The sequence below is a fragment of the Clarias gariepinus genome, chromosome 27 (genome assembly GCF_024256425.1).
Source record: "Clarias gariepinus isolate MV-2021 ecotype Netherlands chromosome 27, CGAR_prim_01v2, whole genome shotgun sequence".
NCBI classification, from domain to species: Eukaryota; Metazoa; Chordata; class Actinopteri; order Siluriformes; family Clariidae; genus Clarias; species Clarias gariepinus.
This window is the reverse complement of record NC_071126.1, coordinates 3,214,794-3,503,151: the sequence shown is the minus strand read 5'-3', so window position 1 is coordinate 3,503,151 and position 288,358 is coordinate 3,214,794. Positions and strand designations below refer to the sequence as shown.

Here is a 288,358-nt window from a genome sequence, read left to right as displayed (position 1 = left end):
TTCTTTTATACAATTTTCAGGTATAGCAACTGTTCTGTACTTGACATTCAAATACTAAGTTTGTAGCGATGCTATTGCTATTGGAGTGTATGAGGGAAATGCAGGCTGTGAATGTTGGTCTTTAAAAGTAATAGCAAGCTTAAACAACTAGAAGCAGGCGGTCAAGCTGTCAGTGAATGACATCTCTCAGTCTCATAGCTGTTTGTTTTTACTTCAGCAAGACAGTGACTACACACACACACACACACACTCATTTCTGAGCTACTCAGCTCGGCTGCCTCTTCTGCCAAAAAAGTAAAAAAAAAAAAAAAGACTTGATAACGAGCCACGGGTGCCCCATATCCCCATCAGGCCAGACAGAGATCCAGGGCTGGAGCAGACTACCCCCTGGTGAGAAAGGAAATCTGCCACAGGCGTCTGTGCACCCAGTCTGTACAAACTGAACTTAAATGGATGAAGTGATTTGCTGTAAAAAATTTTATGTTTCCTTATAAAACTATGGCAGGTAGTTCCAACACTCACTCTCTCTGTTTGTTGAGTTCACTTTGATACCCTGGACAGTATCATGTTTTCATCAGCACAGTCAACACAGGATCATGTTAGTAGTGTAAAATTTTCCATTTATGTAAATTCTCTGTGGCTTTCTATGTTAAGTAGCTACTAAGTGTTTGGCTCAAAACTTATATTATATAAATACTTTATCATGCTGTTCAGACAACATCTGTGTGGCTGTGTGTGTTTGTCTCTTTTCTCGCGGTCAACAAGCGCATTAGAGCCAGCCAGTACGTGAATCGAGGCCTGTGGACACGTCAAGCAAACCTTCCCCAAAATTTAGAAATGGTTTGAGGAACATGGCAAAGAGTTCAAGTAGTTGACTCGGCCAAAGTTCCAAATTCCCCCGATTTCAATCTGACTGAGCCGCTGTGGAAACTCTGTAGTCTACTTTAGTCAACTAGGGACCGTGGAGGCAAATGGTGATTACCATCGTATTTATTTCTTTTTAACAACTGTGATGTTGACGACTGGCTCATCCTGATCGGTCTGAGCTTCTTGACAGTGGTGATAACCAAAAAACCCTAAAGACCAAAACTCTGCTTAGAAAAATATACTTGGTTAAGTGAAAAATGGGCTGATGTACTTTTGCTCAATATATAGTAAGCCTGATTATTTCTCCAAGCTCCGTACCTAGTTCCAAGCTTAAAGCACAAATGCTTTGCTCCCAGGCAACACTGAAGGCATTTCGCTCTTGGTTTTGTTGTAGCTTGGAAACTGACCTAGAGCGGGTTTGATAAACATAGAAATAAAAGAAATAAAGAGCTAACCCAAAACCTGTACACACGGCTCACTACACAAAAGCTTGTGCTGTTCGGTGTCTTAGGCTGAACCCACAAACAGGCCATGATACTATGACAGAAAAGTTACTGCTTCGAAAAGGTGTGTAATCAAACACACCTCAAACACCTGCACTGTGTTTAATCATTTAATTATTTATTTATTTATTTATTCATTCATCTTCTATACTGCATATCCTATACATGATCGCATGGAGCCTATCCCAGGATAATTTATTATTATTAAATCAATCAATTTAATATTATTAGCAATATTAATTTCTAGTGAAGCCATTATACTTCTCTAAAGATAAAAAACGTGGAGCATGCTGTAAACTCACAGATTGAGCACCAGGTCACAGTCACAGGACGTGATGTCCCAGGGAGTGTGCACAGTGATGTGGCCGTAAGCACATAATAAAATGTACTGTATGATCAGATTAAGTGCTTTTGTACTGCAATTTAGCGACAGTGCATTATACCATTAATACACTGTTATCCTTTTCCACCACTAAATATCTAGTCATCAATCAGCAGGTCTGCGGGTGGATTATCCATTTTCTTCCTGTGCTTGTGGGTTTTCCCCCCCAGTTCTCCGGTTTCCTCCCACAGTCCAAATGGTGTTTCAAAGAGTGAGTGAAAGAGTGAGTAAATGTGTATGACATGGGTATACCCCACCTACTGCCTCGAGTCTCCTGAGGTGGGGCGAATCTGGACTGCAAACTCCACACACACAGACCTGAGGCAGAAATCGAACCCTCGACCCTGGAGGCAAGAGGCCACAGTGCTAATCGCTAAACCACTGTTTAATGTAGTTAGTATTAATAATTTGCTGGTTAAATAATAATTTTTTTTTTTTTTTTAAAGTTTAAGGGGGCATATCTTTAGCCACAACTTTAAGTGCTTACAACCAACACCTGTCTTTTTGAAGATGATTTATTTTTCTTTACTTCCTTGAATGCAAAGCTAGAATAGAAAGAAACGAGAACTAATTTGGTTTCTTGCAGGTCTCGAATTTTTATCATTTATATTATTGTTATTGTTGTTATTATTATTATTCAAGAAGCCATAGGCACATTTGCACCTGAGGTACTTGTATTATTATTCTTTTTTTTTCCCTTTGATACTCAGCGGGCGGTGAGTCACTGACACACAGGGGGCGCTAATGCAACCATCCGCATGCGAGGAAGAACAAGAAGAAGAAAAGAAAGCGGAAGAAGAATGATAAAGAAAAATATTAGCAAAAAAAAAAAAAAAGAAATCCTGATACCGTTAAAGAGCTCACGGTTTCTTCAGGATGATGAGGTCACACTGTCTCCAGCTTTGCAGCGCCTGACGTCACGATCGGGGGCGTGTGTCACGTGATTTCCTGTTTTGTTTTGTTTAGTTTTTTCAGCCTGGGATGGCTAGAAATGAAGAAAAACAATTTGGAAAACTAAATCGATTATGGCTTCAAAAAGAAAGAAAGGGTAAAAACCTGCCTTAATTTTAACAGTCGGAAGAGTTCAATTGTTTCTCTTTGCTTCTGCTCATACGAGGAGCACGTGATCTAGGTTTGTTTTAACATGCATCTATTATTTTTATTTATATATCTAGAAGGTCGGATTAAAGATGTGCACGAGTCGAGACCAAAGCTTGTGAGTTATTTCTCCTATAATTCCGCCTGTGATTAGTTATATTCCATCTTGCACATTAACCTCACTGCTGCTGTTGTTCTAGGCGACATTAAATTCTGTTGCAGCCGTGAAGAAATGGATACCAAGCATCAAGAAGGAAATTGAATATTACCTGCAGGTACACACAACATTATCATCATCATCATCATATGAACAGCTGTTTGTAGTGTAGGAGGTGCACACAAATCTGTCTGTTTGTAGGAGTACACACCACTGCCTGCATGCAAATCACTTCGCCAACCCGAGGACATTCATTCCGACTGCACTTTCAGAATGATGTTTTTATTTTAATTTTGTTTCCTAAACTGGAAGGCAGGTTTGCTTTACATGCGCGTTACGTCTAAGTTAATCGGAAGCTATGCGCATGCGCGGAGGAAGGTTTACCTTCGACGTTACCCTGAGTCGAGTCAGGGAATTCAGTGTTCTCCCACACTCTTTTTTTGCTTTGATATGGACGCACTTGTTTTTTTTTTCCCCGAAAAAGTTGTGAAGAAGTAGAGTTAAAGAGAAAAACACACCCTGAAATTAGTGAAACAACAAGATATTTGTGACTTACGTAGACATCCAGGTATTTGGAAAACCCAGGTTCGATTCCCACCCAATGCCCAAACCTCAGGCACTGCAGTGCCGGTCCCGAGCCTGGATAAAACAGGAGGGTTGTGTCAGGAAGGGACATTTAAAAAGTGCATCCCCGCTGCTTCTGTCAAGGGGTTGTGACAGCCGACCATGCGATCCACTTTTAAAATGTAATAAACCATAGGCATTATTTATAAATCATAAAAAAATATAAATATTTGCATCATTGGTCATTTTTATTGCCTTTAACACACCTTGAAACCTGCCATTTCTGAGAATCATCCATCCATCCAGTGGTCAAAACTAGGGGCTGTGGATGCCAATGTGATTCCCATCGTATTTCTTTCCATTGTACGACCTTAATAGGTCCTTTGGTCAAAATTCACCTGCCCATTCACACAGTATGGACAATTTGGGAACACCAGTTAGCCTAATCTGCTTGTCTTTGGACTATGGGAGGAAACTGGAGTGTACCCCATTAAGCATGGGGCAAACATGCAAACTCTACACAGACCATGAAGCATGAATCGAACCCCTACCCTGGAGGTGCGAAGCCACAGTGCTAACCACTAAGCCCCCGTGCCGCTATTTCAGAGATACATATGATTAACCACTTCTTCATGTTATTAAAAAATCAAATAGAAACCAAATAAATGCATTTATAGGTTTGCTCTAACTCTCACTCTAACTGTAGAACCGTTACAGTGGTAGCGGTTGCTAGTGCTAGCTCCTCATAACTGAAAGGTGTACTAAAGACATGAATTATAACAAATTCAACAGAAATAATATTTCCTGTGATACACCCAAGGGTTGCAATACAAAGTTTGGAAACCAATGAGTTAGATCAATAACACAATAACACACCATCCATCCCCACATCCAGCCACTGGACACAGTTCATTTTTAGTGCAAATCCCACACACATCAACTGACCACAAGGCATTTTTAGTGCAGATCCCACACACATCAACTGGATGCAGGGCATCCTTAGTGCCAATCCCAAGCCAGGGATAGTTTAGGGAACAGCATCCAGTATAAAACCTTTGCTAAGTTAAACTAGGATACACCCGGCAACCCCTTCACAGAAGCATTCGAAAAAACTACTAATACTAAGGATCACCACCAGGAATGCTATTCAGAGCCAAGTTGTGTCAGGGGCACAGGGATGACTTAAACATCCACTTGCATCCAGTAAATACAGAAAAAGTCAAACAGCAGAGAATGATTCAATTCAACTCAATTTTATTTGTATAGCGCTTTTAACAATTGCCATTGTCCCAAAGCAGCTTTATCTAATTAAAAGAATTATTTAAGTTTGTATGGAATTTGAATGTGTATGAATCAAAATGGTCAGATAGTCCCTGGTGAGCAAGCCGAGGGCGACAGTGGCAAGGAAAAACTCCCTGAGATGGTACTAGGAAGAAACCTTGAGAGGAACCAGACTCAACAGGGAACCCATCCTCATTTGGGTAAAACAGAGAGCAGGAATTGATCTGCATTCATACAGTGTGTTAGTTGGCAGGCAGTTCAGCATAACAGTTTATGTTAATTGATGTTAATATGAAGTCCAGTTAGTTATTGAAAACTCAGGTAGACTTGTATAAATGTCTAGTCCTGAACTAGCGAACGGTCAAGTCCTCAGAGAAACAGCTGCCAACACCAGTCGATTATGATGATCTAGACTTAAGAATTTATATTTCCTTTATTTTGTAAAAGGGTTTGTTTTATTTGTGCCTAATTACAGACATTTTTGTAATATATAGCTTTTCCCTGGACCAGGACTTACATATTCATCTAACATGTTTCACTCGAGTGGAAATTCAGCCCGTAATTTAAATATGTTAACATATGAATCATATTTTCTCAGTGTGTGGTTTGTGTGTTATTAACTTCTGGAGAAAAACATGATTTTGATGTCATAATAGCTGCTATAATGTATGCAATAACAGAAACCAACTTGTTGTGCTGATGTTCCACCGCATTATAATGTAACTATAAACAGTTCAAAATTGGTTCAATATTTAAGACATGCTGTGACACTGTAAGACATAATGTTATTGGAAATGTTGGTGAAGCCATGCTAAATAACCCATCATGTATTATACTTAATGTAGTAATACTTTTCCATGTAAAAGTAGTCATACTGCACTATGGAACAGTGTTATATTAGCTAAGCCTAAAGAGCAAGTACCTAAGAATCCACCAGAGTGATTGTTCACATTGAGTAATACAATATTACAGTGAAACGGAAAAGATGCTAATGTTAAAAATGTAAAATTATTATTATTATTATTTTTTTAATATTATGAAATGTTTTTTTTTTTTGTCCTTGTACCTATAGCAGTCCCAATTGTCCCACTATCCAGAGAGGAAGATAGCAGAGTTCCAGCAGCGAATTGATCAACTGGAAAAAGAGTATAAAGCTTATCTTAACAAACTGCACCTTTTAGACCCCAGCTGTAAACACCAGCCTTGGTCACCTAGAGCGTACACCAAGAGGAGACCAGACTCTAAAGGCGATCATAGCATTGGTTAGTCAATATGATCTGTTTATCCTGATGCATATTTTATGTACAACGTGCGTTCAGGTCAAACCGGGACTTTTGATTGCACAGAATACAGTTATAAGAATAAAACTCTTTATTTCTCTATATAATCCCAAATCCCGGTGTCAAATTGTGCGGCCTATTCGGGAATGGGGTGCTATGACTTTTCTAATGGGTGGGCCCCAAAAAGTCCCATTGACTTAACATTGAGACCAACTTTGACGGCAATAGAGGTGCCCAAATTTGCCCCATTGACTTATAATGGGGATTTTGGTAAATAACTAGTCTCGCACTGTTCATCGTAGACCCATGAGTGAGGTGTCAAATCATGCAGAATATTCGGGAATAGTTTTGGTAGGGATTCGTTGCACGGTTTTCCCAGAATTCCCAAAAAACGATCCCATTTTCCCCTATTCATTTCAATGGGAAATGGCCCGAAAATGGGTCACAACCCAGGCCACTTTGAAGGCCTACCGCTCGGCCAGAGTTTGTCGTACTGTAAAACATCATTCATACTTTAAATGGGTCACACAACTTTTTATGGGTTAGGTCCATGTCTTGTTATCATTTACTGTTGTTTCACAAGAGCAGTTTAAGTTTTATGAAAAATTTGATTTTTCATGAAATGTTCGTGCCACTGTCAACTGCCATAAAAAACAGAGTGTGGAGAATAATTTGAAAAAAAGGTGTTTCTCCTTCTTTGCTGCCCAAACCTTTTGCCCTACATGTATAATTTAGCTACGTTTTGAATTTTACATCAAAACGTAGCTATCATTGTCTTCTTTAATCCAGTGTCTTCCTCATTGAAATTAGATTCACGGTTTTCTTACAAATGCCATCGGAGCGCGGCCTCATCCCTCTCGTTCCCCCATAGACGCCCATTCTAAAACTGCTCTAAATTTCCGGCTCAAATTTAAAATCGGAGGGTGTCTTTACACTGTCACTACGTCAGTATAATACACTCTACAGACATGAGAATTCAATATGTCGTAGTCTGGAAGTTCCTGCCACTCACGGTGAAAGGATTTTTCCGATCGAACCAATGGTATTCCGTCGGGAAGCATTTGTTTGAAAGCTTAATTCCTGTTTGCCGTTCTCTGTGTCTGTCCCAGAGGAGTATGCGTGCCCCTCCCCCACGCCCATCCCCCACTGACAGGAGTTTGCCTCGGCGAGCACCACTCACATTTTCTTCAGGAAATGTACATCTCTAGTTTCTCTATATAATCCCCTGCTACACCAATGCACTTATCCCAGCATTCCACTAGTGCTTGGATACCATAAAGGTAAAAATCTAGTTTTCTCAGTACTCCAGAGCCATGATCCGACATCTGAAACGCTGGCCTCCCAGGAACTCCTCTAATGCCCCAAATAAGTGGAAATGGCTTGGAGCAAGGACAGGACTGTACATGGGGATGTCACATCCCCATGCAACATTGCCACATACCCATGTCGCAGTAACTGGGCTTATGGTAACATGGGTATGGCACAATAATTTCCAGCTCAGTTCCTGTAATGTGAAGTGGTTTGGTGGGCAGTATGAAGTTGCATTGTAAAAAAAAACGCAAAAAACGACGTACGGCCTTCTTTAAAAACATTTGCACCGTTCAAATCTAATATTGTGTCCAAGAGTCTTCATTTATGAGAAATTTCACCACGAATCCCAGTTTGACTTGAACAGCCCTTATATTTGCACTACAGTGTTCTAAAAATGCTACTGTACATTTACAATCAGCTTGTACAACTTAAGCGACTTAGAATTTTTTAACATAACATAATGTTCTCTTATATTGTTACAGCCAAGAGACTCCACGCTCCTGATTCTGGTGCTCAACCCAGTTTTGAAGAAAGTGCTGCAACAATAAATAAGCAGGATATATGTAACTCATCACAAGCAGGTCCCACACACCCTTCTGATCTTCCAGACCAGGATCTTCCACTCTCTTTTGACCACTCCAGGTTGGCAATAGCATTAGCTGCATCTCGTGGGGCTTCCTCAGGGCAGCAGAATGAAACGCACGTCCTGGCACACGTCCTGCGTAACAGCCTGCCCAACCTGCACAGCTCAGCTGTGGCACAAGTCCTAGAGCCACCGGAGGAAAAGGGGACTTTGCCCTGTGCTGAAAAAAATGAGGGTACTTTAAAGGATGTTTTGGGACTGGACTGCTACTCATCTTCCTCAGATGAAGAAACTTAAAGTTGTAAGCATTTCTGTGACCTGACTGGGTTGTTCATATGGACTTTTGTAAAAAAAAAATATTTGTTTGCTTTTTACTTTTTGTGTTTTCCAAAGATGATATTCTTTGTATCAGTTATAGATAGATTTCTAATAAATCACTTTTCTCGTGTTATCTCTATAAAAGTATTTAAGCATTTGAGCGCAATTTGTCTTTTCATTTTAAAATTTCAGACTGGGAATCAACTGTATGACACTTCAGTCATAGTAACTGGCATAACGGCTCTCCTGGAACATATCATTAACATGACTCTTCCTAAGTGGGTGTTTTTAACTTCATTTCAGCAGTTTCACACTGAGAAACTTAAGCTTAATATATGGAGAGATTACATAATGACCCCACCACAAAAACTGTTTTAACCACATTTGCATCTTACTGAATTATCAGTAAGCAGAGATATGCTGACTCAGAGGGAGAGAGACGAGTGATGCTTTTTGTAAGGCACACATTTGCTTCACTAGTCTGTTCACTTGTAAGGCGTCCCACGCCGACCCCAAAACCATTCTTCTTTTTTTTTTCTATAGCAGTGGGAACCGCTTAGTGTGCAAAACTTCGGGGAAATGAAGTCTTTGTCAGTAGCGGTGCATTAATAGGACATGCAGCTGTAGTGACGCACACACTCAGGGACAAGGTTTCCCATACCTGTAAGGGCAGAAATGAAACTATGCATGGTCTACCTGCATTAATCATCTTGCCAGGGACGTTTCCTTCATAATAAACCATGTGTTTACTCATCTGCTCTATACTGCTTACGTATTATAATGGGATCCTGACATTTGATCCTTATTTATGTATCAATTCAAGAGAAGTATGTGCTCAAAAAACACCATTTATAGCAATTATAATTGCAAATTCTTCATTTGACATATGTGGATTTGACATCAAATGACGCAGTTCTATATGCACATGAGTCATTATGGGTCGTTGATGTGACATGACCTTTTTTAGCTTAGAATAGTGTAAATTAAACATTTCTATTGGTAATAAAATCCAATAAAAATGATAAGTCTAAATAATAATTAAATTATCATTCTGCCTGTAGAAATTCTTTTTAATATAGGTCTGACAAATCATATGGGGTGACAAATGAATCATATGGAGAGACGGGCACACAAAATGTGTCATAACCATATGAGGTTTCAAGCACTTAGCACAAAATTAGGTCTTGTGTTCTAACATGTAGCCCTTAAAACTCAGAGCATTTCAGCCATTATTTGCTTTGCAGTTTTTTTTTTTATTAAACATATATAGGGCTCAGGGTAGAGCAGTATAGAGTGTCCAAAGACATATCCTTTTTTAAACATAAAATAGTCAACAGTCAATGATGAACTGAATTTTATTTCATTTTAACCAACTAAACAAAAGCAATTTTTTTTTTAAATGGGGCAAAAAGTAGCATACTGTACTGTAGATACATAAAAACATGTGTTCAGATACTGAACACATGTTTTTATGGTTGTTCTTGTTTCCATTACCAAAAAAAAAAAAAGGTTTTACAAATTTGCAATGTTATCAAACTATGATAGTGGTAAAATGTACCCTTTGCAAAAGTAATGATAACTTTTGTTTTACCTGACATATCTGAAAACCCAAATGCAGTTTAATGTCTGAAGCCTTTTAGTTAAAAAACACCGGAAAGGCTTCCATATAAGCACTTTTTTTTTTTTTTAAATCATTATTGACATATCCTGTGTTGCAGGCATGTATTTGTGCCACTTCGGGTTTAAGGGTAAAGTAATTATTTGAAAAAATGCATATCTTTTCTTTTTTTGTTGTTGTTGTAAAAATGGTCACACCAAAAGACACTTGAAAATGGTACTTAAGTGAAAGTGTCGAAATGATTTGATTTACTGGAAAACGACAATAGATCTCTGATTGCTCTGATATGTTTTCTATACTTCCTGACAAAGAAAAAAAAACCTAGTGGTGTTTTTTATATCTAAGATACCATATGATATACATTTCTGAGATAAAACATTTTTTAATAAAAACTCACTCTACAGTTTGTTTAATAAGGTGAACTTGAAGTACATAACTATTTCAGTATGTTCATATAATACAGCATTTTTCCCCCAACAAAATAAAAAAGTTTACTGACAATTTTTTTTTTATGTTTCGCGCTCTAGACAAAAATAAATAAATAAATGCTATGTCACATCAACATTTACATTCAGAAATTTGACACTCTTAGCTCTTATCCAGAGTGACTTACATTAGTGCTTTTTAATTTTCCATCATCAAATATATCTTCACACTGCTACACTGGTTCACCAAGTTACTAACCGGAATTAGCATCAGTCAAACACTTTTGGGAATTTTTTTTTTTTTTTCGGCAGGGTGGCAGGTGCTTGATTTAACCCACCCACGTAATGTATGTGCAAATCTTGAACAGTCCTGCTACAGCCTTTACTTTCAATCTTTGTGAAAATGTGTTAATAGAAATGCTTTCTTTCTGAAACAGAGAAAAGCCTCAAGTGTGTACACTCACTCTCATTTACATCATCATTACCGCTTTATCCTGTATTCAGGGTCGCGGGGGTACTGAAGCCTATCCCAGGAGGCTTAGGGCACGAGGCAGGATACACCCTGGACAGGGTGCCAATCCATCACAGGGCAAACAGACATACAAACACTCACACACTCATTCACACACTACAGGCAATTTGGGAATGCAATTAACCTAACCTACATGTCTTTGGAATTTGGGAGGAAACCCACCGAGCACGGGGAGAACATGCAAACTCCATGCACACAGAGACGGTAATCGAGCCTGGCCGGGAATCGAACCTGGCTCCTGGTTTATATATATATATATAAATTATGATACGTAACAGTAACAGGGTTCCCAACATTGTTTGGCATGGAAAGATTTAATTTGATGCGATTTCCAATCTTGACGACATGACGAGTGATATCATCACCTATGACCCTTTAGGTGTCTGGTTCTGTGTAGCTCGATGAATTACCTTTTTGTTTGTGCTGATTAATACGATGGCATCAATTCATAGCATTTTAAAAATGATCATTAATTCCTTCTTAGCCATCAGTTAATATTGTGTTTTAGCAGGTTTATTAATTTAATTTTGAGAGTGACATAAAAGACTTGTCATTGCACTGCTGGAAAGTGGTCTTAAGTTTCGGTTTCTAACCGATCGCGTGCTGACACAAGGTGAACAGTTGCTTATAGGAAACAATTTCTTAGAATACGGGTTTGATGTGGCTAAACAAGGCGGGATAAAAAAAGTTTGTTAGAATAATTGATTTATTTAGAATGGGAAGTTGCCGTGAAGGAGGAAATTATAAAACTCTTTTGCGTTTAACTCATTGTGGAACTTTGCAAAGACACATGAGGAACCATCAACCACCAGAAAAACCTCATCTGCTTTTACGGAATCAGTGTGTGTTCCAGTAAACTGTGTATGTATCTTTGTGTGAGTGCGCGCATGTGTGTGTCTAGAGGATATGCAAGATAAAGGGCACAGGTTGAAGTGATGCTTTCTTGTCTGGTTTAAACCACACCACCAGTCTCCACCCCAACACCCACTCTGTTCTCATGCAGACCCCTGAGAATGCACAGTGCAAGACTGCAAACTCATCTGCACACACACACATACACACGGTGCGTGTTTCATGTGGAAGCTTCTGTTCCTTCGTGGTTTTGTATGGTTTCTGAAACTATCTTTATCCTGCTACATCACTGTTTACATAAACAATGATCCGGCATTTCGTTTGGATGAGAACACAGGGTGTTCCCTTAAGTTTGTTAAAATGTGTATTCGCTTTAGATTAACTCCTCACCGTGTGCTCACTGAGACTTCAAGGGTGTGAAAGTGTCACCCTTCTATGACAGCATATACTGATGTACAGGATGCTAGTGGTCTTTGCTGTGCACACGTGCACACACAATGTGGATTTACTGAAAAATGCTTTCTGGGTCATTCGAAAATTCTGTGGCATTTGAGTGACCAATGAGCCATTTTCAGTTCTTTTGAAACAGCTCAAAAAGTACTGCGCTCAGGCATTTTTTACCAAAATGGATTCATAAAAAATTATGGAGAACTGGAGAAAATACTTACATTTTTATGCTGGGGAAAAAAAAGTGGGGTATACTCCATAATGTTAACATAGATGCATTAAGCATGTAAAGTACATTTTAAAAAAATATATTTTATTATTTGTTTAGTGAAATATCCAGAAACCAATCATTACATTATAGCCAACTCATACTTTTAAAGATGCTTGACCTAAAAATTTTTTTTTGTTTTTATTTTATTTTTTGCTGAACATTTAAAAAAGACATACTCTATTAATATACTGGAAATGAAAACATACTGTATTTGCCCGTTCCTGTTTAAGTGTTGTCTCACTTAAATGATAGATAGATCATTCAAAAATTACATAATGATATTGTAAAATATACAAAATGTAGGGTTTCAATTATGAGTTTATTTATAAAGGAAAAAAAAGCTGTCCAATCCTGCCTGTCCCAATATAAGAAAGTAATTTCTCCCGATCCTCTGAGTGGCACATTGGTAAAGTGCTCATTCGGAGATCGCGAGTTCGATTCCCGGGTGATGCTGTAACCCCTCGCAGCCGAAGGCCTAGAGAGAGCTGATTGGCCGAGCTCTCTCAGACGGGAAGGATGAGAGGTACTTAGTGCTCCCATATTAATTACGGCTCTACAGCCAATCAGGGGCGTCTGTGAGTTCACGTGAGCAGATAACGGATAGCGCGTGCGAGCAGTTCGAAAGGATGGCGTCACGTAATGGTCTATTGTCCGACTGAGTGGTAGTAGTGACAGGGAGGAATTGGACATGACTAAATTAGGGAGAAAATCTGGGAAAATCCCCCCCCAAAAAGGAATTGCTCCATAAGACTTTAATTGGTTGATGGTTCAACTGCAATCAAGCACATTTGTGATAATTATCAATGAGTCTTTCGTATTGCTGTGGAGACATTTTGGCCCTCTCTTCTTTTCAGAATTGTTTTAATTCATCCACATGGTATGGTTTAAGGTCATGTTTAATCTGTTTAAGGCCATGCCACAGCATCTCAATTGGATTTTTATTATTGTATTATTCATTATTTGTCTCATTTATTAACCTTAAATTAGTTTTGAGCCATTTAGACGTAGACTTGCTGGTGTGATTTAAATCATTGTCCTGCTGCATGGATCTCCGTCCTGTCCGCCAGTCCTGGGAAGATTACCACTGTTGCAGGGTGGGGGTCCAAAGATTAGATTTGGCTGTATAACCCTTTTCAGACTGATAAATGTCAATTACTTTGTTTCTCTTCTGTTCTTGAATTTTTTTAGATTGTGCTGCTTTTTTATCTTTTAGCAGGCAATTACTTTTTTACTTAGGGCCAGGTAGGTTTGGACAGGTTTTCCCTTGCTAAATTAAATAGTCATTTAAAAACAGCTTTTTGTATTTACTGAAACCCCTTTACTTGGGTTTGGCGGTTGGCTTTGTGATTTACAAAAATCCCTTAACACAGGTTGTCTTTGTGCGTAATAATATTTGTTCGATGATCTGAATCATTTATATGTGACAAATATGCAAAAAAAATAATCAGGAAGCAACAAATCCTTTTTAATGCCACTATAGCATGTGGTTAATATGTCACTGCAAGAATGAAGCATTAATGAAACATCTATATTGATGAAGAATGGATATTGATGCAATAATTTTGTCAAGAACATATGAACTATTTTGCCAAGCAACTGACAGCACAATTTTAAATGTGCTGAAACTTACATTTAGGTCACTAGAACATACAGTAACATGTCATACTTGTTTTAGCGTATTATGTATATACTGCCAAAATGACAGGTCTTCTGTGTGAACTGGTGACAGAGTTATGGGCATCCAAGGCACATTAATCTGCATGGGAAGCAAAGGCTAGTCTTTTTGGGCCAATCCCAATACCACGATTTGTTGCAACCAGTTATTACTAGATATGATGGAAACATAACAATGTAAGAAGGTGGCCTGGTTCGATGGATTATGTTTTATTTACATAATGTACATGTAACTCATTTAACTGGGCGGTAAATATCCAGGATTTTTGGAGATAGTGGTAGAGGTTAGTATGATGCACTGGGCAATACTCTGCTGAAATACCTGGCTCCTGGTATTGATGTGGATGCTACCTTGACACATAACAACTAAGTATTCAAGAGCAAGTATTACCTAAAATTCCTCTTTTAGCAGGATGATGCTTTCTGACGCACTGCAAAATCGTTAAGGAATGGTTTGAGGAACATGAGAAAGAGTTCACGGTTTTGACTTTGATTTTCCCCAAATGTCAATCTGATTGAGCAGCTGTGGTATGTGCTGAACCTTAAATGTCCAATCCACGAAGGCCACATTTTGCACCTTATTGGTCTTAAAAGAGGGGGCGCGGTGGTGTAGTGTTAGGTGGTTAGCAGGTCCTGCTCCTCCAGGGTCCGGGTTCAATTCCCGTCCAGGGTCGATTCCCGTCTCTGTGTGCATGGAGTTTTCATGTCCTCCTTGTGCTTGGTGGGTTTCTTCCGGGTACTCCGGTTTCCTCCCACAGTTCAAAGACCTTAGGCTAATTGGCATTCCCAAATTGCCTGTAGTGTGTGAGTGTATGTGTGCGTGCCCTGCAATGGATTGGCATGTAAAAGATCTGCTGCTAACACATTGGTGTCAGATACCACAGCACACCAGCGGACTAGTGGAGTCCATGCCTTGATGGTTCAGAGTTGTTTTGGGATACAAGAGGGACCTACACAATATAAAAAAGGTGATTTTATTAGTATTTATCTTGATCACCAGCTATACACCAGTGAACTAGTGATCATGGGCTCCTAAGGCTCACCCATGCCCGTGAGGACCAAAGACCGTTTCCACAGTAAAGTCAATGCAGCATGATCCCCTGAAAAAAGTCAATGCTGAAAAAAAATGGCCTTGATTATTCTGAGGTTCAAGCTCATACCTTAAGGCCACTAACTAATATTCCAAAGCCCACATATCAAGAACCTCATAACCACATTAAAAAAAAGGGTTGTGGTGGTGTTTTTTTTTTTTAGGAGAGGGGGAGTCATGTTAACAGAAATAAGAAAAAAAAATCTTTTTGAGAATTTGCTTAATGTTTAAGTTCTAAGTGACAATGCCAGTAACTCCAGGTTGTCTTTATGCATTAAGATTGACGTAAAGTATAATATTTGAAACTACCATGTTGAAGTTTCTGTTGTTACAAAGATCTAAGTTTATTTCCTGCTCATCTCACTTCTTTACAGTATTATTGGCACAAGATAAGGATTTTGTGGGCAACTATTGGAAGGCCAGGATGTGTTTTGGCCTGAGGATATTAAATAATCATAATAATGTCATGTGGCTGGCTTTTTATATAATAGTTCCTTTTAATATTTTATACCTATTAAAGACTAACTGAACTACTAACTATAACTAGACTAGCTTTTAATGTTCCTGTGTGTTTGCAGTATGTATGAGTTGGGCTGATTTTCAAAAGGGTTTTCTCATCATCATAGACTCCAGAGTTTTCATTGATTAAAAAAAGAGAATCAAATGTGTGATTGCTAATTAAAGAACATGTCAATGAAATGTTTAGCTATTGATGTGAGTAGTTTGAGAGAGATGACTGGTTTGACAAACTGCTGATTGAGAGAATTTCCTTCCCATGATGTCACCAGCATCAGCATGCAAAGTCTTAAGGGCGGACCAAGGGGGTGTGTGTCAAACACTCTAAGAAGAAGAAGAAGAAGAAGAAGAAGGCAGAAAAGTGTTGAAAGTGTCTACCACACAGTTTTTTTTTAAGGAGGTGCTATATTGTGTCAGACGAATGCTCACTCATTAACCATTCAGACACACACAGAGAAGCAAGCATGCACAGTAACCATAGGCCCCCATACCCTCCAGTGTTCACAGTTGATGCTGCAGGAGGCTTTTCTCATCAGCATCGGGCAGCAAGAGACGAACCTCCCCTGGTTCCCTGCTGGACATTACCTCCTGCCCAGTTTCGGCCGAAGAAAAGGAGCTGTGGAGGAGTAAGCTCGGCAGCATGCCTTCTGATTATGGTCCTTCTGACAGTGTTTGCTGCACTGGGACTTGGAGCCTATCAGATACTTCAGCTGCAGACAGAACTGCTACATCTGAAAAAGGTGAGACCTATCTGTGTGTCTGTTTCTCTTCCTGCCTGTTAGTTATTTTAGTCTGTCTATAAATAGAAATAACAACATATATTTAACAGATACGTATTTTTTCAAGAAAATTTACACCATATTCATGGTTTGAAAAATCAAACCATCTGTTACTTTACCACTAACCACTTGTTAAAATACCAAATAGATGAGTTTTCATGAAACAGCAGAAAAAAAAAGCAAGAAAATAATATTCACCTGTAGTGAATTTTAAACATTGGACATATCTCAATAAGAGCGGATCGGAAATCTATTAAACCTTTGATTTAATTAAAACTTTTTTTTTTTTTTTATCTCCAATGCATTTTGACATTTACTGAGGCATTTAGACTTTACTCACTTGTGGTCACCCGTCCAGCAGTACAGGATATCCTTTACTCAAACCAGACAGCACACAGCCTTGCTTTCTTAGGAACTCAAACTGAGTGAGCATCATGCACAAAGACAGCATCTAATTTCGCTATGTTTATGCATTAAAATTATATGCAAGTGTGTGTTTGTTCATGCATAAATAATAAATTATATAATTCATAAATATCATACAAAATATCATAGGGATGCATGATGTGACCCTGTGGTTTAACATATATATTATTTATTTTTATGACAGGAAGTACACCCACAAACTGAAAGCAGCTCACCACAAAGGCTAGTCGGTAAGTTACAATCTTTTTTATCTCCCACCTTGACACACATGCTATATTAGATAATAACATCACTGTGTTTACAAAAACAAATATTAAGCAAGGAAATTTCATGATTTTTTAGGAGACCGTCAAGTCGAAGATATTCAGAAGCACAAGCATGTACCAGCTGCACATCTGATGGGTAAGAAAAAATCCTAATGTATTCAGTAGATCCTGATATACAGTATGATCACACTTTATCCACAACTTATACTTTAAACACCAAGGCAAATACTATGGAATCAAGACAAAAAGCTATGAAAGAAACCAAGCAAACACCATCTGCACTGTTGATAGATATGAATTACAAAGAGGTTTTTAGCAGATTTACACAGGCTTTTAGTAGATCTAGTTAAATTATTGTGCACCATATCAAATATAAAGACTAAATATGAAATGGTGTATCCCACTGTCATGCACATGTGCTAATTCAATTTATTATGACCTTTACTGAAACTTTGTAGGCTAGTAAATATCTGACATGTCACCAATCAATCACCTGAAACCGATGTCTAACAGGCAAAATATCATCTTTACTTCTTATCCATTCAGGACAAAGCCAAGACCATAAATCCAAGACCCTCAGGTGGGAGTCAAGTCGTGGCCGTGCTTTCACAGATGGCGTCCTGTACCGTGACGGTGGTTTACAAGTGAATGAGACCGGCCTCTACTTTGTCTACTCACGTGTGGAGTTTCTATCAAAAGAATGCAAACCAAGGGAATCCCTGATCCACACAGTGTACGTAAAGAGAGCCGAACGGATGCAAATACTCATGACCGATCATCGAGAAGGCTTCTGTCAGGTTAACAGCAAGGAGTTCTGGATGGCCGGAAGTAACCTTGGTTCCATGCATCAGCTCAGGCAGTATGACTGGGTGTATGTCAATGTATCACAGCCATCCAGGCTCAGTTATGACCACCAGAGTAATTATTTTGGCCTTTTTAAACTCCCATAAACACCCTCTGTGACCCTCAAATGTTTGTCGAGCCAATGGTCAGCGGTAACAGGAAAAGTACATTTGAAAGGCAAAAATTGGCCTTTGTGTAAGAAGAAGTGTAGGCAATCATCCACGGATGACGCTATATGTAAGATTATATAGCAATTGATATTGTTTCCTGAACACTACTATGCTTCTGTAAGGAATGAAGTTGCAGTGATGTTATTTATTTACAGAAAGATTTATTATGTATGTCTGGGCATGGTCTGAATTACATATCAATATACATTATGGGTCACATTGACTATAAGTCTAATATACAATTTACAGTTTATTAAATTATTGTTGATGATGTTCAGAAAGCCTTTGTTTAATGAATAAATGATTATATATTGAAAAAGAAATTAAGAAATGACTATTTGTCCACTCGAAATATAGCACATGTTGTTACTATAGTAAAACAGATTTGTTGATGATGGCAAGGGAAAGAGTGGGCTGACACTGGGAGAGATGAAGGAAAATATGCTAAGCATTACAATTAACATAGTTTCCAGGTCTGTTTCTATACTGACCATATAATTAACATGTTGTTAAATGAGTCATAACATGTTTCATTTTACAATTTTAAAAGGGATTCAACTTTTAGTAAAGACGCATAGTCAGTCTAGCAGACTGAGGTCTCTAATACCCTCTTTTGGGCAACCAGACAGCTCTGCAATGTTGCAGTTTCATTCCTCATCATTTCTGCAAAGACCCTCATGCTGGCTTGATCACAAAGCCACAGATACAAATGTAGTCTTGCTTTCTGTAACATACACTCACAGATTTTTGCTGCTGACGCAGAAGACGGTGTCTTTTTTCAGTTTCCTTCCTGTGTTATAATTCTGGTACAGAGGCTAGGGGGTAAATCATCAGTCTGTTCAATTTCTGCAGTAAAGTGTAAAATGCATTTTTCTCCCTTTCGTTTTTCCAATAAGAAAACAGATTTTGTGTGACAAATTTTATGTGCTCCCAAATTGGAAGCAAGTGCAAGTAAAGCACGTAAATATTTGTCATGCCATAAAAAATGATTTTAGGTTTTGGTGCAAGACATCTGATTAAAAAACATTTAGTGCTTCAGGATTTCTTAGTATTAAGCCCCTTTCACACAGCCATTTTGGTGCGAGAATATTGCACCGTTGCTGCGCCTCTGCGTTCTATATAAAAGAAACAGATGCAGAATCGAGGGTCGTTAATTACACAGTTAATCTAGGAGCGGAGGTAGTGATGGGTGAAACGAGATCTGTGTCAAAGGGAGAGCCCCCCATCGCAAAACAGAGGGTGGCATTTTGAAATGTGTGATGTGTGTAACACGCTGTCGAGAGGTTTACAATAGTAAACAGTTAATAAAAAACAAATAGAGAATGAGAGTTGCCAGTCTTCCTAGGAGTCCACGTCCAAGGACATTCACCTTAAGGTCAAACTGTACAAAATACAAAAACACACACTCACAAGATCTTAGGTTTAGTTTTGGTTTGGCTTTAATGCCAGGAACATGTTTGGCAAAAGACCTCGCACCCACTGTTAAAGCGTGGAAGTGGAAAGGTGATGATTTTGTCGTGTTTTGCAGCCAAAGGACCTGGGCACCTTAGACTCATTTAACCATGAACTTCTCTGCATACCAGAGTATTCTAAAGGCACATGTGTGGCCACCTGTCTGGCTAAAGCTTGGTCAAAATTTGATCATGCATCAGGTTATCCAAAGCACACCAGTAGATCCACATTACAATTGCTGAAAAATAAAAATCCAAGGTTCTGGAATGGTCTAGTCTAGTCAATGTCCAACCCTGAACCCATTTAAAATCCTGTGGTGTGACCTTAAGAGAGCTGTGCATAAGAGAATGATGAAAAACTTCAACAAACTGAAGCAATGTCTCAAGCAAGAAGAATGGACCAAAATTCTTCCACAATGATGTGAGAGACTGAAAAAGTCATACAGGAAATGATTACTTTACGTTATTGCTGTTAACGGTGGATCTACAAGCTATTGTATCATGGGGTACTTAGTATTGTCCACATATCACCAATGTGCTCTTCTCGCCAGCTTACTCTTCTTGGGAGGTAGACTGAAGCGCAGGGATGCCACATGCTTGGACGAGGTGGTCAGCTGGTTGGTTTGGAGCGGGCCTCTTTTAAGAGAGTGGTGAAGGACATTAAACAAAATGCTGTCCAGCTTCTCCAACCCCGATCATTCAGTGTACATATTTTTCAGTTAACAAAAGAATGTGTTCAGTGGAACAGCTCTCTACAGGGAGAATGCATGTGAATGTGGACTGGGAGATCTAGGCATAAGGCAATTCTGCTATATACGTCACAGTTCTACCCGAGTAGCTCTCTCCTCTGTTAGCTTCAGGGTTTTACTCTCACTATTACATATTTTGCCATTACACACAGTCTCAGTTTCACTGTCACATTCATGCTGTTTTTTGCACAACTACTACGTTCTTTGCACAATGAATACTGGTTGCACTGTATGAGTATTATGTGTATTAGTAACCTTTTTAAAACTTGTGATTTAGTGAGATTTATTTAATTGCTTCTTAGATATCTGTCTCTATTGCTGCTGTTTACCTGGAATTTACTTTTGGGATCAATATAGTATCTATCTATCTATCTATCTATCTATCTATCTATCTATCTATCTGTCTGTCTGTCTGTCTGTCTATTTATTTTTACACTTTGACCTAATTTTTGTTGAATAAATAACAGTATGGTAAAAAAAAAAAAGTATTTTGTTATATTTTTGTTTGATGCTGTACAGTACAGTGTCTAATACTACAGTACATACAATCAGATGATTTTTTTTGTTTTTCATGTTTTACCACATGGAATTAAAAGAGGGGATGTTAACTTTTGCATGACTGTTTACACACCACGTTAAAAACAATGTATCAGCTGACATTGAGGTCAGCAGTTTTAGTCGATTATTTTTGCATGTATTATAATATTTTAGTGCAAATGACAGGACTGGGTGCATTGCGGAGTGAATTGCCTCCATATTGTTTTATTTACACTTAAGGCCAGCTACAAAGATAACTAGCTTTCAATACAAGGCTGGATCCCAAATCTTTCTCCAAGCCTTAATCAAGGGCCCTACTTCATAGGTTACAGGACTGTCCACCACCTCCATGGTTTATCCAAAGCCACCGCTCATGGATTCCAAAATACCCAGATCCCAAACTGATTTAACACCCCTGAGGTACACCAAACAAGCAAGTCTGATCCACCCACCCCCACCCCCCCCCTCATCCTACAACTCACTGCACCCAAAGAACCTACCACCTGGTGTGAGACACCACAGCACACCACCAAAGGTCTCATGGTGTCATGCCGAGTTGCCCAAGTGGCACAAAGGGAACCTACACTATATTGGATTTAATGTTTTGCATTGTGACTGATGGGTTATTGCTGCATAGATAGCTCAAAATACAAATCTACTAAATGCTTGCCCTATCATCCGTAAATCACTGGTTCGATTCCCAGGTGATGCTGTAACCTCTCGAAGGAGGGATGAGAGTTACTTTGCGCTCTCACGTTAATCACGGCTCTACAGCCAGTCATGGGCGTCTGTGAGCTCACTTAATCGGAAGAAGCAAATAGCGCCGTCCTCTGAGTGTGTTACGCCGCCCCTAACGATGTATGAGCGAGCAGTTCGAAAGAATGGTGTCCCGTGATAGTCTTTGGTCCAACTGAGTGGTAGTAGTCTACTATCACGTGATGCCATCCTTTTGAACTTTTCGGTCACGCATCGTTGGGGGCGGTGACACGGGGGGCTGCCCCTAATTGTGCATGAGCGAGCAGTTCGAAAAGATGCAGCTGGCTGGCATCACATGGTTCGGAGAAAACACCTGAGGGTCTTTGGCACTCCCTGACTTATAATAGTAGCCTTGATGGGTAAATGCAGCAATGACAATTGCAGGATTTGGATATGGCTAAATTAGGGGGAGAAAAAATGGGGTTGGAGGGGCTCCTGTGTTACACAGCTGAAGGCTGGAAAAAAAATCTTCTAGCACATAAAACCAAGTCAACAAGAAATTTAACATTTAGGAAATGGTCCAGTAAAGCTTAGTACTAAATCTTATTAAAAAACTGCACAGCAGAGAAACTTGTAATTTTTTAGATCTGGAGCCACTGGGCTCTGTCGTTAGACTCTAGGTCAAAAAGAGTAAAAGACTCAGAACAAGTAAAGGGGTGGGAACACTTGTTATGTGAAGTTTATTTATCTATTTTTGGTAAAAATGTTTTCATTTATTTTATATGATTTAACAGATGTGTCAATATTTCAGTCTATCTATATTGCCTGGCTAATGATATCACCAAAAGTTTCTTTTTCCAATAGGTGGGACTAAAGATACTGCTTATGTTCCACTGGTGGAATCCAGCCCACCCACACAACACACACACACACACACACACACACACATGGGTGCAAACACCCACAGAGGAAATGACCATTATGGGCCAACTTGTGAGCTTAAATGTCAATGTGTGATAGAGGTTAAAAATGTCAGAAGCATCTCTGAAGTGATTATAAGATTCTCATGAATATATCATCAATATTTTATTAAACACTGCCTACAAACATTAATATGCTGTAAATTTCTTTAAAAATTAAATGAAGCACTACAGTACATGACTCTCAGTTTAACAAAGAGGTGTTTATAGATCACGCTTATTAACTGGTTTTAACTAGTTTTAAGATAACTGTGGGGACAAAACGACCACATTTTGGAAAACAGAAAAAGTTTCATAATTGCTTTTCGAATCAGATTTTTATCTTGACTGATGGCGCCTTTCTTTGCCATTTCTGCAACTGCCTGGATCAACGTGACTATTTTTATCAGGTGTACTTTGAGGGTTTGCAGTAAATGTCTGTTATAATAATATCATAAATATAAATATGAATATGCGGTATGTTTTTATGCTGTAATACAAAATTGTTGGAAAAATTGTGTTTCCCTAATTCTTAATTTTTTTATGTGTTGCAGACCTTATGCAGTTTAACACACTTTTGATAGCAGCAGTGATTATAAAAATAATTAGAATAAAAATAATATTAACACAAGTCATCATTTACCATAACATGAAAATTAATATGGAATATGAGTAGTTTTCTTTAGACATGTTTTTTCCTTTTTTTCAAACACAAAATATTTTAAATAGAACATTATTTCCCCTGCAAATAACTAATTTCAAAATGATCTGCACATTTACAATTGATATTTTTTAATCAAATTAAATCTGGAGGTCTAGACTGATATTTCAAAACAGATTTTGTATTCATTTAACTATTTTATGATGTGAGAATTACTGAACCACTTTTTTCTTTTTTTTTTTTTGTTCTAATAAAACAGTATCAGGTTCTTTTCCTTCAATACAGATAAACTATCTTTCCAAGCATTTTAATAATGTGCATGTTCAAACATTTTGATGTTAGTCTCCTTTGATCACAAAGCATGATTCCAGTACTTGTTCTTATGATGTTTGGTATAGTTTAGGAGCTGTAGTTTTTGAGATGGTCTCAGGAAATTATCCAGTCTTGCAATGCGTCAGAGCAGATTGACAGTTTGACAGGTGCAGTGGTTGATTTTGAAACTTGACACCCACAAGAATCAACCAAAACTGTGAAATTTTAAGAACCGATCTTTGTGCTTTTTTGTTCCCCCGTGCATTATTATCTGAAAAGGGTGTTCTTCTTGTTATGACCATAATTGCCATTACCCAAACCTAACCCTAACCCTACATGGGGCATCCAACATTGACTCTTTATGCAGAATAACAGAACAGTTAGGAGAGTAAAAACTCCCTTTATTACTTTATAATTTCCCCTGCTACACTAATGCACTTATCCCAGCATTAGACTAGTGCTCAGTACACCAGAGCCATTATCAGACCGCCTGCTTTACGTCTGAAATGCTGGCCACCCATGTAGAACATGTACAATATGTAGCAATAACTTCCAGCTGAGTATGTAGTGCAAGTGGTGTTGGTGAATGATTGCGTGTACAATTCCTACAGACAGATGCATCTCTTCTGCAAGTTCAAGACAAGTTATCGTCGATTTCAGGATCAGGCATTCCCTTCTCTGAATATTCTTAAGAATGATTGCAGTGGGCTCCAAGCCACCTCGTTCGGGTTCATCATTTACAGACATGGCGTCCTTTACAACATTTTCATAATTCAAATGTTTCATAGAGTCTCATCACTGTACTGTAGTCTTCTGTGAAATCTTCTGTAAATATTATTCAGTTTTAATACAAATTACATAACAAGTCTCAGTTTGATTTGAACACTCCATGTATGTCTTTATGAACACCATTTTTACATAAATTATTCTAAACAAGGTATATGCAATTAAAAGCATGATAATGGGACAAATTAATGGAAAGTATATATATATATATATATATATATATATATATATATATATGTTTTATTTTGTGTATGTATGAATGTATGTATGTACATATGTACACGTTAATTTTTTTCTAAACTTTTCATAATAATTTCTTTAAATGATTGTTAATAGATATATTTTATTCAGACAAATCGACACATTCATTAAATACAGCCTCAATATAATTTATCTCCAGTGGGATTATCAACTTGCTATTCCAATGGGAAATTAAAGCTTTTAACAAAAAAAAAAAAAAAATACAAAGTCATCGAAAATCTGTCGGTGGCCTTGGAGGGTTTTGCTTTAGTTGCAGAGTGGATGCATCACTTTGTTACTTCAAAGACCGAAGTGGTTTAGAGTTTCATAGCAAGGAAGGAAATATAAGCAAGAATCTCGAGATCTTCATACTCCCCCCATAATGCGTGTTCTGTTAAGACCACCAAAAACTTTTTCCATGTCAACCCATAAATGTGACTCATCACCATTAACTGGTAAATTACCGCGCAGAGCAGGTTGGAAATAATGGATGGACCATCCTTTCTTTTAATTCTGTTAAATTTTTTGCTAGTTTTGCAAAAGCTCTGATTTTAGTTTTCCATCTATAATTGTAGAAAAGCTTACCTGTTTCAATAAATATAGTATATTATTTAATAATTGTAATAATTGTAATATAACATAACAATAATAAAACATGATATTAATAAAACGTAATAATTGTGTGCAACAACATTTTTAAGTTGCAGATCTGGTGAATAGAGAAAAAGTCTTTGATTTAAACATAACCTCCACCAAAAAAAGGTTACTGTTACTGTTAATAAAAGTATTCAGAGAGTAACACTACAAAGTCTTTGTAACTAGTATCTATGAGTAAAATTTGTGCATGCTTGGTTTCCTGAATAAGTGCAGGTCTGGCCTGCAAAACAGAATTTGCTGCCAATCAGATAATGCAAAAAATAAACTCTGTGTGGGAAGATTTCACAGTATGTGTGCCATGATCAGATGCCATAGAAGCATATAGATATTTACTACATCCAAAATGCACAACACATTCAGGTCACACATTCAAAAGGACAGTTTTTTCTTCTTTATGGTCTATATTGCCATGGTGGTTCGTGCTCAATCCCTGGATGACTACAAATTAAAAAAAAAAATATATATATATATATATATATATATATATATATATATATATATATTCTTGTTAACCACATTGACCAACTACAAAATACCCCTAGTACATCATCTATAAGTACAGGAAAAGATATTATAAATATATTGCCCCAGTGTATTATTTATTATTATCAAATCTGCATTATCAAACAGGTATGCAGTAATTAACACTTTAGAATATAGTAATTCTGCCATTTGACCTGTTTACTATTTTCACCACATTTTCACCAGACATGACTCTCAACTGCAGCATAATGCTGAAAGCGATGCATGAAGCACCCCACCCAGGATATGGGATAACTGCTGACTATTTATTACCTTCCTCTATGACCAGGTTTATACTTACTGTTAAATACATAAACAAAAATTGCTACTGTAAGATTCTGTATTCATTTGGCATGTTTGCATTGACATGGGCATTGTAGTTAACAATTATTGTTAGCATCTGAAATTTATTTTAATAAATTTTTTAAAAAGACAAAAAACATAATTTTTAGACATAATCTCTTTGCTTTTTAATACACTTTGTCAATTTGTCAAGAAGTTTCGCATTCGCTCATTAAAAAAGAGGCCGAATGCACCACTGCCTTTACTTCATCAGAAGTGAATCTTTGTCCGTGTAGGGCTACTTTTAGTAAACAGCTGAAAGTCCGATGGAGCAAGATTACAGTAGGACTATAGGGAGGATGCTATTAACACCTCTAAAGGAAGTTTTTGCAGAGTGTTGACAGTGTGGGTAGAAGTGTGCAGACGTGCATCGTCATGCAAGATCACTCATATAGTGTGTAAGTATCTGTGCAATGACGGAAACTTTAAAGCACTTTTTGTAAGTGGCTCTGGATAAGAGCGTCTGCCACGTGCCTAAAAGTAAATGTAAGAATTAATTTTCCTGCTGGTTGACTTTTGAACTCTTTCTTGGTCACAGATTGAAGATGTTTCCTTTCCATACTCTGCTCATAGTGAATGTTTCATCACCAGTATTAATTCCCTTTAAGAAACTTTCACCTTTCAGACTTCATGACTGTGATTATATTCTGCTTCTGGGACATAGCCCACACAGGTCTTTCTAAATCAGATCCAATCAATTGAAATCATCCTAGACCCCAGTCAATCACAAGGCACCATACACACATTTACATCTTGGGGCTATAATAGTCAATCGACTTACCTGCAGGTTTTGGACAGTAGAAGAGTCCATAGAACCCAGAGGAAACTCATGTGAACACTCAAAAGAGAAACATAGAATAGTTATCCAAGACCAGGATCAAACTAGTTACGCTCAAGATGTGAGGGAAAGATCTCCAGGACCACATTTAAATATTCATTTTAAAAATGTGTTAAATATTCATTTGGAAATAACCAATTATGTCCTGCTCTTTATAGTAGTAGACACAATACGAAAAGTAGAGGATGTTTATTAAGGTGGTACATGCATGCAAGATATCTATCTTGCAGAGCAAAACTAGACAAAACACATTTAGCACTTTTCTTTGGTCAAGATGTAAATCCCATGTGGCACAGTATGCAGTATGTGTGTGAATAATGACCAAACCTTGGCCTATATATGAAAAAAAAATATTATATTGGCATATCTGTAAAACCAGAAGCACAAAACACATAATTCTTGCAGGGAAAAAAAAACTATTAGGTCATATGCAGACTGCTTATAGGGCACATTCATCCTCACGTCGCCTACATATGGTTGACACACAAAATGTGAATGGAACCCTAGGAAAAACAAAATTACTCCTACTCTCTTCCATAAATTAACTTACCCCTACCCACAGTAAGAATAAAAATAGAATTAAATGAGTGCCCTATTAATTGGAGTATTTTTACTTGCATTTAACAAAAACTTTTCAGTTTTAAACTTATTACACAATTAATCAAAAATGTGTTTGCTTAGTAGTTTTGAACTTATGATTTTTATGTTGTATAGGTTAAAGGTTTAACTGTACTATTATGAATAGGTAGAGTTGAAGCCAGACGTTAACATACACCTTAGCCCAGTGTATTTCACAATATGTCCTGGCATTTAATTTCAAGAATGTAAAATGTCAGAATAATAGTAGAGAGAAAGATTTATTTCAGCTTTAATTTTTCAGGGATCACATCCTCAGCTGGTCAGAAGTGTATATTTATGCAAAGTAAGTATTTGGTAGCACTGCCTTTAAATTGTATAACTTTGGTCAAATATTTTTGGTAGCCTTCCACAAGTTTCTTACAAACTTACTAAAATTGTATTCTATTCATCTTGACATAACTTGTGTAACTGAGTTTGTAGGCCTCATTGCTTGCACATGTTTTTTTTAATACTGCCTACACATTTTCTATTGGACTGAGACCAGGGTTGCTCCAATACTTTCACTTTACTGTCCTTAAACTATTTTGCTACAGATTTTAAACTATGCTTGGGGTCATTGTCCACTTGGAAGTCCTTTTTGTGCTCAATCTTTGTCTTCCTGGCTGATGTCTTGAGATGTTGTTATAAATATGTAAATATATATATTTTTTGTTTAATATGTTCATCGCTAAGAGTCAGAACTTGTCTCCTTCCTGAGGTCTGTGATAGCTGCATGGTCCCATGGTGCTTATACTTACATACAGTAGCAGTGTTGGTACAGATGAACATGGTACTTTCGGGCATTTTGGAAATTGTTCACAAGGGTTAATTAGAAATGTGGAGGTCATTTTTTTCCTGGTTATCTTGACTGATTTCTTTCTTCTCATGATGTCAAACAAAGAGGCATTGAGTTTGAAAGTGGGCCTTAAAATACATCCACAGGTACAAATGATGTGAATTAGCCAATCAGAAACTTCTAATGCCATGACATCATTTTCAAGCTGTTTAAGGGCACAGTCACCTAAGCGTATATAAACATTTGACTCACTGGAATTGTGGTGTAGTGATTTATAAATTAAACAATATCTTTAAGCAACTGTTAGAAACAATTTCAATGTCATGCATTAAGTAGATGCAAAAAATTTAGTTTGTTAGCATGAAATCTATGGAGTGGATAAATAGCAGTTCCAAAGACCTCTGTAGGTTTATGTAACCTCCCGACTTTACAGCCTGCCCTTATGTAGCCGGTCCTGAAAATTATTAATAATGGAAAGTACAAATTTAAAAACAGGCATAGAAATCGGAAACAAATACTGTATTTACTGTATGGTGTTTTAGGTTATAGCTCTGTGTCCCACCTCTGTGGTGGTACTCTGTACAGTACCACCACTGTCACCTCGGTTGTGTTATACCAGAGTCTAAAACCACCAAATTTGCAGACTACAACTTGTATGATCCTCAACAACTCACACCTCCAGTCATGCACCTGTCCTGCTCATAGATCTAATTACTTCTACTCTTCTTTGTCATTCGACTGTTACCTTTCAGGGGTCGCCACAGCGAATCATCTCCCTCCATCTAAACCTCTCATCTGCATCCTCTTCTCTCACACCAACTAACTTCATGTCCTCTCTCACTCTAACCATAAATCCCCTCTTTGGTCTTCCGTTAGACCTCCTGCCTGGCAGTTCAAACCTCAGCATCCTTCTACCGATATATTCACCATCTCTTCTCTGAATATGTCCAAACCACCTCAATCTGGCCTCTCTGACTTTATCCCCAAAACATCTAACATGGGTTGTCCCTCTGATGAACTTATCCTTAATCCTATCCATCCATGTCACTTCCAAGGAGAACCTCAACATCTTCAGCTCTGCTACCTCCAACTCTGCCTCCTGTCTTTTCTTCAGTGCCACTGACTCATAGATCTGATTACTTATTCATCTTAATAATTGTAACTTACCTTTAAATGGACTGTGCTAAGGCCTATGGTTAGGCTTGACATTTATTAAATTAGCTTTGCCAAGCTTGTGCCTGTATAGTGATTGGTTGAATGTTTGTCTGTTTCAAGATTTTATGTCCCATGCAGTTTTGCAGTTAAGAATCCACAGACCAGTCAGAGTCTCCATGCGGACCCCTGTCTACTGCAGAAGCTTCATACAATGGGCATGTGAATGAGGAGCAATAAAAGAAGGTGGCCTGGTCTGAAGAGTCACATTTTCGCATGGCTAAGACACTAAGACACTAAGACAAGAATGCAAGAATGCAAGCTGGCAGAAGCAGTGGGATGCTCAGTGGAATGCTAAATACTGTTGCAGACCAAGCACACTTATTCATTGCAAAGGTACTCCCTAATGGTAGTGGCCTTTTTTAGCAGGATAATGCAGCCTGCCTTCCACCATATAAAAAAAAAAGTTTAGGAATGCATTGAAGAACCTGAACATTCAAATTCTGAGATCTTAATCCAATCAAGCGTCTGTGGGATGTGAAAGGAATCCACCAAGCATAGGAAAAATAGACAAAACACCATATAAACAGCAGCTGAGACAGGTGTCATGATGAGTGCCCGCAATCATGTGAAAAGCACTTATTATGTTATTATGTTATTAAATATCTAATTTCATAAATAATATTTAGATCCTAAATATAAAAAAAAATAATTTACAGTTGTACTGATATGAAGTACATCAAAAAGTGTCTAAAAGTGTAAGCTGTTGGTCCACCATGTGTTACTAGAAGACCTTCAACACACCTTGCAGATTCGACACATCTTTGGAACTATACTGGTGTCTAAATGCGAAAGATTTTGGTCTTTTGATGATAGTGGTTAAGAGTGCCGTCTATCATGTGGCTTTTGATCTGGCAACTATGAGCACTATACCACATGATACATTTTCCACTCATCAACAGTGAGTACTCATGGCATGAGGAATGTGCATTGTTCTTGAGGAGACATTTCAAAAGGAAATCGCATAAAGGTAATCCATCAGAATAGCCATACACAGATTTGACTTGACCCCTTCCCAAAAAAGGACTAAGAGAGCCAAACCATGCCGTTTAAATGCCCACATAGCATGGCACGTATCAGTTGTTCCTGGTATTGGACTGTAGATCTCGAGGACAATGGTTTTTATAGAGTGTAGGTTGCCCTCTTATGGATATTTTCATATTGTACACTATAAAAAAGTGGCAACTTTTTCTTCAAATTTTATTTGTCACATACAGTCATACATAGTACGATATGCAGTGAAATGCTTATACGACTGCCAGTGACCTTAAAAAATAATAAAAGCTTATACATAAGAAATAAATATGAGTAAAAGAAATATGTTAAAAATAAAATTAACTAGTAAAATATGCTGTACAAAGTAAAATATACTGTAATAAAAGAAATACATAGAAAATAAGATTAACTAGTGAAATGTACTGTACAAAGTAAAATATACTTCACAAATAAGAACAAAATATCAATATAAGAACAAAATATCAATATAACAAATATAGAAATATAGAAAAGAAAATAGAAATAGAAATTTGTCAAATTTTACAATTTTTGAAATTGCTGGGGTGTGCAAATATGCATAAAAAGTGACTTTGTTAAGTGTCTTATTTAAAGTGATTTGTGGAGTGGTCCATAGATGAAAATATAAATATGTAGTGCAAGTGTGCATGAATGTGTCCAAAGTGGCCATGAATGCCCAGTTAGTGTTGGATGTTACAAAAAGATGTTATTAGTCCTGTGTGGTGGTGTGGTTAAGAGACCTTATCGCCTGCGGAAAGAAGCTCCTCCTCAGTCTCTCTGTGTTGGCCTTCAGGGAGCGGAATTGCTTCCCAGACCGCAACAGAGAGAACAGTCCATTGTTGGGATGGCTGAGGTCCTTCACTAGCTTCCTGGCCTTGGTCCAGCACCGCTTGCTGTAGATCGTGTGCAGATCGGGGAGCTCGGTGCGGATGATGCGCTCCGCTGATCGCACCACCCTCTGTAAAGCTTGTCTGTCTGCATGTTTCCCGTCAGGATGCTCTCTATGGTGCAGGAGCAGAAATTCCTGAGCACCTTGGAGGGCAGTCTGAAGTCTCTCAAGCGTCTTAGGTGGTAGAGACGCTGCCGGGCCTTTTTCACCATAGTGTTCATGTGACAGGACCATGATAGGTCCTGCGTGATGTGAACACCGAGGTATTGAAAGCTGTATACTCTCTCCAATGGGATCCTGTGGATGACGGGGGTCTGGTAGTTCCTCTCCTGCTTTGTACAAAAGTCCACTATCAGCTCCTTTGTCTTGCTGACGTTCAGGAGGAGGTTGTTCCTCTGGCACCATTTCTCCAGATTTCCAATCTCCTCTAGGTAGGCCGACTCATCGTTGTTCGTGATCAGGCCCACCACGACAGTGTTGTCAGCAAACTTGATGACGGCGGTGGAGTTGGTAGTGGCCACGCAGTCATAGGTGTACAAAGAGTACAGCAGTGGGCTCAGAACACAACCCTGGAGGGCTCCAGTGCTGAGAGTGATGGAGGCTGAGACATGTCCGCCCATACTTACTGCCTGTGGTCTGCCAGATCCACTGACACATAGATGAGCTAAGTCCCAGGTGCTCCAGCTTGGTGGTGAGTGTGGAGGGAATTATGGTATTAAATGCAGAGCTGTAGTCGATGAAGAGCATTTTCACATAATTTCCCCTCCGAGTGTCCAGGTAAATGAGTGATGTGTGGAGGAGATGAGAGATGGCATCGTCTGTGGAACAGTTTGGACGGTAAGCGAACTGTAGTAATAATAATAATAATAATACATTTTATTTGTAACGCAATTTCATTCATTAAATCTCAAAGTGCTAACATCAGAAAAAAAAGGATAAAACAATTAAAATAAAACCACATCAACAATTGTAAGCTTTCTTGAATAAAAAAGTCTTTAAGTTAGCTTTAAATGAGTCAAGGCTCTGTGTGGCTCTCAGATGGACAGGAAGGCGATTCCAGAGCTGTGGTGCAACTGAGCAGAAGGCTCGGTCCCCCATGGTACGGAGTCTGGTAAAAGAGACTTTGAGGAGCACACTTCCAGATGACCTAAGGATGCGGTTATAACACTGTACAGAGATCAGCTCTTGCAGATAAGATGGTGCCTGACCAGTGAGACATTAATGCGTTAACATCAAGATTTTACATTCAACGCGGGATGAGACAGGAAGCCAGTGCAGTGATTGGAGAATGGGAGTGACGTGCTCAAATTTCCTGGTTTTCGTTAGGATTCTAGAGGCACTATTTTGGATGTATTGTAATTTTTGAATGTCCTTGATAGGGATCCCAACAAAGAGTCCATTACAGTAATCCAGTCTTGATGATATGAAGGCATGAACAAGTTTCTCTGCATCTGGGAGTGTTAAAAGGGGGCAGAGTTTGGAGATATGTCGTAGATGGTAAACTGATGTTTTACATAGGTGTTTTATATGTTCACATATGTTCATGTCTTCTCTAGAAACACATCAGGATCTAGTGAAGGCTTCTTCAAAGTCGGACGGATGACAGCGGCTTTCAAAGAAGGTGGAACGTAGCCAGTTTGTAGTGAAAGATTAGCAAACTGTGTTATTAATGGACAGATACTGGGAATGAATGACTTGAGCAGTACTGTTGGGATGGGGTCGAATGTACAAGAAGTCTCATTCCTCGCAAAATTTCTTCAATGTGACTGTTTGAAACCTCAGTGAAGTATGGGATAGATGGCAAACTCCCAAATGAGGAGTCAGAGACCAAAGGAGACTGAGGGAGAGGCCCAATAATTGAAGAGCAAATACTGTGAGTCTAAAAAATTCAATAAAGCTGTTGCATCGCTCTTCTGTGGCTTCAAAAAAAAGTAAACTGCTGTGGCTCCAGAAGATGGTTTACGGGGGCAAAAAGCTGCTTAGAGTTACCGTGATTTTTATTAATTTGATTAGAGTAAACCTGACGCTGCATATCCTTCAAGGCCTTGAAATTTGCTCTTTGATGGTCACGGAAAGCAAGCTTATAAACAATAAGTCTAGGCTTTCTAAACTGGAGCTCTTATTCTTATTGAACAGAAAATTTGGCTTAGTTTAAAAAAATTAGGACATTTGAGAAGTATTTGTATAAGTCAAGTTTTGTAAGATTGTCAAGATTTTGCAAGCCATTGTTATATGTGAGCTTCAACTTTGTGGAAGATATTTGGTCAGAAAAAAATCATTAATGGAGAACACTTGCATAAAATTACATCGTAAAAAACTGACACTAGACATCAGAGCTATGTTTAATAGAGAAAGTAAGAGCAATTTTATATGCAGACAAGGTGACCAGAACTCATAGGATTAGGGCTGAACATTTGTGTGGGCGTAAGACAAGCACTGAAAATTACTTAATAATCAGAATAAATTAATAATCAGAATAAATTTTTAAGTTTGCAAAAGGAGTATAAATACTGGACTTTAAAGCAATTTACAAAGTTTATATGATCTGATGAGTCCAGATTGACCCTATTCCGAACTGATGGGCGCTTCAGGATAATAAGGAAAGCACATGAAGTGATGCCCATCATGCATAGTGCCCACCGTACAATCATCTGAAGGCATTGTTCTGAGGTTGCTTCAATTGGCCAGGTCTAAGCTCAGCAATATTATTTGACAATAAAATAAAGCCAGCTAATGACCTGAATATAAACTTTTTCTTATTTGATGACACAAGCATATTCCATTGTTAAAATTGGGAAAGTGTGGTTCTGCGGGCCTGAGAAATCATTTTCACATATGAATTCTCCACCATACTGTGGACCATAATAAAAGGCAGTCAATGAAATCTTGAAGTGTTAGACTTTTTTGATTGCTTTCAGTAAGGTAAAAACTGCTGAACGTTGTTTTTCATTTTCCATCGTAGTTAATGTATGTGCACAAACCTTTCCTTTACAAAGTGGATTATTAAACACACACACACACACACACACACACACACACAATGCATGCAAAATTACTTGCAGCTTCATGTTCATATTAATTGTGCTGTAAGCGAGGTTAGGTTCTGTTTAATATACACAATTTATATACTAGATGAGCTTTTAAATGAAGCTTTATTAAATTACAGGGAGGCCTCAACACCTGAATGAGACTTCATGTCACCATCACTACCGAAACGCAGGCTTAGTGCTTGGATGTACTTGTGGGAACCGAGGTATTGAGAGAGGTGTGTTTTTGTGAACTGTGAGAAAGATTCTTTCTCTTCCAGAAATATTGCTTCTCACTCATCATCTGTATCGCTTTATCGTGTTTTATTTTGTTTATGTTTAATAGTGCACATAAAAACATTTCCACATGTGCAGTGTGATAAGAACCAACAGGGTTGGGACTAAACAGCAAGGCCATCGGTAGAAAAAAAAAATTTTATGCAGCATAATTTTTGATTTTGGAGCAATAGACCATTATGTGGCAATAAAATGAAGTCAGCTGACAACCTGAATGTACTGAATGACAAGTTTATTACATCTATGGAGTTTTTCTTCCCTGTTTGTCACAGAGATATTCTTGGATTCAAAAGGGGGCAAGTGCGGTTCTAGGAGCATGAGAAATCATTTTCACACATGAACTGGACACCACATTGCGTGCTGTATTTAAGGCAAGGTTAATAAAATATATATTTTTTAAATAATCTGTGTGATCAAAAAGGCTCTACATCTTTTGGAACCAATTAGGATGTCAATGAAAAGGTTTAAGGGAACAGTGGCCAAAAAACTGTGTGAGCGAAAGAAGGTATGCAGGTGATACAACACTGCCACCTGATGGTCGGTTCATCAGGCTGATGAAAAAAATCCTTTTTATAATAAGTTCTAAAAATATTGTCATTTTGAGCATTAGCTCTGAAACCCATGGTCTTCGAACATCTTTATTATCATAGATCCAATATTTTGCTAAGCAAACAAAAAATGTGCAAGGCCATACAATCCCAGTTTTGCCATAACAATTATGTTCATGATGATTGTATGTAAAGCTCTGACTGCAACTGAACATTTGGAACCAGAATCAATACCATGGCAAGTTGTAGAAAAAGGAATCTGAATCATGTGGCAACATCAGTTAGAACAAATACTGCAGGGTGATTCCATCTCAAATCAACCAGTGGGTTCCACCACATGATCACAGATTTTGCTGATTTTTTCACCAATTGTTGATCTTGCCATGAAAATAAAAACCCCCAATTTTTTGGTCCCAACTCCCACTCGTTAAAAAATGGCAGCCATCTCAATTTTTGGCCTCAAAGTGCTTTTAGACGTGCCACGCCCCTTTTTAAAATCCTCTTTTTCTTGATAACTCGCTTGCTTTATGTCATATGGAGATGAAACTGGGTATATTTATGTAAGTTTTTATGTAGATTCAGATTCTGCAATCGGAATTTGGCTATCTGCTGTGGTTATGGAGATATTTCTGAAAAAACGTTTTTTGGGGGTACCCCTTTTCGACCCCCCAGAACCCAAAGTCTGTATGTATATATGTTACTCAAAAAAATAGGGGTTACTTCACATTACCTTATCTTGAAAATAAATAAAAACCAGGGGTGTGTTATGCCCTGTTTTATAGAAATCATCAAAAATTAATTGTCCAGGTTTTGCAACATTAAATGATTTGACACACAGAAATGTACTGCAATATCTGTAGAATACTTAATGCATACTCATAAAATCTGCTCCTTTCAAAGTAAAAGTTACCTCAAATTTTTCTGTAATGCATGTCTAGTCAAAGACTGATAATAACGTTATTCATCTCTCTACACTAAAAGGACTAATCACAGTTTTTTTCATCACCCTGGGTATCTGATTCTGAAAGAACAAAGCCCACAAAAAAGAGTTCATGGAATAAGACAAAAAGGTACATGTACATGTACGAGACCTGTCAAGTTGCAGTGACACAAATAATATCAACTAGGAAAGGCATGCACTTTGTAGCTACCAAAGTCATTTTGATAGGAAATGCCTCACAAATTTGTAAAAAAAAAATTATAATTCTTGTACTGGCTGGCTGCACCATCTGAGAAGTAATGCACATGATTTAAATTTGGTAGAAGAACTTTCAGTGGATTCATGAGAACCTTAATAAACTTGTGAACAACAATAGCATTGTGTTCCCTTTCATTACTGACGACACAAAAACTTTTGCAACTTAGTGAACCATTGTTTTCACTACCACCCCTATAGTAAACCACGAAAGGATGCAGAATCACCTGGGATGTATCCCAATGAAAACCTTGAACAGCATCCTGATAAATAAAAAATTTACATTCGGCAAAATCCATGAGGATAACAGCCTCCTTTCCAATGAGAAGTTTCTTTTTCAGTTCTTTCAAATAAGCAGCTTGGGCCTTGGCTGTATAGTGATGAGCTGTGCAGGGGTCACATTTTTCACAAAGCCTCATAATGAAATCCACTGCTTGAACTGAACAGTGTCATCTGGGTCCAAATCAGCATTTTCAAATATACCATCAAGATTAGGGCTGGGCCATATCATACCTTCCACGGTAATACCGATACAATGTTAGGCAATGATAAGAAAATTAAATATCGCGATAGAATATGGGTAAAACACGCATGTGCAGTGCCTTTGTTTCCAAACGCTTATGGCGGAAAAAGCATGGCGGCGGCGGAGAATAAGAAAGGCGAAAGCGGATCGTTAAATGAAACAGATGAACCAGAATTGGTTTGTAAAAATGGTGCAACTTCAGTGGTGTGGAATTTGCATTTGCACTGTTAAAATTTTATATAGCTTTAATGCACATACAAACAGCTGCTTTGTCTCGTGTCAATCATATCGTCAGTTATATCATTATCGCAAATATTTAAATATATATCGTGATAAATATTTTTGCCCATATTGCCCTGCCCTAATCAAGATAATCAGATAGTTTTGATTTAGAGGGGGCACTGCTCACACCTGTGCAACATATAGTCACGAGAATCCAAAGAACAGACAAGCTTTGCCATCAGGTCTTTGTAATCAGATTGTGATTAAGATAACAAACTACATTGGAAAGCTTCAGTTAATAAATTAACATAAATAAAACACACTCACCTGCTTTTGTTTTTCTGCACTTAATTAGCACCAAGAAAAAGATGATGCAATCACCAAGTTCCTTAAGTGCGAGGTCACTCATGGAGTTGGTAGGAGATAATTCAACTTTCTGATCAGTATGAACCTGAATGGTTCAGTTACAGGATACTGTTTGACAGTGATACATGTATCTTACATGTACCCCCATAAAATGACACATTTACTGGTAGATAAAGCCTATTGTGTACATCCATGTACATTCTCTGTATATAAAATGTGTATCAAATCGTAAAACATTTGCAAAACCTGGACAATTAATTTTTGATGATTTCTATAAAACAGGGCATAACACACCCCTGGTTTTTATTTATTTTCAAGATAAGGTGATGTGAAGTAACCCCTATTTTTTTGAGTAACATATATACATACAGACCTTGGGTTCTGGGGGGTCGAAAAGGGGTACCCCCAAAAAACGGTTTTTCAGAAATATCTCCATAACCACAGCAGATAGCCAAATTCCGATTGCAGAATCTGAATCTACATAAAAACTTACATAAATATACCCAGTTTCATCTCCATATGACATAAAGCAAGCGAGTTATCAAGGAAAAGAGGATTTCAAAAAGGGGCGTGGCATGTCTAAAAGCACTTTGAGGCCAAAAATTGAGATGGCTGCCATTTTTTAACGAGTGGGAGTTGGGACAAAAAAATTGGGGGTTTTTATTTTCATGGCAAGATCAACAATTGGTGAAAAAATCAGCAAAATCTGAAAGGTGATGGTGGAAAATTTCTCTTTCATTGGTTGATTTGAGATGAAATTACTCTGCATTAAATTATCTTGGAAGATATTCTTGTGACTCTCATTGCCCTTGACAGTATTCATAGAATGTACATAGAACCACAGTTATATACTGTATATAACCAGCTCCATCATGTTTCTAACATTTAAAAAAAATCAAACCAAGATAAATGAAAACAACTTTTTAACTACTTAAAAGTCAGAATAATCTAATATTAAATCACGCAGCAACGATTTATCGTAAGAAAATGCATGGTTGCATACTGTACTGTATGTGAACTTTTGTCTGGTAAAGTACAGTATGCACCCCAGAAGGTTTTTTTAAGTTAAGTTTTCAAAAGTTCTTTGGCAGTCGTTAAAGGGATCATCCAGAAACATTTTTCATTAAATGTTAATATGATCTTTAGGGTCCTAATGAAAAGTTTGTAATATATTTAATTAAAAATTCTCAATGGTTGTGTAAAAAAAACACTACTTTTAACTGGTAAAAACTAGCTCTGTTCTCAGCAACCTATTTCAGTGCATGTTCCCTTAAATGCTTATGATCTCTGCTGAGCCTGCCCCCCCAGTTCTGTGAGGCGTGTCTTCACAACACACATGGGGTATAGCCACGGGAGTGTAGTCCAGTGCGGGCAATGCTTTGGACTGCATTACCCACAAAGCACTGCCCACAACACAGTGCTTCGTGGGTAATGCAGTCCAAACTGGAAAACGCTGGAATATAGAGCCTGAGCCTGTTTCCTTAAGTCGTTTTTGGTTTGATTTAAGTCGGAATCTACGCAGAAGTTTGTAATATCGCCTGACAACGCAGAAATTAAAAGAATGGACATGCATCGACTCGATTTGTCTTTCTCATCACTGCACGGGCATGAATTAACGGGCTGTTACGCTGCCGCGAGCAACAACTACAAAAGCGGAGAAGCTTACTGAGAGAGATCCGGACGCAATGTGTTTACTGATGTGTTTACATGACTTCTTAATCTTCTACAGACATCGTTATAAACCATCTAACGTTACAAAGGTAAGCATAATATAGTTTTCCGACTACGTACACAGTTTACAACTAGACAATCACCTTAATGCATTGTTAATTATAAACGGGCGATTAGGGATTATATAGAGACGGATGTACATAGAGAAGAAGCCATAACCATGTTCTATGAGAGTGTGTAAGTTAACTTACACTCCGCATTCATCGTGATTATTAGAAAAGGCGATCTGCAAAGAGTCATAGAAAAAGAAATTACTCACTGAGCCTGGTGAAGATGAAGCAGGAACACGAAGCGTTAGTACAGATCCATTTTTTAGGAGCTGCTTCCTAGTAAAATCTGCTTTATATTGACCCGCGTTTATAAAGCAGTCTGGTGAAAAATGATTAGTGCAAACATGAACGCATTTAGGTAAATCGGCGGGGACGTTAGCTTTAAAAACTAATTCAGCCACTGCGTCCTCAGTGGCTCAGATGTCGGTAATGAATGACGACTGCTGTGTTCGCTATTACACCCAACAACTGTACAACCCACTCGATTAGGCGACATTTCGCTCCAGCGGCGAAAAACAATGGCCGACAGCTTCTTCTCACTCGGGGCGGGTCTTTGCTAAAACACCAGTGTCAATCAACTAGTGTAGGAGCGGCCTCTTGTGGTGTGGCGTCACAGTGACAGGCATTTGCGATTGGCCTGACTTCAGAAGGGGCATGTTATTGTAATAAATTAAGAGAAAACCACTGGGCGGCTCTTTATCAACGTAGAGTGGATATGTACGCACTCTCCTAACACAGTTCAGTCCAAACAGCTTAAAAAAGTGCATGTAGGCCTGTATGACCCATTTAAGTACATTTTTAATCAAGGCAGGTGTTGTGTTGAAGTTGGTTTCCCCATCAGGATACGTTTATTTAGCCCCACCCCCGTGAAAACAGCACAGCGAACGCGCATTTACTGTAGGAGAAGGCTTGCACACGGAGGGTTATGCGCGAACCAGTCAAGTTCTACGGAGCGTGAATAAAGGCCAAAAAGACATTGTTAGCGCTTTTTAATCCCTGACACTGAAAAGATAGATATATATATATATATATATATATATTTTTTTTTTTTTTACATTTAATAAATAAAATAAATAGACCACTACCAGTGCTGATTTCTTTAATATACAGTTTGGGTTTATTCAGATCGACGTGACCTAGTGGATTGACATCACGCGGATAAAATGCTGATTATCTCGCACTATTATTATTATTATTATTATAATTATTCTTAATGTCTTGAGACTGTATCTGACGGGTCTCTATTCTGGCATTATGGTTTTGCTGAAAAGAAGTTTGAGAAGAAATATCAGACAAAATATCACCAGTGTTACTGCTGACTTGTTTCCCGACCACAGGGAAAGTCTGTACATTGTGCTTTGTCACTGTCAGATACTGTTTCCTTTATATTTTCAAGTTCTCATACATAACAGACTGTTGCTACTGATTTGTTCCCACACCACAGGTGAATTAGCAGAGTTTTATCCTTTTAAATGTGTTCATTGTCAATGTCAGATACTGATTCAACACTGTTTTCTATATAAATAACTTCCCTTATGTATCAGACCGTTACTGCAGTTCTCAGTTTCATCGTTCTAAAACTAAGTGCAGTATGTTTAAATGTCCATGTTCTAAGTAAATAAGTTAAGTTACTGCTCAACTGTTTACACAGCAAAAGTAAATCTGAAGTGAAGTTTGAGCATTCTAAATATGTCCTTTATAGCAGTAGAAACACATTCTGATGGCTAGAGCTCGTGCTATCAGATAAGGTTCCCCCTCTACTTTTCACATACAGATGTGTCCACAGCTGTCAAAATGGTACTACTGACATGTTTACAGCCTACAAGAGTCTTAGCTGAGGTTCAGCATTCCAAATATGTCCATGATAGCATGGGAAACACATCCTGATTTCACAACCACATTTCGTTTTTAAGGCGCGTGAAATTCGCCGTCTTTTCGGTTTCAGGGATTAAAAAGCGCTAACAATGTCTTTTTGGCCTTTATCGCGCTCCGTAGAACTTTACTGGTTCGCGCATAACCCTCCGCGGACGAGCCTTCTCCTAAATGCGCGTTCCCTGTGCCGTTTTCACGGGGGTGGGGCTAAAAAAAAACGTATCCTGATAGGAGACCAACTTCGACACAGCACCAGCTCTAATTAAAGTTTTAAAACGTTGAGAAAGCACATGTTAATATACTCATAATGAATGAATATATTAGCGGAAAAATACGGTATTAGCCTTCATTCACAGGCTGCAGCGCGCGCACACACAAACACACTCTTCCCCTGAGCCCTCGGTAAACATCTAATCACCGTCGGTATGCAAATGAGTCAAGACGTAGCCGAACGTAGTGTCGTGTCGGAGTTCAGCGGTCACGGAGTGGAAAGACTGAAGAAGAAGCTGCAGCGTTTTTCAGTTACGACAAGCACAGCGATGAGTCCACGTGCGCTGAATTCGACAGACTGAAGACAAATGACCGTTGTCTGACAGACCCCTAGGTGAAGCCCCGCCCACACTGTAGTTCATGGATAAAATAGGAGACTGTTGTTTTAGAGTGGATTGGAGAGAAGAGAGCTGTTCATTTACTATTAAAAAATAACAAAAAAATAATATATATAAAAAAACATAATATGATATGTTCTATAGCTCATGTGTTTTAACTTAGTTTTTTTATTATTCATAAAACAACCTTTCGGTTTTGTAAATATTCTAGTCATAGTGTTAAGTCTTTGTTAAACGTTTTTGAGAATTAGACCATCCAGCTAAAATAAAATCTGGATTACGGATATTTTATTTTATTTTGTTTTTATTTATTTTATTTTTAAAATTCAATTCAATTCAATTTTTTTTGTATAGCGCTTTTAGCAATTGTCATTGCCGCAAAACAGCTTTACACAATCAAAAGAATTATTTAAGTTTGTATGAAATGTGAATGTGTATGAATCAGAATAGTCAGTTTGTCCCTGGTGAGCAAGCCGAGGGCGACAGCTGGATTACCACCTTATTGTGGTCAGGGGGGTTGCGTGCCTCATTGACACTAAGAGCTATACCAGCAGGAGATTAGTCTTCAAGTGGGACATCCAAGTTTAGGAGTGGGCAATTATTTTTCCACAGGGGCCAAATGAGAAGCAGAAAATAATGTAGAGGGCCGGGCCAAAAGTTTGAAATCTACTCTGGTTATTAATTTTATTTCTACGTTGAAATAAAGAAATTGCATTGTTTACAGAAGCTGGTAGGAGTATGTGTTATGGTTAGATAATGAGAGAGTGAGCTTGTTTTACAAAAAACTGAATTTATTCAGTGAAATTATGCAAAACAATGGTAATTGTAACTCTTTTTCAGTCACATAAACACCAGAATGCTTTCTGTTTTTAACTTTCTTAACTTTCTATTAAGATACCACAATATCTTTGTATGCCAATAATAATGTAACATAACTCACAACATTTTTGTCCAACTGCCAAACAGTGCAGAAAAAATCAAAGTTAACATGTTTCAGTGTTTTTTTCTTGTTCAGTGAGAGAAATCTAGCCTCTGTAGAGCTTTAACAAGTGCATCAAAGTCAGGTTGAATGTTTTAGGTGGAGATGTGAAGGACATCTGACATTTATGCAAAATTTTGAAAGTAGGTTTTATTTTCTTTATTCCAAGCAACTTTTCGCGGGCCAGTCAGAATCGGGCCGCGGGCCTTAAAATGCCCGGGTCTGCCTAAGTTGGACAGGTCTGAAGGTAGAGGCCTGACAAAGTGCAAGCCACTTCTCCAGGGTTTGGACGCAGCTAACAACACAATTCAGCAAGGACAATACTGTTACTATAAGCACAGGGGAAAAAACAGTGCTCGAATTTATTTATTTATGTTTTTGAGTATAATATTTATATATATATATATATATATATATATATATATATATACTCAGCAAAAAAAGAAACATTTTTAGAACTGTGACCTTAAATGCCTACTTTCTGTAAGCTGTCAAGGTCTTAACGACCATTCCACAGGTGCATGTTAATTAATTGATTATGGTTAATTGAACATGCATGAAAAAACATTGTTTAAACCCTTTACAATAAAGATCTGTAAAGTTATTTGGATTTTTACAACAAGTTTCTTTTTTTTGCTGAGTAAATATATATATATATATATATATATATATATATATCAAAAAAATTAAGGAAACACTAAGTCCCAGTTTGACTTGTACGCCTCTCATACAGTATGTGTATGCATGATTCAAGTGTTCCCTTTATAAATTTTTTTAGCAGTATAATATTTTTTACATTTAAATAGTATTTTCTACTGCTAACTTTGCCAAAACTTCTACTCTCTTTAGTAAAGTCATTAAATAATTAAATATACTACATTATATTTTGCTGAGCTGTGGCAAGCAACGCTGTACTTGTTTGCTGCTATCCACAATCCACATGGTGGCAGTCATGCCAATGAAATCCTCTGGACCGGCAAACCGAAGACATGAGCATACATAAGATTTTTTTGATTCTCTATTGCTAATGTCAAAGACATCTTGAAGAGAGGAGAACAGTGAGAAAAAAATATCAGTTGGCATTTCACAAGCTCAAATGACAGAAAGACCATACTGAAACCCTCTGAACTTTCTCATTTATCCTCAGTAAGCTCTTTATATCGGTTAGGGTCACAGTGGATATGAAGTCTAACATGGAAAGAAATGAAGGTCGCAACCTACATAAATGACTATGTCACTCTGTGTGCTTAGTTTTATCCAAATGGATGCAAAATTAATGTCAATACATTTTTCCAGCTCAAATCCTAATTAAATTGTATACATTTAGTGCTGGAATTTGCAAAAATGTGGTGTACTGGAGGTATCCTGTCAAACATTACTATTTGGAGTAAACAGATTTATACCTTAAAATTTTTAGTCAAGAAGAAATATCTTGAATATGTGTAACTATAACTAATATTTAATTTTCTTAACTTTTTAAAACAAATAATTCAATTTATATTCCAATTTCTAGAGTTTTTTGTTTTACTTATTTTAAGCTTGAAATAATAAAATGATAGAAGAAATATCTGGAAAATGGCTTGATGGTCTTATACAGTATTTGTTTTAAAATATAGTCACCATAAAAAAATATTAGATAACCTTTACCTTATTCAAGAATTCCTTGTCGGTATTTTTATTGTATTATCATGTTGGTGTTGGTGTTGTTGTTGTTGTTGCCCAAGGTGATCCCCACGTCCAGACAGCAATATCCAGAGGGAGTTGAGTGAGATGTTATAAATGTGTAAGAGTGGAAAAAAAGAAGAGCATTGAGAAAATATACGTTTAACAGATTTGGAGGGATGGTTGCATCAGCAACACTATGCAGGAGTAGATGGGTTTTGTGATGGAGATAGGACTGGAGAAGTGCGGTATAGGCTGAACAGAGCTATAAGAGAATGACCTGTTGTTTGGCAGAGGTTGTTTTTATTAGGGTTTATTTCAGGTGCATGGGCATTAAGGAGTTTGTTAGGTTGGAAGGTGATGGCTGTAGAGGTATAGAGTTTGTGGATAAAGAAATAGGTGTTGTAAGAAAAGTGTAAATTGCTGAAGTGTATGTCATTTTAGCTCAAGTGTGGGTTTCTGCGATGTGAATGAGTGGCAGGAGTGATTGAGGTCGTTGAGACAAGAGAAAAACTGGGTGCCAAGCATACTTATGTGGGTGAACGGGGAACTGTTTAGTTTCATTGTGGAGGTGGAGTATTGGGGTCATTTTAGTGGTGGCAGTGCAGACGACTGTTGGTAAATAGTGGTGACGTCTTTATGAGACTGTGCTGAGGATGAGCCAGACGATAAGCGTAGGGTGGTGAGGTGGCAGGTGGGTTTATTGAGAATGTGGAGTATGTGCTTGTTTTTATGTTTGTTAGTTTGTTTTTGTTTGTTTGTTTTTTGAGGAATGACCAGTTTTATTTTTGTAATGATATACAGTAGTTCTGTAGGTTAGTGGTTATGTTTAAGTGGGATGGGTAAGAGGAGAGAAGCGTAATATCATCAGCATACAGTAGGTATGTTTTATTGGGTCGGGAGAGCTGGAGAAGTCTGAGATTGAATAGGGTGTAGAGGACAACACCCTGTGGAACTCCATTTCTGATGTTTCTTTGGAAGCTGAGTGTGGACACTTAGGGCTGGGAAATTAACATTTAACACAACTGAAATAAATAGAGATTGTTTAACACATATAAAAAACATTAGTATTATTAATGAAGTTGTAACCATGGAACATGTTCTTCTGAGGGGTAGTACCACTGACCACTAGGGGCGCTCTCAGTACTGATTACCATTCGGCATCTTGACTTCAGTTCATTAACCATTTTTATGGCATTGAAATTCAGTTTGGAATTGCTTAAGTGGTATTCTTATAGATATCACAAGTTATAGTTAAGTTTTAAAAAAAAAAGTATTGCAGTAAATAAAATGATTATAAGAGATGCATTTTACGGAATTCTATTATATTTTGTTTATGTCCATTTTAAACAATCGGATCATGTGAGTGCCATGTTTGGAGTCATATAAAGTCACATGACCTGAGTGCTGAGAAATCATTTTATTACAGAACAACACGATTCAAAAATGGTGCTTTCTTCTATGTACGTCACTGGTTAGTTAATATATATATATATACACACACTGTATTATACAAGCCAGCCTACAGTGAAAACATGTGAGGCAGTTGCTGACTATTTTTAATCGTGTTTGAAATAAGTTATTATGCATACTATACAGTTTTCCGTTTAACACAAAAATAACTGATATTTCACTTTTAATATACTTTATAACCGCCAGTTGTGTGCTCTCATGCGGAAGACTAATACCCTGCAACAGCACAAAGTGATTAGAAACTTCTTTGCTTCACTGGATGCAGTGGCTACCAATAATCAAGTGGATGATTGACCAATGTTTTTAGAGGAAGTCATTTGACAGTAAGCTGATTCAGCTGTCGTTTTTGTGGGCGGTTAGTTTTAAATGATTCTCCTTGTTTAGAGATTCGGCTGTAGGAGTGAGGGGTTGATAGGAAGAGTGAGTCCTGAGTATCTTAAGTAGTTTCTGTATTTCTGGGGTTAAGTTTGATTTGGGATTTTATAGATGAGAGCAGGCAGAAAAAATAAATTGCCAAAGTACAGTAATTTTTTACTCTATCGATTTCACTTTTCACTTGATTGTTTTGAATGACCATACATTTTATGTGGCGGGTGAGTTTTCTATTTCTTGCGTGTATGTGGCCAGTTAGCTTTCTTGAAATTAGTTTGTGTGTGTGAAAAAGTGTTAGATAGCTTGTGAGTGAGTGGTAGCAGTGTATAAGGATAGGTAGGTGGTCGGAACTTAAGGCAGTTGGTGTTTTCCAGTTGAAACATACGGGGAAGTTAGTTGAAGCTATTAAGAGAATGGGTGATAAGAGTCGTTGATGAGGGGGGTGAAATGTGTTTCGTAGAGTATTTCTTTTCTTATCATGGTTGCTGGACCACTACCTTTGCTTGATCTCTTGTGATTTACAGTATGATGTGTGACAACTCTTTAAGAACCTTTTAGTGTCCGGTTGAATTCATGCAGTTTCATAAGGAAATTACCTACTATGTTTTACTGAGCCCCCTCCAAAACCACTCATACATCTTCTAATGACTTTAACTGTTGCATCTTTTTTTGCATGCAAAACCTAGCAGCTTCCTTTTTTGGGGGGTTGGGGGGGGGGGGAGGGGGGAAGTGGCCACTTATATAATGTGCCACTTTCTTTTCTGGCATACAGATCTTCATCTATTAATTTTGTGGTGCAATAATCAATACTGATTTTTGAAACTCATAAAACAATAATGAAGTCAATTTTAAAACAAAAAAGTCAGTTAGTGTTTTGAAATGTGTGGGGAGGTTTGTTGAAGTTATTCAGAGATTGGGTGCTGTGGGTTCCTAAAGGGGGTAAGGTGTGTTTTGTAGGGGATTTATTTTCTTAACAGGGTTTCTAGACCTTTTTTTTATTTGTTACGACATAGGATAGAGTAGCCAGAGAAATTTAGAATAGCGGAAGTGGGAAATTTGGGAAATAACAGAAGTGGAGAGTTTGGTTTCTTGTATTTAAGAAATATGAATGTTGTGGCAGGAGGGGAGGTGAGCGAGAGCAGTTCAGTGGATTTAGAAAGGAGGCCAATTTTTTATCTGTAGGAAGTTTAGGTTGTGTCCCGGGGGGTTTGTGGTAAGTGCTTGTGCAGTTTTCAGGTAGTTTTGAGCAGTTTTTTTGATAGATTAGTGGGAGTTGGGGCTGGCGTTTAGTTTGCTGTAATCTGAGAGGATAAGGTGGTAGCAGTTTTGGTGGTAGTAGGTAGTAGGAATATTTTAAAAGGCATAGTGGTAGAGAAAACGGGTAGAAATGGACATCCCTTTTGGTCCGGATTTTTGCCACTACAGGAAATTTTCGCCCTATTTCGCTGGATTTCGGTGAACACCACAACTCAGACAAAGGCATGTTGGTGTCCCTTATTATTATTATTATTATTGTATAAAAAAGGCTGTATTTAGGTACTGTATTTTGTTGGGTCTTAGATGATCAAAACCAGCTAAACAACAGTCATATAAAAACACTCTGTAGCTTATGTATGTATGATCAGCTTGGATCGATCTCTTTTGTAATTTTTGTACGAATCCATACAAATATGAATAAAATATTTTGCACAGTGTACAAAGGCAGCAATGATTGTGTGGATGCTGTTGTGTGTACTGTATGACCTGCCAAAAAATGTACAATACTTTAAAATACTTAAATAAATAAAAAGAAAAATATATAAGTTTAAATTATGCACCTTGAATTATAAATTAAATCTTCAGGTATAAATTTCCCCTGTACCCTTAACACGAGTTCTTTAAACAAGAAAGCCCAGCAGAGTCTTATCTTCCTGAGAAGGCTGAGGAAGTGCCAGCTTCCACCACCAACTCTCTCACACTCAGTCTTTACACTCCTGGCATCTGGAGAGAGGTACTGAAGCATTTGGGACCTCTCATCCAGACTGTGTAGCAGCTTCTTACCACAAAGCCATTCGTCTCCTCAATAAAAAAGGGACTGGACTGTTAAACAAACAGACACACACACTTACTCACTCAGGTAAACACAATAACCTCACACCGGCAGCACACTGATGTACAACTATCTACAGTAGGAATTTCACACACCAACCTCCAATAAACATCTTAAGGACAATCTATTTGCACTACCTCAACACAGTAACACAACATATTGGATTGTCATGTTGTTATTCTTGTTGGTACATATGCAGGTACACTTTGTGTTGTGTTTTTTTTTCATAATTTAGATAATTTTGCTTAATGTTAATACCTTAATCACCACCTTAGTCCTGAGGAACGTTGTTTACTGTGTACTCAAATGTATATGGTTTAAATGACAATGAAAGCCTACTTGACTTTTTAGAAAAGGTGATATGACTGTACATTATAATTTGATATTACCTGGGTGATAGCTCTTGCCTCAAAGCTCATGGTTTTGCTTGGGCTATATGGAGTTTTGCAGTTTGTATTTAAAACACAGGGTAGAAAATAAACAGTACTAGGTGTGTATGTGTGTATGGGCATGTTTCACCTGGAAATTTCAACCAATATGTATCCGCTAATTGAGGCTTAATGGATGTGTGTTTGGAAAGATCAGGTACACAGCCATCTTATTAAGCCTTTCTTAAAGGAACCTAAAAAGAACCACAAACATGGCAGGTATAGTTCTTCGGCACTACCAGTTAGGTGCAGTGGTGGCTCAAATGGTTAAGGCTGTGGGTTGCGGTTACTGATTCAGGGTTCAAGCCCCAGCAGCACCAAATTGAGCCCTTGAGTAAAGCCCTTAACCTATCTGCTCCAGGGGCGCCTACCCCAGCTTCCTAATTGAGATATGTAAATATATATATTATTATTTTACTCTGCTGTAAGGTACTTGTGACAAATAATTAAATAGTACTAATATATTATATTTAGTAGAAGAGCATATTACCAAAGGGTGTATGTTGAGTGACCAAGACCACTGGATACTTTTAATACCATTAATAGTAGCCTTGTATCTTGCAAAAGATATACAAATCCTACTACAATTTTAAAGAACACATACTGAAGGTTTGTTCCAGATCAAAACCAAAAATTTATTGTGATTTAATCTTATTTCCTAAGCTTTTTTTTGTTGTCCAGCCCATTTTCAAAATTCTGATCCAGTCCGATATCTGATCCGAAATCAGATTACTTTAAAACAACTTGGAATAGCCTGTACTCTAATAGTCTACAAAAAAAGGCTTTTGATGTGAGACATCAAGGCAAAAGGTTTTGTATGTCAGAATTAATCTGCAATATATTTATAAATGGAAACCAACATAACCGTTAATTTTTTTTTGTTTGTTTTAGCAGTCGTTGAGGGGATTTAGATCCATATCTGCTATACTGTAAATGCACCTTACAAACCAGCAAATCTCCAGCATTTATAATATATACTATTACAGTTAACCATATAAAACAGTACTAAAGACATACCAGTATATATGTTCCTGTGTGTGTGTCACAGAAAACATTTGAGACATGATCATGCTTTAGTTACAGGCACAAACAAGTACAGGCCTGAAGTGAGTCAGATTGGGGGAGTCCCAAACGAGAGAGAGAGAGAGAGTGGTCCCTGCATGGTAAAGCGATAGCGATAGTATAACCGCCCCCTCTAGCATCAAGTCAACAGCATCAACCAGGTTACTGAGCTGATGACACCCACTTGTTTTTGGAAAAACTGTACGGTTCCCAACACTTCTAGCCCCTACACACAGAGGGGCTTCCTTTCCATGAAACTACTTGTTTACCTAGCTGTTAGTTTCATTGCACTCCTATCGTACGATAACCATTGCAGGACTATAATGAGTAAGCAACCTACAAAAATGCCCCAGATTAAGACCAGCAGAAAAAAGATCAGCTAGATTTAAGCACATTTTTTAGTTCTGAATCATACTTCAACATATTTCACCTTTCATCATTTGCCTACATTACATATGCTTTATAAATATACCTGCTATCTGATCTGGACTAAACTGTCTTTTGTCCAGATAAATACCTGGTACAAAAAAATCTGTGTAGTTTTTTCATGCTGACCTGAAATAAGCCAATATTAATGTAATAAATACACTTAAAATTTGATTAGAATAGTTGAAACTTGCCTAGAATCCAATTACATAACCACAAATTAAAGTTTTAAGAATCTTTTCTATGATTATCTTGACTACATCTTTTTTCTTTATTTAGTCATATATTTGTTCCACGAAATTAAAAGATAGGTACATAGCCTATAGCACAGTTTAGAACTGAATCAGTGCTGGATTACTGGATACTCTTTGTCTTTTAAGACACCATTGCCCTGAAAGTCTCACATTTTTCTGTAAGTGTATGATACAGTAAATAGATCTTATTCATTCTGAATCACTAAAATATGGCATTATCGTGTGTTTGCTTTATCTTCTACTGAGTAGGAGGATGGGTTTTCATCTTTTTGTTATTGTTCTGCACACATACTTAAAGAGTGTTTAGACCACTAATTGGTTTACTTTGCCCTTGTTCAAAAACCCACATAACAAACCCCTTTGATCATATAAATCAGAGGTCATCATCATTTTGGATTAAAGCTAGTGAGATACAAAACCTTCTTATGGTAGGACAATGCTATGTGTTACAAGTTCAAAAGGTCGGATTATGAAACTCTATTCAAAATATCAAAAGTAGGCTCTTATGAAATCTAAAACTTGAAAAAAAAAAGCAAATGGCTTTTTTAGAGCTATATGACTAGTGAGTATATGAGGGAAGAACATATATATATATATATATACATATATATAATAATAATAATAATAATAACACATATGGAATTAGGTAATTACGTAACAACAACAAAAACAACAGTTAGTTAGTATTTTAAGACACAGAGGTCAGCCTCTCTGTAATAGTTCTTGCAAGAGCAGTATCGTCAAGTGCAGTTGCAAAATCCGTCGAGCACCATAATGTAACTGGTTCTCATGAAGACCATCCCAGGAGGGCGAGACCAAAACCTACCTCTGCCCCAGACGAGAAGTTCATTTAGAGTTATCAGCCTGAAAAATGACCAATTAACAGCACCTCAGATTAGAGGCGTTATGAAGTCTTTACAGAGCAGAAGTAGCAGAAACATCTCACCATTAACTGTTCAAAGGAGATTAATGCATTTTTTGGACGCCTTCAGCATTCCTTTACAATTTGGAAAGAAATAAAAATCAGAAACGATCATGGAGTTACAGTAGAAAGTGACCGCAAACTTTTGAACGGTAGTGTATATCAAGCAAATAACCAAAGCTATCACTTGATTGCATTCTGTTTGCATTCTTTAACACTTACACACCACAATAAGCCATGTGAGGCAGTTTCTCTAAATACAGTATTTTTTTTTTTCTTTTGAGAAATTTAAATTTTTGTTCAGGTCAAGTGTGTAAAAATTCAGTTACAATTATAGAGGATTATTATTATTGTGACAGCTAAACTTTGTAGGCACCATTGTGACAAAAAAAAATTTGTGTGTGAACTTCAGCTGCAAGTATAGTAATATACAATACGACTACGCATTATAATTACCTGAATCCAAGGTATATACAGGAAGCAAATGGTTGGGGGTTGGGGGTTGGGGGTAGTGGTGTCACAGGAAATCAGCTGATTTCCCTTGCGGCAGCAAATGTTTCAGACATGGCAAGTTCTTTCTCAGTTTGGGCTGAATCATTTGAAAAGAAAGAAGCTTTTGCAATCTTACTGTTAAAGCCAACCTGTTACAAAGTCACCAAAATGGTAACACCTGAAGCTCCTGAAAAGGAAAAGCAGGGACTTAAAGAAGATCAAGTCAAACTAATTGAATCTATCATCTCACAAGAATGGAAAAATTGACATCCTGTGACGCACAGCCCACCAGTAAATTTCTCAAATACCTCAGAATGGAAAATTAAATGTCACAATCCTTTCATCATATCTTTGATATCTTTAGTTCACAAGATCATGTTTAGATTGTAATTTGTGTTTGTGAATGCTTTCCTTTTATTCTTACCTACCTATGAATGCGAGGACAAAGTGGTACAGCACATGCAGAATGAATGTGTTTTCTAAAATGATAAGAATGAGCAATTCTAGCTTTCAAAACACAGGAACTAAAAAGAATAGACAGAGAACAATAAACTTCAGTGCAAAAAGTAGTACCCGGACAATTAACATTTAAAAGCTTTTGAAATAACTAACAGACAGTATAAGTAAATTAGTCTAATACCCATTGTTTATTTCAATTGGGTAAAAGTTAACAAATGTTAACAAAGCACACAGTGGTGTTTACAATAATTAATTGTTTATACTGTACAGCAAAAAGACTTATCGTTTTTAAAAATTATTCATCCATTGCAGAATTCTGTATGATGAAATAATTTCAAGGTTTATTTTCTTTTTTATTGCTTAATGGTTACTGTGAGTCATTTATAGTGCAATGAGACTTACAGCTGATTGCACAATTCATTTAAAAATAGACAATGACAAAGTAATCCTATCCTATTCTAATTAACCTAACCCTAACCCTAATCCTACTTAAGTGGTGCCTGACCTGTTTCATCATAACAATGACATCGTTTACTAAGGTTACTATCATGGACTCCAGTGTTCTGAACAGGGCCTTGATCCCAAACCCACTGAACACCTTTGCTATGAACTGAAACTGGACACCAGAACATCTCACCCAACACCAACAGTGCTGTATGCACACACATCCCCTCAGCCATTCTCTAAGATTTGGCGGAATGCCTTCTTTTACAGGAATAAACCGTCGTTTTAGCAGCAAAGGGTAAACCAGGTCCATGTTTATGCCCATAGTTTTGGATGTTCAAGGACAGACTAGAATGTGTAGGGTAGGCGAACACACAGATTTGCAAAGGTATATGGATCATAAATAAATTAAAGATTCCTTATGCATAAAACAATCTATAGTGTCTCCTGCTATTACTTCTAACTATTTCCCCAAACTTTATTCAAGTTCTTTTGCATTTGTGCCCCAACATCAAATTATGTTTTCCTGAATCAACAGTAACCGAACTTGACTTTAGATGCTGCAATCTCTTGATGTATGGCTGCATGTCAAGATTATGGTTATCCTGGGAACAACTTCTTCCATCTCCCATCTCATCTGTAAATCTCTCCATCTCCTAACTAGTTTATCTTTGATCTTAATCATGCTCTTTGTTTAAGTGAGCAATCTCAACATTTTGTTTTAAAGTGTGAATATTTTTCCCACACAACATTGACTCAGCCACTCCTAGATTTTCAGACTACTTCCAGTAAATTTATTTTAAGTTCTAGCTTTTAACATTTACCAAATGTGAAAAAGATGGAATGCACGATAGATGTGTTAATTCCAAAAATAACAAAGATTTGAGTAATTGTCACTTTTGCTCTTCTCCTAGACATTCCTAGACAACAGCTAAAGTTATTACAGCTTTTTTTTCATGGCAAAAGTACAAAACATAATGGGATGCACATGTGAGATGTACAAACATCTGTTTATGATGCTGAGCATGCAAGGTTATATTATACAGCTGGTGTAATCAAAGGATTAAAACTATTAAATCTCTTTCCCTCTCTCTCTTTCTCTCTTTAAATGTGAACAGGAAACAGATTCTTTTGCATATGAGTTTACTGTAAGTACTTCAAAGATATTCGAAGAATCCATACTGGCTGTGGTGCTTGTTTAAGTTCTGATGTGGGAGTGGGAGTGGAAGAAGTAAGCAATGTGCTAATGTTAATGCAAGATTAGCCAGGACTGAACTTTTGCCCATCCTCTTATGAATACTGTCACTACTGCAGTTTTCATGTTGTTTAGAGCATTTCCAACCTTTTTTTTACACCAAAGACCAGTTTTATGTGTGACAATTTTCCATGGACCAGCCATTGTGCTCACATAAAGCATGAAAAATACAACCTACCATAATGCAGGAACAGTGTGAATCTTGAGCCTGTTTCCCTGGGACAAGGCGGTCCCATCTAGGAGTCCCTGGAAACAATGATACCCTGTTTTACAAAGATGTGGTCATGTGAAATGGAAACAAGATTATCAGTGCTTTTGTGGGAATCTCATAATAATCCCCCTTGATCTTTATCAACATTAGAAGAGTTGAACAGTAAACATACTTTTTATTCTTTCTTTGCTTTTTTTTTTTTTTTAAAAAAAAGGTTACCAGATACATTTGTTTGACATTTGTTTTTTTACTCAATTTAACTAGTTAGCTTGTAATGTCAGCTTAATTTTATCAGTCATCAAAACCCGATACAGAAAAAAGTGAGAATGGGAGCAAATGAGAGATGATCTGGTTAAATTAACAGTTAAATAGTTAAATTAAATAAAAATCAAATCAAATTATATTATATTACATTTATAATTCTTTCTGTGTGGCCCGATACCTAATCATCCATGGCCCAAAAGCAGTCTGTAGCCCAGCGTTTGGGTTTCACTGGTTTTGAGGAACTGCCACCATCAATCATGATGTAAAGGTAAATGACATAATATGTGATAATGGAATTAATGGAAAAGGAAAAAAGCAATAAAATAGCTTTATACTTAACACATGGCAAATATAAGTTAATATTTTATTCACAGCATAATTTGAAAAGGATGGTCAAATGTACAGAACACTGAACTGTACTTAATGTACCATAACATGATAATAAATTTATTAAAAAAAAAAAAAACATTGCTAAGAACAGCAGAATAAGATGCAATGTAGCTGTAGTCTTATCTACATCATAGAATTGTTATAACATTCAGGCTTTGTGCACATTTGCAACTGTCCACAGGCTTTAAGTGACTTAACCTGTTTGAATTGCTCAAAAGAATAGGTATTCACGCTCCACAGTGTATATATATATATATATAGACACCAGCTAGTAGTCACCAGTAGTAACCCCCAGATCATTACTCTACTCTATGCTTACATTCATGTCAGCTGACCTCTTGAGCCTAGCTAAAGAGTTATTCCAAATTTGAACTTGATTTCAGGTGTAGAATGAAATTTCATTATTCTTATTAAATTACAATCTACTGTGTACAAATGTTGTTACTGAACGGAATCACAATTTTTTCATTCAAAATTCTTATCCATATACAGAATCATAGAGCATGTGATTATAACTGGAGCTTTATATTATTACAGTCCCGTCACTATTATTACTGTCTAACAGTAATTAGATCATTTTTATTTTGTACAAATGATGGTTCTATGTTGGTACTGTAAATTATTTAGTTTTACACATTTTCATCATAGAGTACAATCTTCTTTAAATAAAGTATTAATATTATAATTATATTATATATTTTATTATAATTATAAATATATTTAATTATATAAAATCATCTATTTTTTCTATGTAAAAATCTCCATTGATCTTTGCACCGCAATTGATTTTCAAGTCTATGTTGCTTTTTTCATGTAGCTGGGCAACAAAGGGCAATATTTTTGCCATACAACTTCCAGAATTGCATTCAAACTTGGCTTCCTGCTTTGGTTTAGGTTCATCTGACATCCAGTCCAACTGCACTTCGTCTTTACAGACGCTATTGCTTGATTTGTTCTTCTGCACTTTGACATAGATAACATAGGTCCCAGTTTTTTGAACTTCAAAGATTTTCTTTTTGTCCTCTTTGTCTGTGAATGAAGCAAAAAATAAGTTAAATGCCCTTTATCAGATATAACCAGCCAGCCTAAGCCAAGACTAAAACTTGTATGTATTATTTGATGAAATGCTACAATTTCCCCAGAGATTTTGCCTATTCTGCAATAAAAATGTCTTTTTGTGCATAGAGCAATTTATAGTGTTAAATATCATTGTGTGACAATTACCTGTAGTGTTAAAATGCACGATGAGTCTAGCTGTGACATTTGACTGGTTTGTTATCTCTGGACAAGTGGATCTTGAATTGGAGACATTCTTGTAGACAAATCAAAGACATCAGTATTAGTGCATCAGGTTAGTTTTTTTTTTTTATCAGATTTAACACTCACAACATACATTTATTATTACCATCATCATTATCAGCAGCATCATCTTCATCATATTTATAATAAAATATGTTGGAAACCGAACACTGTTCAAAGCCTACGATGTACACACATGCATGTAAAAGCAAACCAGATATAAAAAAAAAAATCTCAAATCCCTACCTGTGCAAATCCAACTGTAAAAAAACCAAACATTCCTCCAACCAGGAGCACTAGCAGAGTAACAAGTATCAATAGGAGACACCTCAAACTGCACGTGAACTGTCTGGATTCCTGTATGTCTTCAGAAGCCTTAGTGTGGTTCTGGCACTCGTGGATGAATACACTCGTGTCCATGTTGCTGGAATGAATGAGCATCTCCCATTCTGGTAGACAGCATCTTATATGAGATGATGCTGCCCACTCATTCACACGTCGCTCTTTCAGAAAAGCTGCTTTACAGTTGATGAAACTTGCCACTACATTCAGAGACTGCTATTGACACGCCTCTTATGCTGTCACAGTGCCAAGATTGCCACACTCCATTGAACATACCAATTCCCACACACATTCAGAAGTGTGCTATTCAGGCATTCTAAAGTATATGAACAGTCATTTAGTGGGAAGGATTTCTCCGGAGTAATTGTTTGCAATACTGTAGACTTAGTTTACAGCAATGATTTAGTCTGCCTAGTTATGACTTACTACATAATGCAGAATTGCAGCTTAAAGCAAAGTTATGAAATCAAACAAACTTATGCCAAGTCATGCAGAAAAGGTGTTTTATTATTGTGTAACGTGTTGCAGTATGGCAATAATGTTACTGCATATACTGTACATCAGTGTATTGAACAGGGGAATACAGCAAATGCATAAGCAAAAAAGGCTTATGTAAGGCTTTATTAAAATAAAAACATAATGTTCAACAGGATATAATGCCCCCCAGATGTTGGGCGATGTTGAATCATTTCGATTTACCTATAAGCAAAATGAACTTGCAGTAGAAACTGTAACAGAAACTGTCAGGTTCTTTTATGGTTTGTTGATACATTGTCAATGTTTTCATGCATCTGTGTGTCATTTACCATCATGCAGTAGGAAGTGCTCTATGACTTTAATGCATCATCAATTCCACGCATCATAAAAACCACTCTATTTATTACTGTCAAACTCTCCATATTGCACTAATTAGTGAAATTGTTGAAACAATGAATTACATTTGACATTTGACTTTGTCTGTTATATTATTGTATATATCTTCTGCAGCCCCTGTATAGACATGGGTGTGGAAACTCAGGGTTGGAAAAACATTCAGTTAAAGTAAAAAAAAAAAAAAAACTCCCGTGAGGAAAAAAAAAAATCATTGGTGGGAAAAAAAATCCGTTGAAGGGGAAAAAATCTGATGAAGAAAAAAATGATGGGTGGAAAAAAAATTAATTAAATGAAAAAATTCTGTTGAAAAAAAATTCATTAGGATATGGGATGCATAATAGTAAAAATACATATATAATAATTAATTAATTAATTAATTAATTAATTAATTAACTAATTAATTAATAATTCAGTGCAAGTCAGTGCATTTTGAAGATCTGGGTGGCCTGTCTTATAGACTAACATTTTTCCATCGAAGCCAGTGGACAGAAGGTGTGCTGTGTTATCTGGACCTAGACGTTGGCAGCAGAACCTGCTGATACCTGCAAGTATTGTAAGTTGCAAAATGAGGCCTAAACAATGCTTTAAGTGTGTCATGGTGCATTATTCTACTGATCCATTCCCATAAAGGGGTGCATTTGGTCTGTAGTAATGTTGAGGTAGGTGGTACGTTGCAAAGTAGCATTTAAATGAAGCTCAACACCCAAGGTTTTTCATTTAAACATTGCAAAGAGCATCACACAGTATTTACTTCTCATAGTGCACCTTATGATGTACTGTGCCTTCTAATAGCATTTTATTATTTGTTTTTGTTTTTTATCATAGCCAGCATTAAACTTTTCAGCAACTTTCTCCATGTGCATCTGTAATGTTTTGACAGCCCATGAGTTGGGTCTCTACTTCACTGGTTATCCTTTCTTGGCCTTTTTTTTATGTTATGGCTAATTGCTGTATATTATCAGTTATGTATGCAGTCTAATGTTGTGCATTACTATGTTGTGCATTCGTATTCTCCATTTCGCAAAGCTAACCTGTTTTTAATTGCTCCATAATTACCAATAAAATAAACACTTTTGTGAATAGGTCTAATTTGCCACCCTTGAACAAGGAAAGTATATGTCACATTTAGTTTTGTAATCACAGTTAGGTTATAATGCTGAGAGGTGAGGAGGAGGAGGGAGGGAGGGAGAGTGAGAGTTTTTGTAGTTATTGCAGACGGGCGGAGCTTGCAGGGGAATTCCGAGATTCTTTTGCCTTGCATCACGCCAAGGCGAAACCCTTCTTAAAATAAGTTGAGTTACATCACTGCTCCTTTGGTATTCCAGCTTTACTCATTGGACAAAATCCAAACCAGCTGTATTCCCTAAACTCACAAGTACCAGACAAACACCCACTCAAGCATGTACAAACAATTCACAGGTAAACTAACAAACCTGTCTGTTACTCTCACCCTGGTAAAAACCCAATCCAATCCAATTGAAACAAAATGGTTTCTGCAGTGCGACATATTGTCCATTACTACAGTGTAGACATTGCCGTTCCACTTTATTTACGGTACAAGCATTTTTGATGTGTGTTAATGTGTATGACAGATAAAAGAGATATGGGTAAATAATTTTGGACTTTGTCCTACAGTGTATAGTTAAATTAGGGCTTGGTGTGTGTGTCTGTGTGGGAGAGAGTGAGAGATAAAGGGAGAGAGAGCGAGGTTAATTATTCATATGTAAACTGTAAATTGTGTGTAAGGTGTGTGTGATGCAATCGAGGAAAAAAGAATCGAGGATTTTTTGTGAACGCTAGGGAAAGGACTCTTACAGGCTCTGTCACTTATAACGTTTACACGGCCTACCTCGGATTGCATCTTGGCCTCGGGCACTCTAACTGTAATTTCTATTTGCATCACATCAAACCATGAAGTCTACACAAAAATAAGAATCTATGTGTGTATCTGTCTGTTTTCTTGTTAAACACTCCAAAACTCCAGACACGCCTTTGTTCCACAGGTCAGGAGGAAAGCCTTTTAAATAATACTCAACCCTTTCTGCAGAACCTGAGACTCAACTGGAATGTTTATTAAAAAAAAAAGGCGTCGAAGAACAAATGTACCTGAACTTTTTCCTCATGAAACTGAATTGGCATACCTAAGATCTTTTGAAGAATCCAGAATGACAACAACGCTGCCAAGCAGGTTTAAAAACAGTGTGGGTTTTAGTGTATTATATCTGATCTAGCTAAGTGCGATAAATATTATTATTATTATTATTACTATTATTATTATAAACCAACAACATGAAAACATGAACAAATAAATAAAATAAATGTGCCAAGCGTAAATAGAACATGTGTGAGACAGAGTGAATTCCAGTATAAATTCCATGGTCCAAATTTTGTGGACACCCGACCGTCACATCCATATGGCAACATTTCCACAAAGTTAGAAGCGTACACCTGTATCGGATGAATGCTGTACTGCAACCTCAAGGCTCAAAGCTTTTACAGCATGACAGTGCCACTGTGCACAGTGACATCCATGAGAAAAAAAATCAAAGGTTGTAGAAGGAGAAGTTTAGTTGCCTGACAAAAATCCTCAGGATTGACCCGGAACACTGACACATTCTAAAACCAGTGTCGATAAATGATCACAAACATCCACCCCATGCTTCTAGTGGAAATCCTTCCTAAAAGAGTGGAGGTTATTGTAATTGCAAAGGGAGACTGAATGTGAAATAGGGGGTTCCCACTTTCTGTTGAAGTCACTTGCGTGGGCGGGTTGCCAGCTCACTGCCTGATTGTTTTGGCTTTAAACAGCATTCAATCTTTACACTGGCACACTTGTACAAAGTCAGAGATTTGATCTTTATTGTGATATTGAATACACTCATTAACGAAAACAGAAACAGCTGTGCAAGAGACCTACAACCAGGTGAGGAACTGCCAAACTCTGCTACTAAGGTGAGGTTGGGGAAGACAGGTCACACACCATGTCACAGGTCACACACCATGTCACTGGTCACACACCATGGCAAGACTGAGCACAGCAACAAGATGCATGGTAATTATACTGCATCAGTAAGATCTGTGGTTTCAGTTTGTGCTGTTCAAGCTATTTTGAAGAAGCAAAAAGAAACTTGCAATGTTGAGAACCGTAGACAAATTGGTCGGCCAAGGAAACTTAATACAGCAGATGAAAGTCACACCACACTCAATTTCCTTTGACATCGATAGAAATATCCTTCAACGTAAGCAGCAAAAAAAAAAAAAATGGCAGAAATGAGGTGGACCCAGGTACACCCACCTCCTTTTCAAAGAAGTCTTGCCAGATGTGGTCAAAAATTCTTTCTTGGAAAAATTCATCCTACATCCATTGAAGATCTGGGTTTAGTTCTTAAAGATGTTTGGAGGAACCCAGCTGCCTTCAAAAAGTGTGTGCAAGTGTACCTTAGGGACTTGAGGACCATTCTGGTTTAGCAGGCAAATACTGTGGTGGGTTCTAACACGAGGCGTACTGTACACAAGGCTTCTAACACAGGGCGTACTGTACTGTGGTTTCTTCTAAGACAAGGCGTCTGAATCCCAAATCCCTCTCTAACCCCTGATGAAGGGCACTACTTGGTGTAGGAAACTAGGAATTATACACCCTGCAGAGAGGATCACCTTTCCATTTCACACTATTTAGGATTTGGGAAAATAACATAGTCATAGTCTAATGCAAATTAACAGTACTTCCACTGTCAACTGTTGTGAGTGTTTTGTAGTCATGTGCCTGTAATTAAAATCTCAAATGATTTACATATTAGTGAGCACTTGTGCATTATGCGATTATGAATTACTTCTAACATCTGAAGTGTTGTGCTTGTTAAAGTCTGAGACTCATTACTGAAACATGAAGTAGGTAAAAGGGGGTTTCTTTGAAATCTAAGCCATCTAAGAAAAACAATTTTAGCATCAAATGTTGTTAAGCAACAGTAATAACAGCCAACTGAGAGACAGAACATGTACAGTACGTATGTGCGTGTGAAAAACACACTTGCCTTGCCACCTCTGTGTTATTATTCTCTGGAGATTACAGAGCTCAATGGAAATTATTTCAGGCTAATACTTATTCATGACTTTTACATGCCTGAATGAATTTATTTTTTAACAGAACAAAACCTTTTCAGTTATTCACCCTTTCTTTTTTTTATTTTTTTATTATAAGACTCGTTATGTAACTAGGGTATCTGTATCAGCCTTCTATTTGATGTACAGTAAATCTGAACAAAACATGACTTGTTTTCACTTCAGGCCTTTAAGTTGTTGAACAAAAATGATATAATATGAACCAGGGTGTATGAAGGTGTAGAGATGTATAGTTGATCATGTTGTGACTTGCTGAAGCAATGAACTATGTATTTATACAGTACAAAAAAAAAGGGCCTTAAAACAGCCCATGTGATACATGATACATGAAAAAATAGTTTGGATGTGTCAAATAATTTATTGGAACTTTTTTACGCCTGGAAACAAGTAAATGAAGAGTCAAGAGTATAAAAAATTAGAAGTTGAAGGAGAGAAAGAGGAACCTTTTCTGTTCCTAATATAGGATATGAAACTCAAAACACTAACACAAGACTTAATGCAAATGCAAAGACCCTGACACAGACAAACGACTATAACTGTTCTGTACGAACTGAATAATTAATTCTTTCATTCCTTCATTGACTTATTAGTTCATTCATCTTTAGTAGATACTCATTCTGGTCAGGAATACACATTCACACTTTCACGTGCGACAAGCCAAGTGAAACTGCAAACGGGACTACGTACTGTATGACTTTCTTTCAACAATGGCCTTCGTCTTTGCCACACTTCCATAAAGGCCAGATTTGTGGAGTGCACACTTAATAGTTGTCCTGTGGACTGATTCTCCTGTAACGATGTGGGTCTCACAAGGGGCAGAACTACGTAAAAATACTCTGCACACTCAAAAAAATGAACATGGCTACCTGTTACATGCACTAAAATGTAATATGTGTTTTGTACATAATAATTTCATGTTTCCAAGATGAACATGAATAAATTATGTTGTATTTACATAAAATTCAACAACTTAACATGTATTAGATTTAATCATGTTGAGATAAACCAAAGAGATCTTGTCACTATGAAAACCGGAAATATCAGATCAAACTTCGCGAGAAGATATCGCGAGAAGAGAACACAGCGTGTTGAGAAGACAAACGTTTGGCGGGCGTGTGGAAAAGGTAAGCAGGAATTAATTCCCATCTTTCTAAATAGAAACAAAATACTGAACATAAATGACACCTGCTGTTTAGCGATGTTTCGTCACGTTATTTTGGTTTAAGCTATTTCTTGTATTTTTAATCACACTTAAAATACCGACGCTTATATGCGCGTGCTTAATCTGCGGTTCGGTTCTGGTTTCGGTCTGTTCTCATGAGTTGTGAAGCGAGAGGGACAAAGTATAAATATTGTTCATTTGATAAATTAAGTATCATGAATTTTAATTGAATCTATCTCTGTATTTTTCCACAGGAGTTTGTGAGTGAAAGTGTCCTGTCTGCATCTGACTTCAGGAGTTTCCTGACCAACCGTCTCTAACGGTCATATTTAAAAGTCATAACGAACAGTTATAAAGTACAAAACGGTTCTGTTGGTGTTTAATTGTTTTTTCTATGATTAATACGTCTTTGTGGTGTTTTATGTTTTGTACATCTTTTTAAATTGAGACCTCATTTGTAAGTTGCTGCTGGTGTAAAATAAAAATCTCCGTTTTATCCCGTTTGTCTTATGCTTCCTTCCTTCACAGAATTCTGTTGACCAGGGCTTGAAATTTAAATTTACTTGAGTTGGATCAACTTAATTTACAACTGAAAAATGTGTTGTACCAACGCTATTCATTTATGTTAAAAGTATTAATTTATGTTGGACGCAGCTGTAGTAAATAAGTTAAATGAACCTAATAAAATTAATTTGACTGTACCTACTGTAAGAACATTAAGTTGGGCCAACAAAATTGCTTAATGCTGAAAGAAAGCCATTAAATCAGGTGGAAATTCTTTCTATAATTTAATTATGTTATTTTTTTTGAGCGCATCAGACGTATGGTTGCCAGGCGACAGCGCCGTTAGCACAAAAATTTTAGCATGACCTGGCAGTGTGTCTATTTAAGGGCCCTGATATCAAGGCCAAAGTCAAAGACGGGCAAAGAGCCAGCCCACATCTTCACATTAAGCCGGCGTGATAAAGAAGGAGGGAGCGACACACATCATTTGAGTGCTCTCAGTCGAAGTTAAAAGCAAAGCACGAAAATCACTCATCCTTTGTAAGGGCGAACGCCTCGAGAAGATCTGAAAGTTTATTTTCACTTTCCAGAGCCTACTGTAGTTCAGTCTCGATAAGAGTTTAGGTAGACTGCCATGTCTTGGTAGATTTGCAGTTGTCCCGTACGCTTTCCATTTTCAGATGATTGGTTGAGCAGTGCTCCGTGAGATGTTCCAAACTTGATATATTTGTATAACCTAACTCTTTTAAACTTCTCCGTAACTTTATTCCTGACCTGTGTGGTGTGTTCCTTGAGCTTTGGGGGCTTCTCAAAATAGCGTGATTTATACTGAGATTAAATTACACACAGGTAGACTCTATTTACCAATTAGGTGACTTCTTAAGACAACTGCTTCCACTAGATTTTCGATAGGGGTATCAGTGTAAAGGGGACTAAATACAAAAAATGCATGCCACACTTTTTAGATATTTATTTGTTAAAAATGTAGAAAACAATCTATAATTTTATTTCCACTACCCAATTATATGGCACTTTCTATTGGTCTATCACGTAAAATTCTAATAATTTATTATAATTATTTATCTTTGTGGTTGTAACATGAAGAAATGTAAAAAATGTTCAAGGGGTATGAATATTTTTGAAATGCACTTTAATTGCCCTTAAATTGTGTAAGACTGTATAAATGGGAAGCCACCAGAAAACAAAACACAACTTAAAGTGTTAAAGTTTAAACACTGTCACTGTTGGTTGTTTCACACCATTAAAGTGATATTTATCTCATTACACCCGAATTTTGCAGTTTTACAGAGTTTAGAGTTACACAATACATTATATATCGTCAACACTACCTGGATGTTAAATGTCATCATTACCACAAAGGTGACTCACACACGGTGTTGTGCAGGTTCACACCTCACAAGAACTACCTCAAAGTTTAGTTCACAATAAAAGGGAAAGGTAAAGAAGTAATTCACATTTTTGTTGTTGTTGTTTTTTTCAAGCAATCTGAGCAAAAAAGTTTTTTGAACAAATTTATCCCCAGCCCATCTGTTTTTGTGGCATTGTGTAACATGCACAACATGCAGCACATTTTTTGACTGTTTTGACAAAAAAAAAAATTGGCAACTTTTTTCTTTAGCTCACAGAATAGCAGATATTTTCAGATATCCCATCTTGCAAAATCTCATCAGTACTAGTCCAAGCCCAGACCCCACCTACCACCAACACCATACTCAGGGGAAATGAGGAAACATACTGATTTTTCCTGACATACTGTATATTAGTTGCCTGAGTTTGATAGTGGAAAAAGTAAAGTACCTTTGCTCTTGTGAAATTCTCTGCGAAACAGTTTTCTGCTGAAATTGGGGTAAAATGCATTTTGTATCTTTGTTTATTTATTTATTTATTTATTTTTAAGAAACTGCATGAGGCTCAGCTGGACTAACGGAGAGGGACAAAGAGATTAAATGTAAAGCCCCTTTCATTAAGAAGAGCTGTAGGTTTATTTAGGGCAAGACAAATCATTATGTGCATGCTCCCGTTCTCTCAATCTCAAAACACAGATTTTTAGTATATTGTATACTGTATATTTTTTTTGGTGTCAAACAGCTGCTATGAATGAGCGTCATGTCTGTATTAGCGATATTTGAAAATGAATAAATAAAGTCTTTGCCACTCACATTCATTACCTTACATGTTAACAATGCTCACTTTTTTGTTGCCAAATAACCCATTTAGTTTATCATTCACCAAAAAATGAGTAGTGTGTTCATAGACAACACTTACCACAAAAATAGTTTGAGCACTATGCAAAGTTTTTAAAATGGTGAAAGTTTGAACACTTCTGGTACACTTTTGGTTACCAAATAGCAGATAAAGTGGGAGCTTACTAAAATTAATAGTTTTTATTAATTAATAATTAATAATTCATAGTAAATGCAAAAGTAATGAATAAATTAATTATTTATTTTTCAAAAAAAAAATATTTTAAATATGACAAAATATAACTAAAATTTCCCGCAACCCTGAACACAGGATAAAGCGGTATAGAAGATGAGTGAGATTAACTAAAATTTATTATTATGAGATTATTATACATTTATACGAGAATTCTTGGGCTTGTACACGAATTACAGAACTCATGCTTGATTTTATTTCTAGTAGCAAGTATATTTCTTTTGTTTAAATGGTTAACATGAAAAACATTCTTTTTAGAAAAAAGGTTTAATAATCATGTATTTGGTATTTATTATCAGGAAATAGACTCTTTTTTACTGTTTTCAAAATAATTTCATTGGCGTATTTTTTTTTACCTTTTTTTTTTTTGCAGTGCACGACCACTGAGATAAACTGTATATACTCATTAAATAAAGCAAAAGCTTTTAGTGTATCTTTTTGCTTAAACTATATGTTACTTTTGACAAGGCCAAAATAACTTTGACCTTATGCAACAAATCGGTTATTTCATTTTTTTCAACCTGTTGTCCCATTTAATCCACATTTTTACTCTTTTGCAGCTCTAAACACACCTTAACAAGTTTCAAGTTTGCCAGGCTTTAAAGAGAAACCTTGATCTAAAGGCACCTTTTCTAGTACATTAGAAGCTGTAGCAAGAAGCATTATCAAATGAATTGAAAAAAAAGTAAACAAAAATGTTTGAAACATTAAAAAATAACCTGAACATTTCTAAATAAATGCCCTAAATAGTTAACATTGTGCACATTGAAAACATGCAAGCCTTGAACAATTCATGTGATGCCTGCCGGGAAAGGTTTTTTTTTCCCCCCATAACAATGTCAAAGGTTTGAACACCTACCTTAATGGGTTCGCAAGGCGATGAGAGAGGATCCTGCTTCGTCCGTCATTTCACTGAGATGCTCATTTATGTCTTAGCAGAACTACAATATATACAGTAAGAGAGAGAGAGTGGGTAAAGGAGATGAAGAGAGGCAGTGGGCGTGTTAGGGGTCTTTGTCTCACAGTCCTTAAAGGAATAGTAACAAGTGCTGTCTGACTGTAAATGTTAAACATTGCAGAATATATTATTAAAGATGATTTAGATTAAATAATCTAAAAACTTATTCTTTCATAGATACAGAGTTAGTAAACCCTGTCAGTACTCTCTGCTGGCAAGTAGAAAGTGAAGTTTAAAACAACTGGTGTTGTTACATTCATTATATTATCACATTTCACATTATTTCTTTTATTAAATATTTCCTTAAAAATTACTTTTTGTAAAAATTACTTTTTTGACTCATGGCTGTATTAGATCAAAAGGGTGCTTCTACTAAATACTGAGCAAAAGGTCTGAATACTTAGGCCCATGTGATATTTCAGTTTTTCTTTTTTTAGTAAATCTGCAAAAATGTCAACAATTCAGTGTTTTTCTGACAATATGGGGTGCTGTGTGTACATTAATGAGGAAAAAAATGAACTTTTAGCAAATGGCTGCAATATAACAAAGTGAAAAATTTAAAGGGGTCTGAATACTTACATTACCCACCCACTGTATACACTACCGCTCAAAAGTTTGGAATCACTTTCTAACTCCATAATCGTTCCTGATTTTTATTTCTTTCTACGTTGTAAAGGAATGCTGAAGGCGTCCAAAAAATGCATTGATCTCCTTTGAACAGTTAACGGTGAGATGTTTCTACTACTTCTGCTCTGTAAAGACTTCATAACGCCTCTAATCTGAGGTGCTGTTAATTAGTTATTTTTCAGGCTGATAACTCTAAATGAACTTCTCGTCTGCGGCAGAGGTAGGTTTTGGTCTCGCCCTCCTGGGATGGCCTCTCCTGGATGGGAGAGGCAGTTTCATTAAGGTTGCTCGACGGATTTTGCAAATGCACTTGACAATACTGTTCTTGCAAGAACTATTACAGAAAGGCTGACCCCTGTGTCTTAAAATACCAACTAACTGTTGTTTTTGTTGTTGTTACGCTATGTTATTTTATAGTTTTGAAATCCCCAGTATTGTTGTAGATTGTAGAAAATAAATCACTAAACAAAAACAAAGAAATTTGCAACTTTTGAGCGGTAGTATATATATATATATATATATATATATATATATATATATATATATATATATATACAGTATATATATATATATATATATATATATATATATATATACAGTGGTGTGAAAAACTATTTGCCTGTTGCATGTTTGTCACACAAAATGTTTCTTATCATCAAACACATGTAACTATTAGTCAAAGATAACACAAGTAAACACAAAATGCAGTTTTTAAATGATGGTTTTTATTATTTAGGGAGAAAAAAAATCCAAACCTACATGGCCCTGTGTGAAAAAGTAATTGCCCCTGAACCTAATAACTGGTTGGGCCACCCTTAGCAGCAATAACTGCAATCAAGCGTTTGCGATAACTTGCAACGAGTCTTTTACAGCGCTCTGGGGGAATTTTGGCCCACTCATATTTGCAGAATTGTTGTAATTCAGCTTTATTTGAGGGTTTTCTAGCATGAACCGCCTTTTTAAGGTCATGCCACAACATCTCAATAGGATTCAGGTCCGGACTTTGACTAGGCCACTCCAAAGTCTTCATTTTGTTTTTCTTCAGCCATTCAGAGGTGGATTTGCTGGTGTGTTTTGGGTCATTGTCCTGCTGCAGCACCCAAGATCGCTTCAGCTTGAGTTGACGAACAGATGGCCGGACATTCTCCCTCAGGATTTTTTGGTAGACAGTAGAATTCATGGTTCCATCTATCACAGCAAGCCTTCCAGGTCCTGAAGCAGCAAAACAACCCCAGACCATCACACTACCACCACCATATTTTACTGTTGGTATGATGTTCTTTTTCTGAAATGCTGTGTTACTTTTACAGATGTAACGGGACACACACCTTCCACAAAGTTCAACTTTTGTCTCATCGGTCCACAAGGTATTTTCCCAAAAGTCTTGGCAATGATTGAGATGTTTTTAAGCAAAAAGACGAGCCTTAATGTTCTTTTTGCTTAAAAGTGGTTTGCGCCTTGGAAATCTGCCATGCAGGCCGTTTTTGCCCAGTCTCTTTCTTATGGTGGAGTCGTGAACACTGACCTTAATTGAGGCAAGTGAGGCCTGCAGTTCTTTAGATGTTGTCCTGGGGTCTTTTGTGGCCTCTCGGATGAGTTGTCTCTGCGCTCTTGGGGTAATTTTGGTCAGCCGGCCACTCCTGGGAAGGTTCACCACTGTTCCATGTTTTTGCCATTTGTGGATAATGGCTCTTATTGTGGTTCGCTGGAGTCCCAAAGCTTTAGAAATGGCTTTATAACCTTTACCAGACTGATAGATCTCAATTACTTTTGTTCTCATTTGTTCCTGAATTTCTTTGGATCTTGGCATGATGTTTAGCTTTTGAGGTGCTTTTGGTCTACTTCTCTGTGTCAGGTAGCTCCTATTTAAGTGATTTTTTGATTGAAACAGGTGTGGCAGTAATCAGGCCTGGGGGTGACTACAGAAATTGAACTCAGGTGTGATAAACCACAGTTAAGTTATTTTTTAACAAGGGGGGCAATCACTTTTTCACACAGGGCCATGTAGATTTGGATTTTTTTTTTCTCCCTTAATAACGTAAACTTTCATTTAAAAACTGCATTTTGTGTTCAATTATGTTATCTTTGACTAATAGTTAACGGTTTCTGATGAGCAGAAACATTTAAGTGTGACAAACATGCAAAAGAATAAGAAATCAGGAAGGGGGCAAATAGTTTTTCACACCACTGTATATATATATATATATATATATATATATATATATATATATATATATATATAAAACTTCTTTCTTCAGCTCACAGAATATTAGCAGATATCAAATCTTGCACAACTCATCAGTACCATTTTTTTCTTTTTTACTGTTTTTCTTTTGGTCACTTAATATACTGGTGCATGGTGGCTTAGAGTTTAGCACTGTCGCCTTGCTTCTCCATGGTCTAGGGTTTAATTCCTGTGTGTATGGAGTTTGCATGTTCTCCCCATGTTTGGTGGGTTTCCTTCCGTCACCTCCCATAGTCCAAAGACATGCATATTAGTCTAATTGGCGTTTCCAAATTGCCCGTATTGTGTAAATGTGGGTGTGAATGTTGACCAGCGGTCCTACCACTAGTTTCCTAGATGGATGGATGGATGGATGGGAAAAAAATGGTAATTTAATACAGTACTGTGCAAAAGTCTTGCACAAAGTCCAATGCTAAATTCTAAATCCCTCACAAGCCCGTGATCAAAGACACTACTTTGTGTGTGGAACAAGGCAATTAACACCCTACATAGAACACTAGCTTCATTTGAAGCCTTAAAGTGAAACAATAGATTCAAGTGACTGTATTTATTCCAGTTGATAAATTGAATGTTAATTCAAACAAAGAAATGAAACAGGCCCTACCTTAACCAACAGTCAAATCACCTACGCGCTCTCCTGCAGCTCCATGTAGGACTGCAGGGGTGTAGCACAGGACTCTCAGCCTTATTCAGTACATAAGCAGTTTCATTGGACCCGCTCCTTTCTTGATCGATATCTCTTTTATTTCATTCCAGATTTACAAGGGCCCTAGGTACTTGTGCCCAAATCCAGATTTACATCATTGGGGCCCTAGGTACTTGTGCCCAAACCCACCCCCCACTATTTTTATTAGATTGTTGATCTGTTCAGCACTATTATCACTGTTCCAATTATTATTCCTTCTTTTGCATGTGATTGATTCCTTCACACAGCCGCAAGCGTGTGTTAATTTCAACCGGATTACGCGAATATTATTTCTCTTCAATTACAGGGAGAAAAAAGGAGGAAGCCTCATGCCGGTGTGCAATACACCTGTGTAGCGACGTAGCAATTTAAGTTCAAAATAAAAGTTGTTCATAGTTTATTTGTCAGAAAGTGGCTGAAGATTTGTGATTTTGCTTTTATCTTCCACCTACAATTGTTTTGAATGTGAAACCATGAAAAATTGGGTGCGTGGCCTGAAAGTATGTGAAGATGAGTGATTGCATGCATCTCACGCTCAATGTGTGAGAGTGGGCAACTTTGATAATTAGCATAAACCAATCTGTAACATTAAACAAAACAGATACTGAAATTTGAAGTTGAAAAAAATAGGGTTTCTTTGAAATCCATTTAAGGAAAAAATGTTTAGCACCAAAAGTTGTCTATCAACAGAAATAACCACCAACTGAAAGACCATACATGTATGTACCAAAACACTTGCCACCCACTCTGTATTATTATTCTCTGCAGATTAAAGAGCTTAATGGAAATTTCAGGCTAGAACTTTACATGTCAGCATGATTTTTTTTTTTAACAGAAGAGAAACTTGGGTCTATAAAAAGAGGCAGATTGAGATATATTTAGTGATCAGTCATTTTGAATTGAATAAAAAACTTGTTCATTTATTTACAATAATTCTGTTTTATTATAAGACTTCGTTATGTAACTAAGGCTTTGTTCAGTTCACATGAAATCATTTTTTCTACAAATCTCTTTTTTAGGATATACTGTCAATACTGTTATTTGAAAATAATCAGATTTGACTAAAACATATGTAGCAAGTTCAATTTCTTCAAAATTAAAATTATTAATTTCTATTGTAATTTTATCCATTGTCTCCCCGCTGATGTTCTGAATGGATGTTTTGTTCAGTATGGTACAGGCTGCAAGGCAGAGGGTAAATCTGGTTTATTTAAATACTTAGTTCATGTTCAGGTTTGCTACAGCAATGAGTTCTCTGTATTTACTGTATATATAACAACATTAGAATTCATAATTCAAAAGCCTTATCCAAATAGTCATGTACTGTAATACATAAATTAGAGAAAATTGATTAAATGCACCAAATAATTAATTTAAACCTTTTATTTAAACCTGGAAATAAGGAAATGAGTCAAAAATTGAGGGAGAGAAAGTGAAACCTTTTTCTGTTCCTAAAATAATATATGCAAACTTGTAACACAAAACCCTAATACAAGACTTTGCAAAGGCACAACACAAATGAGTATAAATATACCAGTTGAGGTACTCATCCTTTCATTCCTTCATTGACTCAATCATTCATTTATTTTTAGTAAATGCAAATTCACCTTGTTTTTAGAAGCACAGCACAATTGAAATGAGAAATTTAACAATTTCTGAAAATTTTTAAGAAATCTTAAAATTTTTTAGTTGTTACGGTTAATATAAATGACTTTAAACTGTACAGTATAAGACTGTATATATGGAAACTTAGCAGACAAATTGAAGACTATTTAAATGTTAAAGTTTAATCATTTGATGTTTGTTGCTGATAAAATGATACCTATCTACCTACGCCATGCATTTTTCATAGTAACAGTATACAGTATATATTTTCAACTCTACCTGAAAGTTAAAGGTCAGCGTTACCACAATGGTAAACCACAAAAATATTTTAAGCACTATGTAGAGTTTGCACGATTATGAAACTTTTAACATTTCAAGTCAACTTTTGGTTCCCAAATAACATATAAGCTAGGAGCTTACTAGAATTAATTATTTTAAATCTGGGCAAATATGACTAAAATTGCTTATAATATTATTAAATAACAAATAGAAGATTTCTCAACTTGTTTCTACATGTACAGTATTGTGTACTTCACATTTTTGTTTAAATGCCTTAAAAAATAAAAAGAAATTCTACTTATATGTTTAATAATCATTTATTTGCTTTATTATTAAGAAGTAGATACATTATATGTTTTTTAATCTGTTCTCCCAGATGATTAACATTGTCATTCTGTTGTAGCTTCCAATACACCTAAACAATCACTGAGTTTGTCAGGGCTTTATCTAACGGCAAAACAGTAAGTAGCATTTACAACAATGAATGAATTATCCAAGCAAGAGAAAAAAGTTTTGTAGTTCAAAACACTACAAAATAAAATAACCTTAGCATTTCCATATAAATATCCTAAATAGTCAACATTGTGCACATTTAAAACATTGAACCTAGAACAATTTATAAAAAATTTTGTCCATAACAATGTCAGTTTTTTTAATGTCTACTTTAAGTACCAAGGTGATGGGAAGGGGGCCCGCTTCATCCAAAGTGCTTCACTGAGATCCCCATTTTAACCTTAGCTAAACTATATGCAAAACTCTGCGACTTACAAACAAGTTCCGTTCTGGGAGCATATTCATACAAGTCTAATTTGTTTATAAGACTTATATACACCTTGACACAAATATTCAATGTAAAGCATAAAAAAAACAATCCCACAGGTTTGGTGTTTTGCTCTTGCATTATACTCTCGTGAGGATGTGCCTTTATTGCCAGGGGTTTAAAGGTAGCCCAGAAAAACGTCATGGGCGAGGACAATGCCATGGTGTTTACTGCAGAGCTGTACTGATCTGTGAACTGTGTCTAAATTCGGATTATTCACTATCGGGACAGCTTTACACGACAGCCATTTTCTATCATTGTGCTTCCAGACTGATACCGGTGAGGTTTCGACAGAACCAGACTCCATCCTTCCTGATGTTTTTTTGTTTTTTTTTTTGGCTTTCATTTTTTGCTGATTTTTCTCTTTCATTTTCAGTTCAGTTCCTATAACTGAGCTGTTTCAGCAGAATGGTAGTTGTCGGTTAAGACATACAGTGACCTATGAATCACCTCCTCATGCACTTATTTATATTACTTTTCCTGTTCAGGGACCCTGGAGTTACGTATCTCAGGAAGGGGTGCCAATACATTGCATGGCACAAACACACACGCAAACACATTCACACTCACAAACTGAGGGCAATTTGGAAACACCAATTAGCACCTAATCTGTTATCTGGCCTGTGGGGGGATAACGGAGTACCCAGAGGAAACCCACCAAGCACAGAGAGAACTTGTAAACTCCATGCACACAGACCAGCTCGACCTTTTGACCCTGGAGGTGCGAGGCCACAGTGCTAACCACAACATCACCATCCCACCAAGAGTCATTCAAACATAAAAAAACATTCAACTTAAGGCATAAACTACAGTAGTAAGAAATAGGTTGTATTTTTAGATACTTTGCACCCTGTCGCAGTAAAACATTTGATCCTATTTCTTTCATTTGATCTAGCCAGGTCTTGTACAGTATTAGCTTTGTTAGGAAATTAGCGGCAAAAGCTAAGTGTACTTGAATATAAATACACTCATCGTTCCCATGATATATTGACGTGAATCTTATTTTATCCTATAATTGTATCTCCACACCTATTTTAAATAAAATGAACCAAACCAACTTGCGCATACAATAACTTGTTGCTCACTGCTGCGGAGGAAATCACCACACCTTTTTTGCACTTACAGAAGAATGACTAATTGTCACTTTGTTGCTCACAACTGTACACACAGTCTCAGGTGTGTCTCTCTAGGCGTGTCAACCATTGTAATTTACTTAAGAGCACTTTAGGGAGCCTAAATTCATTGGTGCTGTTGCAATAGTGCTTTGCAGTGGTGCCTTTACAAAGTTAACATGGAAAAGTGGAAAAAAGTTACACCAATTATTTGATGCTTTAAAGGTTTTGTAAATGCACTTGACAAATGCTGTTTTTTGCAAGAACTGTTTCAGAGCTGCTAACCTTCAGGTCTTAAAACAGACTGTTGTTCCTTAATTACCTAATTCTGTATTTTTTTTTTTTTTAATCATTTTCTTAAATAATGAAAAATAAATATCCAAACTTTTTTCTTAACTTGTAGTTTGACTGGTAGTTTAGCATCCATCAGAAACAGACTAGGCATGTATTTTTGGTGAAACATACCTCAAGCTGGTGACAAAAACTTGTCTCGCAGACATTTCACAACATTTAGCAATACTACAAATAGTAGTATAAAAGGTGTTAAAAGGATATAATAAATACTGTTAGCAAATAATAGTATAATAGAAATAATACAATTAATTAATTAATTAATTAATTATTAAAATAAGATCAAAAAAAATAAAAAGAGTATTGCACACTAAACTTTTTGAAGACCTAATTGCACACTAAATATGATCCAAGAGCACTGGTAAATATTGCACATTTAATAAAGTAATCTAATATATGTAAGTAATATTGTATTATTATATGTAAAATTGTATTACATGTTATATTGGTATGTAATATTGTCTTATTGTGCTATTGTTACTGAATAATATCAGTTATTCTAGCAAGCAAGCTAGCAAGAGGCAACATATTAAAGTTTAGTCAGATTATTATTTATGCACAAGACATCACAAGAAATAAATTCTGGTTAACATAAATTACAAAGTCACTTTGTATGCATATTTGCACACCACAGCCATTTAAATATTCTAAATCTGTTGACAAATTTCTATTTTCTTTTCTATACTTTTATACTTGGTATATATATATTTTGCTTTTTTTTTTATAGATATCTTGTTTTTATTTGTAAAGTTTATTTTACTATTACTTTGTACAGTACATTGCACTAGTTAATTTTATTTTCTAACGTATTTCTCTTATTATAGTATATTTTACTTTGTACAGCATATTTTACTAGTTAATTTTATTTTTAAAGTATTTCTTTGATTTCTTATTTTACTTTGTACAGCATATTTTACTAGTCAATTTTATTTTTTTTTAAGTTTTTTCTCTTCATTCCTATTATTTCTTATGTATAAGCTTTTACTATTCTTTTCCTGTAAGGTCACTGGCAGTCGTATAAGCATTTCACTGCATATTGTACTGTGTATGACTGTGTATGTGACAAATAAAATTTGAATTTGAATTTGATATTTTCTTAGTTGTCTTTAGAAATATATCCAAGTTGGAAGACATTGAGGACGAGCTCAAAAGTTGTTTTAAATGGTAGGAATTGCATGTGCTTTGTGAATTTAACCCTTGTTTTATTTCACAGTTGATGCAAACTAACAGTGTAACTTTACTGAATGCAAATCATATACATTATGACATATTGTTTGACATTTAACAGGTAAATGAAAATGAAAACAGATCTTGTTTATCTGACAGTGAGAATGACTGACAAGACTCACACTTCTATTTGCGAATCAGCGAACCTGTTTAACCAGCCCTGACATTTTGTTTTGATTTTTGATGTCTTTTTTTAGGAACACTATCGCTGCTACCACTATCGCTGCTACCACTTACAGTAAGACACTCAACTAGGGACGAATGGAGTGTAACAGATATCAACCTAAGCTGTGAGACAAGAAGACTTAATGTTAAGAGGATTAAATGTTCAGCTGTACAGTAGTAGAGAAAATGTTTCACATTACTGACTCACGTTACCTAATATATGTGGAGTTGACTTCACTTAAAAAGCACTTTAATTAGAACTTGTTGAAATTATTTTTAGATCGTTTAGATGTTATATTGATACATGATGCATTAAATTAAATGATGTAAAATAAATTGAAGTTTTACTCAACAGCCTGCAAGATGCCTGAAATTAATTTTTTATGTAACAATCTCAGCACAGCCTATTTTCTCTCTTGGCTGTTTCCAACCACTCAGCATTAACAAAATGATAGACCTAATCATTTCTCATCATCTGCACCTGTTTCTCGCTGGTTCATTTCTTAAATTAAATGCATTTTAATGCTTGAATGATTTCATAGGTCACAAAAAAACATTCTTATAAAAAATGCTGCAGGGTACAGGGACTGGATGGAAAATGAGGGGAAAAAGTGCCATAAAGCTTAGAGAACTATTCCTCAGGACTACATTAAAAAAACAAGTAAATCTGGCTTTTGGAAGCAAACTATAATGAAATGCACAGTTGGTTAATACTTTTAATTTTAAAAACTATTTTTTTAAATTAGTGTTTTTGTTTACATATATTAACATCCAAGCACTTATTGTATTTCAAATTGCCTGTTGTATTAGAGATAAGGATGGGCATGTGTGTCTGGTGGTCCTGTAGTGGGTGTGGATAAAAAGTCACATTTGGAAAAAGTTGCCCCCTGTCCGTAATTTCTATTGACTGGCTTGAATTCCCAGTCTTTCATTATACCCTGGCCTCTCAGTTGTTTGGTCTCTTTCATCTCACTTGTAGTATTCTGATGCTCATCCAGAAACAGCATACCTATTGATATTTTTCTACCTTTAATTGATTAGTAATCTGTACTAATGTGGTAAATATGTCTTTCCCCATTATACTTTATTCCTGTTTTCTAGTTACATCAAATAACAGAGCAATGTATTTGCCTGGCATTCAGGAACAGGGATGTTCTGGTTGCTGAAAATACCATAAAATGCACACATGATTAAATACTATAACGACTTTACTCTCTTTTAATGCAAACAATAATAAAAATCTTTTTGATTTCTTTTACACTGCAAGTTCTGCATACTGAACATCACGCAAATATCAAACACTGGAGCTGACTCAACTGCGGTCAGTTAAAACTTCATAATTACATTAAAAAGATTCAGATCTGTAACATAATCTGCATTTTTCAAAACTTGTTCATTCACCAAACATTGAGCAATACAATAGAAAAATGATCCGGTGCAATGAATAAGGAAGCAAGATTAACTGTGAGCAGAACTCCTGAGGAGTCCTGACATGACCAAAGTAAGCATCCATACTGTAGCATTGGCATTAAATTGAACCACCCTTGTATATCATGATTCCCTTTCTACAGCCTATAAACTGTATATTGTAGGCATAAAGACTGTGCAGTGACTTTAGAAATATTCCTTAACAATTTTAAGGTAGATATTATTTTCAATATTTATTTGAAACCGCAGTCTCTATTATGGTCATTAGAATTCCACCACCTTCGGATTTCCACTTAAACTCTAGTGATACCCGTGCACAAGTTTGAGGAGATCAAAGGTTTATTGCTGCCATGTGAAGGGATTTCCCACATGCTACACTCACGCACATACACACGCACAGACACACACAGACACACACAAACAAACTCCACCCACTGAGCAGTGTGGGTGTTGTATTACAGTGTCAAGTTCCTACTTTTGACATACACAGTGATGCAATGTTCTCTGTTTACTTTGTCGTTTCAAACAGGATTATTTTGCAATGCAGTAGAAAATGATCTTTGAAGCAAAGCGAAAGTGGAGCAAAACGAAAGTTCAAATTAGTAGTCTGAGTTTCTTCTTGTGCAAGTTTCGTCTGATTCCTTATTGCCTCATCAATGTAGATGTCATTTGCATAATGTGGGCTACATTATTATTAATATGAATATGAATATGAATATTAATAATATTATTATTGCTGTCCTTCTTGTTGTTGTCCTTGGCCTTGCTTTGAAAACACAGCACAAGCTGTCATTTCCTGGGGAAGATTTGTGACCTTATTAGCTGTTCTAAAAAAAAAAAAAAAAAAAAATATGATGTTTTGCTGCCTTTTCATTTTTATTAGGTACCATCAGCTAAGTAACCCAGCTGTAATTATTGCATTGAAAGGCTACTTACAACATTTAAGATAAAACATTTTCTTCTATGTTAAGGTGGTTATGTAAATATAATTGAAATGTATGTAGAATGATTATGTATATACCGTAGAATGTAAATGTTTTTTTTATTATACCCCTGGAATGTTTTTATTGGTTCTCTTGCATTTGTGTACACTTTACTGATGATGTGTCAAGCAATTACAAAAAAATGTTAACCTGATTATTTAAATAATAGTTCTCCTCACTTGTATAAGTGGCAAAGTGGCACTCAGGGTGCTCTCTAGCAGCACAACAACTATAACCACAGCCTTTAATTTATCATCACATAATTTCCTAAAAATACATTAACTGTAAAAACAAACAAACAAAAAAAAAAAACTGTGATTGTGATCAACTGGACTTGATTTTTAACACTAGCCTTGTGAATAACTTTAGCTTAAAAAGAAAGCTCATGCCCTAACTCATTCAGTGACATGGGAATGGGCGGGGTTAATTATGTACTGGAGACGGCCACATCCGACCCCAATGACCTTTATGAATCCCAATTACACCATCTACCCACATATGCAGTCATCAGTGAGCAACTTGTAACAAGCCCAGCTCTATATTAAAGATGATTCAAGATGAGGATAAATGTCAGACGATTACACAAAGTGACACAACCACTAAATCTGAGCTATATTTTATTTAATAACTTTTATCCTGTTTTAATGAGGTCATCAGCAAAAGGACAGATGACAGACCTGGGCATTTGGTGGGTTTTTGTTGGTTTGTTTGTTTGTTTGGTGATTAATATCAAATGGTCTTGTAATCTGTGTGTGTAAAATTATCCAGGACAACTTACAGATATGTTGTTGCTGTTGATGTTGTTGTTGTTGTTGTTATTATTATTATTATTATTATTATTATTATTATTATTATAAATGACATCTCAGCAGGTAATGTTTTGGTTAAAAATAATAATTCAAACATACCCATTTTATTATCTCTTTAACAAGTTTCTTTAACTATTTAACAACACAGGTCTTAGAGCTCCCCCAAAGTGTGTGTAGGTGTTAATGCTGCAGCTGAAATATCCCTCAGGTAATTCTTTTTTTTCCCCAGATCTCAAACTCTCTCTGTTTCATTACTCATTCAAATTTCCCTTTTTTAGTGTATATGTCCTACCAAGCCACATCCTCACCAGAGACATCATCACCACTACCTGACTCGCCAGCCCGTAAATTTAATTGCTAACTAAAAACTTAGTCATTTTATAGCACATACTTCTCATAATCTTATAAATACTTCACATACTCCTTAATATCCACTAGTGACTGTACAGTGTGTAGGAATTGACCTCATAACTGGGATGTAGAGGAAAGCCAAACAGTGGCCCTCTAGTGGCTGGTCTCAACACAACCCCACCCATTCCCATAATGTTAATGGAAATCCCAGTATATTTTCCCAGTATATTTTCAGTGGGTACATTTACAGTATGTTAGCCACTTACTTATGTAACATTTATTAGCATAATTAATTAGCTAATGTCAACTGTTGTCACAGTGAATCCTTCAAGACACTCAAATATTTTCTAACAAGAGTAGAATTAATTTATTAAAAATTACTACTACACAAGCTCAGTCAAGATGCCTATACACGTTGGCCTTATATACAGTTGTTGATGTCCGTTAACTTTTCACACTCAACAGCTTCAGCACTCTGTGAACAATAATTGTTTAGGAATTGTGCCAATGCCAATACTACAAGTTGAATTTGACCCTATTGTTTTTGACAGCTTAAACATCCACACTGAATGACAACTAACAACGCAGTATAAGAAGCCAAGAAAGTGATGAAGAATGTTGAAGCAACATTCTTTCAAGGTCTGCTTATTCATGCAAGACATGGCTCATTTAAACCGCTTAGTCTTAGTAGAGAAGAATTGAGTACCTGACAGCAGTTTCTTTGAGGAATGCTTTGTCTGTGGCTTGTGTGGTCAACCACAAGTTTACTGAGCGTGATCACAGTAGACATGCAACAAACAGGTAATCACAGCAAACCTCAAAGTAATGGATTGGACTTAATACTAACATGCAGCTCATAGTAAAGTGTAGTGTTTAGGCCATACTAAAAGCATTACAGAACGATTACACACAGTTTGGTCTATACCTGCTGCTATATCTCTATAGCTTCACTGGTGAGGCCACCAGACATAGTGCTATCTTCAGACATAGAATGCTGCCCAAGAACTGAACGCAGACCCTCTGATAATTCAATAGACCCTTACATTCATGGCATTTGGCTGATGCCCTTATCTGGAGCGATATAGATTTATCACATTACACATCTGAGCAGTTAAAGGGTTAAGGGCCTTGCTCTAGGGTTCAACAGTGGTAGATTGGTAGTTCTGGGGAGGTATCAGTAATTTGTTATAATTTGTTATAAGCAATTTTGCTGCCTGCATTGGCACAGTTGATCCATTCTTTGATCCCTTTGTGACAGGAATCCTGCCACTGGGAGACCTACAGTATGTTTATGAGTCCCATTGAACTTGTCCTGGCCGACTGGCGGTAACTTTATATCCAAGAAACATCCTTAACTGGGCATCATCTTTCACATCATCATAAAAACAGTTGGACCTGATGACAATGTCTCAGCAGTATATACTTCAGTTCCCCTTCAGCCTCCAACTGTTTTATTATGCAATTTGGGAACACAAATTAACCCAATCTGCATGTCTTTGGACTGTGAGAGGAAACCGGAGTACCCGGAGGAAACCCACCATGCACAGGGCGAACATGCAAATTCTACCCACACAGACTCGAGGTGCGAATCGAACCTTCAGCTCTGGAGGTGCGAGCCCACAGTGCTAACCACTACATACCATGCTGTCTCCATAAAATTCAATGTTATTTAATTTAAACAAATCTTCCATAACATTCAGGGCCTTTATTAGTGAAATATTAACATAGGTGAAATAAAAAACAGTACTTGTTCTAACAGATCTTAAAACATTTTGATTTATTTGATATAATACAAAACATACAAACTCTCTCACACAAAAGAAACAATAGATTAGGCTCATAAAACATGAGGTGCAAACTTTGCTATGTAAATAAAGTACTGCCAGATATAGCAAATGGTAAGTCAAATTTGAATCGAATGGGTCATGCATTTAGTGATATTTTATAAGTTGTAGCTATATAAATATTTACTTTCAGGTTTTTTCATCACTTTGCATGATTTACTATCAGTAATATTATTTAAAATCACAAAATTAACATTGAGAACATTGCCAAGTTAACGTTACCATTATCAGTAATTTCATATTATAGTGATTGCATAGCTTCAAAACAGCCTAAAAAACAATATTGTTAAATATAAAATCCAATATACATTCCCCCTATATATGTGTAAACTTTGATACAACATTGTATCAATTCACATATTTTCTAGTATAGAATACATTCCGTCATGGCTTTGTTACATTATACAGTAGATAATTAGCCATTTTCATCAGGCTAGGCTTATAAAAGCAGCCCATACAACAGATTAATGTACATATTGTAACAATATGATGCAGACAAATGTGTCAAAGTGTCATCAAATGGCAATAAGCCTGATAACCAAATAAGCTGTGTCAGTAAACTAAAGCATACACACCTCTAAATCTGACACATCCATAGCTTATTTTTAGGAAACTGGGAATATTATAAAATTGTAACCATTGTAAAAAGCAAGAGACAATGGCACTTTCAACCACCTTAACCCCGTGTATATTTGCTGATTAACTGTGACACAAATCTTCAGCGTAAATAAGAAATAATCCTTAGGTTTTATCTTGAGCAGGGTATGGAATATCTTGACATGGAATAATAATCCCTTTATTTAACATTAGGAGTGTCAAAGTCTTGGGCTCCCAGCAAGTAGTGTAGGCCTACACGGAGGTCTCTTAGGTAGAGAAGTGGGACATCTGAGTTTTTGAAACTAAAGGTGACCTTCTCCTTTTCGTAGAGGCTGATCAATTTCTGTTGTCTCACACACCTCTTGCCTGATGTGGCCAACAGTTCAAAGGAGGTCTTCATTTGCCCCTGTGACAAGGTCAGGTTGCCTTTCGTGCCATTACCTTCCACGACAGCACAGATGTAGAAAATGTAGGGGCCTGCAAAGGGCACCATTACCTCACTGCCATGGTGAAGCGTGAGACTATTGTTCCAGGTCACAGTGAAGTTTAGGTAAGTGGAGTCTATAACTGATGCACAAAAAATGCACACACACACATACACACACATACAAGTGTGTTAGTTAAATGTTTTTCTGTCAATTAGCAATTATGTCAAATGTACAAATGTAACTTGTCATTAACTTTTTTTTAATTAAAAAAGCAAAAAAAAAAAAAAAAAAGCCCAAACGACTAAAAATGTAACTCATACAATTTCTAACGTGCTTTGTTATTTGTACCTGTATCTACCTGAAAATGTGAAAATAATGTACCTTAAATTGGTAACATATATGGAAATCATTTTGTTTTTAAAGTATTTAAAGGTACAACTACATACACAATTGCAGGTAAAAGAAACATACCAAGAATGCAAAAGCTATACTCCAGTGACTTAAAAAAAAAGAGTATAGTTTAATATCCTTTTTCCCCTTTCTTCTACTGCTTAATTAGAAAAAAACGATAACCTCAACATTTTTTTTTATCAAACACAACTTATTTCTATAGCTCATCTGTCCATAATGTGAGAATATTTTTGCTTTTGCTGCCCACTCTTTTTCCAACAATTGGTTTGAACCAGCCAAGAGGTAAGGGTGGGAGGATGGACGTCAACAGCTGAGCCCAGTCTGGGCAAAGAAGTGGAACAAATATAGACACTTACCTTTCTTTAAGTTCAGGTATATCCCTCTTTCAACAGGACGCTGAGTCAAAAAGGGGAAATTATGATTAGTAACCGGTTAAGGTCATTTAACAACTAGCCACAGTGAACTGTGCCAGTGAGGTAAAAGTCATATTATAAATCTTTGATTTAACTGATCAAATAAACAAAAAACAAACAAATAAAAAAACTTAAAATATAAAATATATAATAAATAATAGAAAAAATGCCTTAGTTAGTTAGTTTATAAGAAAAGCAATCATGACATGAAGCACCAGCCTTACATTCAGCCAGTTCTTGATGTTCTGTAGGTGAAACCCCTTTGCCAAAATTTTAACCTTCATGTCATGTTCAAAGTGTTATCTATAGAATGTCTATATACAGTACACCTACAGTGTAAATATAAATCTATATAGACCTACAGTATATATAATAATACACAATGATATAAACATATTATAATTATACAATTATAGGCTGTTATTTCATATAAATGTCCACCTGTACCCATACTAATTTTTCCTGCCAAAATAGAATAGGCTTAAAATGTCATGAAACACCAGATAAAATTTCCTGGCGCGTTTTCATACACGGTAACTATTAAACTAAAACCCTGACCCGACGCAGACTAGATGGTTGCGTGCGTCCCTTCAGCTTCCCCACGCTTACCAAAGCTTCGTCTACGCGGTGAACTTTGTAGAGCGTGTAGACGCACAGCGCGGCGCACGCGCACGTCAGGACGCTGCAGGTGATCTGGCGCACCGAGAGCCTCCTCTGTCCTCCGCGCGCCTCCAGGCCGACGGCTGCGCGTCCCTGCAGCATCCCCGACTCAGTGTCTTTGGTGTCCATCATGAGAAATGGAGCATCTCTGCGCGGCATCACACATTTTAAAAGAGTGGGCACCCGGAGGTGGGAGTGGACCGAAAAACCACAAAGATCCCCTTCGAAAAAAGCCGACATTTCTCATCATGTGTCGCGATCCACATAGCGCTCACTTACACAACTACGCATTTCATACGGCATGCGTAAATTCGAAAGAGTGTTTTTTCATCGCCCAAAAAACTCCCTTCATCATTGCCATTACTTAAGTTATCAAAATGTGGATTATTTACAAGGTTAAGATACTTTTACCTTCTTTTAAATAACAGAAGTATAGTCAAAGAAATCAAGTAAAATGATTTTTAATTACATAAAATTACATGTTTTGGAGATATATATATATATATATATATATATATATATATATATATGCTAACCCAATTACATGCTTATACGATGGCTGATGATCTTAAATATATATATATATATATATATATATATATATATATTATATATGTCTATATATGTATATGTCTATATATATATATATATATATATATATATATATATATATATATCATTCTGTGTATAACTGTGTATGTGACAAATAATATAAATTCAATATGAATCTTTACCTTGTATATAAAATGAATATAAAACATGTAATCACTACACCCTCTTCGATTCTATGCATTTATTTACTCTTAAAAAATAATTATTCTTATTTCAGATTATTCGTAATACAATTCATGTAATTATTAAGGCTTTTTTTTCTTAATAATGCACCCAGAGAGGAAATCATAGGTGGAATTAAAATAGGTTAAAATTTATACTAAGAGCAAATGTGTAATGGCCAAATCGTTTCCCACACTTACCACTTCATCTGACCCACACACTGTATCATAGAACGACAGGAAATGCCACAGTTGCATTCGTTACATCTGGACATTTTCTGCCCCAGATTCAAAATGCCATTAATTTTTTACAAATGATTGGGTCAATTTTAGTCATAGTTCACTTTGTCATTAATGTCTAAGAGTTTTGTATATGGGTGAATTTGTTCTTATTTAAAATCCAAATAGATGCTATTCATCTGACAGTTAGTGTTACAAAAGGGATGCAACACTTGCCGTTCTGTAAAGCAGTTCTTACAGCATTCCAGAGAATACAGATGAGTGAAATTACAAACAGGTATTTCACACACTTTTTATTTCTGTAAGTAAACTCAAGAAACCATTATGTGCAGGGGATAGTGGTTTATTTAAAGACCTTTGCTTTGTCTTAGAGACAGAGATCTTATCTATTTTGGCCTTGTCATAACCATATTTAAACCTACATATAGGTTTCGAGTTAATTTCCAACATAATTCACATCCAGTTACGCTGCACCAATTACAACTTGAATCCATAGAGAAAAATGTAAATATGCAAAAAAACATCTTATTGACATTAATAAAGGTGAGTTTATGAACTTAGACAGTAAGACAGTAATGAATGCTGTTCTACGCAGAAAGATAATCTGCAAATCCCACTGAAAAGGCATAATGAAGATCACTGGGTTAGAAGGATCAGCAGTCCAAAGACATTACAGTTGTTACAGAGTTAAAGTATATAATAATAATAATAATAATAATAATCTTCAAACAAGACAAAAACCTACAAAAACAATATTTTTTGTTCTATGCTTAGTTTGACAATACTATTGTATAATAGAGTTGCTATTACAACAGTGCTTAATGGAGTATAACAAAGGGCTGAGGTAATAGCACTTTATACACCGATCAGCCATAACAATAAAAGTAACCTCTGCCTTATATTGAGTACCTTTTAAAACGCTGGGCATGGCCTTCATAAGAGCTCTGAGAGCATGCTGGGGTAGCCAGCACCGAAGTGTTAGCAGCAGCTATTAGCACTAACGTCCTGTAAGTTGCAAGATGGGACCTTCATGGAATCACACTTGTTAGTCCAGTGCTCATAGATGCTCAACTAGATTGAGATCAACACCTCAAACATGCTCTAAGTGTGCTCTAAGATTTTCTGGTGTGCCAGGGTGCATTATCCTGCTGAAAGGGCAGAATAGGGTCTGCAACAATTTTTGGTAAGTGGTGCATGTCAAAGTAACATCCAAATAAATGCCATGACCTATGTTTTTTCAGCAAATCATTCCCCAAAGCATTACACTGTATTTTCCATTATGCCTTCTTTCCATAGTGCATGCTGGAGGCATCTACTGCCCAGTTAAATGAGGCACACAGACCTAACAGACACATGATGTAAAATAAAACAATCAATTAAACCGGGCCACTTTCTTCCATTGCTGCATGGTCCAGTTCTGATGCATATGTGTCCATTGTTGGAGCATTCAGCAGTGGGCAGCGGTCAGCGTGGGCACTCTGACCGAACTGTTTCTTCACAGCCACATACACAGAAAGCTGCGATGCTCTGTGGGTTCTGACACCTTTCTATCATAGCCAAAAATAACTTTTTTCAGCAAATTCTGCTACTGTGGCCCTTCTGTCATATTGATCCTAACACGCTTGCCTTTGTTTCCTTTACAGATTAATGAGCTTTGGACATTCATGACTCTGTCCCCAGTTTATCCTTACTTGGACTGCTTTTGGTACGTACTAACCACTGCATACCAGGAACACCCCAGAAGACCTTCTGTTTTGGAGATGTTCTAGCCCAGCTTTTTAGCCATCATAATACAGCCCTGGTTAAAGTCTCTCAGATTATTATACTAGCCCATTTTTCCTGCCTGTAGCATATCAACTTTGAGAACTGACTCTTCAATTGCTGCCTAATATATCCCACCCCTTCACAGGTGTCAATATAAAGAGATAACCAATGTTATTCATGTCACCTGTAGTGAATACCATTTCTTATTCAACTGTCACTGTTTACTGTTATGGCTTTTCAGTGTATTTTACCTTTCACACCGACATAAAACTCAACATGAGCAATGCATTTGTAAAGTATGCATAATGGCTCTTTAAATCTATAATCATCTCTTTAATCTTTTATACAAATAAATCTATTGAACAATTAATCTACAAATATTCAGCCATGTTTTATAAATGTGATAGGTCCATATTTGTTGTAGCACAGTGCCTCACCTCCCCAAAAGAAGCAATCATTTGCTCACAAGATATTATCTTGTGGGAACAAGTTATTAACTTGTGTGTGCACAGCTCACCTTGTAAACACAAAGAAAATTAACTGTTTAAAAAAAGCAAAAAAAAAAAAAAAAGAGCAAAATGTCAATGTAAATGCACATAACCCAGCTTTCATTCAAAAGCCTACCTGCATTTAAACTTATGAAAATACATAACTTGTGCAAACAAAATAAACGACTTAATAATAACTTGTTCTTACAAGATAAATCAGTTGTGCATACTACATAAAAAATCTTATAGTACAGTTAAACCTTAGATTGCAATCATATTTTTTGTCCGGAAGCATACATGATATTTCCCCATGAGAAATAGTTGAAATTCAGATGATTCATCCCACAAACCAAAAAGATAAATATAAAAAAAATATTAATACAAAATATCAAGTAAAAATAAAACAAATTAATCTTGCACTTTACCTTTGAAAAGATTACCCACAATCCCACAGCACGCGAAAGAGAAGAACCATTGGCTCAATTGTGATCACGTGCTGCTTGGCAGACAAAGCGCTTGAGTACTACTTGAATTTTAAGACCTCGCTTATTTATCAAATTAAAATTTATTTACAAATTTTGTTTGTCTTAGCAATTAGACATATTTCAGTTGTATTGGTTCCGGTTGTGCCAACATTTCTTATAGCTACCTTTGATATTAGATTGCATGATGGAAATGGCCAAATTAGTTAAATTTCCATTCCAGTTCTTCCTCTTTTATATTTGAAAATAGCTTTTTATTTGTGGCTGCTGCTATGCTTATGTATGAACTTGAAACGCTAAAAATAGCGGTTTCATTTTTACAATACACTTTCAAACCTAGTATCCGGGCTCTTTTTCAGGTGTCTCAGGTGATTTGAGGTGATGTTTTATTTAAGTATTTATGAGGATTTTTTATGAGGATTTATCTAGCAGGTGCTGTATTCCTTTCCTAAACAAATTATGAAAACACATGAACAATTATATCAGAAAACAATATTAAACACATTTTCCAGCTATGCAAAATATGGAATAAATTAATTATTTAATATTGAAATAAATCGCTTTAAAATAATTGGCAATACCTGCTAACCCCCCAATTTTTTTTTTTCGTTTTTGCCTTTTATGTTCATTAGGACTCTTACTGTATAATCATGATTTGTCAAATGCTTTGCTAGACATCAGAAAAACATATTCTTAAGGTTATATGGTCGAAGATATTTCCAAATCAGATTTCAAGGTGTGTTATTTGATTTAAAAAAAAAAATTAACTGGAGACAACACATAAAGGTTATCATAAGTATAATTATGCAATGCTTCCAACATGGGTAACGGTACAAAACAATAGGCGTGGTTGCAGCCAGAGGTCTAGAGACAGCTGATTGGCTGAGCTGTCTCAGAGGGGAGGGATGAGAGGTACTTCGTGCTTCCACATTAATCACGGCTCTACACCTGGAAACACGCGATAGTCTTCGCCCCTTCCAACTGAGTGGTAGTAGTAGCCTATTTTAGAGCCCCCTAGTGAGAGGGAAAAATTGGACACGGCTAAATTAGGGAGAAAATCAGGGGGAAAAAAAACAATAGGCGTGGGAAAACTAATCATATTAGAATTTGAATCAAACTCAAAAGAGCATGAAACATTCTATAGCATAATTGTGTGTCAAAAAAAGAACAACAGACCAGTTATATATTCTTGAATTGTTAGGAATATTAATAGCATTGTAGTGGGTGGCAGAAAATTATCAATATAGTATACTAATCACATATGACAGTTTGTCAGCACTTGGATGAGCATGAGGAATCAGAAGGTCTTGTAGGCCAGACATACTGTTTAAAATGTTATATGCTGTTAAAACTGTATAATAATTATGTGAAGGTTTCTTTTCTTTGGGTTTCAGCTCATATAGGAATTATGGGGAAATGAGAAAGTGGAAAAATTGACTAAGCAATCATTAAAATAAACACAATTCAACTAGAAATCCAAATAAGTATGTATGAAGTAAAAAAGAAAAATCATCAAGGATCATAAAAATATAAAATCTGGCCACACAAGTGATACAGGTATCAGCATACAGAAATATGTAGGTACAATTGTGTTCAAAATAATAGCGGTTTGTTGAAAAAGGTGAGTAAAGCTCCATATCCATATTGTAACTTTTAATTTAAAAAGAGAGTGGTGATTGGTGCAGACTTCAATGGACATGTTGGGGAAGGGAACAGAGGTGATGAAAATGTGATGGGCAGGTTTGGTCTTCAGGACAGGAATGTAGAAGGACAGATGGTGGTGGACTTTGCAAAGAGGATGGAAATGGCAGTAGTAAATACCTTCTTCCAGAAGAGGCAGGAACATAGGGTGACATATAAGAGTGGAGGCAGAAGCACTCAGCTCGACTACATCTTGTGTTGACGTTGTAATCTGAAAGAGATTAGTGACTGCAAAGTTTTGGTAGGGGAGAGTGTAGCCAGATAACACAGAATGGTGGTGTGTAAAATAACCCTGGTGGTGAGGAAGGTGAAGAGGACAAAGGCAGAGCGGAGGACAAAGTGGTGGAAGCTGAGAAAGGAAGAATGTTGTGTAGTCTTCAGGGAGGAGTTGAGACAGGCTATGGGTGGTCAGGAGGTGGACGACTACAGCCAATGTGATCAGGGAGACAGGTAGGAGGGTACTTGGTGAATCATCAGGTAAGGGGAAAGTGGACAAGGAGACTTGGTGGTGGAATGAGGAAGTCCAGGAGTGTATACAGGGAAAGAGGCTAGCTAAGAAGAAGTGGGACACTGAGAGGACTAAAGAGAGTAGACAGGAGTACAGGGAGATACAGCATAAGGGGAAGGTAAAGGTGGCAAAGGCCAAACAAAGAGCATATGAGGACTTGTATGCTAGGCTAGACAGTAAGGAGGGAGAGGTGGATCTGTACAGGTTGGCAAGGCAGAGAGATAGAGATGGGAAGGATGTGCAGTAGGTTAGAGTGATTAAAGATAGAGATGGAAATGAACTGACATATGCCAGGAGGGTGATGAGAAGATGGAAGGAGTACTTTAAGGAGTTGATGAATGAGGAAAACGAAAGAGAACAAAGAGTAGAAGAGGTGACTGTTGTGGAACAGGAAGTAGCAAATATTAGTAAAAGTGAGGTGAGAAAAGCGCTGAAGAGGACGAAGAGTGGAAAAACCGTTGGTCCTGATGACATACCTGTGGAGGTATGGAAGTGCTTAGGAGAGGTGGCAGTGGAGTTTCTGTCTAGTTTGTTTAACAAGATCTTGGAGAGTGAGAGGATTCCAGAGGAATGGAGGAGAAGTGTATTGGTGCCAATTTTTAAGAACAAGGGAGATGTGCAAAGCTGTGGCAATTATAGAGGTATAAAGCTAATGAGCCAGACAATGAAGCTGTGGGAAGGGTAGTGGAAGCTAGGTTAAGGGCAGAGGTGAGCATTTGTGAGCAGCAATATGGTTTTATGCCTAGAAAGAGTCAGTATTTGCTTTGAGGATGCTGGCGGAGAAGTACAGAGAAGGTAACAGGAAGTTACATTGTGTCTTTGTAGATTTAGAAAAAGCATATGACAGGGTGCCAAGAGAGGAGCTGTGGTATTGTATGAGAAGGTCTGGAGTGGCAGAGAAGTATGTTAGAGTGGGGCAGAACATGCATGAGAGCTGTAAGACAGTGGTGAGATGTGCTGTAGGTGTGACAGAAGAGTTCAAGGTGGAGGTGGGTCTGCATCAAGGATCGGCTCTAAGCCCCTTTTTGTTTGCTCTGGTGATGGACAGGATGACAGATGAGGTTAGACAGGAGTCTCCATGGACTATGATGTTTGCAGATGACATTGTGCTTTGTAGCGAGAGCAGGGAACAGGTGGAGGAAAATTTGGAGAGGTGGAGGTATGCTCTGGAAAGCAGAGGAATGAAGGTTAGCCGCAGCAAGACGAAATACATGTGTGTAAATGAGAGGGACTCAGGAGGATCGGTGAGGCTACAGGGAGCAGAGGTAAAGAAGGTGCAGGATTTTAAGTACTTAAGGTCAACGGTCCAGAGCAACGGAGAGTGTTCAAAGGAGGTGAAGAGGCGGGTACAGGCAGGTTGGAATGGGTGGAGAAATGTGTCAGGTGTGTTGTGCAATAAAAGAGTAGTATAAAAGCGAAAATGAAAGGAAAGGTGTACAGGACAGTGGTGAGACCAGCAATGCTCTACGGCTTAGAGACAGTGGCGCTGAAGAAAAGACAGGAGGCAAAGTTGGAGGTAGCAGAGCTGAAGATGTTGAGGTTCTTCTTGGGAGTGACAAGGATGGATAGGATCAAGAATGAGTTCATCAGAGGGACAACCCACATTAGAGGTTTTGGAGATAAAGTCAGAGAGGCCAGAATGAGGTGGTTTGGACATGTTCAGAGGAAAGACTGTGAATATATCGATATGCTAAGGTTTGACCTGCCAGGCAGGAGGTCTAGAGGAAAACCAAAGAGGAGATTTATGGATGCAGTAAGAGAGGACATGAAGTTAGTTGGTGTGGGAGAAGAGGATGCAGAGGATAGGGTTAGATGGAGGCAAATGATTCGCTGTGGCGACCCCTGAAAGGGAACAGCTGAAAGACAAAGAAGAAGAAGAACTTTTAATTTAAATCACACAAATGCATTGGACTCCCTGCACGTTCTATTCTGAATCACAACATGAAGAAAAATATGCTAAATGTTTTAATAGTTTACGGAAAGTAAAAAAAAAACTAATATCAGTCTGTTAAAAAAAATTGCAGTGTCATCATTCATCTTTACGTGATGAATTTACTGTTTAAACAAAAATGCTTGAAGTTTAATCTTTCTTCTGCAACTCTGAACTAATATTTAGTTGTATAGCCATGCTTTTTGAGAACTGCTTGACATCTGTGACAACTGTACTACATGGCACAATTCCTCGGCATTTCTGGGTTTTGTCTCAGAAACAGCATTTTTAATGTCAGGCCACAACTTTTCTATTGGATTAAGGTCTGGGGATCGGGCGGGACACTCGATAATGTTAATCTTGTTGGTCTGGAACCGAGATGCTGCTCGCTTACTGGTGTGGCTGGGGTTGTTGTCTTGTTGAAACACCCATTTCAAGGGCATTTCCTCTTCGGCATAAGGCAACATGACCTCTTTAAGTATTCTGATGTACTGAAATTGATCCATGATTCCTGAAAAGTGATAAATAGGCCCAACACCATAGTATGAGAAGCATCTCCATATCATGATGCTTGTCCCTTCATGCTTCACTGTCTTCACAGTGTACTGTGGCTTGAATTTAGTGTTTGGGGGCCTGACAAACTGTCTGCAGCCTCTAGACCCAAAACAAACAATCTTGTTTTCATCAGTCCACAAATTATTGCACCATTTCTCTTTAGGCCAGTCAATGTATTCTTTGGCGAACTGTAACCTCTTCAGCACGTCTTTTTTTTTAACAATGGGACTTCTTTCTAAAAGCTTGGCCTTACATAGCCGTTTTCTAATAGTAACAGTACTTACAGGTAACTTTAGATGTTCTTTGACCATGCTGGAACTGATCATTGGCTGAGTCTTTGCCAATTTTGTTATTCTTCAATCCTTTTGAATGGTAGTTTTCCGTTTTCTTTCACATCTTTCTGGGTTTGATCTCCATTTTAAAGCAGTTGATATCATTTTAGCAGAGCAGCCTATCATTTTCTGCACTTCTTTGTATGTTTTTTTTATGTCTAATCAACTTTTGAATCAAAGTAGGCTGTTCTTCTAAACAATGTCTAGAACGACCCATTTTACTCTGATTTTCAGAGAGAAATGCACAGGACAACCTTTTCTGTATTTATCCTTAACTAAGGGGAACTTGTTTGACACTTGTTTGTTACAGAATAATTTACCTCTCTAATTGAACTCCACACTGCTACTATTTTGAACACACCCTATTTCAATTAATGATTAAATTACACAGAATCAGGTGCATCCAATCCTGACTGTTGGGTGTGTTGGTTTTCTATTACTCCACTACACCTACAAGTAAAATATTTACCATGAAGAAATATAATTTCTCCCAAAACAATTACTGATCTGGTTACTGATGTTGGACTATTATTTTAAACACAACTGTAAAGTTGTGTTGCCAACTGTAGCCAAAATATGAGGCAGGAACCAGAAGGAGGCTGACTGAGACTAGGACACACAGGACTAAATCAAAATCTTTACAGAATACAGTAGGTAACCATCCAACTTTAGCATGCACACACTGTGGACAAGCAGAAATGATTAAACCACACTAATAGATTCCAACAAGTATAGCAAATAAAAGCATAACATTATGATGGCCCAATATGAAACCAACATTGAAGCAATGGGAAAAAAATACTTATTAGGAACAACAACAGAAAATATCTAAACTTTGATTAGGTATTTGAATGAGACTAGATTTTTCTCTTTCTTCTTTTTTTTGTCAAACTATTGTTCTACACTCCAGTCCAGCAGATGGCAGGAATGCACCTACAGTACAACCTAGCTGCTAATCACAAAAAAAAAACCTTGAAGAAAAAGAAAGTACTTCGCCTGTTTGGTTTAGTTTTCCCAGTTAGATTCTTTGTTAATGCTACATAGTTGTCTTTTGCCATAGTTATTGTTAGCATTAGTCTTAGCCGTAGATCCCAGCCATAGCCATGGTTTCCATGTTCATATTTGTTGTATTTATAATGTTTTCACTACACTTAAGTAAATATCTTTTTGCACTTGCATCATGCCTCTCCTCCATATGTGTCAGAACGCAAAACCAATTACAGTGGAACCTTGGATTCCAAGCATAATTCGTTCAGGAAATGTGCTTGTATATTAAAACATTTGTATATCAAAGCAAAAATCCCCTATAAGAAATAATAGAAACGTTGATAATTTGTTTTAAAACCCAAAAATATTCAATCAACCAAGCATGCGCGCACACACACAAACAGACCCACTAGATTGCAGACAAAGAGGGTGAGGGTCTGCTGTGCCTCCAAACTTCTCAGATCTCAAGTTCCCCATTCTGCAACCCACAGCACCCAAAGGATCCGCTGGGAACATCTTGCTGCCCCAGTGGCACAAGGGAAACCTAAATAATAGAGGTGTTCAGTATATGACCTAATCATTAAACTTTCACACACACACACACACACACACAAACACACACACAGACACACACACACATGTTGACTATATGAGTGATGCACCTGCATCGAAACCAAGCATGGGAGACGATTACCTACGATTCCACAGGGCAAGAGAGAGAAGAACCATTGGCTCAGTTGTGATCACATGACACTCAGCATCAAAACAAGAAGCACATGCTAAACATGATACTCAATGATACTTGGTACTCATATATCAAGACTTGCTCGTTTTTCAAGTCAAAATTTATTTAAAAAATTTGCTTGGTTTGCGGAATGCTCACAAACTGGGTTACTTGCAATCTGAGGTTTGACTGTACTTAAAAATGCAGAGAGATACAAAGAGGGCAGTAATGCCGGCCTGGGCATGCTGGCATTTGGCTACATTACTTCGCCATAGATGGAGCTTCTGAGACTTATAAACATATCAAGATCCTATGACATGATAAAGTTTAATGCAGCTGGGTTTTTTTTTTAACAGTGCAAATTTTACAGGACAGCTTGGGAGACCCATAGCCAGGGGAGTGGTGTTACATTCACCTCATGTTCATCAGGCACACTGGATGGGCATGTTTATGGGCTTAGCTCAAAGTAGCTTTCCAGCCTGGGGAATATAATGCTGTTAATGCAACTAATGAAAATTAAAGAGTGCAGAGCCCCAGGAGGGGACAAAGAGCGCAGCTCTGCTTCAAGCCATGCTGCCTGCTCCACCCCCTGAAGGTTGACAAATTGGCCTCCCACTTCATTTATGAATCATGTCCTGTTGCATTCTATTAGATGCCTAAATCATATCCTGTTGCATTCTACTTTGTTTAAATAAACATCCTTCTGCACTTCATTCCTTCCTCTCCTCCATACATGACAATAAACAGATGCTGCAATTCACATCTGGATCAAGTCATAATCTGCTCATTTTTTTTACTTATGACTTTAAGTTGTTGTTTTGACCATTTACATTTTTAAATAAATGACATGTTTTGCATGACCCTTTTTTGTAGGAATTGTTTAAAATTGAAGTTAACATCTAGATAATATTCAGGGTAATATCATTAGCATGTTCATTTCCACAAGTGTGATGATCAGATGTTTACTACTTTTATTTTGCACTTTGGGTAGTCACAAAGCCATTCACACTTTATTTCTTCTTTTGTTTCCTTTTGTCTGCCTCATTAGTGCCATCAGCACACTACATGCTTCAAAACCAGACAGACAGATATTCCAAAATTCTAGAGACAATAAATAAACTGTTAAAGCGTACAAAAGACCGTGTGAAGGAACATTAAGGACTGCTCCTCAGTGTGAAAAGGTATCCAATGACTCATAAACTACAAAAAGAAGCTTATGCAGCCATGCATCACTTGGCCAACTAGCCAAACCAGTTAGTCTCCTTTCTGTATGATGTTTCATCAATGTCCCTGAGATGACATATCATTGTGGTATCATGAGGAAACTTATTGTTATTTGTTTGATTATCCAGGTAAAGTCTTCTTTTATAATAACCGCATTTGGTAGGTTTGTCATGGGTCATGTGTGAGCAGCAGTGGGTTGATCCAACAGCCTTGTGGGGGTGTGCAGGAAGATAGTGTTAGAGATCTTGCTGCTGACCTGAACTGACTGGAATGGAGTCGCCTGCATGTACTGTATTAACAACAACTTTGATTGTCAGGTGTAGACAAAAAAAACTAATGACATGATCATGGGAACTAATGCCGCACAAATCGCTGAAAAAAAAACAAAACTGGAATACTGTAAAGGTAACAGAACATCCAGTGCACCACACACAATGAACGGGGCCCAGCAGGTAAAGAGACAAAGAAATCCAATCCATCCAGGCCCCATCCTGCAACTCAAAGGATCCGCTACCAAGGTCCAAGTGCCAGACAACACAGCACATCGCCAGAGGCTCCAGGAAAACCATGCCTTGCAGGGCCACATCTGCCCCAGGACACAAGACCCTCAAAACTGATTAGTGTGTATCATAAAAATAGTTATATATGCCCTTATAGCTTAGAGGTTTGCTCTGGCCCCATGGATCACGGTGGTGTACCAAGTTATGGTTCTTGAGGGTGGGATCATATCCCCCTACTTGGGAAGGCATTGCTGTACTTTCTTGCAGCATGGTTTTGGTCCATGGTTTTGTCCCCATCAAATAAGACCATTACAATCCCTTGCTGGCTGAATGTTCCAACACAAAGATTTGGTAAACTGAGATGCTGTCCCCATTCCAAACGTCTGCAATCACTTTTTGAGGACCTTTTGTTTTTGGATGGTGAAGAAGCAGGACAATTTTTTAAGGGTCTGTTTAGTCCTGTATTATGTTTTGTCTCTCTCTTTAAACTATGTTGTCATGGTTAGATCTGCTGGAGTCACTGTTTTCACTTTGATCACAATGTTCACTCTATATAGCACTGAAGGATAATCTCTTCTAGCTCTTGTAGCCTGGTTTAATCTTGACTCTATTTGTACTTCCTAATTGTATAATATACAGTAAAATGTATATTTTGTGTAACAAAAAAGATAGAATTTTTTTTTATCTGGTTCCTTTCAAGGTTTCATCTTGTCTCAAGTAGTTATTTCTTGCCACTGCTTGTGACTGCTTGACGACTCGGTCAGAGAAACTCTAAAACTGTAGAAATGGAGTTCCCAGTAGGAATGTTTCCAGTCTGCAGTTGTAAGGACTTACAAAAAGTGCAAGAACGGAAAACTGGTAAACCGGAAACCGTAACATTATGACGACCCACCCAATATTGAGTAGGTTTCAGTTTTGCCACCAAAACAGCCAGGACCCTTCAAGGTATGGACACTAGATCTCTGACAACAGAGCGTTACAAATACAGAAACACCAAAAGTGATCAGGTGCTGTGATTGTGTAAAATAAAACAAAAATAAAGTTGTGCTCAAAAGGTTGCATACCTTGTGATAATTATTCAAATATTTTTATAAGAAAACATGAGTGAGAAGGCAAAACAAATTATTTAAGGCATGAATGGAGCAATGCACAATGACACATAAAAAAAAACAAGACAATAAAGAAAATGAGGAAATAAAGTGGAATCTTGGATTGTGAGTAACTTGGTCTACGAGTGTTTTGCAAGACGAGCACAATTTTGAAAAAAATTAATTTTAACTTGTTAAACAAGCGAGGTCTTGACATACGAGTACTGTAAACAGTGAATGCTTTGTTTGCCAAGCGACACGTAATCACAACTGAGTCATTGGTTCTTCTCACTCTCTCAATGTAGGATTGTGGTCTCCCATGCTCAGTGTCAGTGCACATGTAACAATCGCACAGTCAACATCTGTGCATGGGTGTACTGTTACCTTTAACATTGTGACCACGTGTGTGTGCGCGTAAAGCATTTTCAAACATTTTTGTCCAAGTTTAGTGACTGTTCTTTAGTAACTACACTGCAACCACGGCCCATGTGAGAAAAAAAAGTTTTGAAAAAGGCTGTACCAGTGTGGGAGAGGAATCTGCTTAGAGGAGTGATTTGTGTACACTGTTTGTGTGTTTAAGTCATTCTACACAGTAGCCCCCTACCTTCTGCTTTTTCCTTTGTCTAACACCTGTTCTTTTTAAAGATAAAGTGCAGGTTAATTGTTTTTATATCAATAGTTTTTGGTTGTGGAGCGAATCATTGGAGTTTCCATTAATTCGTTTGGGGGAAATTCGCTTTAATATACGAGTGTTTTGATATACAACCATGCTTTCGAAACAAATTAGGCTTACAATCCTAGGGTTAATTGTAATTCCTGTTCAAAAGTTTGCATACATCTAGTTCTTAATAATGTGTATTGTCCCTTTAGCATTAATGATGGCATGCAGTCTTTTGTAATAAGTGAGCATGACGTCCTTAATTCTCTGAGCTGGTATAGCTGTCCATTCTTCTTGGCAAAATGCCTCTAGTCCCTGTAATTTTTTTGGGTTGTTTTACATTAACTGCATGTTTGAGATTTCCCCAAAGTGAGTCAGTGGTGTTGTTAGGTCAGGAGACTGTGGTGGCCACACCAGATCCTTCACATTTTTCTGCTGAAGCCTTTGGATGGTCAACTTGGCATTGTGCTTTGAAATATTGTCAAGTTGGAACATCCAAGAGTGTCTGTTGCGCAGCTTTCGTGCTGTAGAATGCTAATCATCTGCTTTTGATGACATGCTGCATTCATCTTGCCATTAATTTTAATTAAATTCCCTGTGCCACTAGAGCTCATTTGTGTTCAAATACCTTCTTCTTGTGCTCCTTGAAACAACACCACCACTTTTTTTTCAAGTTGTTTTGTGTGTTTTTCTTGTGTCCTGAACAATTCTTCTGGCAGTAGTGAATGAAATCATTCTTGGTTTACCTGACTGTGGCTAGGTATCAACAGCTAGCTGCTAGTTCTATCAATGAAGCTAAAACATGATAAACTGCTTCCAATATTTCAACCCCACCTCACTCTGGGATCTCTTTAAAGGTTAAGGCTGAAAAAGCCTTTTTGAACCTTGATGCAAACAACTCGGTAAGGGGTGTTACCTGCCTATGTGCACAGAATTTGTATGGGTCGAAAATTTATAATGTGACCCACATTTCCAGGTGCTGCAAAAAGAGGCTATATTTTACCTCTATTCGTCAAAATTGCAGGAAGATTGTTGTTTTTTTTTTTTTGGTCATTTTTTGATCTATGTTACACTGTGTTTTTCAGCAGGGCGTCAATGTGTGTAAGGTACACAGTTGCATACACTAATATTTAATTAGACCACCTTTAACTTTGATTATGGCATGAATTTGTAGTGGCTTTGTTTTGGCAACCTCTTGCAATGTCACAACATCTATTTTTATCCAGACTTGCATTTATTTTTCGCTAATATCTTAACAATATGAGCTGAACCACTCTTTTCAAGTCTTTTCCAGCCTGTGGTGGCCAAATCATATGTGAAAAAATAATTCCTCACGCTCCAATAACCACAGTTTAACATCTTGAATCCTGGAATACACTCATGCATTCACAGAAGTAAAAAAAAAAAGTAAATAGATGAAACATCTATTACATCTATCTACATATTTAGTACATTAGATCATCAGCTACCTTCCTTTAATTGCTACATAAAATTGCTAGACCAGCCGAGTCGAGACCAGACCAGCTGAAAAAACTCCAGATCACAACAGATCATAGGCTTGTACAGTGAGCGTTATGCATGATGGGTGCATTGCTTAATGCACTCCCCTTCTTACCCTGACGAACACATCACACTGGAATAGGTTCAATCTGAACTCATCCGACCACTTGACCTTTTTCCATTGCTCCAAAGTCCAATCTTTATGCTCTCTAATTAACACAATGTCCATTTTATTTTAACAATTTGTCAACAAGCATTTTGTAAGTGATCTTTGCCCACTGTATATCATGAGCTACGACTGCAATAAAATAATTGTTGCCAACTGAAACATGTTAAACGCTGCAAAAATCATTCTATCGAAACCTCTTAAATATTAGCTCATTTCAAACCAAACTGTAACTTTTTTTTTGTGTCTAAGCAGTGTATGTTCTGTAAGGTATTGTATGTAACAGGAAATTTAAGGCCTTACATTAAAGTGACCTCCATGTTCACCCCAAGGCTCAATGCTTGTTATGCAGTAGTCATTAACTGTAGCTAGACCTTGCTCTTTTTTTTTTTACCCAGGGTTACTTTGCTAAGAAGATTTTTGTTAAAAGTTAAATGTTCCTGTACTACATTAAGCCATAAATCTATGACTGACAATTCTGTCATGGTAATTTATAGTTTGCCTTTAGAATAAACCCTGAGTCAAGGAGGCTGTCAGAATTAGTATGAAAATCATACACCTGGGTCAGACGCCACCTCAGATCAATCATTACCATACCTCAGTCTTAGACAAGAAAAAAAATGAGTCAGCAAGCAGTCAAAGGAGATTTAAACTGAGTAGATAAGTCATTTATTATTTCATATATAATTTGATTGCAATCTAGTTATTGTCTTATCTCCTATATTGTATATATGATTGAATCATCCTTGACTTTAGGTTAGCAGATAATTTGGCTTGTGTTTAATGTGTAAAAAGGCTGGAGATAAAAACACAATTGCTGTAAATCATAGACAATAAAATCATGGAGAGAATACAAACACAAAACTAAGTTATAGACAATAAAATATTGTAAAACACAAAAATATTGAACAAAATATAGAAACCAGATTAAACCAGACATGAGACTTATTTGAGAGTATTTCAGATATCTTGCTTAGGGAGTTTTTTTATTTTTTTATTTTAACATGTGTAGATGCATCAGGTATCTTTGATGTAGACGGATGCCAACCTACCCAGCAGCACACTGTAAAATTAATGCAGAGCATTCTACTGTGCACTATGGTTTGTTTGTTTTTTTCTCAAAATGCTGCTGTAATAATAAGGACACAAAAATGGGATTAGCATATAACCAGAGTGGTGACTATTTGGAACAGGCTACAAACTGCTTGTTACTGTATTAAATTGTTTGTCAGTACACCATTGGTGTCATTAATTTTACTTACAGCTAATTTTGCAGTTTGGTACAAAGCCCTGAGCATCATCTGTGTGTAACAACTTTCGTTACAAAATTTTCAGATGGCTTAAATTTTGCAAATATCTGTGATATTAAAATATTTTAGTTAGATTGAGACCTATTTTGGCTCTCGGAACCCAGGTCAATCCCTGACCTTCTTAATTTTTATTTAATAAAACTTCCTATTGCAGCTTTAGAATCATGCACTAAAAAGTAAAAGGTTTGAGCACCAGTCAGTTTGTATTTCCAGGCAAACTGGATTTTTTTTTTTTACTGCATTGCAGTTACAGGATGTTTTTAGCTACACAACCATTTATCAATTGCACATGACCAATAAACAATGTAGAAGAAATTTCCTATGATTGATATAAGGATTGCCACTGGAACCATATTTGTATAAAATTATAACTTCAAGCTCTGAGTGTTTTTTCTTGTGGCTGCAGTATTGAGGGTTTTTTTTTTTTTTTTTATCTAAAAACCATTGTTGTGTTAATGAAGTTGGTAAAAGACCAAACTGATGCTGATAAAATAAAGCATACTGAAAAAAAACTGTATATTCAAAGCTGTTAAGATGGGTCAATTTGTTTCTTTAGACCTTTATCAGACATGTAATTACATTAGGGGACAGACCCAGCATGCCTGGGACTTTTTTTTTTTACCTTATCACAGTATCACACTAGGTCAGTACATACTGTTTCAAAGAATCCCATTAAAATTACAGCCTTCATACTTTAAATGCATCAATATTTGCAGTTTACTTCATGGAAAGTCAATTGAAACTAGCGTTCAACAGTTTCATAGTGTTCCCTTGTTTTTTTTTTCTGTTTTTTTTTTCATTTTATCAACCCATTCAGCTTTATTGCAAATAACTAAATCATTCACATATACAATGCTAGCACATTTAATGCTCTAATTCTGGAAAAAACAATCTTATTCCAGTCAAGGGAAGCCATGACCAGCAGCATAATGAGTCATATGTAGAAACCCAGCAAAACGGAAAAATCAGAACATGAAACACAATGGGCAAACTTAGAAGAGCATGCTGAGACCATGAGTGTTTTATAAATGTTTTACATGCTTTAATAAAAAAAAAGGTTTTTTTTTAAATAAAAAGTAGGATAATAAATAAGAGAAAACATTAGGGGATAAAACAACCACACATGTTTTTCTTTTTCGATAGTAGCAGTTCTAACTCTAAGACCCTGAAAGAAAAGACTGTAGACATGCTGTCTTCCTCAACATCCACCCACGTAAGGAATTATCAACTCCTTTTCCGGCAATAAAACTGTAACTGTAAAGGACTAGGGTGTAATGATTTGGTTATACCAGAAATGTGGTACACATTAACCTCATGCTTTTTTGCTTTACTGGTTTTATAGATTTTCTACTGTATAACATAAACATGTTCCATGTACACCAGTCAGTTTTAAGGTTAAGGTTAGCGCTATAAGAAATTTACCCTGGAAACCCCAATGAGATACAGGTGTCCCGAAATAACATACATAGGGGAAAGATTACATTTACACAAAATATAACTTTTGTACCAAAAATCCACGTGATTGACATTTCTTTGTAAACACACAGAGAGGTCACTATGAACTCGCGTTAACACATCTGGTGTTACGCATGCCAGAGTACTTTAAACAAGTTCCTTTGATTTATAGTTGTGCCGTTTTGTGTCCTGGTACAATAACACCTACATGCATCATACAGCTGTCTATATGATACAAGGGCCGTTCAAGTCAAACCGGGACTCGTGATGAAATTTATTTCTACCCCTCAATATAAATGAAATATAAACAATCTTGGTGGAAATTTGGCCAGACATAAATTTTTACTTTGCCTTATTAGTGCAGATTTGTGTGTTCGGCCACCTCACAGAATTTTAAAGAAGGTCTAAAAAAAAGTAAAGGTATAAATAAAAATAATAATAATAATAATAAAAAAAAATTTTTTAGAATGCTAAAAGCTTTGTTTTTGTTTAAAGATTTAGCTTTTTACCAATTGTGGTTCAATGGTTGTTGTTTTTTTTTCCACTTACAGTTGTTTCTAGTTAAGATAGTGTCAAAGCTGATAATTGAAAGCAAATGACTAGACGGCTATCTGATCTCCTTTTGCATCATGAATATTCTTCTGTACTGGAAATGGCTAGGACTTCACTCACAAGCAGTCTCATTATTAGGCAGCCGAGACACAAGAGTAGGGAAAGTGATGATAAACATCTGGCAAAACAAATTTGTTGAAATATGAGTGTAGTTACAGTCATCTAGTTTATACAATATATTGAGTTAACTGGGAGAAGATCTGTCCAATCTAGTTTCAGAAAAGAAGCAGTACAACCAAGAGTACATCCAAATGTCTTGCTTTTGATTGCGGTCCATTTTTAACATTTGGATGTACTCTTCACTTTCATGTTCTTGTATGGTTTATGAAGTGCACTGGTCAGTTTCATCAGACAAATTCTGTTGCATTCTGTCTGACTGTTCAGGCTTGTTACAGCCTGGGTAAAGTAGTCTTAATGCTAACATTTCATTTTACAAGATCAAAGGTTTTGATTTCTTTGTTTTTGGAATAAAGCTTTAAAATAAAGCTTTACAATGTAGCTGAGCAGCACATCTGCCCATGTCACGGTTAAATGCATCAGCTTTGTGGTGTTTTGTATTATCATTTAACCTATGCTAAACACTGCTACTACCTCCTCCTAGAGAGAGAGAGAGATCTAACTGCCTAGACCTTTTTTGACAATCTTACAAACTACAATAAGTATCGTTTGGTCAGACGTTCAAGAACTACGAGCATTTAAGTGGGCTCTTAATAAATCAAACTGGATTTTTTCCCTATTTTTTGGGGGGTTACATCTTAGTGAAATAACATGCTCATTTATACAGCCATGTTATTTTAAGGCAGTACAGTGGCTTAGTGGTTAGCGCTGTCTTGTCACACCTGCAGGGTTGTGAGTTTGAATCTTGTCAGCAATCTGTGTGCGTGGAGTTTACAAGGTTTTCCCGTGCTTAATTTGTTGCTGCCAGGTGCCAATATTTCCTCCCAATGACATGTACTGTGGGCTGACATGGCATTTCCAAATCATGTGTAGTGTATGACTTGGGTGTTGAGGGTGTGTGCTTGTGCCCAGGGATAAGTGACACCCCATCCAGAGTATCTTTTGCCCCCGAGTTTCCTATAATAGCCCTCGGGCCACTTCTGCCAGTACAGAAATTGATGGAGGTTGTGTTAAAGTTACCTGAGCAGAATCCCACTGCTTTAACAAGAGGAAACCATGTAAGAATCCATTGCAACTTCATCTTTACATTATGTTGGCTATTATTATAGATTCATCTGTCAAAAAAAGGGGGAATTGAAAGGGCTCGTGTTACAGGAGAAAATTAAAGTATCTGCTGAGAGTTCCTCCATTCCTGATGTAAAGCCTCTTATTTAAACTCTATGTTATGGCTCAAATCTTTAACTTTTCACATCTGATCTCTTTTAGATACAACTAGAGAGCCAATCATGAGTGTTTTCACTTTATTCCCACCATAAATGGTAAGCATGCAGCGCTTCAAAAAGCTCTGGTCCTCATATATTGGGTTGAGTTGTCTAAGAGGATGCACCTATAGGACAAAAAGTCCTTTAACCTTCTGCAGTTTTAAAGAAAATGTACAAATGATTTAATAATCTATAATTAATTATAAATGTATTTTTTATTAAAGAAAATGCTTGTTTATATTTTCAATAATAGAAAAAAAGAAAAAAAAAGAAAAAAATTTGGTATCAGCATGTCTAACTATGAAAAAATATATAATAATAAAGAAATAAATTGGTAGTGGCCAAGAAAATTGCAACTATGAAGCTCATAAGCTTTAAAAAATGGTAAATGGTAAATCAAACAAGACAAAAGAAAATCCCCACCTGCATTATCTTGTGCAGGCTGCATCATTATCTGATGTCATTACACTTGTAGTTAGAAGTTTACTTAACAATCCTTACAAACGTGAATGTCATGACAACACTGGGCTTTCAATAATTTTTTTAACTGATCCTTTTTGGAGACAGAATAATTGTAAAACTGTTCTTTAATAGAAGAAAACACCAAGAATATTTTTTTTTTTTATTTTGGGTTTTCCAAAATCTGTGTCAAAAATATACAACTCATGTTCAAAAATATGCATATAGCACGCCCATTATGTGCTGTCCCTGTGTGTCCCTTGGCAGAATTGATAGTGTTCAATTGCATTTGTTTCTTGGCACAGACCCATCATCTCAGCATGGTACACAAATTTTTGATAGAGTTAAAAAGCATGAAAGTTTGACTGCTTTATCCATTTCACATGTGTTTGTGGTCACTGTCCTGTTAGAGCACACAATTTCCGCCTAGATAGGGTTTCTGCTGCAGAATTCTGAGATGGTCTTCCTTCTTAATAATTTCATTCACTTTGAGCAATGCACCAGTTCAATGGGAAACCAAAAAGCCACAAATCATACCACCACCATCATGCTTAACAGGTGGTGCAGAGGTTTTTGGGTTACACCTCCAAACATACCTCTCCTCCAAATTTTTTCTCTGTGGTCAACTGCAGATTTTAGTCAAACATGCAGCTGGAGAAGTTCTTTCTTGGATGAAAACTTTCCAGTCCATGAGGATTTAAAACTCACTTGGGCACATTGAACTTTTCCATTGTACTGTACAGTACCAGTCAAAAGGTTGGACACACCACCTTACTCAATGTTTTTCTTTATTATTAGTTTTAAACATTGTATATATTATTACTGAAGACATTGAAATTATGATAAAACAAATATAGAATTATTTAATCAACAAACGTGTTAAATAACCCAGAATGTTTTATATTTTCAATTCGTCACAGTACGAATTATGGCAGCTTTGCAAACACTTGGCATTCTTTCAGTCAGCCTCATGAGGTAGTCACCAAAGGTGTTGAGTACTTGTTGGCTGCTTTTCCTTCACTCTCAGGTCCAACCTATCCCAAAGCATCTCAATTGGATTACGTAACCTAAAGCTTAGATAACCTAGAGCTGTGTTTGTGTCGTTGCCACTTGGAAAACAAATTATGGCCCCACTAAGTGCAAACCAGATGGGATGGCATGTCACTGCAAAATGCTGTGGTCACCAACAGTCACTAGCAAAGCATCCCCACACCATCACAATGCATAAAGCAATGCATTCAGGAACATTCAGTTCACTCTCTTCACATCTAAAAAAAGTTAGGACCAAAAATGACACATTTGGACACATGAGACCAAAGAACAATTTTTCACTGATGTAATATCCAGTCCTTGTGTTTCTTGGCCCAAGCAAATCTCCTCTGCTTGTGGTTCTTCCAAAGTAGTGATTTCTTTGCTTCAATTTGACCATGAAGGGCTGACTAACGCAGGCTCGTTTGAACAGTGAATGCCTGAAATATGTCTGCCGCTTGTTCTCTGAGGTGCCGTAAATCTGCGGTTTCTGAGGCTGGTCATGCTAATAAACTTATCCTCTGCAGCAGAGGTAGCCCTCAGTCCACCTTTCCTGGGACAATCCTCATGAGAGAGTATCATAATAATGTTTTATGGTTTTGGCGACTGCACCTACATTTCTTATGTAATGATGGACTTTCTTTCTTTTCTTTATTTAACAGAGTGCTTCTTGCCATGCTATGGATTTGTATAGTGGGTGTAGTAGCACTAATACACAGGGGTATGACTCTGTGCCCATCCTTTCTCTACACAAGGCAACTGAAAGTCTAAAAAAAAAAAAAGTCACAAATTAACTCTTGATAAAGTACAGCTGTGAACTAAGGTATTCACATTCCAGGTGACTGCTTTTAGTATCTGATTAGAGAATGCCTTGAGTTTACCAAGCCGTCATCAAAGTTAAATGTAGCTACTTTGGACAATTTAAAATAAAAATATTTTTCGTGGTTTAACATTTTTTCTTTACTGCATAACCACATACAAGTTTTTTTTTGTTTTTAAACAGTTTGCAAATATTCAATATTTAAGTACTGTACAATGTTGTAAATAATAAAAATAAAGAAAAATCATTAAAGGAGAAGGTGTACCAACATACACTACTTGTCAAAAGTTTGGACACATTCTCCTTTAATGATTTTTCATTTTTATTATTTTCAACATTGAACATTAATACTGATGCATTAATCAGTATTGGGGATTTTTAGCACCACTGAATTAATAGTCTAGGTGGGCGTATGCATATTTTCGACTGTATGCATAATCATGAACCTGTGTTCATATGAGAAAACAGAAAATAAAGTAAACCTCATGTTAAAAATATTTGGGGTTTTCTTCTATTAAAGATGTATGTTGCATAATCATACTGGCCCCAAGGTCAAAGAAATCATTAAAAACCCCATAATGCCATGACATTCATGTTCATGATACTGAAAGTGTATGTGAACTTCTCGTCATGACTGTGTAAGGTGGCATTGCATATGGGCTCAAATAGTTATAAAAGGAAGAAAAAAATAAGTTGCATTATTTTAGGGTTATTATATGAGAGGAAAAGTTAATCTATTATTTGTATTGTTTTAATAGTAGGAAATTGCCTAATGCATGCAATATCAAAGCACAGAGTAGACTTTTTTTTTATCACGATATGGAAAAACACCATGGCCAATTAAGTACAATAAACTCATGGTTAACACTCCAGTGAATAACATGTGCATTGTGCCATTGCACATGCTAATGGTGGAAGTAAGATGGTAACATCTGTAACACACATAGGGGTGCTTGTAGTCTGCAACAATACTCCGATAGGCATTGATGCAGGATGGACATTTAGGCAGCACCACTACCAGCCTAAATGTTGGCACAAGCCAGGTTAGTTCCCTGAATTCTTTCTTACATGCAACAATGTGCGGGTCAACAGAAATCAAGATTAATCAAATTTATTTGTGCATTCTGCTGCAGTCAAGAACCAAACATCCATACCAGTAACACCACTACCAGGTTGATTGTCAATAATATACAAGTAAACTGGTGACATGATCATGGCATGGAAATCAAATAGTTAGACTGAAGACATCTGGGTTGAGACTTTTTTGAAGCACGATAAAGTCGAGTTAGTGTATAGAATAACCAGTGAGAGACCTGCTCAGCACAAACCTTTACTTTAATGGGAGATTTTTATCCACTTCTGTCCTACTGGTCACAAACCAGACAATTCTGTGGAATGTTCTACATGTTGATCCTAATTATATAATAATGTTATTCAATGTGGTTTATATATATGTTTGATTCATAGGTTATACCTCCATGTATCGGATGCTTTTTTCCTGGACCTGGAGAATCTGGCGGCCAAGTCAACATGTCGAACTCAAACCATTCTTGAACCATTTTTGCAGTGTGTCAGGGTGCATTATTTGGTAGAAAAAGGTCACTGACATCAGCAAATACTGTTTCCATGAATGGGTGTATTCATTCCACATAAATGGCAGGACTCAGTGTTTCCCAGCAGAAGGGTCTTCAGAGCGTCACACTGCCCCTGCCAACTTTAGTAGTTTGCATTTTAATCACTCTACTGTGGGATAGGATCAGACAGGCTAGCCTTAGTTCGTCATGCATATCCGTGCAACCCATAATTCTGTTGCTAGTTCCTCTTGCTGGTTTTCCTTCCTTGGACGACTTTTGGTATGTCTTGACCACTGATAACTGGGAACATCCCACAAGAGCTGCAGTTTTAGAGTTTCAGTCATCTATGCATCACAATTTGGTGTGTTGGTGTGCTTTAAATCATAGTCTTGTTGCATGACCAGATTTCAACCAAGATTTAGCTGTGGGGCAGACGGCCTCACATTTTCCTCCAGAATACTCTGGTATACAGAGGAAGTTATGGTCGACTCAATGACTACCAGGTCATGCGGCTACAAAAATATCACTTTTTGACAGTGGGTCTGAGGTGTTTCTGCTGACCAAACAACTCAACCAGACTGGTTTCCTTCGTCTTTAGGGCGTTGTCCAAAAATCTTATAGTTTGTTCAAATGCAGTTTTGTTTTTTTTTTTAGACAGAAGAGGCCTTTTTCCTGCAAACCTTTCTAAACCAACCCTACTTACTGTATGTTTTTTTCTAATTGTCCTGTCATGAACATTAACATTCTTAGTGAGGTCTGTAAGGTCTGAGATGTAGCTCTTGGGTTTTTAATATTTCTCTCAGCATTGCACAGCTGACCTCCTGGGAAAATTGGCAATTGTCTTGAACGCTTTTCACTTGTAAATCATCTTTCTCACCGAAGAAAAATACCCTTTCTGAATTGATCTGGAGCAACAATTGCTTGTCCAAGACCACTGCTTATGTCTTTATGTCTTGGCATTGTGTTGACACATCCGAATGCTCCAGACTAGAAAACTGCCAAAAGTTCTGCTTTTATAAAGCTTTGCACAGCTGATGTAGAGCTGATGATTAGCAGCACCTGGCTTTTCTTTTAAATCCTGTGGAAGCAGTAAGTGGGTCCTTAGAATAGTCTGCACTTTATTTCTGTTAAATAGATAATGGCACGGTAAAAAAAAAGGTTACACATTGTTCACCTGAGGTTGCATTTGCCTAAAACTGAGATCTGCTATAATCAGATTTTTTATTATTTTTTACATTTACTGTACATAATTTGGATGCCCTTATCCAGAGTGACTTACGTTTTGAACCCGGGACGCAAGGCTAGTCCATACTAGTAATTCTAGGACCAGTTTTCTAAACATGACCCAGCTTGGCTTCCACAGCTGATCATCACTCATGGCTTTTCCATCCACATGCTTTGACCCAAATTAATGACTAGAGATAGTAGATTTTCATCTGGGGCATGTGTTCCCCCATGACTATGCCCATAGTTAAACATAACTTTCAATACACTTCCACCTAGATATGGCCACCTCGCCAAGCATGCAGAACATCGCGAGACAGGAAAGCAGATAGCGTTTCTGGTAACTGAGAGTATACTTTTACACCCTTTACAACAAAGTAATTACTGTCAGAAAAGGGCATCCACACACAATGATGACTTTGTAGGTGTCATCTGACTTACAAATGAAGGTAAAAAGTATGAATAATTTTCAGATGCCCAAAAACTCAAAGGACTTCTGCATTTTTTCAACACCCATCCTACACAGGAAGGGTGTGAACTTTGCTGTGGCTCTCTAGGTCTAGGAGAATGAAACAGGGTTTAGCAAAATTTACATACAGGATGATGCTGCGTTATATACCACACTTATTCATTCAACATATTGCACATGGAATTCCCTTTGCTTTACCAGGCGGCATTAAGGCTACAGATTTGTTTGTGTGTACTCATTTTGAATGGTCACATCCTCCACCCGAGCCTTATACGAACAAGTACAGTATAAGGTCATGTCACCTCAAAGGATGACACGCTAAAACTCAAATACCAGCAAGTGAGTGTGAGAGGTAACAGGGCAGTCCCTGTTACAGTTATGCCTATTTACAGCCCAAACTGCAGGAACGGTAGTGACCCAATTCAAAGCATAATGTAATGTCTCTACCAGCAGCTGATGTTGCTCTCAGCATAACACGCATCTGGAGTGAGAGGGAAAACATCGGCCAGATATGAGAGTTCAGAATTGAGCAAGCGTGGCTGAGACTTCAGTCATTTGTGCAGCCGATTCAATTCAGAGATGACTGAGGGGTAAAGTGAGGAGATGATTCGCTGTCGGAAGACAGTTTGGAAATCCCATAGCCTGCTTTGAAAACAGACCAAGCTCTTGATATACTGTGATATTCAGGGCAGCCAAGTGGTTTGAATAAATCCTATAATCGGATAAGAAATATTTATAGAGACTAAACAACTAACCTTCTCAGGTTTCAATCTCTGTCATAGATATAATAAAAACATGAAAAAAAGTTTCCAGTAATTTGAGTGAAAGTGCCTTAACCAGGTCAGCAACCAAAACAGAAAACATATAGACCACAAGCTCACAATTGCCTCTAGGTGGGACAAAAGAATAGCACTCCCATAATACATAATAAATACTTTAAATCACCACTTACAGTACATAGCATTTTAGGAAACTTTAATGAACAATGAAGCCTGATAAATTGATGAGGTAAAAATATTTTTTTCTGAAATAAGGAAAACAGTGATTTTTTTTTTTTTTTTATTATCTTTTTAATGTTCAAAGGATCTTCACACAGTAGGGATCCTGACTCTTATCTTCCCCAAACAAATAGGAGCGACACCAGATTCTCAGTGTTTAATCAGATAATCCTGTTCTTTAAATGACTGTTATCTCTTATTTGCCTGAAACGAAGACCTTTAGCCACAGTGACACATTGCAAACAAGTGTGAATACCACCCTCTTATTTCTTTCCATGCCATCATTTTTTTTTCATCATCTTTCCGAGCCCCAGCACCATCTACCTCCACCCGCTACCCGTTTATATCCAGAAATCATACTGCACATTTTGAAAGCAGGCAAACCTGCATAGTAACTCTTAATATTATCATCATTTAAATCATTCACAACACTCAATCTGTGTATCAATATCGTCATTAAATAGTTACTTATGTACAATCTTTTCTGTAGACAGGCTATCTATTCCCAGATAGTCTGTTAATGCTTTGTGATTTCAGTGACTACATTTCACTGATGCTGCCTTTAAACACAGCACGGGGCAGCCCGAGTCTGCGAATACCCCCCTCTGGAATGTCCCCGAGCCCATGTAAGCCCAGGTGGACGTTACAGGCCGCTTGTTAAACTTGGAACCACCAAGAGGGAGTAATTTATAGAAAGGGATATTACAAGGCAAGGGAATGGGTATTCCTTGTGTGTTGCATGTTGAGAAAATATGGAAGAAAAAAGATTAGAGGTCCATGTGTGTGTGTGTGTGTGTGCGTGCGTGTGTGTGTCTACATATATATATGTAATTTTAAGGAAATTATTTTTTTTTTTGGTTTGCGGAGAAGCCAGGGTCTATACCAGTCTTAATGATTTTTGAGACGACTTCCTGTTTGGGTTGAGGTAACTTCCCACAGTCTAAGATCTTCTTGCAATTCTGTGAACGCAGGAAGTGAGCCTCCAAAGGCAAGAGTCTGCACTGACTCGTGGCATTCAACTCGATTTAAAATGCTACCTCCCTCTCTCTCTCTCTGATGTCTTTATGGGTGAGGCAGATTCATGCGGTCTTCGATAAGCGTGCTCTCTGTTCCCTGCATCTCTATGCACTGGCGTATGTTGACTATTACGCTGCCGAGACGCCGGTCGAGGGCGGCAAGGTGAGGCTCGGTCAAGACCGGGTGGGCGGGGTCGTGAGCCGTAGCCTGCCGCATCGCTGAACTCAGAGCTCCGCCCTTCAGCAGGTTTAATCGGTTCCAAGTGGACACGCGTACCCTGAGACAGGGACAGAGAAATTAAGAGCGTGAGCAAGAAACAGAAACGCAGTGAGTAGGAGCAAGAGAAAGTGAGAGCAAGAAACCAGATCGAAAGTCATTATGAGAAAATAGTATATGCAACACTTGCAAATTGCACCAGTACATAGTGGCATTTATTAATTAGTCGCAAGCGAAGATAGAAGTTTGCATGTGTGAATTAAAAGAAGAGATAAAAAGGAAATAGGAAAAAAAAAAAGCCTGCTGAGCAAGGCCACATCCATTAACAGAAAGAATGAGCAATCTCTCTCTCTCTCTCTCTCTCTCAACACACACACAAATCACATATACTGAAAAGCTTGCATGCACACACACACAAACCAGAAGAGTGGGCAGGAACAAATAGGTCCAGTCATGAAATGATTGTTAAACTTTTTTTTTTTTCAAAAGGAAGCCAGAAATGAAGACAGCTCTTATGTCCTGTTTAGTGCAACTCCCTTGCATACTTCTTGGAAGCCTAATATTCTGAGTCATTATCAGAAGCCCAGCAACATTGATAAACAACCGCTTTAACTACATCTCTGCTGACCACAAAGTGCAAACTTCACAGCAATTTTAGAAAATTTTTACATCAGAGTCGATTTCTACTGAATACTAATAGATCTGGGTTTTTATTCCCCTGATGGACCTGAAGCAAACTTTTACTGAGTCACTTAAGGGACAAAGTATGAAAAAGGAAGAAAACAAAGAAATAGATATTTATGCTGTTTTGCTGTATAATCGGCTCAATGTACAAAGTACAAAAAAATGTACAAAGAGTCGTTGCCATACAAGTCATTTTAGTTTTTGTTCATTCTTTGTCAATAAATTACAAAATTTTTATGTGAATTTTTAAAAAGATTAATTGCAACGTTGTTAGCAAGCTTCTGCGTAAGGTTAAGAAATCCCAACATCTGCGTTAGGATTAGTTCTAGTCTCATTTATGATTGTTTGTATGTTTTTAAGCACAGGTTAACACAGTCTATCTTACATTAACTAGCATACAATTAAAAGTTATTATCAAAATCTCAGTGTTATGTACAGGAAATGTGTTTTAGATTTTCACTATTGTTTAGTTAATTTTGCAACAATGACCATTGTTAAAAGCGCTCTACAAATACTTTTAAATTTAACCAAATTAAACAATATTATTGGTTTGTTAATATGTTTTGTATTTGATAAATAATCACTGGATCCCAGGAAGGGTGTTCAAGTCAAACCAGGACCTGTGATGTCATGAATAAAGGCGTACTAAAGAATCGAGCACAGTACGGCACAGTCCTGACCTTGCTCTTAGCCATTTCCACATGTTTAAGTCATTAAAGGAGTTCTGGGAGGCCAGTGTTTCAGACATGAAGTAGGGAGTAAGATCATGGCTCCGGCATCCTGAGAAAACTTTCTACCTTGGTGGTGTCCACGCCCAAGTGAAACTGGGATTCGCGCATTAGTGATTATATAGAGAGATAAAGGGAGTTTTTACTCTCATAACTGTGTTGTTATTCTGCACAATCAAAAGTTCCAGTTTAACTTGAACACCCCTTGTATTTGTTTTCATGCATGAGGCGGAAATTTTTCTTAGCATAAGTATTCACAGCTTTCATATGCTGTTTAATAATAAAAGGTGTGCATTTGGACACTCACATGCAGCACTGATAGAGAGGAGCCAGAATGCTTCTTTCATCTAAAGCTGGGTTCCCAAAACTGCAAAACCGAAAACACAAATTAATCTCCAGTGCGATTACTACAATTTTTAATGTTTAAATCATCGAAATTGTCATTTCCTCATCACCTTTTAGCATTGTCCAGTAAAATGAGCATGCTGGCTCCACCGTCGTCTTGGAAACTCTCATAGTGATGTCGATCCGCGTTGCCGATGAGGTAATCAAAGATAGACGTGTCAATCACGTCCAAGAGGCGTGGACCGGCATCGTATGGAGGCATCTTCTTCACTGCTTCACAGTAACTCTCATCATACTCCCACCTAAGTCGAATACAAAATTACATTACACATTACCAAGATGCAGGCGGAATTAAAATAACATTAACATTTACAATTATTAAAATCTTTACAAATTTAAAGATTACACATTATACTTAGGGGCAGGATTGATCGATCTATCTATTTACAGTATCTATTATCACAAGATGTCTGACAAAAATGTTTTATTTTGAGAAACATTGAATGTTTTATATAAAACAAAAAATTAATAAATAAAAAACTCATTTTGAATATTAACAAAAATATGGTCGCCATTTCAAAAATGTCAAATTATTATCCTGTGTCAAGCAATTGTGTTAATAGCTGTCCAACACATTATTAATATCTGTAAGGACAATGCTAGAATGTCAACTTTGCTTAAAGACTGATAAATGACCAGGGTATCATGTGTATGGAGTTTTTCCTCCCTGATGGCACAGGTGTATTCCAGAAATCTAATTGTTAAGAATTGTTTCTGGCTCTAACAGTTTGGCATCATGCTGACCCATGAACTGGTCACCACCTTGTACCCCATAATTAAAGCTAAAAGTAAGGAATAACAACAAAAGTGTGGATGTTTTTTTGTTTTTTTTGCCAATAAGTACATTTCAGATATTTATTTTTATTTGATATTTTGAGAAGGTCAAAATTTTAATTTTTCGGATATATTTTTTACATAATTTATGTATGAAAAGGGAAGGTTTTCAGCATCTCCATGCCAACGTTTGGTAATATATGTTTTTTGTAACAGAAATAAAATGTTAACACAAGACACCGCTAATGTACACATGGCAGCAGTGGTAAAGCACCTACACAGGACACATAAGCATCAGATCTGGACCATGATGCAATAGAAGAAGGTGGCCCAGTCTAATGAATCACTTCTTTTTTTTTTTTTTTTTTTTTTTACATCATGTGGATGTTACTTTGACACAAACCACCTACTTAAACATTAATGCAGACTCAACACATCTGTTTATCTCAACAATATTCCCAAATAGAAAATACTAAGCATTGTGCTCTTTTAGCAGGAGAACACACCCACGCTTACAGACTGGAAGCATTGTCCAGTAAAGCTTTAAATAACATAACAAACATGACTTGGCCTCCAAATTTCCCAGATCTCAATCTGACCGAACATCTGTTGGATGCTCTGGACTAACAGTTCTGATCCATGGAGACCTTACCTCACAAATTAAAGGATCTGCATCCTGGTCTTGTGGCCTCAATGGGTCAGAGCTTCTTTTCGTGGCACGAGGGGATCCTATACAATATAAGGCAACAACTGGTCTGTGAAGATTTTCAGTAATCCAAGTGAGGTTATGTGGAAGTTGAGTCATGTCTAGTGGACTTCTTTCTTGTTATGTGTAACTGTTTCACTACTCATCCAAATAGCATCTTAGCAAACTATCCCGTCTTGCAAACTGTCCCGTCTTGAAGAAGATACTTGGATAAATAGTAAAATGTTTCGACTTTATCAACTTCCAGAGATCTTGAACAACTAAAAATTCTTATAAACTCCCCTCTGTGCATGTGTTATGGCTGCTAGAACGAGCGGTCCCTGTCATTTGCATCACCCTGACTTCACCCAGCATGGAGCTCAGTCCCGTCTCACCATTAAGGAAATTGCAGGAGAACAGAGCTCGGTCACCTCCTCCTTACTCTAGTCATGTCGTCACTGCTGGTCTGAGGTTAACAATCTTTGCCTGATATTTTGTCGAGAACTCCCTTCTCGACATTCTTGGAGCATTTCAGCAACTGTGCCTCATGAGTAGGAATTCCATTACATATTCCCCTTCTGGCACACATTTCAAGTCACACTGCCCAGCACTGATTACATGTTGTGTACAGTACTGGGTTCCTCTCGTAGTAGTACTGATACAAAACAGGATCACCCGAGCACAACACGATTTCAAGATAAACCCAGTGATGAGACAGAGCTTGAAGACCAGACTCAGATCTAACCAAACAGAAGATATTACAAAGCAATATATTCTGTTTGGTTTGATCTGAGTCTGGGCTTCAAGCTCTGTCTCATCACTAGGTTGTCTCCTTATCGTGTCGTGCATGTGTGATCCTGTTTTGTATCAGTTTCTGAATAGTATTTATACTCTCCTGCAAAGGCCTATTCTTTTGTGATGTGATGATTCACATTCTGGCACACTGACTCCAAATTCATATAAAAAAAAAAGAAAAAAATTTTTTTACATTTATAATAGATGAACCATTTGATCAGTTAGTTAAATTGTACTGTATGTTTAAATGCTGCACTAATTTATATAAGTGGAAAAACAAATGTTATAAGAAATAGGCTACATTCAGTTACTTATTATATATAAATATAGCCAAATAATAACTTGTGTGTACCTGGCAAGTTTGCCCTCTCTGTACGTGCGTCCCCAGGGATGTCTGTGTTTCTGCAACGGCCAGACGTCAGGAAGCCAGAGTGTCACGGATCCCTCCATTATGTCCCCGTCAGCACACGCGGGCTCACTCTCCCTGCAGTAGTAACACTTGCCATAGAAGCAGGTATTATTCCCTACACAAAAGGGAGCGAGATCACACACAGGTAGCGTTAATCCCTGCAATTAGAATACAGACATAACTTTTATAAGGTCCTTTAGCACAAAAGCTGACATCATGCAAATAAAAAAATGCAGAAATATTCAGCCACTTATAATTTATCACTGTTCCAAGCCAAAAAACAAAACAAAAAAAAAACGTGCCTGTATCAGGCAAAGAAAATAACAAGGGAGATTACAAAAGTTAGGGAAAGAACCATCTAAGTAATTAATAAATTACTAAAATGTATTAAAACTTGAAAGGATAATGCTATACTGTCAAATTCACAGAAGTGGTGGGACTGTAATTTTAGATCACAAACTCTTGGTAAAGTTACATCATAACAAAATTTTGCAAAACATTAGCAAGCAGAACTGTACTTAACAGTGAAAGTAAGAGCATTTCCACACACACTGTGAGGATTTAAACTAAACAGCTGTACGGCTGAAAAAGAAAACCGACTGCTAGCGAGACTAATCAGAATAAAAGGTCTTCAGCTCGCTAGGGAGCATAAAGATTGGACTTTAAAGAAGCGCATGAAGTGACGTGACCATCATTCATAGTGGCCACTGTTAGAAACCTCTGGAGGCGGTGTTATGATCTGAGACTGCTTTAGTTGGTCGGGTCTAGGCTCAGCCACGTTATGTAGCAAGAACATACAGTAAAGTCAGCTAACAACCTGAATGTTAAAGGTTAAGCATGCGATATAGATCCAAACAAAAACTCGTACTGTCCGCTAAAAAGCTACCTGTTCATGAATCTGTGGTGGTGCATGTGTATGGCAGGAAAGACATGCTTTATGAAAAAATCTATTTCTAAATCACTTAATACTGTCTTGGCACAAAAACCGGCAATGCTCACTTGCTCAATTAAATAAATGACTAATACTCTTCACCCATCGCCACGATATAGTCTTACACAAATCTTACATAAATAAACTTTAGAGAAGTAGCATTTTTATGATCCAACTTTTAGACAAAGAATCTGTGATCAAAACCACATTAATTCAACTTTGTCCAGACACATAACAAAGCTTTTGTTTAGGCTCTTCCCTCCTGTTTAAGCCTCGTCTAGACCTGCATGGGAATTCAGAAAACTTTTTTGCAGCTGTTTATTATCAAATCAAAAGAAACCACATCTTTATGGAAAAAAAAAAGTTTAAAAAAAAATATTTGCTGTGTGTGTGTATGGATCCTGGTGTATCCAAGCTCATACAGACATTGTTCTCAAGGGAAAAATGTTCCATCATGCTTTAACTCCATTCCTGATAACAGACAAGCTCTTACTAATCGTTGTCTAGACACTTAATGTTACTTTTGTTCAAATCCTTTCCCTTTCTTGTTCCCTTCCCTTCCCTTTCTACGAAAAATCTCTTATGCTGTTTATTTAAAAAAATAATAATAATAATAATCACACAGTCAATAATGATTCATGATGTCTTGATTTCTCCACGTATGTCAAAACCTGCCTGTCTGTTGTTGTTTTTTTTTATCCTGATGTAAAAAAAAAAAAATTAAAATTCAGCAGTTTCATAAAACTGTTCTCACATGAACTTCACAAGGACCAGGAAACCCCAAAAGAGGAAGAACATTGTTTGTTTGTAAGTTTGTTTATTTTTTTCTGGGTGGTCTTGATGGAAGTCAAAAGCAATTTACTTAATATTTACCCCAATATGCATCTACTCTGAATATTACCAGCTGAATACGAGATGTTTCTAAGGTGACTGGAAGGGGATGATGCAAGAGAAACAGTTTAGAGATTAAAAAGAGGAAGAAAACAAACTCTCACAATCAGTGCTGGACTACTACAAGTACTACATTACATTCTGTACAGCACGCCGCAAATCCGTCAGTGAAGCTTAGGAATTTGAACAGAACCTAAGAATAAGATCTTGAATAACTGATGGAAGTTTAGTACAAAATATCTGGCAGTCGTTTTTACATTTTTCGGTTCTACAAAATAAACAACGCAGTCAAAGCTAAATTGCTCAGCTCCTTTTCCTTGATGGTAAGCATAAGGGAAAATATGTTACACTGGCCTGCAACAAGCAAGAAAAAACAACTAAGGAGATTAAAAATGACTGGAACTGGGTTAAGAGCTGTGCACCACATTATTAAAATCTGTAGGGTAGTGCAGAACCCGTCAACTTTGTGGAAGATATGATATGACATCACTTAAACGCTTTTATGCTGTTAAGTTGCATAATATAAAAGGAACAGTAGAAAACAGAGCCAAGTTTATTAGTGAGTATTTCCATACACACACACACACACACACACATACAGTGGGGTAAAAAAGTACTGTATATAGTCAGCCACTAATTGTGCAAATTCTCCCATTTAAAAAGGTGAGAGAGGCTTGTAATTTTCGTCATACTGTAGGTATACCTCAACCAACTATGAGAGACAAAATAAGAAAAGAAAAATGCAGAAAATCACATTGTCGGATTTTTAAAGAATCTATTTGCAAATTATGGTGGAAAATAAATAATTTGGTCGCCTACAAACAAGCAAGAATTCTGGCTCTCACATGCCTGTTACTTCTTCTTTAAGAGGCTCCTCTGTCCTTCACTCGTTACCTGTATTAATGGGATTTGTTATCAGCATAAAAGACACCTGTCCACAACCTCCAACAGTAACACTTCAAACACCACTACGGCCAAGAACAAAGAGCTGTCAAAGGACACCAGAAACAAATTTGTAGACCTGCACCAGGCTGGGAAGACTGAATCAGCAATAGTTAAGGAGCTTGCTGTGAAGAAATCAACTGTGGGAGTAATTATTAGAAAATGGAAGACATACAAGACCACTGATAATCTCCCTCGATCTGGGGCTCCACGCAAGATCTCACCCCGTGGGGTCAAAAAGATCACAAGAACTGTGAGCAAAAATCCCAGAACCACACGGGGGTCCTACTGTAGTGAACGACCTGCAGGCTGAATGGCTGGGTAATTCAGCAAGACAATGATCCCAAACACAGCCCAGGCAATGAAGGAATGTCTTCGTAAGAAGCATTTCAAGGTCCTGGAGTGGCCTAGTCAGTCTCCAGATCTCAACCCCATAGAAAATCTTTGGAGGGAGTTGAAAGTCCATGTTGCCCAGCGACAGCCCCAAAACATCACTGCTCTAGAGGAGATCTGCATGGAGGTAGGGGCAAAAATACCAGCAACAGTATGTGAAAAACTTGTGAAAATGTTTGACCTCGGTCATTGTCAATAAAGGGTATATAACAAAGTATTGAGATGAAATTTTGTTATCAACCTAATACTTATTTTTCCACCATAATTTGCAAATATTTTTTTTTTTAAATCCTACAATGTGCTTTTCTTGGTTTTTCTTTTTCTTATTTTGTCTCTCATAGTTGAGGTATACCTATGATGAAAATTACAGGCCTCTCTCATCTTTTTATGTGGGAGAACTTGCACAATTGGTTGCTGACTAAATACTTTTTTAGCCCACACAATATAAGGACAACCCAGGATTGGGATTAAACAGCTGTGTGTTTATAAGAAAAACTGTAAGAGTGTAGTGAGAGAAAAAAATCTGGGAAAAAAAAAGGGAAAAATGGGAAAAGGTCATGTGGTCTGATGACTTTAGACTGACTCTATACCAGAATGATGGTCAGGAGTACAAAAGGAAGCGTACTGTGTGATGCGATGCACCCATCATGCACAGTGGCCAATGTACAAGCATCTGGGGGAACTGTTATGATCTGCGGTTGCTGCAGGTGGTCAGGTCTCAGCAACGTTATGTGACAAAAAAATTAGGTCAGCTGACAACCTGAATGTACAGAATGGCCATGGTATCACACTGATGCCTTTTTTTTTCTGGCCACCACACTGCACACCATAATTAATGCTTAAGGGAACCAAAGGAAATCTTTAATGTGCATGAATTTCTTGGGTATTTTTCTGGCCAGGCAATGTATATTTTGCTTTGAAACAGGAGCAGGGCTTATTTTGCTGCCAGGGTAAAGGACAGGCCTTTAGATTTGTAATTTACCTCCTTTAAAATGAATAAATGATCCTATATATACACACATTACCACTAAAATATTTACACACCACTCCTTATTCAGTGTCTTTCTTGATTTTTTTTTCTACACTGTAAAACAATACTAAAGGCATCCAAAATATGCAATAATCTCCTTTGAATAGTTGATATTGAGATGTGTCTACTACTTAGAATACTTTTTATACTAAGCGTTCATAACGTCTGTAATTTGAGGTTCTGTTTGTTGATTGGTGGTTTTTGAGGCTGAAAACTCTAAACGAACCTCTGCAGCAGAGGTAGGTTTTGGTCTTGCTTTCCTGGGAAGGTCTTCATGTAAGCCATGGTCCTTCACAGTGCTTGATGGGTTTTGCTAATGCACTCAACAATACTGTTCTTACAAGAACTGCCCAGAACAGCTGACCCTTGTTGTTGCTTGGTTATCTAATCCCATATGTGTCATTTTCTACTTTAAATTTTTTTTACTGGGACTGTAAGCTAAACATGTTAAGTGAAAGTGCAATAGACTGCGTAAAAGGCCGAGGATGCCCGGGACGGCTAGTCTACAGGGTGCTGAACGCACTCCGAGGCCTTGTGGTTTGCCCGGGGGTTGACTGCAGGCAGCTGATCATACAGTAGCTGCTTAAATCCAGGGTGTAGAAGCACACAAGAAGTCCCTTGCAAAAACCCAGTGGAACAACCATGACCTCAACCTGCATGTCTAAGCTGAATCATACTCATACTTCTGCAAAAAAAAAAAAAAAAAAAATACATAAACATATCCATCTTGACACAGAGAAAGGGGTTTATGGGTAGAGCATGGCTTTTACAGGCTTGAAGGGGAAACCACGTGCACCATGTTCACGCTTCAAAAGTGTGTGGTGGTGTGCATCAAAGCAAAAACTGCTTGCTTGAATTGGAAAGTCTAAACAAAAGGTTGTGATATGGTAGGAAGTGTACTCATAAGGTTTGCAACATAATCCACATAATTATAATCCTTAAAAACAGGATGAGGACCAGAATAGAAGGAGTGTTCTAAGCACTTATACGACCCATTATCTTTAAAAACATCAAAGTAACAGGAAATGCTTAGAAGAACCGGAGGTGTAGATTACAATAGTTCTGAAAAATGATTCACAGTGTAAACTTTATCAGCATATAAATAATGTTGGTACTGTAATCCCTACCAAGTTAAAAATCAAGTAGCCTTTGTGTTTGCCCCTTGTGCATTCTGGTTAGGCGTATGCAACACTGCCCCCTAGTGGACACACTTAATAGACGTAGCAGAATGTACAAAGTAGTATGGAATAAAAGTTATGATATGGAAGATGATGTGGTGTTTCTGTCTTCACCTACTACATTAAACATAAACAGTTTAGAGTTCATTATTTATAACATGTTTACCTTTATACTGAACACATTTTCTAAGCCGCTGTATTAGGATTTTAAGGATTTTGATTATTTCCTGTAGAAATACAATACCTGACTAAACATCCCTCAACCCATATTAATAATTCTCCTGCCTCAAGGTTTAACACTGATCCATTATGCATTATGACAGGGGCAATTTTAAGGGTGATGAACACAAGGGGCCACACAAACTGACCGTGCATGAGGAATGTACTCAGTAGCTGCTCGGTGGCAACAGGCTTTATCTCTGTGCGCAGGTTCACAAACCGCCCCACCACTAGAGGTGCTCTCCTAAAGCCCAGGATTCTGTACAGGGAGGAAGAAGAGACCGTTAGTGTAAAATTGTTGTTGTTGCAACGACCACATAAATATTGGTAAAAATGCATATTTGCATACGTCGCACTCTTTACCTATCCAGGTGAAAAGCAGCGATCTCTGCATTGTGCCTGTCATAGCCTGCATAGGGCTCTCCCTCAACCACATAGTCTCTGCTGTACCTGTGAAACAGAGATATTTCCACTAATGTGCATCTATGTACAAGACAACTCTGAAATGCACTTCATGTGAGACGACGCTGGAGCACTAAAAGTATCGAAAGTTTAAATCCCCAATAAACAGAACGACTTATTACATTAATTCGCACCAAGCTGCTCAGTTAAACATTACAGCCATAAACACCGTTAGTTTCTAGGTGATGGACTCACTGCAGTTTACCTGTGCACTATAAATGCTTTTTCAGGGCAATAAACACCAATGATTTACTGCTGATTATCCACTTACCCGAGCTACAGAGTGAACTCTTATGTACGGAAATAAAAATGGATGAGTGTATTACACTCTCAGAGCCCTGATTTAGCAAATATATTGCAAATGCAATATAAGTTGCAAACAGATGCAACTTAATCACACCACTAATCGTCCCAGCAGAATTCCCATTTTCCGCTTGATGCCCACAGTGAGCTCTCTCACTACTTGACTTCAAATTTTTTTTTTACCTGCAGCGTGTCCCAGGGTGGAGTCTGGATCTATTGGAATTTTTCCTTCTTATTTCAGGTTTTGAAACTAATTTCTTTTTTCCTCTGGGCAAATCTAAAGTCAGTAGTCTATCCAGAATCCAGAAAAATCACAGGACTAAACATGGGGCTCATTAAACATCTTTTCTAATACTGTAGGAAACGCTCAGCATTCTTGTATTCAGCATATACATAAATGGTGTGAAGTCAGACTTTCGCAATATCTATCTATCTCTCTTTCTCTATCTCTCTAAATATATATTTTTTTATTAAAAGTTTTCCAGATTTTCTCCTTAATTTTTGCACCATCAGGGCTACTCTGAGACACATGACGCCAGCCAACCGCATGTTTTCCAACTTTCATGAACCATCAGGAATGGGCTAAACACACTCGAAGCATAGTGCTATCCGCTCCTTCTGCTTGCGTGAGCTCACACATGCGGCTTAAACCACGATTGATGTGAAAGAGCTTGTATATATATGTTATTTGTTTTTCTATGAAGCCAGACTTTTAGGCCACCCTGTATATAGAAATTTTGCAATTGCAATATAACTTACAACATTTAACTATTAAATGTACCATTTATTTATTTATAATAAAAGCAAATAATTGCACTAAAAGTAGTTGCATAAAAGTTTCTGAAATTCTACCCATTTATGATTGTAATTGTGTGGATGATGCATTCAGAATAATTTGGGATGACTTCGGATTCTTCTGTCATGTTGTACCAAGTAACCAAGTGTTTGTATGGAATTGACACTTGCTATTTGTTCACTGCCCCACCGTCTCATATCATGCTTTTCTTGAGCTGTGCTGTAAATACCTGCAGCAATAGAGCTGTGCAGCGTTTCACTGAAATGGTTGTACATTTAGTGATCGCTAAGAAAAAAAAGGTTAACTCAAAGAATTTTGTTTAAATACTAATTGCTATAACAGGGACTTTATATCATAAACATGAATTACCATTGTACATGCCAGTACTCCATGCCAGAAAAGCAGATAATTTGTTTATAATTTGGATCACAAGGATTAAAAAAGATTAATCAAAAGATAAATGGGTAAGTGTATGTGATACTGTTCATCATAATTACCTAATCAGCCAACTATGCATGCAGAAAAACATGCAAATACAAGTTAAGAGTGTTATGTACACATGCTCACATCAACCATTAGAACGGGGACAATATGTGATCTCAGTGATCTTTGCATGTTTGTAGGTGCCAGACAGAGTATTACTTTAACTGCTGATCTCCTGCAATTTCACACAAACTACAGAACGGAGCGACAAACAATTAAATAGTGTTGCCTTGTTGATAAGAGACTGGTTTAAGCTGACAGAAAGGCTACAGTAAATCAGATAACCACTATGTAAAACCGTGGTGAGCAGAAAAGCAAGATTCTCAACATTCCTAAGCTAACTTTATGGTGGATGGGCTACAACAGCAGAAGACTTCTATGTGTTCCACTTCTGTTAGTCAAGAACAGATAGCAAAGGTTAAATGAAACAATAGACAGTAGACTGAAGGGTGAACAAAATAGCAGCCTGGTCTGCTGAGGCACGCATATCGTAGGGTCACAATTTGGCACCACAAGCATGAATCCATGGCCCAAAAACTGCCTTGTATGAACAGTGGCGTTTCCTGTCACTAGATGCTTTAAATGCAAATTTTCAACAACACTTCATGCCATGATCAGTGGATATCTAATTACTGATACTATAAAGATATTAAACCATAATTTTTCCCATGGCTGATTAGGTATTCATCAGCTTTACACCTCCCTCCCTCCCCTTACCTCTTCGGCTTAAACACCACCTTCTGTCCTCCGTCCAGCACCAGTAGTGCTTTCAGCTGGGTGCCTTTGTAGCCGACGTCGGCCCTCTGGATACGGGCACTCGCCAGGGCACTGAGCACGGCGGCCAGCTCAGGCGTCTCGTCTGGGTATACCTCGCGAGGCCCCACCCACTGTCCAGCCACCTCCCAGGGTGACTGCAACGTGTGTGTGAGGCGGGCGTTCATGGCCAGAGCTAGGCTAGCCTCCATCTTGCGGAAAGCACGCAGGTCCCGGCGACTGGCGGCCGAGCCTTCGCCTCCATCCAGCAGAAAGAGCTTGGCCAGGCCCAGCAGCAGCAGCACACCGCACAGCACCACCACACGCTGCTTCAGCTTCATGATGGAGGAGGAGAAGGAGACACAAGGGGTCACGCCCTGGGCATTGCAGAGCTAGAGTGCAGTGCACCAGCAGGGAAAAGAAGAGACTATAAAGGAACAAACAGAAGTGAAAGAAACATTCGGTCATATTTTAGACTTCAGATTTTTGCGGCTTGTGCAAGATGCAGAATGCTTCATTGTGTAAAGCGTGAACAACTGAAAAATGCATACCTGCTTTAGAGTGTGTGACTTCTTCTGTGGTTATGATCGAGGATTGAGGGCTGGGAAAAGGTCCCCATTCAATAGGATGGGAATGATGCGTCTGTCTCGCTCAATTAGGTTTCTGATTGAAAATGAGCAGAAATGAAACAAAGCAGAAAAAAACACATCATGATTATTTTTATGTTGAGATTTATGCTCCTAAACCCAAATAACAATTTTTGAAAACAAATTTTAACCCATTTTATAAAATACGCAGATAAACTCTTGTAGCTATGCTGAATTAAACTTAGTATTATCGTCATTACCACTTTGCTATCTGATAGCGATGACTGAATACTAACGGAGTCCGTCTGGAATGACTGTATCTGAGAACTTTCACTTGTCGCCTCAGTCTCTAAATCGATCACATCGGATGTAGGTTGGACGGCATGTTTAGATTTCATGTCGATGTTCCTTGACTAATGATGGCTAACTTTGGATAGACTGCCAGCTAACCTACGTCAAGACCATTAGTTAGCATGGCACTGGACGAGTTTCAAAATCTATCAAGAACTTTTTTTAAAAAGGAAGGGCGGGGAAGTTATTAAAATAAATATAACATGCGCCAAAATATACAGTACTGAAACTTGCACATCTCGAACCCGCATTTGTGGAACACAGCTCCATACACACCTGTTCGCGGTAGTGAAAAAGATGTCGTGTTGCGCAGTTGTTGGAAATGGGTCTCTCGAAAAGAGAAAAGTATTTATAGTTGAGTATTATTTTCGCTAACTGACTGGGGACCTAGTTTGAGGTGGCAGAACGATTCCGAGAAGATTTAATAAGACGTCACCAAGTAACACAGTTATGCTGTCTATTGTTAAGAAATTGCGTCGTCCTGGTGGTGTACTGTGTCAACATTAGGTGAGCAAATTGTCTGCTTTTGCAGGAGCCTGCAGCAACCTTTGTTCCAGGATATGTTTGAGAATCTACGTGAACGATATGAACACTGTCTACGGCGAGGCGTTGCACACACTTTAAATATTGACACTTTTGAGTAAATTAACACGCCAATTGTGTGTACAGTATGTTAAAAAAACTCACAGGTGACATTTATATGATATTGTTTATCTTTTTTATTTCAGTACTGTATATTTTGGTGAATACCGTATTACTGAAGCAGTTGTGTTTAAGTAGTCTGTGGTCAGAGCACGTGTGATGGTACAGCATCGCTGCGTCCTATAATGAGCGTGTGGGAGTTGAACGGTCTGACCAACTGACCGTACTAACTGTACTATGACGTGCCCTCCTGGTCTATTGTGGCAGGCAGGCAGATATACAACAAAGAAGAGAGAGATAGCTATGTTTTTTTTGTGGCTGATGCTCATCACTGGTGATAATCTGCTGTCCGGATAAAACTAGTGGAGATATTTAAGACATTAGGTGACCAATTCAGTCTCCACCTGAAGCCCTATACAATATACTTGGCTTAACCCTGACTGTAGCTGGAGAAAACAATGTAGTTTATGTATTCGCAGATCAAACACCTGATGCTCTTTGATCTCAAAAAACAAGTAAGTGAGTGCTCCAACTGTAAACAGGTGAACCGGTTAATCCAGCCAACCGCAATAAACCGATCTTCCATATACCATACAAACAACAACGTATTCATCTGACCACAACATGCAAATAGTCTTTCAGCAGAAGGTTCGCTACCTCTCTCTAAAAAAAAAGGCCGTTTGATGAGTTTTAAGCCAACACCCAAAGCAAACATGCAATCTTTAGACCTCGCACTAACACACAGCTCTCGTATCTGAAACCTGTTACCTACAGTCCTGCTCAATCGCGAGACCGATCCGGCAGTGCCCTCCTCCTCGGTGTTTGTGTGAGAACTCGAGCGAGATCACACCTTGTCTACAAATAAGTTGGGTGGAGTGTCAAAATGGCTTGATAAAGATTGCACACGTTATGCTTTTGTTGAAACTGCATTCGCTGTTCGTTTCACTCTTCTTATGAAGGCATTGTTTTTAATAACTAAAACAAGTTATACTCGATAAGTCAAGCATTTCATGTTTGATGTGTCTAGGAATTTTCTTCACCGCCAGGCCGATGTAGACTCGCTGTACAGATGACGTAAAACTACCTGGAAAAAGACGCCCTAGTTTTAGGGTATTAAGAGACTAAGACACTTAAGAGGGAATTAGAAAAAAATGAAATAGTATTAATTTCGATCATAAAATCCCACGCTTATCCCAGCGTTTCACTAGTGTTTAAGAGACCATCAAAATAGAAAGTTTTCTCAGTAAGCTGGAACCATGTTTTGTTCTTATCTGCAATTTTTCTATATTTTAGAAAGAAAGTCTTTATATTTTATTCTTTATTTCCTTTCCATAATTTATTTTGATCTTTGACAATTAAAATTTTAAAGGTCATGAGGGGTCTTATAAGCATTTCACTGCATATCACTGTACTGTGTATGACTGTGTATGTGCCAAATAAAATTTTTCATTTTTCATCGCAAGTTAGCGAAAATTTATCTGACGATTTTCAAGGCTCAGGCATTCCTCTCTCTGAACGTTTACAAGAACGACTGAAATGGGCTCTGAGCCACCTCGGCCGGGATTGCCATTCACAGACGTACGGTATGGCCACCTTTAAAACGTTTACACCGTGCAAAAGTTTTACTGCAACTAAAAATGTATTATGCTTCAAGTCTTCTGTAAATGCCAGTAGGTTTTATACGTCCATTTATGAGAACTTTCATCACACACCCTGGTTTGACTTGCTTGTCATGCATACCACTGTGGCCTTTTCTACCACAACACTAGATCAGAACTGATACAGAACATTCGGATACTCTGATAATTACTGTGACATCAAACTATAATTAAGCCTATGATAACTTAAACTCAGTATCCAGTTTAGCAGCTACACCTACATTAGAGCTACTTGGAATTTTTATAAAGTAAACTTATCATCCACCTACAGTTAAGGAAAAAAGTTTGCATACGCCCAACATGTTCTTTTTTTCCACGACACGTATTCCATTTTTCCATTTTTTTTGGCCTGTCAGTCAGGGCATCTACTGTGTTCACATCAAAAGTTATTTTAAAACAATCTAACCCAGATGAATTTAAATTGTAATTGATTCTTTTAATCATTTCATTCAGCCGGCACAGGGAAGCTTGTTGTTGACATTAAAATGGACGTTGCCAAATACAGGGCAATCTTAAAAGACTTGAGAGTCAACTGTAATGACGATGGCTTATTGGTATAACACCTACTTCACCACAGGTTGGACTGCCTTTACAGCGTAAATATAGGTGGCGTGATATCCCATACGTTATGTGTTGTACTGAGTGAATCGACTGAAAGGGAACTTACATCCTCTGCGTATGTGTGTGTGTGTGTGTGTGTCTAAATTTGTGGTTTTAACTGTAGGTGGAGCTTTTGTTACTGACCAAAACCAAGCAGTTTCTGTCAGCCAGCATCAGGTTCTTCCACCAGTGGAAACACATCATCACTAATATAATATAATTTAAGTGGTGGACCTTTGACAACACAGCTGTGGGTGCGAGTGTGAGACAGACGTACAGGAACATGTACACTTTATTAAACCCATCTATCTTACAAGTGCACTTTGTATATGCAATGATGATGCCACGTTATGCTTAAAATACCTTCCAGTCTGTAATCTTTTCCATCCATCACGATTAATAAAATAAAGTCAGCTGACTACCCTGAATGTACTGAATGACGAGGTTAAAAGGCTACAATTCATTACAGATAATATATGTATAGTCAGGAGTTTACTGTATATACAGTGTTTTAACACACACATTTTATATATATATATACATACATACACACACACTGTATTTATGCACGCATATATATATATATACATACATACATACATATATACATACACACACACACTGTATATATGCATGCAGAAACAATGACGTGCATGCAGAGTAGGCTAACTGGCATTTTGCCTGTAGTATGTGCATGAGTGTGTGCTTGTGGCCTGCGATGGATCACCCCATCCAGTTCTTTGCGATATGCTCCAGGCCTCCCGAGACTCAGGATGAGCACCATGCAGAGTGAGTGAGAGCAAATGACAAGATATGATTTAACATTAAACTATGAGAGAGCGCAGTTAATATACAGTAACCATAACTCGGTGCACGGTCCTTAAAAGTGTTGTGAAGAACAGCTGGAGTCTGATAAAACTGATGACTGAGGATTCTCAATATACACCATTATTTAGTCTCTCATCATGTGGTCAGTTAAATCCCTGGAGTTTAATAAGTCAGCGATTCATCATTATTGGGTTTGGAGGTATTATCACTGGCGTATGGTTTCATCTTTGCCTCATAATGTTCTGTTAATGTTCTCATAAGGTTTGCTCTAATGTTAGTTTTTTAGATCATTTCTTAACTCAGCAGACGTCCTAAAAAAAAATAAAAAAAAATCACAGCAATGCTGGTTGACCTGATACACTTATACCCACATCAAACATCACTTTTATATTTCTGTCACTACGAACCCTGATAGTCCACAAATAATGGGAGTAACGACCCAATCCGAATAAAAACACATCATGTAAAAAAAAAAAATCAATCAGAATGTAATATAAATCTGAATAAAAAGGGGGTGTGTAAACCTTTGATTATCTGATCAGTGGGTAAATATTAGCCATGTAAACACTTCATCCGATCGTTTCTCTCTAACTGGAATAAATATATTCTATCTGTTTGTCCCATGTGGGAGGTAACAGAAGGTGACTTGCTTAAATTTAGCTTCTGATCAAAAAACAATTAGGAAATAAGAACAATTCTCTCCCACCTGTGTTCACTTTCATCTACTGGGTTTCATATGAAGTAAAGCATCTAAGCAAACAGGGATGGGACTGAATAATCATAATGCAGAAGTTGGAATAAATAAAAGCATAAATAAAAACGTTTTCACATTAGGGCCCCAGGATCCACACTGATCAAAATGAACACTTCACCCCAAAGTTTGGTTTATTTTGATCATTGTGAACACAATCATCCCAAGCTCAGGAAGCATTCCTATTTGTGTCATGCAAGGTTCGAATAAGATATGGAATTTAATCGTACCCGAGAATGGAAGGAAATCGCTGTTTAAACTGACGTTATCATGCCACTGGTCTCCTCTAAAACCTCCGTGCCAATCTCATCCTCTGACCTACACACCCATAGCTGATACAGTAGGAGGGCACGCTAGAGTGTCACTCCTAATTTTTTTTCTGAAATATCAATAATATTAGGCATGTGAATGTGAACTTCCTTGTGAGCAATCGTTCGTGTGCATGCTACAAATCACTCATGCCTGATGCAAAAAAGGCCTTATGTCCCTGACAGACTTAATGCCTCACAGCTGCCAGAACAACTTTGCACAAGTCAAAAAAGGTAAATTCTGATTAAATGCTTGGAATATGTAAATGCACCTTCTATCAGATAAGCATTAATTTACACACAGTTACGCCGGAATCTTCAGATCGGAATCGATTTCCAATGACTTCATTCAGATTGAAGAAATATTGTGCATGTTGAGTAGGTACTGATGCACTGATAATGATTCGCTGGTACCCAAAGAATATCTGGTCACTTGTGCTTACTATGGTACTGTAGATATATATTCCAGGAACTGGAAATAGCGAACACAAAGGCTATGCTTATAAACTGCATCTGTATGGAAAACGCAGGAATGAAATAAACAGGAAGAGGAAAAGATGTCAGCGTAATTTCCTGTCTCATTCCTAAAGGAGTCTTATTGTGTAAAATTATTACATGTCACACTGTACACTGTTTTGCATTAATCTGAACAATAAAGATCCTCTGATGACAGATTTGTAATTAAAGACGGCATCATTCAATAAAGTCATCAATCAGTGCGATCTGGGATCGCACACATTATGAATTTGACAGATTTATTTCTGTTCTTTAGCTATTGCCACTGTCCTACCATTATCCATCCTGTGAGTTTGGCGCAATCCCGTGTCAACCTACTGTTGGTGGACGAGTGTCATAGCACAGCTCACACTCTTTAATAAAAAAAATCAGACACTGTTAGAACTGCATCGCAGGCTATGTTTAGACAGAATGCTTACTGTGACATCTTTCCACTAAAAATTACCATTCGGTGTGGGTTCCGAACCCACCCATCTCAACCCAAGAATTACCTTTTGACATCTGTTACACTACAGTGCGAAAGAGAGATGCATTGCCAGTGATTGGAATCGGCTGGTTTTCCAGCATGATTGGGCAATCAGCCTCAGATATACACGAGTCTGTGCTGATTGCTCATAGAGATCGCAAGTTTAAATCCTGTTAGAGCCATCTGTATCCATGGAGCTCTCATATCAATCATAGCAGCACTAAACAATCAAACGAGTCTGTGCTTTATTCCCACCCGCAAGATGGTATGAGAAGTTCAAGAGGCTCAGAGGAAGGCCATGATAGTCTTCACTCTCAAAGTCCTGTAATCTGAATCAAACATAAAAATTTATAGTCTATGTTTCATTATATACATACACTTGAATTTTTCAATTATAGTTCATCAGAAAAAAAAAACGTTAGACTAGAAAAAAAAAAAATAGAATCAGCCACGAAAATTGCAATCGGTGCATGCTTCATGTAAACCTGATTTAATTTATGCTGAGGCCCCAAGGCACTCTGTAGTCACAGCTATCCAAAACAGGGTTATACAGGGTGCTGTTAAAGGGTGAGGAAACCAGAGCAGCTCTAGACAAGCCGTTACAATTTTAGACAGATCGTAAGGGTGTCGTAGGCTCTCTGTTGCAGTTGGAAAGCAAGCTGTTACCTAGTTGACCTCTCAGGTACTTTTTAACATTTCGTAGCTACACGTAGTCAAGTCAAAGGTGATTTAAAACGAGAATTTTAATTTGGAACAATTGAGCATGTAAGTCCTCTGGGAAAACTTACCAAGTCAAGAATTGTGTTAAGACGCGCATGACAGTGAAGGATAACTCGGGTTAAACACTCCATGTAGTCAGAAACAGGTGTTATCTCTTCTTGGGGGGTTTCCTATGTTCCCCATATTTATATGACACATACTGGGAGCATGACAAAGATTCCCACGTTCCTTGGCTGTATAGGACATAATGAAAACCTGAAAATAATTTTTCGGCTCTCTATTAGGTAGAGATGGGATAAAAAATTTACTCAGTTATAAAATGCAATCTTTTGCATGCCATACTGACTCCAAAATCACATTAACAGAAGCTAAAGTGTTAAAAAGCCTCCGATCAACCAATCCCCCCCCTCCACACCAAATTTTTTAGTGCATTAGTCTCACTCCCCCCATTATACACGCTTACAACCATCTCAAAACACTACAAGTGCTAATTAGGGCCCTATGTCGTCATAGTGTGTGAAAGATCCTATTGTTTTCCTAAGGATTTAGTAACAACTGCATGTCATGGGCTTAATTCAACAGAAAGTCAGTTATTTTTGGAATTTAAAGCACTCTTCCTAGGGAATTTTTGCAATCGCCACCAAACCGGGCCTATGTGATCAAGACATCGAGGTTGCAAAAACGTAGAAGGATTTATTTTATTTCTTAAACGGGTCAGCCGTGACAATGCCTCAAACTTATGCTAAAAAGTGGTTAATAACTTTCTGTGTGGCATTATATTGACGAACATGATATTATGCACATGATATATGCATTTTTTTCCGGCATCTGGAGCTTTTGGAGATCGAAACATAAAATTCCCCTCCTTTTTAAAATTATGTCGTAACTGTATTGGTTTGTCCCCTTTAAATGCATGTACCTGGTGTTCCCATTGTCTTTCTGGAGCACCGGGGTGGCAATGGCGCAGGGTGCTTGGGCCCGCTCAGCGTTGCTTGCAACTATTTTTAGTCTCGAAACACACGCATTAGAAAGTGTGTGCCCGGCTGCTTAAAATTGCTTAAACTGCGCTCAAGACTTTAGAGGCATTTAAGGATATTTTGCATTGTTTATATGCTGTGCTTGTTGTTTTTTTAAGTGAGACTAATGTTATAAGAAATAGGCTGCACTTACCTATTCATGTTCAATACAAATGCAGATACAGATCAATAAAGCTAAGTTTTTTAGTTGTTTCTCAACTTTTTTTGTAGGATCAAGGTCTTAAAATTCTACCAAATTTATGGGAAAAAATGTAAATTAGAAAATTTGTAAAAATTACAGGAACGCAAGATTAATCAAATAGCCACCTTTGCAGACCCCTTCAAAATCACATGAAATCATTTTTATTTGATTAAAAGATTTCGAAGCCTTTTTCCAATAAAGCAATCTTTTTATTTATCCATCCTTCTCTCTACCACTAATCTGAATTTAAGTAGCGGGGGTAAATTCCCTTGGGTAACTTTCCTTTTCTTTCCTGACCACCTCAACCAGCTCTGACTGAGGGACACTGAGGCATTCCTGGGCCAGTGTGAAAATATATTCTCTACGCCTAGTCCTCGGTCTACCCCATGGCCTCCTCCCAGTTGGACGTGCCAGGAACGCATCCACAGTGAGGCGTCCTGGTGGCATTCTTACCAGATGCCTGAGCTAATTTGACAGACTCTATTCCATGCAAAGGAGCAGCAGTTTTACTCCGAGTCAAACAGATGACTGAGCTTCTCATCTTGTCTCTAAGGGAAAAGTAAGCTACCCTCCACAATGTATATCCATGATATCTGTTTTGGTTATGACATAACACATACCTTGAGTAAGAGTACGAAGATCGACCAGTAGATCAGGAGCTTCGATATTGATGTTTTTTTATTGTGAAATGGGTCATATTTGCCTTGAACACAATCAAAGGGTTTAATGTGTGTTAGGAGAAAAATGACCCAGACAACACAGAACCCTGGGAACAATTGTATGCCCATCGTTACTACTATACAGTCTTAAAAAAAGGGTTAACATAGTGCTTCAGTTGAATCCAGCACTAGTATGGCTTTAACCCTGATACTACAGGTTACTTTTCTTAAAAAAAAAAAAAAAATGAAGGACAGATTCAAACGGGCAGAGTGCTTTAATTACATGAACCTCACTGGAGCGTCCACGCAGGCAGGACTTGTACAATCGGTCATTCATAGCCTTCATAGCTAGCAGACCCATTCCAGGGAACCATCAGCTTCCAGCCCCAAATACACAACAGGGTATTTACTGGTTCAGCTGGAGTAACTGGTGCTGTACCTGCTGTACACACTGGTCTAACTGATTAATGCTATGAAGACAGGATAATTATATTATGTGACACGTTTTGAATTATAAATAAATGAAGTGTAAACACACATATAACCAACAAGCTCTCTCTCTCTCTCTCTCTCTCTATTTTTCTCTCTAAACAAAAATGCTGACTTCCTCAGAAAGCGTTACAAAATATCAACGTCTCATTGTTTTAGGTTTGCTTGATGTGTAGGTCACGTGTTGCTGGGCTGTTTGCGACATTGTACGATTTTTGCGACAGTGTAATACCTTTGCTTTGGGACAAGTCAGGAAAACATAACCCTAGCTGTAAGCTAATTAGCCTAGCTAGCATAACACGAGTCAGCATGCAATGTAAATAAACACAACACAGAAATGATGTCACGATATTTTCCCTTTTCGAAAACAGTCTCGTCACGTGACTGTTATATAGGTAAACGTTTTTTGACGGCTTTGTAAACGGAAGCTAGCGAGCGAGCGAGCTAGCTTAATGTGCTGCGAAAAGCAGTGCACGAGCTCCATGTGATGTGAAGCGATGCAGGTAAGCCTGTGTACAGAGGTGTGGGTGTGTGTGTGTGTGTGTGTGTACAGGGCTAAACTCACCGCTCTCATACAGAAATACAGCAGCTCAGGGTGATACAGCTGACCGATCCGCTGTGCATACGCGTCTCATCATGTCCGTCTTGCGGTTGTGTGTGTGTGTGTACACTCACTCACACACACACACACACACACATACATCATTAACGCGAGCTACGCGTCACCTTTCTGCTTAAAGTGAACACGCACTTTAATAAAGGATTATGACTATCAAATGCATTTGTGTCCTGTATGATGGAAAGCTGAGCACACAATACATTCCGCTTCTGTCATTCTTTTTAAGATGTACTCAAGAAACGTATCTTTTAATCGTCAGCGTGAGAATTTATAGAAGACTTGAACATCACAGTAACGCAAGGGAACACCAGAGGGCGCTGTTGTATAACAACGAACAGCATCAACGCTCATCTCGCTTTATCATGTATACAGTACAGGGTCGCAGAGGCCTAGAACCTATCCCAGGAGAACCTATAGGGCACGAGAAGGGCACACTCACATGCTCACTCACAGTTGAGAAGAGAGAAGTAAGTAAATGACATGAAAGGGGATGAGGGACTAGTTTGGTTTGAAAACCTACCTCCTTGTCCAGAATTCATGTTTTTGTTTGAACCTGCCAAAAACACACCTCTTGACATCCTTATAAATCATTATAAGGAGAATTTTGCATATTTATGAAGCTATAACTTGGCTTTCAAGCTGCTGAATGTCTGAGCGAGCTTAAAAGTTATGTTATGATGACTTTTTAACGTTAACTAATTAAATCACCACACACCCCAGGGGGGGCGAAGCTTTGTGTAGGTGGGCAGGAGAAAGCTCAGAGAGTAAAGAGAAAATCAATATCATCTTATTAAAATTTATATCTTATTCTATTTAAACTGTTAGTGGCCTTAGGTAAGATTTCTTTCAAAAATACATTTTAATAGGCTTGTCATACATTAGATTATATATTTATATTATATATTAAGCATCACACCCATATAATTGTACTGAATGTCTACGTATGAGTCAAAAATAATCCGCACTCTGGTTATTATAAAAATTCTGATTTTCATTTCAAGCCTACGGTCTCCCCAGTCACTGCTGTGCAGGTGTAAACCTGTTACATTAGTTCATAATTTACTGCGGTGCAAGCAAAAACAGATTCTCCACTTGTGATTTGCACCAAAGAAGAGCAGTTTCGTTTAGAGGTGTTCAATCATGCTACTTGTAGTCCTGATCTTTCTTCATCAGGCTTTCACCTGACTTTCAGCCTGAAAGCAGTTTCCAAAGATGGAGATTCACTTCTGATGAAAAAGTGAAGACAGCGTTGCATTCATGACTTGCAGCTCAGCCTTAAACATTTTTACCAAAGGAAACGAAAGCTTGTTGAAAGGTAGATAAAAATTATTTCTATTATGATTATTAAATTATGTCAAAAAAATTTATTTGTCTTTTGTAAAAGTATATTTAAAAACTTCTACAGCGAGTGGGGATCATTTTTGACTCACCCTCGTATGTACTGTATGTATGCTATAGTAATTACTATGTTCCTTCACTTTATAAAAGATCCAGACATGCGATGCCCCTGTGCACAAATCGAGCTCCATGAAGACATGGTGTGTAAAGTGGAAGAACTCAAGTGGCTCATCATACATCACTTAAAAGGAAAAAAACAAAAACAGGCACACGTGTTTAGAAAAAGGTCACACATGTTTATTCAAGAACCCAAGAGCACATCTCTCTACAGTCAGAGGTCATAGCGCTACATGGGCAGGGGGACACAGAGGCTGGATACAACGGAGAAGGATGCAGAATGGGTGTAAGTGACGCCAATGATGGACGTCTCTGAAAAACTGTCCCCGTGTGAACCAATTCATGCTGACACACACAGAACAAAATCATTTCATGACATTCTGCATTTTTCTATCCCATCTCATGAAGGTCAGTGGAAGAAGAAAAAAAAGCTACAGGCAAACTGCAAAATCTCTCAGATGTTTGTGCATTTGTAAAAGATGTACACCGTTTATATAATAACAATAATAATAACAATAAGAGTGTTAGTTTAAGTTATAATGAATGTGTGACATTCAGAGTGTCCCAAAAAATGTAAATAGTTAGGGGGGAAAATATATTAAAAATACAACATATAATACACACAAAGAGCAATGATCCCATTCTAGTCCAGAACTTTAACTCATGAAAGCTGGTTATTTTTGCTGTACAGTCACATTCATGAATCAAATGTATTTCTGAATCTAAACTTATATAACTACTGCATCAGAAAGACAGACAGCAGAAAGTCCGACGTAAAAGAAAAGACAGTTTGAGTGAGTTATTATAGTGAACGTTTTGTCTTTTTGTCACTTTTTTCTATAAAAGCGACTGATATTTTTTGCTAAACGTTGTGTTGTTTTGTTGTTCAGGTTTCCCCTCCAATAGTCTTTCTGTTTCAACTGTTTAAAGGACTTTAATCTTATGCCTGATGGAAAACCATTTAAAGAATCAATGCAGGAGACTTGGGGGTAATACAATGAAATATGTGACGGCTTGACCATTCAAAAAAAGCTCTTTAAGCAGCACTAAATCCTGACACTTTGTTGAACCAAGGGGGCTTTAAACACACGCACACATACACACTGCACTTCCCAGTAGTCTAGGGAATAAAACTCTAACCCAGCACGTTCTTCACTCTCTTTCAGCTATAAAAGTGTGAACTTACGTTCTGTATAACGCCGAGCTGAGAACAGAGATGCCGCCGAATCCCACAGACGCATTCGGAACATAACACACAAACAAGCTTCCTGCCTAAACAACATCGTCTGACTGACTTCATCTGGCCTCAAAATGCGAGCCAAAACCACACTGTTACGCAAAGTCTTGGTTTGGCTTCTTATGAAGAAAATATGTGATAAGATTGGTGCATAAACACTTCTTTTTTTGTGTGTATGTATCTGTGTATGTGGCGCTGAAATCACATTTCGCTTTTGCAAAACTGGCATAAAACACACAGTCCACATCAATATCATTTAAATCTATGGCATATTAAACTTCTCATGGGAACATTGCTAGGATGTCACTCTCGTCATCTTGGACACCGAGCCTTATTTTAGGTGTAACACAATTCTGGACAATCTTTGGAAAAAAAACAACAAAAAAAAAGAAACATATTGGACTGATTTTTCTACTATGTGCTCTCAGAGATCCCATAAACTAGCAGATGAACCAGGCATCATTACACTCTTGCCGGCAGGAGAAAGCACTCGGGTGCTAATTATTTTAAGAAAGAAAACACTATAAAAAGCAATAGAGAGTAAATAACATGAAAAAGAAAGAAGGTAAATAGCTTCAACGGCCCGTTCCAACTGTAAATTCGTCTCCTTTGAACAGTAATGCTCTCCGTTTGATCAAACTTCCTTTCATGTTCCCTATAGAGTCTGACATACAGTACTGTGCAAAAGTTTCAAAGTCTCGAGCTACCCCTTATGTCTTTGTATTAAATTATGTAGATTAAATAAAATAAATGGGAAAAGGTGTGACAGGGTGTAAAAAAACCTAAGGATACAACTTAAAAACCAGTTGTTTATGTACCGACCTCAGCAGTAACCTCATTTCCCCTCTCATTTGGATCACTCTGCACTTAGCATCACCAGTATACTAATCACATCCTGATCAATTGTCATCATCTGCACATGTTTCTCACTGGTTTATGCCTTAATGTAGTTGCTTTTGATCCTTGAATTATTCATAGGTCGCACTGTGTGGCTTAATAAACAAAAAAAAACATTGCTCTGATTCTGAAAATGAGAGCCATGAAAGATTACTAATAAAAGGTAGGAAAGTCTGGTTCTTTGGAAGCAACATATGAAGAAATAAGGCGGGGAGTCAAGACTTTCGCACAGTACTGTAGTTGCATTAAAAGCCTAGTGAGTGCAGGTGGCTTCTGGTAGTCAGGAGCATTCAATAACGCAATAACAACCTGACATGTAGTCCTGTACGTCCCGTAAAGTAAACTCTTAGTTGAATACATTTACAATAGAGAGGTAAGGGGGAAACAAAAAAAAAACACAAAGCAAAAATAAAACACATCGGAAAAGTTAAAATGAACAAAATGTAACAGAGAAATTAAAACATCCTAGGACCAGTGCAATGGAACCTACATAACCCTACTGTAATACTGCAAATAAAACTCAACTTAAACAATAAACCAAACTTGTAAAGTAAACAATAAAAAGTAGGCAATTGGCTCCTGAATAGCTTCTTTGAATGAACTGTGAATTATTATTTTTTTGTGTGCTCGTTATAGTACAGTTACTGTAGTCACATTCAAAACACATGCAGCCACGCCCACCTCAAACAGTCTCGTTTTTTTTTTTTTTTTTTTTTTTTAATCCTATCTGTTAGAACAAACTATAAGTTTAAGGAAAAAACGTTAAACCACCAGTGAGATTACAGACAATAATGTAACTGACATTCACAGCTTTCAAGTACTGTAAATACGAAAAACGCGCATATGTGTGTCCTTGGAGCCACTTTTTAGATTCTGACTTTTAACTTGGAGAGAGAGAGAGAGAGATTTGGAAGAAAGAGACCGGAGATATTTTTTCTTTTTTCTTCTTCTTCTTTTTTTTTTTTTTTTTTTAAAAAAAGACTGTACAGACCACCTCTCTTTTCAGAGGCTTTTTTAGATTCAATCGTACCATAAAGCAGGGAGCACCTGCTCTAGAATCCCCAAACCCCCTACCTATCCCGTGCATCCTGTGCCATAGTTTCCTCACACACACATAAACCCAATAATTAAAATCGACATTGAAGTTACATCGGGTTTCTTCCTCTTTATGTTCTCACTTCCCCTCCACAAACCAACTCTCTCGGAGACAGAAAGCTTAAGTGCCTCTGACTATACGTATAAAAATGCACAACTCATGTCCTGAATGCACAACTTTGTACCTGGATGTGTGTGTGTGAGAGACAGATAGTGTGTGAAAAGGTGTGAATGAATATACGAGAGTGAGTGCATGCAGGTGTAATTTATACAAATCTCTAAAAAGGTGATGCAAGTAATCAAGAATTTTAAGGAAATACTTTTCACATGGAATTCATTAGAGTATCAGAGCCCTTTTTTTTCCTCCACTTAAGTTGAAAATGGTTGTAACAAATGAGACACTTCCAATTCATGCAGTTAAACCTGCATTTGGAAAATCTTGTGTCATGCTTGTTTGAGCCCAACTCAAGGGTATGAATCAAATCGATGTGTGCGACAATGGGCGTGCATGAGTGTGGACTGTGTGTGTGTGTGTGTGTGTGTGGGAGTGTGGGAGTGAGTGGCCTAAATGTGGCAGCCTCATTTTAAAAACAGTCTCCTTATTTGAGATGCAAAAGTCCCGTAATGTCCTGGGCGGGGTGTGTGTGTGATGCATGACGGGGAGAAGAGTTCAGATTTTCACGCCACTTGAGGACGGTTCTTGTGCCCAGCTGATAAGCCATGAGAAGGGATTGTTATAGACAACAAGTAGGTAAAGGTGTGCAGATGGAGTAAATTCCCAGAGATCCAGTTGGTGCGCTGGATGAAAACAGAAGAAGGTCCGAGGGAGAGGGTACTTACTTTGGTAGAGAAAGAGACTGTAAATGAGAGAATGACGTTGCCATGGGGACGAGAGTAAAAGAAAGGAGAGAGGAAGTGGAGTTTTGGACGGACAGACACAGACACGGAAGGAGACTCTTGCTCCGCTCTGTAAGGCAGTGGTGGTGGACGGCTTTGCAGTGAGACTCAGGCTGGGTGATGGCAGTGGAAAAGCTACTGGAAAATAGTTACTCTCTCCACTCCTCTTCTCGCTCCATCACTCCCCAACCTCTACGCTCCCCCGTCTTGGAGCATCCGCCTTTTAAACAGTTCTTTCGCCATCTCATTGGACCTTTCATTCGAAGGACATTAGATTTGCCGGAACCTAAAAATAAACAGATGGGAATTTATGTATTATGCAGACGAAAAAAAAAAAAAAAAAAAAACTGTTAAGCAGCAGGATTCGTTTATAAAGCACTAATATGTCTTGAAACCTAAATACAATTACTACGGAGTTAAATCCATAATAAAGGTGTTCCTAAATATCTCTTCTGTTGTATTTATTTATTGGGGCCATGAGCTCTTCACCTGCTGGACCCCGACACTGGGTGTTCTGGTGCGTTTCTATCGTGGTCAGCATTGACTTTTTCTGGTGATTTGTACCGCATTGGCTTTTCTGTGGGATCGGACAGGACAGTCTAGCCTTTGGTCCCCTCAAGCACGAGTGACCCTTGATCCTGTTGCCAGGTTACTGGTTTATAAATAATAAATTAACAGTATTTAATTTACCTGGTACTTCAGTTTTTTTATTACCCTAACAGAGCACTAACATAGGAAAATAACAATGGACACACTTCGTCGTACATGACATGCATATTACAGACCTAATAAAAATAGATGGTAGTGTCAAAGAATCATACTGTCCATGTGGAGATGTTAAACCTGAAAGTTTAGGAATAACTGGTAAATCTTTGCTTTACACCCAGTTGGTCCAGCCAGTCATGGCTAGTTCCCAAGTTCCCACCTGTCAGACTCTTCCTCTTTTCGATCAAACGAGAACTACCAATCAGGAAGGGCGACAGATATCACGATTCCTTAAAAGCACATGAGTTTTGAGCGCTTTGCACGACGAGGAAATTTTAAAAATTCATTTTAACTCAATAAACAAGCGTGGTCTTGATATACAAGTAGTATGAATGTTCTTTGTCTACCAAGCATCACGTGATCACAACTAAGCCAATGGTTTTTCTCTCTCCTGCTCTACGGGATCATGGGTAATCGTCTCCCATGGTCAGTCTCAGTGCGCGTGCGTCACTCATATAGTCAACATCCTTGCTTTTGTACTGTTTATTATAACAATGCGGCCCTGTGTGTGTGCGCACACGTCCTTGCTAAAGATCCAGTTACCAGAGTCTCAGTCTGTCACCGGTTCCATTAGCGTGCACACGCGCGAGTGTTATTAAACAGGTTCCTTGTTAAAGAAGTTTCCCGAAAGAGCAGTGTTTCCATTAGTGTGGGTATTTGTAAAAGTAGTCCGATACAGTACCCCCCCCCCCCCCTTCTTTCGCCTTTACACATACTAAATAGGGGGCTATTGTGTAAGACCAGGAGGAGGAAGGAGGGAGGGAGTCATTCTATACGGTAGCCAGCTCCCTCCAACTTCACACACACCCACACACACACACAAACACACTAACGGAAACACTGCTCTGTCTGTGTTTTATGTGAATATTTTTGGGTCGTAGAATGAATCATCTAAGTTTCCATTATTTCTTACGGGTGAAATTCACTTTGATATATAAATGTTTTGATATACAAGCATGCTTCCGGAACAAATTATGCTCGCAACCCAAGGTTCCACTGTGTTTTATATATATATATATATATATTTATATATATACTAATTATTATTACTATTAGATATTACTAAACTAAATATCTTTACAAAACTAAAAATTGAGGAACAAGAATCACAAATTTCCTAATTCACTTTTTTCACAACATAAAGCATTTGAAACAAATACCTACTGTAAGTAACGTGTTTAAGTTTGAACAGTGTAAACGTTCTTCGAGCGTTTCTTCTTCGCAAATCTACTCAGGTAAAAGTAAATAAGTAAAACTACTCAAGTACATTTTTTTCTAAAAATTACTTAAGTAGTTGTAACGGAGTAAATGTAACTCCCGTTAAAAATTGTATATATACAAATATTTTGTAATTTCATCTTAATTTTTTTTTCTTATAATAGTATCTTTTCTATACAATTTAATTAAATTGATCTTTCTTTTCAGTTTTTATTAGCTTTTTTTCTCTATGCAAAGCACAATGAAGCACTACTAGTATGTTAGCACTCAGGCTTTTCAATCCAAAGTGGCCTCAACAAATAATTAATGCTTTTATAAACATGCTTATAAAACCCCAAACAAAATTTATAAGTCTTCCAAATAAAGTCTCCTAACAATTAAACAGCTAGTGCACATCTGTGCTTCCTAATAAACGTTCTGTGAAGGTTTCCTTAAATTTCAATGAATGGCTTTTTAAGGAGTTTTTGGAGGAGAAAATTGTAATGATGACGACTGACAGGGTTGCCGACCTGGGGCGATGGATAGTGGATCCCTGAACAAAATAGCTATCTATTTAAAGCACATCATATTAAACATCAACTATGCAAGCCGGTTGTTCGCAACACTACTTTCATTAGTTAGTAGAACTGTAGAATATGGCAGTCATAGCCTGTAGTCTACCACAGCAAAAAGGAAGCGCCACCTTGTGGTGTTATTTAGTATTACAAAGTATTACCATGTAGCCACGTTATTAAACCTCTGCCTTGTACAGTATATTGAAAAGTATTATTCATTCATCTTCTATACCGCTTATCCCGTACAGGGTAAAGGGAAGCCTGGAGCCTATCCCACTAGGGTACGAGACAGGGTACACCCAGGATAGCGTTCCAATCCATCACAGGACATACAGTACATGCACACACAATCTCACATTGTGGGCACTTCGGGCCTTCAGCCTAATCTGCATGTATTTGGACCGCGGGAGGAAACCCACCAAGCGTAGGTAGAACATGCAAACATACAAGGCAGGAATCGAACCCGGACCCTGGAGGTGCGAGGACCACTTCAGGACCACCATTGCTAACCACTATGGCACCGTGCCTCCCTTGCACAGTATTACATAAAAACAAATACAATTTATGAGAAATTTAAACAACTAGAGCGCATCTATGATTTTTGAAAAAGATTCTGTGTCTGTGCTTACCTGTTGTCTGTTGCTTTGACACGCTGCACTCAGGTGTTTAAACCACAGCAACGCGTTCATTCTGTTCCCTGCCTGGAACTTGTATGAGTTTCCTGCAAACACACACATACACACAACAGAATTAGAGAGATGACACAGAAAATCTTACACCAAGTTGACTACATTACAATGTTATCACAAAATAATGAGATATTCTTACTCGAACTCATGTACATTTGCAAAACCTTTATACAAAGGTAAGTCAAAAATGATCCGCACTCCGTTTATAAGCAGTGCTTTCCGTTCAAGGCTACTGTCCCCCTAGTCAGTGCTGTGATAAACGTGTAACAACAGTTCATTTGTAACTGCGGCGGCAGCAAAAATGGGTGCCCCAGTTGTGATTTGCACGAAAGAAGAGCAGCGTGCAGTGATTCATTTTTCGCGGTCTGAGGGTATATCTGGTGCCATAACAACTCATGGAAGAGTATAAACAGAAGTGTTTGGGTATCTGCAAACAAAATTTGGGCCGATACTCAAGCTTCTTAAGGAGAATCATTAGTGGTGACGAGACATGTACTCATCATCACGAGCCTGAGAGTAAAACTACAGAGTATGGAATGGAAACATCCTCAATCGCCATTATTTATACCTACAGTTTTCTGGGATTCTCAAGGGCCAGTATTGGAAAAATGGTTCAACAATCAACAGTGCTTGTTACAGCGAAATGCAGTGAATTTAAAAGCAAGGAGATGATTTGTCTTTTGTAGAATTTAATCGAAATAAATTCTTCAGAGAGCAAAACCAGTAGAAGTAAAACTCAGTAAAAGTAAAATAAAAAGTAAAAATAAACTAAAATAAATAACCTAATCCTTAAAAAAAAACTGCTCAGCATCCTTTAGAAGCTCCCTTAGAAGAGGATCTTGCTAGTCAAGGTACCCATACGGTCATGTGCACGTTGATCATTTAAGTGCGATGCGGCACTGTAAGGTTTGGGGCATAAAATAAACAAATAGGCTACAGAATCATTTGTGTCTGTGTTTTCATTATGTTTAGATGCACACACCGTGCTCAGAATCTGTCAGCAGGAAGACATCGGGATGCTCCGGGTCATCTGCCATCATGGTCATCAACCCCACCACAGGGACACACTTACTCGCGGTCGATTTAAACTGAGAGAGAGAGAGAGAGAGAGAGAGAAAGAGATACAGAAGGAGTGTGAGAAAAATAAGGCTTCCTCAAGGCCAAGTGGCTGTAGTGCATGACGTGTGTGTGTGTGTGTGTGTGCACTCCCACATCAATCTGCATGCCTCTGTAACCCCTCCTGTGCTGCATCTGGTTCTTATTACCTCAGTAAACGATAGCTGGCCTGCCTGGTACAGATGATGTCATACACTACTTTTTTTCCAAAATGTGTAAGCAGTTGCCCTCAATAAATACATGGCCTGATTACCCAGTTATTGAAAGCCCTTGATGTTTATATTCTTTTGTTCTGACGGGCTTCCTCGTTGTCTCTATGCCTCATGTGAAATTAGTGGCCCCTTTTGTGTAATAGACGTTTTTTTTTTCTCCCCTTTCTATATCTCGTACATCATCTCATCTATAACAGGCTGAAACCCTAAACACAAGAACCTCAGAGTTTGACCTGGGGCAGTAATGAGCGAGTCCTTACAAGGGATATAAACACAGATTGGAACTTTGAGTCACGGCAGGTTTGATGCAGGCACTCACATGCTTCCTCTCGGTGGCTTTGAGAGACTTGGCAGTGTAATAGTAGAGCTGAGTCCCACACAGCACGACCCAGTACTTGGTCCATGCAGCAACCTAGAAAGAAACAAAGAGAGATGTTTGCTCAGACATATCACAAGGGGATATTAGAGAAATGCTTGCACACGCGCACACACACACACACTGTTCCAGGCCATGACCGGTTAGAACGTAAAACTGTACAAACAGTCCTATAAAATCCTAATGGACCATAGGAGTGTGTAGAAACATCTTACTCGCATATCTGGACTCGACCACAAATATATACCACTCCCAGTCTAGTACTTAACAATCATAAGCATAACCCTGATCAATCATACGGACTGATGAGAGCCTTTTTTTTTTTTATTAACATAGAAAACAGTCCCGATGGATGGAATACGAGGGCGGGGGTGCAGAGTTTCAATGTAAAGGGATACAGTTGTAAAAGGTTCCCTCTTCTCCCATAACTAAACTTTAATACCATGTACTTTACTTCTACAGCCTGATTTATTTACCGCAAGGACAGGCATTTAGGACAGAGACAGTGGGGCTGAAGTCTACAGGCAGCACTGTACCAGAAGATGAAGAAATATGCTTAATACGCAATCAATATGCAATCATTAACACCCATCATGGCGGCACGGTGGCTTAGTGGTTACCTCCAGGTTCTCCGGTTTCCTCCGACGGTCCCTAATCATACAGAGTAGGCTAACTGCCCGTAGAGGTTGAATGCACGTTTGAATAGGCCAGTTTTAGAAACGAGGCCGTTGTCTGATTGCCTGATACTAACTCTTGGTTAGAGCATGGGCGAGAGTAGGTCAGTACAGTCCGCAGTACTGAGAAAAGAGCAGCTGCCTGCCAAAACCCACATTCTAAACCAGTTACCGAGGCACTTTCAGTAAGAAAACTCATCTTTTGATAATAAAAGGTACTGTATTTGTCGATTTCTTGTATAAAAGCAATATCTAAAAAGCACTGGTGGATATAGCACGGCTCTGATGCCGTACAGCACTCCCTCTTGTGTGATATTCAGCCATATTCAGTCACACAGCACAACCCTGTTTGATCAAGTCAGGATTAAAGCCTGGAACCTAATTTACATCCATAAATGCCTTTGGTGCATATAAATTCAACAGGCTCATACAGCCTGAGTTTAAGCATGATCTCATCATCTGCAGTCCCAATGACGTCAAGATCATCCATGACCAAGAGTCCAAGAGAGTAAAACTGGACATGTCTGCTGGCTAGAATAGATCAGGACACTCTCGCTTCCGTGTCAAGCAAAGCAACTTTACTGGAGGCCAGACAACTCTTTTTCTCTGAGCGCGCTGCACTGTGAATCGCATCAAGAAAGCATGAGGTAGCCGGCTGGGCGCTGTCCTAGAATACAGTACCAGATGTGCTCAGGCGGTCAAGATCTGCTCGGGGTCCTCTGGCTGACATCACGCAATATGTAGGATGGGGTTTGATGATGTAGCACAATGTGACTGGGCATATTGGAGTGTTATGATATCTAACTATAAGCTATGGAGGACAGTTACCAAAAAAATACAACATTTCTTTATTCCACAGTCTGCCCATGAAGTGTAAAAATCCAGAATAGACTGAATTGACATGATTAAAAGTAAGAATTAACGTTATGACACCAACACTAAAGCGAAGCTCTCTAAATAAAATGAATGTATGCAGTTCTCACTGTAGGTTTCTTGCCCTCCTTTAGGATGGTCTTCCTGCGTAACACTCCCTGCACGGTCACTGCTCCGGGGTACAGGTGGACAGCCAGCTCCTCCGACTCAGCTGAGCTACACAAACACACAAGCGGGCACACGGTGAACAATTTTCTCGGAACGGTCGGGAGTTCACATACTGTACAAGGAGCGTTCAAGTCAAACTGCTTTTACTTCTCATATGAGAAATAACTGCATTTATTTCCCTATATAATCCCCTGCCACACTAATGCACATATCCCAGCCCCTTTCACTAGTGCTTGTATACACCATCAACAAGGGCAGGAGTGTGTCGGGGATGTGAAAATAATTCCTCGCTAAGTTCCTGCAATGTGCAAGAGGTGTTCTGGTTTGTTCTTTTTTTTTCCCATTAAAATAAGGGACCATTAAAGGAGTTCCTGGGGGGCCAGCGTTTCAGATGTGAAGTAGGCATTATGCAAGCCATTATCCACTAGTGAAACACTGGGATAAGTGAATCGGTGTAGCAGGGGATTATATAGAGAAATAAAGAGAGTTTTTACTTTTATACTGATATTCTTTGCTCTCGGTTTGACTCGAATGTTCCTCATACTTTTGGTCAAATAGTACAGATTGTTTGGGATTCAGTAATACATAATCCTACGAATGATGGAATTTAAACAAAACAATATTGCTCGTAAACAGTGCACTCATCCTTGCACACATGCAAGCGCACGGGCAGCCCCGGAAATACTCGAATCTGAAGCAAGAAAACACCATGAGAAAGAATTGAAAAAGATCTGGAAATTCACTTTTACCCCTCAAACTGTCTTTTCCTGTTAGGCGGAATGAGCTTGATGGTTTAAAAAAAGCACCAAACAGACAGGTGACAACTTAAAGGAGAAAAAAAAAAAAGAAAAGTGTGTATGGTGTGGGTCTACAGGTATTCCTGCCCTTAGTGTGAATCGTCACTGCGAAGTTAGTCTGTCAAACAGTATGTTATGATGAAACCCATCTACTCTGATGGGGTAGGTAGGTGGAGGGCTCTTCCAGTAGGATAAGGCTTCCATCCACATGGCATGGGGAAATTACTAAATGTTTTTTTCCATTCCTTGCATGGCTTTTACCATCACCAGATCGCAACCCAAAATCTGGAGATTATCTTCTGGACAAATGGTGGCTATTTCTCCAGTAAAGCTCCAGAGATGTGTAGAAGTCGTGTTTATTAAAACTATGTTTTACCGTAAATTTGTCACCTGTCTGTCAACAGAACCAAAGAGTGAAAGGCAACAAACCCCCAGGACAAATGAAGCAGACGGCATGAAAGTACTAAACTTCGAATAAATACGCCTTTCTTCAGTCAAATTAAAAATAAACCAGTAATCAGAGGAGCTTCTCCAGCAGCAAGCAAGCCAAGCTGTGACACAGCATCATCAGGACTTGCATAAACAACCGGAAAAACCCACCAGGAATAGAGAGAAGCCCATCACCGAGTTCTAATACTTTTATACACAGCATGTGCAGCAGCGACAGGCAAAGCAGGAAAGAGAGTGGAGTCCAGGGGTGACTGGGGTTACCTGCTGGGCCTGAGGCCTCCTCTGCAGGAGATGCGGCCTACTCGGGTCACTGGGCCCAGAGAGTGGTAGAAACGCGTCCTGTTGGGTGTCGGTCATAGCGGTGCAGTGATCAGTTTCAGCCGCAACACACACACATGCACGTATATTTATACACTCTCTCATAAAACAAGGATTTTTTTTTTTTTTTTTTGATTGGTTGTTTTTTTTTTCCCCCTTATATCATGGTCTAAAGCAGTAACACACCCAACATAACACAAAAATGTCAGACAGTTACAGTGATATGGTTAAACACAGACATACAGAGTGAAAGGATGACAAAAAGACACACACACTTACCTTTCAAATGCAGGCCAAGACATTTCTTCACTGAGTTCAGATCCTTCGCTGCTTCCTGCAGCAACCATAAAAGACATTTAAAGACGGTGTCTCGATACGTGAGTGTGATAGAAAGTATTATGTGTATTGTGTAATACAAGGTGTAAAGTGTGTATGTGCTTGGGTTTAAAGTGAGACTATGGACGCTGGATGTCTGGAAGTGAGGGGCCACTCAAATAATAATAAAACTATTATTATTATTATTATTTTTATTATTATTATTATTTATTAAATAGAGCCTCTTGTAATTTTTTCCATTTTCCACAAATATTTTCTGATTTTTTTTACTCCAATGTTATTTACCCTAAGGATCAACACAAATCCACACCTTTATCCAGGCATCTGCATCCCATCTCAGCAGTTGGTTTGTGTGTGTGTGTGAGTGTGTAAGTGCACGCAGATGTTCCTTACCCAGTGAGATACCGCTGGACAGAGTGGAGCTCTCTGCTTGTCCTCGTGTAGGTGTGTTGCTCTCCAGTACACTGTCGTCCAGCAAGTGTCTGGATCCAGCGTTGGGGAATGTAGCACTCTTAAACTCTACCGTGTTCATCTTATGAATGAAACTACATCATGAGGAAAAATGCATACGCACAGTCACACAGAGACACACAAAGGCAAAGCCTTTTTAAAATTCATCACTGGTGGATCCTGTTTGAACAGCTGCTGAACTCATAATTCTGAGTCTACAGCAAGTTTTATTCACTTTAATTCACGATGCTCAGAGTATAAAATGAAGAACATAACTACAGTGAAACCTCGGATTGCGAGTAATACGGTTTGCAAAGTGTTCCACAAGACGAGCAAAGATTTGTAATCAATTTTGACTTGGAAAACGAACAAGTCTTGGTTTTACGAGTACCGAGTATCATGTATCACGCATGTGCTCCTTGTTTTGACGCCGAGCGTCACCTGATCACAATTAAGCCAACTTTTTTTTTTTCCTCTCTCTTGCGCTGCGGAATTCATGGCTAATCGGTCTTAGTGCACGTGTGTACTGTTTACTACTGTATAACACTGTGACCACGTGTGTGTGTGTGCATAAAACATTTTATATTGTGTCTGTATGCATGAGTACAGCACGTGTAAAGCAAAAGCAAGTCTCATTAGAGAGGTTAAAGATCCATTTTCTCTCTCTATATCGCTCAGTACTGTGTCTGTGTCTCACACACACACTCTTTCTCTCTGCTCTACACAGAAACACTGCTCTGTCGTGATTCTTTCCAAACGTAAAGTGCAGGTTAATTTGTTTTATTTTTACTTTACAGCAGTGATTCCGTTAGTGTGTCGCACAATCGGGTGTCATTGGGGGGAAAGGGGGGGGCTTACTTTAGAGTCTCACACACACACACACACACACACACACACACACGCACGGACAAACGGAAACATTTATCTGTCTGTTTGTTTTTTTTATTTTGTTTTTTTTAAAGGTAAAATGCAGGTTAAGTTGTTTTATTTTTTGGGGCTGTGGAACAAATAATTTAAGTTTTCATTATTTCTTATGGGAAAATTCAATTTGGTTTACGAGTGTTTTAAAATACGAGCTGCTGAATTACGCTCATGGTTCCACTGTATGTGATTTAGGGTTTTAAAGGCACATCTTTTCAAAGTTTTTATGAACACAACCTTACACAAGCTTTAAAACAAGACTGTAAGATGCAGTCGAATGAAAGTGCCATTTATTTAATCTCAACTTTTGGGCGCTCTGGGGCTGACTAGTGCTCCATTTATGTCTTGAACGGAATACAAATGTTGTTTACTATAAAAAATATTCACAGTTCCTGATTCGCAATTTAAGATGAGTGAGATTCAGCGAGAGCTGCTTAGTTTGTTGGAAGTAGAAAGAAAAGAGTAATAAATAACTACAAAAGAAAAAACTGAATAAAATAAAGAGAGTCCCAAAACTATGAAAACCAATAAGCAGAATAAACATTATAGTTGCAAAGAGAATAAACAAATAGTGAACAACAGTATTGCAATGTTTTTAAAGGGACTCACTTGTATCCCAGGCTGTGACACTTCCTGTGTCCATAAGGTAGGAGGTTGCGTGGGGAAGGCGGTGTACCTGGGACTTTAGGCAGGCCAGCATCGGCAGAGTTGCCACGGCGACTACACATGGGTGAACCAGAGGCATCCGAACCTGAGCCAAACATAAAAACACAGGATGTTTCTGTCTGTGTTGGGGTGGAACATGCTTACATTTTATTTAAGGATCGCTGTTTTCGTACCAACGAGGTCTTCTCGAGAGGCAGTTGCGCGAGGTGTGCTTGTGGCTGGCTCAATCTTTAAAGACAACCTGATCACAAGAGAACATGTATTATTATTTTCTTCAAGAACTCAATTAAGTTAATTGAAATAAATAAATAAATAAAATAATAATAAGTATATAAGTAAGCTCAGATGACACTCACTTGTAGTTGTCATCCTCCACAAACTTCTGTAACTCCTCAATGTAGTGAACCGAGTTGAGATAGTTCTGGACGTGGGGCAGTTCAGGTATATCTAAGCCGTGATCAAAACAAACGAGTGTGTTAATCTGAACGCGTGGTGATTAATGCACATCAAAAGCACACGCTCGCGCGCACACACCATATTCGCACGATCTCTGCAGGTCCGAGATGATTCTCAGAATGTTGTTTATCAGGTTGGACCTCTGCTCGTTTTCCAGAATACTTCCGGTGGAGGGATACGCCGAGTCTATGTAGGTGAGATCAGACAAATAGATACCTGAAAAGAGAGAAAAAACACACACGGCAAAGTCAGTCTGCAGTTATTACTGCGTGCATTCTTCACCCGGCGGGACGCCGCGTCAACGTCCGCAGCGGAATCATGCCGTCTCTGAAAACTCGGGCGAAGACGCACGAGCTGCTTTTTCCATAGCGCACACTATAATGAATTTTCAGCTTTTGAAGTGTTACACAGTGCACAGAGATTAGTGCTGACAGAATGAGCAGTGCGAGAGGATTAAGGGTCCCTCTTTTGTGTTACATAAGAAAAACTTTCCAGAAAGAATGAGAAGAGAAAAATCACCAACGGCTTTACTGACTCAACACTGGGTAAACACTTAGGCCTGTTATATTAGGAGGAGTGAAGGACTGGATGTGGGGGGAAAAAGAACGACAGGAGAAAGAAAAGAAAATGCAGAAAAATGTGTTTTGAAAAAAAAAATAATTATAAACTTGTCACAAGCATCAAAGACCGCTTAAAACATCTACTTAAGTATTTCTCTAAATCCGTTATCTTTGAGTTCGACACGTCTACAGCGGGAGGTTTACAGAGTACTGAAAGCGTCAGTCAACAAGACGTCAGTTAAATCTCCGTGATAAGTAAAAACCGGCACGAGTGAGAATTGTATTGCAGCTCAGTGCAGAGGCTGGGAAGTTATTTAAAAGGTAAACCCTGAGCACAGACCTCTAACCATGCGGAGACATGCATGCATAGATTACATAATGTCTCTTCGAAAAAAAACGCAGAAAATCCCATCAGCCTCAGGCAGCGCTGCTGAAAACTAGCCTGCAACATATCAGCAGAATGAACTGAACCCCAGCCAGCGCACAGAAACCTTACCTCTGATTCAGACCGTATGTTAAATAACCTTTTTTTTTTTTGGCTCGGGTTATAGAAAACAGCAGGCAAGTTTTGTAAGTTCTCCTGGTCTTTCTTGGGAAAAAAAACAAAAAAAAAAAACAAGGAAGGCTTTTTTTTTCTTTTTTTTTTTTTTGAGGGTTTGACATTTTTTTGTTTCGATTTCAACAAACCAAACAAAAAAGGAAAGAAAGTTAAAAAAAAAAAACTCTGACCCTGTAACCCCGTCCCTACCTCCCCTCCCCTCCCTCTTGCCACTGCTTCCTCACCTCCCCATCCTTTGTGAAAAACAGAGGCGGCGTCTGAGGCCGTTTCAGTCTTCGGAACGCAGTTGGGAGTTCCAGAGTCATGTCTTGGCTGCGGAGCGGCTGAAGAGCCACAGACACTCACCGCCTGCAGTCTCTGGGAAGAGAAAACTCCAGAGTAGAGAAGAGGAGGAGGAGGAGGAGGAGGAGGAGGCCTCAAGCGTGGGACATGAGAAACAAGCGCTGGATTAAGGACTTCCACAGATTGTTGGACATTGAGTTGAAAGCCATACAGAAGTCCTGCTCCATGAACATCGGATAAACGTCACGCTACAGTGCAGGAGGAAGCGTGAGTGCTTAACTACTTGCTCCTTAATAACTTGGTTCTCTTTTTGTCTGCGGTCTCGTTTCCTCCTTTCTTATGAGCAGCTGTCTGATCTTGCTTTCTGCTGTGATGTTTAGTACTGCTGTCGTTTCCTATAAACAAACCTCTCCAGTGCACATCTCTCTGTGCTCCTACTCAGGGTGCCAGAACACAGGGTCAGGTCTCAGCACGTCACATTGAGCCAGTTGTATTGCCTGAGGATAAAACGACGACACAGAACCAGGGCGAGATCAAAGTAACGAGAAAAACTCCAAGACGAGAAAAAGGAGCGGGGAAGGTTTTCCTGCGAACTTCCCCGCTCTTGTCTGGGGAGCCTTGAGGGGAACGAGCTGATGTGGATGTGATGAATGTGTGAGATTGTTTGCTTTGTTAAGCATCAAACCAGAAGAACCTCCGTCAGGTCAGAAGTGCACAAAGGCTCGTTTTCCCACAGGCCGGCCTCGCCTTGGGATTTAACTGCATGTGCTTTCCTGTGTTACATTTCATTGTTGTTGTTGTTGTTGTTCTGCAGGCATTCTGTGACTTTGGGTAACGAAGAACCTAAGCCTTGTCTTGTGCGAAACCCCCGGAGTGCTCCGAGCGGCCCGTATCTGCATTTCTATAAGATGACGTGCTGAGATGTAGGCTATTTTTAGCAGGTCTCGCTTGGTGGCTTCGTGTATAAAGACATTCGCCACTGTTCTAAACGGGATAAAGGACTCCATTCATAAATAAAAGCCACGTTTGAAGAAAAATAAATCCAGATAAAGAACCGCTTTCTCGGGTACACGTGCTGGAACAGACGAGCCAAGTGACTTAATAATCTCTGTGTATATTCTATCTGCACATGCATGTGTATACACACGTGGACTCTTCTGGATAAAGTTTTTAAAAAAAAATATATATATATATATATAGTGATGTGGTTAGAAATGCCAGCTTTGCATGACATAAAATCGTAAAATATTTGCAACTCTAATCAAATAAAATGAGCAAAATGGGAAAGGTTACGAACACACGTTTACCCTCTGAGAGCAGTAAAAAAAACGGGATATAAACACAGATGAGGCACGCCAGGCCACTTTTTTAAACATTTCTCGATTTAAGGGTCTGCCACATCACCTGCTGTGTGAGAGTGGACCAAAAAAAAAAAAAAAAAAAGACAAATTCCATCGTGCATCCTGAGGAAGCACTGGAGATGTCTCTTACTCCTACAGAAAACCAATCTTTCACAAGACAAGAAATGTGTTTTTTTTGTTTTGTTTTTTAAATCAAAAAAAGCACAGAGCATTTATACACTTCAAAAAAACAAACATTTCTTTAAAAATCAAAAACAACATGACATGCATGAGTACATTACACAAATGCCACAACCTCTGGCATGGCTAGTTTTCTTCTTAAGTCATCTGCAAACATTTGGAAGGTTTGCTTACACACACACACACAGAGGCATAATCTGAAACCCTAGGGGGCTGGTAAGAGTCAACGACCAACAGCTCACTGAAAGCGTTTGGAAACCAGTTAAAACCATGTTTCAAGTCGTCCCTGTAAGGCCGCGCTGTGCTGATCGAACGCTTTTCGATTCGGACCCCGTGTGCCGACTCCGAACCCTGTTAAAGCCCACGAGTGCCCTGTTTTCGCAGTGCGTAAATTCATCACATCGCACTCTCGCTCGCTTTTCTTCTGCCAAACTCGGTTTCCTCCCACGCTTATTCAAATGAAAGGATATGATTACAATATATGACAAAGAAAACGCTGACCAGCTCTTTTTTTTTTCAGCCTGCTTTTCCTTTGCTCCACCCCAAAACTCGTCCACCCCCACATTCCCTCTCTCTCCTACCATCATTCATTTTGTCGATGTTTCTCCCCCAAAGTGAAGAAAAGACCTTCATGCTGAAGCTTCCTGTTCCACGTGAAATGTTCTACTGTGTGCTGAGCAAGTGTGTGCACATGAGTGTGTATCTCTGCCTGCTCAGTGAACAATCCACTAGAAGTTCATGTAAAAAAACAGGATCACGTCTCTCCATGTATTTCCTTACACCTTTATTCTCACACTTGCTCCATCTTTCAGTCCTCTCTCAGCTTTCAACACCATTTCCTTTTCTCCTAGAGAGATCATGTGCGAGTGTGCGTGTGTTTGCAGGGATATGCGTGTGTGTGTGTGTCTGTCCGTTCCATTCCAACAGACTCATCTTGCGGAAAATCTGATGGCCAGATGTTGGAAATCGCTGATATTGTTTTAAAGGCTGGGAAATACATCTACTATATAAATAAACAAATCTTATCCAAATGGCTCTCAGTCCTGAGCCATCAGCAAAAACTCAGGTGTGTTTGTGATCACATGAAGTCATTGGGTAGACTAACAGGCTCTGTGTGTGTGTGTGGGCATGGATAACTTAAACGGGAACAGCGAGTTGATGAGGATCATCACTACAAGCGATTGACAGCGTTTACATGCGCACCGACACTGAGGAGGAAAAGGGAAGCCAGGCCAGGATGCACAACCCTAGTGAGGATACAAACGCATGTCTACATAAGCTCTAAGGAAAATATCTTAAACAAGTTCTTAGAGCAAGTATTCATCAAGATGAAGGAAACATTCCCAGCTGTAACAGCTGTATTACATATGTAAAGGCAGCTGCATTACCATAAATCCCTCAACCGTGCACCAGGTTTAATTACAAGCCCAATAAGTGCACACGAATGCAAACACAATCAAACTAAGGCTAGATAATATCTCTTTATAAAATAATCATTAAATACAGTGTATTATTCGTTTTATTGAATTCGTTCCAATGAAAATGGGGCTTCGGCAAAAATGAATAATTCCCTTTAATGCCTCAGATACAGATGTTTGACGCATCACGAGAGCATGAGGGTGCTTTCACGTCCATCAGTCCGACTCACAGGCGAATTGTCAGTTTCGGTCCATTTTTGGTTTGCAATTGCAAATATGTCCTCAAAACAAAACAAAACAAAAATTTGGCTAAATGCTGATTTATGCTTATAGTCAAGTCTATGCTGTCGGTCTCACGTAGCCGCGTACCCTGACGTGCACCTCTCCGGAAATGTAACTACGGACCGCAACAACTCTGACTGGCCCGCCCCGTTAGCATTGCATTTCCAGTTTCTTCTATGCTTCCATTTCTGAACTGAGCTGAAGATGCTAATGACCATCTCCTCCAACGTCTTCTCTCGTTTCTGGATTGCAGTCATTTCAGTAAAAGTAACTGTTCTTCAACATCTATTAGCACCAACTCATGGAAATCTGCTCAGGTTCCACTTAGATCCGCACCAAAAAACAAAAAAAGAAAAAACAATGCATGGCCGACGAGCAGTTTAGCTGTTTATAGGTGTAACTGCAGAGCTACACAAACAACGCTCACAACACTGTAGGCCACATGCTCAGGCTACAGATTCACACAAAAATCCAGCTTTAGGAGCGTTTAGATGTGAAAATGCACACGCGAAACTCAAAAGTGTGCACTAGGTTTGTTTACTGATGGTTAAACACTTTAAAAGTTAATAATAAATTAATACTAATGCCAACAAAGCACATTTTTACTCAGTTGAATTTTCATTTTAACAGGTCTAGTGGCATAATCCCAACAAATTAGTTATGTAAGGTTTATTAATAACGCCCGAACAGTTTAAACGAACAATTGTTGCTGGAAATTAAAAAGCCAGGAGGCTAAACATATGGCCAATTCTGTGCACCGTCTGAATTGCAAGTTTTATATATATATATATATATATATATATATATATATATATATATGAGCTACAGAGAAGTATTATGGAAAACAAATATTATCGTTGTTACTGTGTGCTCCTAATTGCGTAAATTGTTGAAGCCAATTCATCTTTTAATGATAAACCGTTATGATCCCTTGTGTGAACACAAATGATATTTATCTGGACACCTGGTTTCGATTCAGATGGAAACACTGCATGTTAAAACAAGGCACACACAAGCACAACTCTTCCCAAATATGTTCCCATCTAATTTCTATTATCGTTTACTCCCGAGGAGCAAATTAACGAAAAGTTATTATGCATTTAATTATAAGAAATATAATAGGAAATTAAAACTAAATGTAATTTTCCCTCATTCGTATCCAGACCTTTAACAAAAACTCAAATGGCTTAAACTCCGCCCACATTATACCACATGTCTATAGCTGGGAGCAAAAACAGATTGAACTGCATGAGCAGCGTGTGTGTCCATCAAATTTCTAACAAATTCAAGAATTGTTTCCAGTTTTTTATACTGAAAGTTCTTCAACAAAATTGCCTGGAAATTACACGCCTTCAATATGTTGATTTTATTATCAATGTTTAATAATCAAATCAACATATGTACAGAATGGCATTATTAAACGAATTGGCGCCTAGATATTGTAATATTTTATCAGATGATCCCTGGTAATTCTCATCACCATTTAACTGAATTGATTCTTTCTTTTTTTTTTTTGTTTTACTTACAGTATATTTGTCATTTATAGATAATAAAGCTACTAATATACCCTCCATAAATAACAAATGTAACAACATCTGGTTTAGACCTCAGTCCCTAAATTAATATCAAAGAAATTGACATGATGTGAAAGTTGATTTCAAAATCTGTAGTCGAAGGGCATGTATTATCCAAAATTTGTATTTTTTAATGTATTTATTCCAGCTAATACATCATCATCGAGACTTTATACTCTATAAAGCACCTTTTCATTTTATTACAAGAAAAGCTGTTCTTCTCCAGAAACTATTGACTCAACCTACAGCTGTGCAGAGCAACAGAGGGGGGGATAAACAACAGGATGAGCTGGTAGAAAATAAACACACTCTTTTTTTAGGTGTTACAGTACATGTACCACAGTCTAAAGGATGCAGTACAGTTTCATAATGTCTTAATGAGATGGTGCTAGTGAAGCAGATATTTTTGCATTAGCATAATGTTGAGAAATTTCAAAATATATTTAAAAAAAAAAAAGTTTCATGGACTGTTAAGGAACTTTGTCATCCGAGATGAAAAATTATAGACCAATCAGCCATAACATTAAAACTATTAACATCAAAACGACCCAGGGTTTTGTTCTCCTTGTGCCACCGGGGTGGCTCTGCCCTCTTCAGACGTGGCTCTGCATAGCCTTCGGGGCTGTGCTGTGGTCTCTGGCACCAGGCTATTGGTAGCAGATCCTTTGTGTGCTGCGGGTTGAGGGATGAGGGCCTCTGTGGATTGGACATGTTTGTGGTGCACTGAAGGTTCTGGTGGCTTTCTATTGTGGCCAGGATTGACTTTCTTGTTTTTTTCTTTATTGGCTTTTCTGTTGAATCAGAGCGGGTGGGCTGGCCTTTAGTCCCTATGGGCATGGGTGAGCGCTGGATGGGGGATGAGCCTGCCACCAGTTTACTAGGTACAGTCAGTGATAATGTGTTAATGTTATGGCCGATCAGTGTATATCATTATAGGCACCTTTTGGTTTAAAAAATTTAATAAAAATATCAAGCTGGGAAATAAAATTAAATAAAAATAAAATGAAAGGAAATTAAATTTTACTAAAGAAAAAAAGAAAAAAAGAAAGTAAGAACTGGGCTCTTGCAAAGAAATTCAAAAATCTCTTTTTCTAGAATAAGGCACGGCACATATTTATCATCTGGCTTCCTTCACAGTTAATAAAACCATGATTCAATAAGATAGCTGTTGGCACGAGTGGTGAACATTTAAAACTACCCAAGGACTGGTTGACTATTAGCGTTGTGTTTTTTTTTTTTTTTTTTCAGTTATATTGTCTAAGAGAGCTTGCATCTGCCTCCTAAACCAGAAAACAGCTCATGGGAGTACGTCTTTAATAGCTTCCATAACCAATGTTTCTGCAACGGAGCCCAACAGAAACAACTGAACGGATTAGGTTATAAAGGCCTGAAAATCAGCCAGGTTACATCATCGCCAAGTACTGTTCACATCAGAAACCTGATAGGACACACTGGGGATGGTCATGACCTACGAATAACTTTATCATACCCGATTGGCGAAGGGTCTCAGACGGCTGCAGCTCGTGATAGAGCGGATCAAAGCTGCTGAGGTCGGCAAACGGATACAAGGGCATGCCACAGGAATGGAGTACTGCATTACTCAAAATGGGGGAATTAAGACTCTCCTCCTAAGTCCTCCATATGGGGGACAGGAGTATACCAGGTTAAATTAGGAGAAGCACCTGCGGCCAAAACACTAGCACACTATTAGTACTCATTAGCAAATAATAACGGTCCTAATAAAAGTCAAATACTTCTTATAAGAGATACCCTGCACTCCTAAACTCTATATATTACTGTAGCTCTCAGCTTACAGGAACTGGAAATGTAATTAAAAATAAATGACAAACAGAAAGCAAAGCCTACAACCCCGTTTTATTGGCAACAAATGAATGTATTAATCATGTATTACCAAGGCGATGGGAATATAGTTAGCGTTTCTCTGGAAGACCTGTGAAATAAAGTATGCAGCGATCCAGTTATCTCACAATCCAACGTGTGTGTGAAACTCTCAGAACGGCACAGAGGGGAAAAAAAAAAAGAAGAGAAGCAGCCAGCAGCTAGCTGCGATGTCTGAGCTCTGCCGGTCCCGAAAACCTGAGCTGGAGCCAGGCATGCTGTTTAACACGCTGGCCAAGAGCAACATCCACATGCTGTGTTCAGGCTTTTCTTTCTCGCCTAATTTTCCTTTCCTTCCTTAATTTATTTCTGCACAGAATTTCTTTTCTATTACCTACGGATCTCTCTCTCTCTCTCTCTCTCTACTGTCCTTATTAATCATTTATAGTTGGATCGGTTTGAACTGTACAGTAGGTGAAAGAGAAGATAGTGATTCTTAAAGAACCACAATGCCTTTCTAGCTTTCAGCAGCTCATGACTGATAGTGTGTATAAGAAAAGCAGATGGAAAGACAAAGACAGATCAAGATGCAGACAAGGAAGTACGAGAGTGGGAGAAAGGTCAGAGAGAGTTGGAAATAAGCTTTGTGTAGCTGCAGGAAATAATAGAAATCAGAAACAGAAAATCACTAAATCAGGGTTGCATGACTGTTACCTGTATATATGAAAACCGTGCAGTCATATACATCATTTATATTCCGTAATGGCCTTATCGCTTGAGGTCTGAGCCAGCGCAGCCGAAGTGGTTTAACCATATGCAATGGAATCTAAGTGTGAATTGCTGATGGTTGTGTTTCTTGGTTCTAGGTGAGTCGTCTCCTGGTCTGTACAGAGTCAGACTGAAGTGGAAAGAAGGAAAACCAAAACCAAAAGACAAAAAAAAAAAAAAAAAAGGAGGTGGTGGTGGACAGGACGTAGAGAAGCACAGCAACCATGAGGGTAGAAACGTGGAACCTGGGCGTGGTGCTCTTCTTTTGCCTTGCTGCCCAGGGCAGCTGTCGCTCAGGCAATGAGCCACTGTTGTCTAGGCGACGGCGAGCACCAGTTGACGACACCAAAAGGTGCTCGTATACGTTCATGGTGCCGCAGCAGAAAATCACAGGACCCATCTGCGCGTCTGCGACTGGGCCCGAGCCGGAAAAGGATCGAGTGACGCGTATGGACATCTCGGACTTGAAGGAAGTGTTGTCCAAACAGCGTCGCGAGATCGAGACGCTGCATTTGGTGACTGACGTGGACAGCAACTTGGTTAACGAGATGAAACTGTTGCGCAAGGAGTCGCGCAACATGAACTCGCGCGTCACACAACTCTACATGCAGTTGCTTCATGAAATAATACGCAAGCGTGACAACTCTCTGGAGTTCGTGCAGCTTGAGAACCGGGTGCTTAACGTGACGTCCGAGATGCTGCGCCTGGCCTCACGCTACAAGGAACTGGAGATGCGTTTTGCTGTCCTGGCTGCCACAGTCAACAATCAGTCCGTTCTGATCTCGTTGCTGGAGGAGCACTGCATGCGTGGGTTCGGACGCCACGAGTTGCCTGCCGTGCCACCACTGGTGCAGGTGGTTCCTGAGAACATCCCGGTGAACAACAACCGCTTCACCAACGAGATCCATAGAGAACACAACAACCGGGCCCTGCCACGCGGCTCACGCATGGACAACCCACCGACTGCTGACCCTCTGGGCATCCCACCAGCACCACAGGGAACCCTGAACTCTGACGGTAATTGACTCATTTAATACCTTTCAGCATTTTGACCACAAAACATGGCATTTAAAAATAGTCGTATAATAAAACATCACACAGGACACAGAAAGCCCCAAACTCGAAACATTAACACTTTCAAACAGACACCAAGATATTCAAGCTCTCAAACACGTAACCATGTAACAAAGCTCCGTACACACGAACATAATCATGCTCTGTTGGGTTTCATGCACTCTGAAGGGCACAACACGGCGTGGAATGAGAACCAGCTGCTACAGAGGCATGACATATCTACAGACCTCAGAGCTGACACACTCGTTCTTTTCACCTTCACTAATAAAACCAAAATGACAGCATTCTACCCCTCCCTCCTGCAGCAGCACACACTCACCTTTATCTTTGCTGCAATTTAGACCATCTGTCAACTCTTTTAGTGGAGAACACTTTTGAAAATGCTCTCACAGCTACACACTTCACAGATGATGCTCAAGAAACCAGCCCTTACCCGCTACCTTTTCAGCAAAGCTCTTACAATCAGATCCCTACATTTTGTCAAGCAGTGTGAATCATCTGTCAGAAAATTCAGCCAACACTTGCTTGCTTTGCTTCCTTACTTCTAACCACTAACATCAAACCACCAAAAGCATGATTTGCCTAAAAGTATATGGTTAGGACCGCAGGTTATGCTCAACATGCAAGGCTCTAACCACTGCGCCAACACTTGCAGAAAACAGAGGTAGTATAGATGGTCTTGGGTAACCCCGTGTATTTTGGGGCTTCACACGTCTAATCGGGCCAGCTGCGAAAATGAGACCAGCACCTTCTGGCACAAAGCCTGACTGTGTGTGAGCTCAATGTCTATCATTCACAAGGCCTCTGGCCATGCTGGGTAACCCTGCTGCCTCAGCATGACCATGAGTACTTGAGAAGTTTTTCTCAACACAGGAAACAGCCCCTCACACACACAACCAAACATACTGCCAAGAGAGCCCCCATCATCTTCTTGACTCTCCTGGCTCAAACATATTGGGTTTTTTAATTGCTTATGCTACGAAAACATACAACATGAGTATTAAACCCATAAAACTTTGCTTTGGTGACCAAGATACTGTTTTTTTTCTCGAGGAATTCAACAAAATGTGCGCCTTTTCCTTCACATAAGGTCTGAATAAAAAATTATGATCAGGTAATTCACTTGCAGGCCCAATCTTTTTTATTATATTGTCCTTGGAAGCTTGCTCTTGAGTACAGTCTTATGATCTTGAATGTATTAAGATGAGCAAATGGATTTTGAGAGCCACCCTGCAGCAGCCCAGCATGCCGTAGTTACTTACAAGAGCCTCAACCTGCTCCATAGTCTTAGGCTTTGTGGTAGGCCAAGACTCCCCAAACCACTGTGATGAAGTTGCTCCAATCCTCTCTTTCCTTCTTATTGATCTGTTTCTTTTCCTTCATAATGCTGAATTTGAATTGCCGTGGTGTCATCGATGCCACCGTTTTAAAGTCTTCAATAGTGTTCCATCTGCACTTATGAAAGCAAAGTATCGTTGCTGTTGTAATGCTCTTTGAGGCAGGAACTAAACCATTGTGCAGTGGAAGAAGGTGGAATAGAAGAAGTCTGATGAATCATGGTTTCTTTTACATCATATGAACACCAAGGTGCATGTGCACTGCCTGGAAAACCTCAGTCTCAGCTACCTGCCAAAGAGCTCAAGAAGAACCATTGGTCTCTTTCCACGCTGCAAAAATAGATCAGGAATGGTTTGAGAAATGACAAAGAGCTCAAGGTGTTGACTTGTACTTAAAAATCCCAGATCTCAACATGATTGAGCATCTGTGGGACGTGCCATACAAACAAGACCGAACCATAGAGGCCCCACTTCACAACTTACAGAACATAAAAGATCGTTCACATCACACCTTCAGAGGTCTAGTGGAGTCCATGCCTTGGCTCACCATATTATGGCTGATCAGTTTACAGTTACTGTTGGCAAAACAGGTAGAAATGTGAAAAACTGAATGCATAAATCTACTTATATCAAAGAATTTCCAAATAAAGGAACAAAGAAGAACATATGACAAACCACAAGTGTGTCCTTCACTGCTCGTGTTATGGCACACATGTTTTGTTCTGCTAAAGAACTCATCACCTTCTCCCTCCATGTCTCTATCATCTCTCTATCTTTTCTCTCAGTCTCCAGCTTTCCTGTTTGCTCATGATCACCTTTTTTTCTTACAGTCTCCCTATGACCTTCTATAAGTCTCTCTCTACTCATCTCCTCCCCTTTAATCATATAATTTTCATTCCCTCAAAATTCTTCCTTTCATCCCACCATCTTCCATTTTTTTTTTTTTTACAATGTCAGCCCATCTTATGATGTCTCACAATTTCTCCCTCTCTCAGTCTGCCCAGCTCTCTCTCTCTCTCTCTCATTTCTCCCATCACCATCCTTCTTTCTATCCATCACTCATAGTGTTTTTCGGTCTCTCACTTAGGTCCGTTCCGTGATTGTTATCAAGTTCGTCAGGCGGGGCACAGCACCAGTGGGATGTACCTTTTAAAGACAGAGGGCAGTGACAGACTGATCCAGGCTTGGTGTGAGCAGGGGTTGGACAACGGCGGTTGGACCGTGTTTCAGAAGAGAAAAGACGGATCCGTCAACTTCTTCAGGAACTGGGAGAACTATAAGGTACGATGCACAGTCTTGCCAAAAAGTCATGCCTTGTCATTCTTAACATGATAAAGCTCTAGCACCTGTGATGTAAATAAATGGTTTTTAAGCCAGACCTCATGTTCTCCAGATGCTCCATAGTGTGTGTATGCACATGTACAATGTATTTAAACCATTCTAAAGAAGGAGAAAAGACAAGTGACAAAATGCGCAACCCCTCAAATGACCACTAGGTGCTGGCTCCAAACTTGAGTCGATACCCAAAGTTAAAATGTCCAACAGAAATAATTTTGGTCTACATACCTAGATTTCCCATTCATGACGACTGTACGTGGATGATTTTTTTTTTTATATAACTCATCAGGTAAAATTATGCATACTCAAGGGCATGGGCGATGAAAGTAACCGCTGCATTGCGCACTTTCCAAGAAATGGAATTGACCAAGACAATGTATAGGAAGGGAAGCATAATGCAGCGTAATGTTATGCGCATATAATTTAACATTAGCCACCATAGCAGTTCAGCTAAGCCAGCTCACGTGTGGTAATTGTTCCAACTAATAGCCAGGCTTGGTTCGTACCACCCATCTGCCTATTTATGGATTAACCAGGGTTTAGGTGAAGTCAGTTCCTGCCAAGATGGCGAGCGCCCACCGCTCTTGGGGAAACCTCTGGGTGACGTCACTGAGGGTTTGTCCAGTTCTTGTTATACAGTCTATAATTCAAATGTAAACATTCTTCCTTAGTTGAAAGGTCTTAAACTGCAGCCACAGTAAGCAAGAGAATGATGTGTGTGTGTGTGTGTGAAACAAGAGATGAAATGTACAATGAGGAATAGAAATAAAAAAAAAAAAAAACAAGACCTTCGGAGACATAAACAAGAGTAAACACGTCCTACCAAATATCAACATCCATCAGAACACGGCTTGACCAGGAATGTCACGAAGTCAACAGGAACATAACATACAAAATTAGCCAATTAAGCTGTGTGCAGGGGAAACCATACAGGGGGAAGAAAACTAAAATGATTACCGATCTTCCCACAACAGGCACACACACAGAGCCAGAACAAGCAATTCCCAAGCAAATTCGCTTTAACACAGAAATACTTCCAAAGATTCTTTCAAGTGTGCCCTGGCGAGTGAACGCAATGCAATCCAGCTGGATGGCTGTGTGAAAAAGAGCCATATTTCCTTGTGCGCTGCTGCGATCTGTGGAAACAAAACTTAATTATGATTGAAAGAATCTGGTCTGCCTGCGAGTGTCACTGAGCATGTCTTTATTTGGATTTGCGAAAAATCCTGTCAGCCAGGGTCACGAGTACAGAGATAAATACAACAGGCTGTCAAGTGCGTATTGCTTGGTGCGTACTCGTGAGGGAAGAGCATGCAAAACAAATGACGTAAGCGGATTCCAAAGAGCAGGAATCACACGACACGACATCTGCACTCTACGGTAAAACAACAACAACAATCATCCTTTAAACCAAACACAAGCTAAACCTGAATCTATGCTTTTATCTCTTGAACAGAAAGGTTTTGGGAACATAGATGGGGAATACTGGCTGGGGTTAGAGAACATCTACAACCTGGCCAAGCAGGGCGACTACAGGCTGATGGTGGAATTGGAAGACTGGTCAGGGAAGAAAGTGTACGCCGAGTACAGCAGCTTCCGGCTAGAGCCCGAGGCCGAGGGGTATCGGATGCGCCTGGGCACCTACCAGGGTAACGCCGGGGACTCTCTGACCAGCCACAATGGCAAGCCCTTCACCACGCTGGACCGCGACAAGGACTCGTTCACAGGTACGTCTACCACAGACAGAACGCAGTTTCTATTCGTCTCCTAGGCATCAAAGGTTACATCTTCATCCTCCTCTTACTCATCCTACATCGTCTCCTCTTCAGCAGGCAACTGTGCTCACTTCCACAAAGGCGGCTGGTGGTACAACGCATGCGGGCAGACCAACCTGAACGGTGTGTGGTACCCTGGAGGTGTGTATCGCAGCAAGTTCCAGGATGGCATCTTCTGGGCTGAATACGGAGGAGGCTTCTATTCACTCAAGGCCGTTCGAATGCTGATTCGGCCGATCGACTGAGAATTGCTACTTCTCCCTCGTCTCTTTCAATATAACATGTTCGTTCGATAAAAAAAAAAAAAAAAAAATAGTGATATATAATCTTTCCAAGGATAGCACAACTGTAGGAATTTGCAGTGCTCATCATTATGAGACAAGCGCTGGAAGGCGTTTTTAAAGATTAGAACATTAGAGAGGGGGGAAAATGTCAATAACCCTAGTTATGTATCGTGATACTTTTGCGCGGTGATTCATGTATGCCTCCAAAATAGATCCTTTTATTTGTTTTTTATTAACTTTTAATTTATATATGTTTGCATTTGAGGTGTAATCCTGCAGGTGGTGGACTCTAAACTTTTGACACAGCACAGCATCCTGTGTGGTAGGAGCAAATTATTTGTTCGTTCAAAAATCTGAAGAAGAAAAAAAGAATATTGGATAATATTAAAAAAAAATAATCACAATACAGATCGAATTGGCGCTCAGGTATCATGATGATATCGTATCGGGTGATCCCCGTGCCTATCGGCCACAAAGCGGCTGGAAAAGGTCTCTCCGCAGTCAGAAAAAATAGGAACAGATTGTGTTAGGTTGCAGTCAATCCCAATCTTGTCTCGGTCCTTCTTTTTTCTTTCACTCTATACACAACAAGAACTGGAAACAGTCTGGACTGAGAAATCAGTCAGCTGTCCTGTGTATTGGTCTGTAAATATCCTTAAGGTTTGTATGTTTGCCTTTTTTTTTTTTTTTTTTCTTCGAAAGAGTTCACTGAAGAACTTAGATACAGAATCCACATGTTATTTATCGGTAGTTATTTATATTAGTTATGCTGTTTGTTATTTATGCCTGTTTACGATGTTTGTTGTGTTTTTGCAATGCACGCATTCATCTGCATGTGTGTGTCGGTTGTGCCACAGTACAATCTGTATGTATATAAAACACAGAGGAATCAAATAAACTTGTACAGCACTGACAGACAAACACCAACTCACTCACTCACTCACTCACTCAGGCCTCGGGGACATGCAAATACTGTGTCCAGACTTTTCTTCGCTTTACCTTTTTGCCCCCCTTCATAGAAACACATATGCAAGAGGAATGCACCTATATAAACCACAATCTTACTATCGTTAGCTATCCCAGATTATGCATACATGTATAACAGAATGTCTTTCTTCTTGAAAGACATACAGGAAAAAAACAGAAAATCTTTCTAACTTGAAGATCAATGGTAATTTCCACGTTTTCACAATTCTAACATGTGCACGTAACGTCCAGACGTTACAAAAAAGGTCTCAGGATGTACTGTGGCGTGCATGCATTTATAGCTTCTTGTTTACATAAATATCTATTTTGTGCTTGGATAAATAGTTCTATAATATTATTGTTATTATTATTAATAATAAAATTGGGAAGATTGAATGTAGCTAACGTACGTACAGTACATACGTGCATGTACATGCTGGGTTTGTTCACAAGTAGCAGACATCTGCATCATTTATCAATAGTCTCATGGAAAGAAAAAGGTTAAAGGTTACCTACTATGCAAAATTAACTTTTTTTTTTTAAAATAAATTAGAAACTCATATGGGTCTCCAGTGTGTGTGTGTGTGTGCATACACACGAACTATGAACACCGCATACTTTTTTCCTCCTCTTTATCCATTCATGTAGAAACCTCTGCTCAAGCATGGTGTTCAGAGTTTCCTTTTTTTATGATGTCACACACAAACATACAGCAGACTCCACAAACATCAACATGTCACTACTAAGATCAAAGCTCTTCAGTCAATGCTGTGTGTGTGCGCGCTAACCGTTACACATCGTATGAGGAACGGGTCAATGCTGGAAGATCAAAGCTGAGAAGTCTATCATTCCCAACAGTTCACGACTCAACTTCAGATCCTAATGCTAAAATTGCCGTGAGCGCTAATTAGTCGATTGCATGATTATCATAGGAAAAAAAAGTTTTATTAAAGCTGTCCTTACAAACACATGAGATTTTTCTTCAATAGAATCTGACGAGGCGAGAAGACGGGGCAGAGAAATGAGGGAGGGAGAGGTTTCACATTAAAACTATGTAGACACGTAAGCAGTGAAATGTACATCGAGAGAATGAAAAACACATTTCTACCGTCGGGGTACGGATAACCGAAGCGCAAAGGCCGAACGTGTGCGAGAGTGGTGCGGAGGGAGGTGGAATGAGTGCAGAGCATTCCTTCCATATAAAGTGCTGCGGTTTCTTTTTCACAAAAAGTGGACTGTATTGAAAATTACGACTCCCTGCTCACCGGCACCTCTGTGGGGACATCCTTCAGAACATCGTCAATCTGCTGTCACAGCAAGAACACAAACACACACACAAACACACACACACACACACAGGAAGAAACCATCCAGAGACCCTATCGTGACTGGCTTTCATTCAAAGGTGAGATTATCTTCTGCAGCCCTTGGGGCTCGAGTCTCTCGTCTGAACAAGTGATGGAAACAGAGCTGAAGGAGCTTCAGCATATAAAAATACCCCAGAGAAGAAAAGAGACATAAAAGACTTTCCATTACTCTCCACCTCCTGGCTACCAGAGCACATCTCTACACCCGGCATAAGACACAAACTCTTTACACACGCAGCACAGACGTGCCCTAAACACAGCGGTTGCCCTGCATCCGAAACTAAACAATCTCCAGACATATTCTCTGAGAACATACGTCTTAAAACAGCTTCTCGGACACTGAAGTGAGCCTAACGTGACTTAAATCCAACGTGATTTGGTTAAGAATTTCAGGAGTATACGTTTTTGTTTTAGTACACATTTAATATTTCGTTTCAGGGTGTAGACTTTTTTTTTTTTTTTTTTATTATAAATTTTTTTAATTCACTGAATCGATTATTCGGGTTTAAATTCGCATAAATGTAAAATATAAACTGCTTCTACGGATCCAAAAACTTGGTTTTGCATAATCACTTCTTCTTTTAAGTTTATGAGCAGCTGGTGCAATACCGCCCCCTACTGGACTGGAGCGTGGAGCGGGAGATTACCAGGGAGAAGAAAAAAAACATCCTTTGTACAAGACATCTCATTTAAACAATCAACAACACAAACAAGTTACACAGCATTTGAATGATTATTAGACTCTTATAAGAGTTTTAATTCATCAAAACATGTAAGAAATATAGTTATTTGATGCAAATCTGATGATGAAGTGTAGTCATATTGAATCAAATCATCGTGCCCAAAAATCTAAACAAATCATTGGTCTAGATATGATTCACAGCTCTAGTGGTCACCCTTAAAAACGTGGTGTCGGATTGGACACATGTCTGTCTCTTAGAGGGTTAGGGATTCCGCCAGGCTTCAAATCCACACTGAAAACCACATTAGGTTTAAGCAAACAGAATCTTATCACACATAGCAGGATGTGCTGCATGATCACACACTCTCGCGCTCTCAGAGTGGCATGCTGAGGAGCTTCACACACACTCTGTGGCATTGCAAGCTCCGTGTGTGTGTGTGTGTGTGTGTGTGTGTGAATGAGAGATCAGGTGGGAGAGCTGAGCACCTGTCAGCGTCTTATCCACTCAACTGATAATGAAGGGAACTGTTCTCACCAGGCATCCCATAGCAAAGAAACTCCAAAATGAGATCTCATGTTAATCTCTTTTTTGTCTCTTAGACAGAAATGAGCCGTTTTTGAGACTTGAATGAGATCTAAGTGTTTCAAATTTGGCTCATTACCTTTAAATTTAGAGAGAGTTTAAATTTGTCTTGTGTGCGACCCGCATATGCAGAAATGAGCCATCTTTGAGACTTGAATGAGTCATTAACAACTAAACTAAATAAACAAACAAACAAACCAATAAACAAATAAAATACAACACACAATATTTTTTATCAAGAAATAAAGCAATAAGATAATGTCTGTGTTCAATGATTTCTGTATACACTTATCATTAAAGGCCAAACCTATTTTAATTATAAATTTATGACTAAATGTAGGGCTGAAACGATTCCTCAAGTAAATCAATTACAAAAATGATCAAGGCAAAATCTTCCGCCTCAAAGCTTCGTTTAATTAATTTTAAAAGCTTGCGTTATGTTTTTGCGCAATTATTTGTTGACAGCGCGCTTTTGACACAGCGCGCTTCTGGATGGAAGCCGCCAGTAAACACCGACGAAGAAGAAGCGCTTACGTCACCCACAAAGCGGAAGGAGACGCAAACGGTTAGCGGTGTAATGATTTGATGGAGCGTTCTGTTACAGGCTGTGAAATGGAAGAGAGCGATAAAAAAAATATCAGCGAGCCAAGAGGAGAAGAAACCAGCAAGAGAAAACGACTGAAATTGTCAGTGAAGGCTTATGTTATGCCTGAGATGTAGATTTTGAAACTTTTAGTTCTGAAAGTTTAGTTTCACACCTTTAGTGTTTTTGTATAATTATTTATTTTAAAGTGTGCCTTAGTTTTTGTTTTTATACTTAAAGTCATTTGAAACTTTTTTTTAGTTTTTGGCTGAGCAAACTGAGCAGATTGTGAAATAATTTGTTTTATGCATCTTATTTATATCTGACTTTAATCTCATTATGGTCTTATATATGGTTCATTTGCTTCTTCTTCAAATGCAGTTCTGTTTCTCATGTACATCTCAGATTTCTAAAATGTTTCACAAAAGTATGTCTCGCTTTGTGTCTCAGTTATGTCTCTTTGTTTCTCCTGAGTGGGGTTTAGGAGAAATAGAAAAGACAAGTCAAGCTTGTAATAGACAGCTCAATTCAGTCTCATGAGACAAGAAAAATAAAAATTTTGCTATGGGATGTCACGTTCCATGCACTCACACTCACACCCGTTCACTCTCACACACGTACACACACTCAGCCTGAATCTTACCTCATCATATTCCCAATCTGTCTTCAGCTGGCAAGATCTGTTAACACAAGGGGGATTCAACTCGACTCTTCCTCAATTCTCGCTCTCTCACCTTTCCCCTGTTCCGGATCTCAAGGTTTAAAAGTCTGAATTTAGTCAGTAGAAAACTACATTAAAAATATGATTGTAAACCACAAATTGAAAATAAAATCCATGACACTTCTACAAAATTTCATCAAATTATACATAGACTTCAGCCCTCATTGATTGTGCATATTAAATCAAATTAAACAAGGTAGATTAAATGAAAGAAATAGTTTTGCTGCTTTACTGCTAAATACCTCCGGCTCATTGGAAGCAAAATATGAAGCAATCAGAGCTGCCTGAAGACGTTTTCACTGTACTGCACTTGGATATAAGAAGAAACCCTACTAAAGCTGTTCAATTAAACCAGTACAATACAAAGCCAGTTGAGTTGCTCATCATTTCCAGAAGACATCATTTCAACACTTTTGTAACCTTATCTATAACCTCACATCCATCCACCAAAAAAAAAAAAAAAGTCTGATTTCAAGATCGGAGCACAATTTAGAAATAACAAAAAAAAAAAAAAAACTATTCACGAAAAACAATCTACATTAATGCATGTTTTGAGCAAAATACCAATTTCAAGGTCTGTTGAAGCTTTTGTGAACTATTTATTTATCCTGTTCGGAGTTTGTGGAAATACTGAATGAATGGTGAAATGATTGTCCATTGTAACAGCAAATGGAGTGCAGACTTGGCGGAAAGAAAGAGAGAGAGAGAGAGAGAGAGAGAGAGAGAGAATGCTTAAGAATTACAAAAAGGCTAAACCATCAGTAGTTACAATGTGGTTGAGCTAAAAAAAAAAAAAAATGTCTTCACACTGATCGAAGATCTGTTAAAAGCAATCACCATCTCATTTAATGCCTAGTAAAGCTGTAATTCATGCAGTAGATAAACTCTCGATTCAATACCATAAATTTCTTCTCGTCGTGATTTTCGCATCTAAATTTTTTGCAGGTTTTAAAGCATTAAAATCTACTAAAATTACCTAATAAACATGGTGTGCACATTGTGGTGTTGATTGATTTAAGATTTATGGCTGTGTTCCATTCCACAGTGTACTTTAAAGTGTGCTTCCTGCGCCCTACTCCCTGCTATAAACAAAATAATGTTATAAATGTTAAATTTTCAATAAACAGAACCGAAACATGTCTACATACACAAATTTCGGCTGTAGTTCCAGTAATAAAAATATTACAATGCCGCTAAGGACGTATTATGATAAACAGAATGAGCAGCTCACCTCTCATATCTTCTAGGCCGAGTGGTTCGTTCTATTAAATCTATCGCACCGCATAGCGTCTATGGGAGTCACGTGACAAAAGAAAGAATGATTCGGACCAAAGACCCAAAGGTTGCTACTCATTGCTCTGTGCATGCACGGCCAGTAGAAAATTAACTAATCACTCACATACACAATATTAGATGGGTGGTCATAATGTTATGGAGGATCTGTGTAAATTGTCCCCTTGTTTTCCATTTTTATTACGTTTTGCAACACTCACATGCATGAAAGGCATCACATCCTTTTCTATATCCCCGCTATCTTAAGTGGGGAAAAAATAATCTGTACACATTATGCAAGAAACACATAGACTCACGTACGCATATGTAAAATGACTGATGGCAGAGAGATAAAATAGCACATGGCACATTAAAAGGAAAGACAAAGTCCCAGACAGCCAGCATAAGAGAGAAAGAGAGTTTTAACTCTTCTGTAAAGGATGAGCTCAGTAACAATGGATGAGTTTAGATTCACTCTTCCCTTTTCTTTTTTTTTTTCTTTTTTTCCACTGACAAAATGCACTTGGCCGGCAGAGCTCATACTAAATTAGTGCTTGTCAACACATTCCATTAAATGCTCTGTGTGTGTGTGTGTGTGTGTATATGTGGGTGTAGTGACAGGGTTTGCCAAAAAGAAATCAAGGCTCAGATCTACACTTTATGAAACGAGTACAAAACACATCTTCATGCATCATGTCTAAAAAGAACATATATAAATACACACAATTATGCACAAGACATGATGGACAACATATCTTCCAAAATATTATCTGAAAAACTACTGCATTCCTTCAGCTTGCTTTAGAAACAGATTGTCCTGCCAGGAAGACCAAAATAACAAAAGCTAAACAAAATAAACTGAAATTCACCTCCTTTAACGTGAGTCATTCTCGTTTTCCTTTTGCTATGACATGGTAGGATTCTTCTTATGGGAAAAAAAAAAAAGCGACACGAGTTGTGACCAGCGGGAGAACTGACACACACCCACCCAGGACAAACAGGGACGTGCGTGTGTGCTGACACACACCCGCGCACACACACACGATGCCAGGCAAAGACCGAATTGAGGGGTTTGTACGTGAAAAGTGATGAAGCTCATTCTCAAAAGCGTGGAATCACACTGAATGCTTCACATGGAAGAGAGACATGACTATATTATAGACAGCGTTGGAAAAAGAAAAAAAGGGGAAAAAAACAGGTTTGAGGTTGTGGTTTGGGGGGAAAGGAAAAAAAAAACCAAGGGTTCGGGTTCACTTCCAACAAGCCTGACAAAATGTTCAAGAACCCACATCAAGCATAGAAAACCCAAGGCTGTTTAAAAAGCCGTGTACTGCCTACAACGATGGGCATTATACTAAATCCCTGCAATAAAGTAAACTCAGAACAACCGCTGCCAATATAAACAGCGTCTCTTAGGAACTGACCAATTTAAACAAACGACTTTACCCCCGTTTGCACGCCGCCGTTATTAAACTCGTCATAAAACTGGAAGGGATGTCAAGGCCGCTTATTATTAAACTTATAAAAAGCAACGTTCCCAAACATAAGACTTTCTTTTCCATTGTTTGATCCGTTAGACTAAATTTGTCTCCATTCAAAAATGAGATTATTGCTAACAACCAATAAGTTTAGACCCAAGTTTGTTTTAGGTCTTCATTTGAATTTTCGGCATAAATCCTCATTTGTGAACGGACATCCAGAATCATCCCTGGAGAGAAAGAATTTTCATACTGATTTGCCGCGCTGGAGAGAAAGCGAGACACCGGAACGCGATCGTGAACGAGACAGAGAGAGACGTACCTAGATACGGTATGCAAGAAGTCATACTCTGGCTGCTGATGTAGTCTCTCAGTCTCTTGTAATTGTCTTCTTTAGACATCAGATACTCCAGTTTCTCGAATGTAGCCTTGTCCTTACGACTCAACAGCTGCAGAGACACAGAGATAGGGATTTAGACTTACAGAAAGCATTCGATTCCAGATGTTCAAATCTCAATGTATCAAATGTATGCAGTATAGTTTAGTCTTATTTAGAGTTGGGTAAAAAATAGACAAGCAGCTTCCTCAGAGCTTACAGGATTTTAAGCAATAAGCAAAAAAAAAAAAACAGGATAGAAAAACAGGATAGCAATCTGCTTAAAACATTTATATACAGTACCCTGCACAAGTCTTAAGACAACTCTCTCGTGTCCATATTAAATTAAAAGGTGCATATTAAATAAAGGAAATGGGAACAGATGTTTTACTGCGACAGGCGGCAAAGTGCCTAAAGATACGATTTAAAAATTGGTTGTTTATTTAACAACCTCAGCAGCGACCTCATTTCCCCTCTCGTCTGTTTCAAACACTCAGTAAATACAGTACACTAATCACCAACCTGACCATCTGTCATCATCTGCACCTGTTTCCCACTGGTTCATGCCTTACGTTATATGATTATGATTCAATGATTCATAGGTCAGTGTGCGGCTTAAACATTCCTCTGAAACTGCTCAGGTACAGGGTCTGGACTGAAAACCAGAGACAAAATGTCCTTCGGGAAGCCTGGGAAACTATTCCTCAAAATCAAGCAAAATATGGAGAAATGATGGGGGCTTAACACTTTCGCACAGCACTGTATGGCAATAAATGAGCCAGAAAAAAAAAAATAAATAAAGAGAATTATATATTATATATATAGATATATAATAAGTAGATACATAAAATGTAATAGAATGACAATATAATAGTTCATAAACAGCCCTCATTTTAAACATAACATTTTATTAGACTTTAATTTTCCAAGTACAATAGCTATTGGTTAATTCAAGGCATTTCCTGCCAAAAAAAAAAAAAAAAAAAAAAAAAAACATGGCCATTCTTGAAACTTTAAACTAACCACACTACTAAACTTACCCCATACTTTACTTTAACACAGTTAACCTAACTTTATTCAAAAACAGTATTGGGCATCTTTATTGTCTCTGATTAGGGGTACAACTACACTGATGTTTTTTTTAAGTCATTTTATGCAAAGAAATATTTGAATATAATCAGTATTGTCAAGTGCATTTGCAAAATCCATCAAGCACCATAATGAAACTGGCTCTCATGAAGACCATCCCAGGAGGGCGAGACCAAAACCTACCTCTGCCTCAGCCGAGAAGTTCATTTAGAATTATCAGCCTGAAAAATGACCAATTAACAGCACCTCAGATTAGAGGCGTTATGAAGTCTTTACAGAGCAGAAGTAGCAGAAACATCTCACCATCAACTGTTCAAAGGAGATTAATGCATGTTTTGGACGCCTTCAGGATTCCTTTACAATGTAAAAAGAAATAAAAATCGGGAACCATCATGGAGTTAGAAAGTGTTCTAAAACTTTTGAACGGTAGTGTATAAACGGATCAACTGCAACACTAAACCAATTCCCCATGTTCCAATGACAATGAAGATATTCTACTCTATTCTAATACTGTGTGGGTCACCCCTGGGCCACCAAAACAGTTCTGACCCATAGACAAGACATTGGTCTCCACAAGACCTCTGAAAGTGAGCTGTGTTATCAGGGACCAAGAATTTAACAGCTTTAAATCCTGTAATTTGTGAGTTGGAGCCTTTATGGATGAGACGTGTTAGTCCAGCACATCCTACAGACTGTCAATCAATCAGGCCAATTCAACCCTTTGAGCTCTTTGTCATCTTCCTCGAACCATTCTTAAGCTATGTTTCAGAGCAAAACATGCCTTCTTCCCATAGTGCATTGTGGCGCCATATGTGTGGATACACACATCACAAGAAAATGTGATGCATCAGACCAGGCCATCTTCTTTCATCGCTCTAGGGTTCAATTCTGTTTCTATTCTAGGCCAGTCCGTTTACTCGCTGATTAACATTGTACTGTATATCCCACCCCATGACAGGCTCCAATTCAACAAGGTAAGCAACTCACTTCAACTGTAATTGGTTTTAATGTTTTGGCCGATCGGTGTACACTTACTGACATCCTGGGAAAAAACTAAACAGTGCTATGATACTGTATACCGCAGATTGCAAAAGAACATCTTGCATCTGGTAATCATCAAATGAAGATATAATCCATTTCAGTTATATGTCTGATTGGAAACAGGGATATTGAAATGTTTCAGTTAAATGAGTGGCTGTAGGAAGGCATTTATACCCAGACTGTTGGTCTCAGACAAGCCATAAGTAGAAATGAGCTGAAACACAGGAGGACATATCTGAAGACGATAGGAGACATAATACAATCTCTCTCTGATTCACATCAGTCTCACACACACACACATAACCCACACACTGAAAGTAACAGTGACAGCATCTTCTGAACACAAATAAGGACTCGTACCCCCTGCTATCTTATCTGATTTGGAACATAATACACATTTCAGCCCGTCAGTGCATGGACGTGTGTGTGTGAATGTCAATGTGCATGCAGCAGCATAATCAAAGCTCCAACATAATACATCTGGCAGAATGATCACACAGCTTGTCTTGTAGACATTTGGTAAACTGGTTAGAAGAAACAGTGACAGTTGGGTGGGTTTAAGATTATGCGCAACACAGATGGTGTTTGTGCTGAGCGCACAGTGGGGAAAAAAATGTCAACTGTGGTACTACGGCACTCAGGCACGCATGATACACAGCGTGCACGATGGACATGAGAGTCAAGGTTAGCTCTTTATAGGCCGACCATTGTGTGATGCAGAAAATCAGTCTGCTGTTTTCGATAAAAAGAAATTCTTACTTTCCAGTTTTCCTTTCATTGTTATACTGTGCTGACGCCAAGTTGGCTCTGCTGTGCATAATAACGGTTTTAGGCTTCAGTCAACTCCTCAGTTACTGGCACACGTCAAGAGAATGGGCTAAATGATTGGATGAAATCAACATCACATATAATTATGACTCGAATTTTCCATTCAAATAATTGGAGAATGCGCTTATCTTTCCCCTGATTAAAAGTCACTCATAAAAAATGAGGTATAGATGTTTTATAATGACATCAGTGTCCAGGAACAATGGTGTTGCCTTTGGAAAAATATTTGTTTAAACGTTTAAAATCCTGTTGGCGTTCTTCACCATGGGTAAACACAAACCAAATGAAAGAAAGAAGTAGTTGGCACTAAATATACAAATACTGTAAGCATCAATAATAAACAGTAGCCTTGAGTACTGTATATTCAGAGTAAAAATAAAATAGGTTATTATATTAGGAGGCCAAACAACATACAACAAATCAACACAGAAAAGTAATGGAAGGTTTGTGTGTGTGTGTGTGTGTGTGTGTGTGTGTGTCTACAGAATGTGTGTGTGTGATTTTTATCTTATTTTTACACTTATTGTGTGTTAAGTAAAATAAGTACATATTAATCAATTAACAGGTGTTTAAAATGTATTAATTACTTTTTAATGCTTATTTGTAATTAGCTGAATTTGTGTTCCGAGTCAACAACACCACCGTCAAACATATATATATATAGCAATTTTGTCAACACTGTCAGATGTCAACACCATCAGGAAATCATCTGACGGTGGAAACGTATTGTGGTACAGTGTTGATAATACATCCGAAGTATGTTTTATTTCATTTACTTAAAATATTTACATATTTTCTTCAGCAAAATAATCGTTTTTCCTGTTAATATTAATTTATTGTTTTGATTAATTTCTTTAATAGGGCGCACACACACCCCACACACACCATACCACACCACACACACCATACCACACCACACACACCATACCACACACACACACACCATACCACACACACACACACACACCATACCACACACACACACACACACCATACCACACACACACCATACCACACACACACCATACCACACACACACACCATACCACACACACACACCATACCACACACACCATACCACACACACCATACCACACACACACACACACACCATACCACACACACACACACACACCATACCACACACACACACACACCAAACCACACACACACCATACCACACACACACCATACCACACACACACCATACCACACACACACACACCAAACCACACACACACACACCATACCACACACACACACACACACACACACCATACCACACACACACACACACACACACCATACCACACGCACACAAACACACACCATACCACACGCACACACACCATACCACACGCACACACACCATACCACACGCACACACACCATACCACACGCACACACACCATACCACACACACACACACCATACCACACACACCATACCACACACACACACCACACACACACCACACACACACCACACACACCATACCACACACACACCACACACACCATACCACACACACACCACACACACCATACCACACACACCCACACCACACCACACACACACCCACACACACACCATACCACACACACACCCACACACACACCATACCACACCCACCCACACACACACACACACACACACACCATACCACACACACACACACACACCATACCACACACACACACACACACACACACACCATACCACACACACACACACACACCATACCACACACACACACACACACACACACACACCATACCACACACACACACACACACACCATACCACACACACACACACACACACCATACCACACACACACACACACACACACACACCATACCACACACACACACACACACCATACCACACACACACACACACTATACCACACACACACACACACCATACCACACACACACACACACACACACTATACCACACACACTATACCACACACACTATACCACACACACTATACCACACACACTATACCACACACACTATACCACACACACTATACCACACACACTACACCACACACACTACACCACACACACTACACCACACACACTACACCACACCATACCACACACTATACCACACACTATACCACACCATACCACACACACACCACACACACACCACACACACACCACACCATACCATACCACACACCATACCATACCACACACACACCACACCATACCACACACACACCACACCATACCACACACACACACCACACACACACCACATACACAATTTGGAAATGCCAGTTTAATGCCAGTCTAACTTGCATGCCTCTGGTCTAGGAGGAAACCTGAGTACCTACAGTAGAACCGGGGTCGGCAACCTTAAACACTGAAAGAGCCATTTGGGTTAGCGAACATAAGTGAACATAAATTATCCACCTTCAGAAAAACAAAAATGCTATCTGCTTCTGTGTGACATCATCCTTATATTGCGTTTACTTAAAAAAAAAAGGGGGGGGGGGTTGAAAAAGATCGATATAGTTATTATCGACGACATCATATTCATAATATTTTGTAATATAATAATGAATTATTATGAGATAATAATAATTTTAACTATTTAAATCAAGAAATCTTTAATGTGATATAGTTTTGTGATCTACTAGAGGGAAGTTCTCTTCACCAACATTTACTGCAAAAGGAGTAGGGAGCATCCTGTGAAGTGCGCTTCTGAATGGAACGCAGCTCAGGACTCAAAAAGCTCAATACATCGCGTGCTGGCGCGTGTTGCACATCGGCGGCGGTGATGCATATTCTGAGCAACAAAGAATTAAACATCATTTATTTTAATGTTACAAGATCACCATAATCTTCAAATTTAGAATCACAATTGAAAAAACTAACCAGCTAAAATAAAAAAATTAAAAAATGAAATACTCATTATTTTCAAAGGTCACAGGGAGCCGCAGCAGAGGGATGAAAGAGCCACATGCGGCTCTGAAGGCCGTGCGTTGCCGACCCCTGACCTAGAGGGAAACCTCTCAAGCACGGAGAGAACACGCAAACCCAACGCACTCAGACCCAAGGTGGGATTCGAACCAAGACCAAGGCAAGTGCAAGGCAACAACGCTCACCACTAAGCCACTGTGCCGCCTAAATTACAGTTCAGTGGTTTTAAAAACATGAAAGCTTTATTGTAATGTAATGATTTATATTATTTATATTTTTTGTGTGACTCTGTATATATGCACTGCACAAATGCTAAAATCTTGGGTCAGAATTGTTTGTGATAGTGTGAATTTTGGATGATTTTGCAAAATGCTCTAACTCCATCTCATTTTGTCCCAATGGCAAGGAATGTAATTTATTATCAAAAGCAGTGTGTGAATAATTACAAACAAATAAACAAACCAATAAATAAATCGTTAATCCAAGCTTTATAGTGAGTGCATCATGGCTCCCAAATGCTCTCAGTGATCTGATATTCACACACAATGTAATAATATTACATAATAATTAAATAATAACTAATAATTCACATGTAATATTAATACATGAACGATGCTTTGGTTCAAAAAGGTCTCTCAATGCATGCAATTATTTTTTGCACATTTCCAAGAAGAGTGCCATAAATTCTAATTATTATAAATAAAAATGATGAATCCGTCATGTATTTGAAATATTTTAACTTCATAGTTGGTTGTTTGGAGATAAAAGGTATTTTGGACTACAGGAGGACTTAAAAAATATGCTTTTAAATCATCCAGTATGACTGGTGGACAGACTTATCAGAGTTACCCAAGGAAAAAAAAAAACTGCTCGGCACAGCTGCAGTGGAGATGGAGAGAGAGAGAGAGGTAAAAAAAAAAAAAAAAAAGGGAAGAAAACCCTGATCTTCTCTTGCCAGGGGACTGAGTGAGGTAAGGGTGCAGGAATGCTGTTTAGGGTTTGAGAAGGGGGTGGGTGTCTGAGAGAAGATCCCAGAGTGAGGGTTCTGGGGGTAGTTATGCGGGGGGATGTCTAGATGGTACATAGAGAAGGGAAGGCAGGGGAAGGGAAGAGGTCCATCTCATATCACATTTTTCGCAGCCTTTAACAGAGGAACAGCCAAGATTCAGAAAATCGGATGAACAGCACAGATTCCACTGTAGTTAATAATGAAAAACATAAATGGAAGATATTTGTGGAAAACCATTTGGGGAGATGCGAGATGAGTAATAAAACACATCAAGATGGTTTATGGAATTTTTGTCTGTCTGTCTGTCTGTCTGCTTGTGCATGCATCATATAAAAACTACTAAACAAATTATAATGGGGTTTTCACAGGTGTATTCGACCGAGCTTGACGTAACATGGTTTTTTGAATCGGAAGAAGAAAAAGAAGATATGCTACTTTAGAGATTTTTATGGAAAACGCCCCTATATAAAATATATATATATACATACGTACACACATATACATATATACACACACACAGTATAAACCTTAAAAAAAAAAAAAAATCATTATCTCATTCCAAAATTCAACAGATGGCATTGTACATTTTTCAAAAAGTGTTTCACATGAGTTCAGAGTCCAATTAAATTGCATGCAAACTACAGTAAGTCGCAGGCACATCTAGTAAAATATAAATATTTAAACAATTTATATATGGACATAATCCATACCAGGATGGTGTGATGGCGCACAATGGAAAACCAATGTATTCACCCTGAAACGGAATTGTTTAGTGTTATTCTGCCTATACCACAGAGATTTCCCAGTTTCCACTGTTTAATTCCGTAACAAAGACGTCAAGCATCAGAGCTGTCAGGGTTAGACTTTCCCATCTGAGAAACTTCATTAAAGCAACATGCCTGTAGGAGCTAAATTTAACCCCTTGTGTATGAACAGTTACTATAGTAGAGCATCAATCTAAACCTGTCCAAGCGGTCTTCATATTAAATGTGATTAATAAGTCTAAGGAAGGTTAATTATATAATTATAAACCTCAGCTGTGAGACCTCGTTACACGACCGGTTGTGATGTTTCAGATGATCACATCATAAACCGTAAACCACACCTTAATGAGAGTGTATGTTCTACAGGAGTGTAATGAGGCAGGTACTTACAGCCCATGTTTTGGCGAGCCTGTAAATAGGAGCGCTCTGTAAACCTGACACCACTGCCATCACCGCATGGAGGCTATTCATGTCACACAGTTTCTGTAGAACCAGATAAAACACACAAACACAAAGGAAATGTTAGCGCTGTGCTAGTTGATAAAATATAACGATTTAAAATACAACATCAATACAGAAATGCTAACATTTATTTATATGAGGGGTGTTCAAGTCAAACTGGGACTTATTGCTTGTGCAGAATAACAACACAGTTATTCATACAGTTAAGAACACACTTTATTTCTCTATAGAACCATAAATATAATGCTACAGTAATGCACTTTTCCCAGTGTTATTAATAAATAAATAAATCAATCCTATTTGATTTATTTTTCCTATTTAAACTGGAGTGTGTAGACTTTTACTATCCGCTGTGGATATTAAATCGTCTTTGTGTCAGCACCTTACACACTCGCACTCTGGTTCGTCTTGAACGCCGTGTTGGTTTATTTTCTTTGCGGTCAGAAGTGAATTTCGTGGACGTTTTAACTCGGAGTGGATATGACTGAATCAGAGAGGCGCTTTGCATTAGCACTTCTGCCTGGAAATCATTGACTAAAACCAAAACAAATGAGAACCATCAGTTCTGACAATAAAACAGGAAGATTAAACATGTTCTCCTTTGTTTAGTTGTCTTTAAACGTTTCGTTCCGATCCGATCCAATCTTCTGTGTCCTCGTTGCCCTGATCGGGAAAGAGAGGATTAATCAAATAAACAGAAGGCTGTAACGTTTAGCCTGTTCTGTCCGCGTGTCTAATCGAATAAACCAACACAGAAGACATATTACAGAAGCAGCAATGGTTGGTGTTTGCTGAACTATGGCAAGTCATGATCTGGGGAAGTAAACTGGTCTAATGAGACAGCTGAAGCAGTGTCTCCCATCCCTGGTCCTGAAGGAGCCCCTGCTCTGCACATTCGTGTTTTCTCAGCTCACAGCACATCTGATTTAACTTTTTAGGTAATTAACAGCCTCTACAGAACAGAAGTGGACGTGCCAGGGGAACCTCCAGGACCAGAGCTGGGCGACACTGATCCAAATGATGATTGTGCACGTTAACTAAAGTCTTGACTCTGATGACGGTTTGGGTCAGAGGAGGTGGATACATCCACATCTGGACTGATGCACGATGACAGCTGGACTGACCTGTCCTGACTCGTATGTCTCACCAACTGACTGAGAGGGGAATCACAAACGCACCTCGGAAGTGTTTAAATACATAACAGGTGAATGTGAATGTTACCTTCGCTGTCCTGATGTACAGACTTAAAACCTCTGCCCTGATCTTCAAAGTTTGGGCATGAAGAATCTCCCGCACCACCCAGAAACTCACCTACACACACACACACACACACACACACACACACAGTTCACCTGGGAATACTGGTAAAAAGAAAATCTTAAGATAATAACTGACTGTAGTTCTGATATAATTAGAGTACCCAATACCATGTGTGTTATTTCATAGTTACTGAAAAAAAAAAAAAAACAATACTGTTCTTGGATATAAAAAACTAATCCAAGTTGTATTCAAACTTTTGCGTATGTTTTTTTTCGTCCCCCTATTTTTCTTGTACCCCATTCCCACCTGTCCATCTGTAAGGACATTCTCTCGTCAAGGTAACAACTACCAACCCAGAAAAGCAAAGTCTGTCACATCAACCTTAATATTGATTTAAGACGGGATTTAAAAACCTGACCCATCCCTTTAAGGGATACAAGACACGTGACATCAGACTTAAAAATATAAAATTTCCTGCTCTGTCACCCGGAACAGGTAAAATTCCACAACCCTCATTCCGTACAAAAATACCTTCCATAGCTTCTAACGGCCCAGTGTGCACAACCGCAACAAAATTAAACAGCTAGTTATGGTTAGCCATATGGCTATTTCCCGGGGAAAAAACCTCGAAAGACACCAACTTGATTTAGTTCAGTGGGACTGCAGAAGAAGTCTGCAGTCTTGGATCTTAGGTGAACTTTGGAATGCATTTGTGCGTGGAACGAGGGTTGTGGAATTTGGTCCCAATCACTTACATTCCACTCTCTTTCCAGGTGAAAAACCTTAGAGAGCAGGAAAATTTATAACCACCAAGATCTATTGTAATGCACCTTAAAATTGATTGAAGACAGGCTTTAAAAAAAAACCTGAGCTATACCTTTAAAGCTCGGTCGGCATTCTAAATGCTTAAGAGAACGAAATGAATAGATTCTCCCTTTTTCTTCTCTCTCTCTCTCTCTCTCTCTACAGTGATGAGTCAGTGGGTAAGATTATCAGAAGGTCACGGGTTCAACTCTCGGCATTACCAAGCTGCTACCATGGACGACCCCGAGATGAGAAATGTCAAGAAAAGAATTTCCTGTAATGTACCTGCAAATCTCACGATAAATCCTTTTCAAGTACGCTTACAGTTTCTGTACTCTGACACACCGCTAATGGTGGACACAATCCGTTTCATACAGTATGAGTCACAAGAAAGATCCTGAAGCGAAAAGTCAACAGACTCAGCCAGCAGACCTTAGGCAAAGTATCCCCATGGGAAAAAGGCTAATTTCTAACATCTGTTTGAAACCAACACTGGACAATCCAGTGAGGTTGTGAGTGATGTCCAGAGTCAGAGCGTGTTGCAGCATACCTTTCTCTCCGTGAGGGTGTTTGTACAAAGCCAAGAGGCTACTGAGGTCCAGCCGCGGGCGAGGTGTAATAAACTCACTTTATAAAGTGTGTTTATGGACACGTAGACCTTTCTTATTCAACAGTCCACACACAGGAACAGTCATGCCTGGTGAGCTCCATGTGCTGAGCCAGCAAATAATAAAAAAACTAACACACTTGCGAATACTGCTTTTTCCTTCCTGGCAGGTTCAAAATTGAAAACTGAACACTGAATTTGAACCGCTGTGCCAATTGCAAGGTGTAAGGTTTATTCTGTCTCCCTTCCAGGGCAGCTGGGCAGTTAACGAAGACCACCCTCCTCTTACACCCTCCAAGTGGGGGCCACCAAGTGGTTCTTTCCAGCATGATGAATATGTTCCTGCTCCCTACCTTTGAAAAAAAAACTGAAATACTTGATTTAACAACCTAAGGAGTGTAATCGAATTAATATTGACCAAAAGTGACCATGTCATATAATAGCCTGTCCGCACACCAGATGCAGTGCGTTAGCGTGGAATAAAAGGCCCAGCTCCCCTAAACATGGTACATGAAAGAAAAAAAAAAGAGTGGGGAGGTGGTGGGGGAAGGAATACCAATGACGTAATTTTTCCAATCACATGCTGGCCAAGGAGATAAATAATGCTCCTTCCAACTCCCTGTCTGTCTGCGTTTGAGTTACACAAGAGGAAGGCTGGAGAAAACAGATTTGTATGTGTGTGTGTGTGTGTGTGTGTGTGTGTGTGTGTGTTACCTGATTGAATCTTCGTGTGAAAGCCACAGCATTGGGAGCTGAACTGTACTTCTCTTTCTTGTTCCAGCCACAACTTGAGAGTTCCTATGACAAACAGAAAAAGAAACAGACAAAACAATAAATTGAGGCAGACACCCCACGATTAAGCAATCCTAAATATCACCCAGGGCTGTCCCCAGCATGTAGTGAAAAACATCACAGCGCCATCAAGAAGGACATATTCTAATTAAAAATGGACGGGGTAGAGGAATGATCCCGCGCCAACCGAGCAAGGGGCTGCTTTCATCTTTAATGTTCATAGCTATCCAAAGATCTAAAGAAATAAACAGGAGACACATGAACGGGACATGAGAGAGAAAGAAACAGAAGGAATTGACCTTACACAGAACTGGAACAGAAAGTGCAAAGACTGTACAAGCTGTCCAAACTAGTCTTGGCACAGGACCGGAATGTGCTTGACAGAAACAGAAATTGACATTAATTTAAATTCAGGTCCTAAAACGACGCTATTAGGTCTAAACGCTAACGGTGCACTCGACATTAGGCACCGCTGCCTCGTACCATGGAGCTCATTCACCCTGAGGTTTATTTATTTGTTTGTATACGGTACATCATGATTGATAAAGGTGTCCTATCATGCAATGTTCATTTTTTTAAAAAAATTTGACGTTTGGATGGGTCTACTGTGTGTTCATGTGTGTGTACAAACCTAAAAGTGAATTTTGCATTATACGACACCTTTAATATTATGTGAGTAAAGCTGCAGATTCCTTGCTTAACGTCAGTCGCCTTGATTGCTGAGAATCATGTTGGTACTGATGGGCAGCTTCAGGAAGCCAGCGCAGGGAGCTGAGAAGTGCCATGGTGTGGGAGTACTTTTTAATTTATATACCTGGATGTTTGCATTCGACAACATGAAATGTTACAAATGTTGTAATGTTGCAATCTCTCTCTAAATGTTTACAGCATAGAAGGCAGCTGTGTGGTAGGGGGGAAAAAATTATATTAAAGTGGGATATTTATAAAATCACGATACTTACAGAATTGCAATACAAACTGAAACGTCCCCTAGGCATCGTCAGATAAATGAGTCTCCCGAGGAAGATGTGTCGCCTGCCAATCAAATGTGCTGCTTCTAAAATGTAATACATTGTAACCAGTGCACATAAGTTCTCTGACTACATTCAGCTACAAAAAGGAAGTGCCACCTTGTGGTGTTCCTTGGTATTACCGTGTTTCCACATTACCAAACTTCTGACTGTTACAGCGTATAAAAGATATATAAGAAAATATTATTTTTTTAAAATTTTATATAGTATTATATTATAGTATTAAAGGTAAATAGCTAGTGCACATCTATAAAGGTAGTGCAAAAGTTTGCTCAAATTCCAGTGAACGGTTTCGGTGGAGCTGTGGATAGAATAAATGCGTGACGACAACAAACGCCTGACACCGGATAGTGATCCCATTGTGTTGTCTACACAAAACTGCATTATCTGAGCGGTATTTCAACTGGAGCATTAACACACAGATGCTTTGTGGGGAGCTCTGAGACCCGTGTTAACTTGTTAAAGAACTAGTACAATGTGGCACTGTTAAATGGGACACGCTCATAATTGATGATACAATCTTTGAGCTGTTCTGTTTAAGCGGTCAGTGTACAGTGCACTTGATCACACGTGCGAACTGGACCATCAGGGTTAGTTCACCTAATGCGAGCACGAGTACACCTTGATACTCGCACCACTTCACACTGGATAGGATCCTGACACTTCACGCTATGTCACGTAGCAAAAACGGGTTACGTATCATGTCAGCTTAACTGATAACAACAATAGCACCATTTACAGCCGGTTACTGTAGTTACAGTAAGTAAACAGGGACGTAAAAATTTGCTGAAGTTATTACTTTCGAGGCAGGTTGAGACGTTTTTCTGCAGAGTCTTTAACAAGCGCACACAGCTGCATATTCATAATGACACCGACCACCTAATACTCGCAGTGCTACACACACACACACACACACACACAAAAAAACAAAATAATGAATCATAAACTTGCCAAGAGAGACTGCAGCATAGCAACATGCACACAAACACAGATGTTAACCAACCGGGCCATCCGCGCCCCCTCACGTTTCTGACGGAGGCTGCGGGTTGCCGTGTGTCCCCGGCGCCTTGGATCGGGCCAAAGAAATCATTCTTCATGAAAAGCTCAAATTTTCCAAATACAAGAATCAGGTTGTAACTAAAGGAACTTCCAGGACCCTCGCATCCACAAACAGAGCTGCAGGGGGGGGGGGTTAGGCTACACAGCCAACGCTAATTACAAAGCATCAATCAGCCGTAATGTGTGTGTCAGAACAATAAAGGAAAAAAAAAAAAAAAAAAAGAACCCACACTGAAGCGGTTACACTCGACACCAAAGCACTGGGGTATACCGCACCGTCTCACTGGGAAACGCAAAGACTTTTACTCTAAGCTGATGTATCGGTGCTAATCTGCACATCGGAGTGTTAATCCCTGAGGTCAGCAAACTTTCTTTTCCCAAAGCAGATCCGCGTCACTTGTGGATAGGTGCGGAGAAGCTCACGCTTAGGCAGGTCACATGATCAAACTACCACCAATCCACCGAGGACGTCATTTTTTCCTTTAGAGCCCTGAGTAAAACGCGTTCTTCTCCTCATTGTATAAAGACGTAATTAACGCGCTCTTAAAAAGTTATTTCTAAACTGCTTTTTGGATTTAAATAGTTTTAAATGAGGGGGTTACACAGTGTAATTATACATTATAAAGACATCTCTGTGATTTTAGGACTTTAGGAGAGTAGGAATTTTGACTCAAAGAGGTGTTTTTATCTTTGTCTTTTCTCTTTTTGTTTTTCCTAAAAGTAGGAAATTAAGGAAAATAAAATAGTTTCAGTGATGTATCGTGATTGCCGTGTGTGTGTGTGGCATCTCGTGTATCGGCACACTAATTTCAAAACCAATTTTTAAAAGTTATTTTCAATTTATATATTTTGCATTTAAGGTGATAAAATGTTACTATTCCTTTATAATCGTACAGGTGGCACACTCTAAACTATTCACTAGGCAACAGCATCCTGCGTGGTAGGAGCGAATTATTTTCTAAATTAGTTTTTTAAAAAAAGGTTAATATATAATCAGAATACAGTGGAACCTTGGAGTACGTGCATAATTCTCGATTGTTTTATGGGAAAAATTAACAAGGAACATTGTTAATGACACTTATAGTGTGAGCGCACACTAACGAATCGCTGCTCTAAAATACAAATAAAACAAATTAACCTGAACTTTATCTTTGCAAAGAATCGTGACAAAGCAGCGTTTCTGTGTAGGGCAGAGAGAGAGAGAGAGAGAGAGATAGTTTGTGTGTGTGTGTGTGTGTGTGTGTGTGTGTGTGTGTGTGTGAGTAAGAGAGAAACAAAGAGGGGAGGAGGGGTGCGTGTGTGAAAGTGAGAGGAGGCGTGTGTGTGTGTGTGAAGGGGCACGGTGTCAAATGACAAAGTGCAGGCCGACACAGAGAGGAAGAGAAAAAAAATTATTTTTAACCTCTCTAATGAGACTTTCTTTTGCTTTACACACGTGCGTTATAAGAAACATACGCACACATACAGACACAAAATAAAATATGTTTTACATACACACGTGGTCACAGTGTTAATAGTAAACAGTACACGAGTGTACGGATGTTGATTATACCAGTAAAGACGCACACTAAGACCCAGCAGGGGAGACATTTACCCACAATTCCACAGCGCAAGAGAGAGAAAAAACATTAGCTCAGTTGTGATGGAGTGATGAGCATGCGTGATACATGATACTCTGTACTCGTAACCCACGACTTGCTCGTCCTTCAAGTCAAAATTTATTTGAAAAAATTTTGCTCGTCTTGCGGAACAAATTCGCAAACCGCGTTACTCGCAATCCGAGGTTTCGCTGTATTTGTAAAATCATGATAATTTGGATTACAGCAAGCAATAGTGGCCAGTTCATGTGTGAGTCCTAAAATAACCCTGTGCAGCCAGAGATGTGATGACCTGGTCGTTCAGGACATTCAGGTCGTCTGCTGAGCCTCGACCTGACTGACTGAAACAACCTGGGAGTTCTCATCACATCGGGTGCTTGGAAATGTTTATTACTTTTATAAATTTATTTTTCAAATCTCTGCTTTCTTTGTTTGATGCAAGCCAATAATTGGACCTTTCTGAAAAAGCTATAAAACTAATTCTCCTGTATAAAAATTTCAGCCATCTGGTCATTTAATGGAATGATATTGTGAAATATATTTAGACTAGGTTATCATGTGAAAGTTTTAAACTACCACACAAAGCTGTCAATTTCACCAAACTGACTGATATGAAATTTAAACGAATCACTACATCCCTGACCGGATTGGTGATGACTTAACACGGTACATTAAAGAGCAGCATCTGGCATTATTTAGAGAAGGAGTGTTGAGCTCGGTCCATTAGACTTACTCACATGCAGTTTAAGGCTGCACGATTCTCACTAACATGTAATAGTGGAAATTGAATTCGAGCATGCACAAGGAAGAATTTAAGCACACAAAAATAAAATCAGATCACAAAATACAGTGTTTTGGGATCAAGTTTTAAAATAACGGCATACTACAAAAACTCTCCCAAGTGAACTGACAGGTCAGGGTCTGTCTCCACGCTAAACATTAGTGAGTGACAGGAATGCACATCATCATCATTTAAATTTGACATCACAGAGAATGACAGTGACAATGGGTGAGTGCATCTTTATTATAAAAAAAATAATAAAAACTTGGCAGCACTGGTTACCACTGTTTTCCCTGCACCTCAAGGGTGCGGGTTCGAATCCCGCCTCGGGTCTGTGCGCATGTTCTTCCAGTGCTCCATTGCTAACTCCACCGGGTACTCCGACATGCAGTAGTTGTGATGCTGTATACAGTATGCTGAAAATTTTTGTGATCCGATTGTGATTGAATTACAATCTGTACAGTCTGTTTCAGCTATCAGATCATGTTTGACTGCTGGATGGATCATCCGAAAGACAGACCCACTTTCACAGATCTAGTGGACCATCTGGGGATCTAACTACAGGTCAGCACACAACAGGTTACATATGGCTTTTACCAGCTACCTTTATATGGACAATATTTCTTCAGTCTGATTAGAATCATTCAGATTAAAGATTTCAATTTAACTGTGTACATGGACGCTGACACGATAAAAAATGTGCATTTATGTCCTCCGAGCACTTTTGACATTTTTTTGACATGCAAAGTGGTTCTGTTCTATGTAAAGCGTGTAGTTAAGCTGCTGGAAACGGAACAGAAAAAGAAGTAGGGTTTTCCCCCCTCTAACTTTGAGGGTATGTTAGGCTTCACTTCTTTTCAGATAAATCTGGACTTCATTGTTTAGATGCATGTATAATTATGAAAGAAAAAAATAATTATTCTTCACCTTTTGATAGGACTATTACACGCAGGGCATATAAAGGGGTCTTGCTTAGAGCAAGGGTTTCTCAAATCCGGACCGCATGACAAGTCAATCCGGATATGTTGTTATATAGTTATGAATATGTCAGACACTTACTGAATGCAAGTTGCTTTTAAGTTAGACTAGCTTTGGCTTAAGCATCTGATTGCAGCCAAACAGTGGCATTTGTTCCACTAGGTCTGAATATATTGTGACTCAGACCAAATTAAGCACGAATGCACATTGTCTGTTAGTTATAAATAAGTTAATAAAAGTCATTTGCTTGCACACGTCACTAATCGTTCTGGACCTTTCATCATAAATGATGGCATAGCGGGATTTTGTCGGTGAGATCTGGCAACCTTGGCAAGCTCAAATCGGGCAGGCAAAGGTTATTTGAGTGATTGAGAATAACGGGCATGAAAAATGCAAAAAAATAAAAAAAATTTAGTTTTTCATTCAGGAATAAACCCAAATAAAACACCACACAGCAGCAGGAACATTTCATTTTGCACTATGATGGGTAAACTTTGCAATTACAATATGGTTCAGATGTGTGCCAGACCAACCTCTGGTCCGTTATACTTCTCACAAATAACGTTATAATAGTAGAACAATTACAACAGTCACTTACACAGGTCTCACGTGTTCCTCATAGCACACGATTCAGGTTGAAGAGGTTCAGCGTCAAAAATAACCACCAAAAGGTTGGGAACCCTTGATATAAAGTACAACCGGAAAACACAGTCTAGCTGCTCTGCACTGAGACGGGTTATGATTTAAAGTGGAGTTTCAGACACCGGCTCTCCCTGTGCTCCTCATCGAAAAGCACACAAAGCCCTGACAGATCCCTGTCCCAGCAGACAGTTTACAGCCGTGCCTGGAAAACTGGAGACCGACCGCTAACCCCCCAAAAAAAGCAAACGATCGTGGGACAGACAGGTATGGGGGAGGGGGAGGGGGATGGGGATGGAGCATGGTGAAGCATTAGATATAGAAAACATGGGAGAGCAAGGCAAAACGTTGCCAGGTGTAAAAACGGATAAGAGGTGGTAACAGAATGATTGAATCCGTAGCAAGAACAGGAAGTCTTGCATCTTAGCTGCTGAAAACGTAAGGCGCACTTAGACAAGAGGAAAATCTAAGAACGTGATGGTAAAATGATGTCTCGCGCTTGTCTCAAGTCTAAATGACCTTCACCTCGAGCTTATGAATCTGCAAACAAAATGTCATTTCCAGAAGTGGAGTACAGTGAATGAGTGTTACAGGGCTGTGCTTCATTTCTCTGGAGAGCCACTACTAATACCGCATGTTTTTTTTTTATTTATTTTTTTTATAAAACCTCTATAAAATTACATCCCGGCTCAGAGCACTCCATGCCATAACTTTATACTGCACTTATCATTTAATATACCTCCGTGGGTGTGGGTTCATCAAACAGAACGAAGCTGTAGGAGCAGACCGTCATGTGTATGGGAGCGGGAGTTTGTGCGGCGGTGCACGTGAACACCCTGTGGGTTGCGCCAAAGCCTAACGTGACTCTGTAATGTAACCATGCAGCAAAACAACGGCCGCAATCGCTCCCCTGTTACGGCAACATGAACGTGCAGCTGCAAAGCATTAGACCGAGTGTAAAGAGAGAGAGGAAGAGGGTAAAACAGCAAGTAGATCCAGGCAGAGGGAGACGGAGAGAGAAGGTAAGACAAAGACTGAACCCAAAGACAGAGACTTATAACTATCTATCTATCTATCCATCTCCTGTTCTCCATTGCTTATTAAACTGTTATAATTATTTTATTACCTTGGAACCCCCTACCACTTCCCTTTTTCTGTCCAGAGATATCCCAGGGTTTGCCTTCACGACGCAGAGTTTGAACATGGTGTCGTTCGTATACGCGTCTGGAACTGGAAAGCTGTTTACACCTGGTGCTTCGAACTCGCAGCTATGAATGGATTTCATGCAACAACTGGAGGAAAAGTGTCACTGACATTTATTACATCAGACCTCCACTGCATTTTTTGGGCAGAAATTGTGAACAATCTTTATGCATCAATGCCTGATTTAGTCTCGGAGTCGATTCAGTGCTCCTCGCTTGCTCTCTGAAACGCTTTTGCATACACACCTCAAATATCACATGGTCATTAGTTGTATATTCCCAGAGCATCCCTGAAGTGGTTTGAGTGAATGGCATCTGAGACAAGCTTTACCCCATCCTCGCCAGCCATGCCCATTAAATACATAATATACAATATACAATATTAAATGCATTTTAACACCAGGTTTGAACAAGGTCTCTGTGTCTTTTCTAATCTGAGCAGACATACGCTCTGTCGAATTAATTCTAGCTGCTCCTATTAAACACAAGGTTTAAAGTCAAGCCTGTATAATTCCAACATCAGGCCTGAAAAGTGATAGAAAGAAAAATCACACCAGTGTACAGCTTTATTTAAGAAAAAGGGCATTGACCTTAACTCTATTTTTCCTCTCGCTCGTCACTGTGTATACGAAAATAATAACATTTATTCCCTAATACAACAAACTCTAAAAGGATTACTGATGGGAATTTAGTCATCATGACTACTCGTGCCTGTAAATCAGCAATCCAAAAGAATTGTGTCTAACGCCTGTTAGTTTATTAAAAACATCACAAGACTAATGAAGCTGGGACAGAACCAGCAGACACATCTCATCCATAAAACGCAGGAGGTCACAGGTCAAGTCTGACCTTACTGCCAAAAGAGCTTTATAGTATCTCGCAGTTCTAATACGCTCACAGCTCAGACGGCTCGGAGGTTGCCAAAACAAGCAAAGTCTCATGCGGCTGCTGGACCGGTTATAAAAATCCCATCGGTGTTGGATTAGAGCACGGCGAATGAGTGTGTAAATGATGATGAAACCTATACATGAAAATATTTAGGACAGCTGTAACACACCAAGACAAATGGAGCTCAGACATGCAATGTTTTCTCGACTGATTATTAAAGTGACAGACGAGCTTATACTTAGAAGTCTCAGAAAGACATGGATGTGTCCGGAAGTACTCAGTACACCAAGACATCAGGAACCCTCACCCAGGAGATACGCGGTACATCCAGGATGGGATGCCAATACATTGCAGGGCACTCACACACACACAGTCATTCACACACTATGACCAATGTGGAAATGGCAATTAGCCTAACCTGCATGTCTTTTTTGGAGGAAACCGAAGTACCCAGTGCAAACCCACCAAGCACTCCCTGTGCAAAGACCCCGAGGCGGGAATCAAACCTGGACCATGGAGGTGCAAGGCGACAGCGCTAATCACTAAGCCACCGTGCCAGCATATGCAAGAGTTTAGAAATTAGAATCTAGTTACACTCAGATTTTTTCAAAAAAAGAACTAGACAAACCTTTTATTATGTAACCTGTAGGATTTTTAAAGAGCGGTTTTAGAAACTCGGATGTGGGAGCTCATCACCATCTAACAGGAGCGACTCCACCCAACCCTGGCAAACCAAGAATGGACACATGGGTGGAACAAACAGGGCCTGGCTGTTGGTTGGAACTAACCTCAGTTTATGGCTCAGTAGTACAGTAGGTGACTTGCCTGCCATGGCGAAGGCCCAGGTTCAATTCCCACCCAATACCCAAACTACAGCCACTGGATGCAGAAAATGGGAGGGTTGCATCAGAAAGTGTTGCATCAGGAAGGGTAAATGGTATAAGACCTGTGCCGAAGCTGTGTGCAGATCAAATGTGGCAAACCCTCAAAGGTAGCACCCAAAATTAATAATATGCTTAATTAGGACTAAAGAGACATTCCTGTACATTTGTCATTAATAGAAAATCCAGCAATGAGATAACATTTTTCTACTGTAAAATATGGGGCTCTATAGGGATTGAACACTTTTGGAGTCAGTACGCAAAATGAATAATGTGTAAATTACATGCAATGTGCAAAATCAAATGAGTATATAGAGATCATTTTGGCACTTCTGTGTCAGACTCATTTTTCAGAAGTAAAAGTTGTTCCACTGAAATGATGGAATACCGGCAATGAAACAAAAAAAAATTACTTGCATTTTCTTGCTAACAAAAACCAGTTACTTGTCATTTATTCTTTATTTTTGTTCCAGAACTTAAAACCTGTTAGGCTGGAAGTTTTTTTAATCCAAGTTTTTCACATTTTCCAGATCTTCAAGAGAATAATGTCTGCTCTACCACCACCTCACACGTGATTTATGTAAAACACCAACAACATGCATATAAAAATAGTATGAGAAATAGTATATTTCTAATTTACTAAGGGCTCACTGCCCCCTACTGGTGAGATTAAGCATTGACAAAGATGCAAAAGTGTGTCTGAGAGTGTAAGTAACTTTGAAGTGGCACTTGTATCAACACTCACCTCAGGCTGAATGGCTTTGAACACTGGAGCATCCATAAGTGTGATCTGCCCCTAAAAAAGAAAGAAAAAGGAAATGGCTATTAAACGTCACATGGTTGAGAGTTCATTTTCACATGCTTCAAGTCCAGACCAAATTTAATAAGTGTGGTTCCATCATCTGAGTGAATGTAGTGCATGGGCTGGATGTAAGTCAATTAATCACAGGCTACATCACTCAGTCTCTGTGCTTTTAGGTCTTAAAAGGAGGTACGACTAAGTAACAGCTGTATAAATACCCACATCTGGAATCTCCTAAAAAACTAAATAACCTGTAACCACCAATATTTTTATTTGCATGCAGTTCTTTTTTTGTATAGTTAAGTAAAGTCTTTAGGGTTAACATGAAAGTCATCATAATTTACACCTCAACAATAGACTTCACTGAGAGATTGAAAGAAAGAGGGAGATTTTTTTCTTTTAAAAGGCTACTGTTAGCTACTCAAGTAAATCCGAAGGTGAGTACTTCTGTACTTTTACTCGGGTATACATTAAAATTGAGGACTTCTATATTCACCTGAATAATATTACTCAAGTCCAGTATTTCACCCGACTTTGGTGACTATAGACTTCCTGTCAACTCAATCCAGTTGGGTTTTCTTGAGCTTCTGATGCCTGAGTAATACAGATACTCTCGTCACCATCTAACAGGATATGTGTATGATGTCACACATTGCACTGCTGCTACATGATTGGCTGGCTGAAAAAATCGCATCAACAAGTTTATTCCCAGTTGTGCAATAAAGCTGGGTTCTGATCTTAAACAAGAGCTTTATCATGGTGAGGGTTACAATGTCTCTGGTGCCGGATCTCTGGAAATATGCCATGCAATCATCACAGGACATCATGCACAAATATAACCATGTACTTCCTTACATCTAGTGTAGCCAAATGTTCTACCTTTTATAAGCAGTGAACCTGGAATCCCTATCCTGGTGATGTATGTAATGAAGGGACTTTAAATAGCTGGAAGACCGGAGGGTTTGAAGTGGAGCACTCCAGACAACAAGAAGGCACTGCAGTGTGAGTGAATTACATCCAGGCTGTTTTAATTATTACTGAGACGAGGCTGACCAAAGGGAGGGGCAAGTATGGAAGCGGTAGGACAGATTGGAAGCTTTCGTATAGCATTAACTGAACGGCGAGATTGTTCCCATTTCTTGCATGAACAGGTGGTAGTGTGATTAAAAGACACATCTAGTGCATAATTATTTGTTTGCAGTGGGTCACAACATCTCACACACACACACTTGTACCCACAAAAAAAAGAAAAAAAAAAGTATGTCTTACTGCATATTCCTCCGGCGTGACCTTTAACACATCAAAGACAACAGCGTCGAAACTCTTCTTCAGCTCAGCCGAGCCCTTATCACTCAGAGACTCTGAACTGCTGCTCTTCTGAGAGACATAATGAGAGACAGAAAAATCACATGGCGGTGAAGAAACCCAGTCTGCTCGTAACTGACTCTGATTTCAAGATGATTTTTTAACGGTATTTTAAACATATATTCATGCTTAAACCCAAACACACATTAATTCTATTGTAAAAACAGAATTTGTCATGGGTGAGCACCAAAAAAAAACAACTGACCTCTGAAGTGATCGCAGTGGAGACACTGGCTTGGCCATTAGGAACGTCCATCATTCCCAAACCATCAGGCATTAGCGCAGAAGCTTCACCATCATCATCATCCTCATCCTCATCCTCATCTGATGGAGTTTGCCGCCTGTCTGGCAGTCTACACACACAGCAGAGACAGAAAAAAATAATCATGTATTTTTTTTTTTTTATTGTCCATTGGAAAACTGGAAGTGTTTTTTGTTTTGTTTTTTTGCAACTGGACACCAGTCTAGTACTAAAGGTTCCAGTCATATCCACTTTATAGGATAATGGTGCTGATTAATGAATTCATTATGTAATAGACCTTTATACAGTGCTGTGAAAAAAGTATTTCTGATTTTTTTGTTTGCATATTTGTCACTCTTAAGTGCCTAAGAATATCAAACAAATTTGAATAATGCACAAAGATAAACTGTATATACACCTTGTAGTTTTAGCCCTATGTGAGAAAAAAAAAAGAAAGGGGCAAATACTTTTTCACAGGCCTGTATATGTTTATATACAGAATGAATTAACAGACTTACTTTAGTCTTCTAAAACATTTTGTTCGTTTTGGGCAGCAAGCAGCGAAACCTTTTAACAAAATTAACTTGTATGTCGTTAACCCTTAAACGTTCTTCTCAGCCTTTTGGTAGAGCATGCTTTACTATAATTACTGAAAAACATTTCAACCTTTCTGATTAGAGGAATCTCTACCTCCCGTTTCAAGCCTTCAAAACTTCACATCACTTTTTATGACTTGTAGTCAGCAGAAAAGCATCTCAGAAGGCACTTGTGGTTAAACCTTCTAACAGAAGGAGATCAGATCAGGTTTCTCCCTCGTTATCCAGGAGGAGGAATCTAAGGCTAGACTGAGGACGGGCTCACACTTCTGCCATCCATCTCCAAGTTCATTTTGTCTGTTCGATGATGATGATTTTCTATTCACCATGGTTGTATATTCAGTTTAGTTGAGACCTTTCATCATGACTCATTTACATTGTTATAAAACAGTCACGACCCCATAACCTTTGGCGTGGTTTAACAGGACAAACTCTAGGGAAATTTTTAAAAAACCTACGCACACAATAACAGGTGCGATGAGCCTTTGCTTAACCTTCAGTCTTGTACATTTTGTGCAGTTTTATGAGGAAACGAGCTGCTTAGTTTTACTTAACATCCTGCAGTAACAGCCACAGTTGATGGTGTTCACACCTGTTGTGCTTCTTTTTCTCCATGCAGCAAAACCCAGAAGCTTTCTTTTTGTTTTTGTCTTAAAAAAGGTCTTTTATAAAACATGCAGATTTTTTTCTGGCCTTCAGATCCTTTCCTTTAAAACCAATTAAAACTAATTTTTGCTGGAATATTTATGTTTAAAAATCTGATATTCTTTTGTACTGACTTAATAACAAAGTCATAAAATGAGCATGGATAACAATTTTTTGTTATCCCTATTCATTTTTATCACTTTTTTGTCCGAAAAATGAATTGATTAATTAAAAAAAATAAAAAAATCTTGGGTGCAAGATATTTTTGTATTTATATGATGTTATAAAGGAGCAAATTAGGACTCATTTTCATTTCTTAGTTAATAAAATACCACTACCTAGATGAACACAAATGTAATTACTGCATGCTTTATGATATTAATAATTATTGTACATATATAATATTGTATGCTGTTTTAGGGGAGGACTGTCCTTTCACCCTCACAACAAAAGCAATGAGTCCAGACTGAATCAGCAATACACAACTCTAATAAAAAAAATCGAAAAAAAAAATAAATAAATAAAAATGCCGGCGCACAATAAATAAAACTCAGAATGTCTGAATTATTTAAACACTCACTCCTGTTCCGTCATTTCTGGTTTGTGTTTGACTGTACTGACTGAATAATTGAAGTGTTTGCCGCCCTAGAAATATTTTATGGTTTCAAAAGGAAAGCAAAGGCTTTGTGAGTACAGGCGTAGATTTCTAACACAATTTTTCCACCTTCTGTTAGTAATTTCCACGAGTGTACTAAAGAATAAATAGTGCTAATTTAAAGGGGCCAAGCCCTTTTTTTAAATAATTGTATATTCAGCAGCACTTATAATATTATATGTAGTGCTGTCAATCAATTAAAAACTTTAATCTAGTTAATCACGGTCAAAGTCTTTAATGAAATTACTTGTATAATAAACATGCAATGCTGAAATAAAGAAATGCCTGACGCACAGGTTAGTGGAAACAGATTAGGCAGTTTTATTATACCTGAAATATTAACATTTAAAATAAAAATCTCTTAATTGGGACTGGCACAGCACGCAGTGACCGGGTAGTACGGGGTGTGGCAAACCTACCGACAGCGAGGCTCGAACCAGGATCCTTCGATCCGAAAATAAACAACATAGAGCCCTAGCTACCTGAAGCTGTCTATAATTAAACTTGTCGTTCAGCACACCAAGTGATGTTTCCTCAGCCATCTTATTATCTGCGTTTAAACGTGCCATGTGATGTGATTATGGGAAGCCATTAGGATCAAACATGGTAATATGATTCATTTAGAAATTCTAATGCAAATGATCACATGGATTAATGTGTTAATACTGACATCTCTATTAATTATATGACGATTAATGACGATAACTGTTTTCTTGGTTATAAACCTGGTTAAGAAAGTCCTAGGAACGAACATAACGAGTGTATTAAGGAGAGAGGGAGAGCAGCTGGTCATGTGGCTCTGCAGGCTTTAGTGTGTGTTGGCTCAAGCTGAAACACCAGGTGGTGAAATTTGCATTGCCTGAACGCTTTCCCAGTTCTTATCCTAATCAGAGTTTCTGTGGTTTTTTTTTCTTTCTCCAGTACACTTACACACACAGACGGACTCTCACACACAACTTACCAAGTCAATGTCAGATAAGCATATCGACTGCTGCTCCGTCCACGCCGCTCAGCACGATGCTTACTCTGTGAATATTCCCACCGCAGGTCCTCAGTACAAACCTGAAAAAGGAAAGAAAAAAAAATAATCATTATTCAGGGGAAAACACAGCATATCCACAAGTAATATGATTCAACACCATCAAACAATTTCGAATAGTCATACTCGGTTATTACCACTAGGTGGTGCAGTGACTTCATAGAAAACAGAAGGGGATTAAAGAGCAGCTGCCTTCAGAGTTTGCCTTGCAGTGTGAGGGGTCACAGGGTTTACCCAAAGCAGAGAACCACGAAAGCAGACATTCACATGAGACCATGTGGGATAAATCAATACGATCCGAGCGTGACGATAGGATTTCCGAAACGGCTCCACAGACAAAGCATGAAGGCTGAGCAACACTAATTACTCCGACCTGTAGGTAAAACGCAACACCTATCCTGTACAGTTTATGTTCGTTTACACCATGGTGACCAACACGGCACTAACATGCAGCTGTGACGCAAGCACGTCTCACACCATTATCATCCACGGCTGTCTTTTCAGCACCCAAAGCTGTGAAACGCTCATTCACACCAGCTGAGCACATCAGGAAAAATATTTTTATCGAGGGAATGTGAAGCGCGTTTAAAGAGACAGGAAGTCAATAAGAAGGTTGCTGTATATACGCTGCGTCAACAGCTTCATAAGACTGTTGTATCTGTTTAAGGAGATGAGGTTTACTGTATGTTCCTCATCCTATTACTGAAGAACATTCTCTCAGCTCCGCACACATCGATGCCAGCCTAAAACGAGTTTCAGAGGCGAGAACGGAGGATTTCCATGGAGTTGCCATGACGATGGGAGACTTCTGTGCTGGGGGAAAAAAGCAGCCTGTCATCAGACATGCAGCAGGAAACAAATCACAGACTGAACCCGGGCCAAGGCGGAGGGCGCTTGGAAGTTTTCAGCATAAATGCCAGCGACTCCGACCATTTGTACTTCCATTCATATGTGATTCAGAAGCTTTCAGAGGAACAGGAAGGAACTCAGGATGGAATTCAATCCACAGAGTGCCAGTCTGCTGACAGACAGTGTGTGAATGAGCGCTGCGTGTATATATATATATATATGCTGCATTTGACTTTGCTCTAAAGTCGTTTTTTCTATTGACGTCTTAGCAACAGATTAGGAAAAACACACAAATATGTTCAGATTAGAATTTTTTATTAGCAACAATCGGTCTACATAACTATGATTTACATTCACATCCTCCTTAAATCAGCAAAATCTTTAGTCAGAAGAGAATCGTCAGGGAGAAGCCGATACATCACATCACGATATTTATAAGCAGATATGATTTGTACTGCGATTCTGTAAATAATAATAATATTTTTTAAAAATTCTGATTTTCAGCCTTTTTTTCCTTAAAGATTTTATTAAAATCTTAAGCAAACTTAGCAATTTTTTTATCCTGCCACACAAGAAGGTGAAAAGTTCAGAACGCCCCCTGTAGGATCATGAAGGAATTACACCTTTTTACCACCGTAAATGCAAAAACAATGCAGAGAAAAGTCGCCTAAAGCTCAGTAAACTAGCACTAAACAATTAAACTATTATACAGTCAAAAAAGTGACTCTCAATTCAACATGCTATTTAAGTATGACCATGAACTCTATTACATGTTTACATCATCTCACTCACTCATCATCTGTACCGCTTTAACCCGTATACAGGGTCACGGAGGGGCTGAGAGCCTATCCCAGCAGACTTAGGGAATGAGGTGGGGTATACTCTAGGTGCTAATTCTATCTGAACGCAGCATTTCATCCCAACAGATGAGATTCTTTTACACACGGCCAATGGTTTCCTATAAGGTTGCACCATTTGTTTAAAAAAAATAAATAAATAAATAATCGTGCCATTATTCTTGACACATTGTAATTTAAACAGATATGTAACTATTAACCGTAATATTAATTAATATTCAAAGGTCTTCATCAAGGCTAACAGTTAATAACGGCACAAACATTAACAGGATCACCAATATTTGTTTAGTACCGTAGAAGTTATTTCGTGAAAATAAATAAACAAATAGCTTACATTACTGACACACTACATAAATTCCCGACTATGGATAAAGCTCCTGTAATAAATTGCAGCCATTTGCAACTAGATAACTGCACGGGTCCTTATCGCAATTCAGATTTGTATGCAATTAACTGCAGCACTAGTCTCCGACACTCTTACACACCTCTAATCAAAACTGGAGTGTCAAACCCACTCTTCCTGCAGGGAGCATGTTGAGGCTAGAACAAAATAATCAAGTAGATGATCTTTTTGAATTAAGTAATGATCACGTCTATGATTAAACAAAATTAATAATGTAACTTTATCATATTTTTAATAAAAATCAATATATAGCTAACACATCGAGTTTCTATCTGGTTTCAATCCGGCAGTTCCGTGACGAGATAAAATCAATATAATTTTAATTTTCCATCTGTGGCATGACTTAAAGTGTTACTAGATAGTCACAATGATGCAAGAACATAACGTGCTTTAAATCACTAAGACTCGCAACAATGAAAAAGACACTGCTCTGAATTTTGTCAGTAATTATTACCAAGTGCACCAAAACCACAGCAGGTGTCACCACATAAACTACACCATGTGTTACAACACACAAGCAAACTAAAGCAGCTAAGCAGTTGCTGGATTTACTGTCCTTTTCACTCGTGCATGTTTTTCCCCCTGTCGAGCCTGGAGTTTGGTACGACCACTGAAGTTTGAACGCCGTTTTCAATTCTAGGATCTCGTATCACAATGTTCTTATTACAGGCCAAGTTGCTCAATTCTGGTCAGATTGGATTCGCACCTCATGACGTGTCAGTTTCAGAATTACAAGCGACTTTTGTCTGACTGTATCGTGGACGTGCCAGTCCTCTGAAATATATATAGTCCTCTTTAATATCCTATGCATAATCGCACTGATATTAAAACCTGTAATATTCGTGCAATTATTCATTTTAAACAAAGGATGCGAATTCTGCAAAAAATAGGATTTTGCTATGGAGATCGGCAAGAAGTTAGTCGGCTGTGTTTGTTGACATCCAGAAAGAGGAAGAAAGCCAGATGCATCACTTGAGCTGTTTTATCAGCTGTTGCTAGCACTGCTATAAACCCCCGCGCTGCCAGTGCTAATTGATTGACATCAGCGAGCACCCACAAGTTTTGTAATTATCTCACGTTTTTGCACTGAAAGCACGGCCTGAAAAGAATCTGACATGTCTGGCTGCGTCTGAAATCAGCCTGGCTTGCAGGTAGTCCTGCATGAAGACATGGCCTGCATACATAAAGTGTTGGTCTGTGTTGAACAGACAGGGGGAAAAAAGAGAAGAAAAAAAAAACGGACTAGTTTTAAAACCTGCATGCGGAAAAGTGATGCACGGAATTGCACAAAAGTGAGCCATGTGTCAGAAGGAATTCTTCTATCTGAATAGGATTCAAGGAGTCAGGACACAAACCTACAAACACACACCCTGTGCGCTCACCTTTAATCATTCAGAATATTTTTCCCCCCCTTCAGATTTTTTTTCCCTCCGCTTAGAGCACATAGTTTTGACGTTAAGTACGTGCCGTTGGTTTAGAACAGAGCTGGTACACAACAGGAGAGGAGAGCTGTTAGAGAAGGTTTCGCCTTATTAACCTCACTTCTGCTCAATCATGAATCTACATCTGGATTTATAACAGTTTCACTGTGCACTATAAGCACATCAGTATAGTGCAGTTTGCCTTCATGTAGTTATTCCATTAATATTATCCCTAAAGGTTCAGGGAGAATGTGATTGTGCAACTGAACCATGCGCTATAAATGATGGAAAAGAAACCCAAGCCTCAGGAGTGGAGCTCGTCTCGTTCGGTTACGGTCATTTCTTAAGACGCAGTGAACGCTTTTTCCATTTTAACAAAACAGATATCAGAGCTCGGGGTATTGACCAAATCTTAACACTGATACAATACCGGGTTCCTCATGAAAACATATACATGATACGGTCGTACCACCTGATACGATATCACGATACTTAGGTGACGATTCGATTAATATTGTGATTCTCTAAGTATTACAATTTTTTTTATATTCCGAGACCATATTACATTTTTATGATTTTGTTAAGTCTTAAACACTTGGCTTTGGAAGCTGAATGAAACATGAATAATTAAAAGCAACCTGTTCTTTATATTATTAGTTAAATTAAGTGTTAAATTAAACAGAAAGTTACAATTTTAACAGTCAACATGCATCACCATCATCCCCATAATCATCATTCCTAAACAAACATGGCAAATAATTCTCTTATCCCACACAGGATGCCAGTGCGTGAATAGTTTAGAGCGCCACCTGTAGGATTATAAGGGAACCGATGTTTTACTCGACAGCTTCTAATGCATATGTTTTGAAACTAACTTGCATTCATGGTTGATTTGAGACTAATTCGCTTAAGAGTTTGAAGAAAAAAGCCGATCAGAGGCTAACGTCATAAAAATGCATTTCTGCTGCACCACTTAAAAGCTTTTGCACTCTAAAGAATCGGTCGTGTCTGAAAACTGGCAAATTCTGGTTACTGGCTGATCAACTGGTGCATCTCTATTATTAACGCAATAAATCATTAAAAATATATATTTTAGAGTCAATGTGGTGATACATGAATCAATTGGTTCCTCCAACTCTATTGGTTGTTTAAGTACCAATCCAAGCAGCAACCTCCTTTCCCCTCTCATCTGTTACAACCACTCAGCATTCATAGTATACTAATCACCAGCCTGGTCATCTGCCATCATCTGCACCTGTTTCTTACTAAAAATGAAGCTGGGAGAGACTCATCAAGACTATATTACAAAAATACAAATACTAGCTCTTTGAAAGCAAAATATGCATTTCATCCAAATCCAAAGACATTTTTGTCTCTAAAAGAGGAGTAACGAATAGCATCTACATCAACCTGAAACAATTCATTCTTAGCAGAGAAGCTGGCCTTAGACACCACTTATCACCCACTAACCAGCAGTTCATTGATCACTCCTACGGCGTTTCACAGACACTCATACCCCGACTCGGGTGACCCTAATGACTCCCATAAAGGCCGGGTGGAACAACATCCCACAGGTTACCCTCGCAGTGTCAACGACTTAATTATATCCCTGACACTCCAAGCAGGTACGTTAAACCTGATGAATGCTTTCGGATTAGAGGTGAAACATCTGCAAGAACTTCCTGCGAGTTGGGCTGCCACAGAACAGAGCAGCACCTCTGGGATAAACATGATGTGGATCATTTTAAAGGCTGAATTTAACAAGCTTCAAACTAAGTACAAAAAGGGCACATTTTACACGGGGGAAGAAGTATTTAATATGTCACGTACGTCAGTCTGTCTGCTACACTGTAAGCTCGACACAAAAAGTATAAAGCATTTTTGATGACCCGGTCGTTTATCTCGGTAAAGTCTGTGCGTCAATATTGACCTTTAGACTGTGTATGGAGTAAACAGATGCTGCACACACGCATAAACACACACACATACATACACACACACATACACACATACACACATACACACATACACACACACACATACACATACACATACACACATACACATACACACACACACAGCATTGATATTGTTTCCTTATTTATTAAAAATAGCTATATTTTATATTATTTGTTTCTTACAGATAAACACATTTCGAACACATTTATTTGCTTAAAAAAAGAAATCTACACACACTAAATTAAACACTAAAGAATGAAAATCTGTAAATGTACAAAGCTGTTTTTTTGCAACTTTTAAGATTAGATACAAAATTTACATCACAGCAGCTTCCAGTTATTTTGTTTGTTTTTTTTAACCCCTTTTGATCTTTTTATAGGTTAAAATATACATTTTTATACATAAATAAAACTAAAATCAATCACTGGAAAACTAAAATTCTAATTTAAATGACAATAGAAAATGTCAGCTTTACTCCAGCTGCTTAGAATTTAAATGCTTTTATTAACACATTTTAACTTTTTTTTTTTTTTTATTCTAACCTATTTATCAGTGTTTTACATTTAAATATAGTTTTTAAACATAAAAAAAAAAAAAATTTATCCTAAAAAATGCGGTGACAAAAAATACACAACATTTTTACATTAATACATACATTTGTTTTGTTATAATGATTGTATTTATCTACAAAAATTCCGGACTTAAGATCCTTAGAGAGATTCGTACCTCCTGCACGTCTGTTCAGAAATTCCTACAGTGCAAACGAACATGGCACAAAATTTCGAGTCGTAGTAGCGGCCCACATGGAAACATAATGTACGGTGTGTGTTAGAGCACAAGCACAAGTCACATGTCGACTGTAAACCAAGTCCTTACACAAAAATATAACACACACACACACACACACTTTGTCAGCTTGCATCATACGTAGGGAATGATAATGAGCATGTGATGAGAGTCACCGGGTTTGACGCTTCTGCTTAACAAAAGACAGGAAACAGAAAGCTTAAGGAATTTAGGCCTCTTCTTTCCAAGTATGTCTTTTCCAAATGGAAAAAAGACACTTCTCTGAAACAGGGAAGGAAAGAGTGCTTAAGTAGGATTAAGACATATGAATGAGAGTAAAAACAGTGTATATAATGCAAACTGATTATAAATTCGATTTGAAGCCACGAGAACCTGGTACGTTAAACTAATCAATATTTTATCCATGCATTTGGTTGGATAAGGAGGCAGCACAGAGTGGATTATTTATAGAGGTCACTGATCAGTTAAGCCGGTATCAGCACCCAGTGTCAACGCACTACCCAGTTTTTATTATAAATAAATGAAAAGTTTTGTTTTAACAAAAAAAGCGCCTATGTGTTTGTGTGTGTGTGTGTGTTTGTGTGTGCGCGCACATGTTACACAACCAGCAGTAACCAGCCCAGCATGTGGCAGTCATTGAGAGGAAATCAATTCGAGTCCATCAGCCCAAAGCTGTGACATGTCAGAGCTTGCTAAACACACACCCATGAGACACATTAGCAATAAGAACCATATTAAAGCTAAGAACACAATATGCAAAACATGACCAGGAGTATACAGTATGAGGTGTGTTGATGCCAGATGAGGCAGACAGGACTGTCTTTTTGATCGTCTTTATAAATCAGCAGCCATGTTTCTAGTCAGTAAAATCCCTGAATAAATAGACGGTTCAGTGATGTGTGTCAGCCCTGGGGGACGATTTGTGTATGTACTGTATAATATTAGAACATGAAGAGCATAGGGCGTTAAAAGATCATCCAAAAACGAGTTTGTGTATCAGAGAGAGAGAGGGAGAGAGAGAGGGAGAGAGAGAGGGAGAGAGAGAGGGAGAGAGAGAGATCGTCCTGATTGGCAGCACGAGAAGAGAGCATGACATGGAGAGAGTGAGGAGTGTACAGAGAGCGCCATTATAAAATGCCAAGGTCATAGATAGGACAATGCTACGACACACTGCTAACCGGAAGTGAAGAATCCTGGGAGAGATTCCTGGCTGTGATGACGGACTAGTTGTGGACAGGATCAAGTACAGAAAACACACAGCGTGTCAATGTGCATGCATGAGACCATCAGGAATGTGTGCTGTTACTGCTGGCTGTAAGACATCTGTCTAGACTCTTGAGGTCAGCGTGATATCTCTCAAACTCCCCTGATGGGGGGGGGGTTATTATTATTATTAATAATAATAATAATAATGATAATAATAATGATAATAATAATAATAATAATAATAATAATAAATTCTATTTAAAAAAAGATTACAGAAATTATTTTCTGCTGTCAATCATGGTTTAAATCAGAATCGGACAAAGCTGAAATAAAAAAAAAAATGTAAAAATATGACGTCAGGGTGGTGTAGTGGTTAGGAATGTGGCCTCGCACCTCTACAAATAGGACCCGAAAAAGTGACATCATTAGAAAGTGAAACAGCTATTGCACATCTACGCTTTGTAATAAAAGTTTTGTAAAGGTTGGATCGAATTTCCATGAATGGTTCCAGAGAAGTCGAGAAGAGAATAAGAAGGGTGTCACGACGACGACGACAACCCGAGAAGACGGATGTGTCTCACCTATGCTTCTCAGGCAGGCGAGACAAAAATAAAAATCAGTAGAGGCTGCAATCCGTGCCAATCTCTAGTCATCATCAATCACAAATGAAGAGTGGGATAACCACATAACATTAAATCATAACGCAGCAGATCCAGCGCTTATCATCAAATATCAAACATCGACGGAATAGAAACCATATCACGCCTGAGGCCATGCTATACTTAACTGAGTCACCATGTATTATTAACGGAATTAAAGAGAGTCTAAGAAGTAAAAACAATATTTATATTTTTGTGCTGATGAGAAGTAGGGGAAAAAAATATATACTTAGATATTTCAACCTACTGAAAGCAATCAATTATGCAAAAGAAGCAAAGAAAATGTTAAATCATGCCCTTGTGAAGGGTCTGTTCCTAAAGTGCATGTCCTAAAGTTCTACAGCCTCCTGATTCAAAGCTCCCTGAGGACTTGCGTTCGGAGCCAGCAGGCTGCACTGAAGGTGAGTCGTCTACTCACTTGCTGCCCTCCTTTTAAACCCGCCACCCTCTTCCTCCCCTGTAACTATGGAAAAATCCTGCTCGGCATTTGGACGCTTCACTTTAAGGTTTTTCACAGCTTATATTGGTTGCGTGAAGGTGATCAGGTTTTCAGGTCAATACAGAATCCCTGCAGTAATGAGATAAATGCCTAGGTTGTGCTCTCACTTCATCCAGCTGTATAAGTTCACAGCGGCGCAGAAGAAACATCTGTTCTAGGCAAAGTGATGAAAGCTGAAGCAGTGATAGCGGGGAAAAAAAAAGAGCAATAATGCTCAGCCACTCCACAGGAAACAAGCAAGATTCTTATCTGTTCCTGCCTGTTGGATGTGCATTTAAGTACACGTGTCAGGGCTGTTAAGCAGATTGCTCCACAGGGAAAGATCTGTAGGTGGTTACAATACCAGCGCCACTTAAATCTAAATGTCTGCATCAGCCAAGGATACCCTTAGAGACCAAATAAGGACTCCGTAGTCAGGGCTGGACAAAAGAGACTAGCCTGGAACCCGAACTTATTTAAAAATAAAAAAGTTATTCAAAAAACTATTGAATGAGTAATGATTAATTAAGGATGCACTGGTGATAAAGCTTAGTAATGTGATGGTGAGTCCAAAAAGATCTGCACTCCAGTTATATTGAAAACGTCTGTTGGCGCACACAAGAGGATCATCACTGGGGACGAGACATGGATTCATCAGTACGAGCCTGAGGGTAAACGGCAGGGTAAATGGAATGGAAACATCCTCAATGGCTGACCAAGACAAAGTTGACCATCAGCTGGAAAAGTGATGCTTATGTTTTTTGGGATTCTCAAGAGCCAGTATTGGAACATTATAAAAAAACCGTTTTGACAATCGACCATGCAGATAGTAAACCAATACCAGAGCACAGTCTTGGACAATATCCGGCTCCTATAAAGCAACAAATGAAAATTTGGACATTTGTACCCCATAAGCTGTACAATTTGGAATGCATTGATAAGAAGAGAAACACACAGCGCTGGATTGAAAAGCACAGGGTGTGTATGGGTTCGACAGTCACACAGCTGAAACTTCTGCATGACTATCGAGAGCCAACTCTCACATGAGCGCTTGTTTTTGTTGTTGTAGTAAAATGCCGCTATTTGAACACTGCATTTTCTGGAGGAACCTGTTCTGAATGGTGACTCCGAGCTATAGCTGAGGCAGCGCATCAGGGAGGGCTCGCCTGTGCTGCTGCTGCTTCTAGATGTAATCAAGAGTAATGGAGTAGGTGATCGATTGCCAGAAAAGACAGCAAGGAACCTTCATCAGACCCCTTTCACAGAGAGGGTGCACTGTGCATTTGATAATGTCCTAACATCTAAAGTCTTCCTTAAGTAGACGCTTCACTATGTGAATGTAGCTGGATCAGTGGTTTAAAACAGGTTGGTGGATTAGACCAAACACGTAATACTGGATTTGTTCAATGAGAAGCACATAATGATTATTTATGCAATTATATTTAAACTTATTTATTTTTAATATGAAATTTTAATTAATTTGCAATCCGACCTGCCTGACGATAAGGACTACATAACGGCATATTGATCCACCCAACGACTTTACAATTGGGATTCTATTGATCATGCATAATGCATTGCAACAGGTCATTTCATGTCATTTCCTTTTTTGTTTGCAATGCATTGCACTGTTTGCACATGATTCATGAATAGGGGTGTTCCCAATAAAGTGAATGCCAAGTGTAATTTTATTATTATCATTAATATTATTACTATACAACAGTTCGGCAGTATGGGTGAACCACATTACCAACCGGTCGCGGAAGCAGTTTCTGCAAGAAAACACATCTAATAACATTATGTCATCTTAAACAAGCGTTTATCTCCATAGTTATTCTTTCTGAATTGTTCCAAATGGCCTCTGAACCATCCGTGTCGGGTTGCATTGCTAACGTGCTTCTAACAAAACTCCTGATCAAGCACTGCTTCCTAATGTGTGGAACAAGGCACTGTACACCCTACATAGCACACTAGCTTTCCATTTGGGTTTCAACCCAGAAAACTGCAAGTTATCTCATATGTCATTGGACTGTCCAGCACCTTTGTGGTTTATTCCCCGCACCTTTTGTCTACATAGTACAACTACAGGTAAGAGTTTAAAGCTACTTTCACCCACGTGGCCTTGTGACTATGGCCGCTGTACGGTGCTAATAACAACAACAGGACTCCTTCCTGTGTCATATTGCTCAATTATCTTGCGGTTAAAGTCCTTATAATGGGTTATATTGCTGAGAAGAGGGCAGCTACATGCAAAAAACACATTCAACATCAATTACAGACAGATTTTATTAAGAAAACACATCTGATTACGTTGTTAATTACATTGTTAACACTCTTGTTAATTGCAGAAGGATATGTTGACGGAGCAAAGTAACTGGTTAAATGAACAAACAAATCATAATCTCTTGACGATAAATGATGTTTGTGGAACTGTTGTATAAAAGCAGTATCACACTGTTCAGTACTGTTGTACTGAATATCAGCACGGCTGTGATAACTTGGATCGAATCAGAGACCGTGCTGATAACCAACCCAAGAGCTCTCTGTCTCAGGTCACATTGTTCGATTTTATAACAAAAGATGAGTTAATACAAATTAATAAACAGCTGACTAACTGAGGCTGAAAACAAACCGTATGTATGTAGTATATTCTGACTTACCTACGAATTCAGGTCTACCATCTGGGGCCGGCCCGATCCACACCTTCTCTCAGAACCTTCTACGATACAGGTTTTAAATAAGCCTTGGCATGACGAGCTGAAACCATGCCCCAAGTCTGACTTTGCAAGTTAAAACAAAGTTATCACGTGTGTAGACCTGTTGTACTGAAACCTCGAGGCTGTTCTCCAACTTGCACCTTTACACACTACAATTTCAAAGATGCACCCAAATGAAAGCAGAGTCCCATTTCCCAGTTCCTCCCTCACTAATCTTCATTATGTTTCTGTGGGGTCCATTACGTCTGTATTGCTGTTCAGGATCAGGCTTAAAATATACATCACACTCTTCAATTCAGACCAGACGTAGATGTTTTTTTTAAATAACCATCATGTTAAAAGCACTATATACAGTCACAGTTAAAGCTCCTGGCAAAGGAAACCAGACTCACAGCAGAATTTACAGTACAATCCACAATCCACCAGAAAACCCCTGAAGCACCAGCAACAGAAACTCCCCAAGCTTCACCGAGCCATCTCTCTTTCTTTTTTCTTTTTTTTTTATACCCTGATCTACCAGGTACTTTCCTTGCATGTTTTCAGACTTCCTTCTCTGACCAGACCATCCAGAGTTAACTATAGTTCTAAAGATGCTACATGTTTAGGCACGGAAGTTTGGACGTTCCTAATTTCAGGAAGTTCTCAGGAAAAGAGAATTCTGTTTTCATTCTTGCAAACGTTCCAAACGCCCACAGTTTTCATAAAGCAGCAACTAAAACTTCGGCTGCAACAGGTTAAGACCGCTGACAACAAGTCTTTTCTTCCGCAGTCTAACAGCCAGTTAAAATCTATTAACTCTGAAGAAACCATTAGGTTTTACCTGGTATATGTTTAAGGAATTCACACTGAAACCAAGAACTCAGCATTAGAGCTACCTCAACATCCCGCAATCGGAGGAGGTGTGATGTTCAACACGACAGCGTGGGCGTCTTGTATGACATATAACACAATACTCCACATACAGTTGCTTTCAAAACAAGGGCGAGTGAACTGAGAGCTGATTTGCTTTTACAAGCTGTGCACATTTCCTTTACTTTTCAATCGCTGCACTCTGCTCACAGGTCATTGTCTCCACAAGCCACTGCTATTTCCCACTTATATGATGCTTAACTGCATTATACACATGCCCTCCTTTAAGTCCCACCCTTCATACTGTAGGATTGGCCTGCAGCTCATAGACACTCATGCTCTAATCAATCATAGGCGAGACTGGACTCTTTTAACTAATCATAATGCAGAAGGCAGGATTCTTCAGTTCATTGTTTTTGATGCACCAAGTACTAATCAAGTATTTACCCAGAATGCAGAGGCGTGATGACCATATAATATTCCCGCCCTGATCCAGTTGGAAGAAGGGGCCCATTTTTATCAATGGCCCTTGAAATTATAACCAATCAATTTCACTCACAGTACACTTTGTACATTGAACTGCAGGTGATTATTCCTAACATTAAGTCTAAACACAAATGATCTGGGGCTCAGGACATAAAAAAAACCCATACAAAATAAAAAACTTGTATTTATACAAGTTTGTATTTGAGGTGGTAAAATGTAGCAGTTCCTTTATAGCCGTGGTTCTCAAAGTGTGTGGCGCCCCACTAGTGGGGAATACAGACATGACAGGTGGGGCGCAATGAACAGGAGCGAATTAGTGGAAAATAATAGGAATTAATACAAGTAAATTAAAATAACATCAGAGAAAAAGTGGAACCATAGTGCAACAATACCGGTTCAACGTCGGCATGTTAATTGCAGAGGAACAATATATAAGGAAATATACGGTATTGTATATGTAATTTCATTTATTTCAATGTGTATGCTGATGTTTCTGTATTTTTGTTAAACATTAATATTTTATCAGGCAGTACTAGTTTCTAGTTTCCAGTGTGGTAACAAAGTTGCTTTTTGATCCTTCAGGCGCTGAACAGAAGGGAAGATCAGTATCGTTCTACACTTTTTGTTGCTGTGCGGCGTTTTGCGATGATCCCTAAATCATTCGTTGCGCCGTAGAGAATAATAGTGTTTATGCTTTTAAACATGTATAATTTAAGGCAGATGTAGCTTAAAGACAATGTAGAGAGGAAATATATCTGGGTATCTTATTTGCGAGTTTATTTACGCAGCTATTGAATTCTTATCATTGAATAAACTAACTTCACCGCGGACACAAACCGGGTCAGTAGCGTACTGTATGTAAGTGAATAATAACGTCAATGTATAAATTAGTTAAATGGATCACAAAAAAAAACACAGGTGATTCAGCATCATCAGCCTAATCAACCGAAAAGCCAGCCGAAAGGAAAACATAATGAAGCCGACTGTATGTTGCGCTTGGATTCATGGTGGTGATGGTGAGGGTCAGAGGAGAGACCAGTGTGTGTTTTGGGTCTTAAACCGCTGGCAGCAGACAGCACGAGACCCAACAAAGTAGGAAGACACTTAGAGACAACACACCCCAGTCACGTTAATAAGCCACTCGACTTCTTTGAAACTAAGCTCTAGATAAGTGATGAAGTAAGCCTGTTATAACAATAGCACATGTATTTTATCTGTTTTGAACTTGGTGTTATTGGATCTTATTGGTATTGATATTTTAATAAATAGTAAACTTGGCCGATTTCCTTATAATTTTGTTGACGAGTGGGGCTTGAAAATTTGCCCACTTCCTTACGTGGGGAATGACAGAAAATGTTTGAGAACCACTGCCCTATAGTATGTGCACCAAACTACTGACACATCATCAGACAGCGTCCATGTGTGCCACAAGCAAATAACAATACAAACCAAAAGGGCACCCAGATATCATAATACATCATCAGATGGTCCATAGTGTGAGCCAACAAAAAAACCCATTGCACAAAGATTTTTGGTCCTTGAAGGAAGATAGGCCAATGTAATTTAGTCATCCAGTTGTTAATAAGAATGCAGAAATATCTAATCATCATAACTACACAGGCTTTTTAACCGAAACCTTGCTAATGCATTCACCAGTCCATCGAACAAGACTGCAGATCTGACTTTCAAATGTAATTTCCTTCCAGCCTACATAAGCTTTAATATTCTTTCCTTTTTCTTTTGGAAATTTAAGCAAAACGTACATATATCTTACGACTGCGTGCACAGCCAGGAGAGCAGCCCAGAATAATTGTGTTCGGCTGGCCCAGTTCAGATTTACCTTGCAGTCATTACTGGGTCACTCCCAATGAGCCTGTTATACAGTAGGCCTGCACACCAGTATCCGATTCTCTTAAAACTGTATACAGCCTTACACACACATGCATACACGTTTTTGTGTGTTTTTTTTTTTTTTTTTTACAATAAAGGCATTCACAAGCATTCATTAAAGCAATAAAGCACAATTTCAAAACAAACTCTTTTACCTTCGTACCTAAAAAGCGAATTTATTATTTCACATAGATCTCCGTTCCTCCCATTCATGAAAAACGTCTTTGTTTCTCTGCTCGTTTGTCTTAAATAAAAGCAGCAGCCAGTTCACGTTTCAACACTTTTCCCATTTATCTTTGTGAAATAAATGAAAGAAAGCGCGCAGAGAAACAAAGAGCGACAGAGAGGGAGGATGTGGAGAGAGAGAGAGAGAGAGAGAGAGAGAGAAGGGATAGAGCCGATGGATGAATAGGAACATCCGTTGGCCCTGAGGGGGTTTAGGGTCGAGACATAAAAGACAGAAAGAACACGTGCACTATTATGCCGAATGGTGCAGAGTCAGACTAGATTATCTGATCTCACCCTTACTGTCCCTGGAGATCGAAGACTTCTCCTCCGGAGCTGATGCTGCGATCTACTACAGGATAAAAACACACCAGCTTTACCGGCCCGTAAAGCATTTTAAAATACTGAAGCGGAGCAAGGAAGCTGGGGAAAGTGAAGTCGGTGCAGCACTCAAACAGAAAAAAGCTGATACAGACGCCTCATGGAATTATTACATAAACAATGAGCTTTCTCCAGGTCTGGGCGTGCAGCTCGACAATGAACCAGTCCGCTCAATCAGGAAAGTTCTCTTTTAAAGGAGGCAGGCATGGATTCCAGAGTGATTTATCTTTTCGTTCACTTTATTTTTTTAAACCGAGTGCGCACTCAATCACTAACTGGCTCATACAGAACGATTTGGATTAGTTGGTGTAAATATGTGCACACTATACAATCTTTCCCAAATTCAGCTTTTTCACAAAACCGATTTTTTTTAGTCATTGTAACAACACATAACTGAATATATATTTTCCCCTCTCTCTAATATTTATACTGTGCAGGAATCTTAAATGTCTGGTCTTTAACTATATGGGTACGATGAACCTATAGAAGCAACATCATCATTCTGTTAACACACTGCCCTCAAAAACCTAACAAGGTAGTCTCTAAGCCCCAGAATTCCTCATCACTCTAGAGTTCCCCCCTCTCTTCTTCGTCTCCTCCACTTAATGCTTAACTCAAATCCACTGCTTAAAAAGCTTGTGTCTGGGTTATCCAGGATGACAGCTGGTCCTGAACTCTGTGTCGCTTGTTTTTCTTCTTCTTTGCACTTGTGTGACCTATCCTTCCCCCCCCCCCTCTCCTTCTCCTCCCCCTCTGTATACTTCCTCTCCAAAATACACAAACTCCCAAGGTTTCGCCCCTACACCTCCATTCGAGCATGTGTTTGTGTATGTAACTCTCTCTGAGATCTGCAGTCCCCAGGAGAGATGATAAAACGCCCAATTACACAAGAGCAGGTGCCAAAACAAGACCCAAAAGGAACTCGTTAAGCACGACGGATGAGAAAGCCAGGCTTACTAAAGGCAGGACCGGCTAAGCCCAACGTGCCAGTACAGAGGCGTTTTAAGATCATTATGTGTCGCTAGACATTTGCCTGGGATTTTCTATTTTAATACATCACGAAAGATGATGCAATCATCCAGAACTGACGACAGAGCATTTGCGCTATTTCAGGATTAATGAGAGTAGGAGAGGGTGTAATATCAGCTGTGCAGTCAGGAACTCTGGCAATAGCAGACAATCGGGTGGATCACAGATTTTATTAATGCAATTCTGCGTATTATATAATATATATATATTGTATAATATCAATATTAATGTACATAAATATACAGCATCAGTCAAAAGTTTGGATACAACTTGTAAATTAACGTTTATTGTTTTGGGATTTCATTTTTTTTTATTCTAGAGCAATACTGGATTATTTTTTTTTTATATTATTTGAAGACACAAAGGACGGCTATTCTGGACATGTGGACAGATCTGTAACCTCTTTTGCAAAACCAGATTTTTATATAATCTTTGATTTAATCCTTTTACAATCCATTTGTTTAAGCAGAAAAAGCAGGAGAGCACAGGAAAGAGGGAGAGAGAGAGAGAGAGAGAGAGAGAGAGAGAGAGAGACGGGGCGAAGCAAAGAGCTTTTTAATCACTTTTTAATTAAAATCACCATCAAAATTATGTAAGTGTTAGATTTGATGCTGTCTTTTTAATCCTTTTGAGGAGAAATCGTCCCATTCTTGTTGAGAGATGAAAAAACAAAAAAAAAAAACATTACGTCAGTCTCGTGATAAATTCACAAGCTCATATTATCCAAACAAACTGTGGATGGTACCATTATGTGTCGCGGAGCCAAATAGTGGATCGTTTCCTGTAACTTCACTGTCTGTTGTGTGTTAGTCCTACTTATTGTACAGGTCAAGGTTTCTTTTCACATTGTCCATGACCTTTATTCAGGCAATACAGAGTGGAGAGTAAACATGTCACCAAAATAGAACAAACACAATGCACTGAATAAATTCATGATCATTTCATAAATAAATAACAGGGTAACTATCTATGCTTGAGCAGTGATTACGTCAGGGCATTCAGCACCCAGTGACACACAGTGTGGGAACACATGGGTGTGACGAGCGGTTATGGCCCCACTCGAGCTACCCTTTAAAACAAGTCAATAGAAGAAGGATTTGCAAACATCCCAAAGCAGAGTGCCGGGTCATGGCCATGTTACTGGTAGAATAATATCAAGATGGAAAGTCTGTTGGTCATATCAATAAAAGCAGACAATCTTATACAAGAGGTGGAGTCATAGGTCTTAAATGTAGTGTCAAGATTAGTGAAACCGTGCCTTTTCGATCCAAAACAGTAAGCTTTAAAACCATGCAACTAAACCACTATGCATCACCATGACAATATAACTAAGAGAAAGCATTATATAATAGACTGTAACAGCATTAAGTGTTAACTATATGCATCATTCTGCGTCAAATGTCTTCCAAAAACTTTAATTACACAAACTGTCAGCTGCTGCATGTGTGAAAGTGGGTCCTAATGATCCGCAGTACTGAGGAGAGAACATGGCCAAAAAAAAGAGCCATATTCAACACTCTGACTCCTTAATAACTGCTTGTATGTCGTTCCAAATCGCCTTTGTACCAACCATCTCCTTTTATTTATGGCTGCAATGCAAACTAGCTCCTAACCCAAGGCTGAATTCCAAATAGTCGCTCTCCAACCCCGATAAAGGGCACTCCTTAGGGTGTGACGAGTAGGGTTGGGTACCGAAAACCGGTGCCAATATGGCACCGGTACCTAAATAACCAGTATGTACCGGACCAAAACAGAACGCAAATTTCGGTGCCACTTAAATGCCTGAACTGTCCACTGAATGACGCAGTTGTAATAAGCATCAGATTCATCAACACACATGATCGCTAGTAAAATTTATTCTGCATTCATGTGGTGTCAGGAATGATCGGAAAAATTTATTATTTCTTAATTATAAAAATTTCGAAAACTTGAGAAAGCTTTGATAATATAAATCCAAAACATTGTTGAAGTAATGTTACTGTCCATTTTATTTTGGTAGATTAAAAGTTTATTAGATTAGAATAAAAAATTAAAAGCACAAATCATCAGGAAATGAGAGACCACCCGAGATGAGCGTAAATGCAGCAACTAACGTTACACTCACACTGACGGCAGCAGGCGGTCTCCCGCTCTCTTAGCTTGCTAAGCTAAACACCTTTTGTTAAAATGCCTAAAACTAAACGGTTGAAAGTGTGGCGCCAATGTTTTACAGCAGTTGCGTGTAAAGGGGGAAACACGTCAAATCTTCAAGGGAGGGCAGACTGAATGAACTTAAAAGCAGAGAGATGCACCGTGTTTGAGAGTTTGCGGACAACAGTTGGCACTATCGGTGTGGGCGACCCCAGCCCCAGTCATACCAACCGTAGCAAAAAGGAGTCCATGATTATGATCCCGACAGCTGCCTTTCCGCAGGTTAGTCGTAGGCTAATGTAATGTTAACGGCAAAATGCAAATCTTGCATTCATGCTAACAAATGGTCAAACGATTTGTAAAATACTAATGTGACAGATTCTGTGTATAATTATGGCTTTCCAGCTAGTACTAGTAGTACTACAACAGTGACCCCATTTACCATTGGAAAGAGGGCTTATTTGACTTTTTTGTTTTAAAAGTATCGATTTGGCCCCGAAAAAAACCCCAAACGATACCCAACCATAGTGACGAGGGACTGTACACCCTACATAGTGCACTAGCTTCCCATTTATTTCGGAACCCTGAAGTCAAAGCAGCTGATAATCTGTGCACAGATAAACAGCATACTCTGGAACAGATTTAAATATATATTGTGATTTTGTCTTTGAAAGCAAAATCTTAATATACATTGAAATCGGTTCCAGAGTATCCTGTATACGTTCTTCAAACTGATTCGTGCACGGTTCCCGAGCCTGAGATGATTGTTTTCTCAATGATTCAAATTACTCAGCAATGATCCCTAATGTGAAAAGAACTTAAAAGAACCAGGCAACTACCTGCACGGTTTATCGATCTTAATTCATGCCACTGTCACTTACATGACAGACTTTAAAGAAAGTCTCCAGTGTTCAGTAACCACACAGCCACAGCAGGGGGAAAAATTCTGCCTGGCGGAACTTTAACTCACACTTGTAGTCCATAATCACACAGACCTGGCACTGGCAACCTATTGAGTCACGCAACTTTCCATTGTTATTTAAATACTTTAAGTATTTTCCAATGTTTAGGTAACTGTAAGGAGTACAAGTTCGGCCGACTGAGACAAATCAGATGATGAATTATTGTGTGTTGTTGAATCGAAAATGATAATGCCTAAAAAAAAAAATCGAATTAGTTGTCTACTCATGATTCACAGTTCTTGTTTATAATAGAGAATACGCCACATATCCTTTGTTAATAGGCAGAACTTTCTGACTCACCCGGTTAAAACTGCACAGAGCTGTAAAGTGTTGCAGAAGTGCAGTGACGGGAATGCACCATGTGAGCCAAATTTGTTTTTTCTGTTGTTTGCTGTCACACAAGTCATCAGGGCAATGCGTTTAAATGAGCAAGAGAGCAAGCAGGCAAGCGAGTGAGTGGTTTATGGCAAAGCAGAACTAAAAGCTGCTACTCCAGACGTCTTAAGCCCAGCACCAAAAACGCCAAAAAACAGACTTTTACTTGAATGTCCTCAAAAAAAAAAGAACCCGATGCACATAATACAATACATCAAATATTAATAAATTAATGACAAATACACACCTGAGCACTCGTGCATCAATCTAGTGATTAGTACACAGTTTCATCAGGAGGCATTTTTACTAATATTTGTGCAAGTTAAGCACTACTAATAAAATCATACTTTTTTTTTTTATTAATAAAATGCAGAATAATCATGCTTTGCATCGCTTTATCATAAACATTAGAACCCAGTGAAACCGTCTGACCCATGCACTTCGCTCGGTTTTACTCGATTCTTTAAACAACATCAGAACAATGTTCCATTATGAGAGACTTGCGTGTGTGTGCAGCAACAGCTGTGACTGAACAAACAGCTGCATCACTTCTCTGACCCTTGGCCCTTCCTCCCTCCCTCACTCACTCCCTTCCTCCTCTGTTGCTCTCATCTCCTCACTGGGGTTGGAAAGGAATTTCATACAAGGGTTAGTTTTTTTTTTTTTGTATTAAACAGTGTTTAATAAACTTTAGAATAAACCTTCTGAGAACAGATTGAAAAGCCATCTCGCTCCATGTTGCACTGTGTATGATGGTGTGTGTGTGTGTGCACGAGTTATCACTAACTTTAGCCTGCCACCTCATTGCTAGGCAACCTGATCAAAAATGTCTCATTCCATAAGGTTGCAGGAATGTTTGAAGATCACCATATCAGACCAGAAGCCACTCACGTCAATGCGCTTTTTACATGATTTAACACAGCTACACAACTGGCTTACATTGCTATTAGGGATCATTCCATACAATATTATCATGATATCTAGGTGCCGATTTCCTTTTCTATTGTCATCACAATATATATATATATAAATATCCCAATTTTTTTTTTTTAATTGTGTTATAATTCGAAACAAACTTGGCAAATAATTCGATGCTGTGCTGCCTGTCAATGTGTGACTAGTTTAGAGTGCACCACCTGTAGGATTATAAAGGAGCTGTAACATCATTATTCAATTGAAATGCAATTATGAATTAAAAAATCTATTTAAATATTGGGCAATATATGAATCGCCACATGAAAGAATCACATCTCTAAGTGCAATCGGTTTCAGTGCCATGGATTCGTCCAAGGTCGGAAGCTGTATCTTAACCCAGGGGCTTTTTATATTATGACAGGCTCTGACCTGATTCTCTGTGTCCACTGTAAAAGGTTTATACCGGGTTCAGTTAAACAACAGCAGAAGTTGTCCCCTCGCACCAAAGGACAGTTATGGAAATGAAACAGTGAGCTGTTTTTTGTCACCGAGACGATTAATAACACAGAAGCTATAACGGCAGCGTACTGGTGCACGTTCTGCACAGACACTCTGCAGCCTTTAACCAGGCATCCCGACATACTAAAATTAGACCGGAATGGGGGTCGGCCTTTGTGGCCTGTCCGTCTTCTGCATACGAAAAATACAGACTCAGAAATGGAAACTCCCAGAATCTCTTAAACCCCACCAACTCATTCCAGTCACAGCACCTGACACGGAACGCCCAGAACAGAAAGTCTATAGAGCAGGGGGTCAAGACATTCAGTGGGGGGACAAAAAAAAAAGGGGGGTACGACAAAACAAAGGGCAAGAAAAAGGAAAGGAAAAACAACAAGGAGTAGAATAATAAGATGATGACAAAAGAAAAGCAAAAGAAAGAAAAATGACAAAAAGGGGGCAAAAATAGAAATACAATAATAGGAAAAAGAAGAGGAGCAAGGGGAAGAAAAACATCAACAAGAGGAAGAAGAAAAAAAACAACAAAGACAAAGAAAGAAACCAAAAAAATAAATAAAACAGAATCGTTTCCATCCTACAAAATCTGCTTTTCTCATGTCAATCGCTCCGCTTAAACTGCGTACAAAAACACAGGAGGGAGTTTCCAGATTGTGTTTGCACTCCTGACCTGATGGTGTGTTAGACTACGGGCACTGACAGGTGACTGCTGTTCATAGCTCAACACTGACGTCTGAGTGACTCATAAAAAGACAGGCCAATATGGTGGCCCACCTGTGACCGAAAAAATCCCTCCGTGTTCGTGCCGAGCAATTGCTAGAAGATCTCAGTCCCAGGTTTCCCAGGGCTGCCAACAAATGTGTGCAACTGCTACAATCCATCGTCTATCGGCAGAACTCTTCACACTACACTCGGTGCTACCTCTATTGATGCATAGGGTAGAATTTAACTGATTGATATGTATAATAAAAAAAACATAAAAAAAAACACTTAAGTAAAAATGCATTGTTTAAAAAAAAAAAAACAGTAGAAATGACCGCTATGTTTAATAGTAAAAGTAAGATGTCCTTACGATAACTCAACAGCAGTGGGTCATAAGAAAACCACTAATAATCAAAAATTGATACGGAGCATAAAGATTAGACTTTAGAAGATTAGAAAAAGGTCATGTGGTCCGATGACTTCAGATTGACCCTTTTCCAGAGCCAGCACTCGAATGTCCTTTTAAGAAAGTTAAAACAAATGCTGTATACACAGTTTATATGAGGTTTGTGCAGTTACATACACACATAGGCCTCATTACATACACTGTCCTGAATCGACTAACACGAGTAAAACCAAATCGCAGCTCATTGCTCAGACGAACAGTGACAGGCTTTCGATAACCCGTGCTGGTTCACTGCTCGTTCGGTTCCCTCATTCATACTGTAGGAAATCCATTTATAAGATAAATAATCCACACCTAAGCTGTGTATAATCGCTAAGATCTCCTTGCTGTGGTGTTCACAGGTTCATATAAGGCAGATCGTCTCCCTGTGTAGACTCAGGCTTTTATTTCAGGGAATCTCTCACTACTGACCAAATGAAAATCCTCCCTTATGGAGCGTACAAAATGAACAGCAGAGACATATGGATGAGCATTTTAACTGCGTCTAATTTGCAGTATTTTAAAAACAATGTGTTTGTTAAGGAAATGTTCAACCTTAGAATCAATTCTGAATCAAAAAAGATCAATTCATTGCATAATCAGTTTAAACACCAGAATTGACATGATACAGCGTCAGTCAAACTATCCAAGACTCTCTAGTTAAACTAATACTCAAATTGCTGAATTCAAACATACAAATGTACAACTTGAGTCAGCGCTGTGAACTCTGACTGGCTTCCTTACATTAGAAACTCTCAGAAGATTTGCATTTCTACAACATTAGGGGAGATTATTTTTCTCTCATCTTCTCTGGTACTTGGCAGACGGCCGGGTCTCATCATTGAAAATCCTTAAACACAAGGACCATATGCATGAATACACACTTTATCATGTGACCAAGGGCCATAAGGTTGAACAGTCTGATAGTGATGAGTAAATTTGTCTTGTATATGGCTAGGAACAGGAGATACTATAAGCCCGTGAGCCTGACATTTGTCTTTATTATCTTAGAAATAATATTTGATCGTTTTAATGCTGTGTCTGATGCTGTTATCTCTGGATGTTCTACTTCAGATAAGCTAGGATCACGTTTCGAGATGTAGGCATGGGGAAGGACAGAAACGCCTGTATCAGTACAGCAATGTGAAACATGCAAAGAATTATTTTGGCAGAATTAATAAAAAGGAGCACAGTGCCTAGGATCTTCTGCTGAAACACAGACTCCTAAAGGTATATGAGAGGCATTTCAATCACACCAAGACTTATGAAAATGTGAATAGAGGTGTATAAGTGATTGACATTTACAAAAGACTTCAAGAACAGTACTGCGATGAGACCCTTAGCATCAATAAAACATTTGAAAGGTGCGAACATTTTAAAGAAGGCTGTACGTCCATGAATGACAATCACTTAAAGGAGTTCCTGGGAGACCGGCATTTCAAAACTTTATACCTTAATGTTCTCAAAAAGAGCATTAGTGAGTAGACAGAGAATAAAAGGTAGTTTCATAACCATGTTTTGTTAGTTATTCTGAGCAAATGAAAGTCCGGTTTGACTTTAACTTTCCTCGTACATATGAGTAACCACTGCTGCAAGATTTTTCCAAGTCTTTCCAGTAATATGGTGAGTAACTACATAAATTTCACTTATACTTCCAGCATGTCAAAGTAAAAAAAAAAAGAAAGAGTCAATATCTGAAAAAGAAAAACTGATTGAGAATTAAATCAGTTAGATGGTTAGAGAGGTATTTCTATGCTCACTGAGCATAAGCAAGATCAGAAGGACTGTTGTAAAAAACTAAAGCATGGGTCTTTTGAGGTTTGTTTCTCAGAAGCGATGCCTTTAATTTGTTGCCTCCATGGCCATAAGTAGAGTGCTGAGAGATGCGTCGTAAAACACAGGGAGAGGACAGCCCAACTACAATAACGCAAACGCACACACAAAAAAACAGAGATGGGGAAAAGAGATCTTAGATACGTTGCATTTTTCTAGACACAACATTTTTTTAAATCTAGCAGCAAAATCTAGAATGGAAAGGGATCTAAAAGAAGCGGACATATAATCCAATCATTACCTAGCCCATGCAGCTCTTGTGTTCCGCCCGGTCCAAGGTTTTGGTAGTCCAAAACGCTTTGAATTGATTTAATGACTAATGAAAATGAATTATATTAAAGCTTCATCCTTATAAAATTGTACTGCTGTCGCCAAGTCACTGACCAACATTTTCAGTTAAAGATCCTCAAGTATGACTAGTGTGTTTTTCTCTCCGTGCATTTAACTGTCAGGTGACTGCATATTTTTTTGCTTGCAGGAAGCTCAGGAGCATACTTATTTTGATTGGTTTTACCAGTTTTTCCCCTTTGATTTGGAACAAGCAGCAGCCTACAGTTACAGCTCAACATGAAGTTTAAATATAGCTATATACATTTTTTTTGGTGCTGGAAGGGAAAAAGGAAACTGCTGGAGACTGCTGTATCTATAGCATCCTCGTCTGCCAGGAAGCTGTAGATATACAACCAAGTCCGGACCAACAATCGGACTGCACCACCGGGGTGAGGAATAAAGCTGTATGTATCTAACTCGTACATCAAAGCGAAGCTGTGTGTTTAAATCAAATATGTAATTTGATTCATCTTTTGTTGTTCAATACAATTAATTCAAGGAAGTTTTACATTCAGAACCGAGTCAATTATTAAAAATTATTTAGCAAACCATAGTTTGAAATTCCATTGCCAACTTTTGCAAAAAACACAAAGCACTTGATCCTTCTGGGAATGCTTTACTAGAATGATATTTTGAATAATATATCGCTTCTTGTGAGTTTATGTATGGTTGGTTTATCGCTTTGGATGGGATCATGACATTAATATTAGTTTTAAAACATGAAAATCATAATGGTCAAAAATCTAATCAAGTTGATGGTCTACTTATGATGCACAGTTCTATTTTAAAGTCTGACCAGTTCCTAGTCAGGAACTCAGGATGGTCTCGGGAAGGTCAGACATCCCAGTCAAAAGGCAAGTTAAATGCAGCATTACAAATGAAATTGGTGAGAAAGTAAAAACAGGAAGACGAGGCAGCACAAGGACAGTCCAAGTTAACCGTCTCAAAAAGGCCAACTGCAGTAAGGGAGGTGATACTCGGAGCAGAGTAGTGTGACTTACCCCCAGGCTAGTGCACAGAAAAAAAGAAAAAGGGAGAGAGAGAGGAATTATCAAAAAGCTCCAGAAAGTATGCTGGCCGCCAATCCTGTAATGTCCCTAACCAAGACTCTTCAACCAATATCATTTAAAAATATTATCAAGATTGGTAAATCATAGGCAGACGTCAATCTGATTTAATTCGATTTTGATTTTCAATTCAACACATTCTCGCTTAGTTTTACAGTTTGATTTATTTCAAAGCAGCTATATTTCTTTTCTATAGGCGTTTTAAAGTATTAAAAACACCCAAAGACTTTAACTAAACACTGAAATGTTGGTGTTTATATTTCATATGTTTTTTCCTGCCCATCTTCTGTTCCACACTCCAGTCCAGTAGGTGTCAATATTGCACAAAATCAGTCGAGCCGTCTATGAAAAAAGGTCAGCGAGAACAAACTGTATGCTGAGGAAGACTGTGATAAACTCAAAAAAACTAACGAGTCATTAATGTTCACCTGATGACTGGCAACAGCCTCACTGCTAGTGGCTAATGCTAATTTGTTGTGTCGCATCAATACATAGCAGCAGTTTTAAGAAAAATCCAATGGGCAGTGCTAGAACACCTCCCGTAACAGAGACGATGCACACACTTGTGATTTTTGTAGGCTGTATGTGTGTTGTGTGTGTGTTTCAAAGTAAAATGGACAGCTCCGAGTGGCGCAGTGGTAAAGTGCTCGACCTATCATCCGGAGATCGCTGGTTCGAACCCCAGGTGATGCTGTAACCTCTCACAGCCGGAGGTCTAGAGAGAGCTGATTGGCCGAGCTGTCTCAGAGGGAAGGGATGAGAGGTACTTTGTGCTCCCACAAAAATAAAATTTTACTAGTAAGAAAAAAAAAAAGAAAAAAAAAGTTTTTATTGCCATTGGCTATCGTCCAAATGATTATGTAATACATCGGCATACAATGTAATCTGTTCCAAAGGCGAGTGCTTAAGACAAAATTTGCTATTGCGAAATGCTTTTCCTCCCCATATGAACTAATGTAAACGCAGATAATCCGTCCCCAAAATATTACCAAACATTACCAATTTTCAACACTATAAACAGATTTTTAAATAAAAACAATCAAAACATTCAGAAAAAAAATCCTTAACCTTAATTCATGATTCATCTTGGCATTGCCTGCTTTAAAAACAGAACTGAAAGTGTCTCTTTTCCGTTTTCCTCTTGCTATCGTTCTTTACCAAATCTTGCACCTGGGTCGCTCACACGCCAAAAATGCGTCGTATGCCAAGACAATTTTCTTGCTAAATTTTAGTTCTTAAGGCAAAAAATTCACAAGGCGTGGCGTTCTTATGCCAAGATACCAGTCCACTTTAAACATGAGTATCAGTATCGACAAAAATGCAATCGGTGCCTCCTTACAGATCGACTTTTTACAGCCATGCTAAAGAGATAAGCATCTCAAAAGGCAACTCCAGTTTGAAGCAGATTCTAAAAACAGGAATCTGAGGCTACTGGGCAATTTTAGGACCAGATGAGGATGTCCTCTCGATCACTCCTCCTGGACACAAGACATTTATTTCTGAAAATTTGCTCAATTTATTCACAACAAGTATTTATTTTTTCCCTTAATCAAATTAGCATAAGAGTTGAGGTACAAACTGTTCGCCGCAGCATGTGATACTTAAAACGCTACGGAACGAGACGTTCCTATTTCAAGTACTGCTGTGCATCAAAGTCAACTATTCTTAGTTCCAACTGTTTCTCCTGAAGCTAATGAGCATTAACAAATCACAGCAGGGGAACCGACAAAAAAAAAAAAAAAAAAACTGAGTGCAAGCTGCAGTGTTTAAGCAAGTCCTCAGATGTCCAGGCCAAAAACACACCCACCTATGAGCAGCTGCAAAGTGTGCGAGTGCATGCTGAGAAAGAAAAACGCACGTTCTTAAATTCTCAGAGGTCGCCCGGGCCGTGCTGGAGGAGTCACGCGAGCATGATCCTTTAACAACAAATCTATCTTTCTGCATGTAACCTTCTCAGTGCACACAGCATACAGTTGTGTAGTTGCTTTCTCTACTTTTCTGCCGCTGTCCTATTTAAAGATAATCAAGCAATGCATACAGTACATGGGTGCGGGTTCTCTTGCTGAAAGGGTTCATCAGATTACCTAGAAATCCCTCAACTACGAGCGCTACTCCCACACTCCAACAACATCAGCTGATGGGGTTTTTATAGAGTTTTCACACATGGGCACACCCACACAGAGAGAGACGCCTTCTGAGAGAGAGAGAGAAACACAGATACACACACTCAGAGTGACACACCATGAAAAAAGGGAGACAAAAACTCAGAGAGAGACTCAAAAAAGGGACACACTCCGGGAAGAGAGACGCATGCACATACTCGGAGACAGACACAATCACAAAGAGACAAGAAGACACATGCTCGCAGGCACAGAGAGAGAGAGAGAGAGAGAGAGAGAGAGAGACACGCATGCGCAGAGAAAGAGAGACACGCACGCACAGAATTAGAGGAACATGCGCTCAGAGAGAAAAAGAGAGAAAGAAAGAAAGAAAGAGACACATGCTTACAGAAAGAGAGAGAGACACTCTCTGAAAGACACTGAAATAAGAAGGCAGAGAGAGCGTATGAGACATTCACAGAGTGAAAGAGAGAAACTCACATGCAGAGACATCTGGGGAGAGATTAACTTAGAAAGAATCGGTCAGAAAGTCAGTGAGTCAATCAGAGGCACACATCCAAATATGCATATATACACACACACACACACACACACACACACACACACACACAGGGACAGAAAGAGAGCGAGAGAGAATGAGACTCACACAGAGAGACAATATTTAAGAGACTACAGCTCTTGAATGTCAATTAATCAAGAAAAGTGCTTCACAGCATTAAAAAAAGTGATATTAAAAAGGCAATAAGACAGCAAATAAAAAAAACACACAAACGCATAAAACTAAAAATATCAAAAGCCATTCTAAATGTTAATCCTCACCTACAACGTGATGAGCTCTTAACATTTCCCTCACTGTCCCCCGGCTGTTTTTAGCACGTCCGCCCAGAGCGCACGCCTCACGCCACCAACCGACACCGCACTTCATCACTAGAGCTGAATCATGTGGTTTTAATCGTACAGTGACTGGTGGCTATCGGTCAGCCACACTATTCCACTATTTCTTTACAGTGAAAAAAAAATTAAAATCTACTTGTGCTTGTGGCCGTGTCCAAATTAGGCCATTATGAAGGACAAAGACAAAGTCTAATCACTAATACAAAGGCATGCTAGTTGCTCTTGGCTGGTATTTAACACAGCTCAAAGCTCCAGAGTGTCCACGCGACACCCGTATCAGCTGCAGCAGGAAATCTACACAGCAGGATATGATAATGCAGCACTGCACACCACAACTGGCAATCGTGCCATTTGAGCTAGATAAAAAAGTGAGGGGACGCTTCTGTGATTGTCTTTTGTTAGCAACAAGCTGCGTTGCTGATATACTCATGACCTCCGGTGCACTATATTGCCCAAAGTATTCGCTCGTCTGCCTTCACACGCATATGAACTTGACTAACACCCCATTCTTAGTCCATAGGGTTTAATATGATGTTGGCACACCCTCTGCAGCTGTATCAGCTTCAACTCTTCGAGGAAGACTTTCCATAAGGTTTAGGGGGGTGTTTATGGGAATTTTTGACCATTTACACAGAAGTGCATCTGTGAGGTCAGACGCTGATGTTGGACGAGAAGGCCTGGCCCGCAGTCTCCGCTCTAATTCATCCCAAAAGTGTTCTATCGGGTTGAGGTCAGGATTCCCAGTCAAGTTCTTCCACACCAAACTCAAGTCTTAATGGACGTTGCTTTGTGCACTGGTGGGCAGTCATGTTGGAACATCCCCAAATGGTTCCCACAAAGTTAGGAGCATGAAATTGTCCAAAATGTCTCGATAGGCTGAAGCATTAAGAGTTCCTGTCACTAGAACTAAGGAGTCCAACTCCTGAAAAACAACCCCACTACCACCAAACTTTTGGCTCAAAGTCACACAAGTACCGTTCTCCTGGCAACCGCCGACACCAGACTCATCCATCAGATTGCCAGACAGAGAAGCGGAGTTCGTCACTCCAGAGAACACATGTCCCTTGCTCTAGTGTCCAGTGACGGCATGTTTTACACCACAGCTGTTTGGTCATGAAAACCCATTCCATGAAGTTCTCTACGCACTGTTCTTGAGCTAATCTGAAGGCCACAAACTCTGTAGCTATAGACTCGTAAGTACAGAAAGTTGATGAACTCTGTGCACTATGCTTCTCAGCATCCGCTGCCCCGCTCTGTGATTTTACATGGCGCACCACTTCATGGCTGAGTTGCTATCATTAACAATCGCACAATCTTCACAAATGTTTGTAGAAGCTGTCTGCATGCCTAGGTCTTGATTTTATACACCCGTAACCATGGAAGTGATGGAACCACCCGGATTCAATGATTTAGATGAGTGAGTGAATACCTTTTGCAATATATATATATATATATATATATATATATATATATATATATATATATATATATATATATATACACACACACTAGGGGTGGGCGATATAACCAAAATCTTCTATCACGGTAGAAGCAAGTTTCTACCTTGATAACGATCTATATCAAAAATGCATAAATAAAAATTCAAACACAAAGAAACTGTTTTACAAAATATAATTTTATTTAAACTGTGAATTGCTGAGGTTTGCCACATTTTTTTTTACTTTGGCCATATTCGTTTGGATGCTCGGATTTCGGATGATAGAAAAGGTTTGACGTGTTTCCACGACTTGTTGAAACAGTGCACTTGCGTACCTTGCAAATCACATTCGTCTCATTCCTATCACTTTTCTTATACCCAAACCAATTCCACACCACAGACGATGCACCTTTTTTCTTTACAATCTCCTCGTTGTTGGTTTTGTCACATGTAAGCAAACTCACTGCTGCCGCACCATCTTCTTCCATTGTAGAAGTGTATGTGAAGCCAAACACATCAAAAGTGGGACGAAACCGCGGCACCCGATTGAACCAAATATCTGCGCGTCCCAGTGGACAGCGCAGCGCGACTATCTGGACAGCACAGAGATGATCTGGTTTATTCACGCAGCCTGGTGGATCGCGCAGCGCGGACCACCTTGAGCAGCGCTGCTCGAATCACAAACCTGCGCGACCCACTGGTTTTTATTTAAAAACAATTTATTTCAAATGTCAGGACTGTTCAATATTGATACCGCCTTGCCATGCCTGGTTTGTACGTTCTCCTGGTTTGTACGTTCTCCTGGTTTGTACGTGCGCATCACAGCGGGGTAAAATGTATTTTGATGGTCTTTCTACCAGAGTCGTGCAGGTTTGTGATTCGAGCAGCGCTGCTCAAGTTGGTCCGCGCTGCGTGATCCACCGGGTCTGGATATTTGGTCTGCCCACGCCGGCTCAATCGGGTGCCACGGTTTCGTTCCACTTTAGATGTGTTTGGCTTCCCATAGAAGTGAATGTGTATTGCGTGGTTACGTAACGTGCAACGTCACGTGATCTCAACCGCGATTAAGACGATAGACCGAAATCTCCATCGGTTGACAAATTTCTACCGGTTAACCGTGTCTACCGGTATATCGCCCACCCCTAATATATACTGTATTTTTTTTTTTTTATGTATGCATGTTGTGTAGACAGGGTGACTGGTGCTACTCTTTTCCACTGCATGGACATGTTGAACCCAGTTGTATGCTAACTTTATATTAGCTTGTGCCGCTAGAACTGTTGACCTAAAACTTAAACTACAGCAAATGTGCATCTGGTTATCATTAATTATTAATGATTAATCAATTATTAATTGTTGTTTAACTGTCGGTTAACAAAAGTATGAGACATTTGGAATCCTAGTTTATCTTACAAAACAGAACAAGAAATTATTAAACAGATATACGTCTATCTGTTTTAAGGTTAAGGGTTAAACCTGTATGTGTGTTTTGTAGAAAGACTCGATCCCTGTGTCCTAGAGCTGCTTTCAGCACGTGTCACACGAGCCACTAAAAGATTAGAAAGAAGAAACAAATGAGTAATGAATTTTTGTGTTCATGTTTCGGACTTCTTTCAGTAAACTAAAGGCATGTCTGGTTTCTGTACAGTAAGAGCATTTTCATAAAAACAGACTCCCTGCAATAACACTGCTTACTTTACGGACATTGAGATAAGATCCTTTTTTGTGAGATTAATGATGTTTATGCATAGCTTTTTTGCTGTTTAACAAACCAAAATAAATCTCGATGCGATTAAAGCAGTGAAGTAATGGACCGATAAAATTTCATTTTCAAAGTTTATCATTACACCTTTAATAAACGTCTTGCACTATTCATTTATTTGTAATTTGATTGTATGCATTTAACCAGAGTTACAGAACTAAAATCAATCAATACCGCTTTAATAAACATATGTAAAGAAGTTGCCTTTGTGGGAGATTGAACCTTAGGATTTGGAGAGCTCAATGTCTGAAATGACGTGGCCTCAGTATGTTCTATTTTTCTTTCCATGAGCACTCGGGGCTCTGAAGCACAAGTGAACACGCAGAAGACTCTTCAGGCTGTGAAGGCTTCATGGCACAAACTGCACTACAGTTTACAGCACTGATAAAGCTCTGCTGAATAATATTTTCAAGATCACAACATTACATCAACTATATTAATATAAATACATGACAAGGTTTACGCAAATTTTTTCAAGATACTACTGATTACACACACAGACCAAACTATTTGTATATGGTTTGTATACACACACGTATATATATATCGATAGATTTATATTTATATTTTGAGTTACCAGCCTCAGAAATCACTGATTAACATTAACTCGGATCAAGGCTTTACAAAGCATAAGTAACAGAAACATCTCAATATCAACTGTTCAAAAAAGATTACCGTACATTTTGGATGCCTTCAGCATTGGTTTACAATGTACCATGGAATTACATCGTATGCAGATGTATATCTATATGTATCTATACACCCATATACACATATATACACAGTACACATATTATATATACACAGTATAGACTGGCGGTCAGAAGCAAATATTAGACAGTAGTATATACATCAAAGTATATTCACCAAATATTGAGCAACCATATGTATCTATATACTTATATTGCGCTCGTTATTTAAAAGCATATGATTTACTATTAACACTCGCAGAATGGGTGGATCACAAATAGTCTAAATCATTCAGCGTCCTCACACACTCAACAGAACATCCTGTGATTCATTAGAGAACTTGTTTGATAAGTAGGGATGGTCACTACTGGGAACGGCACTGCTTGCCTTCTATGCAGCCACACGGTACCAAATCGTGCATCAGACTCTTCTAGTCTATGTACATATTTTACAAAACATATCAACTTCTCAAACTTAAATAGTCTACACATATACAAACAAAACTTGACCATCACACCCATAGGCGTTTTTTTTTTCTTCTCTAAACTGTTCCCACAACGAGCTCCATTAAAAGCCAGTGCGTTTTAAGGTTGATCTGGAACACCTCAAGAGCCCTGCGCTCCACCCCACTGACGCTGATTGCACCACCAGACCTCCTTACCCAACATCACGGCTTAATCTCGTTTATTCTCTTATAGATGAAGGAACACCAATCCCTCAGCCACGCGCTAAAATCTAGCAGAAAGCCTTCCCAGGAGAGTGTAAGGGGGGGGCATGGGGGAATGACATCCTATACAAGGATATACAGACATAACGCTAAGGTGTCCACATACTTTTGGCTATATGGTGTGGCCTGGGCGAAAAACCTTTTTCGTATGATGGTCCAAAACTACAGGCTAATCCCAAACGGCGTTAAAGCAAATATACATAAAATGACATCGCACATAACAGACCATGCTGTTATAGGAAAACAACAATAATAACCCAAAGCGCGATGCTGTGACAAAGGACAACACAAAGCTAAGTGGATTATAGACAGAGGACAGCTATTATTTTCCCGTAACAGCTCAAAACACTCTCCAGAAACACCACACATGTCTGTTACCACTTCCTCACACATTTTATTCGGTTCTGAAAAACAAAAACCTGAACACGTTTTTCGCTCAATACTGAGACGCAGGATTAGCCTCCTGACCGAGGCGATACAGAAGTCCCGAACAAACACCTTCCTGTACCATTCTGGTAAAATGTCTGTATTACGGGACGAGCCGAAAGGACAACAACATTTTTATATATTTAACATACAAGGGGTGTTCATGTCAAGCCGGGATTTCCAATTGTGGAAAATATCACATGAATATGAATGCAGTTACAAAAGTAAAAACTTCCTTTATTTCTCTATATAATCCCCTGCATCCCTAATGCACTTATTGCGGTGTTTTACTAGTGCTTGGATACCATCAAGGTAGAAAGATCTCTCATTATGTCTGCATCACCCCTGAAACGCTGGCCTCCCAGGAACGTCTTTAATGACCCAGACGTATGGAAATGGCTTGAAGCGAGGTCGTGACTGTACAGGGGACGTAGCAATAACTTCCAGCCGAGTTCCTGTAGAGTCCATGACAGACGCTTCTCTTCTGATAACATGATATAAGGCGAAGATCAGGTGTTACACGTGCTGAATGTTCATGGACATACAAATGTCTTATACAAATCTAAGAGTCTCATCATGGTTCTGTGCTTGATGTCTTTTGTGAATGTCAAACGCTTTTACGTCGTCATTCAGCAGAAATTTAATCACAAATCCTGATTTGAATTGCACGCCCTTCATACATAAAATTTATTTACTGTACATCACTGACGCATCCTAAACATCCAATTAAAAGTTCTCAGCACACGGAAGGGAAAAACAAACAATAAAAAAAAAAAAACGACTACTCTACATCATCATAAACCTTTCATCAACCCTAACATAAATGATAAGGCTCCATTCTACTGAACAGAAGGCTTTCCTCTGCCCAGACAAATAGTTTGCTGGTAAAGAGATTTGGAAACGCTGCCACATTGTGACCCTTAAGACCCTAAAATTTACGGGTTTTGGGGGTGCAAGATGAGTAATAGAACACATCAAGATGTTTTATTTTTTTTTATTTTTGTCTGTCTGTTTTTGCACACATCACGTAAAAACGTCTGAATAAATGGGGTTTACAACACGGTGGTTTTCACAGGTGTATTTGGCCGAGCTTGAGATAACGTATATAACGGCTTTGTTTCATCGCAATCGGACATCAGGAAGAGAAAATATTCTAATTTAAAATGTATGCCCTTATACCATAAAAAAATAATCTACTTTGAAAATAATTAGTTTTTAATCTCAAAATTCAACAGATGCCGCTGTACATTCTTTAATGTGCGCTTATGAGTGTGCAGTTGAAATCTACTTAATAAACGCGATCTCACACCTGCATTCTGCTTCTCAAAAATTTTAGTTCATTCCAGAATTTAACAGATGGTGTTGTACATTTTTTGAAACACGGTTATAAGTGTGCAATTAAATTCCACGCAAGCAAAGTTGCGAGCACATTTAAAAACAAATGAGATGTATCATGTTTCGTTGCTTTACTGCCCCACCAATCAATGCTTTTGACCTGAGAAATTCTCATGTAAGAATCAGGAGGTTTGGAATGGAATTCTCTCTCTCTTACACGCACACACATACATACACACACACCATGCCACTGTTGCTCCAAAACTTATTAGGAATTTCAAAAAGTCTGAAAAACTTGCAAACCAACTGAGAATTAAACATCAATAAGAGCACTGCCGACATGATTAATTCGATATCACTTTGGCTCAAAGACACCACAGGAACGAACATAAACTCTGCCTGTTTTAAAGCATCCTAAGTATAGTATTTAACTCAGACAGGCCAGCATCTCAACAGTGAAAAGATTACCAGGGAATAATGTGGTGATGTGGGTATACAGTTGGAGTTACAGCATGATGGGTTCAGCAGCTTCGCTATTACAGTACGTACAAACTATTCCAGGAAAGCAAAGACAAGAAGTGTACTTAAATTTAATTTAAACAATTCCTGTCTGCCTGCATAATCACTCACTCATCTTCCACACTGCTTTATCCCGTATACAGGGTTGTGTGGATCCCAGGAGACTTGAGTACAACCCTGGACAGGGTGCCAATCCATCACAAAGCATACGCATATACATACACACACATGCTTATTCACATACTACAGGCAATTTCGAAAAAATCAGTTAGTCTAATCTGCATGATTCTGGACAGTAGGAGGAAACCCACAAAGCAAGGGGAGAACATCCAAAGTCCATGCACACAGATCCAAGACAGAAAACGAATCAGGACTCTGGAGGAGCAAGGCGACAGTGCTAACAACTAAGCCAGCACGCCACCCCCCTGCATGATCAAACAACAGACAATGGGGCGAATACAGCCTGTGCAACAATCCGCTGTAAAACTGTTTGTTTGTTTATTGATTCTTACAGACCCTTTGCAGAATATCTGGGTATTAAAGACACAGCTCGAGTACCAAACTTATCATGTCACTGCTCTGGAGTTCTGAGTGCATGCATGCCATCTCTCACAGAGGGCGTGATAGGCCTTCTGCTTTGTGATGTCTTCCTCAAGCTCAAGCCTCATGCACAGGAGTTATTTGAAAGTTAAATTTTAAGGAGTGGTGCCTTAGACACAACATGCACAAAGTTGCATGCATTATTATGTTTATTATTATATGCATATGAACTCTTTCACTGTGTCTCTCTGGGTATTGTTGTCAGGGAACACACACACACACACCCTAAAACCTGGGGAAGGACATTTTGCAGCACTAAACACGTCAACTAAAAGCAGATAGAGCATGCACACTTTAGAGCTAAATGTAAACAAAGCCCATGCCAGACAGCAGACCTGAACAACACCATCTTTACATCTTAGCGTTAATAGGACTATGCAGTAAAACGCGCGCGCCTGGTTCAGTAGGATTAAGGTGGTTTGCTAAGCACTGCTAGCTGCTATATAAGCTAGCTAACGGAATATCACCCCCTCCTTCTCCTGTGCATCAAGGCACAGCTCTGGAAAAAAACAAAACACACACGCAAACTTTACCTCCAGGTCCAGTCGCACCGCACGCGCTCCTACGCTGGATTCAGACACAAACAAATCCTGATACAGCACCGCTCGAGCCCTGGAAACTCAACTCAAGTGCACGCGCAGACGAAGCTGTTTGAACTGCAGCGACAGAAAGTGGGCGGAGCTTCGGGCGTCTTGCTTCTCTCGATCCACGCGCTTCCTGAAGGTGTCGGTGGGTTAGGCGTGCGTGTGCGCGCTTTTATGAAATGCGCGTGCACGCACTTACAACCGCAGTTTTATCTTCATTCTCAAGAGAACATCGCTGACTTCATGCATTGAAAAATAACCTTAAATCTAATATAATTTTAAGGGAAACGCACCCACGAAATAACCCATGAAGCCATGGTTATATCACTGCACTTCACCAAGTGAGTGTTTAAGAGTGAATAACTTTGAGTTTAGCTCCCCCTGCTGGTTGCTGTGATGAACTGCAGACATGCAAGAATTCTGTCTTAAACCTGTTTTGCATAATTACTAGTCAATCCACTCAGTCCATCAACTATCCACACTTTCTTTTTTCTTTTTTTTTTAGAAGTTTCTAAAAATGTTTAAAATACTATTTTATGTTTATCTGTACTATTTTATGTTTATCTAATTTTTTAAACTGTTTTATTTTTATTTTAAATTCTTTTTTATTAGTTTTAATTAGTCTTTTATTTTTAATAAAATTTTAATTAGTTTAAAGTTTTGTTGCAAACTGCATTTATTTTTATTTTAAATGAAATTTAAAAGTTTTTGTTAAAATGTCTTATTGCTATTATCTTTTATTTCATTTCATGTTTATTTTATTTTCTTCTATGTAAAGCACTTTGAATTACAACTGTATATGAAATGTGCTATACAAATAAACTTGCCTTGCCTAAAATATGGGTTCGATAAAAAAAAAAAGTTCTAAGGAAAGTAACTGTGGACATAAAAAAGGCGACAGATTTTGGTGCATACAATTTATCATAGAATCATTGTTTTGAGTCAAAAAATGATCCACCGTCTGGCTGCAGAATGTATTTAAATAAACATTTAGAAAAAGACATATAGAATTTTTTTTTTTTTTATATAATCTAATTGCTTTTCAATAGACTCTGTCCATCTTCCAACAAACTTTCATATTCTCTCATTAAAATATTTTAAGTGGAGCTGTGAGCCTCAAATGCACTGCTGTCTTTACTTTTTCATCAAAATTGAATTTTTGCATGCCGGATTTTTGAAGGTAGCATGCCACCAGAACACCACTGGAGAATCTTAAACCACTTTAACAATTTTTTTGTCTTTAAATTAACAGTTTATGTCTACAATGAGAAAGATTCTTGACACATGCACTTGCTTCATCAGGGATAATGAATAACTACAGTAGATGCCTGTGGGATAGAATATACACTGACTGGCCAGAACAGAAGTCGCTATTTTAAAAAGGTCAAATTATTGACCCGCATCAAGAACTGAAAAAACAATTAAGGAAATTTGAAATTACTGGAATTGGAATAAAAACTGTAGAACACATCATTGAAAACTTTTAAGGACTGGGCTGTACCTTTAACTTTGTGAAAAAAATGTAAAAAAAAATCATAGCTATTTTTAATAGTGATAGTGAGAGCATTTCCATGCACACAAGGTGATGAGAACTCACAGGATTGGGACTAAACAGCTGTGTGTCCGTATGAAACGCTCTTTTTAGTGAGACTCATCATAAAAGCTTTAGTTTGTTTGGAAGCATAAAGATTGGTATTTTAGAGCAATGGTAAAAAGAACACTCCATGCTTCTTTTACTTTGTTCAAATCACAAGTGGTGCATCCATTTTTGCTCATACCGCAGTTACAGATGAACTGTTGTGACAAGTTCACACCTGCACAGCAGTGACTGGGGAGACAGTAGCGCTGAACGGAAACCGCTGATAAGACAGTGGTTTCCGTTCAACAGAAGTTTTAATATAACCGGAGTGCGGATAATTTTTGACTCACACTCCTATGTACTTCTTGCATGTCTGTTTACAGTACACGTTCCCAACCTTGTTCTTGGAGAACTTCCTGTCTTGAACATTTCAGTGAGCTTGCTGCCTCCAACACACCGACTAAACCACAGCGATGTACTAAAAATTTACTGATGAGTTAATTCAGTATGCTGGGAGCATCGAAAAATAAGATGTCTCCCGGAGGGTTCTCCAAAACCAGTTTCGGCAACCTCTGGGATAGAACAGTGGAAATGGATGAGCTTGGGTTACTATAAGTGTCACGTTTCACATGTTGTCAAAGTGTTCACACAAGTTACTTCTGGGTTTTCTGATTTTAAATTCAAATTCAAGACCGCCTGGAGTCAGGTCAAGACTCCTGACCTCTGGCTTGAGAAGACATCATGTCTCCAGAACAGCACAGAATTTTATATAGTTTTGACTATAATTTGTTTGTCTTTAATTTAGCAGTTTTTATCAGTTTTTAAGGAGTGACAAAGATTCTCACACTTACCCACACTCTTACTTCAGAGGTGGGAATGAGTGGGGATGGAATATATAGTATACAGTCTGGCCAAAACAAATTCACTGTTTCAGAAGGTTCAAAATTTTAGAATTTATTGGAATTAAAGAAATCGCTTAAATTGCAATGAAATGCATGGTACAAAAGTGTAGAAATCATGGACACGTCATGAGAACTCACAGGACTGGGATTAGACAGCTGTGTTTCCAGAAGAAAACCACTTATTAATGAGACTTATCAGGAAAAAAAAAACACTTATATAACTGATAGGCATCGTAAAGCTTGAACTCTGGAGCAATGGAAAGAGTCACGTAGTCTGATGAGTCCAGAAAAACCCTATTCCTGAACGCTGGGCACGTCTGAGATAAAAGGGAAGCATATAAAGTGATATATCCATCATGCGTAGTGGACATTGTACTCTGGAGGCAGTGTGATCAGCATGATCTGGGCTTGCTTTAGTTTGTCAGGTCTAGGCTCAGCAACTTTATGTGGGAATAAAAAGAAGTCAGCTGACGACCTGAATGTACTGAATGACCAGGGTATATCGTCTATGGAGTCTTCCTGCCCTGATAGCACGGACATGTAGGACTCAATAGGACTCAAACTGTGAAAGTCTGGTTCAGGGAGGTTGAGGAATCTATCTTTCTGGTATAAAGCAGACTAAATGAGCCTGTAGTCACCAGAAAACAAGCAAGTTATTAAGAAAGCTGTATTAGTTTCATTTGAGTGAAAAGGATTAATACCGATGCTATGACAATTAGGAGAAAATATTTCCTGAGTTAAGGACCACCTAACAATATTAAGCACAGAATATGATTTAGCAGATTAGATTAGATCAAGCAAATCAGTCTTATGCCGTTATTGTGTGATGCAAAGCCAGACATGATCTTTAGACATTATACTGTGTATTATAAGATCCATTAGCGTTCTGTTTAAACTAAACTTATCATTACATGTGGATGCGTCTGTGAATGCAGATTCGATTATCTTGAGAGCCAGGGTTTACAAAAGAAGTTGTTTTCTTTATCTAATATCATAGACTAGAAAATAGGCTTAATAGTCTTATATTTGGTTCGTTGGAATATTATTTTAAGAAAGTGGGTAGGTTTGTCTAAATTCAAGAATATTTCACTTGCCAAGATGTCTTTTTTTGTAGTATGGATTAGGATCTAATGCTCAGAAACACAAAACAGTAATGTTAGTTAGTCTTTCAGTTGATCCCGTTGAGGGGTCGCCACAACAGGCCATCCAATCCGCACAGAACTTGACACAGGGTTTACATCGGATGCCCTTCCTGATGCAACCCTCCTATTTTATCAGGGCTTGAGTCCGGCACTGCAGAAGCTGGGGTTTAGGCATTTGGTGGGAATTGAACCCAGGCTTTCTGCATGGCAGGTGGGAAACCTACCACTGAGCCACCAATGCTCAAACACAGACCAGGAATTAATATGGAGTATTGTCAAATCTTACTGATCCAGTAAAAAAACAATGCAGCACACGTGGCTGATATTAAATAGGTAGATTGTGCTCTTAATGTTTTTTCACTGGAAGGGGGTCGAAAGTGGCCGAGATCCCCTGCCTTAAGTTACTCCATGCCACTAGAAATAAAAAAATGTAATTAACTATGTTTAATGCATTAAATAACACATTTATTAACATACAATATAGTTCTATCAGATTTACAAATTCACATTTCAAAATGTCCAAATTTGTTACATATCGATCTAATTTTCCAATCATCAACTAATCAAATGAAACAGCCCTAGGACCATACTATGCAGCTACACCTCTCACACATTCCTAAATCTTGTATAGCAGGTACTGAGTATCACCCACAATGTGGCACTTTGTCCTTGTCTTACTCTCCGAATTTCAGTTGCTGTTCTTTCTGTTGTCCGTGAAGTTCTTTCGCTTTGTTCATCAGCTCCATCGCCTTCTTGTCATCCTTCTCCGTGCCATCCCCCAGTTTGTACATGCGGCTGGCATTCGAGCAGCCGTAAACGTGCCCCAAGTCACACGCCCGCATGGCATACTTCAATGCCTCTGGCATGTTTTTGTTCACATTTGCCGAGCCCTGAATGTATAGGGCACTCAGATTGAAGCAGCTAGGTGCAAATCCTCCCTCACAGGCTTTCTTATAGTAGCTATGAGCCACCACGGGATCTGGACCACCCTCTAAGGCTCGACCATCAAGGGCAAGCAAGGCGGCGTTGTGGCATGCGTCTACCGACTTCTTTCCTGTGGTGTTACATGCCTTGACAAAGCAGGAGTAGGCAGTCTTTAGACACTCCGTCACGTCACCTGGTTTGGAATAAAAGAAATACAGATACATCCATTAAGTTAGCAGTTAAGCCTGGCACTGAACTATATAAACAAAACTTCAAAAATACTTTCTATTAAAAGTTAATTTTATAGAACTAGAGATAGTAATCTATGCCTTTTTCCTATATGCTCTTTGTATCCACTTTACAAATTACAAAATTAAAAACCTGGATTTTAATTAATTAATTAATTAATTAATTTTACTTCAAATCAAAATTATGAAAAAGTGTCAATCTCTGTGAGTTTGTTTGTGACATCGCTGTTTTAACCATACGGGCAGGTCTGGGTATTTTCAAGAAACCGGTTATACTCTTTGGATTTTCACACACACAACCATCTCTGGAGTTTATATAGAATGGAGTAAAAAACTAAATAGCATCCTGTGAGTGGAGGATCTGCAGCCTGAAACACCTTGTTAATCAGAGAGGTGAATGAAAAATAATTAGACTAGTCTGAGCTGACAGGAAGTCTTTAGGAACTAATTGAATCAATCTTTACATTCATGGCAAGCAGAAAAGCGTATCTGAGAGCATAACACATTAAACACTCAAACTGGATTGACTGGAAAACTACCAGGCTTGTTTTTTATTCTAATCTTGAACTGTCCAGTTAGCGTGAACCTGTTTGTATTCCCATAGTGGTCTTCTGCTGTTGTAGCCCAAGCAACTTAAGATAAGATAAGATTAAATAAGACTTTATTGATCCCGGGGGAAAATGTCTGTTTTGTGCAAGCTAAATTTTTCTGTTCATCACGGTTATAAAGAGTGATTATATTTTATAGTTACTATATCCATCCTGGCAGCTCGATTGGTTATGTGAAAAACTCTGACCAACAACTGTGCCAGAGTAAAAGTCACTAATCATTAACTCTGACCTATATAATTTTTATGTGTTGTGCTGCCTCCACGTGATTGGATGATTAATGTCCAGGTAATCCTAATAAAGTAGACACTGAGTTTATAGATGTACAGTCGTGGCCAAATGTTTTGAGAATTACATAAATATTGGAAATTGGAAAAGTTGCTGCTTAAGTTTTTATAATAGCAATTTGCATATACTCCAGAATGTTATAAAGAGTGATCAGATGAATTGCATAGTCCTTCTTTGCCATGAAAATTAACTTAATCCCCCCAAAAAATCCCCTTTCCACTGCATTTCATTGTTGTCATTAAAGGACCTGCTGAGATCATTTCAGTAATCGTCTTGTTAACTCAGGTAAGAATGTTGACGAGCACAAGGCTGGAGATCATTATGTCAGGCTGATTGGGTTAGAATGGCAGACTTGACATGTTAAAAGGAGGGTGATGCTTGAAATCATTGTTCTTCCATTGTTAACCATGGTGACCTGCAAAGAAACGCGTGCAGCCATCATTGCGTTGCATAAAAATGGTTTCACAGGCAAGGATATTGTGGCTACTAAGATTGCACCTAAATAAACAATTTATAGGATCATCAAGAACTTTAAGGAAAGAGGGTCAATTCTTGTTAAGAAGGCTTCAGGGCGTCCAAGAAAGTCCAGCAAGCACTAGGATAGTCTCCTAAAGAGGATTCAGTTGCGGGATCGGAGTGCCACCAGTGCAGAGCTTGCTCAGGAATGGCAGCAGGCAGGTGTGAGCGCATCTGCACGTACAGTGAGGCGAAGACTTTTGGAAGATGGCCTGGTGGGAGGAAGGGCAGCAAAGAAGCTGACACTTCTCTCCAAAAAAAACCTCAGGGACAGATTGATCTTCTGCAGGAAGTATGGTGAATGGACTGCTGAGGACTGGGGCAAAGTCATATTCTCCAATGAAGCCTCTTGTTTGGAGCATCTGGAAAAAGGCTTGTCCGAAAAAGAAAAGGTGAGCGCTACCATCAGTCCTGTGTCATGCCAACAGTAAAGCATCCTGAGACCATTCATGTGTGGGGTTGCTTCTCATCCAAGGGAGTGGGCTCACTCACAATTTTGCCCAAAACACAGCCATGAATAAAGAATGGTACCAAAATGGTACCCTCCAACAGCAACTTCTTCCAACAATCCAACAACAGTTTGGTTATGAACAATGCATTTTCCAGCATGATGGAGCACTGTGCCATAAGACAAAAGTGATAACTAAGTGGCTCTGGGACCAAAATGTTGAAATTTTGGGGTCCATGGCCTGGAAACTCCCCAGATCTTAATCCCATTGAGAACTTGTGGTCAATCCTCAAGAGGCCGGTGGACAAACAAAAACCTACTAATTCTGACAAACTCCAAGAAGTGATTATGAAAGAATGGGTTGCTATCAGTCAGGATTTGGCCCAGAAGTTGATTGAGAGCATGCCCAGTCAAATTGCAGAGGTCCTGAAAAAGAAGGGCCAACACTGCAAATACTGACTCTTTGCATAAATGTCATGTAATTGTCAATAAAAGCCTTTAAAACGAATGAAGTGCTTGTAATTATATTTCAGTACATCACAGAAACTGAAACAAAGATTCAAAAGCAGTTTAGCAGCAAACTTTGTGAAAACTAATATTTGTGTCATTCTCAAAACTTTTGGCCACGACTGTACATACAAAGCCTATAAACCCACACAAGTGATTTCCACAGTGATGTTCAGGGACCCAAGGGTTTTGTGTATTTTTGTTTGCCTTTGTTACAGGTGTGAAAGTTACAACCCATATCATTAAAGTTATTATACACTGCTGTCCAAAAACAATCCTTTATCTGAAGGTTTAAATTATTGGGTTGCATCAGGAGAAGAAAACAATTAAGGATGTATGAAATTACTAGTTCATTTTTTAGTTTTTAAATGAACATGTTAGCAAAACCTGGAGGGATAGTGCTGAATCGTCAACTTTGTGGGAGAAATGTGGTCGAAAAAATCGAGATAAAACGCTACCGGGAAAATTAATGAACCAATGCTCAGTGAAGACTCTCACCTTTGCCCGTGACATGGTAAGCACCAAGTTTGTAGCAGCTCTCTCCATGACCATGACTCTCACAGTTATGCTTGAGAACCTGTGCTGCCTGAGTGTAATTCTTCTTCACCCCTTCGAAGTAATCTGCCAGCCTCTGACAACCTGACACATATATAATGTAATAAAATACTGCATGAGGAGAAACCCAGCAATGTCCTGAATGTACAGTATGTAGAGTACACAGTGTTACAGTTCTATACAGGGAGAATACAGTACACAGTACACTTTACCTTCAGGGTCTTTCTCCTTGTAGCACTGGTATCTGTACTCCACTCCTAAATTGTCAAGGAACTCTTTGACTTCTTTTTCATCTTGAAAATTAATCAGTCCTGCCATTTTACACAGATGTATGATCTCACAGCTCACGTGGAACCAATGGGTCGACGTGCATGCGTGACCTTGGTGGTGAAGGTAGAAAAAAGTATTTATTTAAAAAAATTTATAAACTCCTTAAGTAGACCTAAAGTGATGCAGGATTTAAAAAAAGAAAAAAGAAACGCATACAAGAAGTAATAATAATAATAATTGAAACGTTTCACCTCCTTCCTGTTCCCACTGGGTCGCTATTAAACCGCCGTGTTTTAGAACATGTAGTGCACTTTGTCTCGCGTTATTGCAACGCCTATGTAGTGCACTTGATAGCGCTCGAGGGGATTTTTGAAACGAAATCTAAATGGATCCCAACGAGCTTCCGTACGCCCTGAATTTAACCAATTGCGATTTGTTTCCTGTGTTACGACCTTGTTTACTTGTCGAGGCAAAGCCTTTGTAGTGGAATTTTTAATAGATGCACACACACACACACACACACGCGCGCGCACACATACATACATACATACATACATATTAATGCTTCCTGTTTGAGCATGAAGGTGGAGGAAAATGTTTTGGAAGAAACAAGATGGCGCTTGTTGAGGATTTCTGTTTAGGGATCTGTTTTAAGGTGTTTTTTTAATGGAAGTCGACCGCTAGTTAAAATCACCCAGCAAGTAACAATAGCTATCTAACTGATTACTGCGTTTCAGTGGGATTTCTCGCCTGAGGTTTTATTTTTTGTTGTTTTTGGATCACTTGCTGCATCATGATGGTAAGAATCTGTCAAGCAAGCATTATTTTAATATCTGTTAGCTTAATAGACGTGCAAAATACGTTTTTTTTCCTTCTGGTAATTGAAGTATTAACCCCTAGATCACTGAATCATAACGCCATTCAGCTGTCTAGATTCAATCAGGAAGTAAAGCTGTTTGTTGTATTTGGCACAAGTGATTATTATGTAATGTTAACGCACTAACATCCCTGTCAAATGATTAGATTGACTGCCTTAAAATTGTCTTTACTATCAAACCCATTCATCTACGAGGGGGTATCAAAAAGTACCAGACTGTCTCGGTTTTTTTTTCACTGTTCATCCTCCCTCAGATGCCTTTGCTATTGACAGTCTGGCTCATCGTCTTTTTCCACATCGTGCATTGAGAATCCGTCTCCAGGGCCCAGACCATCAATAGCGAAGATGTCTGAGAAAGGACATAAGACGAAAAGAGCTTGTAAGCAAACTTTTTGATCAATGGATGAGAGATCAAAGAGATCATGGACAACAACTTAGAATGAGGAGCAAACACAAAATCCTGCGTGAAACTGGGCAAATCTGCCACGAAGACGTTTGACCCGATTCGGCAAGTTTATAGCAATGCTGTTTTGAGGTTTTTGACTGGAAGACGATGAGGGATCAGGAGGACCTTCATCAAGCTCAACCCACGAAAATGTTAAAACCATTCGCCAACTTGTGCATGATCGTCATCGGTTGTGGTGATAGGCTCTTCCCCTATAAAGACTATCGCTTCATCTCAGGGTCGTACCCGTACAGATTCGTTTGAATCTGATTGCACTCTTATAATCTTCCAGTAATGTTCTCCTGCTGTTGAAGCATGTGTGCACACAAAACACCTCAAACCAACCATTGCAGCATTGCCGTTAACTTGACAAATCATGGAGAATTTCATATTTGCTCTTTGTTCTAACTTGCTGTCCATGATTTCTTTGATTTCTCACTTATTGGTCAAAAAGTTTTGACCAAGGAGTTTTGAGATCTTTGCTTAGAAGCTGTTTTTTTCTTCTTTTGGCATGCTGACTTGTGCTCCCTGCATGCAGACTTGTGCTGCCATCTGTTGGAGTGTTGCAAAATTAGTCTTAAAATTTTTTGATATCATCTCGTATAAACAATGCATTTAAGGGAATAAAGGTTCAGACATGGATATCCCCTTTTGTCTTCCACAAAGGCCCACTCACAGGGCAGCGCCGATCTCTGCTGAGGACACAACGTTCCTGTTTATCTCTCAGCTGTTACAGAATTATGCTGCTTGGTGACAGAGGCAACTGTGTGTAAACACCTTGCCGAGTGTTGTTACCCGGCACCCGGGCCAAGGATCAAACTTGCAGCCTTGCGATTACAAGCCGAGTGGTCATACCACGAGACACAGAGGCACATGATAAAATAACTAGCCAGTATTTAATAAACTTTATTGAAAAAACTTTCAGCTGTTCCCAACAACAGTGATTAAAAAATCGCTTATATATTTAAGCAATATCACACGAGGGAGTGCTGTCGCACTGAATATCATCAGCATGAATTTTCTTGTTTTTAAGTTTCACAGCGATTGGCACCTAGTAGGTTGCATTACCGCCACCTATAGGTCTCACTCTTTCTTGTCTTCCCGGCTTTTCACAGCCAATTTTCCAGGCCAGTCCTTCTTAAAAAATGCCATTAAATGCTTTCTTTTCTGATCAGTTACTCCTCATTCTTCTTCTTCTTCCATGTTCTTTAACTGCAGTTGGAATCCTGTAGGTTATTTTACCGCAAACTGTAGGTCTCATTTCTCTCATTTTCCCAGCCTCTAAAAGCTGATTTTTCGAATGCAGACTTCCTTAAAAACAGTTAAATGCTTCCTTCCCTGATCTTGTCTCGACTTGTCTTGCTCTGTGTCTCATTTTTTTTTCTGCTTTAATCCTGCACTTCCACACTCTATTATACATGTTCCCTCTTAGTACCGCTCTGTGCATTTGATTGGAATCCTGTAAGTAGCATCACGACCACCTACAGATCTAGATAGCAGGACAGATAGCTAGATGGAGAGATCTTCACTGGTATTGCATAGTACAGATACACAGCAACAAAAGACAGTTTAGCATCTACCAGAGGTGCAAATATTAGTATTGTGCAAGTTAAATAAGTAAAGATAGATAGATAGTAGGGATGCCCATTTCGATTAATTTTCCCAACCGAAGACTGCCGTTCGTTATCCGAGCATTAATTGTTAACTGATCAGATTACAATATTAAATTAGACTTGAATGAAAATAGAACTGAGGAGCGTCTGATTTAAATAATCCATTTTTTTTTTTCAGTTTTTATTTTAACATATAAAAACAACATAAAAAAATAACATGTGCGAACAACAGCACACAAAAAGTATCAAGAACAGAATCTGGATTCAACATCGTCAAATTTTTACGCACCTGCAGCGTTTCCGACAACAGAGAAAAACAAAGTATTAAAAGAATAAAATAAATAGGCCTGCACTAAATATTTTTTACCTAAATAACAACTTAAGATTACAAAACGAAAACATGCTGGAATACTTTTGAAGCTTTGACGATCAGACATAGGCAAATTTTTTCAGACATTGGCTACTAAGTTTTTTCGGTTAAAAAAAATAGCAGGAATCTCTTTTCGCTTGCATCATTTTGCTTGCCCGACAAAATACGTCTGAAGGCACGTGTGGTTGCATGTGATAATGCCCCATGAGTTAACAAATAGTGTATGTGTAGCATATTTATGCCGCAAAATTTTATACTACTACTACTAATAATAATAATGATGAAAAAACATATATATATATATATATATATATATATATATATATATTAAAAAAGTGATAGTAATAATCGGTCAAAATTCATTTTTTTGGTTAACGGTTAAACGGTCAATATGATCATGTCTAACAGAGAGACTCTCTTTACGACTTACAGCAAAACAAAATGATAACTTTATTAGTGAACGCCCATGCATGATGTTTAAAAAAAAAAAATTTCACTCAGTCTATCATTTTGTTCTGCTGTATGGAGATACGTCAAGGCATTGTCATAAGAGCATCTTATGATGACATTAAGGGATCTAAATTGACCAAAAATGTGGAAACGTAGCATTTAAAACTTAAAATCTAATGCTAGCACATTAGCATATTTCAACAAGGCCAAACATAAGCACCAGGTATAGAGAGATAGAGAGAGAGTACTTAATTAATCCCAAAGGAAAATTGTATACATTTACACGCGGATGAAGAGTGGGGGACATAAAGGACAGGAGAAAGAAGAAATGCAATATCAAGTGATACCGATATTAACAGTATTAAATCATCTCATATCTCTCTTTCTCACTCTCTCTCTCTCCATCTTAACAATACTGTATAACCTCTGACCACTGATCTCTTACCAGTGCTCTTTTTCTCTATAGACACACATTGGTCTTTCTTCAAAGCTCATTTTAAATCAAAGATGAGACAGATTTTGACAGCATTAGTCATCTTTGCTATATCCAACCTCTATTTATTGACTGTTTGTTGGCCCTTCGCCAGAGGTCTTATAGACATCCTTTGATCTTTTATCTATGTGACTTTTTTTACATCAGTGATGCAACAGACTGCTTTAATCATCTTTATTTTTTTCTCACCTCTAACCTTTCACCTCTTTAATGCTATAAAAAGCCGTTGGTCTTATATAGAAGCTTGTAAAATAATAAGATAATTTTAAGGTTGAAATGAGAGATTATGCTTATAAAAATATGCTTAATATTCTCATATGTCTTATATTGTTGTTGCATAATGAGAAATATTGGATATCTTTGTCTTTATTCAGGCTGTCTTTCTTCTTCATTTCATTTCTTTTTTTTTCTGGTTTTTGTCTTAAGGAAACAGTTAAGTGTTAAACATGCTGTAGATTATAAGGTAGGGTTGTGTGAGGTTTGGTTTGTTAAATTAGGCCTTTATGTTGGCTTTTGCAATACGATACACACAAAGGCCTGTCTATTGAGCAGCCACACAGAACAATGATCCTTTGTGAGCATTTTTAAGATTTTTTTTTCATGTTATGTTTTTAGTGCAGTTCTAATGATTAAAAGGCAAAAAAACAATATAATGGCAGTATTGCGCGTCTCTCCTCTAGGCTGTAGTGCTATTTTCCTGCAGTACCCTTAGTTTTTGCAATACAGCCTTTCTTGTTCAACATACTTGCGTACCATGATTCTGTACACTGACTCCAAAATAGATTTAGATAAGATTTTTTTATTTATATTTTTTAACTTTTGAGGTGGTAATATGTTGCCGTTCCTCTATAACCCTACAGCTGTTGCGCTTTAAACTATTCCTTAGCATTATTTGCTAAGTTTGTTTAAAATTGTAACAAACTTAAAAAAAAACTAATCTGGGTAATAAAAACTAACAGAATCGTAATACAAATTGAATCAGCATCTAGGTATCGTGATGATATCGTTTCGGGTGATCCCTGGTGATTTCCTATCCATAGTATGATGTTTTATTTAACTGATATGAAGACGTTACCTGTGTGTTTTAGGATGAGGCGTCGCCAGCGTCTCTGACCGACATGTGCCTGTCACTGGTGAGCTCCAGACTGGAGTGGTTCTGTGTAAAGCAAGCCGATGGTTCCCTTTGTCTTCGTGATCTTGTGGTCTTCCCTCAGGAGCTGGCTGACCAGCTGCTCTGCAAAATGGCCACAGAGGGTAAGCAGAGCTCAAATCTCACTAAGGTAGTAAGGAACTAAGGCATTTTTACAAAAGAAATATATTTTGGAGCAGTCTATAAATAGACACGCACTCACACACACAGAGGTGGATATGTTTCAGTACTGGAGTGATTATTAGAGCATTTTTTTTGCTCCAACAGAGTCACCTTAGGCATGAATATTAGAGTCTAAAAATAGGCATCACTTTTGCATAAAGAATGTAGCCAGTAAACACCTTATAATCTTGAAACCCTATTCTTTTTTACAGGCCTGCTAAACGACAGCACGGTGGGGATTTTCCGTAACAACCGCCAGCTCCGGCTCCGTCGCGCCTGCATCCGTACAGGCCGCATCTCCGCGAAGGCTTTTGAGCGTGCTCTCTGCCTGCACCGGCTGCTGGAGCTCGATGCCTCACGTGTCAATGCAGACCTTACCATCACCGACATCTTGCGCTGCCTGTCAGCCAGCAAGGTGGCACGCGAGAGCTTACAGAGGCTCGTGCTAAACGGCCTGAGCATGTCCTCTCTGGAGGAGTCGAGCAGCCGGTGCTTCAGCTCGCTGCAGGGACTCCGAGCGCTCAGCGTGTCCAACGTGGACTTCTACGACTCAGGGTTGGTTGACGTGTGCTCACTGCCCCGTCTAGAGAGCCTGGACATCTCTAACACATCGGTAACCAACCTGACACCACTGCTGAACTGCAAGGACAGGCTGCGCTACCTCACCATGCACCAGCTCAAACGGCTGGAGATGAGCTCCAAACAACTCTTGCTGGTCCTTAGTCAGGTCAGCTTGTCTACAAGTCTGTAAACTTCTGGGATGGGTTTATTTCTTAGTCCTTATGCAATCTCGAGTAAAGTCGAATGAGGACAAAAAGTCGAATAAATCCACATTGGGAACGCTGACTAAGATACAGTTAATATTGTGGTCAAATAATAAAAAATCCAAATTACGGCCTGTTTTAGACTTAGATGACTTTATCAGGGGATTTTTTTGTACATGCCTCTTTGTTGTTTTAATTAAAAGTTTGCGTCCAAACTGCAATAAATGTTTACAGGAAGAGCAGCTTTCTGTTTTTAACATGTTGGGATTATTTCTTTTCATCAAGGTCGATCTGCAGGCTTACATTTTTTTTTTTTTACCAAATGCTTTTCCTAATGCTCCCCACCCATTTCTCCAGGACTGGCATTGAGGATGTTTTGCATCTCAACTAGATGGGTATATAATATTTTTAGAATTAAGCTCATATATATACTGCCAACCTGGCAATGGCGGGACTTGAACCCGCTCTGATTAACTAGGAGCCACTGCTGTCCCTTAAATGATAAATTAATAACTGTAAATAATTTAAAGCTGTAAAATCATTTATAGTTTTCATTTATATAACAACAAGCAGTCATTATTAATAGATGACTATGACTAAGGTAACGCTTCATCCTGTGGTGTCTTGCTTTTCTTAAGGATATTATTTTCTTTATCTTCATGAACAAAAAATTACAAGTGATGTGTGTATTCAAGGTTTTACCACCTGGACCAAGTACGTGGTTTAGTTTCTTTTTTTAAAGCATGCATTTTTTTGTCTTGTTTTGGGGAAATTTTTAACATCTTTAGGAGGCTAAAAAAAAAAAAAACAGAAAATCACAGACATGTGTATAATAGACTAAAATGACCATAAAACTCAGAGTTCGAGGTCAGCAAAAAACCTTCAACCTGTGTTTTATTTATTTATTTATTTACTTATTTATTTATTTTAAGAAAAGCAAGGGGATTGCAGCAGCATGGCTGATCAGGATGGAAATGCAATCTGTCCTGATCAGTCTTGCAAGAGTAGGACTTGTAATATAGAAGCTTAATCTGATGAAAATGTAATCGTGTTCAAAAAAGGTTTAACTTGATTTTAGATTTTTGGTTGTAATGCTGCAAAAGTTCAAAGGGGTGAATACGAATGCAAGTCTCAGTATATTAGAGCAGTGTCGGAGCTGCTCAGTCACATGAACTTTCTGGATTTTTCATTTTGAAACTTTTTATGTTATAGCTTCAGAGTTACATTTGTTTTTTTTTTTTGTTTTTTTTGTTTTTTTAGCTGGAGGGCCTGCAGCATCTGGACATTTCAGATGATAAGCAGTTCATGTCAGATGTGGCCTGGCAGCTTCTGGAAACACCAGGCATCCTGCCTGCACTGGTGTCTCTGGACCTGTCAGGCCGGAAGCAGGTGACCGATACAGCCGTCCGGGGTTTTGTCGAGGAGCGGCCTGGAATGACATTCGTTGGCTTGCTGGCAACTGATGCTGGGTTCTCTGAGTTTCTGTCTGGAGAGGGGACTTTAAAGGTCAGCAGCTTCTTCACACATATATTAATGAAACACTGAGTCATTATAGTAAGTAAATAAGATGTTGTAATTTTTTAGTATAAGACTTTTGATTAATCATGTGACACAGACTATCCCAGGGTGTACGCTGCGGGATTGTGGGTAATTATCTCCAATGCTCAGTCTCTGAGCGCTCGTCACTCGTATGGTTGACATCTGTGCGCATGTACTGTTTATTGTAACATTGTGACCATCTTACAATGTTACATCTTACACAGTAGCCCCCTCCCTTCTCCTGTCCTGTCTTGTCTTACTCTAGCTCCAATTCCTTTAAAGGTAAAGTGCAGGTTAATTTGCTTTATTTTTACTTCATATTTGTATTAATTATTTTTATTTTTAAGAATATTTTTGAGTAGTGGAAAAAATCATGAGAGTTTCTATTATTTTTCTATGGGGAAATTCACTTTGATATATGGGTGCTTTTGATATACAAGCATGCTTCCCGAATGAATTATGCTCGCAATCCAAGGTTTAACTTCTAGGATCTACTTAAAGGCTCATTTATTTGTGACTGCATCTCCAAACACACTACATCCCAACCCCCCTTCAGCCAAAACCTCCATATGCTCCATTTCCACAATGAAGTTCTCACTTTCTCCCAGTACATTGTACCTTCTTATGCAAGCAGTTATTTGGTTAACTGAATATAACGTGTGAAGACATTATAACTCTACATTAGGTCAGAATGCCTTTTTATACGAGGTTGAGTCAAAAATTATCCGCAATATTGGTTAGAATTTATTTTAATTACCTTCTAGAAGAGACAAATACATTATTTTTCTATTACATAATTTTTGTCCATCTGTCAACAAACTTTCGTATTCCCTCATTAAAAATGTTTTAGGCTGAGCTACAATGCATGACCGTCTTCACCGGTCATCGCTGTCTTCATTAATGAATCCATGTCTTGTCACCAGTACTGATTCTCGTTAAAAAACTTCCCCTCCCTTAGAGTATCGGTCCAAATTTTGTTTGCAGATATCCAACCACAGTTCTTTTCAGTACAGTTTACTCCTGTATTGAAACTTGATGTTTTTTAGAAGATATCCTTGTGTAACATAATTCCCCCTCCAGCCGAGTGTAAATCTGGTCTTTTTACAGTATGTTTGTTTACATGTATATGTGTGTGCATGCAGGTGACCGGAGAGGCCAATGAGACTCAGATCTGCGAAGCTCTTAGGCGCTACACTGAGCGGGAGGGCTTCGTTAGGGAAGCACTCTTCCATCTTTTCAGCCTCACACACGTGATGGAGAAAGCTCGTCCTGACATTCTCAAAGTACGTGCACAATCACACAGTTTTTGTCTTCTTCCCCCTCACTCTGGTCCTCCCACACACTCCCAGAGCTCTACTTTAATCTGAACATAGTCAGTCACCCCTCTGATGAATCATGGGTCACTCATCCTCTCCATCATCTCTTCACTCTTAATGCTATTCTGTTCCCTTTTTTTTTTTTTTTATTCTCGATTGTTCTCGCTTTTGTTCTTTTGTTCTCCCTGCTTTTTTACCTTCTCTTTCTGTAAAGATCATGATATCATGATATTAATATGCTATTCAGAAACTTTTTTTTTTCTTTTTTGTATTCGCCCACTCTGCTTTGCATATCCTGTCACTTTTTTCTTTATCCTGCTTATTATATTTTATTTTCCTTGTATTCAGCTGGTAGCATTAGGGATGAAGAACCACCCCACTACTCTGAACGTGCAGCTGGCAGCCAGCGCCTGCGTCTTCAACCTCACCAAACAGGACCTGGCGTTCGGAATGCCCGTACGCCTTTTGGGTCAAGTTACACAGCTGCTGCTAGAGGCCATGAAGACTTTCCCCAACCACCAGCAGGTACACTGAAATGCAGGAGTTCTAACAATTGTGTACACTCATAGAAATAAATCTATAGTACTTTTACTCCATGAACTTTCTTCTCACAGAACATATTAAATCCATTGATGTAATGTAAATTCTTTGCTGATATTTGAATATCAAATTATCCTGACCAATGACCAGAAGTAGAAGGTAACATTTACTTTGCTACTGTACTTAAGTACAGTACATAATTCATGTATCTGTACTTTATTTGAGTATTTTTATTAGTACATATTTAAAAATTTTACTCAGCTCCATACTTCAACAAGTATCTGTACTTTCTACCTCACTACATTTGTGCATGGCAATGCCTTACATAATGAGAGTAGTGTGTAACATTTAAAGAAGTGATATCGCCACCTGCTGATTGTTATACATAATTGTGTGATTTTAAACGCTTAATCATGTAGCAGGCGTTTGAGATCTAAAGCGGAGATGGTTGCAGACAGCAACAAAAATGGCACGTTCACAATCAGGAGGGGGACAGAAAAAGAAATTTACTTTAACTTGACGGCTATTGAGAGCTAATACAAGCTCAGAAATTTTGATGGTCATTTTAAAGTACTTTTGGACTTCTTTTCAAGTACAACTGTAAAGGGAGATCTTCCATTTTTACTTGAGTAAAATTTTACCTAGGGCATCACTACTACTACTGAGCTCATAAATCATAATGAGCTCACTCATTCACTCATCTTCTATACCGCTTTATCCTGTATTCAGTGTCGCGGGACCTGGAGACTATCCCAGGAGGCGTAGGGCACGAGGCAGGGTACACCCTGGACAGGGTGCCAGTCCATCGCAGGGCACACATAAACACACACACACACACACACACACACACACACACACACATTCACATTCACATTCTCACATAATGAGGGAATTAAACGAGCCATTAAATTTTTTTCCCCTTTTGTGACATCATATAAGGGAAACCTCTCCACCATCTTGTTGATCAGCTCAGCTGTTCTCTGTAGGGGTGTGGCTCATTTACAAAGACACTGAAATAGAGAATCCCTAAGGATTAATAGGTGTATTATCTGAGGGGCATTTTATTAACACACACACTGAGAGCTGTGTTAACTTGTTTAAGATGCTGTAACGGGTTTGAGTCCATGTTACACAGGCGGCATCATAAAGCACGGACATGGGTTGAGGTCTTAAGGGGGAAAAGGGTAATTTATTTAGGTACATGGGAAAGGAAAGGGTTAAAGGAGGGAGGTTGGAAAGATAGGGAAGGAAGGTTGTGCAGGTCTGTTGGGCAGTGCCCCGTGGGCATGTGGGCACAGGCGGGTGAGTGGTGGACAGCGGGCAGAGTGGCAGCGTGGGCCCACGTGGACATCAGCTCCTGCCTCCTTCCACTTGCGCTGACTTGGCTCTCAGCGGATGGCCGGACCGGCCCCTCCCAGCCCTCTGCAGAAGAACTGCCTCTGACATCCGGCGGTTGGGCGGCTTTCCCGCGATGGGAACAGGGGGCGTGACTTCCGGGAACATTAGCGGCGTTAGATCACAAGCCGTGCCCAATTCCGCAGCCCTACTTCCTTCGCTTACCTTAAGGGGAGGCCACCTAACTTGTGAACTTCAGAGGGAGCGAGAAGCTATAATATTGATTTGGGCGCACGCCCATCACAGACGCACGCCGTGACAATGCATATAGTATAGTAAAGTATCCTTTAAGCATAGGTTGTGTACCACTGTAGCATAGACTCGTTTTTAGTGATTTAAATACTGTAAATACTTCGGACACACTAGCCATGTACAATACATTGTATCTCATATATAAATCACGTGAATCGCATGAATAAGATTTTAACCTGGTTGATCAAACACATGCTAAGTTCCCGATGATGTTTAGGACTTCCTTATATCTGCCTTCTTGTGTAATATATTTAGTGAACTAATTAGTTCCATGATTTGTGTTCCCGCAGCTGCAGAAGAACTGCCTGCTGTCTCTGTGTAGTGACCGGATTCTGCAGGAAGTTCCTTTCAACAGGTCCGTCAGTAAATCCTTACTTCATACGCTACTCAGGAAAGGATTAGAAAATCCAGCTTTTTAATATAGACCTTTCTTTCAGTCACAATATTGCATGTGCATTTCTCTCAGGTTTGAAGCTGCTAAGCTGGTCATGCAGTGGTTATGTAACCATGAAGATCAAAATATGCAGAGGATGGCTGTGGCAATCATCTCCATCCTGGCTGCTAAGGTGAGTCACCAAAGACAGCAGCGTTGGTTCATTCCTGAAGGTGATGTCCTGGCACTTTTAGCACTTGAATTTATCTGTGTACGTTATTTACATCTGACACCTGGTGTTTTTTTTCTTTCTTCTTATCAGCTGTCTACTGAGCAAACTGCACAGTTAGGAGCAGAGCTGTATATAGTGAAGGTGAGTTTTATTTTTATTTGATCATTTTTTATTATTATTTCTATAAATTTTCATTGTACATGCTGTACATGTAAATTTGAATAGAATCTTTGATCTAGAATCTTCATGTATCTCAATGCATGAGATATGCTCTTCCGTCAGTAGATGAAAAATCTTGGGCTTCAAACATTTTCGTTACAGATACCTTGCCTAAAATACCAATTCCTGAATGATTTTTTTTTTTAATACCAGTTTTGTAAGATCTATTTTAACAAGAAAGAGAAATACATTACCCATTATGGTACATATTCTTTATCTTTATATTTCAGTTCCTTGGCAGTTTTTAACCACAAAGTCTTTTCTTATGATAAAAAACATTAACCTATTTAAAGCATGATGGAATAACTTCAAAGCTTTAGTTTTATGTTTCAGCAACTTGACATTTTTCCACTCAAGCAGTTTTACAACAGAAAAAAATTTGTAAAAAAAAAACAACAACAACAACAACTGTGTACCGCAACTTGAGATGTCTTGTCTTAACAGTGTCGTGCAAGTTTGTGCTTTACAAGAGCGGACTTAAAGTTCAGGTCGCACACATTATAATGAATTAATTTAAATTTATAGTTCACAGGTTTTTTTTTGTGTGTTTTTTTTTTTATGCACGTTTACAGCCCAAAATATCTTGTTTAAAAAAAAAAAAAATAATTACTGCAAAATTTTTTTTGCACATAATAAAAATTACTGCACAATGTTTCATATCACTGGAAAATTCTCACCCTTGTGCTCTTTATTAGCCTGCATGTGTGTTGTGAAGGACTTCGAGATAAGGACTCTCTTCTTTCTTGAGCTCACAGAATATTATCAATATTAGAGAACTAAGACTTTGCAGCTCACATTCAGCACCCTGCATGACAACGATTCTCATGTTCACTTTCGTTTGTCGCAAACTGATTTATTCAGTTCGCCATTTACCAAAAGAATTGCTGTTTTCAACAGATGGTGCTATTTTAACACTTTCATGCACAACACTATCTGTTAATTTCTAATTAATAATAATGTATAAAACCTTTTACAGTAGTTAAAGTTGCATGAGGGAGTCATTTTAACTCTTAACACTCAGCAGCACGTATCTGTGCCAGTTTTCTGCCAATCCATTGTAGCGATACATTGTTCAATTATTATTAGTTATAATAAATTATCAAACTACTACCACTTACTGTTATAGAACATTTACTCCTTTAGAATTTGTTTATTATATTGTTTTTATTGAAATTTTATTTAAATTAATTTCTTTATTTATGTGTAAATAAGTTTTAATTTTTTTTTTTTCCAAAGACATTATTTGTGTAAATAAATAATGCAGTGGATAAATTCGATGCCTACAAGCTCTAGCTGAACCAGTGGATGAGTAGGCTGAAGCTGGTAGGAAGATATGACACTGGTGAAATCCTTAGTCTTAGTAAATGATTGTTTCTAAGGCAAGATAAGTCAAAACCATGTAATAATATAACTATCTTTAGTTATAATACTGTGACTATGTCAATTATGCATTTCTTTATCGTCCTTGTTCATGCCTTATTTAGCTTGCCTTGTAATCTCTCTCTCTTTGTTCTCTTTAGCAACTCCTGCACATTGTGCGTCAGAAGACGTCTCAGGGCACAGTGGACGCCACACTGAAGTTCACACTGAGCGCTCTGTGGAACCTAACAGACGAGTCGCCTACTACATGCCGACATTTTATAGAGAATCAGGGCCTTGAGCTTTTTATTCGAGTGCTGGAGGTACACAAACACACAAACACACACACACACACTACTGTAATTTAAAAGTATTTTAACTTTTTACAGGGTGTCTATGCTTGCTGAAGGCCTTAATAATAATTTAAATCGTACATTATGGGTAAATCTTAGGCTCTAGCCTCGGGTCATGCACAAAACTGAGGCTAACTGTAGTTACCAGTTGTTAAGTTAGCAACTAAGTTAAATTAAAGAAAAAAAAAGTTGACCAGTCAACCCACTGTAGTCGTTTCTATGAACATTCGGTGAGTGCAACGCCTGATCCTTGAAAGTGAACAAATAACTTGTCGCCAACTTGCAGAAGAGACATCTGTCTGTGGAAACGGTGCATACAATCATTTAGCAACACCACTTGCACATTACAAGAACTTGGCTGAGTGCTATTGTCACATCCACTGTACAGTCCTGACCTCACTCCAAGCCATTTTAACACATTTGGGGCAGTAAAGGAGTTCCTGGGAGGCCATCGTTTTGGGCTTGAGGCAGGCAGTCCCATTATGGCTTCAGCATACTGAGAGAACTTTTTACCTTGATGGAATCCAAGCATAAGTGAAATGCTGGAATAAATGCATGGGATTACATAGAGAAATAATGAATAAACTTAGGAGCTTTTACTCTCATTACTGTGTTCAGTTATTCTGCATTAAGCAAAGCACCCCTCGTAGTTTGAGGTTCGAAGTGTTTCATTCGAGGATGTTGTTTAACATGGGAAATTGTATTTCTCGTCATGTCATCACATAGAATGAAAGCAGGTGAGGGAGTGACCTGTATGTAACAGAAGCATTGGACATTCCACGGTATTAACTTAAGCCTTGAACTTTTAAAAGTACAAAAAATTCATTTATTATTATTATGTTTATGTCCTCCCCCCCTCAACATTTTTTCTTAAAATGTTTTAATATTGATATAAAGCAATATCCAACAGTAAAGAGTATGACAGAGGTTGTACAACAGATTGCCAGTTTCTTTTTATCCCCTAACCAGCCACAAACCCACCCAGCTCAATTCAAAATTAAACAAGGACGAATGACATACCAATATAACAAAGGACACATCAGTAACAAACTTACAAACAGCTAGAAATTTAAGGAAGAAACTGGGGCTGGATTTAGAATTAAAATAAATGTATTGATTCCTGTATCCTTTTTCTGTTTTGCTTCAGTCCTTCCCTTCTGAGTCTTCCATCCAGCAGAAGGTCCTAGGCTTACTGGTAAGTGTCACTTGGTATGAACACATCGTTCCTTGCATGTATTTGATCAGTCGAAGAAAGCTCTTCATATTCTGTTCCAGTTCATCTCCGATAAGAATTTAACGTGTGAAAGTCCCCCACGAACCTGCGCTTCCGTGCGGGTCTAATAAGCAGCTTACGCTAATGGATTGCTTTATTTAGCTCGTCCCTGTGTGGGCAGGATGCAGCTGCTTACAGTCCTAATTACTGTTCAGATGTCAGCAATTTACAATCTTTTTTTCCTTTTCTGAAAATTTCAGCTTCTGTCTGCACAGATTAATAAAATAAGGCAAACCATTTAATATATATGGTTGTGTGTGTGTGTGTGTGTGTGGTTCAGAACAACATAGCCGAAGTGGGCGAGCTGCATGCAGAGCTGATGGTACAGGGCTTCCTGGATCATATCAGGTCCCTGTTGCACAGTCCTGAAGTAGAGGTGAGCTACTTCGCTGCAGGGATCCTCGCCCACCTCACTTCCCGGGGCGAGACCATGTGGACCCTCGACCTGTCCCTCAGGTCTACACTGCTGGAGCAGCTGGTACGTTCTGTAAATCATTTTAAGAGGCTGTAATGAGATGTGTCAGGCTTCCTAGTGCATAGTATAAATTATGTACAAGCAGATTTCGCCTGTTGCGCGCAGCAGGTTGCACAGATGTGTTTTGTTTGTTTGTGAGAAATCAAGTGGTTTTTGTGTCGCAGCACTCAGCAATCCTGAAGTGGCCCACACCTGAATGTGAAATGGTGGCCTACAGGTAAAAAAAAAATAAAAATCTTCCACACCCACAGTCTGTGCTTTTCTGTGTGTGACGTGCTGTTTAGAACTCATCACAATACGAATGTGTTTTTCTTTTCAGATCATTTAACCCTTTCTTCCCCTTGCTGGGCTGCTTCCAGACTCCTGGGGTCCAGCTGTGGGCAGCCTGGGCCATGCAGCATGTGTGTAGCAAGAACGGTGAGAACGACACCCCAAAAACTCTAATAAACACTAGCAACAAACAATATCCTTAACGTGTTTTTTTTTGTGTATGTGTAGCTGCACGCTACTGTAGCATGCTGTTAGAAGAAGGAGGACTGCGACATCTGGAAGCCGTGAATTCACATCCTGAAACGCATTGCGACGTAAGACGATTAGCTGAGAGGATTCTGGACAGCCTTCATCGCTACAGAGCACGTACGGGCCACACGGGAGTGACGCAAGCGCACACACACAGAGGTGTTGTATATACATCATGTAGTTAGAGACTCAAACACGTTATACAAATGATAGACATTATCTGGGATGGGATGGGAAAACTGTAGAGTAACACACAGGCATCAGCGACAAGTGCAATAAATAAACATGGAAAAAGGGGATCATTTTATTTTGCTTCTTTTTATTTAAAAAAAGGTTTGTTTTATATAACCGATATATATATGTGATGTATTCTGCTGATTTGTTGCGTTTTATCATTTTAGAGAGAGACGTTCCATGAGATGGGTATCTGGTGACGAGTCTCTGGATGACGCATGGTGTACTACCTGGAAACTGTTTGTGTGTACTGTATTTGTCTGTGTCCTCATATGGCTTGTTTAATTACATTCTCCTGGCCCATGTGTGCTCACTTCCAACAACAAATCAGAGCACTACTCAGTGGGAGAAACCTAACAAGCGTTCATTTGCACAAAGCGAATTATTTAATTCTCAGTTTCGAAATTAGAATGTCTGTTTATTTTATCATCTCTGTTGCTTGGGGGGAAATACTGGGTGAAGGCGGGCAAAAATGAAAGAGAATAGCATGGCAGCATGTGTGCATGTGCTGAGAGAGCATGCTTTATGTTTTTGGGATTTTCAATGTGTGCGGTGGAATGGATTCAAATTCAGTTTCGACTGACTGTGGACACGTTGCAATAAATATTACAAATTTCTGAAATCTCCAGTGTATACCGTTTTGAGATTGTGTTTACTTATAAATTCTTTTACATGGATGTATAGAGTTGTATGCATGTTTAAGTGTTAGGACTTCAGGGGTTTGGTGGTGGTGGTTACACTTTGGCATTAGATTTCAGTGTGAGAGGTTCAACGCAAAACTATTTTGTTTGTGTATGTTTATATATACATACATTGATGCTCTTAAGACCTAATGATGTATCCGAGTGTAAATCTTAGATTTGGAAAGTGTTAACTCATGCTTATAACTGCTCGCACCCATCTTTAACCCTTCTTTGACCCGTTATTCAAATGTTGCACAGAGAGACCATGCAACAGTCAGTTCTTGGAAGCTACCAAAAGACAGACTAGTTGATTTAAAAAAAAACACACACACACACACACACGCCTGCTTTGGCCGAATTGGAAAACAGTAAACATCAGACAATATTTTCATGGATGGATAAATGTTCTTGTGTTATATTTCTCAGATATGTATAGTCCCAGTATATGGGACTCTGTACTTGAGGAATAGAGACTTGAATATTGTGCAAAAAATAAAGTCACATGGGGAAAATGTTTATACATATACAATGCTGACAGCAGGTTTTCTGACCCCTTCAGGTTATTCATATTTTTCTCTGTTTCACACTCATCTGAAATGGGTAAAAATAATTTAATTCTACACACAAAAAAATTTAAAGACAGGTGTTCTGAGTGTTTTGTTAATTTGTTTAATAAATAAATAAAAGACTGATATTAAATTTCATAAGTATTCAGAGCCTTTGTGACACTGGCCGTTGAGCTCTGGTGCATCCATCTCCTATTAGCGGTTCTTGAGATGCTTCTACAGCTTGACAGCTTGAAGGGTCAGAAAACTTTAATTCTTATGTGTTTGTGTGCCATTATGCCACAACACTAACAACATCAGCAAGTGAATTGGATAAAAGTGATTATAAATTATATACAGTAAACTTGTGACAGAATCAAAGTTTAAGGTTGTTGATCCATCCTCCAAATTCCACAGATATCACTCTGATTGAGCATCCATGGAATGCACCCCACACCACACCCAGGAGGAAGGGATCCCCCAGTAATGTCCCGCACCACAACACCCCAAGAGTTCTTGTGGAGTCATGCCCCAAAGAGGCAGAGCTGCCCTAGTGGCACCTTTGTATTATAGGATGTGGGGTAACAATCTGTTGAGGTTAAGAAATTTTTTTTTTTTTTTTTTTAAGGTAGTCAGGTTTCTTTCATTTTAGTAGGATAAATGTTTCAAGCAAAATGTTTTTTTTCTTTAATAAAACTATATTTACCAATCACTCCAAAAAAACCCTATTTAATATTTCCTTTTGTAAAAGTACAATAAGCCAATAATAAAAGTGTTCACATGATTTTATAAACTCCCTGAAATTCTTTCTTTAAAGTTTCCTGGCCAAAAAGACAGCATCATTACATGGAGTTTCTGACATAAAACAAATAACTAATTTACAGCCAAAAAGCAATTAAACATTCAAAACATTTACAGCTAAGTAAAGCTATTATTCTGTTCTTTAAACTCCAGTAAGGCCAGGTTACAAAGATTCAGATAAATTTGTTATCCCAGTCTGAGGGAGCAGCACCTTTTCCCCCAGATTAATATGGACTATGGACAGTAGAAATTGAAGACAAGATCTGTTTTGAAAAAAAAAAAAAAAAAAAACTTTATGGTTTGTTACCAGTTGTTAAAAAAAAAAGTTTAAAAGAGTGAATTATCAATTATAATCCTAAAACATTTGTATTGAAATTCAAGATATTGTATTGACTCTCAATGCCCTAAAGAGTAGTGTAAGGATTAAATAGCTAAAAACAATTTAGTTAGCTTAGTTTGTCCTGCACTTAAGAAAGTGCCTCGTCTAGTGTAGATGCAGAAGAGTATATCACTGTATTCTCTGCGTAAAAATTAAAACTTGCATTGAAAACATTTTGTTCGAGACTGTTGATGTAAATAGAGAAAAGTAGCAGTCCTAACACAGAACCTTGCGGCACACCTTTAGATACAATAAATGGTCTAGAGGTAAGGAAGCAATTAATTATTTATTATTTGATTATTTGTCTCATTAATAATTCACACAAAAGACATGATGCCCCCATGCGTGGAACCTAATTCACGTGCACGAAAAAATATATAGATTCTTTTACAAAAAAAAATTAACTCAGATTGCGTAAAAGCTACTTGAGTGCTGCGCTCCTGAAGAGCTGTGATTGGTTGAATGGTGAGGTCGCATCTGATTGGCTAAAGAGTACAGATGACCCACATTGCTGCCAGCAAAGTCTCAAAATACACACACAAGATGATTTTCACGCTCACAGTCCATGATACACTCATGAATTTTAAACATTCGAAAAAGCTGTACACAGTTGGGTTCACATGGGTTTCACGCATGTGAATTGGGATACGCATGTGTGTATCGTGCCTTTTGTGTGAATTATTAATGAGACTATTTTGCTTCCATATAGTGGCAATATCTCCCACCTGGACACACCGAGAGTGACCTGATAAATTGTCAAACAAACAGACAGTTTTTACTAACAATCCTGTATTAATGAGTATTTGCTTGATTATTACATGATCCACAGTATCAAAAACCTTACACAAGTCAATACACAGGGCTGCTCAATGTTGCATGTTGTCCAAAGATTCAATATTATCATTAATTACTTTTAAAGGGACTGTAGTTGTACTATGATTTTTCCTAAATCCTGATTGAAAATCAGATAACATTGTTAATAACTTAAATCTCATTTAATTCTTTATGTTGTTCAAAAGGAATTGATTAATCTTTTATACTGTCCTAGCTGCAAGGTCAGTCACTTTGGTTTCCTGGAAAACTAATTATGATAGTCACATAAACACACTACCTTGCTGTTGATGGGTTTCCTAGAACAGTACACTGCAAATCTTTTATTCCTAACTTTAAAAACCAGTATATTGCCAATATGTATATGTTATTCGAAAGTATGAAGTAAAAATAATGATCTAATAAGGCTGGAATTACAAAATAGCACTTTCGAATGTCTGTGCTAGATGTGTCTTTACTCTCCAGTGTATCTGGGCTGCCTTTTCTCTATAAAAGCTGCCATTCCTTCTCGCCTGTCTTGTGTTGGAATAACCTGCAGGAGAGAAACATGAATGACTTGACAGGCATAGATATACTGTGTATATATATATATATATATATATATATATAAACAGAAAATATATACACTGCCTGGCCACTAAAGTCACCTTTTCAGTAGGGTCAAATTATTGCAATGCATCAAGCAATGACTACGGAGATTTGAAATTACAAGAACTGAGTTAAGAACCTTTCAAAACATTATCAGAACCTGGGAGGATAGAAACGTCAACTTTGTGGAAGAAATGTGGTCGAAAAAAAATCGTGAATGGAGATCACTTAAACACATGGTGAAACTGCAGGATTTCACAGAGCTATATTTAATAGTCAAAGTAAGAGCATTTCCATGCACCCACAATGTGATGATAACTCACAGTATTGGGACTAAACAGCTGTGTGTCCATAAGAGAACCACTTGATAGTAAGACTAACCAGAAAAAAAGCTTAATTTTGCTGAAGATTGGATTTTGGAGTAACAGATAAAAGTCATGTGGTCTGATAAGTTCAGATTGATTTATTGGTGTGTCAGGGTAACAAGGGAAGTGCATGAAGCAATGCATCCCTTATGTATAGTGGCCACTGTACAAGCCTCTGTTATGATCTGGAGTTGATTTAGATGGTCAGATCTAGGCTCCGCATTGTGTGGCAATAAAATGAAGTCAGCTGACGACCTGAACATACTAAAAACCCAGGTTATCACATCTATCTCTTTCTTCTCTGATGCCACATAATACAAGGAATAACCCTGTTAGGATTAATAACTGAACATACAGATTGTTTATATATAATCCGCATGAATCTGTGTTTAATCAGTCTCACCCGAGCATAGCACATGCCCTCGATGGCCATTCCTGAAGCGATGTCCACCTCTATTCCTCGGTTCATGGCTTCCTTGGCCATCCTGACTGCGAACGGAGCCTACAAAAGCCAGAGTAGGCAACGTGACATTTTTAAACCCAATAAGCAATAAGCATCAAGACACCTGTTATAAATGTGAGCCCTAATCGGATTCTCGGAGATGATGGCAGTGTTCTGGGTTAACTGGCTTCCATCCAAGTGACGTAAATAGTCTCACTCATCTCCACTTCAACCAGTGAGGGCCAGAGAGAGAAAAACAGCTTCATGTGAAAAAGCAGGACGCAATTGCAGTGCGTCTTAATTCTGCTTTGACAAAGAATTACACTCCCTTCTCCTAAATATTTTTTTTTATTTACCTAGATGGGACATTCATGTAGATGCTTTCTAGAGAATTCATTTATTCATCACTAGTCATAATCACTAGTATTTTGGTACTCTACAATTATTGCCACCCTACATGAAAACAAGCATTTTCCAATTAAGGGTGCCAACACAGAATTAAAAAAAAGAAACACCATAAGTAGTGGGAGAAATGACATTAAATAATTGTGTTTTATGTTTCAAACAAGTTTTCCCAAGTTCCCTGATTGTGGAGAAAATGAAAAAAGAAAGCATCATCATGGAAAAAAGGAACTTTCTAACCTCTTTTACTGCAAATTCTTAAGATTATGCATTGTTTTATAGTGATTAAATCCTGATTGTGAATGAAGATCCAAGTTCTGGCACAGACAACCACATCGCCCATCCACTGCAATATTATAGACAAACTTTCAGGAGACACGTAGTGGAAAGTAGCTATTTCTCTTTTATTATGAACCCAAGTCTCTCACAGAGCGTACACAATGCTGGAAGATTACTGTACGAACAGTACAGCTAGAAAGGGAACAAGACACAAAATCTCTGAATGAGGTCCCTATAGAAAGATGTCACTCTGACAGTAGAATCTTTTATGTCCTTTGGTGAATCTGAATAACTCAATCTGTGCTTGTGTGTCAGTCTGACCTACCTGAGGGAGGATTTCCTTGGCCAGGCTTAGAGCATCTCTATAAGCTGCATCTCTGCTCTGGTTTTGTGGGACGGCACGATTCACTAATCCCAGGTGTACAGCCTGCTCCCCTCCAACACGCCGCCCAGTAAAGATCAGCTCCTTCGCCACAGCAAATCCCACTGCCCGTGGCAAACGCTGACTGCCTCCTAGTGCACAGTGAGGGGAAAGCAATCAGGTGGTAGACTATAAGTGGCTCGTGGTTTGCCTCTCTGTCTTCACCATAAACTATAAGAGGATGTATTTTCACCACTCTTTTTCCTATATCTCACCCGCCCCTGGAAGGAGTCCCCGCGTGGTCTCGATCAGACCCATCTGCGCAGTATATGCTGCAAAATAAAAATTGCATACATGCAAACTCAGAAAGAATGTGGCTGTAAGCGTCTGTCATAATTGCTTAGATAAATAAATAAACAATAAACAAATCCTATGACTCCATTTTGTCATGTAGGACCGTGCTCCTGTTTCGACCCTGCCCCACCCTACCCTCAGAAACTCTAAGCAGATACTTACCCGCTGTACGGAGGTCACACGCCAGTGCCAGCTCTAGCCCACCACCTAGAGCAAAGCCGTCCACTGCAGCGATAGTTGGCATGGGCAATGCCGCTGGCAGGAGAAGGGTACAGCATGCACGATGACGGATTATTTATCACACTAGAAACCAGCTGCGCTTTTATATAGCAATTTTATGCTGAATGTCTAATTTTATAACCTCTACAGTTATACTTTTTTAAAGAGGCTTTCAGAAAAAGTTCCCATCTCATGCTCTCAGTGTTTGTCGGATAGGATCTGGATTAACCATAGATGTAGTGCTTAATGAAGATCAATAAATCAAGCAGCAATAAGATTTTTTTTAAACAATGGTAATATAATGATGTCTCACCTATTTCATTCATTAGTGACCGAAGTCCAAGAACAAACTGCTCAGCCTCAGAATTGCCCATCTGTGCTCTCTCCTTTAGATCAGCACCTTTAACAGAATCATAAATCACACACATTCAACCTAGCTTATCAAATAAAATGGCTTTATTGAATATATGTTTGTTTTCTTTATAGACAAAAGCTGACCTGCACAAAAGACTCCAGGCACCAGACTTCTAAAGATCACCACACGAACAGCCGCGTCATGATGCAGACCTGACACCAACTCTCGCATCTAGAAAAGAAATATGAAGCAACGAGTGGGAGAAATATTGACAAAACTGAGAAATGGTGCCAAGAAAGAAGATTCAGCAAGACCAAAGGAACATCATAAATCTTCGCAATTCTTCCTTTTTTTTTTTTTTTTTGATTTCGCATGCTGTCAAAAATGAATTATAGCCTCCCCCTGGTACCGTCTGACTTTGACAAACAAAATAAGTTTTACAAATGACAAACATATCAGATAGAAAGAGTATGGATGGGATGAAATTGTCTGCTGAGGATTAAACAAGTGCTGAACGAAACCTGATCCTACAGGATTGAGCAGGTATCACTATACCTGAGACACAAACACACGACCCAGAGAGTTCCGTGCCCGTTCCCGACACATTAGAACTTCCACAATGCCTGAGAGAGAGAAAGAGCAGTGGTCACACAGCTGATATACACTTTTCCAAAAGTTCCTGTAATAATGCTTTTAATTTAAACGTTGCATATTTTACTCTATCCTGCTTTGTAGAGGGGAAAGGTCAATGTTATTTAAGGCATATTGTGTATTTAAAGTAACATATTTAATGTTATATTAAAATATTAGAGCAACATTGCATTATTGCATTGCATTGCACTGGATAGCATACCCGCACTCTTGCATCAATCATAACAACACTACACACAAGCGTCAATAACGGTTTTCTTCCAAGTGTGTGGTGTGTGTGGGAACTGGCAACTATATACAAGTTCAAGTTCAAGTTCAAGTTCAAGTAGGCTTTATTGTCATTACAACCATATACAGTTAGTACACAGTGAAACGAAACAACGTTCCTCCAGGACCAAGGTGCTACATGCAACATAAATTTACAACATAAATTAACAGAGACACTAAACTAGCTAACCAAGAGGCCTAGTTAACTGGCTAGCAGAGACAGGACAGAGAGACCTAACATAAATTACAACATAAATTAACAATAACTAACTAGCTAAGTAACATTTTTATAGACAACATAAAGTGCACGTGCAAATGTGCAAACAAGAGCAACAACAAAGTGACAGTGCGCAACCACGACATAACAGAACATAAAATATGGTGTTGAGGTAGTGGGTAAACATAAACATTCCTTAAAACAGCAGCAAGATTTGAGGAATTAGTGCAAAAATGTAGTCCAGTAATGATCATTGTGCAAAAAGATTGTTAAAAACAGTGAAGCATTTACAGGTTGGTGTGTACGATAATTTGGTGGTGTAGGTCAGTGTGTCTGCACTTGTGTTGATTAGTCAGTCCAGTCTCAATATTTTGAGGTAGTTTAGTTAAGCTGTGTGATAATGTTTGTGTTTGTGTGTGTATGAGTGTGTTTGTGTTTATCAGTCCAGTCCCTTTTTGTTGAGGAGACGGATGGCTTGTGGAAAAAAGCTGTTGCACAGTCTGGATGTGTGTGCCCGAATGCTTCGGTACCTTTTACACAATACCAGTCAAAGAGTTTGGACGTTCCTTCTAATTCCATGGTCTTCCCTGATTTTTATCTCTTTATACATTGTACAACAATGTTAAAAGCATCCAAAATATGCAATAATTTCCTTTAAACAGTTGATATTGAGATGTGTCTGCTTCTTGTTGTAAAGCCTTCATAACGGCTCTAATCTGAGATGATGTTAATTTGTGATTTTTGAAGCTGGTAACTCTAAATGAACTTCTCCTCTACAGCAAAGGTAAGTTTTGGTCTTGCTTTCCGGTGATGGTCTTCATCAGAGCCAGTTTCATCATGGAGCTTGATGGGTTTTGCAAATGCACTTGACAAAACTGTTCTTGCAAGAACTATTCCACAACAGCTGACCTTCATCATGGACGGCAAGTTAGAAAAAGGAGCAAACATAAAATTCTGCATGAAACTGGACAAAACTGCCACAGAGATGTTTGACATGATTCAGCAAGTTTACAATGAGTTGTTCAAGGTGTTTTAAGTGTCATGCGCACTTTGTGTGTGGAAGAACATCGCTGAGAGACGACGAGAGATCAGAAAATTAGTTAATCACTCTCCGAGACTACTCGTTCTTCGGTGTCATGGTAAAGACTCATAAACGACCTATCACCAGGGGGATTGTTAAACTGTTTATGAATGTATTATTTGTCATGTATTGATTTTTTTTTTGATGTGTGTTAATCAAAATGGCGCCACTGGGCTCACAGGTGTAACTGAAGCACCTACCCTGGTCTTCACCTTCCAGGCGACTTATATCTACTTCAGCAGCGTCTGGGTTTGACACAGCGCTAAACCCTCGAATGAACAGTTTATTCTTGGCAGAAACACTAATGTGGTCAGGTTGTGAGCACTGACGAGCTGAGAAGACCCGGTTTAGTTGAGCACGACTTCGGGAAAACGAACAAACTCCTAAAGCAAATCTCCGGAACACCGTCATGTTCAGTCTTTTAGTTTCAAGTCCAAAACTTAAATTAATAAATCAAATCCCGAGGTCTATTAAACAGCACTATTAAACTTCCTGCAAAAGTCGTTTGCCTAATTCACTTTCCGTAAATGTCACGCTAAACTTCCTTACATCACCATGGAGACTTCATACGTCATCAAACAGTGACCAAGCAGAAAGTTTCACACATAAACTTGTGTTGAATTTTCGCTTTATTTTTGTTACTAAAACATATTTTTTTCCTAGTCCACGTTTAATTACTTCCTATTTTTTTTTCTTAGAATAAAAACATTAATAATAATAATAATAATAATAATAATAATAATAATAATAAATGTTTAACCCAGTACCGTACAGGAATCAGCGGTGTGCTCCACCAGCAGAGGGCGATAGTGTTTTAGTGGGAACCGCAGAACTAAAACTTCACCATTGATACAGCAAGAGAAAGGGTTTACATTAAAAAACTTGCTAATGTTTTAATTAGAGGACAAATGTTCAAGCTTAAAGCACAAACCGTCTCCTTAAATTTAAGGAAAGAAAAAATACAGAGCCTCTCTGGTGTCATTTACTCACTGACATAGAGCAAGAGTCCAAAACAAAATCATCCTGTCACATCTGAGACATGACTTATCTAACTCCCACACATTCTTAAGTCATGTCCACAACATCATCCTCTGGCCATGCATTATCCTATTTTGTTCCCACACCTTAGTAAGTTGTAGCCACAACATACTGTCTTATTCACACTTCTTAGTTAGTCATGGCCACAACTTAGTATCTCATCTCCGCACCTTAGTAAGTAGTGGTCACAACATACTATTCATTCCCACACGTTATTACATCATGGCCACAACATAGTATTTTGTTTTCACACCGTAGAAAGTTCTGGCCACAAAATATTTTCTTCCCCGATGCCACCAGAGGGGCTCTGTAAGAAAATGTAGGACCAAATCATGTGGGAAAAAAAAGGGAATTGTGGTGGCTCCACAATACCCCCCATTCTTTTTAAGTGAATAAAGATAATTAGACAATCTGTAGTGAACATAAATTATACCGTCATTCATCCTACTGCTTTTACATATCAGTGAAATAAGGTAACCAAATCTACAGGCAGCCACAGTATAAGATCACAGCAATTTAGATCCTAAGCAGTTCCTTCCATTCTCCATACCTTCTCTCATTTAAGTTTAATCTGGTTTTCGAGGCTCGTGAATGGTTTACATCAGCTAGTAATCCCCATTATATTTACTCTGGTGGTGTCTTCTCTTGATTGTTGACACAGATATACCTACCTCCCGAATAATGTTTCAGATCTGGCAAGCTGTTATGAAAGACTTTTCTGTCTACCAGAGAATACGGTTCTCTACCAGAAGTGAACCAGCACAATTCCACATCTTAATTATTACTAAGGGATTAAACCATAAGATTAATTATTAATTTATGCAAAGTTTATTGTAGGGCATGAATATATGTATATATGAATATGCTCCCAGAAACTCAATGCAATATTGACAGCTTTAGAGATTGTACAGTAGATCATGTTGAAACACCAATTGTATTTTAAGGACACAGAGTTTACAAAATGTTTAGAATTGGCCTAACCCAATAACATAGGCTAATAAATGAATGATGTTAAAATATAGTATATGCTTTTACTGGAGAATAAAAGCATTTTAGGTATATATGACTGTTTTGACCTTCAAACACATTTGACTTCTTGATTTGATTTCTTCATAAAGAACATTTCTCTCATTGATCATTTTGCAGCTTCGGTTGATTAATAGTGTGAATAGGTTGATTAACAAATCTTTACACAAGTAGGAGTGTGAAGCAAACTAGTGACACTAATGTATCAGTGAGTGGTAGGTGTGTCTCTCGAGTTGTTCGCGAATATCTCTCTAATACTCAGCTCTCTCTCACACAAAGGCTGTCCCCTATGACGAATGTATCGGGCTTTGCGTGCCTCTGTCAGCGCCTGCACAAAATTAGGCAGTGTGTGAACCATCCTCAACTGGCCGTCAGGTGCGTGGGTGTCAGAGAGGGGAGAAAGACAAGTAGAGCAGGGTACTGGTACATTCATCTCTTCTTCTTTTTCTGTATCTCTTGCTACTACCAGATCATTTTCTGTCTGAAAAAATCTGTGTGTTTCCAGTGCTGACCTCCGTCCATCCCTCCCTCTAGCTCTGTGTTTCTTATTCTGTACATCCCCATCTCCTTCCTTGTTCTCTCGGTTTAGAGGGGCAGAAGGAAGCATTTTTGGAGGCTGTGGTTTAAGGTCTGGCAGAGATACAGGCACTGTAGCGATATCAGTCCTGTTTTCAACACTGCTGAGAAAGTCCTGAACACGAGCCTGCAGGGAGCAGATGGACCGCAGTTTCTCAGACCTACAAAGACAAAAAGGAATAAAGGCAGGATTAGGGCTAGTTCTTTCTTACTGAAACATTCCCTACCCAACTGTACCGTACAGTATTCTGTAGTAAAGCCCTTAAAAATATTTTATAACATCCTCTAGGAAGTGAGTTCTTGAACTGCATTATTCTTAATGCAAAAAGAAAAATGAGAACTTTGGAAATCAACTAATAAAAATCCATGATTGACACCTACAATCTCTGCAAGCGTATCTATTTGCCCTTGGTGCTTTTCAAGCATCTGGAGCTGTTGAATCTCTTTGACGCTTACATTCAGCCACCACTTTTCCTTGCCAGCTTGCCATTTTCAGTATATAATTAGTTTAGGGTGTTGTCTAGCATCATTTTAAGATTTGTAAACCATTCGTCCTGCTCATAATTGAGTGGCAATCAAATTTAGAATCGTGTATGAATTGAATCTGAAAATGGAAAAATATTAGATAACAGGTGCTTCCAAAAGACTTCTTTCATATGTCTGCCTCAACCATCGTTTTCTAACTCGAACCAGACCATAAGAGTCTCTACATTCTGCAATCTACCTCCTCAAATGCTGTTACTCATGAACCTTGAGTGGAAATATACTCCAGCCCCGGAGGCGATTTGGCAAAGATGCAACGTTACAGAAATTTTGATGTTTGAGTAGAATCCTTGATGTTCTGTGACTTGGCAGGCAGATTTTATAGCCAGTAGACTTCTTTTGTTTTATTTCTATTGATCTATTGGCCATGAACAATCTGCACTATGTAAGGGGCAAACGGTATTTTCAAATAGCTGAAAAAAGATGCAGAATTGTGTATACAACATACAAGGCTCGAACTTTCAAATATTAAAGATTTTCTATGAGAGGAATAAATAGAAAAAAATAATAATTTCAAGTATTAGGAATTTTGGTTCAGGTTATGGTAAAACTGGTATATACAGTACTGTGCAAAGGTCTTAGGCACCATATTATATGCTGTACAAATTTTGTTATATATGTTTTTTATGTCTGCGTAATAATGTACAAAATCATTCTATATTTCCATATACTGTACTGTATAACTTAAAAATGAAAAAATAAATAACATTACAGGAGAATATATGCATGGTTGTAAAGAAAAAATATATAGTACAAGACAGACCAGTTTTTAGATGGAAACAAAAAACTTAATGTCCGCTCCTTTTACATAAAGTATGTATGCTTGGATTTGAATAAAGATAGAAAGGAGCGAGTGTGACAAAGTTACAGACAGAAGTTACCAGAAGAACTCCTCAGCTCAGTAAAACCTAACAGCTGTTTTCTCATAAAACTGCACAAATCTGTCTAAAACTCCTGATTTTTAGCAATATGTTTTTACTCCAAATATTGGTTTATTTTATTACTCTTTATTGCTATTTATTGCTCTTTATAGAAGTTTCTTTTAATGCCGAAATTTAATGCCATATTTTTGTATGTGCCCAGGATGTTTGCACGGTACTAAAGTAAAACAGTTGTTAGGTTTTACTGAGCTTGCTGGAGAATATGAGTTCTTCTGGTACAGTAGCTTTGTCACACTCGCTCCTTTCTATTTTTATGCAAATCCCAGGAGCGTACATTAAGTTTTTTTGTTTCCATCTGAAAACTGGTCTGTCTTGTACTATATTTTTTTTCTTTACAGCCATGCATATATTCTCCTAGAATGTTATTTGTTTATTAATTTTCAATTTATATATGAAACTAAATGATTTTCATAATTATGCAGACATGCATAATTATGCAGACATGATAAACATATATAAAAAAAATGGTACAGCATATAATATGGTGCCTAAGACTTTTGCACAGTACTGTATATCTTCCTTACCATCTGGAAAAAGATGGCTAGAATACTGAGGTGAAAATGTGCAGCATAATTTATAAAAAAAAAAAAAACACCATTCTGCCATGGTATAATGACCTGATTTGAATGTGAGACTACAATTATTTAACAATCGAGCAATTTCACTGAAACGTCCCGATTGTGTGCTACCCGACTACAAAGTGGCTGCACTTTTGCTCCCTCTGCAGCATCTACAAGCCTGCAGTCATCAGATCAATGAGCCTGACAGGGTTAGTAGCTCAGGACCACTGTTGGAACAACCCTCTAGTCCTCATTGTCATCATTATTAGCTACAGCAAGTCAAGTACCAAATGAGTGAGTTAACAACACACTCATTACACTGCCACTTAATTGGTTCACTCTGACCCTGTTTGCATCTTGATTTCAAACTGCAAAAATAAAGCATAAAATGAAACAGCACAAAATAGAAATATATTATTCTTTCAGCTTTTTAAATTGACCGTTTAATTGACACTGTTAGTAATATCAGGACTAAACAGTTGGCCAGTCTGGTTAGTTTTTGCAGCCTGATGAAAGCCTGAAACATGCCTATCTGTATTATAACTAGCTGTAATTCAACTGGAGTTCACATCTGACTGTGCAGCCATGAAAGAAAGTGGTTTTGAACATGGAGGTGTATTTAATTATTCGAATACCTAAGTAATCTTTTGAGGCATCAATATTTGAGTACTAAAATTTATTTATACAATGTGCCATAAATCTCACTTACTTATTGTCTATACCACTTTATCATGTATATAGGCTTGCAGGCAGCCTGGAGCCTATCCCAGGAGACTTATGCTACGAGGTACAAGCCATCGCAGGACACACACATACTCACACGCTCATTCACAATCTACTGAAAAATTGGGAATTCCAATTAGCCTAATCTGCATGTTTTTGGACTGTGGGAGGAAACTGGAGACAGACCCAATTTGGGAATTGAACCCAGACCCTGGAAGAGCAAGGTGACAGTGCTAACCACTAAGCCACTGTGCCATGTGTCATAAATTCACATAAGAAAATATGAAAAAGTAAAGGCACATCTTAAAAATGTTTTATACAGGAAGCAACACTGTCATGGTACAGTATATGAATTAAAAGTGTTTATCATGACTTAAAAAAGCCTGTTTTTATGATTAAAAATGTACATTTTTCATTATGCCATTTAGCAGATGCTTTTATTCAGAGCACTTTTCAACCCTGTAGCAGTTGAACAAATATCAATTTATTAACACTTAAAGTAAGAACATCCATTTGGAGCAAGTGTATAAAATAGGAGTGTACTGCAGATGAAAAGGCTTGGGAAAGTATGAACGAAAGGACAAATTGAGGAGATGAAAAGTGGGAGGAAGGGATGAGAAAATGATAAATGATAAGAGCTGAAGATGAGTTGAGATTACAAAGATAGAGAAGCTGATGGGAGCATTTTGATGGAAAGGAGAAAGAAAGCTGAACTTGGGAAGAGGACCTGGGATGCTCCCATAAGTGCTGTGCCTAATTGGCGTATAGAAGAAAAGCTGCCACGATGCCCTCAAGCCCATAGAGGGGGAAAGGAAATAAAATGAAGATAAGCTAGATTGCATTTTATAAGTTGCAGTTATTTTTTATACCATTCTGTCTTTTTGTTTGCATTTTTGGTAGTCCAGATGTTTCCTTCTGTGTGTGTAAGAGTGTGTTATCTCATTATCAAATCCAATAGTGCAAATATCCAAGGAAATCCCAGCAATCACAGTGAACACATTTGTACATTTATACTCCCACACACTCAGACACTCACACATCTCTCATCTTAATAACCAGAGCAAGAGATATAATTTAACCACAAAACACAGCCACATAGGTGCTTGCATCCTCCCACTCATATAACACAGTGCACCATCACCTGCCGGTACTGTACTGCCTGCAATTGCCTGAAAGTGGCATTATAGCTGCTATTAGGGTCTTCTTATTACACACGCATACTCACACGCATACTCACACGCGCGCACACACACACACACACACACACACACAGTCAGCAACCTCTCAAACCACTTCAAACCAACTGTATTTTTATATAACAGTATGCCAAATTGGGCTTCTATCTGCGGGTGCTCTTAGGATTCCACTAAACCACCCTGCAGCTGTCAACTGTCACTGAGATTCATGTGCATCCTAGTTAACTCTAAATCTTGTAAAACTTACTAGGCTTAGATAGACATGCATCATTTAGGATTTCAGCCAAACAAATACCATCATATAATACTTAAATACGTGTATATATATATATATATATATATATATATATATATACAGTATATATATAAAAGTCAGCTCCTGAAGACATGGAGTGTTAAGGTTGGAGTGGAAGAACTCACATGTTCTACATCTTAACATCACTAAATTAGGATAGCAAAGGAGTTTAACATTTTACATGGGATGTTCAAAAGGCACATCAGGTATCCACAAACCTTTGGTCATATATCAAGTCTCACAAAGTGAAATATGAAATTATTTACCAGACCACCCCTGTTGTTCTCACCTATGCTTGTTTGTCTCTCTGTCTGGAGGTGGAATTATGGGAAATCGGGTCTTGTTATAGGACACAGCAGGGCGGCTGAGATCATGATTGGGGAGTCGTGATGGGACAGCGTTTAAACCTCTCCGTCGGTTACCTGATTCCAAGTTAAAAGGGTGAGGTTTAGAAAAACGCTGCCCTTAAAACAAAGATTATAAAACATTTCAATAGTTTACTTACACACCTGTCTTAAGGGCGATGAGATGGCGGTGGAGTGCATGTTGCTCTCGGGTCAGTGTGTTCAGATGGTAACGTTTGGCTTCATCGAGCCGTTGTATCCCATGAGCCAGCCTGGCTTCAGCCCTCCTCTCCTCTTTTTTCTGGGCCTCGCTTGGCCACACAAACCAGTCTGTACGATGCATGCTTTACCAACACACACATACACACACACACACATTTATCATAGCTACAAGAGTATGACAACAGAGTGAACCTGAAGCAGCGTGACTTACAGTAAACTTTACAGTGAATGCAAGTGAACTTTCCTTTCTGTGTTGGTTTTAATAAAATTGTAATATTCTTATATAGAAACATAAAAAACATAGACTACTTTAACATACTGTATAGACTACTATTAGAGCCACACAAGCGTTTCGACAATGCCACGAACTCAACATCAGCTGTGAATTAAAACTACATACATACTGTAGAGTAGACACATGTGTGTATGGATTGATCAGTGATTCATTCTTATTGGCAATGTGTGTAAACCATCGACCATGCTGCAAAACAGCATTCATGTATGAATCTCTTGAATACCTCTAATAGTCCCACAGAAGTCCCAAGGAAGCCACTTCCTGCCTGTTATGGGTTTGACAGTGAGGAATGTGAGCAAATAAAGCAAAGTGGCAGCTCTAATGAATCTTCCTCTTGCATCAGCCGTATTAGCTTGTAATCCATTAAAAATAAAATGAGTATGCTCAGGTTGTAATGAGATCATTAGTGTTCTGTTTTGTTCAACTCAGTCTGGATAGTTTAGACTGGGTTTAATATTTGACTTCATAGCAGTTCGGAATTACTACCACTGATCACGTGATCACGTTCTTGCATGGAGAGCCCTGCACCTGTGAATTGCTTAATAGCCCAATAGCAATGGATCAACGTCAAGCACCAAGTGTATGTAGTTACACAAAGTTTTATGTACCACACATACATGGTCACCTGTTAATTTTTTCATATTTAAATGCCATAATGACGGCAGGATACCTACCATAATTGTGTAATGGACAACTGCATAACTGCAATCTTTTTTATATATATATATATATATATTAAATTTTAAAATGTAAATGTTTTCTGTTAGAATGTCACCCATTTTTTAAGAAATGTCGTAGATTTTTACAAGACACTGAATTCTTTTGAGTTTGGTTACTTTTACATGTGGCCATGGAGTCACAATGTATTACACAATGCACTAGAAGATTGAGAAATACTTACAAAATCCAAAAAGCATTAAGTTATATTCTAATAAATGTTATTTTACATGACACAAAACCATGCTATTCTGAACTTCTGAATTTTTAATTGACAATATACACGTGTTTTAAAATCTTTCCAAATGTTTATGATCTTGGAACATTTGATTTGATAAAACTCTTGAATTTCTCTTAAATTTTGTTAAAAGTTTTGAACTGATACAACTCTCAAATCATAAGAGATCACTTACAGTAGCAAATCTCTTTTACTATTTAACTTTAACCTTTGGGCTTGGGTTTAGACTAATGATAGTTAGTTAGAAACTCCTGGGGCCTTTTGTTTTTTATTTTTGTTAAAAACCTTAAAGTTAAAATTATGCTGTTTTTAGCTGTTTTAAGCAACTTAGCCCACTTTATACAAAAGCCTAGGCAATACTAGGTTTACCATAGTGTTTATCATGCCAGTGCAAACAGTAACAGACTCTGGTCTCAAAAAAGCTGGTAATTTGATTTTTTTTTCTTTTTTCTTATACTCATATAGCATAGTGAGTTATAGCAAAGTATTCTACTGTATTCCGTGCCCAAAAGAACATTAACTATACTACATGGTATGGTAAAGTATAGTACATAATAGACCATAGTATTACTATTATACTTTAGACATTGCCATGGCAGGTACCATATAACTTTATAGAACACCAGGGTGGGTACTGTGGCACTTTATTGGGTATAGTGGTAGTACTATAGTGTGTTCCACAATACTACTGTGAATACCATGATACTTATTAAGTATAACATCTGTATCACTACTCAAGTTCAGCAGGTATCTAATATGGTATATTTGCACATATTGTACCATATGAGATATTCTAGTACAAATTATTAGTATAGTACTGTATAATACGGGCAGTACCATATTATTGTATGTAATATTAAGAGTTTCAACATATTTCATGGTACAGTATTTAATAAGGATTAGATACATACAGTACATTGGTACTGTACTATATTATTATGTCCATTATGATACATAAACATGTATAACATATTTTGGACAGTGTCCTGGTATGTGTTTCATAGTAAATGGTGTACCATAGTACAAAGTAAATTTACTATATCAGCAAAGAAGTACCATGGAACTGTCAATACAGTCATGCGACCTATACTGTACCATGGTACAATTAGTGCACTTTGTGCATTTTTAAATCTGTACATTTAATTTTGATGCAATCAAGATACTTTCACAGAGACACACATTAATAGACCTTTATAAACCATATTCCAACACACTTTCTGCAGTCTACTTTAATAGCCATTTTAGCTGTTAGAGTTGTAACTAACCAGTGTTGGAATGTAGGTCTCCAGGCATAGGAGCGGTAAACACTGATTTACTTTTAAATACATTATTAGCTTTTACTTTTGTACCACTCACATGGAACCTGTTTTATGGTGCTCAGTGTATGACTGAGTGCTGGCCAGTGGAGCATTGTGGTCGAACGTTTTTTCCAGGAAGTTTACATTTCGAATTGTGTTTGTAGTTGCAGTTGTGCAAGCATAAGCATAAGGAATGACATGTCTAAACTTGCGGTGTTTTTAACTAATTAAACCTTTGAACTCAGCTGATTCTCTGAGATCTGCTCCTTTCTCTGCACATCAGCTCTTTTTGTTTTCATCTGTGTCACATTTCCATGCACACTAATTGCTTTAGGTTAATGTTTACCTACCTGGTTGAAGATGTTCTTCAGGGTTGCACTCCAGAGTGGTAATGGTTTGTCTACATAATATTTGGGTGGAATAAGTGCTTCAGACCCCAATTATGGGCTGTTCATATTCTTCTACATTACATTATGCTACATTACAAAGCATCATGGTTTGTTTACCCAAGTCACTATCTATCCTATTATATAAGTTGAAAAATCCTGATGGTTATGATGCAGTCTATGTTTTGTCAACAATGCGAAATCACTAATTAACATAACAAAAATAGGAGTATCTTAAATTATGCCTGAAATATCCTTCATGAGGAGCAATTAATTTGAAACACAAATGAGGATCAGCAGGAGACAAGATCACTTTAATTTCCCAGCTTTAAATGGGGACAATTATCTGATATCAAGTTATTACAAGTCGTTAAGTCTTAATAATAATAATAATAATAATAATATGGCACATTATGTGTGCATTTGCATCAGAAAGACTCTTCTTTTCCAAGCTGAAACTGAAGGCCATTTTAATCTTACACACAGCATCAGAGTATAGCCTTAAAAATTTGCAAAGAGGACCATTTTAATGGTGCTTTGTTTAAACTGTTCTCTAAATTATAAAATTTTGTGTGGTCATTTAGCTGTGTTATATCTACAGCAATAGACTTGTTTTTTTTTTTGGAATGGTGTGCTGTTGTATAGAGTTAAGCAATATCACACCAGAGGGAGTGCTGAGGGTGTACTAAATATCAGGCGGTGATTAAGTCATAGTCGCGAGATCGTAGCACAAGTACTGAAGATCACAGCCGTGTTGATCTTTAGTACAACAGCAAAATTATTGCTTTTATACAACAGCTTTACCAACATCATTTATTATCAACATATACTGATTGTTTTCTTTATTTAAGTACTTTTTCAGCTCAGCCGACACAAATCCTTCCACACCAAGCGAAACAAACTAACCGTGACTGGCAGAGATGGCTAATGTAATTAACAGGGGTGAAGTTAGTTTTAAATTCTTACCGGCACTCTTTCTGTATATCTGTTTCTCCTTATATTTTCACTGATTCTGCTTTAGTTTATCAAGTAACTTTCAGGTTTTGGGGATTAAATCCCAATTAATGTAATTAAATAGAAATCTAGTGCAATTGGGTGTCCAAAGTAGTACCGTTCAGGGGTTACAGAGGGATTTGAGATTCAGCCTTCTGTTGTAAGCTATATAGCTATGTAGCTTTAATTAGCCATGGACAGAACAACATGAATGGTTGGTTCAAAGGCGACTTTCTAAGGAGACAAAGTGTTGTTAAGGGAATGTCAAATGTTATCTGGTGTGGTTTTCAGTGTGGGTTTTGGCAGGTACCTGCTCTCTCCTCATTACTACGGACAGTACAGACCTATGTAGCATAATTAAAGATTATTAGAACACCTGTAATGTTGATTGATACATATAGTTAAACATCTCAGTGCTTTTGTGCTCTGTATTACAATGCCTCTCATCCAATAAGATTACTTATTCGGACCTAACTGTTATATTATAAATAATAATCCTTGAAAAAGTGGTGTGATGTAATAAATGATGTGGCAATCATTGCGATTCATAAGTCATGCTTTTTATCATGCATTTGGTTACCTTTGGATTTCCACAAAACACATTACTTCTTGTTCTCGCTTACATTATACAGTAATAGCTATGAACTGTTGTTTTCGCTCTCCCTCTCCCTCTCTATCGCTCTCAGTTAGGTAATAAGGCAAAAATGCTGCTTGTTATATACAGTAGTAACAGGAAACTGGAAAGTACAAAATCCTCTGACTGTAGATTCTACTGTGGCAGAAAACTTAGTCACTGTTACAAAGCCCCGAAACCCAGGACTCCTTCTATAAATATTAAATAAATAGCAAAATACTGTATGTGTTTAGTTCCTTTAATACAGTCAAACAATTTACCTTATTTTATATAAACCTAAAATTCTGTACCTCAGTCTAAATCTTTCTGCATTATAAAATGCTCATATCTAAGTTTGAGTGTAAAGTACAGTATTTGTGAGTCTTTAAAGCTATAATCTTTAACAAAAGATGCTTTAGTTAGGCTTCATTAAATGATGAACATTTTCATTTTTAAAATCTATAAAAGAGCTTCTGAAACACCATGCTTTTAAGCTGTTAAGATACCATAGTTGAATCTTACCTTAAAGTGGTTTATGATCCTGAAATGCTGGGTCATGCAGGAATCCAGGCCCACACTTACCCATAAAAAATATTGTTTGCTTGCCTCTGTAGCTATCTGTATACAAAGATAGAAACAACTTTAATTCCCTGAAATTTTTAAATATCCTCTGACTTCCAGGCCGAGAGTCTGTCTTAACAAATTTTTTCATTCCTGGTCATTTTTAAAAGTTGCTTACCTCACTATCCCGAATGTTTGTTCTTGTAGTCCCCTAAGTCCCCTACCACCTAGTGGGTTACCAAGGGCAACTAGGGCAATGGGTAAAGGAATGTGACCAATCCCACAGGCAGATCTCCATAGCTACCAGAAAACTTAGAATCTAGAGATTCTGAGATTGGCTAATTAAAGTGAGCTTCTTTACTTTTTTATTATTATGCTTATAGGCAAATGTGCTTCAACGAGAAACTAGGATAAGGTGACAGATAATGAATGTTTTTTGCCAACTTTAGAGATCTTCCACATAAGTACATGCTTTTGTTTGACAGTGGCAACAGCAAAAACAACAGCTAATAGTAGTCATCACAGACAAGTGCAAAAGACAGTAATCATTTGATTTGAATACATGCAATTGCATTACGCTGAGCACTGATGATAAAGAAGTGTGGTAAGGGTAATGGCTTTACAAGCTCTATCTGAATTCTGTACACCCCTATTTTATTTGTCCAGGGTTGTAATAATTTTATTCTATGGTAGAATCAGTCTCATTAATGGTATAGTTTGACCACTGTTAACCATTGTTATAGGCAATGTTATCTTTTATGGTGTATATAATAGTTTTAATTTATTCAGGAAGTTTCATTATGATCACAGTATAGTGAAGTACTTGGGCTCTTTTCTGGGATGGCTTGTGCCTGCATTTAACATTTTTGTACCTGAGCCACAGAACAGTGAAAATTAACTTTATATTAAATCAAGCACCTTTCCTAGTATTTAATTAAACTTTCCACCTTATAACACACAGATATAGCAGGGATTGATTTATGGTCACAATGATATGGTATCACCCAGATGAGGATGTGGTTCCTTTTGAGTCCGTTTGTGGTTCCTTTTTGTGGTTCTCCAGCTTGCTCATCAGCGACAAACTCATCGTTTTATTTAATACTTTCCCTTTTATTTTTCCAATTATATCCATAATTTCTATTTTTGCAAAGCTGTAAAGCTGCTTTGTTACAATGACCATTGTTAAAGCGCTATTCAAATTGAATTACATTAAAATGCCTTATGAGCTGGGATATCCTTTGAAAATGACACCATCATATTAGCCATTATATTAAAAATATAAACATTAATACCACCTAGATTTTGGTCCCCCTTCGTGCTTAGTGCACCAAAGCAGGCTTTGGTGCACTAACTGTTCTGATGTCTTTTAATGCCACCATTGACTTTTTCATTGATTTGTGCTTCTTTGGCTTTTCTGTGGCATCGGACCGGACAGTCTAGCCTTTGGTCTCTGCGGGCATGCGTCAGCCTTGGCTGCCCATGATCCCGTCACCAATTTACTGGTATATAATTGCTAATCAATGTTAATGCGTTAATGTTGTGTGGTGTTAATGTTATGACTGATTAGTGTACTGTATATTAGATTAACTTACATACTAATGAAAACACAAAGAAATGCCTGTAACCAATTTATAATAAAATCTGATCAATTTAGGTCAGCTTTGTAAATGGCAATTTTCTAGTCCCTGCTGAGTATGAGCAGAAAGAGACCAAAAGACATTTATCTCTGTGCAGCAGTGTGTAGCCATCATGCCAAGCTTGGATTAAGAAATTAACCTGAGATCCATGAAGTACAGAGATAGGCTTGAATGGAGATGAAAATTAACAAAACTTTATTCTGAAATATGAATGTGAGACTATTATTTTTTATATTACAAATGGGATTTGCTAAAATGGTTCTTTGTTTAGCTGTTTCATTGGTATAGTTCAAACAGTGTTAGTGTAAGATAGTACTGTGTTATGTTTCATTTACATTATGTTAATGTGCTGTTTCCTTGTATTATATGTGCTGATGGTACGAAACGTATTTATGTTGATCAGGCCAGGCTATTCAACTGCTTCTCTCACCCTCATGCATATGAGTACTGCTTAAATTAAAACATTGCTTTAATCACAGACTGGAAAGAGAGTAGTTCATCTGCATCTCCAAGAGGAAGCATGTGCTCGCATTTGAATTTCTGTGTAGTGTCATCATGTGTACATCTCTTTTTTTCAATCGATTTGAAGAGCTGAAACTGTTTTTAGCACATGCCCACAGCAAAAGATTCCTAACCTCCTTCTAGTTCTTTTTCTTTTTTGCCATCTCCCCTTTTTCCTATTTTTTTCTCATTCTGTCTTCTGGCTCTTTCCCTTTTTCACACTCTATCTCTCACTCCATTTACTAGTAAGCTTCAAGTGCTTTTATGTACTGTAGGTGCGAACACTTGCACAACTCTGTCTAACTTTTCCATACATATTAGTGGAAAAAACTCTAACTGGATAGTTATAACGGCATATGTAAAATCAGAAGTCAATTTTTGCTAAATAATCTGCGTCTGAGGTTAATAAAATGTATGTGTGTATTTTTTAATGATTTTATTTTATTTTTTGTTATACACATTTAATCATAATGAAGAAATCATTTCTTTGCACATGCATTAAACTGACACAATTACACACCAGTGGCCTCAACATCAAACATAGATCTTGAGACAATGCAACATGAGGAAGCAAGAGAAATTAGGTCAGGTGGGTCTGTACTGTATGTTCCCTGTGGTTCCACTCACACTCAGTCTGCTAAATCAGCTTTTAGGGGAAATGTGATGAAGAGATGGAAAAAATAGTAGTACAATTTATTGTGTAAATTTATTTGTGGTTCAGTTGTAATATTCCTTGCATTCTAGTCTGACTTGCCAAATGACTACTTTTAAGTTATTCCCCATGAGTATGTTTTTATTGTGTCACCTGTCAGAACTTTTATAAGTTGGAAGTTCACTAGGCCATTTTGATTGATGCACACCACATTATAAGACCAGTTTACGGATGCACCAGAATTCATTTATTGCCCTGCACTGTTCCACTTACCTTGCATTTGACACTCAATGAATTCCCAGCCAATGCCGTAACCCTGCCATGGGGCTGCAGGGTATTCCCATTGCCAGCCCCAAGCCCGGATTAAAAATGGGAGGGTGGCATTAGGAATTGCATCTGGCAATCTGTGCCAGAAAAAAAATATATGGAAGAGAAATGGGAGCAGCTAAAAGAACAATTCATATCAGGTCACATAAGCAAAAGACTCACATACATATGTTATGTATATAACATATATTCTTTATTCACATATTCAAGCTTGTTATGAAGCTACAATTAGAGCATAGGGTCAGCCATATAGCACTACTGGATCAGACAGGGATAAGGGCCCAAAGGTGGCATCTTTGAGCTGGTGACCCATCGTCTAAACCTGCTGAGCTAAAATTACACCGTTAGTGTAACGCTAGAAGTAAATAGCTATAACTTTACCATGGTTAATTCAGTAGATAGAAACTGTGAAAGATTCCGTGCAATGATACGACTAAGAGGCATTTATGTCAAATTGGGATGTTTTTTTTTTTTGGGATGCTGCTGATCCCAGCTATCCCTGTATGTTTGGTAAGCTGGTGAAAGATTTTTAATTTGGAAGAAAATCTAATCATGGACAAACATAGTAGCACTGACTGCTATGTGATCCAGTCTTGTGATCTAGTCTTTGGATGTCATTCATTCATTTTAACCTGTGTTTTTTTTTTTCATTATGCCCTTGTCCAGTTATTATGAAAAGATACAGTGTGATACTGAGGGGCATTCACAGTCAACCCGGGACTTTTAATTGTGCAAAATAACAGAACATAGTTATGAGAGTGAAAACTACCTTTATTTCTCTATATAATCCCCTGCTACACTATTGCACTTGGATACCATCAAGGTAGAAAGCTTTCTCAGTATGCTGGAGCCATGTTCAGACTGCCTGCTTCACGCCTGAAGCGGTGGGAGACTTTAATCTCCCATACATGTGGAAATAGCTTAGAGCGAGGTCTGGACTGTACAGTGGATGTGGCAAGAACTCACAGTCAAGTTTCTGTAATGTGCTAGTTCTGTCGGTGAATGATTGTGTGTACAGTTCCCTCAGACAGATATGTCTCTTCTTCAAATGACTGCAGTGGGCTCTGAATCACCTCGGCCATGATCGTCATTCACGCATGTACAGACTTCGATAAAATGATTGCACCATTTAAATGTTTTACTCGGGCTGAGAGTCTCATCTCCGTCCTGCGCTTGAAGTCTCCTTTAAATGTCAGTCAGATCTACGCCTTCATTTACAAGAAATTTTATCAATTCTCGGCTTGACCTAAACACCCTCGTGTTTATAAATACAGATTAGTACATGATTCTGATTCTGAGATTCTGATTTGTCCGCATTCTGATCACTAGGTTCACCGTGTACTTTGGTATGTTACCTATGAAGAATTGTGTGGATCACACCTCCATGGATGTATCAGAACATGACTCAGGGCACGTCTAATGTTGGTGTCTTTTTCATATTTTTACATATTTAGCTCCAAGCCTCAGTTAATGATAATAAGTTTGATAAAAAAAATAATTAATTAACTCTCTCTCTCTCTATGTGTGTGTGTGTGTGTGTGTGTGCTTGTCTTTTGGAGCAGGAATGAGTGGCAGGCATGAGTAAAGCCCATTAAGATCTAATTTTATCCCATCAGTTTAAATCTCTTATTGAAGGCAAAGAGTGCCCCTTCCTCCATCTGCTCTCTTTGAATCCTAATCACTAATTGAAGTTAGTGTGAAGCTCTATGACATGCTCACAAAGCTTTATAAGCATGTCTGTCTTTGTGAAATGTTATTTAAAATAACAGTGACTAATAAATTACTGATATTGATGTGTATTCTTTCGCCAGGGTTATATGTCAGACAAAGAATCAATCACGCACACTTTCACATATGGACACCGTGTACTCTAGATATGTTCTGTAAAGATGTCATCAGCAATACAGTGTCTGTGACAATTCTCTAGTTAGTACTTCTCAGCTGCAGGGCATCTGATGTCCTTGTTCACAGCTCAAAAAGCGCAAAATATAGCTCTGTATTGAATGCACAAATCTAAGAATGTATGTAGTATTTATCTAAATTTCCCGACTAAATCAGTAATATATTCCTCGTGAAGTCAGTCTGGAAGGGTTAGCAGATTTAGACAGTTTTGACATGGATGGGGGAAGTAAAAAAAGAGAGACAAAAATATCTAAAAAATATATAGTATCTCTTTCTGAAGTGTCTATTTTATTTCACCTTTCAGTTTAATCCTTTTTAATAACGCAGACATTTACCTCCC

General features: G+C 38.4%; 10 protein-coding genes across 13 annotated transcripts; 4 read left to right on the top strand and 6 right to left on the bottom strand.

Moving 5' to 3' along the window:
• Positions 1 to 2,546: 2,546 nt before the first annotated feature.
• si:dkey-86e18.1 (uncharacterized protein LOC557342 homolog) lies at positions 2,547 to 8,362 on the top strand. The gene is made up of 5 exons (XM_053488536.1): positions 2,547 to 2,800; positions 2,928 to 2,968; positions 3,051 to 3,125; positions 5,925 to 6,114; positions 7,926 to 8,362. Exons 1-5 carry the CDS (start codon positions 2,734 to 2,736, stop codon positions 8,321 to 8,323), a joined length of 771 nt encoding a protein of 256 aa, XP_053344511.1. The 5' UTR covers positions 2,547 to 2,733; the 3' UTR covers positions 8,324 to 8,362.
• A 7,532-nt stretch (positions 8,363 to 15,894) lies between these two features.
• On the top strand, positions 15,895 to 18,939 carry faslg (Fas ligand (TNF superfamily, member 6)). The gene is made up of 4 exons (XM_053489228.1): positions 15,895 to 16,509; positions 17,159 to 17,204; positions 17,317 to 17,376; positions 17,787 to 18,939. Exons 1-4 carry the CDS (start codon positions 16,234 to 16,236, stop codon positions 18,188 to 18,190), a joined length of 786 nt encoding a protein of 261 aa, XP_053345203.1. The 5' UTR covers positions 15,895 to 16,233; the 3' UTR covers positions 18,191 to 18,939.
• Positions 18,940 to 81,438: 62,499 nt separating this feature from the next.
• On the bottom strand, positions 81,439 to 84,102 carry LOC128515285 (uncharacterized). Its single transcript, XM_053489405.1, has 3 exons — positions 83,856 to 84,102; positions 83,190 to 83,229; positions 81,439 to 82,561 (listed from the first exon to the last, which is right to left on the bottom strand). The coding sequence occupies exons 1-3, from the start codon at positions 84,063 to 84,065 to the stop codon at positions 82,194 to 82,196; spliced, it is 618 nt and encodes a 205-aa protein (XP_053345380.1). The 5' UTR covers positions 84,066 to 84,102; the 3' UTR covers positions 81,439 to 82,193.
• A 26,736-nt stretch (positions 84,103 to 110,838) lies between these two features.
• Positions 110,839 to 135,408, bottom strand: fam20b (FAM20B glycosaminoglycan xylosylkinase). The gene is made up of 9 exons (XM_053489503.1): positions 135,308 to 135,408; positions 125,501 to 125,612; positions 124,914 to 125,376; positions 122,516 to 122,602; positions 122,302 to 122,411; positions 116,512 to 116,683; positions 113,956 to 114,147; positions 113,808 to 113,867; positions 110,839 to 112,149 (listed from the first exon to the last, which is right to left on the bottom strand). Exons 3-9 carry the CDS (start codon positions 125,288 to 125,290, stop codon positions 111,918 to 111,920), a joined length of 1,230 nt encoding a protein of 409 aa, XP_053345478.1. The 5' UTR covers positions 125,291 to 125,376; positions 125,501 to 125,612; positions 135,308 to 135,408; the 3' UTR covers positions 110,839 to 111,917.
• A 1,566-nt stretch (positions 135,409 to 136,974) lies between these two features.
• On the bottom strand, positions 136,975 to 237,331 carry ralgps2 (Ral GEF with PH domain and SH3 binding motif 2). 2 transcript variants are annotated; one of them, XM_053488529.1, is made up of 21 exons: positions 237,174 to 237,331; positions 200,561 to 200,661; positions 197,668 to 197,815; positions 197,367 to 197,474; positions 196,041 to 196,091; positions 186,161 to 186,244; positions 183,997 to 184,086; positions 182,704 to 182,796; positions 174,587 to 174,713; positions 152,060 to 152,197; positions 151,882 to 151,972; positions 151,699 to 151,766; positions 151,469 to 151,610; positions 149,882 to 150,033; positions 149,432 to 149,486; positions 149,096 to 149,173; positions 147,530 to 147,635; positions 145,816 to 145,908; positions 145,151 to 145,256; positions 144,109 to 144,200; positions 136,975 to 141,228 (listed from the first exon to the last, which is right to left on the bottom strand). In XM_053488529.1, the coding sequence occupies exons 3-21, from the start codon at positions 197,737 to 197,739 to the stop codon at positions 141,199 to 141,201; spliced, it is 1,776 nt and encodes a 591-aa protein (XP_053344504.1). In that variant the 5' UTR covers positions 197,740 to 197,815; positions 200,561 to 200,661; positions 237,174 to 237,331; the 3' UTR covers positions 136,975 to 141,198. The 2 variants fall into 2 exon arrangements, with proteins under 2 accessions (XP_053344504.1, XP_053344505.1); XM_053488530.1 differs by lacking the exon at positions 149,096 to 149,173.
• On the top strand, positions 153,359 to 167,533 carry angptl1a (angiopoietin-like 1a). Of its 2 annotated transcripts, none has more exons than XM_053488534.1 (5): positions 153,359 to 153,649; positions 160,903 to 161,821; positions 164,303 to 164,496; positions 166,010 to 166,280; positions 166,386 to 167,533. In XM_053488534.1, the coding sequence occupies exons 2-5, from the start codon at positions 161,029 to 161,031 to the stop codon at positions 166,571 to 166,573; spliced, it is 1,446 nt and encodes a 481-aa protein (XP_053344509.1). In that variant the 5' UTR covers positions 153,359 to 153,649; positions 160,903 to 161,028; the 3' UTR covers positions 166,574 to 167,533. The 2 variants fall into 2 exon arrangements, with proteins under 2 accessions (XP_053344509.1, XP_053344508.1); XM_053488533.1 differs by having other exon boundaries at positions 153,361 to 153,649; positions 166,383 to 167,533.
• A 3,588-nt stretch (positions 237,332 to 240,919) lies between the features above and the next one.
• LOC128514742 (cytochrome c oxidase assembly factor 7) lies at positions 240,920 to 245,453 on the bottom strand. Its single transcript, XM_053488581.1, has 3 exons — positions 245,154 to 245,453; positions 244,885 to 245,025; positions 240,920 to 241,964 (listed from the first exon to the last, which is right to left on the bottom strand). Exons 1-3 carry the CDS (start codon positions 245,257 to 245,259, stop codon positions 241,522 to 241,524), a joined length of 690 nt encoding a protein of 229 aa, XP_053344556.1. The 5' UTR covers positions 245,260 to 245,453; the 3' UTR covers positions 240,920 to 241,521.
• A 182-nt stretch (positions 245,454 to 245,635) lies between these two features.
• zyg11 (zyg-11 family member, cell cycle regulator) lies at positions 245,636 to 262,247 on the top strand. Of its 2 annotated transcripts, none has more exons than XM_053489447.1 (16): positions 245,636 to 246,010; positions 250,548 to 250,713; positions 250,984 to 251,498; positions 252,796 to 253,041; positions 254,217 to 254,357; positions 254,739 to 254,915; positions 256,868 to 256,932; positions 257,044 to 257,143; positions 257,273 to 257,323; positions 258,922 to 259,083; positions 260,261 to 260,308; positions 260,667 to 260,864; positions 261,026 to 261,078; positions 261,181 to 261,278; positions 261,360 to 261,497; positions 261,782 to 262,247. In XM_053489447.1, the coding sequence occupies exons 1-16, from the start codon at positions 246,005 to 246,007 to the stop codon at positions 261,796 to 261,798; spliced, it is 2,181 nt and encodes a 726-aa protein (XP_053345422.1). In that variant the 5' UTR covers positions 245,636 to 246,004; the 3' UTR covers positions 261,799 to 262,247. The 2 variants fall into 2 exon arrangements, with proteins under 2 accessions (XP_053345422.1, XP_053345421.1); XM_053489446.1 differs by having other exon boundaries at positions 245,637 to 246,010; positions 261,360 to 261,539.
• A 2,562-nt stretch (positions 262,248 to 264,809) lies between these two features.
• On the bottom strand, positions 264,810 to 270,984 carry echdc2 (enoyl CoA hydratase domain containing 2). The gene is made up of 9 exons (XM_053489530.1): positions 270,635 to 270,984; positions 268,774 to 268,841; positions 268,362 to 268,449; positions 268,177 to 268,263; positions 267,807 to 267,899; positions 267,566 to 267,622; positions 267,255 to 267,442; positions 266,210 to 266,308; positions 264,810 to 265,385 (listed from the first exon to the last, which is right to left on the bottom strand). Exons 1-9 carry the CDS (start codon positions 270,843 to 270,845, stop codon positions 265,308 to 265,310), a joined length of 969 nt encoding a protein of 322 aa, XP_053345505.1. The 5' UTR covers positions 270,846 to 270,984; the 3' UTR covers positions 264,810 to 265,307.
• Positions 270,985 to 272,703: 1,719 nt separating this feature from the next.
• Positions 272,704 to 283,049, bottom strand: LOC128514660 (uncharacterized). The gene is made up of 4 exons (XM_053488452.1): positions 282,961 to 283,049; positions 277,842 to 278,020; positions 277,622 to 277,754; positions 272,704 to 273,235 (listed from the first exon to the last, which is right to left on the bottom strand). The coding sequence occupies exons 2-4, from the start codon at positions 278,017 to 278,019 to the stop codon at positions 272,704 to 272,706; spliced, it is 843 nt and encodes a 280-aa protein (XP_053344427.1). The 5' UTR covers position 278,020; positions 282,961 to 283,049.
• Positions 283,050 to 288,358: the final 5,309 nt, after the last annotated feature.

Bases quoted from the DNA above. Each gene is read 5' to 3' on its own strand.
- si:dkey-86e18.1 (XM_053488536.1), top strand. From the start codon at position 2,734: ATGGCTAGAAATGAAGAAAAACAATTTGGAAAACTAAATCGATTATGG. The intron at 2,801-2,927 runs GTAAAAACCTGC...TTATATATCTAG, and splicing joins GCTTCAAAAAGAAAGAAAGG to AAGGTCGGATTAAAGATGTG. The intron at 6,115-7,925 runs GTTAGTCAATAT...ATATTGTTACAG, and splicing joins TAAAGGCGATCATAGCATTG to CCAAGAGACTCCACGCTCCT.
- faslg (XM_053489228.1), top strand. From the start codon at position 16,234: ATGCACAGTAACCATAGGCCCCCATACCCTCCAGTGTTCACAGTTGAT. The intron at 17,205-17,316 runs GTAAGTTACAAT...ATGATTTTTTAG, and splicing joins CTCACCACAAAGGCTAGTCG to GAGACCGTCAAGTCGAAGAT. The intron at 17,377-17,786 runs GTAAGAAAAAAT...TTATCCATTCAG, and splicing joins ACCAGCTGCACATCTGATGG to GACAAAGCCAAGACCATAAA.
- LOC128515285 (XM_053489405.1), bottom strand. From the start codon at position 84,065: ATGCCGCGCAGAGATGCTCCATTTCTCATGATGGACACCAAAGACACT. The intron at 83,230-83,855 runs GTAAGCGTGGGG...TTTTTGACTCAG, and splicing joins ACCGCGTAGACGAAGCTTTG to CGTCCTGTTGAAAGAGGGAT. The intron at 82,562-83,189 runs GTAAGTGTCTAT...TTTGTGCATCAG, and splicing joins ATACCTGAACTTAAAGAAAG to TTATAGACTCCACTTACCTA.
- fam20b (XM_053489503.1), bottom strand. From the start codon at position 125,290: ATGAAGCTGAAGCAGCGTGTGGTGGTGCTGTGCGGTGTGCTGCTGCTG. The intron at 113,868-113,955 runs GTGATGAGGAAA...TCGGTTTTGCAG, and splicing joins TTACTGGACAATGCTAAAAG to TTTTGGGAACCCAGCTTTAG. The intron at 112,150-113,807 runs GTGAGTGTCCAA...TCCCTGTCTCAG, and splicing joins CCTCTCTATCAGTGCTGCAT to GGTACGCGTGTCCACTTGGA.
- angptl1a (XM_053488533.1), top strand. From the start codon at position 161,029: ATGAGGGTAGAAACGTGGAACCTGGGCGTGGTGCTCTTCTTTTGCCTT. The intron at 161,822-164,302 runs GTAATTGACTCA...TCTCTCACTTAG, and splicing joins GGGAACCCTGAACTCTGACG to GTCCGTTCCGTGATTGTTAT. The intron at 164,497-166,009 runs GTACGATGCACA...TCTCTTGAACAG, and splicing joins GGAACTGGGAGAACTATAAG to AAAGGTTTTGGGAACATAGA.
- ralgps2 (XM_053488529.1), bottom strand. From the start codon at position 197,739: ATGCCTGATGGTTTGGGAATGATGGACGTTCCTAATGGCCAAGCCAGT. The intron at 145,257-145,815 runs GTGAGTGCCTGC...TCTCTCTCTCAG, and splicing joins AAGCCACCGAGAGGAAGCAT to TTTAAATCGACCGCGAGTAA. The intron at 144,201-145,150 runs GTGTGTGCATCT...GTGTGTTTGCAG, and splicing joins GCTGACAGATTCTGAGCACG to GAAACTCATACAAGTTCCAG.
- LOC128514742 (XM_053488581.1), bottom strand. From the start codon at position 245,259: ATGGCAGGACTGATTAATTTTCAAGATGAAAAAGAAGTCAAAGAGTTC. The intron at 245,026-245,153 runs GTAAAGTGTACT...TATATGTGTCAG, and splicing joins CAAGGAGAAAGACCCTGAAG to GTTGTCAGAGGCTGGCAGAT. The intron at 241,965-244,884 runs GTGAGAGTCTTC...ATTCCAAACCAG, and splicing joins TTACCATGTCACGGGCAAAG to GTGACGTGACGGAGTGTCTA.
- zyg11 (XM_053489446.1), top strand. The intron at 254,358-254,738 runs GTACGTGCACAA...CCTTGTATTCAG, and splicing joins CTCGTCCTGACATTCTCAAA to CTGGTAGCATTAGGGATGAA. The intron at 261,079-261,180 runs GTAAAAAAAAAA...TTTTCTTTTCAG, and splicing joins TGTGAAATGGTGGCCTACAG to ATCATTTAACCCTTTCTTCC.
- echdc2 (XM_053489530.1), bottom strand. From the start codon at position 270,845: ATGACGGTGTTCCGGAGATTTGCTTTAGGAGTTTGTTCGTTTTCCCGA. The intron at 267,900-268,176 runs GTGAGACATCAT...TTCTCCTGCCAG, and splicing joins GTCACTAATGAATGAAATAG to CGGCATTGCCCATGCCAACT. The intron at 265,386-266,209 runs GTGAGACTGATT...TCTCTCCTGCAG, and splicing joins AGGGCATGTGCTATGCTCGG to GTTATTCCAACACAAGACAG.
- LOC128514660 (XM_053488452.1), bottom strand. From the start codon at position 278,019: ATGCATCGTACAGACTGGTTTGTGTGGCCAAGCGAGGCCCAGAAAAAA. The intron at 277,755-277,841 runs GTGTGTAAGTAA...ACTTGGAATCAG, and splicing joins TCTCATCGCCCTTAAGACAG to GTAACCGACGGAGAGGTTTA. The intron at 273,236-277,621 runs GTGAGAACAACA...TTGTCTTTGTAG, and splicing joins AGAGAGACAAACAAGCATAG to GTCTGAGAAACTGCGGTCCA.